General features: G+C 38.9%; 2 protein-coding genes across 9 annotated transcripts; one reads left to right on the top strand and one right to left on the bottom strand.

The window, feature by feature from the left end:
• The first annotated feature begins 39,348 nt into the window (after positions 1-39,348).
• PRKAA2 (protein kinase AMP-activated catalytic subunit alpha 2) lies at positions 39,349-105,055 on the top strand. Of its 5 annotated transcripts, XM_082415054.1 has the most exons (10): positions 39,387-39,527; positions 57,872-58,030; positions 71,787-71,928; positions 81,796-81,889; positions 82,471-82,615; positions 83,855-83,942; positions 85,357-85,581; positions 93,001-93,505; positions 95,790-95,916; positions 97,176-105,055. In XM_082415054.1, the coding sequence occupies exons 2-10, from the start codon at positions 58,024-58,026 to the stop codon at positions 97,412-97,414; spliced, it is 1,572 nt and encodes a 523-aa protein (XP_082271180.1). In that variant the 5' UTR covers positions 39,387-39,527; positions 57,872-58,023; the 3' UTR covers positions 97,415-105,055. The 5 variants fall into 5 exon arrangements, with proteins under 5 accessions (XP_082271179.1, XP_082271180.1, XP_082271181.1 ...); XM_082415053.1 differs by lacking the exon at positions 57,872-58,030 and having other exon boundaries at positions 39,349-39,527; XM_082415055.1 differs by lacking the exon at positions 71,787-71,928.
• On the bottom strand, positions 103,731-249,075 carry FYB2 (FYN binding protein 2). 4 transcript variants are annotated; one of them, XM_082414938.1, is made up of 20 exons: positions 248,862-249,073; positions 194,965-195,709; positions 190,787-190,948; positions 188,966-188,999; positions 167,616-167,716; positions 159,395-159,429; positions 157,080-157,111; positions 153,201-153,303; positions 149,994-150,153; positions 139,292-139,403; positions 139,155-139,195; positions 130,434-130,494; positions 129,260-129,358; positions 125,011-125,039; positions 123,159-123,219; positions 115,252-115,338; positions 113,463-113,544; positions 109,588-109,744; positions 109,445-109,478; positions 103,731-109,112 (listed from the first exon to the last, which is right to left on the bottom strand). In XM_082414938.1, exons 1-20 carry the CDS (start codon positions 248,868-248,870, stop codon positions 109,091-109,093), a joined length of 2,166 nt encoding a protein of 721 aa, XP_082271064.1. In that variant the 5' UTR covers positions 248,871-249,073; the 3' UTR covers positions 103,731-109,090. The 4 variants fall into 4 exon arrangements, with proteins under 4 accessions (XP_082271064.1, XP_082271065.1, XP_082271066.1 ...); XM_082414939.1 differs by lacking the exons at positions 103,731-109,112; positions 109,445-109,478; positions 109,588-109,744; positions 113,463-113,544 and having other exon boundaries at positions 115,240-117,354; positions 248,862-249,075; XM_082414940.1 differs by lacking the exons at positions 103,731-109,112; positions 109,445-109,478; positions 109,588-109,744; positions 113,463-113,544 and having other exon boundaries at positions 115,240-124,239; positions 248,862-249,075.
• Positions 249,076-260,679: the final 11,604 nt, after the last annotated feature.

The following is a 260,679-nucleotide window of genomic DNA, read 5'->3' as shown; positions in this document are numbered from 1 at the left end:
AAGAATCCGTGCCATACCAGAGTCCTTATAGTCATCTGATGGTCACAGCGGTCAAACACAGTAGACACTCAAGTTTCCAAGGCACATGCTCCATCTGGCATTTCATCGCAATCAACCACAGCTGGATTAATTGCGATGCCATTGCATGTCATGGGTTACTAGCATCCCATTTCCCATTACCAATGTGCTCAGCACTGCACTCAAGCCCATGATCAACCCAATCCCCAAATCCTAAATTTCTGGGACCATTCCCATCCTATATCAGTCTAAGTCCAATTAAGAGACAGAAACCACACCATAAATTGAAGAGGGAAAGTTCAATATGAAGAATAATTAAGCTATGATAAAAGAGTAAGTATAAGACATTAGTACCCTAAGGATGAGGGAAGGTACCCAAGAAAAGACAACTTGTAAAGTGGGAGGTCTCTCCTGAAGACTGGATTCAGATCTTGTTGGAAAAGGTATAGCTGCGACACACTGACTGGCAGGGACATGTGCTGATCTTCCCAGGCCAGGGTTGGACCAGTTTCTGGGCAAGCAGGGAGACGACCCTTTGGGAGTGAGGATGGCCTGCAGGGGGAGTCAGGGTGCCAGTGGAGATGCCATGTCTGGAGAGCACAGCGTCTGTATCAGGAAAGCCACACCATTGCCGGGGATGTAGGAGACAAACCTCTGGCGGGAGGGGTGGAGGCCAGGAAGAGGTGGGGTGCTGGTGCAGGCAGTATGCTTTGAGGACACAATGTCTGTGTGGAGAGGGCTTTGGGAAGATCATCAAGCTAGGCTGGAGCGGTTCATTCTGGGAGTGACGCTGGGGCAAAAGATGACACTGAGCAGCCAGAAATAGCAAAAGAAGCCCTTTCCTCCAGCAATGCCTCTCTAGCGCCCTCTACTGAGAAAGCTTAGCATTTGGCTCACTGTAAAGAACAAATGCTTAAAAGAAAGGATTCCATCCATTTTCATAGAGTACGTATTAATGTGTAAATTTAAAGCTGGGAGGTAATAAGTTGTTAACTAGTACACCACTGAATAAAGAGGTGATTGTCTTCAGGAAGAAGGATCCTGAAATACCACACTAAGTATATACTCAGATTCCCCAGACCTTTCCCAAAGGGACCTAGGGCCATTTGCTTGGGTGACTGTACAGTGGGGAAAGAGAAATACCAATACAGTTTTTAAACTATTGGAAAAGGGTCTGACTTTTGACATCGATACTGTGATGGTTAATTTTATGTGTCAACTTGGCTAGGCTGTGGTGCCCAGATGTTTGGTCAAATACTAGTCTAGATGTTGCTGTGAAGGCATTTTTCAGATGTGACTAACACTCAAATTAGAAGACTTTGAGCAAAGCAGATTACCCTCCAAAGTCTGAGTGGGCCTCATCCAGTTAGCTTAGGTCTTAAGAATAAAAAGATAGGTCCTCTGTAGGAAAAAGTAATTCTTCCTCTAGACTGCCTTTGGACTTGAGTTACAATAGCGACACTTGCCTGGGTGTCCAGCCTGCCAGCCTGACTTGCAGTATTAGACTTACCAGTCGCTATAATCACATGAACCAATTCCTTCAAATCTCTCTTTCTCTCCGTACACATAAACACACACACACACACACACACACACACACACACACCGTATTGGTTTTGTTTCTCTGGAAAACCCAGGCTAACATAGATACCTAGAAACCCAATGTCATCCTAAACTTCTGTACAGTGGATGCAAGAGTGAGCCAAGCAGTAAGTGGATTCTTGGCCAAAGTCTGACTTAAAATCTGTATACTAGGCCTGTGCACCCACCCTGTGGTTATTACCCCCATCCTTGAATGTATAATTGAGATTGACATACTTGGCATTTGGAATAACCCTCAGCCTGTGGGGTAAGGGATATGAAGGTAGGGAAGGCCAAGTGGAAGCCTCTGAAGCTGCCCCATCCCCACCCTTTAATCAAGATAGAAACAATACTGTATCCCAGGGAGGACGGAGTGGATTATTACCACTCTTAAGGATCTCAAGGATGCGGGGTTGGTGATCCCTATGATATCTCCATGTGTCCAGCCAGTCTGGCCTCTGCAGAAACCAGACGATAGATTCTGGAGAATGACTACTATGAGCTCAACCAAGTAATAACCCTAATTTCAACTAACAAACTGGACATAAACCTTTATAAGAGCACATTAATTATGGCCTTAGGTGTATGGTATGTGATCATTAGCTTGAAGGATGTATTCTTTTCTATTCCAATCAAGAAAAAGGACCAGAATCAGTTCACATGGAATGGACAATTATGTACATTCACAATTTTGTCCCCAGAGCTACCTTACCTCTTCTGCTTTCTGACATTAATACAGTCAAAAGAAATAAGGACTTTCCTTTCCGGATGTTCCACAAAACATCACATTGATCCATTGCAGTGATGACATCATGCTGATTTGGCAGGATGAATAAGAAGTAGCTAGCACACTAGCTATTCATGTTCTCCAGGAGGTGGGAGATATATCCCATGATAATTTAGGGGCCTGCTATTTCGGTAAAGTTTTTAAAGCTCCAGTGGTCAGGTACTTGCCAGAACAACTCTTCCAGAGCAAAAGACAAATTGATGCATCTTGCACCTTTCTATAAAGATAGAAGCACAATGCCTGGCAGGTCTTTAGGTTCTGAAGGTAGTACACTCCACACCTAGGAATGCCACCCATATGTTGGTGTCATGAAAGTCTGTCAGCCTTGAGTTGGGCCTGGAATAAGAAAGGGCTCTGCAGCAGATCCAGGCTGTAGGGCAAGCAGTTCTGCCACTTGGGTCAGACATTTGGTAGAGCCTATGTGTTGGAAATAGTGGTGGAAAAAATTGCCGTGTAGAGTTTGTGGAAAGCTCTAGTTGTAGATTCACAATGCAGGCCCTAGGGCTTCTGGAACAAAGATACCCTATTCACAGCAAAGAATTATGTGCCTTTTGAAAAACAGGTCCTGACATGGTACTGGCTCCTGGTAGATGTGGAATGACTTAGGTCACTAAGTTATAAATTTGGGCAGTCCCAATAGTAATCCATCATAAGATGAAAGTGTTACATCTGAGATCAAGCATAAGCAGAACCAAAGGGCACAAGTAAACTGCATAACTGGGTATCCCAAACATCCAAAGAACCCTGGAGGAGATATCCCCTAGGGACTGCATGACACAAGAGCTGGACTGTAGTGGTCATATTGGTGCACCACTTAGCTCTCCCTTCAAGAAGGAACTTGTTGTCCAGCCACAGTTGCAAAGAGTGAAGTCAGTTGACAGCTTCCAGTTTCAGTGCCTTCAGGATTCATTTTGGCTTTTGAACTGAGAACTTCCTGTTTCCAGGCAACACCAAGCCAATGACTAAACACAGTGGAGGTGTGTTATGGACTGAATGTTCGTGTCCCCCTTCTACCAATTCATATGTTGAAGCCCTAACCTTCAACGTGATGATGCTACGGTCTGAATGCTTGTGTGCCTCCCAAATTCATACGTTGAAATACTAATGCCCAGGGTGATTGTATTAGTAGGTGGGGCCTCTGGGAGATGCTTCGGTCAAAAAGGAGAGTTTCTTCAGTCCTCTGAAGATTAGTGTTCTTATAAAAGAGTTCACTAGCCCCTCCTGCCACGTGAGGACACAGCACAAAGTCTATGACACAGAAGTGGGCCCTCACGCAACCATGCTGGCACCCTGGCCTCAAGACTTCCATCCTCCAGAACTGTGAGAAATAAATTCCTGTTATTTACAAGCTACCCATTCTGTGGTATTTTGTTAGAGCAGCCAGAACAGACTAAGACAGATGGTACTTGGAGATGGAGACTTTGAAGTTAATTAAGGTTAGATTAGGTCATGAGAGTGGGGCCCTGATGGTGTGATTTGTGGCCTTCTAAGAAAAGGAAACTAAAAGGACATGTGAGGATGTTGAGAGAAGGCAGCAGTCTGCAAGCCAGAAAGAGAGCTCTCACCAGGGACTGAACCCTGTCCGACTTTGATCTTGGGCTTCCCAACCTCCAGAACTATGAGAAAATGAATGTCTGTTGTTTAAGTCACCCAGTCTAATGGCCTTTTGTTATGACAGCCTGAGCAGACTAAGTCAATATACTACAGCCTGGCCATTTATGTCCAACCAGAACCCTGAATCTTTGCTCTAGAGCTCCTCATTGGATTGATTAAGACTTTGTCAGCTCTGCATTTCAGTCTTATGCCCCTGCTTTATTGGTAACTATTCAAGATATATATGGTTTGCAATTTTGTTTTTGTTTTTTTTTTTTAAAGAAATTCACGTTCTTTTATTTATTTATTTATTTATTTATTTATGGCTGTGTTGAGTCTTCGTTTCTGTGCGAGGGCTTTCTCCAGTTGCGGCAAGTGGGGACCACTCCTCATCGCAGTGCGCAGGCCTCCCACCATCGCGGCCTCTCCCGTTGCGGAGCACAGGCTCCAGACGCGCAGGCTCAGCAATTGTGGCTCACGGGCCCAGTTGCTCCGTGGCATGTGGGATCTTCCCAGACCAGGGCTCGAACCCGTGTTCCCTGCATTGGCAGGCAGATTCTCAACCACTGCGCCACCAGGGAAGCCCCTGCAATTTTGTTTTTTAATATAAGCAAATACTAGTATATATAGCTGAATCCTCCCCTCCCATTTTTAGATAAGTGATAACATACTATATGCTTTCTCCTCCTCGCTTTTTACACTTAACACTATATCCTGAAGGTAACGCCATAGTAATATATGTCTTTATTCCTTTTTTTTTACATTTGCTTGGTACTCTATTATATGAATGTGCTATAGCATGCTCATCTAATTCCCTGTTGATGACACTGGGTTGTTTTCAGTATTTTGTCATCAGTTTATGTTTAGGATAGAGTCTTAGAAGCATAATTGCCAAGTCGAAGAGCAAAAAAATATGTAATTTTGCAAGATATTAACCGGCATTCATTCTTTAATTTGCCATGAAATCCATTTCTGCTCTTTAATTTACCATCTTCCCACAAATAACCTCTCTCTATCCAGTCGAACAAGTCAGACTTTTGGAAATTTCCTCCAACCTTCCTTTTATTCCCTGCCACCATCAAAATACGTATAAAATTAAAATAATTTTGCTTTCCAGGGATGTTTCAAATTGGGTTCTGACTTTGAATCCCTAAAGCCACTGCTTTAATTCAAACCCTTGTAAACTGGACATGCTCTCTCTTACATCATATTATTGGTGTCTTGGTGTCTAGGATGGAGTGTACAGTAGGAATTTGACTTAGCTGGAAAGTCAGAGAATGCTTGCATTAAAAAGATGATTTCTAACATTATACCTGAAAACTGAACAGACATTAACTAGAGAAAGGGCATTCTAGGCAGAGGGAAAAGCATATCCTAAGGTACTGTGGTAGGAGGACGCATAAAGATTGGGAGGAACTGAAAGAAAGCCAATGAGTTAGAAGCACAAAGAGCAAAATAAAATAAACTGAAGAGGTAGGTAGAGGCTAGAACATGCAGAATTCGTAGGCTAGATTATGGATTCCTTGCTTTATTCTAAAATATATAGAAACAATTTAAAGATTTTAAGCAACCGGGTGACTCAATCAGATTTGGAAATTTGAAACATTATTCTGGCTGCTGGGTCAACAAAAACTGGAGTAGTCCAGGCAAGAGATACCAGACTGGTAGCGGTGGTGGCGGAGGCAAAGTAGACAGATTCAAGAAGTATTTTTAAATAGATTCAATGGCAATGAAATTAATTAAAATACTTTAAAACTCTACAAATAGACACGCTTAGTGATGGACTGGTTAAGGGGGTACTTCCCCCTTAACCACATTTCTGCTTATATGACCTGATGGTCAGTCACACCAATCATTGAAACAGAGAACACCAAAAGACAACCAGGTTGGGCAGAGTGGAAGGTGGGCTGGAAATAGTGAGTTGGTTTTTTGGACACACTGAGCCTGCAGTGCATTTGAGATTCCAAGATAAGAGAGTAAGCACAAAATGGAAATAAGGGTCAGAGGAGAAGTCTTGCTTGATGAGATATACTTGGGAGTCATCTGCAAATAACATAATTTGAAATCAGGGGGGTATATGGGAATGCCTAAGTATGTAATGAGGGGGGAAGAGGCCTGGGCCAAGTCCTGATGACTCACAGCATTAACAGGCAGAAAGAGGAGGAGGAGCACACAAATGTAATAGAAAAATGGCAGCGTGTAAGTGGGGTTAAAAGGAGGCCAGGGAAAGAGTGTTTAAAGGAGAGAATGCTGAGTTGTCTTGACTGCTGCTTGAGGCTGAGTTAAAATGAAGCCATCAATAAAGATCATTAGATTGAGCAACAGAGAAGTCCTAGATAACCTTTATAAGGGCAGTTTTAGTGAAGTGGTAGACGTGGAAGCCCAATTAAAGTGAGTTGAGGGGTGGACAGCAGGTGAGAGAGTGGAGACAGCTTTCTCTGTAGACTGAGAAACGAAGTACAGACGCAGTAAACGACTACATGCAGTAAGGGGATGTCTTTGGAAGATGGGAGAGCATTTTGAATGCAGTCGAGTGAGAGAGATGATGGTTGCAAGGGGGAGGGAGAAATAACAAGGAACCAAGCCTGGGAGAAGGCCAGAGGGAATCAGATCTGTATTGAGGAACTGGCTGCCAACAGGAGAAGGGACACTTCATCAGATGAAATAGGAGAGAAGGAGGAGATGTGGGCAGGGTTTGTTGACCTAGTGATAAGATTATGACAGAGTGCCCATCTGATGGTTTCTATTTTCCCCATTCAATATGAAGAGAGGTTATCAGTTGAAGGTGATAGCAATGGGGATAGGAAGTTGGAAGGTAGAGATTCTATGAAACAGATATCTCGGAGAATATGAAAGTGAGCTTATGAGAGAAATGTAACCTTATGGTTGGACGGTGCCGACAGCTCATTTTACTTAATTGGCAACATTACTGTTCTTCTCAATTTAACTTCCTAGCTTGTAAAATTAATCCAAATTGATCTCTGCAAGAGTTTGGTCTGAATTAACCAGATGATGGTTTCAATTTTCCACTTTATTTATGTCCTAGCCTGGATCTCCCAGAAGCAGAGCCTGAAGCAGAGGGCTTAGGTGCTCTTATTTTATTAAGGAGTATAATCTCAGGGAAGAAGAGTGAAGGGCAGGCAGAGTGGAGCAAGGAAGGCACGGAAGCCAAAGTAAGGGTGCTATATGTTATTGTTGCAAAGCCTGATTGTTGGCTGGGTCCCAAAGCCTGTGCTCTTAAGAGTCAGGACACAGTGTTTCTCAGGACTGCCCTCTTAAGAAAGAATGCCGTAGAAGAGAGGAAGATTTTAGCCATTGGCTATAATCTGTGAGATCCTTGGTTCACCCCCTGTGCTTCCAGGTTTTATATGTCTGGATGTCTGCACTCTAGTAGGGTCCAGAAGGGGCTGTAACACAAAGAAGCCCTGGGATGGGAAGAGAGAGGCACCAGGCAGGGCCAGGAGGTGAAGTGCTTTCAACTTGGGCCTGTGTGAACTTTGTCAGAGCCCACGCAGAGCTGGTTGGCCCCATAGCAGGTAGAGTAAGAGACAGGTACGTCCAAAGAAGTATCTGATACAACTTACAACTGGGAATATGGCTTCCTTGATTTGACTAAACTCACCTAATACTTTATTTTTTTTTAAGATTTATTTATTATTTATTTATTTTATTTACTTATTATTTTTATTTTTGGCTGTGTCAGGTCTAAGTTGTGGCACGTGGGATCTTTCATTGCGGTGCGTGGGCTTCTCTCTAGTTGTGGCGTGCAGGTTTTCTCTTCTCTAGTTGTGGTACACAGCCTCCAGCGCGCGTGGGCTCTCTAGTTGAGGCACGCGAGCTCAGTAGTTGTGGCACGTGGGCTTAGTTGCCCCACGGCATGTGGGATCTTAGTTCCCTGACCAGGGATCCAACCCGCGTCCCCTGCATTGTAAGGCGGATACTTTACCACTGGACCACCAGGGAGTCCCTAAACTCACCTAATTCTTTAGAAACACAGACAAAAATGCAAATCAACTAGTCTGTTTCTAAAGTCATGATAAAGTCCTCTAATCCGGATGATGAGCTGACTAGAGATTTTTAAGACGCTTTCAACGTAGCAGGAGGATTTCAGATTTGCATTGGGCAGAAAACAACTTTAAAATTGTTATCTTAATAGGACAAAAGAGTCCTATGGATTCTGAAGGCTGACTTTTTCCCCCTTAATCATAAAGCACTCTGTCCTGCCATCTAGCGTTCACTAGCTTATCAGAGGGAAATTTGTAAGGAGTTGCGTATCTGTTTCCCAGTGGCAGCACTACCAGCATTTTGTGGCAGGACAATTTCTAGTTATGCGGGGCCACCCCAGGCATTTAGGAATATTTGTGTCTCTGCCTCCACCCCACCTCCTCACTAAATAGCAATAACCAACCCCAGTTATCGTGAGGACTGAAAACCTTCCCACATGCTTTCAAATGTACCACTGCAGGAGGGGTTGACCGTGAGTCCCCACTTTTCAGATGAGGAAACCAGGGCATAGAGAAGCTAAGTGACAAGGTCACATTACAGAGAAGCAGTGGGGCAGGTGCTGAGTAAACACAGGTCCTTTTCTAACTTCCCCCTTTCCCTCTACAAAGGGTCTTGAAGTAACTTAAGCATTCTTAGTGCATTTGTACAACGACACAATTTATAAAAAAATTATTTTCACATGGCTGTATTTCATAAAGTGAGGTTCAATTGTAAGATTATCAGGGTAACAAAAATAAGACAGTTGAGAGATCAAAGTCATGAAGTACAAAGATCACTGAAAGTTTGAGAAAGAACTTGTGAGAGGAAATTTTAAGCAAACTTGGCTATTGAGTCTAAAAATTAGAATGAGGATTTGATAATGGCCTTCTGGCATATGAAGGGCTTTCACACAGAGAATGGTGTGTTTATGTGACATAGTCTGAGATAATATGAATTCATGGTGATTGTATTGGGGTATTGTTTGTACAGCGCTTAAAAGCTTATCAAGCACTTTCATATACATTATCTCATTTAGTCGAGTTAAAATATCAATGTTATCTATATGTATCTTGTTATGTACATATGTAAACGACTAGGAAAAAAGCAAACATTACTGATAAAAATGAGAAAAAGGGCTATTGAATACAAACATAACTAATGACCAAGTTTTAATTAGATAGGAAGATAGGAGTTCATATGAGCCCATGCCTGACCACCTAATATCTAGGTAATGTAGGGAACTGATTAATTTAATTGAAGGTATAGGTATGTATTACAAGACTTAGCTAGCTGAACAAACCAATAAAACGTCAATCAAAGTGAAATCAAGTTCAAAGAGAAAGTATATATGCCTGACATATTGCCAGTTATCTATGAAAACAAACCAGAAAACAGTTAAATTAGGGACACAGAATTACAGCGAATGCATGAGGCACAACAAAAAGACAGGACAAAGAAGATGATATAAGAGAAAAGCCTGAAAAAACAAGAGATTTGAGAACTCCTTATGCGGACAAAACTACATGTAAGCTGCAACCATCTAATTCATTATTCATGAAGAATCGTCCATCTAACTACCCACGTTTGTTAGCCTGAATGACTAGAAATGGGCACCTGATATGAGGTAAGAATGATTCACTGTGCACTGTGGATATTTGTTTTCATAGTCACAGTATCTGACCAACTTTTTTTTTTTTTTTTTTTTTTTTTTTTTTTGACCAACTTTTAAATCAAGGAATTATCTTCTGTGATGGTGCTGTTACACCTTCCTTCTTGCATTCTTCATTCCACAGACAGAGCACCCACTGTGTGCCAGACACTATTCTAGACACTGGGGATATAGTAGAGAACAGGATAAATATATTCTTACACTCATGGCGATTACTTTCTCATGTGTATAAGAAGCAGGGGCGGGGAGAACTAGAAGATAGATACACAAAATAAAGAAGTAAAAGAAGTGCAGCATGTAAATAGGGTTACAGAATTAGTAAAGCAGGAAAGGAGGTCAGGGACTATTGGGGCATCAAAGAAAAAACAACATTTGTTGCTTAGGATAAAATATTAGGTGAATAGAGCAGGAGTGAAAACTGCATGTAAGTACATTGCCTGTTTTTATGTAAAAATATATTTTAAAAATATGTATAGAAAACAGAATCAAAGGAAATATTCTTGAATATTAAAGTGATTCTTTTTGGTTGGTGAATCTCAAAAGTGTTTTTTAAAGTGCATCTCTTTATTCTTTGCTGTTTTATTAGTTTTTCTATGATTAGCCTATATTACTTTTATAAATCAGAAACAATAAAAATTTTAAGATATTTTTCTAAATATCTGTTTTCCATTGCCACTGAATATAATGGTTTGTGTTCCAGCATAATATATTTGTGTTAGATGTATAGAAGAATCATTTACTCAAGGGATAAAATAAAACCTTCCTGAAATGTCCTGTATTATCTATCACTACTCACATTTCTGTTATAATGTTATTAATTTTTACAGTTCTGAACCATATACCCCTGACTTCTCTCCCCTCATGCACTTACTGCTTAAACCACTCATAAGATGCTTATCATGTATTTTCTTGTATCAGTAGCCTCCCCTTGAGAAGCTGCATGATAATCTCTAGGTCCATCCATATTGCTGCAAATAGCATTATTTCATTCTTTTTTATGGCTGAGTAAAATTCTATTGTGTATATATACCATATCGTATTTATTCATTCATCTGTGGATGGACATTTAGATTGCTTCCATATCTTGGCTATTGTAAATAATGCGGCTAGGAACATTGGGGTGCATGTATCTTTTTGAATTAGAGTTTTTGTCTTTTCCGGATATATGTCCAGCAGTGAGATCGTTGGGTCATACGGCAGCTCCATTTTTAGTTTTTTAAGGAACTTCCATACTGTTTCCCATAGTGGCTGCACCAATTTACATTCCCACCAACAGTGTAGGAGGGTTCCCTTTTCTCCACACCCTCTCCAGCATGATTTGTAGACTTTCTGATCAATGTGAGGTGATACTTCATTGTGGTTTTGATTTGCATTTCTCTAATAATTAGCGATGTTTGACATCTTTTCATATGCCTGTTGGCCATCTGTATACCTTCTCTGGAGAAATGTCTATTTAGGTCTTCTGGCCATTTTTTTGATTGGGTTGTTTATTTTTTTGATATTGAGCTGTATGAGCTCTTTGTATATTTTGGAAATTAAGCCCTTGTCAGTCACATCCTTTGCAAATATTTTCTCCCAATCTGTAGGATGTCTTTTTGTTTTGTTGATGAATGTTACTCATTATTATTCTAAATTTAATTTTCCAAAAGGCAGGGACCATGTTTTATATTTCTCTATATTCTTAGCTACAGCTAAGCACATAGTAAATGCATCCATCCATTTTATTTCCCTAGGACCTAACATGTGGGGAACAGGTGAGATTTGGGGTGGCGGTGGGGGAGAATTAAATGCCAGTTTTAATTAAAAATTAAATGCAGTTTTATATGTTACGTTTGTAATCCACTCTGTTATTCTGTGAGGTAGATAGTAGATATGAAAGATGAGGCTCTGAGAGTTTAAACAACTTGCCCGATATCACCCGGCTGTTAAGTGCAAATTAAATCCATGTTTGTTTGACTCTTTCCATTGTACTGTGTGTTTGAAATGAACGTGAATAAATGGATGAGTGAATTTGAGAAGGATCTGGAATTGTCTTTTGGCTCCTCCTGTGTTTATCTATTTACCACTGTATTCCCAGAACTTCCCACAGTGCCTACTTCACAGGAAGAGTTCAATAATTATTTTTTAAATGAATGAATAAGTAAATGAAGAAAAGGACAAAGGAACAAATCAAGGAATGAATGGACAACATAGCCACTCAAAAAGTCTCCTACATCCAGTCTATGACATACTTATGACAAATTCTTCTATTCGGTACCTAGAGAAAGTGGAGGAAGTAATTCATTGCCTATTTGCTACACGTACAAATTCAGACCAACTGGTACACAATCACCTTTGGCTTTATTTTTATAAAATGAAGAAGTAATAAGTCTCTAGCTGTGCAACCATAAGCTTCATTTATTTGTCTGTGGGTTCACTTGGAATAAGCAAAGGAATTCAAATAAATCTGTGTAGTGTATCCCAAACATATTTTTTCTTTCTGATTCAAGGAACTTTGGCAAAACACACATTTGTTTGTATTTTAGATAATTGTGTTCAACTCCCACCCTGTCCCACTCCAAAAAAAACAATCAGCCTCAAGCTGGTAAGGGTCTACAGGGACTAGGGACTCCTGGAGGGACTATTACAGATACTTCTTTGGATTGAAACTAGTCTCCCACTTCCTCTTAATATAAGCATGGGGGAAACACCATAAGCTTAACATAAAATGGATTTGTTTATAATAAGATGTCATCATGATAAAAACACATTAATACATCTGCAGGGTACAATGAAAAACTACTGCAAAAATCAGCTGTAAAAATAATACACATTTCGATGAAAAATACCAGATAGCTCAGGAACGAGCCAATACATGTCTTTGTGAAGGAAGTTTATATCCCACTTGTGCTTATAAAACATTTCTCAATTTATAAAAATATGCTTTCTTGCATGATTTTAGAGGATATAAAAATACTCATACTGGAAATGGCATAATATCACTATGTTTTATATGGTTACGTTCTCTCCATTCACACATACAAATCTTCAACGTTATAATTAACTTTGGAATGCTGAGGTTGTTCTGAGATAGCCACATAACTAAGAATCACAAATACTTCGTAGTGAGAATAGCAGAAATATAAATGAGTGTTAGTTGTAGATGATTTTCAAGTTTTGTGATGTACTGCTAATGCACAGCATTGAACAAGAAGTCTTTCTTAGTGTTAGAGCTACAACCTTGCTACAGATGAGGAAATTGCTAATGTTTGGTATGATTATTTTTATTATCACACATATTCGAGTGTATAGTTATATGGCATTGCATTCATAAACATGGCTTTTTTATTTTGTTTCCTGTGGTCATTGGTGGATAATGAAAACCGTCTGAAGCATTTAATAAGCCTAAAGTTCTATTTTATTACAGTGAAGCTCCCTTACCTCATGTAATTTTCTGCATTGCATTAGATTAATGGCAATAAACTTTATTGTAAGACGAATCACTGTCCTTTTGAATTTTATAATCTAAGGAGAATCATGACAGATACATAGCTATTCATTATTTATACAATCATACAGATATATAGACATACCTGTAGATTACTGCCTGGCTCCTAATATTTGCATCCTAATATTTACATACAATTTGGTACTAAAAAGTTGACATTCTATTAAGAGTGATCCAATGGAGCATATTCCACAATCTGTATATAGCATTAGCTTGTTTTTTGTATTGAAAATCACTTCAGATATCTTGCCTTTTGTTTATATCGTTTACTTTTTTTCACATATGTGTGCTCATAAGGTTGACTCATATTAACCTTATTTGCTGCAGTAACAAACAACCTCAAATTGCAGTGGCTTATACTAACAAAGATTTATTTCATACTCATAGGTCTGTGAGTTGCCTACAGCTTTGATGGGTTCTGTGTGTTTTCTCAGTCTAGGACTATCTGAGGAAATCTCTTCTTTTGGCAGAGGTCAGAAGCTCAAGAGGCCTTGTCAAATTGTGCAAGCATATTTAACACCTCTGCAAAGACGGGGTGTATGTCACATCTGCCCACGTTCCATTGGCCGAAACAAGTCACATGGCTAAGCCCCTGGGGAAGTACATTCCTCCCATTGTGAGGGAAGGGGGATTGGAGAGTTAATATTAACATACTCTATCATGACTACTGATTATAAAGTTAAGTCATATCCCTGAGTTACAAAAAGAGTTAAACACTAAAAAATCATTGCAAATGTAAGTAAAAGTTTAATATTTCTTTGAACAGCTACTTACCAAGGACATAATTGTTTGGGAGCCAGAGTGGAAGTTGAGAGAAAAAAGTCCGATACATTAATTAAATCTAAGAAAGTACAAAACAAAACACATTCATTCCTCTTTGGGGCTTCCTTAGCACCTGTGCTTACCTCTATCATGTTGCTTATCACTGTGCTTTCTGATTGTTCATTTCTAAGACAGGAGCACTACTGATTATCTTTGTATACCCGAGGCCGAGTAAAATCCCTGGCACAGAGTAAGCACTCAATGACTGTTTGTTGAATGACTAAATGAATCCATGCATACATAACCCAGAAAACATTGTTTTATTGTTTTTTTTTTTTATTTTACCATTTTTATTGCATTTACTTTAAGATTTTGTTTCTTTTTTTAAGTGTGAAGTTATTTATATTTTATGACATGGGAGAACTAACATATTTGCTTTTCTACTCCCCATTTTTTTTTCTACCTGGGACTTTACATGTTTCCTTCCCTCAGTGAGGTTATTTTATTTTATTTTATTTTTTCTCTTTTCCTTTTATTTATTTATTTCTTAAATATAATTTTATTTATTTATTTTTAATACAGCAGGTTCTAATTAGTTATCAATTTTATACATATTACTGTATATATGTCAATCCCAATCTCCCAATTCATCCCACCACCAAGCCCACTCCCCACCCCCGCTTTCCCCCCATAGTGTCCATACGTTCGTTCTCTACATCTGTGTCTCTATTTCTGCCCTGCAAACTGATTCATCTGCACCATTTTTCTAGATTCCACATATATGCGTTAAAATACGATACTTGTTTTTCTCTTTCTGACTTACTTCACTATGTATGACAGTCTCTAGATTCAACCACGTCTCTACAAATGACCCAGTTTCGTTCCTTTTTACAGCTGAGTAATATTCCATTGTATATATGTACCACTTATTCTTTATACATTCATCTGTCGATGGGCATTTAGGTTGCTTCCATGACCTAGTTACTGTAAATAGTGCTACAATGAGCATTGGGTTGCATGTGTCTTTTTGAATTATGGTTTTCTCAGGGTATATGCCCAGTAGTGGGATTGCTGGATCATATGGTAATTCTATTTTTAGTTTTCTAAGGAACCCTCCATACTGTTCTCCACAGAGGCTGTATCAGTTTACATTCCCACCAACAGTGCAAGAGTGTTCCCTTTTCTCCACACCCTCTCCAGCATTTGTTGTTTGTAGATTTTCTGATGATGCCCATTCTAACTGGTATGAGGTGATACCTCATTGTAGTGTTGATTTACATTTCTCTAATAATTAGTGATGTTGAGCAGCTTTTCATATGTCTGTTGGCCATGTGTATGTCTCCTTTGGAGAAATGTCTATTTAGGTCTTCTGCCCATTTTTTGATTGGGTTGTTTGTTTTCTTAATATTGAACTTCATGTGCTGTTTATATATTTTGGAAGTTAATCCTTTGTCCATTGATTCATTTGCAAATATTTTCTCCCATTCTGAGGGTTGTTTTCTCATCTTGTTTATAGTTTCCTTTGCTGTGCAAAAGCTTTTAAGTTTCATTAGGCCCCACTTGTTTATTTTTGTTTTTATTTCCATTACTCTAGGAGGTGGGTCAAAAAAGATCATGCTGTGATTTATGTCAAAGAGTGTTCTTCCTATGTTTTCCTCTAAGAGTTTTATAGTGTCCGGTCTTACATTTAGGTCTCTAATCCATTTTGAGTTTAGTTTTGTGTATCATGTTAGGGAGTGTTCTAATTTCATTCTTTTACATGTAGCTGTCCAGTTTCGCCAGCACCACTTGAAGAAACTGTCTTTTCTCCATTGTATATCTTTGCCTCCTTTGTCATAGATTAGTTGACAATAGGTGTGTGGGTTTATCTCTGGGCTTTCTATCCTGTTCCATTGATCTATATTTCTGTTTTTGTGCCAGGACCATACTGTCTTGATTACTGTAGCTTTGCAGTATAGTCTGAAGTCAGGGAGTCTGATTTGTCCAGCTCCGTTTTTTCCCCTCAAGATTGCTTTGGCTAGTTGGGGTCTTTTTTGTCTCCATACAAATTTTAAGATTTTTTTTTCTAGTTCTGTAAAACCTGCCATTGGTAATTTGATAGGGACTGCATTGAATCTGTAGATTGCTTTGAGTAGTATAGTCATTTTCACAATATTGATTCTTTCAATCCAAGAACATGGTATATCTCTCCATCTGTTTGTGTCATCTTTGATTTCTTTCATCAGTGTATTTTAGTTTTCTGAGTACAGGTCTTTTGTCTCCTTAGGTAGGTTTATTCCTAGGTATTTTATTCTTTTTTGTTGCAATGGTGAATGGGATTGGTTCCTTAATTTCTCTTTCTGATCTTTCGTTTTTAGTATATAGGAATGCAAGAGGTTTCTGTGCATTCATTTTGTATCCTGCAACTTTACCAAATTCATTGATTAACTCTAGTAGTTTTCTGGTGGCATCTTTAGGGTTTTCTATGTATAGTATCATGTCATCTGCAAACAGGGGCAGTTTTACATCCTCTTTTCCAATTTGTATTCCTTTTATTTCTCTGTCTTCTCTGATTGCTGTGGCTAGGATGTCCAAAACTATGTTGAATAATAGTGGCGAGAATGGACATCCTTGTCTGGTTCCTGATCTTAGAGGAAATGCATTCAGTTTTCACCATTGAGAATGATGTTTGCTGTGGGTTTGTCATATATGGCCTTTCTTATGTTGAGATAGGTTCCCTCTATGCCCACTTTCTGGAGATTTTTTATCATAAATGGGTGTTGAATTTTGTCGAAAGCTTATTCTGCATCTATTGAGATGATCGTATGGTTTTTATTCTTCAATTTGTTAATATGGTGTATCACATTGATTTGTGTATATTAATGAATCCTTGCATCCCTGGGATAAATCCCACTTTATCATGGTGTATGATCCTTTTAATGTGTTGTTGGATTCTGTTTGCTAGTATTTTGTTGAGGATTTTTGCATCTATATTCATCAGTGATATTGCTCTGTAATTTTCTTTTTTTTATATACTATGTTTGTTAGTATGTATGGTTAGTATAGTATGTTAATATAGTATGGTTTTGGTGACAGGGTGATGGTGGCCTTATAGAATGAGTTTGGGAGTGTTCCTTCCTCTGCAGTTTTTTGGAAGAGTTTGAGAAGGACGGGTGTTAGCGCTTCTCTAAATGTTTGATAGAATTCACCTGTGAAGCCATCTGGTCCTGGACTTTTGTTTGTTGGAAGATTTTTAATCACAGTTTCAATTTCATTACTTGTGGTTGGTCTGTTCATATTTTCTGTTTCTTCCTGGTTCAGTCTTGGAAGCTTATACCTTTCTAAGAATTTGTCTATTTCTTCCAGGTTGTCCATTTTATTGGCATAGAATTGCTTGTAGTAGTCTCTTACGATGATTTGTATTTCTGCAGTGTCCGTTGTAACTTCTCCTTTTTCATGTCTAATTTTACTGATTTAAGTCCTCTCCCTCTTTTTCTTGATGAGTCTGGCTAAAGGTTTATCAATTTTGTTTATCTTCTCAAAGAACCAGCTTTTAGTTTGATTGATCTTTGCTATTGTTTTCTTTGTTTCTATTTCATTTATTTCTGCTCTGATCTTTATGATTTCTTTCCTTCTACTAACTTTGGGTTTTGTTTGTTTTTCTTTCTCTAGTTCTTTTAGGTGTAAGGTTAGATAGTTTATTTGAGATTTTTCTTGTTTCTTGAGGTAGGCTTGTATTGCTATAAACTCCCAATCTGATCCCAATCGCCCAATTCAGCACACCACCATCACCACCCCACCGCAGTTTTCCCCCCTTGGTGTCCATACGTTTGTTCTCTACATCTGTGTCTCAACTTCTGCCCTGCAACCCGGTTCATCTGTACTGGGTTTGTTTTTGTAGATCCTTTTCTTCTCTTGTGTTCCCCACTCAGAGAAGTTCCTTTAGCATTTGTTGTATAGCTGGTTTGGTGGTGCTGAATTCTCTTAGCTTTTGCTTGTCTGTAAAGCTTTTGATTTCTCTGTCAAATCTGAATGAGATCCTTGCTGGGTAGAGTAATCTTGGTTGTAGGTTCTTCCCTTTAATCACTTTAAATATATCATGCCACTCCCTTCTGGCTTGCAGAGTTTCTGCTGAGAAATCAGCTGTTAACCTTATGGGAGTTCCCTTGTATGTTATTTTTTGTTTTTCCCTTGCTGCTTTTAATAATTTTTCTTTGTCTTTAATTTTTGTCAATTTGATTACTATGTGTCTCAGCATGTTCCTCCTTGGGTTTATCCTGCTTGGGACTCTCTGCACTTCCTGGAGTTGAGTGCCTATTTCCTTTCCCAGGTTAGGGAAGTTTCTGACTATACTCTCTTCAAATATTTTCTCAGGTGTTTTCTCTCTCTCTTCTCCCTCTGGGACCCCTATAATGCAAATGTTGGTGCATTTAATGTTGTCCCAGAGGTCTCTTAGTCTGTCTTCATTTCTTTTCATTCTTTTTTCTTTATTCTGTTCTGTGACAGTGAATTCCATCACTCTGTCTTCCAGGTCACTTATCCATTCTTCTGCCTCAGTTATTCTGCTATTGATTCCTTCTAGTGCCTTTTTCCTTTCAGTTATTGTACTGTTCATCTCTGTTTGTTTGTTCTTTAATTCATCTAGGTCTTTGTTAAACATTTCTTGCATCTTCTCGATCTTTGCCTCCATTCTTTTTCCAAGGTCCTGGATCATCGTCACTATCATTATTCTGAATTCTTTTTCTGGAAGGTTACCTATCTCCACTTCATTTAATTGTTTTTCTGGGGTTTTATCTTGTTCCTTCATCTGGTACATAGTCTTTTCCCTTTTCATTTTGTCTCTCTTTCTTTGAATGGGGTTTTTGTTCCACAGACTGCAGTATTGTAGTTCTTCTTGCTTCTGCTGTCTGCCCCCTGGTGGATGAGGCTATCTAAGAGGCTTGTGCAACCTTCCTGATGGGAGGGACTGGTGGTGGGTAGAGCTGGCTGCTGCTCTGGTGGGCAGAGCTCAGTCAGTGAGGTTACTTTAAATAAAATAAGTTGAACACGCTTGGTTTCATATACCTCAAGTGTGTTCCTGCAGATAAGCTTTGTGAATGCACATGTGTGCAGCTGGGTGTGTGGGAGTGTGTGTGTGTAAGAGAGAAAGACATCTGTGTTTTCATACATTTAGGAAATATCTTTAGGGTATTCACTATATATTAATGAATATCAGTTCTCGAACTGAGTTCTTGCCACTTTTATTTCTTTTGTGATTTGCTTACTGGGAAAACCTTCAGAGAGTCACATTATATAGTTATGAGCCTTTCAGAAGGACTATTACCATACTAGCACAGTTAAAAAGATTTCAGATAGGTTGTATAATGCAGCGCCTTCACAGTAAATATCAGACAACAATAAAGGAAGGAGAAAGCTATGATAATTCAAAAGAAATGAAAATGGAAATAGCAGAATGCCAACTGGTTTCTATTACTATTCAACACAAATAATAAACTTTTCAATTTCTATAAAATTATTGTTAAACTCACTTGGCTCAATTGTGTATTTTTAAACTTCACACTGAAGTATTTTCAAATGAAGTTCATAAAAAATTGTATCTTTGCAAGTCATCAAGAAATAATATAGAGATATCATCTTTACAGTTCCCCACAACTTTCCAATTCTGTGGCTGGTTTTTGATAGACTATGTATGTGACAAGAGTAGAAAATATTTCAATGTAGCTACAGAAAAGGAAACAGAATTTGCTCATGATTTTTACAAATGCATATCATCTTACTGTGGAAAACTTAATTGCTCATGACAAAACTTTTGAGCTCTCAGAGGGATGATTTCTCAGTTCAAGTGACCTTGGTTTTTTTTTTTTTTTTCCTTATAGGTTAAAATGTGAATAACAGTTTAGAGACTAAATGAATAATCCAAAGCACAGAGAAAAGCCAGCTTGCCCCATGAAATATCAGATGTATAAGGAATATCCAGAAGAATATTTTAACTTTGGAACTTAGACATATCATGGCAGGAATACTAACGTCATTAAAAATAGTTAACATTTGAAATCTCAAAATCTTTGGTGACTGCTGAGAAATATTAGCAATACAATAAGATTGTTGTTTTTACTTGATGATTGATTCTATTCTAAGGATGCTATCAAATACAGACTCAGCTAAGACTCATGACATAAACCTATGATATAGAGCTTCCAACAGCAAAGGAATGAGCATGTACAAATTCTTGTAGGGATTTATTTCTTAATTTATATTTGAAAAATGTTTCTAACAGATGGGAAAAAGTAAGGAGCTATTCATAAAACTTTTGGCTTATTCCCACGAAAATGCTCCATTTATTGAACAGGAAACAAGGTGTTGAATGTACTTTTAACCAAACTGAGAATTCATTTCTCCAATTTATAAAAGCTATTCATTCCTTCTACCAATCCAAACATTTCCTCATCTGATACCACTCAATATGCTTGACTTCTTAAATCAAGTTCAGGAAGAGAAAAAAAAAAAAAAATCCCTTTTCAAAGTTGATGAATTCTAGTGAGTGACAAGGTTGGGGATTACTTGGTATGACAAAAAACTTGACAGATTGGCATGTTCCTGGTTTATTTGATACTATGGCAACCTTCTACTCAGGCAAAAGCCTGGAGCTTGCTAGGAGGTGCCCACAATTTTTAGAATGAATTTTGGACCTGTGAGGATGAGCCAGATGCTTTGGAGACCTTTAGACTGTGGATGGAACAGGAATGGAAAACAAGCGTAAACATCAAAAATGTAGAATTAACTGGCAAACTAAGAGGGAAAGTAAGGAACCACTGGTGAGCTGGTGAGCACGTATTTACGACCAATGCAGAGAGCACTTCCAGCAATAACTCAGAGTTGAAGCTGAATTTTGGATTCAAGGAACATAATCAATGTCAGGGTTTAGAAGATTTATTACAGACAGGTTTGATTAATTCTGTCTCAAAAAACAAAAACAAAACCTCTTTGCCTTCCAGCTTGTTTTCACTAAGCAATCACCATACCATTTAGTTTTTGTCCTGTGGGCATCATAAAAACCTCATTAGATTTTAGAATGAAGAAGTAAAGAAAAGGGTGGAAAAAATGTATAATCACAGTCTCTCTCTTTTTTTTTTTTTTTTTTTTTTTTACAGGTCTATGTTTCTAAGGGTATTTATGTTAAATGCAATGAAAGTAGGTAACAAAAATCAGGTAACTTCTTTCTTATGTAACTAAAGAGAGTTTGGAGAAAGAAATATAATGAGCCGCAGTTTTCATCCACGAGTTAAAAGATAAGTAACTTGTCTTTAAATTGTTTCCTGGGTATAAGTCTTCTCCTTGAGGAGGTAAGAGCCTTCAGGGCATTGTTCATGAGATACTTCTTTTGTATCGAGCACAGTAGGCATTAAAAAATCCTAGAGGCTTGAATCATACTCTGAAAAATTAGCATTTAACTTACTCCAAAAATTCCTCTAATGATTCAACTTTATAATAAGCCAAATAATAACTAACTGAAAAGAAGTCATGTTAAAAGTAGTTGTAAATTTGAGAAAAGTGAATTAGATCAGCTAAAAAAGTACCTCCAATTTTAAAAAATTAATTGTTCCTCAAACGGCCTGTGAAATAAGTTTGTAGAAGGCTTGACATGTACTTTATAAAATGAGAGGAAGATACTTAAGGTGTTTTTTTTTTTTTAATTCCCTAGGAGGAAAACCTTAAAGCCCTATTTCTAAGAATATAGTTAAAGATAGCTTTGAATTCTTTTTTTTTTTTTTTTCCTGGAACAACTCATGAGAAATGTTGTGATAAGTTTTTCATTATACATCATAATTGTTAGCATTTCCCTATGTCTGTAGCTAAGTACGCCTGAAATCCTACACAACTTATTACATAATCTATGTGAGATATCAGGTAGATCAAGTAATGAAAGAGTAAAGGAGCAGGATCACTGTGGAGATGCCAACCACATGCTCACTTTCCGAATTCTGGCAAGGGCACCAAAGTGTCAAATTTGCACAGGGTCCTCCCCACGACATGGCTTGTTCTCCCTTCTCCCTTTATCTCAGTAACAGGAGAAGCCTTCTGGGGCACTAGGATGATGAGAGAAAAAGAAAAAAAAAACAAAGTGGGGGAAATAAAAGCTGCCTCCAATCTTTGGAAAAGTAGAAGATGTTCCCTGCGAAGGTAACCCAAGTGGTAGAAGAACGCAGAAAAGACAGGTACAGTTGACTTGGGCTATTCAGTTATGGTTTGCAGGGATACTGCTCACGACTACTTGTGGATGATGTCCTTAGTATGTTGCTGAGTCCTTTCCCTGAGAAATCTGTTGCCAGCTCTTCATTGTCAGGGGCTGTGGACTAAAAGAACAAAATCACCTCGTCAATTGTTAGAGTCGTCACCGTGAGGAGAAAATAAAAATCCTTCCTCCTTAATTTTGAGAATCAGGATGGCAGCAGAGGGCGCCAGATGGACAAACAGCGCTGAGGATCACTGGGAGATGGAAATGAGTGTGGGTCACGTGGGTTCCACAGAGACTAGAGGTCAGAACTCAATAAACCCTCAGGGTAAACTCAGTTCCTGAAACATTTCTACTTGTTTCCAAGACTAGCATGACCTGGGGAAAGGAGCATCATTTTTAAAAGTAAAACTATTATTTTCTTGAGAATTTAGTTTATGAAGGACATTATTGTCTTCCTCTAACCTGCACAAATAATTATTTCTGGCTCTAAATAGTAATAGATTAAATGAGTGGACTTATTTTGTACAAAAGACAAAGTCTGAATTCCATCTGAACTTGGTAGTAGAAATAATGGTCCTTCCTTCCTTCTTTTATTCATTCAGCAATTATTTAAAGAATACCTACAATGTGTAAGCCTCAGTGGAGCAAAAGATAATCATAAATAGTTACTAATGACAGTGTAAATGCAGTAGAATAATTGTTTATTTGAACAAAATAAACCATATCAGATTCAAGAGTGTTGATTTACATTCCTTTCCAGTGGGAAAGGGTAGAATTATACCAAGTGCTCTAGGAATTGGTAGGGGTGTGTGCTACCCAAGTGCAGGAGTACACAGAAGAGTTCAGAATCACAACGTACAGGCATACAATGAAGAATAAAAGTTTTCTTGTTCTTAGGCTTTCGTAGATACTGTATATCAGTAATAACCTAGAAAGTGATAATTACACAGAAGAGATATAGCTACAGTTTAATAGGATGCCAGAGCAAAAGATTAATTCTAGCCAAGAGTGATTAGGGAATTCTTTGTGAAGGTGGAAAAAGATGGGCATGATTACATGATATAAGACTTTAAAAGGTAAGATAGCTCCTTAATTATTAAGTAATACATTCTTAAAACATTTATTGCGAACCTAGGTGCTTGGGATACAAAGATAAACAGGATAAAACCCACGCCCTTGAATATTTCAGGCAGGGAGAAATGTTTTTCTCTCTCAAAAAGGGAGAAAAAACAATCCCACAGAACAAATACAGTGTTATATCACAACTTAGTGCTAGAACGTAAGTGATAGAGGGCCTTATAGGAATAAACCAAAAGAAGCCTTTAGTGCTGCCTAGGAGGGGATAGGTAAATTGAGATAAAGTTATGCCTGAACTGAGATTTCATTCATTACTCATGCCTACTATGTTCACAGTGCCTGCTCTCAAGGACTTAATAGTCAAATGGTGGCCCAGACATAAACAGATAAGTACAATGATGGATCTAATTAAGTGTAATTTACACAGCATTATTACATGCAAGTGGTCAAATGCATCTGGGAGGTTGAAGAAAGCCTGCATAGAGGAGGTGAATTTTGAAACTATGTCTGTTAGGCAGACTGTGATTGAGAGTACCAAGGACTAAAGAAGTTTCAGACAATGAGAACAATGGAGAATGAGTATATAGAGGCTTACTATAGCTTGGTGTGTACACAGAATGGAAATAAATTTGATATGAATAGAGCTTTGAGTAAGGAAGATGAAGTTGGCAGAGACCAGATAGAGGGCCTTGAATGCAGAGTTAAAGACTTTGAATTTGACTCTGTAGACCAGTACTTTTCAAACTGGATTCCACTAAGTCCTTGAGTTCCAAGGAAGTACCTCAGGAAGATGAAGGGCAAAAGGGCAGATTTTAGAGGTCCATGAATTCCATTATAGAGTTTTAAACATTAATTTTTAGGCAATGTAAAGTCTTTGAATATTTTGAAGGAAGGAAGTGATAGACTAAGAATGGATTTTGGATGATTCATCTATCACAATAACATCATCCAGAATTGCCCCATTTCTCTCCTAATTTATAAATAAGCTTCACCAAATCCTATTCATTCTTTCTCTTAAATATCTCTCAAATTCATCCATTCCTCTCCTTCCCTACAGGAACTGGCAGTGGCTCGGGTCCTCATTATTCTTCCTCTGGTTAAGTACAAGAGCCTTTTAACTTCCTGCTCTACACTCTTCAGTCAGTCTTATCCACAACTTAGTCATATCACTCACTGCACCATTTTGAAATTTATTAATTTAAATGTATATGTTTTCCATTAGAGTTTAAGTTCCTTGAAAGCAGGTATGGGTGTTCCTGAAGGAATGTCAAAATGGGATCCACAGCTAAATGTTCTATAGTATTAACTCTGTCATACACCATCCTTTTTTCTTTTTCTACACGATCATTCCTATCAACGTACAAGCATGTTGAATTTTTCTTCACCCTAAAAAAATCCACCCTTGCCTCCACATCCCCGCTTTGTTACTGCCCCCTTCATAGCAAAACAAAAATTTCTCTGCTCCCTTTCATGGCAAACATTAAAAGAATTGTATAGAATCACCTCTCTACTTCTCCACTGCAGCTTTCTCATAAACTCAGTCCACACTTTATCTCCATCATTCCACTAAAAAGTCATTTGTCAAGGCCATCAAATCTAACTGCCAACTCTTCATTCTCATCTCACTTGATCTTTTGGTAGCATGAGACATGGTTGATAAGTGTCTTGAAATAGTTGACAATAGTTTCTTAAATTTCCTCCCACTTTAGTGGATATTCCTTTTCAGTATCTTTTGCTAACTCCTCTTCCTTTTACATATCCTTAAACCTGGGATATCTCAGTCTGAGAATCTTTTCCTTTTGCTGTTTCCATTTACTTCCTAAGGGATCTCCAGTCCTGTTGTATATATGCTGATGATTTTGAAACTTACATTTTCAGTCTGGACCTCTCCCCTGAAGTTCACACTCTTGTGGTCAGCTACCTACTTGACATATCCTTTCGAATTTCAATTAAACATCTCACACTCACAATGGTCAAAACAGAATTTTGTCCCTCATCATTCCCTTCTTCCCAACTTATTTCTCATGAAGTCTTTTGCATGTCAGTCTATGGCACCCTTGTTCATCTAGTTGTACGGGCCAAAAAACCCAAGTCTTTGATCCCTCTTTGGTGGTTCTTCTTACACCTCCCATCCAACACTGGCAAATCCGCTTGGTGCTAACATTAAAATATATGCCAAATCTGAATGCCTCTCACCATCTTCATTGTAACCATTGTGGTGTAAGCTACTATCAGCACTCAACTGATCTACTACAGTGGGCTCTTAATTAGTTTTTCTTCCACTTTTGTCCCCTTAGACTCTTTCCCACACAGCCAAATAGAGAGATCCTTTATGTTTATAATTCATATCATATCACTCCCCTGTTCAAAAATGTTCCAAAATTATGTGATCACACTTTAAAAGAAAATCCATAGTTTTTAACATAGCCTACTCTAGATGATCCGGCTCCAGGCATTCTAATTGCAAACGCTGCCATTCTCATTCTTGTACTTACCACTCTGAATACACTGACTTTCTTGCTATTCCTCCAAAATGCTATTTGTACTGTCGCAGGGCCTTTGCACTTCCCCTTCTTTCTGTCTGGAATGCTCTTATCCCAGATATTTCAATGACTCCTTCCTTCACAGAATTCTCAGGTCTCTGCTCAAATGTTACATTCTCAGAAAGACTTTTTCTGACAACCTATATAAAATGCCTATTCAACCCTCTCCCTTTCCCCACTTTCATCTTTGTATCCATTTACTCTGCTTATTTTCCTTTACAGCACTTGTCACTAACAGTACATTATATTATATATTTGTTTGATTTTTTATTGTCTGGCTCTTCCACTAGAATGTGACAAAGACTCTCTCCTTGACCTAATTCTTGTCAGGCTCCTCTGAGCCCAAATAGGCCCCATCCTTGGGCACGTCTTCAAGAGCCCAGTTTAAACAGGAATCCTGCTAAGTCAGTTTAGCCAGAATAATCATCCTTGATATCCAACAAAATTCCTCATCCTCACCATCACCTTGGTCTTCCTCTGGCAAGGATCCTGTTAGGTTAGTTTAACAAAGAATTACCCTACCCTCTTAGTTATTTTCTACCCACCAATACTCCCACCCTGCTCCTTGGCTGTAAATCCCAACTATTCTTTGTTGTATTCAGAGTTGAGCCCAGCCCAATTTCTCTCACCTCCCCTATTACAGTAGTCCCTATACCTATAACAATAGTCCTGAATAAAGGATGACTTAGCTTCTTTAAAACTGTTATGAATTTTTTTTTCTTTAACAAATGTTAACACTACGAGTGGTAAACAAGAAAGACACCAGGTTGTCTTGTTCATTACCATATCCCCAGTACCTAGAATAGTGCTTAGCACACAGTAGGCATTCAATACATCTTTCTTCAATGAATGAATATATTTAGAACAAGGAACAATATACTCAAAGACTCTGGGAATCTTTAATTGGTGAAATAGCTAGTTTTATAACACTTTTAAAACATTTCAGTATTTTAAAAATGAGAGTGAAAAGTTTATTAATGAACATTTAAAAAAATTATTAACACATTTAATTTCATAAAATCAGAACCTCAGGGCTTCCCTGGTGGCGCAGTAGTTGAGAGTCTGCCTGCCAATGCAGGGGACACGGGTTCGAGCCCTGGCCTGGGAAGATCCCACATGCCACGGAGCAACTAGGCCCGTGAGCCACAACTACTGAGCCTGCGCATCTGGAGCCTGTGCTCCGCAACAAGAAAGGCCACGATAGTGAGAGGCCCGCGCACTGCGATGAAGAGTGGCCCCTGCTTGCTGCAACTAGAGAAAGCCCGCGCACAGAAACGAAGACCCAACACAGCCAATAAATAAATAAATGAATTAATTAAAAAAAAATACTTAAAATCAGAACCTCAGAGTTAAGAGCCATTCAAGGGCACCTAGTACAAGCCCACATTCTAATTAAAAAAGAAATGGAAATCTCTGGCTAATTTTTAAGGTCTTTATTCTCGGAGGGAGAGTTATTTTATTATTTACAGAGCATTTGCAAAATTTGAAATTAGCTAATTGATCTTAAGTTTGCACTAATTAATCATGTTAAAGCTTTGTAGTTAATGTTCATAGGATTGAACCAAAAAGCCAAAGCATTAACACCTGCTGGAGGTCATTAAAAGTGTATTATAAAAGACTTCAAATAATGTATATACTGTATAGTTTTGTCAAGGGTTGTTTTAATTCCAAAGCACAGCCATAACAAAGATGATAATCGTTTCAAGGTGACATTGGTATCTCTTTATTCAAACCTCACTAGTTTAAAAGCACAGTATAGATAGGCACTGAATCCATGCCAGGGGAGAAATAATTGATTTAACTGATTTAAAAGTATGTTTGAGATTTTTTCAGACAAGCTGTCAACACACACATGAAAGCAAGATTCTAAAAATGCTGTTAGATTCATAATGTTTATACAGCAAAGCAAACAATCTTTGTTATTCCAATTAATGAATCTGCTCACGGAGGAAATCTGATCCAAAATGTTTTATTTTTTTCTCAACTACACTGAAAAAATGTTGACTCATATTGAAGCAATTTAGAAACATACTCGGCCACAAAATGGAAATGGATTACATTAAGTTTAATATTTGTTACTAGGCTATCTGCTAAAAATAACATCGCAAAGTTTTACACTTCCTTGAAAGGGTTTTAACGGTTGTCACATGTATTGTATCTACTAATCTTTTCGGAGAATGTTGGGCCAGGTAATATCATTCTCTCAACCTTACAAACCAGTAATAATAAATGTCAAGAGGTAAAATGTATGCAAGGAAAATAATGTAGCAAGATCAGTTTGTTGAGATACCTTGGACTATAGCCTATAGTACTTCATAGTAATCTCCCTTTTTCCTTTGATAAAATGGGGAGTGGGATTTGGGAATTGAATTGCCTAACAGTTGAAAAGAACTTTAAAAATAATCTACTTCAACACTACTAGTTTTACCAATGAGATGTAAATGATCTGTTTAAGGACACACTGTTAAGTGACTAAGCTGAGACATGAACTCAGGATTTTGTTTCTAAATACTATGCTTACTACAACACCATACTACCTCTTATGATCAAGAATAATTATTGAGCTAAGTCCAACAAGGTTTATAATATTCAACAGGTAAAATTACCCACTTTTTCAGCAAATAAATGACATTTTTTAAAAAGAGGGAGGAAAAAAATCATAGATTAAAAGAGATACAAGATCCATCTCAACAAAGTGCTAACTGTAGACTTTTTAAAATCTTGTTTAGAATAAACTAAATGTACAATTACATTCTTAAGACAATCAAGGGAAATTGAACACAGAGTGGGTATTTTATAATAGTAAGGAACTATTGTTAATTTTGTTAGATATGATAGTGGTAGTATGGTTATGCTAAAAAGAAGTCCTTATCTGTTAGAGGTATATACTGAAGTATTTACCAGTGACATAGCAAACAATATGTTTGCTATAAAACACCTTAGGAATCAAACAAATTAAAAAGTGCAAAGATAGACTGGTAAATGTTAACGATATTGATAATCATTAAGGGTGGGGATTATTTATCCTACTTTGGTGTATGTTTGAAATTTTTCATAATAAAAATTAAAAAGAAGGAATTATTGAACTTATACCACATATAAGACACCATCGACACACTTCATTAATCACTGAGTGTCCAACTTTCTTTTTATTTTAAACTGGAGAACGATAACAGGAAGACCTTATCATGAATCTCTAAGGTACTATACGTTCTAGGTTCTGCCTATCACCAACCTCACTAATGAGTGCAACACAGAGATGGGAAATTCTGCTTTGTATTTAACATATGTATGCATAAAATGAAACATTAATTTTGACTTATTTTTAAAAATACTTTTCCCAGAGATTGGTTCAAGATGGCAGAGTAGAAGGATGTGTGCTCACTCCCTCTTGTGACAGCACCAGTATAACAACTAACTGCTGAACAATCATCGACAGGAAGACACTGGAACTCACCAAAAAAGATACCCCACGTCCAAAGACAAAGAAGAAGCCGCGATGAGACAGTAGGAGGGGCGCAATCACAATAAAATGAAATCCCATAACTGCTGGTGGGTGACTCACATGCTGGAGAACACTTATACTGCAGAAGTCCACCCACTGGAGTGAAGGTTCTGAGCCCCACGTCAGGCTTCCCAACCTGGGGGTCCAGCAATGGGAGGAAGAACTCCTAGAGAATCAGACTTTGAAGGCTAGTGGGATTTGATTGCAGGACTTTGACAGGACTGGGGGAAACAGAGACTCCACTCTTAGAGGGCACACACAAAGTATTGTGTGCATCAGGACCCAGGGAAGGAGCAGTAACCCCATAGGAGACTGAACGAGACCTACCTGCTAGTGTTGGAGGGACTCCTGCAGAGGCAGGGGGTGGCTGTGGCTCACCGTGGGGAAAAGGACACTGGCAGCAGAAGTTCTGGGAAGTACTCCTTGGCGTGAGCCCTCCCAGAGTCCACCATTAGCCCCACCAAAGAGTGGGTTAGGCTCCAGTGCTGAGTCGCCTCAGGCCAAACAACCAACAGGGAGAGAACACAGCCCCACCCATCAGCAGACAAGTGGATTAAAGTTTTACTGAGCTCTGCCAACCACAGCAACAGCCAGCTCTACCCACCACCAGTCCCTCCCATCAGGAAGCTTGCACAAGCCTCTTAGATAGCCTCATCCACCAGAGGGCAGACAGCAGAAGCAAGAAGAATTACAATACTGCAGCCTGTGGAATGAAAACCACATTCACAGAAAGAGAGACAAAATGAAAAGGCAGAGGACTATATACCAGAGGAAGGAACAAGAAAAAACTCCAGAAAAACAACTAAATGAAGTGGAGATAGGAAACCTTCCAGAAAAAGAATTCAGAATAATGATAGTGACGATGATCCAGGACCTTGGAAAAAGAATGGAGGCAAAGATCGAGAAGATACAAGAAATGTTTAACAAAGGCCTAGAAGAACTAAAAAACAAACACTTAGAAGAATTAAACAACAAACAGAGATGAACAATACAATAACTGAAATGAAAAATACACTCAAAGGAATCAATAGTAGAATAACTGAGGAAGAAGAACGGATAAGTGACCTGGAGGACAGAATGGTGGAATTCACTGCTGTGGAACAGAATAAAGAAAAACGAATGAAAAGACATGAAGACAGCCTTAGAGACCTCTGGGACAACATTAAACACAACCACATTCGCATTATAGGGGTCCCAGAAGGAGAAGAGAGAGAGAGAAAGGACCCGAGAAAATATTTGAAGAGATTATAGTCAAAAACTTCCTTAACAGGGGAAAGGAAATAGCCACCCAAGTCCAGGAAGCACAGAGAGTCCCAGGCAGGGTAAACCCAAGGAGAAACACGCAAAGACACATAGTAATCAAATTGACAAAAATTAAAGACAAAGAAAAATTATTGAAAGCAACAAGGGAAAAATGACAAATAACATACAAGGGAACTCCCATAAGGTTAACAGCTGACTTCTCAGCAGAAACTCTGCAAGCCAGAAGGGAGTGGCACGATATATTTAAAGAGATGAAAGGGAAGAACCTACAACCAAGATTACTCTACCCGGCCGAATCTCATTCAGATTCTACAGAGAAATCAAAAGCTTTACAGAAAAGCAAAAGCTACGAGAATTCAGCACCACCAAACCAGCTATACAACAAATGCTAAAGGAACTTCTCTGAGTGGGGAACACAAAAGAAGAAAAGGACCTACAAAAACAAGCCCAAAACAATTAAGAAAATGGTCATAGGAACATACATAATGACAATTACCTTAATTGTGAATGGATTAAGTGCTCCAACCAAAAGACACAGGCTCTCTGAAAGGATACAAAAACAAGACCCATCTACATGCTGTCTATAAGAGACCCACTTCAGACCTAGGGACACATACAGACTGAAAGTGAGGGGATGGAAAAAGATATTCCTTGAAAAAGGAAATCAAAAGAAAGCTGGAGTAGCAATACTCATATCAGATAAAAGAGACTCTAAAATAAAGAATGTTATAAGAGACAAGGAAGGATACTACATAATGATCAAGGGATCAATCCAAGAAGAATATATAACAATTATAGTATCTATGCACCCAACATAGGAGCACATCAATACACAAGGCAAATGCTAACAGCTATAAAAGAGGAAATTGATGGAACACAATAATAGTGGGGGACTTTAACACTTCACTAACACCAATGGACAGATCATCCAGACAGAAAATTAATAAGGAAACACAAGCTTTAAATGACACAATAGACCAGATAGATTTAATTGATATTTATAGGACATTCCATCTGAAAACAGCAGATTACACTTTCTTCTCAAGGGCACATGGAACATTCTCCAGAATAGATCACATTTTGGGTCACAAATCAAGCCTTGGTAAATTTAAGAAAATTGAAATCATATCAAGCATCTTTTCCGACCACAACGCTATGAGATTAGAAATCAATTACGGGAAAACAACATAAAAAACACAAACACATGGAGACTAAACAATATGTTACTAAATAACCAAGAGATCACTGAAGAAATCAAAGAGGAAATAAAAAAATATGTAGAGACAAATGACGATGAAAAATGCAATCCAAAACCTACAGGATGCAGCAAAAGCAGTTCTAAGAGGGAAGTTTATAGCAATACAAGCCTACCTCAAGAAACAAGAAAATCTCAAATAAACTATCTAACCTTACACCTAAAAGAACTAGAGAAAGAAGAACAAACAAAACCCAAAGTTAGTAGAAGGAAAGAAATCATAAAGATCAGAGCAGAAATAAGTGAAATAGAAACAAAGAAAACAATAGCAAAGATCAATCAAACTAAAAGCTGGTTCTTTGAGAAGATAAACAAAATTGATAAACCTTTAGCCAGACTCATCAAGAAAAAGAGGGAGAGGACTTAAATCAGTAAAATTAGACATGAAAAAGGAGAAGTTACAACGGACACTGCAGAAATACAAATCATCGTAAGAGACTACTACAAGCAATTCTATGCCAATAAAATGGACAACCTGGAAGAAATAGACAAATTCTTAGAAAGGTATAAGCTTCCAAGACTGAACCAGGAAGAAACAGAAAATATGAACAGACCAACCACAAGTAATGAAATTGAAACTGTGATTAAAAATCTTCCAACAAACAAAAGTCCAGGACCAGATGGCTTCACAGGTGAATTCTATCAAACATTTAGAGAAGCGCTAACACCCGTCCTTCTCAAACTCTTCCAAAAAACTGCAGAGGAAGGAACACTCCCAAACTCATTCTATAAGGCCACCATCACCCTGTCACCAAAACCATACTATATTAACATACTATACTAACCATACATACTAACAAACATAGTATATAAAAAAAAGAAAATTACAGAGCAATATCACTGATGAATATAGATGCAAAAATCCTCAACAAAATACTAGCAAACAGAATCCAACAACACATTAAAAGGATCATACACCATGATAAAGTGGGATTTATCCCAGGGATGCAAGGATTCTTCAATATACGCAAATCAATGTGATACACCATATTAACAAATTGAAGAATAAAAACCATACGATCATCTCAATAGATGCAGAATAAGCTTTCGACAAAATTCAACACCCATTTATGATAAAAAATCTCCAGAAAGTGGGCATAGAGGGAACCTATCTCAACATAAGAAAGGCCATATATGACAAACCCACAGCAAACATCATTCTCAGTGGTGAAAACTGAAAGCATTTCCTCTAAGATCAGGAACAAGACAAGGATGTCCACTCTCGCCACTATTATTCAACATAGTTTTGGACATCCTAGCCACAGCAATCAGAGAAGACAGAGAAATAAAAGGAATACAAATTGGAAAAGAAGACGTAAAACTGTCACTGTTTGCAGATGACATGATACTATACATACAGAATCCTAAAGATGCCACCAGAAAGCTACTAGAGTTAATCAATGAATTTGGTAAAGCTGCAGGATACAAAATGAATGCACAGAAATCTCTTGCATTCCTATACACTAACAATGAAAGATCAGAAAGAGAAATTAAGGAAACAATCCCGTTCACCATTGCAACAAAAAGAATAAAATACCTAGGAAGAAATCTACCTAAGGAGACAAAAGACCTGTATGCAGAAAACTAAAATACACTGATGAAAGAAATTAAAGATGATACAAACAGATGGAGAGATACACCATGTTCTTGGATTGGAAGAATCAACATTGAGAACATGACTATACTACCCAAAGCAATCTACAGATTCAATGCAATCCATATCAAACTACTAATGGCATTTTTCACAGAACTAGAACAAAAAAATTTCACAGTTTGTATGGAAACAGAAAAGACCTCAAATAGCCAAAGCAATCTTGAGAAAAAAACGGAGTTGGGGGCTTCCCTGGTGGCACAGTGGTTGAGAATCTGCCTGCCAATGCAGGGGACACGGGTTCGAGCCCTGGTCTGGGAAGATCCCACATGCCGCAGAGCAACGGGGCCCGTGAGCCACAATTACTGAGCCTGCGCGTCTGGAGCCTGTGCCCTGCAACAAGAGAGGCAGCGATAGTGAGAGGTCCATGCACCGCAATGAAGAGTGGCCCCCACTTGCCACAACTAGAGAAAGCCCTCGCACTGAAACGAAGACCCAACACAGCCATAAAAAAAAAAAAAAAAAAAAAAAACGGAGTTGGAGGAATCAGGCTCCCTGACTTCAGAGTATACTACAAAGCTACAGTAATCAAGACAGTATGGTACTGGCACAAAAACAGAAATATAGACCAATAGAACAGGATAGAAAGCCCAGAGATAAACCCACGCACATATGGTTCACCTAATTTTTGATAAAGGAGGCAAGAATATACAATGGAGAAAAGACAGCCTCTTCAGTAAGTGGTGCTGGGAAAAGTGGACAGCTAAATGTAAAAGAATGAAATTAGAACACTCCCTAACACGATACACAAAAATAAACTCAAAATGGATTAGAGACCTAAATGTAAGACCATACACTATAAAACTCTTAGAGGAAAACATAGGAAGAACACTCTTTGACATAAATCACCACAAGATCTTTTCTGATCCCCCTCCTAGAGTAATGCAAATATAAACGAAAATAAACAAATGGGACCTAATGAAACTTAAAAGGTTTTGCAAAGCAAAGGAAAGTACAAACAAGACGAAAAGGCAACCCTCAGAATGGGAGAAAATATTTGCAAATGAATTAACGGACAAAGGATTAATCTCCAAAGTATATAAACAGCTCATACTACCCAATGTAAAATAGATAGCTAGTGGGAAGCAGCCGCATTGCACAGGGAGATCAGCTTGGTGCTTTGTGACCACCTAGAGGGGTGGGATAGGGAGGGTGGGAGGAAGACACAAGAGGGAGGAGATATGGGGATATATGTATATGTATAGCTGACTCACTTTGTTATAAAGCAGAAACTAACACACCGTTGTAAAGCAATTACACTCCAAATAAGATGTTAAAAAAAAATCCAATCAAAAAATGGGCAGAAGACTTAAATCGACATTTCTCCAAAGAAGACATACAGATGGCCAAGAAGCACATGAAAAGCTGCTCAACATCACTAATTATTAGAGAAATGCAAATCAAAACTACAGTGAGGTATCACCTCACACCAGTTAGAATGGGCATCAGCAGAAAATCTACAAACAACAAATGCTGGAGAGAGTGTGGAGAAAAGGGAACCCTCTTGCACTGTTGTTGGGAATGTAAATTGATACAGTCACTATGGAGAACAGTATGGAGGTTCCATAAAAAACAAAAAATAGGTGGGCAGGACTTCTGCCGGAAATGGAGTGGTCTGGGAAATCTCCGAGCTGAATTCAGGCCAGGTTTTTCCCTGCAGGTTTGGCTTGTGGGCTGGGTGAAGGTGGCTTGCGCCGCTGCGCAGTCCCCGGCCGACCAGGACAGGTTCATTTGTATCTATCCTGCTTATTTAAATAACAAGAAGACCATAGCGGAGGGGCAGCGAATCCCCATAAGTAAGGCTGTTGAAAATCCTACAGCTACAAAACAAAACAAAAAAAACAAACAAAAAAAACCAAAAAATAGAATCACCATATGACCCAGCAATTCCACTACTGGGCATATACCCAGAGAAAATCATAATTCAAAAAGACACATGCCCCCCAATGTTCATTGCAGCACTATTTACCTTAGCCAGGTCATGGAAACAACCTAAATGTCCACTGACAGACGAATGGATAAAGAAGTTGTGGTACATATATACAATGGAATATTACTCAGCCATAAAAAGGAACGATATTGGGTCATTTGTAGAGACGTGGATGGATCTAGAGACTGTCATACAGAGTGAAGTAAGTCAGAAAGAGAAAAACAAATATCATATATTAACGCATATATGAAGATCCTAGAAAAATGGTATAGATGAACCAGTTTGCAGGGCAGAAATAGAGACTCAGATGTTGAGAACAAATGTATGGACACCAAGGGGCGAAAGTGATGGGGGGGTGGGGGGTGGGATGAACTGGGAGATTGGGATTGACATATATACACTAATATGTATAAAATAGATAACTAGTAAGAACCTGCTGTATAAAAAATAAATAAAATTAAATTAAAATATTTTTAAAAAGTTGCTCTTCCCTGTATTCTGTTCCTTGGTTCTACAATTTGGTAATCATTTTCTTTATTTCAATTCAATAAATATTTCTTCAATAACGTACCAGGTCTGTTAGGCCCTAGGAATAGCAGATGGGGTATGTCATTTTCCCATGTATATGAAATATTAATTTATTCATGAAAATATGTGAAAGACATACGAAGTATTCATATATATAACAACAGAATTGATAGATGCTGTATTAACTATATGAAAAAAGCACTATGGGAATCCTAAAGAGGAAGATGTGAAGAGAAACTTGATCAATCATGTTAGAGGAAGAATGGAATTATCTTTCTATTCTCTCTATAAAAATATAAAATATGAAGAGGCAATCAAAGAATACATAGCCAAAAAAATGTAGAAAATAAGTATTATAGAGACATGTGGAACAGCTCATTTATAAAAATATTGTTATTTTTCTGGATTTAGGGACGTTTGTATTATTTGTTAGCTTCAAAAATTTTGTAGATAGTTGTGTTTTTTTCATTTCAAATATTCACTTTTGTGCCCAATTTTGTATTTTTTAATTAAAGAGGTTCCCCCTCACTGTATAAACTTCAGGTGCCCCACCAGCTGAATCCACTGGAGGGTCTGTAATTTGCTAGGATATGTCAGTGCTAAGGATATATCCATCAGTGAACAAAAATAGAGGGGAGAAAACTCTCTTGTGAAGCTTACATTCTAGTTGTGAGAGACAGACAAAACAAAAATGTAATAAACAAGGAAATTAAACAGTATGTCAGAAGGTAAGTGCCATGGAAAAAGTGGAGAAGGGTTAAGGGGATGAGAGTGCAAGGCGGGGAGCGTTGGGTGGGTGGTCAGAGTAGGTAAGCCTCATGGAGAAGCAAAGAATTGAAGGATCTGGTAATTGATAATATCAATGGAGTCTAGTTAAGTATATAAGTTTAGTGGTGCTTCATTATTCTATTACTCAGGCCCCCAGTTTAGAATATTTGAAGTAAAATAATTCCAAAGTCACAGTAGTAGGAGGGTAAAGCAGTAACAGTTGGACTGGGGTGAAGAATTGAATAGCTGCGTGGGACATTAATCTTAGAGACTGGTACTGAACAACAGAGGGGCACTAAAACATCACTGGAAAATAATAAAATGGGGAATACTGTATTTACTAGAACTTCTTTGGAGGGGGGAGGTGAGACTCCCAAGTGGCACAGCTCTTAAGGAGATTCAGTCTGATGAACTGTCAGGTTGTATTGCGGGGTAGGGTGAGACAAATATGGAACCGTATCCGAAATATTCAGGGCAACAGAAGGCTGAGTGCTGCCACCAAGAGTTGTCCTTTCCCACCCTCCTCACCCACTTAGCATCCGATCTTTCCTCTAAATAAAAGTTGGGAAAACAGCCAAAAATGTAAGTTTAAAGTATATATTGTTAGTCTGCCCTAAAAATAATAAAAAAATGAGAATTGGACTATAATTGTGAAAAATGTAAACGTTCTTAGAGCATCACATATTCTTTTTTCTATTGGTAGCTGTTGTATAGTAGAAAGACAAACGGACGAGTCAGAACTGGATATGAGTTCTGACTCTGCCACTTAGCTGATTTGCCTTGGGCAAATCAGAAGGGGAAAAACTAAGATTTATCATCTATGAAACGGGGGTAATAATAAGTTTCTTTTATGACAATTAGTGAGATAATTGTGTTTAAATGAACTTTTTAATCAACAAAGTATCGTCCCAGTTGTTTGGCATAATAATAAAGCTACAAGGTAGTTCATAGTTGCTAGGTAAGGATCACAGTTATGAGGTGTATAATAGTTCAAGTTGCAATTATCAACCAACAGTTAAGACTGCAGAATGCTTTAAAATCTCTATAGGCCGTCTTCATATAGCTTCAAGAAAGCAATCTAACACTCTTTAACATCTTTTACTAGGACTTTATAACAAGAGACACATACATCTTGTACCTCAAAAGTAGAAGAGGTATTTTTTCTTACTAACTTGAATGAATACTGAAGGAGTGACCCTTAACCAAATGAAGGTTCAGTATCAAAAATAACTGGCTATTTTCCCCGAATTGCCGGCTAGGTAGAGTGATTCTTAAATGATACTTCTTGTCAGCAAGAAAGAAGATCCCAAGAATGAACAAAAATAGCCTCTGTTCAACAGCTGTGATGTCTATAATTTATAAGCTGTGATCACCTCTCATCGGATTGTCTTGGTGTCCAAGCAAGAATGGATGCATGTTTGTCATTTGTATATTTATCACTTCTCAGAAAACAAATTTTTGTTACATCTTATTCTTTCTGATCAATACATTTTTCTCTTTACCTATAAATAGTGAGATGAGACTTACTGTATGGGGAATGTGACCTTGAAACTCTACTGTCAGACACAAAGTTAAAAATGTTCAACTAATCCTTAAACATTTATTCTCAATCACTAAAGCACTAAAAGACCGGCAACACTGAAGAATAGGGCATGCAAGGAAGGAAAGAAAGAAGAGAAGAAGGAAGGGAGGGAGGAGGAAGCGATAATCACTTCATTTACCATACCTCGGCAGTCTTTAAATGCTCTGCCTGGATGTCACGCTTCTAGTTACCTCTTACCGGTTTTCTCCCCCCCGTCCCCTTCAATCTTTACCTTTAATTTGTGTCCTTATATAGCTCTTGCTCTTCATAATTCTTTGTCCCTTAGGTATCTTATTTCCCATGCTCACCGCATTCAGTTTCTCTCTCCATTTCTTTCACTGTTTCCCTCTTGTGCAGCTCTACCACAAACTATTCCTACGCTATATATTTATGTAAGTATGCGTTAAAATACAAAAATACAATCGAGCAAATATTGGGACTGATTGACCGGAGAACTTTGTGCAAACTAGTTAAAATTGAGAGCTCTGGGGGAGAGGGTCTCCTCCATCTCCAGGGCAAAATAATTGAGAATTAGAAAGTACGTAGAGGAGGACCACTGAAGCCAGCACAGAATCGGGTTCTCTATTGCGCTGTGACCTGTATCAAAACACTCAGCCCGTGACTCAAGAAACTTCCTTGTGGCTCTCCTCCGACTGACCTTCGATCAATGCCCTTCCCCACCGTCTCCAGCCCCCGCTTCCCTTGGACCCACACGCTGCTTTTCACGTCCCTCTCTCCTCACACTTCAGGCCTGTTTCTTCTCCAGATTCTACTTCCATCTCTTTCCATTCTCTAAGATTCGGACCAAATCTCACCCTCTCTTTTCCACTCCCTCCGGTTCTCCTGCTCACGGGCCCCCTAACCCGGCTCCCCCCCTTGGGCTCCTCCCCCAGGTAGCGGGGCGCCGTCCTGCCCCTCACCCCTCCCGCGCACACCTGTCTGCCTCCGACCCTCCCCGCACGGAGCTCGCGCCCTCCCTCCACTCCTCCCGCAGCACTCGGCGTCCCGCACCCACCCCGGCCGCCCGCCCCGGGGGCTGGGCGCGCACACGCCCCCCCCCGCCCCGCCCACCTGCTCGTGGGTCCCCCGCCCCGCCTCGCCTGGTCCCCGGCGTCTCGGGCCCCCGCCCCCCGCGGGCCCGCTGCACTGTGGGTAGGCGGCGGCGGCAGCACAGAAGAGCTCGCGGCGGCAGCGGCGGCGGAGCGGGCGGCGGAGCGAGGCTGCGCGCGCCGAACATGGCTGAGAAGCAGAAGCACGACGGGCGGGTGAAGATCGGACACTACGTGCTGGGGGACACGCTGGGCGTCGGCACCTTCGGCAAAGTGAAGAGTTGAGTACGCGCCGAGGCCGCCGCGCCGAGCTGCCAACCTCGCGGGAGGCCGAGCCCCGGAGCCCCGGAGCCCGGGAGCCCCGGGCCGTGGGCGGGCGGCTGGCAGCGGGTGGCGGGGCCTGGCGGCAGGTGGAGTGGCCCCACCCGGGCCGCGCGGAGCCTGGGGACCCCGGGAGGGCAGCGGGCAGCGCCTCGCCCCGCGGCAGCTGCGGGCGCCGGGCGAGGGGGCGCGGGCGTCGCGGGGTCCAGGGCCGGCGCCCACCGCGCTTCTCTTGGCCGTCCTCAGTGCCCTCCTCTGTGAAGCCGGGAGACTGTGCTGTAGGGCGAGGTGCCTTCCAGCTGGGAGGCTGTATGGATAGGACTGGGGAATGACCCACGTTCCTGATGGTGGAGTTTCCATTTCGTGCCAGGTGCCCAGTTAGGTGCTTCACGTGTGATCTCCTTTAATCCTTGTAGCAGGTGCAGGTGTTATCTTCACCTTAAACGGGAGAAAACGGGGGCCCCTAGGGGTCTAGGAACGTGCTCAAGGTCACACCGAAATTGGCAGAACCGTGATGAAGGTCTAAAATGTCCTCTAATTTTGGCCAGGCTGGGCGGTTCCTGACATCCCGATTCTTTCGTGCTCCCAGACTCTGGGTTGGTGTGGATGACAGTTTAGGGGATGCTTCCCGGGGCAAGAGCGGGGTGGGTCTTTCTGATGCCTGTGTGAAACGCTGGAATGCAGCTGGCTTGGGTCAGGGCTTAATCAGAACTGGGAGGTCTGAAGGTTGGTTGGTGTTTGTAAAATGGTTCTAGGAAGGCTTCTGGGATGGGGAGGACGGAGATGGGGATCTTGGAGGATGTAGGGCTGAGGCCAGAACTGCTAAGACATGCTCTGGTGAGGTCTGTATTCTTGATGATGGGATCCCATTTTGGGTGTAGTAAAACAGGCTGGTTTTGAAATTTCTTTACTTTACTTCTTACTAGTTAAGTATTGAACTTCCCTGTTTCTCTTGTTAATAAGGCTCACGTGGGATTTAATTAATTTGTCCTCTCTCCAGAACTAGAACGAGCTTATTAAAAATACTTCTCTTTTGATTGTTGCAAATCCAATATTATAAGTAAAATGTTTGCTTTTTCTTTTCTTTTTGCAGGGGAAATATTAGGTAGGCAGTTTGGAGATTTTATTGAGGCGTCTATTTCCTTAAAAAATCGTATTTTAACCTTAAATCAAGGCTGTTAAATGGATAGAAGAGACTTGTTCATTCCTGTGGCAAGGATTAGCTCTTATTTATTTCCACGTGTCTGATACCCTTTCGTTTGTTAAGAAAACACTTATTGAGTGCCTACAATGTGCCAGGCACTGTTCTAGGTAATGGGGATACCCTAGGAACAAAATCAGATTAAAATCTCTGCTTTTGTGAAGCTTTTTTTCTAGTAGGGGAAGACAAACAATAATTGCAATATGTATATAAAATATTCAATATACAGTATTTTTAGTACTATTGAGAAAAATTAATCAGAGAAGGGAGGATAGGGAGTTTAGTGAGGTTAGCAATTTTCAATAAGGTTGTCAGGCAAGGCCTCACAGACAGGGTGGTATTTATGTAAAGACCTCAAGTTTGTAAAATTCTTTGAAGTCCTGTGAGGGCTGTGAAGTCCTGGCTTAGGTTTGAAAGACATCATAAAGTGGACAGTTAGGAGAATATATTTAGAATGAATATAGGAGGGTCCAGGAATTGGATTAATGCCTGTGACATTACTAAGGACTATTGTGTTTTGACGTTATACCCTCAAACCTTTGCCATCTAGACATGTACACTCTCCAGGTTATATAATGTACCCTACGCCCTTTCAAATTGTGTTAAAATTTTTGTCTTTTTAAATTCTTCTGTAATCTGAATGTTGGCTAAAACACCCATCAGATCAATCGGTCCATTGTCATAGGACAACTTAAATATCTTTTTTATATATATTCTTGAGCTGCTTCTAGGCACTGACTTCTTAAAATATCAACCAACAGAGGTACTTTGATTTATGAGAAATCCTCTTCCTGGAGGACCCCTTCCCAGTGAGCAACCAACTGGAGGGGTGTTCCTAACACTATATTAGCACTTCTCCAAAGTTAGGCTGTGGTTTCCCACCCAAGGTTAGAATTAGTACAATTGCTTAATAAAAATTATATAAGTTGCTGCAGTCTAAAGTTACTCATTTACAGTTGACCCTGGAACAACACGAGTTTGAACTGCACAGGTCTACTCCTACAGCAGGCTTTTTTCACTAAATACATACTACAGTGTTATACAGTCCCAGGTTGGTTGACTCCTAGAATGCGGAATCATGGTTACTGCAGGCAAACTGTAAAGTTAAATACAGGTTTTCAACTGCCTGGGGTTCAGTGCCCCTAACTCCGGTGTCGTTCAAGGTCACTTGTAATTCTTTAAGGGACTAGAAACAAAAGCACATGCATTTTAAACACAGCTTTATTCAGGTGTATTTTACATATCATAAAATTTACCCATTCCAAGTGTACAATTCAGTGATTTTTAGTTAACTACCAAATGGTACAGCCATCATCATAAATCGATTTTAGAACATTTTCATCACTGCAGTAAGTTTCCTCATGCCCATTTATAGTTAACCCTCAGCCCTAGGAAACTGCTAATCTGTTTCCTGTCTGGATAAATCTGCTTTCTCTGGACATTTCTTATAAATGAGATCATTCAGTATGGAGTCTCTTGTGTCTGACTTACTTAACAATGCTTTTGAGGTTCATGCATGACACAGCATGTGTCAGTAGTTTGTTTCTTTTTATTGCTGAATAATATTCGATTGCATGAGTATGCCACATTCTGCCTATGCAGTCACCCGTTGATGGCCATTGTTTTCCGTTTGGGGCTATTACACATAATGCCACCACAGACGTTCACATGCAAATCTTTGTGTGGACATATGTTCTCGTACACATTGGGTAGATACCTAAGAGCAGAATTGTTGGGTCATATCATAGTTTTATTTTTAGCTTTTGGGGAAACTGCAGACTTTTCCAAAGTGGTTGTACCATTTTACAATCCCACCAACAATGTATGAGGGTTCTTATTTCTCCAAATCCTAAGATTTGTTTATTGTCATCTTATTATAGCTGTTCTAGGAGGTGTGAAATGGTATCTCATTGGGGTTTCAGTTTGCACTTTCCTAGTGACTAATGATGCTGAACATCTTTTCATGTACTGATTAGCCATTTGTGTATCTCCTTGGGTGAAATGTCTGTTCATATATTTAGTTCATTTGTTGAGTTGTTTGTTTTAAGTTGAGTTTATAAGAATGTTTTTTTTTTTAATAAATTCTGGGTACAAGTCCCTTACTGCAAATATTTTCTCCAGGTCAGTTGTTTGACTTTTCATTTTCTTAATGGTGTCTTTTAAAGTATAAATGTTTTGAATTTTTATGAGGTCCAGTTTATTGACTTTTTTCCTTTTATGGATGACGCTTTTGGTGTTATATTTAAGAAATCTTTGCTTTGGGTTTCAAGGATTTGCTCATTTTTTTAAAAATAAATGTTTTATTGTTTTAGCTCTTACATTTACATCTATGACCCATTTTGAGTTAATATTTGAATATGGTGTAAGATGAGTTTCTAAGGCCAACGTTTTGAATATGGATATCCAATTGTCCCAGCACCGTTTGTTGAAAATACATGCATTTTTATTTGGTATAGATTTAGACTTTGTAAATTTAATTTCTACTAAAAAACTTAGTAGTAAATGATTTAGTTTTATATGGCTATAAAAACATGGAAATGGAGGAATGATGAATATTTTGTGTGCCTTCTCTCTTAACTATTATGTTATTTACAGATATTGAAAGTTTAACTTCAGTTGTTGATGTATCAATTTACAGACCAAAGTTAGGTACAGTAAACAAAAATGGAAATAACTAGTTTTCATTTAATAGTACTGGTTTCAAGCTATTTTTAAAAAGCATATGGAAATCCTTCTATTTGTTGATAAATAATTGAAGCCTTATTTAAAATATTCTAAATTGATTTTTCTCCATTGTTCTAGTGTAAGAGTACAAGGAGAGTGCTTATGGAAACAGATTATGTGGGCTGACAGGGTTTAGAAGTAATGCTTTTTATCTACTTAAATTTTTTTCTGTATATTGATTGTTTTGGTTCTTACTCTTTCCAGGGTAAGGTAGAACTTCTGTTTAAGAGCTCTTGTAATTAGACTTGCTCAGTTCTTATCTAAATAATGAACGTGATAGAAATTCTAGAATAGATCTGGTGTTTGTGTTATACACTGGTTGAAAAAAAAATGTTTTTAATATAATGGTAATTATTTGTTTAAAAAGAAGCCTGTATTTTCGAGGTGAGGACTGATAGATTTGGTTTATGAAATAATTACTCTTCATTGGAATTGTACACCATGGGATCCTTTGTAGTCAGAGTAGCCTTTTCTAGTCAACAAGGTCTCATCAAGGCATTACTTTTTCTGTTTTTCAAATACTATGTGCATGGCTCACAGAATTGGCTTTCAAGAAATTAAGTAAATATTTTATTAATTCCCCACTTATTTTTTAGATAACAGGAAAGATAAGCAAATGGAAAAATTTTTATTAATTTTCTTAAACAAGTAATGTTACTTTTTTGAAATGTAAATAGCAAGTCCTAAATGATAAATTAGATTTTGGACAACTGCCTGGTCAGTTGGTGGGCCTCAGAGTTACACCTATGGTGTTTAGGGCCCACACTGGCATTGTTTTTGACTCTCTTGTAGTATCAAGGCCCTAAACAAGACATTTAACCTCTCTGGGCTTTGTTTTCTTCTTCTTCTAAAGCACGGCACTAGAACGTGAAATTTGTGAGGTCTTTTACACCTTATTTTTTAAAGATTTAATTTCAAAAAATGGGAGCGTTTAATTGTTCCTTCCGGCTTAATGGAAATTTGAATTACTGAAGACCAGAGCTGAAATAAAGATGTAATATAAAGCAAAAGAAAAGGGAAACACATTTGTAACACTTTAGTGATAAAAGCTACAACTTGAATCAGTTTTTACTATGTTTACTATATACACATTTGATTTTATTTATTCCCCAGAGTAATCCTGCATTTGATATTATCTCCATTTTACTAATGTAGATATTGAGAATCAGCTACTTTAAGTAATTTGTCCAAGGTCATGGTGCTAGTAAGTGGCAGAAATGGCAAATTCAGGGTTCTCTGATGCAAGTCTGTGGTATATGGAATGGAAAGTAAAAGTGCATAGTGTGATATCTTTTGAGTGTCAAACCTACAAGGATATAATTTTTACATGTCCATAGATATTTATCAAGGATTAAGAAAATAAGATTTAAATGTATTTGTTTTAATCCAAATTTACAGCCAATAACAGTTTTTTTGAAACTCCATATGGATGGTTAAAAATTATATTTTCATATAAATTTTACTCTGGTGCCTTAATCCATTCCATTTTTTACATGATAAATTTACTGAATTCTGACAGTTTTAACCCAAATTTTTAAAAATACCAGGTATTTCAGGGTTCCCCCCCAATTATGAAAATAACCTTGACTAAAGATTACCAGTAACCTTTAGTAAACAGACAAAAGAGAATTTGTAAAAAAATAACTTGATGTCCTAGGAAGAAAGAACATTGGTTTAGGAAGGCATTAGCTGGGGATTTTAATTCCATACCACAGCCAGTTATATGAATTTGGGAAAACCTTTAAACTTCTCTGAGCCTGTTTCCTCCTTTGTAAAATGGCAATAACAACACTTGGCCTACCTGCTTTCTAGAATATTTTTGAGGATTAAATGAGTTGAGGCACTAAAATGGCTTTAAAAAATAAATTGCCGTACAAATAGATGGCACTGTTGTGGAGATGACTAGATACAGGGCCATTGTGAGTGAATCCTGCACCCTGTGTGAGGTGTTAATAAGGGCTTGCTGATTGCAATTCTGATTGCAACATTGAGACAGAGCTTTTATAATCTGCCCTTATTTTTTGGTTGCCTGCATTGGAAAGTTCCCAATGACTAATTCATTTGTGCTATATGATAATTATTAATGTTTATATTTAAAATGCAGTATCCTTTTTGGTTAAGCCATGAAATTTGTTTTTTCACAAATATGGAAAATGAATAAAATAGAAATGAAATGGAAATAACTGAATGTTCATGTAAGTTGATAGCTGAACTGATTTTACTTTTGAAAATATGCAAATTCTAAACAACTGTTAAACAATACTTCCAAATAATGAAGCTATATATATTTTCTGAAATACTAGAACATTAGTGTTGGAATGAAAATCAATTCATCATATCTCTCAAACAATTAAGTAAACAGTGTGCTATTTAGGGTTTTGTTTTTTGGTTTTGCTGATTTATATATTGTTTTTTATGATTTCAACATAGGTAATTTTGTCCTTAGTGCTGCATGGATTTTGTTCATTTTGTGTAATCCATTGACTCTCAAAAGATATTTTTCCATAGGAAACAATGTTATAAATGATGGATAGATTTCAGGTTAAGTCCACAAAGGCAACATGGTATATAGTATAGAGAACACTGGATTTTAGAAGGCCTGGTGTGGAAGTTTGCTGTTATATAAGCCAGCTATGCGGCCTTAAGCCAAAGTCACTTGATCTCTGAAAAAGGAAATAAGACTATATGTTCTTTTATACTGTTAAGAGTAGTACAGAAGAAAATGTAGGTGAAAAGATACAAGTACTTAACTTTTAGGTACTTTATATATACTTGGGTCCTATTATGTGTACTTAAACCTGTAATTTGCTGAACTCTGAGAATAATCTGTGATCTGGTTCTGAGACCAGAATTTATTTGATGATGAGGAGGAAGAGTTTACTATCTCCTGTTTTATTTTTCCCTGGTCTTCTTTCCTATTTCATTTGAATATGTTCATTAATCTAATTCTCTAGACGCTGCTCACTTATCACCATCTTCTGTACACCATGCATATGCATGCAATGCATATATGCAAACATGTAACAGATGTATATTCCAGGTCTCATGGTAGTGATCATAGAACTCTTGGAAGAAGGAGGCAAAGCTGGAAAAGGGAGGAGGATGTGAGCAGCAGTTGGCAGTTTTTATGTGTGGCTTGTTGTCAAGGTTCTACTTACAGTAGAACCAAAATAATACATGCAGTTCATTTTTTGTCGAATTATGGAAAATGCAGACTCTGAGCTAAAAATGCCTTTCTACAAACTTTCTCCTAACATATCTATGTAAATTAGAAAGGATTTTTGTAATTCATCATATACTGAGGAAATTACTTCAATTCTGTGGACTCTTTCCCTTTCCCACGCTGACATAGCACTGCTTTATCTAGGTTTTTTTGTTTTTTGTTTTGCTTGTTTGTTTTTTGTAAGAACATGCCAAAATATTCACTTACCTCCTGGTCCATGTTAGCCTTCCTTAAAGCATTTCGTACTGTTTTGTAATGATAATACTGCCCCATTTATTCTTCTGAGATTCCTGTGGTTTCCTTGATGATAGAGAAAATATTTTATAGAGAAAGCAGTTAATTTTTTGAAGCCAGGTAGATAATTTAATTGGATCTAACGGAAGATCTAATCTCAAATCCTTTAAGAGATAAGGAGAAAGTGGGCACACAAGACCCCTAAAATACTGAATGGGTTATGAAAGTGAGAGCCAATCTCCCTAGTATGTTTATTAGATGCAGATATAAGAGCAAACACTTTGAATCAGGTTGAATAGATTTTTATCTATTATTTAAACCATTGAAATGCATGTGCAAAGCAATGTGTTTATTTTTAAATGTGGTGAACCATTTTATTTTTAGTTTGGTGTTATTAAGGAAAGAATTTGAGGCAGTGCTTATCTCTGCTAATAATAGAAACCTTCACCCCTTCAAGGGAACAGTATTCTTGCTTAAGTGGTGTCTTATGGTTAACAATGTTTGCCTCTGATAAATTTTACTGTATTTCTTTTGGTGGTGCTTTAGTTTTTAAAGTGTTAATAATTCCTTTTTTAATTTGCCCTTAGTTTTTTTAAACAGCCTTTTATATAATCATCAAATCTTGCTGTAATGTCTCTTATCCTGAATGCTTATGTATCAATTTATTAAAATACTTTTTTTAGAATCTTTTTTCTTCATAGTATTTTGTACATTTTACACGCTATTAAAAACACAATGAGCAATATGTTCTCATTTAACATCTTTCAATTTCTAAATTATAAATTAGTTATGTTATCTAGCTATCATAATTGAAAATAATGGAATTAAAATTTTAAATATGCCATAAATTTTTCTAAATTCTTACTTTACTTGATAAATACCGTTAAGTATTAGTTATGTAATTTTTGTTTTTACTGTGTTGGAGCATAACTTGGTACCATATGTATTCCATAATTGACTTCAGTTCTTCCAGACTTAGTTAATGAAATAATAGAATGAATATATATTAAGCATCTACCATGTTTAGTCATATTGGATTTTAAGCAAACTATTTTTTACCAGTGTTAAAAATGTGGCAATGATACTACAACAGATGATTTACTAATTTAAAATAAAGAGGAAAATATTCATCACCGAATTTACTTAAATGATTCTTGTCTCACATTTGAATTCTAAGTCAAATATGATATGATGAATCCACCTTTTACTCAGATTTATACCAGGCCCTCTTAGTGCTCTACTAATTCACAGTTGGATAGTATAACAGTTATACTATATGCTGTAAATTTGCTTTTAGTAAGAAATTTGACTTTGTGTCTTATGGTAGCTTTTCGGATAAGATAAAGAAATGTGCTCTGAATGTCTTATTGCTGATGAACAACTATTCCCAAAGAATTTAGGAGTCATTCTAAAGGGAAATCTTTGTCATTTATTCTATTTAATAAGTATAGTAAGATTTCCTATTTGGGGTAGTACAAAGCTAGATGAGATAATTAATAGATAAATCACAGAATCAGAATTTAAATGTGTATCGACTGCTTGAATTGCTAGGTAGAATTTAATAGGGATAAGTGTCAAATCTAGCACTTGGTTAAAAACAGAAACAAAAAACAGGTGCATAAAAGAGTAGAACAGTTGATAGCAGTTCCTAAGATGTTGAAGTTCTGTCTGACCATGAGTTTTGGAAATATATATTATGAGTGCTTAAGTGTAAAAATTGTTATTGGATAGAAAATAGACATATAGAGGCCATATTAGTTGATAGTTGTAGAGGTAGTATAGTTCTGTACTTCGTATTAAGCTAAATTTTGAAGATTGGGTTTAGTTCTTTGTTCCACAATTTGGAAAAAATCTTAGCCAATTATGTTTCATTCAGAGAATGATCATTATAACTAGGGGAGTTCAAAAAGTATGCCATATGAGGTATGGTAAAGAATATTTTTCATACTATGAGAAAACCTATTTTAAGTGTGATAGCTGTTTTTAGACAACTAAAGTACCATCATCTGGAAAAAGGAGTCCCCATATTCAGTGATGCTTTGGAGGATAGAACTGTGACTATTGAGTGAATATTTTAAGGAGGCAAATTATAATCCAGAATAACGAGGATCTTTCTGTCAAGGAGACTGTCTAGGAATGCTACAACTTATACCACACGTCAATTGTATTTCTGTTATTGACATACTTACTTGGGTACCAGATGGCTACCAAGATTGTTGCCATAAAATTTCTAGTTTGAATGGAAAGTTGGCGTAGATAATCTATAAAGTTCCTTTTAACTTTAATATTCTATTACTGCATATACATTTTTTTCCAGTGTGATTGACTTCCATATCTGGCTATGATTTCTAACTTGCATCTAATCAATTTTCTAGTTACAAACAATTAGAAAATCTGGAGAAAGTTAAAAATCTGAAGGCAGTCAGGACTTGAGTGATCACTATCCCTGGGAGAAGAAAAATGCATTGGAGTGAGTCTGACATTTTATTTGGCTTTTCTCTTTGAGTCATTTGCCAATTTGTAAAAATGGTAACTGTAAGAAGCCAAACAGAGAGCAGTGGCTAAAAGGCACTGCAGAGTTTGAATCCTGGGGAGAACAACAGCTGGAGTTCATAACTTATCAAGGAGGAAAGTCCCAGGTAACCAGTTGGGTTTTGGTTGCAACCCCCTGAAGACTGAAATCCTTAGAATCAGCTTAATCCTAGACTTATTAAGATGATCTGCCTCCTATCTTTATTCTCTGGAGGAAAATAAAATCAGGTGGACCCTCTACAGTTTTTCACACACAGTGTTTAACATTCCAGGAGACAAGGCCAAGACAATAGAAAAAAACCCCTAAGGATTCAGATATTAAAGCTATCAGACATGGACTTTAAAATAACTGTGATTGGAGTTATGTCAGCATCATGGTGGTGTGAGTTGTTCCTTTTTTCTCTGCCCTTCAATTCACATCTAATTGGACATGCATAACCAAAAAAAAAAAAAAAAAGCACTTCTGCATAGCATACCAGGGCACTCAAGAGATCCATCTATCTGTGTACCTGAAAGTGGGTAGATTGGACTGCAGAAGAGGCTGTGGAGTGAGGGAATGGTGGCAGCAGGTCTAACCATGGGCCAGCACAGACCTTTTTGGCCAGAGGAGGTGAGGGTGAAGGTGGTCACTGAGGTCTGCCCAGCTTTGCGTGCTGCAGCTGCAAGAGCTTGTTGCTGTCTCTGAGGAGGGACCTCAGTGACTTGGGGAGGGGAAGGAAAGGGAATTAGGCAGACAAAGAAAACTGAAGGAAAGCATCTCCCGCTGTTGGTCCTGGGATTCTGGCAAGAGGACTGCCCACGGTTGCTGGCTGCCCGTCCCCCCCAGCCCCAAACTTGGGGAGTCCTCTACTAGGATGTGGGCACACCCAAAGTCTGAAGTGCTTAACATACACCTCCCTCACTGTGCCGCCAGCCACCCTCCCCTCTTTCATTTTTCTCTGACAGTTTTTGTTTTGTGTTGTTTTGTTTTTAATGTACCACTCCCAACTCCCAACCTTAGTGATGAGTTGGCACTGGTAAGAGAAATGAAGAACCTGTGCTATAGCGCCACCTTCTGGAAAACAAAAGAAAGTCTTCTAATTACCAACCTACTGAACTGTTAGGAGCAAAGTAAACAAAGCCTTGCCTAAATAAAGAAAGGTGTTGCTACTTCAAATGTGGCAGCAAAGGCTCTTTTCATCAAACACCATGGAAAAAATCATTGTAATATGGTATCACAAAAAGAAAATGACAGTTTTCCAACAACCAAACCCAAGGACATGGAATACTGTGATCTAACTGATAAAGAGTTGAAATTAGCTGTTATGAGGAAATTCAATGAGCTACAGGAAAACTTAGGCAATACAGTGATCTCAGGAATAAAATTAACAAACAGAAGGAGTACTTTACCAAAGAGATTGAAATTCTAAAAAGGAACCAAACAGAAATTCTGTAGCTGAAGAACTCAATAAGTGGGATGAAGAATTAGAATGCAATGGAAATAGAGCAGATCAGATGGAAGAAGGAATTAGTGAGCTCAAGGACAGGAATATAGAGATGATTGAGGTGGCAGAGGAGAGAGAAATAAGATTTTTTAAAAGTGAAGAAACTCTGCAAGAACTCTTGGACTTCATTTGACTAGCCAAAAGAAGAAGAGAGAGAAAAGGGAGCAGAGGGTGTATTAAAGAAATAATATCTGAGAACTTCCCAGACCCAGAGAAGGAACTGGATATACAAGTCCACAAAGCTAATAGAACCACTAATTATTTTAACACAAAAAGACATTCTGCAAGACAGATTATATTAAAACTGTCAAAGGTCACTGATAACTTTAAAAGGCAGCAAGGAAAAATAGTAGCCTACAAGATTACCCTCATTAGGCTATCAGCAGATTTCTTAGGAGAAACTCTTATAGGCCAGGAGAGAGTGGAATGACATATTCAAAATATTGAAAGATAAAAGCTGCCAACCAAGAATATTCAGTTTGGCAAAATGATCCTTCATATATGAAAGAGAAATAAAGGCTTTCCCAGACAAACAAAAGCTGAGGCAGTTCACCACCACTAGACCTGCCCTACAGGAAATGTTGAAAAGAGCTCTTCAAGCGGAAATGAAAGATGAAAGTACGCAAAGCTCTGATTAAGATGATAGAAAACTAACCTTTTTTAGAATTGTATGTTAAACTCTTAATTAGAGTATAAAGTTTAAAGGAAAAGAACTGTAGCTGCCACAACTTGTAATCACCGCATAAAAAGATAATTTGTGATGTCAAAAACGTAAAAGAGGAAGAGTAAAAGAATGGAACCTTCATAGGCAATTGAAGATAAATTGCTATCAGCAGAAAAAGGACTATTTTATCTATGAAATGTTTCATGTAAATTTCATGGTACCCACAAAGCAAAAATCCAGAATGGAGATTGAAACATTAAAAGAAAAGGGGAGGGACTTCCCTGGCAATCCAGTGGTAAAGAATCTGCCTTCCAATGCAGGGGATGCAGGTTCAATCCCTGGTCGGGAAACTAAGATCCCACATGCTGTGAGGCAACTAAGCCCACGTGCCACAACTATTGAGCTCATGCGCCTCAACGAGAGAGCCTGCGTGCCACAAACTACAGAGCCCACTCTCTCTGGAGCCCACGTGCCACAACTACAGAGCTCAGGTGCCCTGGAGCCCATGCGCCACAACTAGAGAGAAGCCCAGGAGCTGCAACTAGAGAGAAACCCTAGCAGACCGTGCACCATAATAAAAAGATCCTGTATGCCTCAACAGAGATCCTGTGTGCTGCAACTAAGATCCAATGCAGCCCAAAAAAACAAGGAAAATAAATATTTTTTAAAAAATGGGAGACTGAGCAAATCACCATGAAAAATCACCAACTTATAAAGGTAGACAGAAACAGAAGGAAAAAGAAACAGTGGAGAGAGAAAAATAACAGAAGATAAAAATAAAATGGCAGTAGTAAATTCTTACATATCAGATAATCACCCTAAAGGTAAATGGATTGAACTCACCAATCCAAAGGCACGGTGTGGCTGGATGGATTAAAGAAAAAAAAGACCCAATTATATGTGACCTACAGGAGACTCTTTAGCTCTGAAGACACACAAAGGCTCAAAGTGAAAGGATGGATGATGATATTCCAAGTAAATGGCAACCCAAAGAAGGTGGGCATAGCCATACTTATATCAGACAAAATAGACTTCAAGTCAAAAAGTGTAAGACGAGACAAGGTCACTGTGTAATGATAAAGGGGCCAGTATATCAAGAAGATGTAACAATCATAAATATATATGCTCCTAACATGCAAGCACCAAAATGTATTAAGCGAATAATAACAGATCTTAAGGGAGAAATAAACAATAATACAATAATTGTAGGGGACTTCAGTATTCTACTGTCAGCAGTGGATCATACAAACAAATTCAACAAAGAAATGTTGGAATTGAATCATACTTTAAAACAAATGGACATGTACAGAACATTCTATCCAACAGCAACAGAATACACATTCTTCTCAAGTGCACATGGAACATTCTCCAGGATAGATCATATGATAGGCTACAGAACAAATCTTAGCACATCTAAGATTGAAATCATACCATCTTCTCTGATCACAATGGTATGAATCTAGAAATCAACAACAAGAAGATAGTGAGAAGATCTAAAAATATATGAAAACTAAACAACACATTTATAAGAAACCATTGGGTCAAAGAAGAAATCAAAAGGGAAATAAAAAGTCTTGAGACAAATGAAAATGGAAATACAGTATATCAAATATTTTGGGAAAGCAGCAAAAGCAGTTCTGAGAGGAAAGTTTATAGCAATATATACATATATTAAGAAATTAGATCTCAAATAAACAACCTAACTTCATACCTCAAGGAATTAAAAAAAAAGAGCAAATTAAGCCCAAAGTTAGTAGAAGGAAGGAAATAATAAAGATCAGAAAGGAAAACAATGAAATAGAGACTAGTAAAACAATAGAAAGGATCAATGGAACTGAGAGCTGGTTCTTTGAAAAGATAAACAAAATTGACAAACCTTTAGCTAGACTAAGAAAAAAAAGAAATAAGACTCGAGTAAAATTAGAAGTGAAAGAGGAGACATTACAAATGACTATAGAAATATAGAATCATAAGAGACCGTTATGAACAGTTATATGTCAACAGATTACATAACCTAGAAGAAATTGATGCACTTTTAGAAACACAGAACCTACCAAGACTGAATCAGTACTGGAATCCTAGCTAGAGCAGTTAGGCAAGACAAAGGAATAAAAGGCATCCAAATTGGGAAGGAAGAAGTAAAATTATCACTTTTTGCTGATGATATGATCTTACATAAAAAAATCCTAGAGTCAGTCAAGAAACTGTTGGAATTAATCAACAATTTCAGTAAAGTGGCAGGATACAAAATCAACATACAGAAGTCAATTACATTTCTTTTCACTAATGATGAAGCATCTGAAATAAAGAAATAAAGGAGACTATCCCAGTCACGAAAACATCAAAAACAATAAATGCTTAGGAATAAACTTATCCAAGGAAATGAAAGATCTATACAGTGAAAACTATGAGCCTTTGCTGAAAGAAAGCGAAGACACAAACAAATGGAAATACATCTTGTGTTTATGGGTTGGAAGAATTAATAGTGTTAAAATGGCCGTACTATACAAAGCCATCTGCAAATTCCATATAGTCACCATCAAAATGCCAAAGGCATTCTTCACAGAAATAGAAGAAAAAAAGCTTAAAGTTTATGTGGACCCACAAAAGACTCTGAATAGCCAAAGAAATCCTGAGGAAAAAATAAAGCTGAAGGTATCATACTTAGGAATTTTAATCAAAACAATATTTTACTGGCATAAAAATAAGCACATTGACCAATGAAACAGAATAGAGAGCCCAGAATTAAATTCCAGCATGTATTGTCAACTAATTTTCAACAGGGAGCCAAGAATACCCAGTGGGGAAAGGATAGTCTCTTCAATAAATGATGCTGAGAAAACTGAAGAAACGCATGCAGGACAATGAAATTGGAACCCTCTTTCACAAAAATTAACCCGAAATGGATCAAAGACTTAAAAGACCTGATATTATAAAACTCCTAGAAGAAAATGTAGGGAAGAAGCTCATTGATTTTGGTTTTGGCAATGATTTTTGGACGTGATGCCAAAAGCACAAGCAACAAAAGCAAAAATCAACAAATGGGACTACATCAAACCCAATAGCTTCTGCACAGCAAAAGAAACAGTTAACAAAATGAGGTAACAGATTTGAAAAAATGTTCATAAGATGTTCTCACTCCAGATGAACAATAGAATCTTCCAGAAGCACCCCCAAAGCTTCTTAAATCATCTGTAGGTTTATAGAATGGGAGAAAAGTTTTGCAAACCATATATGGGATAATGGGTTAATATCCAAAATATATAAAGAATGCAGTCTCCTTATTAAGAAAACAATTCAGTGAAAAAATGGGCAGAAGAACTAAATAGACATTGTTCCAAAGAGGACATGAAAATGGACAACAGACATGAAAAGATGCTCAACATTGCTAATCATCAGGGAAATGCAAATCAAAACCACAATGAAATATCACTTCACACCTGTTATAATGGCTGTCATCAAGAAGACAAGAGACAACAGGTGCTGGTGAAGATGTGGTGAAAATGGAACCTTTATACATGTTAGTGGGAATGTAAATTGGTCCAACCACTATGGAAAATGATATGGAGGTTCCTCAAAACATTAAAAATGGATCTACCATATGATCCAGCAATTCCTCTTCTAGGTATATTCCCAAAGGGAAAGAGAACAGGATTTTAACGAGATATATGCAATCCCATTTTTATTACAGCATTATTCACCATAGCAAAAATATGGAAACAGCCCAAATGCTCATCAACAGATGAATGACTGAAAAATTGTGGTACATGTACACAATGAAATATTATTCAGCCATGGGAGAGGAGGATATCCTCCAATTTGTGACAGTATGGATGGACCTTGAGCGCATTATGCTAAGTGAGATAAGTCAGAGAAAGACAAGTATTGTATCATGTCATTTATATGTGGAATATAAAAAGTTAAACCTGTAAAAAACAGAGTAAAGTGGTTGTTACCAGAGGATTGGAAAGGGGGATAAGAGTGATGGTATTTAAGGGTACAAACTTGTAATGAATAGTAAAATAAGCCATAGAGATCTAATTCACATTATAATTAATATAGACAATGATACTCTGTATAATGTGATAAATATTGCTATGTTGAAAAACATATTACAGCATGTAAATGTATCAAAGTAACATGCTTTACATCTTAAATTTACACAATATTGCATGTCAAATTTATTCAATTAAAAAATAATTGTGATTAATATGTTCAAGGTGGAGAATTTTAGCAGAGAACGGGAATCGATAAAAATAACCAAAGGAAAACTCAGTGCACCCCTTGTGCAGGGCTTAGAAGCTGCATGCGTTGGCTGTTATTTGATGTGGTTACTGTTTGAGACTTATGAATGCTGGAGTAGATTGTATCCATCTACAACCTAGTCTCCCTGTGTGATTGATTAAGGGTCTGGGAAGCAGCCACTGATATTTTAAGGACTCCTGATAAAGATGTGTTTGATTTTGCCATGCTGATACACTGTTTCCAGTCCTAAGTTCTTCCAAAAAGCTAAGTCTTAAGATTACTACCTGTTGTGTCCTGTGAGTATGAATGTCATTTTGAACCCAAGACCATTGATGATCATGCAGAGTAGGCACTTTCACAGTTCCAGAAAAGGAAGGGAGAGGGAGTGGGGCAGAAGCAATATCTGAAGAGATAATGGGAGAGAGTTTTCCAAAATTGATAAACACATCAAGCCACAGATTCAGAAGATACATGAACCCTAAGCAGAATAAATATAAGAAAACCATTCCTAGGCGCACATCATTGGAAAACTGCTCAAAACTGTTTTTTTGGTTTTGTTTGGTTTTGTTTTTGCTTGAGACTCTCCTATACTGGAGTGGACTTCATCTGTCTATGCAGAGATGGGGGAAAATGTTCAGAGAAAATCTTAAAGTAGCCAAAGGATAAAAAAAGGCATATTGTTTTCCAAGAAACAAAAATAAGCAGACTTTCTCAACAAAAACAATGAAAGCAAGGAAGTGGTGGAATGATATCTTCAGAGAGGTGAAAGAAACAAACTGCCAACCTATAATTTTGTACCCAACAAAAATATTCTTCAAAAATAAAGGCACAATACATTTTCAGGTAAGCATAAACTGAGAGAATATGTCTCCAGCAGACCTACAGTAAAGGGAACACCAAAGGGAATTCTTCAGGCAGAAAACTAGGTGATGCTTTCCCAGATGGAAGCAAGAGTACAAGAAGAAATGAAGACCATTGGAAAGGGTAAATATGTGGGTAACTAAATAGATATTCACTATGTAAAGTAATAACATCTTGCGAGATTTTGAATACATGTAGGACTAAAATACAACAACAGAAAAAGTAGGAGAGGAAGCATAGAGTTAAAGTGTTCTAAAGTCCGTACATTGTCTAGGAAATGGTGAAAACATTATATTAGATTCTATTAATGTCCAAGATGACTGTTGTAATCTCTAGGGTAACCACTAAAATGAACACTTGGAGAGACCTCTAAATTATTCCACAATTCTACTTTCAGGAGAAATTCTATGGAACATAAAATGATATTCAGTAAATATATTCAAAAACAAAAATTACTCAGGTAGGGGCAGTTGATGGGCATAGAAGGGGAGATGTTTGAAGACAGGAAAAGGAAGGAGAGTGAACAAGAGGGAGACAAAGCATGTAGAATAAGAGAAACACAGAAAGAGAATAGACACATAAGGACCAGAGTTGGAAAGACAAGAGAGGGGATGATTTAAGAAGCTTTGGGAGTGTTTCCAGAAGATTCTGTTGTTCATCTGGAGTGAGAAACATCTATGAACATTTTTTCAAATCTGTTATCTCTGACCTGAATGCTAATACTTTCTCCAGCAGTTTTAAATAATCTATACCAGAAAACTTTTTCCCTGACTCTATGTAAATGATTCATCTTAGATGATTCTGTAAAAAGTAAGTTGATTCTCCTATGGAATTCTTGATTGACTTAAGTTTTAAAGAAGTACTTTAAAATTATAGTCCAAGCCAGTATAAACACAGGTTTTAAAAATAAAGCAGAATGCAGCATATCATGTAATCAGTTCTCAAAGAAGGTAGCTTTAGAACAAGTCTTTGCTAAAAAAGTCACATCCTCAGGCCCTTCCTGATCTGTTTAAATTAGTTTTCCCACCTTCACCCCAGTCATTCTTGTTATTCCCAGTACTCTGCTTGATTTTCATTTTTTTATCATTCTATCACCATTATTATATGTTCATTTATTGTTTATATTCTCCTCCAGAATACAAGTTCCATTTATACCTGCATTTTCAGCATTTGGAGCAATGGCTAGTACACATTAGACCCTCAGAAGATATTTGTTGATTGAATGAATGAACAAATGAATGTTCAGGCCAACAGGGAGTAAAAACAACTAAGAGAAGAAGGTCTTCAATGATATGTGAGTTTGTTCTCTCAGTAAAAATCTAGTGCATGTTGCATATTGTATTATGGGATTATTTCAGTCTGCATTTTATTTTCTTGAAATTAGGCAGTTCTTAAAGAACATCTTTCATATATCTGATCCATAGCAAAGGCCACAGCCCTACCCCAGCCTGCATTTGAGCTGAACATAGCAATTCTTCTTCCTTGATTTTTCTCACTGCATCCCTTTACTGTGCCCTAATTTCTCAGCTGAAATGCTGGACATAAAAGGATAAACATGCAAGTAAGCACTCTTGACGTGTTATAATCAAGAGAGCCTGGTTATTGGGAGGCAAAGTAATGTGAGTTTTGAGCTTGTGTGTTGGAGGCAGATAAACCTTGCTCCTCATTGTTCTCTAATTCTGGTTTCTTCATCTGTAAACTAGGGGTAATGTTTACTTTTAGGGTTCTGGGGAATAAATAAGATTTGTATATAAGGTGCCCATTGTACTTTTTTAATCAGTGGTATAACAAAACAGGAAGTCTTTTGCTTCCTGTTCATAACTGTCCTTTAGAGAATTTTAAGGGACTTTCAAGGAAAGGAAATTTGAAGAAAAGCAATGAGACTGTTTTGTTTCACCATGGGCAAAGAAGAAAGGAGGCTTGTGTTATTTTGGCAGGAGTCTGTTGAAGGTAGGGGTCAGAACATGTGTGCATCAGATGACACTCCTGACTCCCAGAATGAAGGCTCTTGATACAAATGAGTAAGGGTGGCTGGTGCCACACAAGGCCCTGCTTGCTGACACATGGTGTCCCTTGGCTTGTAATAGTCTAGGTATGGATATAGTGTCATCCAAACATTCTTCGTTAACGTTTTAAATTATTGTACCATGTATGTAAAGCGGTACATACATTCTAAGTGATTTCTTACATAAATCCTCAATGAATTTTCACAGACTGAACATAGACATATAACCACTACTTAAAGGCACAAAAAATGACCAGTATCACACAAGCCCCCCACCTTTGTCCCATTTTAGTTAACGTTTCCATCTTCCACCCCCACCAAAGGTCACCACTATCCATGGATTATAAATAGTTTCATCTATTTTTGAACTTCATAGGAATATAATCATATTTCTCTCATTTATTTAACTTGAGATTATGTTTGTGAGATTTACCCACGTCATTGCATGTAGTTGTAATTCATTCATTCTCATTGCTGTATAGTATTACATTAAGACTATACCATTATTTATACATAATGTATAACAATAATATAATAATTCAAATTATTATACATATTATACTGTTCGTAGCCTTTACAGAAGAATGACATTTTGACAGTTCTTTGAGCCTCAAAGATAAATAGATTATAATTTAGACCTAAAATACACAATAGTTTATTTTTTGATTGTTCTTTTATTAGATTTTAATAAAGGATTTCTATTAAATTAGATTTTAATAAAATATTTTAATAAATCTTAATTAGATTTAATTGTTTCTTTGCTTTATTAGATATATTACTGTTCTAACTTATGATATTAAAATTGAATGAAGTATTTTAAATGAATTAATATGGAATAATATATAGGAAGAGAAGTGTTCCAAGTTATTTTTCATAAAATTATAAGGTCCGTGCTTGTGGTAAAAAATGCTAGACTTCATTGGGAATGATACTGGACATTAGAAAAATTATAGTCTTTGTGCAAAACAATCATGTATTTACAACTCCATAATACAGCCATAAGAAGTCCTGCATCTTGTGTATGAAGAAAAGCTGGAAAGCATCCAGAAAATGACAACTAAAATCAAGAGGCTAGAGTGACTTAAAAGATTTATACCCTTAAAAGATGAAGTGTGGAATGATCCTTGGGGATATAATTACAAAAATCTTAGAATTGGAAGGGGAATTAGGCTTGATCTAGTCCAACCTGTTAGTTAATGCAGGAATTTACCTTATGGTGATCTTGACAAATGGCTGAGCTCCCTCTATTTGAATATTGGATGGTGCGTGCTGCTGGGTTTTAATTCCAGCCCTGCTACTTCATAGCCGAACGACTGTGGGCAAATTCTTAACTTCTCTGTGCCTCATTTTCTTGGCTTACCGCTTACTGCCAACCCTGGCAATAGAAAAAGACTACAGGGGACCTGACCTCCAGCCCCCTCCCATCTAGTATTGAGAGATGAACTGAAAAATCAATAAATGTTAGCGTTACACATCCTGTGAAAAGAAAGATACTCAGGGTACAGTAGTAACATTAAAAAATTTTAATGTTTTAATTTTCAGTATAGGCTTGAGTGGTGAAAAAGGAGGTGAGAGGGGCTTCGTAGAGCAGAGGACTCTGTTGAAAGAATTTGTATTGATTATTCCCAGTTTTGCTCCTAGAACAATATAAAACAGTTTTATTCTTTCTTCTGTATAACAACTCTTCACCTTATCAAATGTAAAATTCTAAAAGGATAGATTGGGTAAGTATAGATTTTTCAATCGCTTTAGAGAGTATTTTGTGTAATTTGAATAGAGTTTGGGAAAAACAAAATGGACCACTAATGAGTGATAATTTTGTAGAATCCTTTAATCCAAGAAATTGTATGGGCTATAAATATAGTTTATTTCCATTAGTTAATGGATGGTAGTTCAGCAAAATGGGAAATTTGAAATAAGTTCAAACATTTTGCATTTTAAAGTATTCTGAATAGGGTATTATTGAGATTCAGCTGTGAATGACAAGAATTTTCAAAATAAGAATAGCTTAAACAAGATAGTATTTTACTCTCTTGTAACAGTCTGAGCAGGTAGTTCCAGGCTTCAGGATGGAGGAAGGGATGAAGAAGCTGCTGCTAGAGACATTTCTGCTCGCATGTCATTGGCCAGAACATAGGTCACATGGCCATACCTAGTTACAAGAGATATTAGGATGCAGTCTCTACTCTGGGTAGACATGTGCTCAGGTGTAATTTGGGAATCACATGTCTGGGAAGGAAGGCTGGAATAGATATTGGGGGACACCTAGCAGTGTGACAGAACTAATTTGTTCACTGCTTACATCCCAAGTGCCTATTAACTGCACTTGGTATGGAATACACCATAGTAGGCATTCATTAAATAGTTGTTCCATGTTCTTTATTGCTCCTGTCAAAAGAGGTACTGATCTGGATATTTACTTATATACATGATAAATTATGGCAAATTTGTCTATCATTGGTTTTTAAAAATGTTTTGTTTCTCATCTATGTTCTCCCTTCACAAATAAGGTATCCCTAACAGTTTTCAGACAGATTTGCTACCATACAGAATCGATTTTAGCTCCTTTATTGCTCATGTTTCTTCTCCCTGCTAAAACTTGGAGACCTATTAAATCTCTCTTGACATGTGTCTTTGATCAACACAGTCCTGGCATGTAAATGGTGCTCAGTAAATGTTTTTAGATTGAATAAATGAATGTTAGTTAAACATTAATGAATGCAAGCCTTTTTTTCCCTGTTACTTCCGTAAAAAGGTTATAGCTGTAATACACAAAAAGAAATTCTTGGTGTTAAATCTGTTTATATTACAAGATTTTTAGGAATGTTCATTCGGCTTTCAGGTAGGATGTGATTATGAGACAACTATCTGGATTTAATTAATTATAGCTAAGTACTAATTCACTTAATAAGTTATTAGGTAATAGAGGGCTTCCCTGGTGGCGCAGTGGTTGAGAATCTGCCTGCCGATGCAGGGGACACGGGTTCGAGCCCTGGTCTGGGAAGATCCCACATGCCGTGGAGCAACTAGGCCTGTGAGCCACAACTACTGAGCCTGCGCATCTGGAGCCTGTGCTCCACAGCAAGAGAGGCCGCGATAGTGAGAGGCCCATGCGCCGCGATGAAGAGTGGCCCCCGCTTGCCACAACTAGAGAAAGCCCTCACACAGAAACGAAGACCCAACACAGCCATAAATAAATTTTTAAAAAGAATTATTAAATAAAAAATAAGTTATTAGGTAATAGAGGCTAGTATATTTCAGCAAAAAGAGGGGGTGTTCTTAATGCATTTGAATCTTTTGACCTCAGATAACCAATTAGCTTATCATTGTGCTTAAGTGTTTCAAGGGATGATGCCATTTCTTTTTTTTTTAAATTTTATTGGAGTATAATTGATTTACAATGTTGTGTTAGTTTCAGGTGTATAGTACAGTGATTCAGTTATACATATACATATGTTCATTCTTTTTCAGATTCCTTTCTCATATAGGTTATCACAGAATATTGAGTAGAGTTCCCTGTGCTATATAGTAGGTCCTTGTTGGTTATCTATATATAGTAGTGTGTGTATGTGTATGTTAATCCCAAGCTCCTGATTTATCCCTTCCCCCGATGTTTCCCCTTTGTAAACCATAAGTTTGTTTCTGATATCTGTCTTTTTCTGTTTTGTACATAAGTTCATTTGTGTCATTTTTAAAAAAAATTAGATTCCACAGATGAGTGAAATCATATGAAATTTGTCTTTGTCTGTCTGACTTACTTCACTTTGTATGATAATCTCTGGGTCCATCCATGTTGCTGCAAATGGCATTATTTTGTTCTTCTTTGTGGCTGAGTAACATTCCGTTGTATACATGTACCACATCTTTATCCATTCCTCTGTCGATGGACATTTAGTTTGCTTCCATGTCTTGGCTATTGTAAATAGTGCTGCAATGAACACTGGGGTGCACGTATCTTTTTGAATTATGTTTTCTCCAGATATATGCCTAGGAGTGGGAATTGCTGGATCATATGGTAGTTCTATTTTTGTTTTTTAAGGAACCTCCATACTGTTCTCCACAGTGGTTGTACCAATTTACGTTTCTACCAACAGTGTAAGAGGGTTCCCTTTTCTCCACACCCTCACCAGCATTTATTGTTTGTAGACTTTTTGATGATGGCCATTCTGACCGGTGTGAGGTGATACCTCATTGTAGTTGTGATTTGCATTTCTCTGATAATTAGTGATGTTGAGCATCTTTTCATGTGCTTTTTGTCCATCTGTATGTCTTCTTTGGAGAAATGTCTATTTAGATCTTCCGCCCATTTTTTGATTTTTTTTTTTTTCATTTTTGAGCTGCATGAGCTGTTTGTGTATTTTGGAGATTAATCCCTTGTCAATCACATCATTTGCCAATATTTTCTCCCATTCCGTGGGTTGTCTTTTCATTTTGTTTATGGTTTCCTTTGCTGTGCAGAAGATTTTAAGTTTAATTAGGTCCCATTTGCTTATTTTTGTTTTTATTTTCATTACTGTATGTCATGGTTCAAAGAAGATTTTGCTGCAATCTGTATCAATGAGTGTTCTGCCTATGTTTTTCTCGTAAGAGTTTTATAGTGTCCGGCCTTACATTTAGGTCTTTGATCCATTTTGAGTTTATTTTTGTGTATGGTGTTAGGGAATGTTCTAATTTCATTCTTTTACTTGTAGCTGTCCAGTTTTCCCAGCACCACTTATTGAAGAGACTGGCTTTTCTCCACTGTGTATTCTTGCCTCGTTTGTCATAGATTAATTGACCATAGGTGCATGGGTTTATTTCTGGGTTTTCTATCCTGTTCCATTGATCTATATTTATGTTTTTTTGCCAGTACCATACTGTTTTGATTACTATAGCTTTGTAAAATAGTCTGAAGTCAGGGGGCCTGATTCTTCTATCTCCTTTTTCTTTCTCAGGATTGCTTTGGCTATTTAGGGCCTTTTGTGTTTCCATACAAATTTTAAAAAATTGGGGGCTTGTTCTGTGAAAATTGCCATTGGTAATTTAATAGGGATTGCACTGAATCTGTAGATTGCCTTGGGTAGTGTAGTCATTTTGACAATATTGATTCTTCCAATTCAGGAACATGGTATATCTTTCCATCTGTTTGTGTCATCTTTGATTTCTTTCATCAGCATCTTATAGTTTCCAGAGTACAGGTCTTTTGTCTCCTTAGGTAGGTTTATTCCTAGATATTTTATTCTTTTTGATGCAATGGTATATGGGATTGTTTCCTTAATTTTTCTTTCTGATCTTTTGTTCTTAATGTATAGGAATGCAACAGATTTCTGTGTATTAATTTCATATACTGCAACTTTACTGAATTCCTTGAGGAGCTCTAGTAGTTTTCTGGTAGCATTTTTAGGATTTTCTATGTATAGTATCATGTCATCTGCAAACAATGACAGTTTTACTTCTTCTTTTCCAATTTGTATTCCTTTTATTTCTCTTTCGTCTCTGATTGCCATGGCTAGGACTTCCAAAACTATGTTAAATAATAGTGGTGAGAGGGGACATTCTTGTCTTGCTCCTGATCTTAGAGGGAATGCTTTCAGTTTTTCACCATTGAGAATGATGTTAGTTGTGGGTTTGTCATATATGGCCTTTATTATGTTGAGGTAATTTCCCTCTGTGCCCACTTTCTGGAGAGTTTTTATCATAAATGGGTGTTGAATTTTGTCAAAAGCTTTTTCTGCATCTATTGTGATGATCATATGGTTTTTATTCTTCAGTTTGTTAATGTGGTGTATCACAGTGATTGATTTGCAGATACTGAAGATTTCTCGCATCCCTGGGATAAATCCCACTTGATGATCATGTATGATCCTTTTAATGTATTGTTGGATTTGGTTTGATAGTAGTTTTTTGAGGACTTTTGCATGTACGTTCATTAGTGATATTGGCATGTAATTTTCTTTTTTTGTGATATCTTTGTCTGGTTTTGGTATCAGGGTGATGGTGGCCTCATAGAACAAGCTTGGGAGTGTTCCTTCTTCTGCAATTGTTTGGAAGAGTTTCAGAAGAATAGGTGTTAACTCTTTTCTAAATGTTTGATAGAATTCACCTGTGAAGTCATCTGGTCCTGGACTTTTGTTTGAAGTTTTTTAATCACAGTTTCGATTTCAGTATTTGTGATTGGTGTGTTCATATTTTCTATTTCTTCTTGGTTCAGTTTTGGAAGGTTTTGTATTTCTAAGAATTTGTCCATTTCTTCTAGGTTGTCCATTTTACTGGCCTATAGTTGTAGTAGTCTCTTATGATCCTTTGTATTTCTGTGGTGTCTGTTGTAACTTCTCCTTTTTCATTTCTAATTTTATTGATTTGAGCCCGGTATCTTTTTTTCTTGATGAGTCTGGCTAAAGATTTGTCAATTTTGTTTATCTTTTTGAAAAACCAGGTTTATTTCATTGATCTTTTCTGTTGTTTTCTTGGTCTCTATTTCATTTATTCTCTGATATTTATGATTTCTTTCCTTCTACTAGCTTTGGATTTTGTTTATTCTTCTTTCTCTAGTTGCTTTAGGTGTAAGGTTAGGATGTTTATTTGAGATTTTTCTTGTTTCCTGAGGTAAGATTGTGTTGTTCTAAACTTCTCTCTTAGAACTGCTTTTGCTGTGTCTCATAGGTTTTGTATTGTGGTGTTTTTGTTGTCATTTGTCTCTAGGTATTTTTTTAAATTTCCTCTTTGATTTCTTCAGTAATCCATTGGTATTAATCCAACATGTTTAGTAACGTGTTGTTTAGCCTCCATGTGTCTGTTTTTTACAGTTCTTTTTCCCCTGTAATTGATTTCTAATCTCATAGTGTTGTGGTCAGAAAAGATGCTTGATATGACTTTAATTTTCTTAAATTTGCCAAGGCTTGATTTGTGGCCAAAGATGTGATCTATCCTGGAGAATGTTCCATGTGCACTGGAGAAGAAAGTGTGTTCTGTTGCTTTTGAATGGAATGTTCTATAAATATCAGTTAAGTTCATCTGGTCTAATGTGTCACCTAAGGCCTGTGTTTCCTATTGATTTTCTGTCTGGATGATCTGTCAATTGATGAAAGTGGGGTCCCCCATTATTATTGTGTTACTGTTGATTTCTCCTTTTATGGCTGTTAGCATTTGCCTTATATATTGAGGTGCTCCAATGTGGGGTGCATATATATTCACAATTGTTATATCTTTTTGTATTGATCCCTTGATCATTATGTAGTGTCCTTCCTTGTCTCTTTTAACAGTCTTTATTTTAAAGTCTATTTTGTCTAATACGAGTATTGCTACTCCAGCTTTCTTTTTATTTCCACTTGCATGGAGTATCTTTTTCCATCCCCTCACTTTCAGTCTGTATGTGTGCCTAGATCTGAAGTGGGTCTCTTATAAACAGCATATATTTGGGTCTTATTTTTGTGTCCATTCAGCCAGTCTGTCTTTTGGTTTAAGCATTTAATCCATTTAAATTTAAGGTAATTATCAATATGTATGTTCTTATTGCCATTTTGTTAATTGATTTGGCTTTGTTTTTGAAGGTGTTTTTTCTTCCCTTCCTTTTTTGTTCTCTTCCCTTATGATTTGATGTCTATCTTTTGTGCTATGTTTGGTTTGCTTTTTCTTTTTTGTATGTGTATCTATTGTAGATTTTTGGTTTGTGGTTCCCATGAGGTTTTGATATAGCAGTCTATATATGTACAAGATTGTTTTGAGTTGTTGGTCTCTTAATTTCCAGTGCATTTTCAATATCCTGTGTTTGTACTCTTCTCACAATTGCTGGTTTTGATATCATATTTGTGTGTGGGTGATTTCCTACCTTTGCTTTGTGTTTGCCTTTACTGATGAGCTTTGTGATTTGTAATTTTCTTGTTTCTAGCTGTGGCCTTTTATTTTCTGCCTAGAGAAGTTCCTAGGGTTTGTTTAATGCTGGTTTGGTGGTATTGAATTCTCTTAGCATTTGCTTGTCTGTAAAGATTTTGATTTCTCTGTCAAATCTGAATGAGAGCCTTGCTGGTAGAGTATTCTTGGTTGTAGGTTCTTCCCTTTCACTTTGAATATATCATGCCCATTCCCTTGTGGCCTGCCAGGTTTCTTCTGAAAAATCAGCTGATAACTTTATGAGGATTTACTAGTATGTTGTTTGTTGCTTTTCCCTTGTTGCTTTTAATTTTTTTTTTGGCTTTAATTTTTGTCAGTTTGATTAATATGTGTCTTAGCATCTTGTATGGGACTGTCTTCACTTCCTGGACTTGAGTGAGTGTTTCCTTTCTCATGTTAGAGTAGTTTTCAGCTATAATGTCTTCAAATATTTTCTCAGGCCCTTTCTCTCTCTCTTCTCCTTCTGGGACCCCTATAATGTGAATGTTAGTGCGTTTAATATTGTCCCAGAGGTCTCTTAGACCTCTGTCCTCATTTCTTTTCATTATTTTTTCTTTATTCTGTTCTGCGGCAGTGATTTCTACCTTTCTGTCTTCCAGCTCACTTATTCGTTCTTCTGCCTCGATTATTCTGCTATTGATTTCTTCTAGTGTAGTTTTCATTCAAGTTATTGTATTGTTCATCTCTGTTTCTTTGTTCTTTAAACCTTCTAGCTCTTTGTTAAACATCTTTTGTATCTTCTCGATCTGTGCCTCCATTATTTTTCTGAGATCTTGGATCATCTTTACTATCATTACTCTAAATTCTTTTTCAGGTAGGTTGCCTATTTCCACTTCATTTAGTTGTTCTTGTGGGTTTTTATCTTGTTCCTTTGTGTGGAACATTTTTCTCTGCTGTCTCATTTTGTCTCACTTTGTGTGATTGTGGTTTCTGTTCCACAGGCTGCAGGATTGTAGCTCCTCTTGCTTCTGCTGTCTGTTCCCTGGTGGATGAGGTTGGTCCTTGGGCTTATGCAGGCTTCTTGGTGGGAGGGACTGGTTCCTGCCCACGGGTGGGTGGAGCTAGGTCTTGTCCCTCTGGTGGGTAGGGCCTTGTCAAGGGATGTGTTTAGAGATGGCTGTGAGCTCAGTATGGTGTTATCGGCCTGTCTGCTGATGGGTGGGGCTGTGTTCCTATCCTGCTGGTTATTTGGCCTGAGCATTCTAGCAGTGAAGCCTGTAGGCTGTTGGGTAGGGCCAGGTCTTGATACCAAAATGGCGACCTCTGGGAGAACTCACACTGATCAATATTCTCTGGGGCCTATGCCACCAATGTCCTTACCTCCACAGTGAACCACAGCCAACCCCTGACTCCCCAGGAGACCCTCCAAGACTTATAGGTAGGTCCAGCCCTGGCTCCTATTGAGTTACTGCTTTCTGCTGGGTCCCTGTGTATGTGAAGCCTGTGTGAGCCCTCCAGGAGTGGAGTCTATGTTTCCCACAGTCCTGTGGAGCTCCTGCACTCAAGCCCCACTGGCCTTCAAAGCCAGATGGTCTGGGAGTTCCTCCTTCTGATGCCAGACCCTCAGGCTGGGGAGCCTGACGGGGGCTCAAGATTTTCACTCTTGTGGGAGAACCTCTTCAATATAGGTATTTTCTAGTTTGTGGGTCATCTACACAGGGGTATGGGATTTGATTATGTCATGAAAGCACCCCTCCTACAGTTTTGTTGTGGCTCTTTCTTTGTCTTTGAATGTGAAGTATCTTTTTTGGTAGATTACAGTCTTTTGTCAATGGTTGTTCAGCAGTAAGTTGTGATTTTGGTGTTTTCATGAGAGGAAGTGAGCTCAAGTTCTTCTTCTCTACCATCTTTTCCGGGATTGAGGGGCTGCTCTTATTTTGGATTCTGGCTGTCTCTTTCCTCAGCGTGTGTTGGCTGTTATCCCCTTGATACAGCATATGCAGGTGCAGTGGCCCTTGCGCACTCTGGGGAGAGCGGGGGCAGGACTTGTTGCCTGCTTGCGGGTCTGCTAGGGGCAGCTGCCATTCCTGCGCTCCCAGGACAGAGCTTGGCACCTGCTCACCAGTCTCCTGAGGGTGGCTACTACCCATGCACTCCTGGGACAGCACTCCTCTGGAGCCCAGGATGGTAGTGACAACTTGTGCCCGCCCCCAGAGTTCCTGTAGGCGGTGTCCTCTTGCCTGGGAGAGCTCACAGGGAAGGAAGCTCTTATGGTGTTCCCACCTCTCTCCTCGTGCACCCCCAAATAATGGCACCTTGCCTCTCCAGTGGGCTCTGGTTTCTTCTGAGTACCCCCTCAGTTGCCACAGTCCAGCCTCTTTAGGCTGTCTCTGCACATCCAACCCCGGTCCTCTTCCTGGGTCTGACCTCTGAAAGCTGAGCTTCAGCACCCAGCCCCCACCCACACTGACAGGCAAGCGTCTAAGGCTGGGGAGCACAGGGTGGCAGTGACAACCTTCTGTGCTCGTTACTCTCCATTTTGCCTTCCACAAACCGGTTGTTGCAGTCTCCTCCTAGGCTCCAAAGCTCCCCCTCCATCCAGGCTGATCTCCACATTGGTGAGGGTACTCCCCAAGGTGCATAAACCTTTCTTCCTTCACAGCTCCCTTCCTGGGGTTCAGGCCCTGTCCCAATTCCTTTCTTTATCTTTTTCCTTTGTCCTATATGGTTACATAGAGGTTTTCTTGCCCTTGCGGAAGTCTGAGGTCTCTGCCAGTGTTCAGTAGATTTTCTGTATGAATCATTCCACTTGTAGATGTGCTTTTAATGTTTTTGTGGGAGAAGGTGAGCTCCCTGTCCTACTCCTTTGCCATCTTGGTCCTCCCCCAATTCCATCGATGCCATTTGTTTGCCATTGCTTCATGAGGAAAAATTTCTTCATAAAGAAATTTTTTTTTATAAAGATAAATGAGTGTGTTATTTCTTCAGATATCATAGACGAAGCAATGATTTGAAAAAAACTTAAAGATTCAGCTTTATTGGGGTATAACTGACAAAATTATAAGATATTTAAAGTGTTCATCATGGTGATGTTTTACATTAGATCCTCATATCTTATTCATCTTAGAACTGAAAGTTTGTGCCCTTTTACCCACTTCTTCTTATTTCCCTCATCCCCCAGCTCCTAGCAACCACTTTTCTACTCTCTGTTTCTATGAGTTTGACTTTTTTTCTTTGATATCCCACATATAACTGGATCTCATGTAGTATTTCTTTATCTGGCTTATTTCACTTAGCATAATACCCTCAAGGTCCATCCATGTTGAAAATAGGATTTCTTTCTTTCTCATGACCTAATAATATATTGCACTGTGTGTGTGTGTGTGTGTGTGTGTGTGTGTGTGTACGTGAGAGAGAGAGAGAGAAAGAGGGAATACGCACACCACATCGTCTTTATTCATTCATTCATATGTTCATGGACACTGAGGTAGTTTCCATATCTTTGCTTTTGTGAATAATGCTGCAATGAACATGCCAGTGTAGATATTTCTTTGATATCCTATTTTTATTTCCTTTTAAGTATCCAGAAGTGGGATTGCTGGATCATATGGTAGTTCTATTTTTTATTTTTTGAGGAACCTCCACACTGTTTTACATAGTGGTTACATCAATGTACATTCCCATCAACAGTGCACAAGGGTTCCCCTTTCTCCACATCTTCACCAACACTTGTTATCTTTTCAGTTTTAATGACAGCCATTCTGACAGGTGTGAGGTGATAGCTCATTGTGGTGGTGGTTTTGATTTGCATCTACCTGATGGTTAGTGATGATTACCTGATGATTTTGTGTACTTGGCCATTTGTATACCTTCTTTGGCAAGAGGTTTATTCAGTTTCTCTGTCCATTTTTAAAATCAGATTGTTTGGTTTTTTGCTATTAAGTTGTTAAGTAATGTATATATTTTGGGTATTAACCCTTTATCGGGTATATAATTTGCAAATATTTTCTTCCATTCAGTAGGTTGCCTTTTCATTTTGTTGATGTTTTCTTTTGCTGTGCAGAAGCTTTTTAGTTTGATTTTGTCCCACTTGTTTTTATTTGCTTTTGTTGCCTTTGCTTTTGTTGTCAAGTCCCAAAAAATCATTGCTAAGAGTAATGTCAAGGAGCTTACCCCCTTGTAGAAGTTTTATGGTTTCTGGTTTTAAATTTAAGTCTTTAATCCATTTTGAGTTGATTTTTATGTACCGTGTGAGATAGGGGTCTATTTTAATTCTTTTGTATGTGGCTATCCAATTTTCCCAACACCATTTATTGGAGAGAGTATCTTTTCCCCATTGTATATTCTTGATTCTTTTGTCATAAATTAATTGACCTTATATGCATGAGTTTGTTTATGGGCTCTTTATTCTATTCAATTAATCTCTATGTCTGGTTTTATGCCAGTACTATGCTGTTTTGATTACTATAACTTTGTAATATAGTTTGAAATCAGGAAGTGTGATGCATCCAGTATGGACAAAATACTGTGCTTATATACTTCCTAAGAGATTCAGATGAATACTGACTGTCTTATTCAAGGAGGGTAAGAGCTAATAGCTCATGTCATATGATTTTTCAAAAATACAAATATATATAATAGCCTCAAAATGGTGAATGACACATGAGCTTTATAAATACACTGTGAGGGTTTGAAAGAAGTAGAGATTCCATCAAATAGGGAGAAAATGGGAAAGCTTTATAGAAAAGGCAAAAAAAAGGGTTACATGTGGATTTTCTGATGAAATAGTTTTGAAACTAGTTATGAGTTTTAGTTTATTATAGCAATTATTTATTCTTCAATAATACAATGACTGGATTAACCAGAAGAGGAGAAAGAAAGAGATTAACAAAACATAGTAAATTCTATTCTATTCTATCCAAAAGATGTTTCAAATTTGATTATACTTTTAGGTAAGAATATGGAATTCAGTCATCCTTTCCACAAAGATTTAATTAACATCTCTGTGCTAGGTGTTGAGGATACAGAGGAGACTAAGATATAGTTTCTGTCCTCAAGGAGTGCATACTCCAATAGAAGAGACAGACATGAAAAGAGATATCTTCTGTTTTATGCAATAAATGATATCAAAGAGGCATATATGAGTAAAGAAGTTTGGGGTTACAGTGGAAGGAAGCATGAATAAATAATTATGTTGCTATGACAGCAAGGTTATTTTCTTTTTTCTTTTCTCTAGTTGGAGAACATCAATTAACAGGCCATAAGGTGGCAGTTAAAATTTTAAACAGACAGAAGATTCGCAGTTTAGATGTTGTTGGAAAAATAAAACGAGAAATTCAAAATCTAAAACTCTTTCGTCATCCTCATATTATCAAACTGTAAGTATTTTTGCACTTGATAATATAAAAGAGAAACTGTCTTGAAATATTATATTTAATAATTATTTATTTTTAGTTAAACTTTTATAAATATACAATTTTTTCATATTTATATTTAGCAAGTGTTAATTCATTTAACCTCATCACTCCTTTTTTGCATACTTCTGGTTTAGAATTAAAAGTCTAATTGTAAATTGGATCATCGCTAATATTCATGTTGAAGGTCATTTAGTATTTTGCTATTTCTAGATTTCTTTTATAATTATTTTCTAGTCACTTTTAATTAACATACCAAGATATTTTCTTTATGGAAAAGGTAGAAAGTTACTATTAAAGATTATCTGCCATAGTATTGAATATTATTTGCCAAACTGCAATCATTACTTTAATTACTGATCATAAAGCCCTTAGGAAGGCAAATGAATATTTTTCTTTTTGGATAAGACAAGTTACAAATTTAGAAGATAAGTAAATTAAGAGTTTAATAAATAAACTACGTAATTAAATTGAAAGATAAATAATAATTTAAAATCAACTAGATCCATAGAAAATTTAGACATCAAGTGTGCAGCAGTGTTCCTTTACATCATTTGAAGTTGTGTTTAATATTTATTGTGAAAATGTAATATGCTAAACACTGAAAACTGTCTTTACTTTTATCTTAAAGCTTGGATAGAGTTTAATAAAATAAATATTAATTTTATTGACTACCTGATAATGGCTAGAAACTGTATTGAGCATTTTACATACATAATTTCACTTCATTCTCACAATAAGCATATAAGGAGTATTATTATCCTCATTTTATGGATAAGAAAATCGCATATCTAAAGAGGATCAACAACTTGTCCAAGGTTAAATAGCTAGTAAGTTGCAGAGCTAGTAGTTGAGTTCATATCTGATTTCAAATGCCATGCTGTTAATTTCTACTCCAGTACTGAGAAAACTGAAATGACAAGCAGTAGTATTAATATCTTTGAGGCTTCGTTTGCTAGGTCATTATAGTCAGAGGTTATATTTAGCCTAAACTTTGTTAGTGAGTAATCTTTAGATGTCAGCATTGATGGGGAACAACTTGATAACCCTCTAGAGGTATGTTGTTTACCTAATAACAAGGCTGCATAGTAACTGTGGTAGGGAATAGTGCCCCCCAGTCTCAAGATGTCCTAATGCCCAGTGAGTATGTTATATTACATGGCAAAGGAGAAGTCCAAGGTTATAGATGGATTTAAGGTTGCTAATCAGCTGACAAAAATAGGGAGATTTTCCTGGGTTATCTGGGTGGTCCGAGTGTAATACAATGGTCCTTAGAAGTGGAAGAGGGGATCATAAGCCAGAGGAAGAGATTTGAGGATGGAAGCAAGGTCAGAGTGATGGGATGTGAGAAGGACTCAACTGGCTGTGCCTGGCTTTGAAGATGGAGGAAGGGGACCATGAGCCAAGGATTGCAGATGGTCTCTAAAAGTTGGAAAACACAAAGAAATGGATTTCTTTTAGAGCCTCCAGAAGGCAATGCAGCCCTGCTATGTCTTGATTTTAGCCCAGTGAGGCATGTGTCAGAATTCTACCCTATCAGACTTCTTACCCCTATGTAAGATAATACAGAATACATTTGTGTTGTTTTAAGCACTAGGTTCTAAGTATGGCAACAATAGAAAACCAATACAGTAGCATTCTTGAAATCATTAACTGAATGGCTGATCCAGTTATTGCTGGGATTTGGAACACGCATTTATATATTTCTAGTATTTATAGTATTTCTATAACTAGATACATTTATTGCTAGAGAACCGTTGCAAATTGGTATGTTAAATGAGGGTCCCACTCAGTGTATCTTACCAACAGCATGAATATGTCACCGACTGTTCAAAGAAGGCTTTTCTTGGGTTTGGTGTGCCATTGGGTGACCTGTGATGACTCCGTTCTCACATCACTATGATGAAAACTTCATTCTAACAGTAAGCTTCAGTGTCATTTGATCTTCATTTGAAGTTCACTTGATCATAAACGTAAACAGGAAATGAGGCCCCTGAAATTGTATGGCAGTACTTGATTATGAGGTTGTCATCTAGGACCTGTATTCTAGATAATCCAGAATATGTATATACAGGTTTTTAAAGATTATCATAGGAATTAAAATATCACCTATGAGTTCAGTTACTCACTCTCGTATTCTTTGTTTCCTTAACTTTAAAATGGGGATACCCCATGGTGCTGTTTGAGGATTAAATGTGTTCTCGCTGTTACAATGCCTGGTATTAGATGTGCATTGGCCCAGAAGCAGGAATGGGCAGCCTGCAAGCTGATTCCAGTCCTCTCATCATTCCGAATGATTTTCAGTTAACTGAAACAGCTCATGTCTGACTTCAGCTCCATGTTAGTAATGACTTTATTCTAGCTACTGAATGACTTCTAAGCTAAGTCTCTTTGCTCTTCCTTACTGAGTGGTCACGTCCTATAAGAGGAGAAAACTGGGAAACCAGACTAAAAATGTCATATGCCAGAGTGAGAATGGAGAAGGGAGAGATCTCTGTATTTTCCTTGTTTCCTGACTTCATCACTTTTAGAATGCCAACCCTGAAAGATCCCAGGGAAACTTTGTCCATTTATGGTATGTGTTCTGGTCCTATAAACACAAATCAGATTTTGTCAATAAGCAGTTGCAGTTGTCATGAGGATTTAGAAGCTTATTTTTGATGTTATAACTGCTAGTGTTTTCTTCCTTCCATTTCTATAATTACTTATAATTGTTTGATTTTGGTTTGATTACTTATATCATTCTGTTTTAGAATTATTTAATTATTTGCTGTTTTGTGAAGGAGTTATAGAATGTTCTCAGTATTGGTCAGAAGGTAATTGGCAAAGGTGAATTTAGTGTTTAAAGCTTCTGGCTTCCAGCCTTGAGCTTATCCATTCTGCCACATTTCCTCTTTTATTGTGGATCTGAATTTTTTTTTAAAAGGCACCCATGTATTCTTGCTACACAACAAGCTTATTGACATAGCCTCTAACAGTGTTAGTGATTTAAACAGGGAGAGAGACCTGATCCTTTTAGTGGTTTTGTTTTTTCTGTGCAGTCTTGGACTAACTGCCAAGAATAGTTTCCTTGCTACAGAATGGGCTTCTAGAGTAAGCAAGAAAGTTTGAAAACTAAATACTAAGAATGAAGGTTATATATTGCACAATTTCTCTATTAATTCCAATTGAAAAAACCCCGCTGGGAGAAAATTAAAAGGAATAAACAGGATTGAAAGGAAACTCCAAACTTTCCCATGAACTAGAATTTGTTGAAATGACTTTTGTCCTTGTTTTTCATTCCCCCATGGTTCTTAGGGAAACTTCATTTTAACTGGTCAAAGGATCAATACTTTCTAATTTGGTAGAGATGGTTTTGCCTGCCAACTTTTCAAAATGTTTATCTTATCCAACCTACGGACAGCTTTTAACATTATTCATCACTACCACCCTGAAATGTTGTAGTCTCTAGGTTTCCATGGCACCACAGTCTTCTGATTTTCTTTTTACATTCTTGCCTCTTCTTGAGACTTTCTTTTATGGGTCCCTTGTTATCTGCCTGACCATTAGATATTGATGTATTTCAGCATTCTGAGCTAGAGTAATCTTAGTGAACCCTTTTTGGGTGACCTTATCTACTACCACGGTGTCATTTGTCATCTCTATCTTAAAAATTTACAAATCTATATTGCTCCTGAATTCTGAACACATTTATTGAACTGTTTATTGGGTGTTTCCATTCTGGAGTCACAGAGTCATCTGAAACTAAGTTGAACTTTTTCTCCCATATATACATATTTTTGTGCGTGAATGAAAATACCATTCACACAGCTTCCTAAGCCTAAAGCTTGGGCATCATATTTAATTCCTCTTCCCTCGCCCCTTACATATAATTGATCATTAAGTTCTGCCACTCTTAATCTTGAGTGTCCCCTAAATCTGTTCATTTCTCTCTGTTCTTATTGTCAGGTCACCATCTTCTCTTGCTTGCTATATTTCAACTGTTGCTTCTGCTTGGAAAACTTTACCTATATCTCCCTTCCTCTAGGCTTCCAATTCCAACTTGTCCTTTAAATATCAGCTTTTAAATGCAACTACCTCTAGAAAAACTACTTTGCCCTAGTCCTAACACTGGGTTAGGTTTCATCCTCTCGGTCCTGGAGCACCCAGAATTTCAGCTTTTCCAAAGTCCTGGGCATTATATTGTAATTGGTCATTTTCTTATTAGTATCGCCACGAGACTGAATTCTTTAGGAGCAGAAGCTATGTTTGTTTTTTCTTTTATTCAGCAAATTTTAATTGGGCACCTAGTATCTGATAGGTACTGTTGTAAGGCACTGGGGGTACAGTGGTAAAAGACAGCGCCTCTGCCCTTGTGGAGTTTATGTTCTAGGGGTATCTAGCAGTTCTCGATAGTAAGTAAACAAATTAACCAGGCTATTTTAGGCACTGATAAGTGCTATGAGGAGAGTGAAACAGGGTGCTGTCCTAGGGTGTGACAAGGAAAGAGGAGGTGCTAATTTAGATTGGGTTGTTAGGAAAGCTTCACTGAGAGGTAAGGTTTGAGCTAAGACCTAAAGGATGATAAAGATCTAGCCATTTGAAAATCTGGGGACAGAGTGTTTTTTTGTTGTTTTTTGTTTAAGGAATTCCTTTATTTTTATTATTTATCTATTTATGTATATATTTTTGGCTGTGTTGGGTCTTCGTTTCTGTGTGAGGGCTTTCTCTAGTTGCGGCAAGCGGGGGCCACTCTTCATCGCAGTGCACGGGCCTCTCACTGTCGCGGCCTCTCTTGTTGCGGAGCACAGGCTCCAGACGCGCAGGCTCAGTAGTTGTGGCTCACGGGCCCAGTTGCTCCGCGGCATGTGGGATCTTCCCAGACCAGGGCTCGAACCCGTGTCCCCTGCATTGGCAGGCAGATTCTCAACCACTGTGCCACCAGGGAAGCCCCATAGTGTTTTTAAAGCAAGGGGACCAGCAACCTCAGAGTTGCTGAGGTTGAAACAATGTTCGAGTATTATAGGAAAAAGAAGATTGCTATATGTCTGGAGTGGAGTGAATGACGGAAAGAGAGGTAGTTCATGAGGTCAAAGAGTAGACATGGACCACATATCATAGAATCTTGAAGACCTTGCTGATTTTGGATTCTGTTCAAAATGGGAAGCTTTCAGAGAGCTGGGGGAGTGACATGATATGACCATAGTGTGGAACGGGTACGGAGGCAGAAGTGGAAGCAGAGAGACCAGCTCGGAAGCTGTTGCTATGGTCCAGCTGACAGATGAATGGTGGCTTTAGCCAAGAGGTGGTATAGATTTGTGCTGTCCAATACAGTAGCCACTAGCCATATGTGACATAAATTTAAATTAAATGAATTAAAAATTTTGGTTATCTGGTCACACTATCCACATTTCAAGTGCTTAATAGCCACATGTGGCTAGTGGCTATCGTATTAGACAGAGAAGATATAAAATATTTCCATCATTGCAGAAAGTTGTATCTGACAACACTGGTCTAGCTGGAGGTAAATCTGTCAATTCAATGTATATTTTGGAGGTAAAACTAATAAATTACTGAGGAAAAGAAAGGGAGTGAGGACCCTCCCCCCACTTTTTTTTTTGCCTGAGCAACTGGGATTTTGGGTTTTGGCTTGAAAAACTAGGTGTTGATCATGATACCATGTTCTGAGATACAAAGAATGGAGGAGAACCATGTTGGGGTACAGGTGAACATTAGTGGTCTGCTTTGGCTGTCCTAAGTTGAGAATCCCATTAGATATCCAAGTGGAGATGTCCAATACCATCTTTATCTCTCCAGCACCTAGTACAGCACTAGGTGTTCAGTGATTACTTACTGCATATATAAGGAAGTAAATGTGAACAAGGTCCTGATGATTCTAGGAGGACAGCAAAGCAAAAGAATGAAAGTGTAAAGAACATGGTGTGGTGGGAACAAACAGTCTGGTTTGTCTCATGCACAGAGTATGTATAGGGATATGGAGGAAAATAAGGCCAGAGTGTTAGCTTGTTGATCCATTCATTCAACAAATGGTACCATTTAGGTACTGGGGATACACCAGCAAACAAAAAGATGACAACAAAATTTCTGCTATTATGAAGCTCATATTTGTGTGTGTCTATTTTGTGTGTGTGTGTGTGTGTGTAGTGGGTGGCGTTGAAGAGATAGACAATAAATGCTATGTCAGTAAGATATGTTGTATGTTAGACAGTGAAGAGGAGAGGGGATATGCATGCAGATATCTGGAGGGGGGAAATAACAGACGGTGAGAACAGCACATACAAAGGCTCGGAGGTGGAAATTGCTACAGGCAATAGTAGGTAGATCATAGTAACAGAGTGATCTAGGGGAATTGGAGTAAGAGATGTGGTCAGAGACATAAAGGGGAGCCAGATTGTGTAGGATATACTAGACCACTGTAAGAGCTTTGGCTTTTAACTCTGAGTAAAAGAGAAGCCATTGGCAAGTTTTATCCGGAGGTGTGATGTGACCTGACTTACGTTGAAGCAGGGAAATCAGTTAGGGATCAATTGCAGTATTCTGATTAAAAGAGATGGTGGCTTGGAATAGAGCATAGTGTGGAGGGTGTTGAGAAGTAAGCATATTTTGTATATATTTTCAAGATAGAGAACAGCGTTTGCTGACAGATTAGATGTAGGTTGTGAAAGGAGAGAAGTCAAGGATGACTCCAAGGTTAGCTGGCATGGGCACATAAAAAAATGGAGTTGCCATAATTGAAATGGAAAAGATTGTAGGAGAAACAAGTTTGAAGGGGGATGTTAGGTATCAAGAATTCGATTTTGTTTTTTTGAAGTTGAAATGTTTATTAGGCATCCAAGTAGAGATGCAAGTAGGTTATTTGACATGTGAGTCTGAAGTTAAGGGGAGAGGTATAAACCAGAGATAAATTTGGAAGTCATCAGCGTATAGATGGTATTTAAGATATTTAAGGCCCAAAGACTAGATGATGTCACCAAGGATGTGCATATAAATGAATAAGAATTCTAGGGATTGATCTCTACGGCAGTATGATGTTAAGATGTCTGGGAGATGAGGAGGAACCAGCAAAGGAGAATGAAAGTGAACAGTTAAAACGGTTGGAGGAAAACCAAGAGAATTTGGCATCTTGAAGCCAAGGGGAAAATGTGTTTGAAGAAAGAGAGATTATTAACTGTTCCTATACTGCTGAATATTGAGTAAGATGAGGCTGAGGAGGAAGAGCTAATTGTAGAAACCAAGTCCTTTAGTAGGTGGGGCAGAGGAATCCAGTGCATAATTGGAGGAGTTAGTCTTAGACAGTATATGACCATGGAATGAGTCATTGTGTGTGGTAGAGGAAAAGAGAGTTAGAACTGAGCAGTCAAGGAAGTTAGAGGGCATGTATTGGGCAGATCATCTATATGGATATTTTGTTCACCCGGAATGATGACAGCATTAGCAGTGGGGAAAGAGACATTAAGTCAAAATGAGAGGGAGTTGATAGCGAGGTTGGTTGATGACTATAACAAGAAAGGGTATTGGGTAGTGTAATCTGGTGGCCTGCACTTCAGAGACAGTGTGGTTTTTGAGGAAGGATTTCCTTTAGACCATAGTTCATTACTAGACTCTGGAAATTGGCCAGCATTTAAAATTTCATTGTGAGTTAATAAAATCTAGGCTGTGATCAGTAATGGCTGCTAATATCTCAAAAAAGAGACAGATATCCTACACCTGTGGCTGGAAGCACATACCACCATCTAGTCTTTAAGAAGAAAATTAAAATCAAACTGAAATCTGATCAAGCCTCTGGATCCAGCAGTCTTTACTGAAGACTGCAATATACTCGGAGGAATCAGCAGCTAAATTCATTAGAATTGCATCACTTTTCTCTTTTACCCCAAAGATGTACAAAGCAGAAAAGTGGCTGAGAATTCTGTTACCGAATCAGATCAGCCTACAGTGAAGTGGCACATTGGGTGCTCCTGTTCCTCACTATTCATTTTATTCAGCTAGAGTTTGCTGCCTGTCAGGATTGCTTTTATAGAACCATCTTTTTCCTCGAGTTCTCGGGGAAGATTCCCTTTTCGCAGTTCATTTGAAGTAGACTCAACCTTATTTGCCAGTTATATTAGTTTATTCTGTGTAAAGTGGGGTACCTTGTCATTTTTCATCCCAAAGACGAACGATGGCTATTATAAATATTTCTTCTGAAAGTCTGTAATCATTTTCAATACTACAGCTTTAAGTTTTACTTTTTTCTAATTCTTTTTTTAATTGAAGCATAGTTGATTTACAGTGTTGTGTTAATATTTTACTTTTTGCAAGTGTTTAATTTATACATGACGTGTCCTCTTTTAAAATATATAGTATATAGTTATGTCACCAACTTCCTGGTCACTTTTTCCCTCCTCTTTTATGAAGACTAGTAACCAGAACCGCCATTTAGAACATACTCTCTTTTTTGCACCTTAATAATAAAAGGTGCCCCATCTGGGTGGACTAATTACCAAAATGTTCCCCTGCTTCTGGCATATCCTGTGTCAAGGCATACTGCCTACAGGGGGGCATCTGGGCCACTTCTCAGCCCCTGCTTGTGCCTTCCACTGGGTGCCTTTAAGCCATGCAGAACTGCCAGCTACACTTAGTGGCTTTAAATAGCAACTCAGTGTAAATTAGATATTGCTCGTGATCAACCAGATTATAAATAATTCTTTATATATAAAGCAGAGTAGAACAGTTTTTCTTTTATATGTGTTAAACGCAACCTTCATTTAAAACATTAGTGTTATATTAACTTGTTTTTAAAGTTTTCAAAACTCTGATACAATTGTGTGTGTATGTGGAAGTTGTAGTTTTTTAGGAAAAATTTTATTTTGTCAAATAGAGCTAAGGTTCTTTATTGTTTTATGTGCTCAGCTTTGAGTGCCTAGAAAACGTACATATATATTTTCACACACATAAACACACACACATACGTAAATACATACATCTATTTAATTTTTTATTATGGAAATTTCATAATGAATACAACAGTAAAGTGATGAAGCCTCATTTATCTGTCATTCAGCTTCAACAGTTACTAGTGTATTGTTTTATCTGCTTCCTCCTACTTCTCCCACCCCAAATTATTTTGAAGCAAATCCCAAATAGTATGTTTTTAGTCTGTAAATTCTTCAGTATCTACTGTGGTAATTTAAAGGCTCTATTTTAATAAAACAAGCACAGTTCAGTATCACACCTAAACAGTTGGAATATTATGAACCATCCAGTCTGTATTCAGATTTTCTTGATTGTTTCATAAATGGTTTTTAAAGTTGGTTTGTTTGAACTGGAATGAAAGAAAACAAGTCTATACAGTATAATTGGTCAATATGTCTCTTGATTTGCTTTTAATCTATACCTTCCCCTCCCTTTTTTTGCATTTCAGTTTTTGAGGAAAGGATCATTTGTCTACTTTATAGATTTTGCTGATTTGTATCCCTTTTGGTATCATTTTACCTTTCCAAGAATATTTTTCACTTATGTTTAAATATAAGCTACCTCATCTCTATAGACTACAAACAAATTTTTGTTTAAATGGAAAAATTGATGCTTAATTTAGTTGTTGAGGAATGAAGGATTTTGTAAACGTGAAAGGGGGGATCTGAAGGGAAGTCTATAAGCCCTAGGAAGTAATTGAGTTTTGTGAAGCTTCATGTTTATAGCTCTGTGATTATTTTGATAACATTATATAATTTGTTGCCATCTTAAAATATTGTAGAATACTGGAATACCAATTTATAGCAAGAATGGATGTACTAGGTTGATTCTGGTTAAAGTAACATTTTTTATTAAATTTTTTCATTTACAAAAAAGATACCAAGTGATCAGCACTCCAACAGATTTTTTTATGGTAATGGAATATGTGTCTGGTGGTGAATTATTTGACTACATCTGTAAACATGGCCGGGTGAGTAACATGCTGTTTAGTACAATAAGCCCTTAAGCTAAAAAAGAAGAAAGTAGTGAGAAATAGCAAACCACAAAGGTATCTTCAGAGTCGGGGTTGCTTCTGTAATAATGTCTAACTAAACATACAGAGTATTAGATATATTTTTCCTTAAAAAGTACACCTTATGAAATACTGATTTTAGGAAATATATTCCACTTAATGGCCAACGTGAAAAGCCTATGCTTTTCAAAATGAAAAATCAGTTCCATAACATCATGTTGAAGCTTCAGTTATTTCCTTTTCTTTGCAATTTCACGTAAGTTCTGTTTTTAGATTATGTTTTACTTGTTGATTCCCTGAAACATTGTGCACACTTAGTAATATTAATTGAAAATGAACTGCCTAGCAGCAAAGAAAAACCTGTTGATTGACATGTTGAGCTTGAATGCAAGTTTTTGGCTTGTTTGTCTCATTTGTTGAGAGTTCTAGCACAGTTCTGATTAGCGTACTCAGTTATATTTAGGCTGATTATGAAACTAAAACTTTTGCTATGTCGATGTCCCAAATGTTCTTAGTGCAGTTTCTTTTATACCTGATAGGTTGAAGAGATGGAAGCCAGGCGCCTCTTTCAGCAGATTCTGTCTGCTGTGGATTACTGTCACAGGCATATGGTCGTTCATCGAGACCTGAAACCAGAGAACGTGCTATTGGATGCACACATGAATGCCAAGATAGCTGATTTTGGTATGTAACTCCAGGGTTGTTTAGAAGTGTGCTAGCTGCCTTTGCAAGTGTGTCGGTACCAACTCTTAATGAACTAAGAACTTTCAACTTCATTGATGTAAATCCTATACCGTGAAAAGGGATTAGTTGGGCAGTCTGCACACTAGCTTGCTCTATTCATTTAAAACCACTTTTTAAAAATGCAAGTATTTCTAGAGACATTCAGAGGGCTTGCGTCAAGGTAAATCCACTCAATCTGCATTGCTTCCTGAGGAAATGAGACTTAACTGTTTTTCTGTGAGGGCCACAAACTCCTTTGAAAATCTAATGAAAGTATGGGCACTTTCCCTGATAAATGCACTTAAATGGAGGTACATGAAAATTGGCACGCAGTTTTGGAGCGTTGTAGTCCTTCTGAATTGATCGAGGAGGAATGTCAGTGGACTATGGGTAACATGTAACAACTTGGTAGAAGAATAGGAGTTTTTGTTGGTGGTAAAATAAGAGAGTAAAATGTAATTTTTATGCACCAAACACTTTCTGGGATAAACATACTTGGACAGGGTGCCATAGTAGAGGAAAGGATTAGAAAGTGAGAGATTATAGAAAGAGATGAAAAGGTATCAGAGTTCAGCATTACTTATTTAAAATTTTTGTCTGTACCTTGTCTTTAATCTAAAAGCCAGGAAAGTCATTTTCCTATTTCTCTTCCTTCTCTAAATCACAAAGCTCATTTAGTGCTGTAGTTCAACTAGATTTCTGGTTCAATGGAATATTTTTCTATGTTGAATTAAAGCTTTCCAAATTAAAAACTTTTGGAACGTAATGTTTATAAATTGGAGCCTATCTGATTTCTACTTAGAGATTTTTAAAAATGCCTTTGAAAGCAGAGTATAAAAAAGTAATAGTAATCTCTGTTTTCTTTCATTTGCAGAAGTGGGTAAATAATATTTTGATGCTTTTATGTTTGGAAAAGTTCATATAATTTAGAATAACCTCATATTTGTGAAGTGAATCAACATTCTTATTTAGAAAAGGAGTTTAATTTCGATCTTAGGCATGGTGTGCTTTGGCTTTTTTGTCATGTATGAGCACTCTGAAATGGAGTCTTTCTAGTCCAACAGATGCTTTCTACTGCTTTTTAAAATAAACATTATGATATGTGAGGCATTACAGACTTGACGTTTTTCCATATGCATTTATCTATATTTAGTTTTAAACATATGTAGCACCAGGTAAACATATTACTCTTATTTTCAGGATTATCTAATATGATGTCAGATGGTGAATTTCTGCGAACTAGTTGTGGCTCCCCAAATTATGCAGCACCTGAAGTCATCTCAGGCAGGTAATAATATATCAGTGAAGAGTAAGCTTTTTGTAATGCTTTGTTCATTCTGATAACATTTAACTATAATATATTCTCTTTGGAAGATACGATTTTTAACATAATAGAAACATATTGTCCCTTTAATTTTTCTATTGTTGAAGAGAGATTACTTATATTAAACAATTTTTTAAAACATTTGATTTCGATTTTGTTATGAATGTATTTAAGGAGTTTTTCCACTAAAAATTGAAAAAAAACTTGATTTCTTTTTTTCATTTTAGAAAATTGCATCTAGGAGAGCAAGCATTTGCTGCATTTAAGCTAGTGTCATTATTTCTTCTCAGACACAGTCCTTTAATAATTCTGTATATACTCTTTTATAAAGCATACAGAGTATTATTTTTATGTTTTGTCTTTAGAAGAATGAGGTTTTCTGGGGGGACAGTATTGTCATTTCATGAAGTTAACTGCGCAAGAGAAGACTGTAATTATTCATGTAACTTACTCATTGGTACATTTTTTAAATGTTTATACAGATTGCAGTGATAAATTCAAGTCTTCTATGGTGACCAATGTCTGATTTTAAAAGTTGACAGAATTCTATGAGAAAAAATAAAGAAAAGGTATTATTGCAGATATAGCAGTTTGGACTATACAGCAAACAATATAAATAATGGACAGCAATTTTTATTGAAATGGCGTGTATTTTTTTAATTGGAATTGTAGAGATCTACTTTGTTACCTCAGACTTAGGTTTGAGTTTGGTAATGTGCTATCAGGGGAATCTTAATAATGTAGAAAGGTGAGAGGAAAAAGGAATAACATTCTAGGCATAGGTTTTCTGGATAAAGGTAATCTTAGTCCCAGGGGCTACCAAGTGGTTAGAATGAAAGTAGTAGGTACCCAGGATAATGTGATACAGCATGAATACTGTGAAAGAGATTGCAGTAGGACTAGTTAGGTACTTTACTATTTCAAATATTTTTTAAAATAGGTGTGCCAGGCATAAACATTCTATTATATATGCATTTTCTTTTAATAGCTTTATGGTAAGAAGATTTAGCCTATACACTATATAGTATTGCTTTTCTTCAAGTTTCTGGTCATCCACTTCGATGTTTCTGTCAAAAATCAACCATAGAAAGTTTCATATTTTTTAATTAGTCAGTTAGTAACTTCAGTTTAGTTTGTGTCAAAAAAGTAAAAATACTATTTTCTCTTGGGAAATTTGAATAGTATTTGGTTAGACCACTTATTCTTTCTGGGGAACAACCATTGAGTGTTGGGGAACAGCCACGGACTTCACTAAAGACCTTGGAAAGCAATGCATATAGAGTCTATACTGTGTATATAGGGACATGTAGAAACAGGGTACACGTGGATGGGAAGTGGCACTTGCATTTCAGGTGTGTGTTCTCATCTTTTCCCCTAGGTTGTACGCGGGTCCTGAAGTTGATATCTGGAGCTGTGGTGTTATTTTGTACGCTCTTCTCTGTGGCACCCTCCCGTTTGACGATGAGCATGTGCCTACGTTGTTTAAGAAGATCCGAGGGGGCGTATTCTATATCCCAGAATATCTCAATCGCTCCGTTGCCACTCTCCTGATGCATATGCTACAGGTTGACCCCCTGAAACGAGCAACTATCAAAGACATAAGGTGAATAGTCTTTTTGTTGCTATTAAGTACATATTCTAGTATTAATATTAGTACCACTACCTGAATGGCTGCTTTATGTTAGGCACTGTAACACTTGATTTTATACGAATTTTACTTTCCTTATTACATAAAGCTGATCCTGTCACTCAACTTTTAAATATTTCAGATTGTTTCCCAAACTTTTCAGTTTAGGTAGCAAAACATCCAAGGCCCTTCCTAGTAAAGGCTCAATGCTGTACCCCTTATACCAGAGCTTCAGCCACAGTGAACTTTTCCTTGTTCCTCAAACATAATGCATATTTTATGCCTCATGTCTTTGTTTATATTATTCCCTTTGCCTCTGATGCCTTTTCTGCATTTTTGGACCTGAAAGATTTCCATTCATCCTTTAAAATTCTGCTCACTTATCACCTTCCTTGTGAAATCACTTTTGATTCTCCTGGGCAGTTTTAGTTGCTTCCACTTCTGTGATTTCCACATTTTGTTCATGCTTTCATTCTTTCATTCTCATTCTGTATCTAGTTGTTTTCAGTGTATCTTTCTCCTCTCTTGTAACTATAAAAGGGTAGAGAGAGTGTCTTATCATCTTTGTATATACAGTGCTAGAAGGCCTAGAAATATAGTATACACTCAGAAAGTATTTGAATAAGGTTCAAATGGAAAAACAGGGTGAGAGTTATATATTTTACATACGGTTGATGAAATAAACCATAAAAAGTTTTGCTAAGATTTTGAATCCAAAAATAGCTGCTAGTGGGTTTGCTGAGAAGGATTTCTTGTTATGTGAGAAACTTTGGAAAGTGCAGTTGCTGGTGTTACTGTGAATATGACCTTTATATAGCACACACAAGTCAGGATGATTCATTGCCTTCTACTTTTTATTTATCAGTCATGTTTCTTAGAGGGTTTTTTGTTCTTACCTAACATTTCATCAGGTATTTATTTGCAAACGCATTCTTTTGACATCTTTCCAGAATACTTTGCCTTGTCTTCATAAGCCAGAATATGACTCTTGGAATATTTAAATGGTGCCTGAGGGAGTTGTTTTTGTGACTGCTGCTGATCTCTTTTGCACTCCCGTTGCATTCGTGTACTGTTTTCTTCCCCCAGCCTCTCTTAGTGTTCCAGGCCTCATACATAAAAATGTAAAATTGTAAATTAGAACCAGATTTAGTTATGGAAATGGACTTAGCTGGGAAAAACTCTTTTGTGTTCATAGTCCTTTAGAATAAATAGTTCACTTAATTGGCTTTTCCTTAGAAAAGAAAATTAAGTATGCTGATATATATATACTTGCACCTGTTTGTATCAGCACATACATTTAGAATAGTAAAAGTACTGATTCTGTTATATTAAAACAGGTGTCTGTATATTTACAAGCTTTAGAAGAAAAATGTAAATAAAAGCCTACTAGGATGAGTTAATTTACACATATGTAGGTGGTATAAAATAGTGGCAACCATCTCTGTACTTAAAATAATAACTTGAATTTATAGTTTTCATCATTTTTTAATTTATCCATATTCTGTTTATTAATGTTTGGGAGTTCTTCATTTGACAAAATATGGTTCAACAGAGTTACTAATTATTGAACGATTATTATATAACAGGCATTTTGCTAGATACTTGACACATTTTATTACATTGATTCTTAATGGGTAACTATTATTATTCTCGTTTTACAAACCATGAAACTGAAGCTTAGAAAGGTTATGTTTCGATTTATGTATCTGTTTGCCCCTATTAAATTTTAGGTTCCTTTAAATTAGGGACCAAGTATATGTTCTAGGCATTGTGCATTTGATATGAACTAAGTTTTGAGTAAATCTGTATTTGTGAAAATTACCCAGCTAATAAGAGGCAGGCAGAAGTAGGGCTCAGAAATTGCCTGATTCAGAACCTGTACTACTTCCACTAATCCAGCTTGGCACACCAGTTCTATGACATCCATCCTTTCTCCAACATACCATGATATGGTATATTTCTCTCATGTTACCACATTCTGTCTTATAGTTACAGGCACACCTAGTTTTATCGTGCTTCACTTTACTGTGCTGTGTAGATACTGTGTTTTTTACAAATTGAAGGTTTGTGGGAACCTTGTGTTGTCAGATGATGGTTAGCATTTTTTATCAATAAAGTGTTTTTTAATTAAGGTATACACACTGCTTTTTTAGACATAATGCTATTGCAAACATAATAGACTACAGTATACTCTAAATGTAATTTTTATATGCACTGGGAAACCGAAATATTGGTGACTTGCTTTATTGCAATATTCACTTATTGCAGTGATCTGGAACCAAACCAGCAGTCTCTCTAAGGTGTGCCTGTATTTTTGTACAGATCTTTTTTTTCTTTTAAGACGTTAAGCTATTAGAGGTTAGAAAATATATCTCAGTATTTATTCATTCATTTAATCATTTCTGCTTTTATTTATTTAACATCTACTCTGTTTAAGGTCCTATGCTAGGTGCTGGGAATATTTTGGTAGGCAAGACAGACATTGTCTTCAGGAAAATCACATCTTTAAGTGCCGTAAGCTTAGTATTACTGTTAATGTTATTGTGGTTAAAAGTGAGTGTCTGAAGTTCAACTGTCTAATTACAAATTCTGATTCTTTGTTTACTAGCTATTTGGCTTATTCCTTATAACTCTTCATGCTTTAGGTACATCATATATAGTGGAATTGTTTGGAGGATAGTCTTAGGTTGAACCATATGAATTTGCTATTTCTGTAGATCTAAACACAGTTGAATATTAGAAACTGCAAACATTCATCCTAATGTAATTAAAGCTTTTCGAATAATGCCCAGCATACAATATTAGCTTATTAATATTATTTTAAAGTGAATATATAAGGACCTTTTAGCTGCACTTAAAGAAGTTTGCACACATTGTGAAGTTTCTAAAATTTGATTGGTAGTCATCATAACTCATTTAGTCTTAAGTCATATATCAAAATCAGGTACTAGGCAATAGTGACAGAAAGACATAATTTCTGGTGGCTGTGTAGTAACCCATATGAAATGAATTGATTTTGTCTCAGGTGAACCTTCATAAACATCCTGGTTACTGCTTACCTTGGTCAAGTTAATTTAGAAATTGACTCCTGAAAATTAAAAGCTGGAAGTATGGCTTTTTTTTTTTTTTAACATGTGGAGTGTTGCTTTATTATTATAATTATTTTTTTTAATTGAAGTATAGTTGATTTACAAGGTCATGTCAGTTTCAGGTGTACAGCACAGTGACTCAGTTACACACACACATATATGTATATATATGTATGTATATATTCCTTTTCGGATTCTTTTCCGTTATAGGTTATTACAAAATACTGAGTATAGTTCCCTGTGCTATACAGTAGGTTCTTGTTGCTTATCTGTTTTATATATAGTAGTGTATATATGTTAATCCCAACCTCCTAATTTATTCCTCCCCCAGCCCCAAAGTATGGCTTTTTAATCGGCACTGTTATTATTATGAAGAACTGTGGTTCTTTTTCTGAATTAATTGGAAATGAAAATTTAGATTACTTCTCTATTTATTTTTTTAAACATTTATTGGTATAATTCACATACCATAAATTTGCTTCTTTAAATTGTATGATTAAGTGGTTTTTAGTATGTTCACAAAGTTATACAGTCATCACCACTGTCTAATTCTAGAACATTTTTCTCATCCCCAAAAGAAACTCTATACCCATTTCCTCCTCCTTGCAGCCCCTGGCAACCACTAATCTACTTTCTGTCTTTATGGATTTCCCTCTTCTGGACATTTCATATAAATGGAATCATATGGCATGTGGCCTTTTGAGTCTGGCTTCTTTCACTTAGCATGATGTTTTCAATGTTCTTTCATGCTGTAGCATGTATCAGTACATTGTTACTTTTTTGCTTGAAAAATATTCCATTGTTTAGATATACTAAATTTTGTTTATCTGTTCATCACTGAATGGATATTTGAGTTGTTTCCACTTTTTGGCTCTTTTATAATGTTGCCATGAACACTTATGTATAGGTTTTTAAATGGTCATATGTTTTTATTCCTCTTGCATAGATGCCTAGAATTTGTAAGTGTTGTACGTTGTTGTTGCTCTTGTTTGTTAAGTGATTTTATTGAACTAATTCCATAAGTCTATATTCTTTGTCATGGGTGGCCACTGAAGTCTCTGCTTGGTTAGCTTAATGGTCAGCTAATTATTAGACAAAGCTTTCCTTAAAGGCCTTGATCTAATAAGTCTCCCAGCCTTTGCTGAGGGACTTTGTGTGCATGTTAGGGTGTGTCTTCAGTGCTTTAATGAAAAGCTCATAACTCTGAATTAGTCTTCATTCCTGCTAGCACAGGGCCTCAAAGTCAACCAGTGATGAGAAATCAGGGCCTTTCTTGGAAATGAACACAGCCCTGCATTTGTGAGTCCCAGGATTATATAAGAGTATTTCAAGGACCCCTCTGGAATTTCTTTCCCTAACTTTTCCTTTTTAGTTTTTTGATGAGCTTCTTGTTTGCTCCAACTCTTATTGCTGCTTTTAGCAGCTGGGATGTTAGACAGTTGCCATTGATTGTTTTTGACAAATGTTCTGGGGAGAAGGCTTTGTAGAGGGAGCTCTGAGTCAGGTCAGATGAAGGCAGGGCTTGAGTGTAGAGGTTTCCAGAGATCTGCCAGCCATGTCAAATAACGACAGTTCTCTTGGGATAGGACTTTTGGAGAACTCTAAACCTGTTCTTCTCCCCATCCCCCCACCAGTGGTTGCTAGATGCTGGTTTTTGGGGCTACAATGATTGTGAGGCTGTTGGTTTTCAAGGCTACCGTAGAAATGGGGGAAGGAGATGGATATTAGGAGTAACTTAACACTTTATTGACTGGGGGATTTTTGCAGAAACTAACACCTGTGGCTGTAATACATCTCTGGTCAAAAATGTGTTAAAGTGTCACAAATCTCACTGTTCTGAGACTCGGCCAATTTTTTAAACAAACACTCCTCAGATTATTACAGGCCTTTGGTTAATTTCCAGAGTTCTGAAAAAGTTGATTTTGACAATTTTCACTAGTAACCTCATTTCTGTTATGGAAGAATGAATTTTTGGAGTTCATTCAAAAGTGTTCCTCTTCCCTATTTGTCATTGATATTTTAAAAACGTTAGATGTGTAACAATTTAGTTTTTTCTATTATTTCTTTTGAAAAAATTAGTATTCACCAGTCATTTTTATTACTAAACATTTATTTAAGTGCTTATTATTATCATGATATAGCAATTAAACACATGAATTCATTTTTGACTTCATTGGCTATTCATCATTTATTCTGCATTTATTGAGCATTTACTCTGTACTGGGTCCTGGAATGCAGGTGAATAAGGCATGATCCCTGTTTCAAGGAGTTCCCAGTTTAGTGGGGAGGATTAAGAAAAAAAACTGTAACAACTATAAGAAAGTATGAGTGTTATAATAGCATCATCTACTAGGAGCTGTAGAAGTTTCATCTCTGTGTATATACTCAAAGCCTGGCACACCATCATTTCTCACTTGGGCTATTGCACTAGCATCCTCCTCCTCATCCTCATTATTACTCTTATCTTTTCAATTCGATTTCTTTATCACAAGCAGAATGATCTTTACAGAATGCAAATTAGATCATGTCACGCCTGTCTCCTTAAAATCTTTCAGTTATTTTCATCACCCATAGGTTCATCCAGAAACCTTTTTTATAGCCTACAGCTGTCAGAAATATCTGATACCTTTTGCCACTCCAACCCGTAACTCATTATGATTTCATGAGTGTGGCCTCAGTTCAGTTCCTCGAACACAGCAAAATTTTTTCTTATCTCAGAGTCTTTGCATATATTGTTTCTTTTGCTGGGGATACCTGTTCCCCAGCTCTGCTTAGCTGACTTGTAGTCATTCTGGTATCTGCTTAAGTATTACTGAGAGTGGCTTCCTTAATCACCTACCTCCCATTCTGAATTATATACTCTTATTTTACCCTGTACTTTTCACTCATAATCTTTATCACAGGATTTTTATATTTGTATATTTGTAACTATATATTCATTTTTGAGAGTGTTTGTTTAATCTGTATTCAGCTAGAATATAATTTCTGTGAGAAGGAGTGTGCCTTTTTACCACGGTTATGTCCTTAGTAAATATTCATAAATGAATTAGTCAATAGAAGGCATTCAGCTAAAATATATACTGAGCTAAATTTAGCTTAGGGAGTGCCCAATTTACCATGTAGCAATGCTTACACAATCTTGAAGGAATAGTACATGTTAGTTAAATGAAAAGGGGTGGGATATTCTAGGGTGGCAAAAGCAACATCATGTGCAAAGGCCCAGAAGAGTGAGAAAATAAGATCTAGGAGACTGGTTCTCAAACATTTTGGTTTGAGTACCCCTTTACAGTCTTAAAATGGAGGACTCCAAAGAGTTTTTTTTAAAATATAGGTCGTATTTATCAATATCCTATTAGAAATCAAAACTGAGAAATTTTAAAAATATTTAATTCACTTAATAATAATAAACCTACTACATGTTATTCTGAATAATATGTCTCTTTTGAAAAATAACCTTATTTTCCAAAACAAGAAAATATGGTGACAAGAGTACCTTTATTTTACATTTTTCAAATCCTCTAAATCAGAGACAGCAGCTAGGTTTTCATTATCTGCTTCTTCAGTCATCTGTTGCAATATGTTGTATTAGTTGAAGTCTAGGAAAAATATCGGATCCCAAATAAGTAGTGGGAAAAGGGAGGAACATTTTCATAGCCTTTCAGATAGTTACAGATATTTTTCTTTGATATTAAACCAAAGCTTAACGTGTTAATTGCAATATCAAATAAGAAAACATATCAGTGAACTTCTGTACTTTATTACATTAAAATCCACTGGTCTATTGTGCATTTTGAGTGGCTCTTTTGCCCATGTATGATTCTGTGACATCTTGCATTGGTCATATGGAAAATATTGGGTTATTGAGGTAGACTGATGTTCCAAATGGTGACACATTGTATTATATAATATCAAATTACAGTCATTATCCTCTTCACGATAAAAGTAGAAGTCTTTAAGTATTGAGAAGCTGTCAAACTCATGGAGACAGACACAAATTATACAAAATTCTAACATTTTGCTTGAAAGCTTGAATTTTATGATTGGCAACAAATATTGCCAGTTGTTTCCTTTGACGTGACAGGCTCATTTCATTTATTTTTGAGAAAATGTCAGCCAAATACCCAAGTGTGAATAATCATAGTTATTCAAGAGCAGGGATGAATCAACTTACCCAGGGTCCCCTAGCTAGTAAGTGACTAGAGACCAGGTCTTTCTGATTCTGTTATATTGTATTACCCCATGTCTAAATTGTTTGGGACTTGCCAAAGCATGTTCTTACAATAGTGTATTGTGGTATTTTTCCTAGAGAGCATGAATGGTTTAAACAAGATTTGCCCAGTTACTTATTTCCTGAAGACCCCTCCTATGATGCTAACGTCATTGATGATGAGGCTGTGAAAGAAGTGTGTGAAAAATTTGAGTGTACAGAATCAGAAGTAATGAACAGTTTATATAGTGGTGACCCTCAAGACCAGCTTGCAGTGGCTTATCATCTTATCATTGACAATCGGAGAATAATGAACCAAGCCAGTGAGTTCTACCTCGCCTCTAGTCCCCCAACTGGTTCTTTTATGGATGATAGTGCCATGCATATTCCCCCAGGCCTGAAACCTCATCCAGAAAGGATGCCACCTCTTGTAGCAGACAGCCCTAAAGCAAGATGTCCGTTGGATGCACTGAATACAACTAAGCCCAAATCTTTAGCTGTGAAAAAAGCCAAGTGGCATCTTGGAATCCGAAGTCAAAGCAAACCATATGACATTATGGCTGAAGTTTACCGAGCTATGAAGCAGCTGGATTTTGAATGGAAGGTAGGAAATTGTAGTATATGGAGATCATTTGTAGAAGCCATTTTCTGTGTAGTAAGCTGCTCTGAGCTGCTGAGTTGAGTACTAAGGTCAACAAAAAAAGTTGGTTTTGATTTAGATATGAATTTAGTGGTCTTGATGCTTCTGGCTGATAAATCCCATTCTTTCCAATAAAGTACCATGTGCATTCAAAACAAAACAAAACAAATCTCTGTAAGGATGAAGAACTGTCAATGTTGGGGACCTATGTATTTTTTAAATTATAGAATAGCATTCTTGGCTGAGAAACAAAGTTTTAATCAACTTGAAATCTCTTGAGAAATTAATCTCTTGAATTCAAGAGAATTTAATCTCTTGAGAAATCTCTTGAAAACCTGTTTCAGCATGCATCATAACAATAAAAAGTCACGTGTCTTCAAAGATACTATGTTTTTACTTTTCTCCTCCTTTTTAAGGGAGGGTTTTTTTCTTTTTGCCAGTAGCTGTAACAGCAAGTGGTTGATACAAGTTATACCATCAGAACATATTTATTCAGTAAACAAATACTTTTCTGTAAGTTGAGAAAAATCTGTCTTATCTGGCTTGTTCTTTTAGTCCTTAGATGTGGTATATTTTTCTTATTCTCAGCCCACATTTTACTTTTTTTATTAGTGCTCAAATTTATTTCAATTCTATTTGAGTATATGTGGGGGAAAAATCAGTTTTTCATTTTCAGGTATCTTTTACTCTTGTTCCTTCCTTGAGGACTGTGAATATACTTTTTTTTTTTTTTTAACATCTTTATTGGAGTATAATTGCTTTACAATGGTGTGTTAGTTTCTGCTTTATAACAAAGTGAATCAGTTATACATATACATATGTTCCCATATCTCTTCCCTCTTGCGTCTCCCTCTCTCCCACCCTCCCTATCCCACCCCTCTAGGTGGTCGCAAACACCCAGCTGATCTCCCTGTGCTATGTGGCTGCTTCCCACTAGCTATCTATTTTACGTTTGGTAGTGTATATATGTCCCTGCCACTCTCTCACTTTGTCACAGCTTACCCTTCCCCCTCCTCATATCCTCAAGTCCATTCTCTAGTAGGTCTGTGTCTTTATTCCCGTCTTACCACTAGGTTCTTCATGACCTGTTTTTTTTTTCCCCTTAGATTCCGTATATATGTGTTAGCATACTGTATTTGTTTTTCTCTTTCTGACTTACTTCACTCTGTATGACAGACTCTAACTCCATCCACCTCACTACAAATAATTCAATTTCATTTCTTTTTATGGCTGAGTAATATTCCATTGTATATATGTGCCACATCTTCTTTATCCATTCATCCGATGATGGACACTTAGGTTGCTTCCATGTCCTGACTATTGTAAATAGAGCTGCAATGAACATTTTGGTACATGACTCTTTTTGAATTATGGTTTTCTCAGGGTATATGCGAGTAGTGGGATTGCTGGGTCATATGGTAGTTCTATTTTTAGTTTTTTAAGGAAACTCCATACTGTTCTCCATAGTGGCTGTATCAGTTTACATTCCCACCAACAGTGCAAGAGTGTGAATGTACTTTTAACGGAAGAAAAAAATTTTCAAACATATCATGTAAATATTCATTTGACATGTTTTTATTTCATTATTTGTACATGGAATGAATAAACAAAATAATATTTCCTTAAAACCATTAAAAAAAAAACCAGATCTCCCTTTTCTGAAGCAGTTTTATTTAGTTAAAAAGGAGATGTTAATGTCTTTAAAATTCTTAATGAGAAATTTTTGGAACTAATTTGATAAGATGTTTTGAAAGCCAGAATCTTCATTATCTGAGTTGCGGTTTTATTATCTTCAAAAGGCAAATAGTATCTTCTTTACGAGATTACTACGATACTTAAATTTTGTTGCAGTACCTGTTAACAGTGCCTGATTCAAACCATTGACATGTTATTTGTCCTTTTTCTGTCTATTCTATATTCATAGGTAAAGGTATCCAAGCTGATACCTTTGGGCAACCAAAATATTACTGATGGTTTAGAGTGGAGGCATATCTGGAAAGAAGGCTGGACTCTCTAGAGTCTCTGAGTTCCCTTTGAATTTTAACTGTTGTACACAGTCCTGTTAGTGGGATTAAATAAATACTAAACTACTATGTAATGTTAATAAAAAAAGATCATTCAGGAATTCCCTCTCTACCCTACCTCTATCAGTTATTTGTTTTGATATTATTCTTTGCAATAAGAATAAGGGAGATATTTTGTAATTTGTTATTTTGAATGTTTTTCCTTAAAAGATTTTTCATTTTAGGTAGTGAATGCATACCATCTACGTGTAAGAAGAAGAAATCCAGTGACTGGCAATAATGTGAAAATGAGCTTACAGCTGTACCTGGTTGACAATAGAAGCTATCTTTTGGACTTTAAAAGCATTGATGGTAAGGAAGCCATGCAGGCATGAGCTCTGAGAAGATAAAACTTGGCACTAGTTGACAAGATGTTAAACCATCTCAAAGACATGGTGGGTAGGTCTTCTATACTGGTTTTTAAGTAATCTAGATTTAACTAAAAATGTAAGTGAAACAAAAAGGATTGAAGACGTGGAAAATCTCTAATCTAGCACTTCTCCAAAAGAAGTGCTTCCTTGGTATAAAAAAAGTCATTTGTAGTGTTGGCTGTGGAGCAAAGTAAGGAACAACAGGAAAGCAGTTTTTACCTAAAATTAGCTGATGTTGTTAGATTCTTTGTCACACTTCTCCATTCATCTTTTATCAGTAAGCATTATAATATCTAAACGTCATTCTTCATCAGCTTCTCTCATCTTGGGTGGCCAAGGTATCCAGATAGGCCTTTCCTGGGATTTGGGCTGGATTTTGGTGCCCATGGCCATCCAGGAGGCAGAGGAGTGAAGGGAGGTGGTCATGTCCAAGGACCTAGTGTGTGCCAAGAGTCAAACCTGGCTGAGCAAATGTGCTTATTCCACTCAGAGGCCCAAGTGGGATACAAGTAGAATAAACCAAGAGTCCACTGCTAGATGGAACCAGAGGAAAACTGAGTTCATAGTTAGGGAAGTTGTTTTCAACAGCATTTAAACATTTTTCTTGAACTGCCATCAACTATAGCTGTGTTTATATGATCCCCAGACCACCTTCATCAAAATTACCCAGAGTTCTTATTAAAAAGAGGATTCTTAGGAACTCTCCCAGACCTAGCAAATCAGAATCTCTGGAGATGGGTCCTGGGAAACTGGGAATCTGCATTTTTAACAAGATTTCCCTTGCCCCTTCCCCTAGGCAGTTGCAGTGTACACTGAAGGATCAGTGCAATGGTAATTTTTGTTTTTATCTTAATAATTTTTTTCTGTTGATACAACACAAGAAAATAATCTTCCAAAGGTGTGCTTTCTTCAAATGAAAGGGATATCAGTTTGATTTCAAGGTTACTGTCGAATACTATGTTGAGAAGGATTTAGGAGTCACATTTTGACTGTATGGGAGTGTTGAGATTGGTTAGTGATGTCTGTTATGATTGTGGGAGGGAAGAGCTTTTGCCACCCCTGCTCCTGAAACATGACATTTGCTGTCAGGTTGCCCTTGCTCAGATGTGTTTACTTAATATTCTGAATAAGGTATCTTCATAGGAAGGGCTTGGGCAAATATACCTTTCATATAAATTGCACTTCTTTGGTCCATTTCAGATGAGGTGGTGGAGCAGAGGTCTGGTTCCTCAACACCTCAGCGGTCCTGTTCTGCTGCTGGCTTACACAGACCGCGATCCAGTTTGGATTCTGTAACTGCGGAGAGCCATTCACTCTCTGGCTCTCTCATGGGCTCCTTCATCGGAAGCACATCGTCTTCAGTTCCACCTCGCCTGGGCAGTCACACCATGGATTTTTTTGAAATGTGTGCCAGTCTGATCACTACGTTAGCCCGTTGATGATCTTTCCGTAGTTTCTATCTTTCTGTTTTTGCACTGTGAAAATCAGATATATTCTTTAAATTATTGTTTTACTTATGGATATCACATACTCTGCAGTACTGGTTGAGAGCTGTGACTGTCTCCAGGGGACACTCAACGCCATTGAAATTACTGAAAACGAAAAAGTCTGACATTTTATTTACTGTAGACATCTGTAATTCTGTCTTGCCTATGGTAAATTTACATAGGTAGTATCTTTAATACGTGAACATTGATGAAGATTATTGTTAATCTAAGATTGTGGATTCACTACAGATGATTAATACACCTTTACTGGTGAACCATCTCAGTCAAAGGGTGGTTTGGCAACATCTTCTTGCTTTACTGTTGAGTGTAGATAAATCCAGTTTGCTTTCTAAATTTCAGCAGGCTTTAAGCTGTGTTTATGCACAAGAAGATTAAAAAATAGCACAAACATTAGTAAGATAATAATTAAATGTTGAAATCTTAAGAAGCAGCCCCCCAAATTTCAGAAACCAAGTTCTGCTAGCAGTTTTTGCAAATATTGCCCGGTGTTCAACAGAAGGGCTGTGGTCCTGAAACAGGTAACGGCCATTTCCAGGTTCCTTAAAAATAGCTATAACCAACTAGAGGTTTTATCTTGAGATTTTCCTGAATAGCATATTTAAGAGCCTTCAAGGTTCTACTCAGTACTGGAACATCTGGAATTACAACAACATTTGTCTTTTTCATAAACTTATATCATTTTACAACATGCCTTCAAAATCTACGTTTCTCAAATTCTTTTTCACTCTATTTATTTTTGTACTTCACCAAGCATGATAAAATAGACAGTTAAATGAAACAAAACAAAATGTCAACAGTCTCTTAAAGAGAACTCTTTATCTTTGATCCCTTATTGTGTGTGGTGGCGAGGAGTTTGGTGTGTATGTGTGTGTCCTGTTGTATCCCATAATGCTAATTATTCCTCAGAAGTTTGTTACTGTATTCACCCCCCTCCCTCACCTTCCCTAGTCACCTTTGTCTTTGTTTATTGTTTGATCCTTAGTGGCTAATTGACTCAGCTTTGACATCTTTTCTGGTTCTCTTTCTTTGTTCTATATCTTGGTTGCTAGCCATCCAATTTGAAACACTGTTCTGGCCCTAAGGGCTTTTGTGTACTTCCAAAGCTTGGTAGGCTGTGACTTTCACTGTTGAACCTGGTAGGGCAGGGAAGCCTTAAACATTCAAAAAATTCTCTCTTGAATAAATATATGTGTTGTTTACATATATACATATATGTATTCGCACCAGTGCTTTTAAATGAAAAACCAAACTTTTTTTTTTTTTTGGCTTTGTGCAGGTTTTTTTAAGGCTTTTAAAAAAACAAAAAACCTATATACAGCAGGGTAGATAATAGCCCATTGATTACATTTTGTTTTAGTAAAAATATTTAATTTTAAAATTATGTATAATTTATCAAATTTGTATTTATTCATTTGTCTTGTTTAATATGTTATAATTAACAATCCCATTCACCTGACTTACCCTATAAAAGACTAAGCTCTTGAAAACAAAAAGTGACATTGCCTTGACAGGTTTCTCTTTGCCAAAAATAATGTGTTTTCTACCAAGAAGCAAATGAGAATGTTAGACCAGATTTCTCTTGTGTTTATGAAAGACAAGTATGTCTGTCTTTAAAGAGCTTTGAGTCAGGAGTTTGCAGTGTGTCACATCATATTGTTTTGCAGAACTTTTTAAAAATGGTGTTATATAACTTTTAAGCCTGACTTCTTAATATCAAAATACAAGGAATCCTTGTTAGCCAATTTGGGAAAGAGGGTGGGGTTGCAGTTAAGATGTGTTAAGTTTAAACCTTTGAAAGATTGCCATCTAGTGGCATCGAAGGATACTTTTTTGTGAATATTTTTATAGGGAAAAGCAGTCCTGCTGCATATAGGTATGGCATAATTTTGGCCTCAACAAATGTGTAAATACCTCTTTTGGGAAAAACAGGACAACCTCATAATACTTGCCTATGAATGGGGTGACCTTCAAAATAAGGAATTAATTTGATTCCTTATTCCCAATGACAAAATCCCTAACAATTTTGAAGACAGAGAAATGGTAGGAAGGAATCCAGTGGCATTTTAGCTTCTTTAGTCTAATGAATCAAATGTTAGAAACTTATATTAAAGTTGCTTTAAATGGATGATTGTAATGTTTTTTAAGAGTTAAAAAGTTATTTACTATTTTCTCATTCTTGCCAGTATTTATGAATATCTACATTTTGATAGCCACCTGTTGAATTTTAGGAGAACCAAGGGTCACAGTTTGGGTTCTTGTGTCCTTAAGTTTTTAGAGCACAGCTCTTCTGTGAATGTAGATGGCGTAGTACTTTGTAGAGACAAGATTACAGGAGACTCAGCCCAGCATAATGGGGCTAGAACATTTTCATAGGAGACTCTTTGTTGCTAATGAGTAGGGAGAGGGAAAGAAATCAGTTGCTAAATTCCCACATTTCAGTCTTGTAAACTGGGTAATTGTGGATGTGGTATGTGGTAGACAGACCTGGGGTAGGAACAGTTTCTTCATGTTAAGATTCTGGAGGAGAGCTGCTGTTATTAGGCTACAGATAAAGTCTTAGCTATATCATGGAAATGGAGTCCATACTGGTTCTAGAATAGCATTTCCCAAACTGCCTTCTGTCAGATGCTCTGTGGAAAAGGGGTTTCATTGAGCAAGTTTGGAAAATGATGCATGTTACTCTCCTGCTTGAAGATGACAAAAGATGTGGGCATAAAGACTTTGACCAGTCCTTCTGTGAAAAAGAGAAAACCATTTAACTTTGTTTAATCCTGCTTTGCCCAGATTAATTTAAACATGGTTTTAAACTTACTATCCCCTGGGAAAAAACATACTTGAAAAATACTATTTTAAGAAAATTATTGTACCAGGTTGCCATAATGGGTAGATAAGAATAAAATTAAGATTTCCTTTTCCCTTATCAGTTGTTGGAGAGAATCTGGTTCAAAATCAGAATACTTTCATTTTAACCTGTAGACATATTCATCTTGAGCGAATGGTGGATTAGTAGAATTTTATATGTCTACAACTTGTTTCATAGCACCTTGATTTTCTTAATCAGGTTGTGGTATTTTGTGGAGGGAAAAATTTATTCTTTTTTGTGTTGAATGGATAACTGAAAAACCTTAAACAAGATTACTTCTAAAAATGGTCTAAGAGACTAGTAACTAATGCTTATGGTTCTATGGGTAATGAGTCAATAACATTGATTCTTACTTTCAGAAAGTATAGTCAGTGAACATTTTCTAAATACTTTTATATATAGAACACCATATTTAGATCTAATTCCTGTTATTCTTTAATGAAGGAACAAACAACATCCCGAATTAGATATGTTGGGAGGGAGGGAGGCAAACTGTTATAAGTTGGGCTTTTGTTTTGATCAACAAATTTTTGAGACACTTTTGTAACCACTAGTGTTTGCATTCCTTGATACTTGCCAGCTATAAAGAGAATCCAAGAGCCTAAATTATTCAGAAATAACAGTATTCCATGTCAGGGAATTGGCTATATGTAGTACAGACAATTCTCCCCTTTATGCAAATAGGTTTCCTGGGACAGTTACATAATCCTGGGCTTGCTTTCTCTTATTCCCTAGCCAGTTTGTACTCAGGGAATACAAATTGATTTTTTATTAGATGAGACATAATTGAGAAGATAATCATAGACAACTGTTACAGATTTTTTGACTATTTGGATTTATCTGTAAATGTACAGTATATTGAGTTAATATAAGCAATGCACCTTCCATTTATAAAATATAAGATCTTGGAATGTGCCTCCCATAGACACTGCATGTTTATCTATTCACTGGTTAATAATTTAAATCCTGTTAATGGTTGTGAAATCTCAATATCTAAATGCTAGACATGTTCACAGTTTTGTCTGTTTTTATTTCTTTTTAAAGACCTCCACGTTTTCAATTTGGCACGTCTTTACCTGATCATTCTGTCACTCTGTGACTTAAAATAGGGAATGTACTTTATTTTAATAATAGTTCTCAGAAACTCTAAAATTCTGGATGAGGGATCTGTGCAATCTGTTTGTAAGTCACATCCTGTGTTGGGCCTCATTTTTGTAACCTCTAAAGTGGGAGGGATAGATTAAAAGACCTCTGAGTTACCTTTCAGCTTTAAGGTTCTGTTTTCTCTGCCTTTTCATATGATTTGTATTAGTGCTCACTTTTTACACATTTAGAGATTTTATACTTGTGTGAATGGTCTGTATTTGTTTGGTGAGGTGTTTTGAAGGTATATACTAAAATATTTTTTTAAATACAGCTGCCCCCCTGGAATACAAATAGTAAAAATCATCCAGAAAACCAAACATGTTAAAATGTCATGTGCACTTGCCATAAAGCAAAAGATTACTAATTTGGAGTGATGGAAGTGTTCCATACATTTTAATAGTGATTTTTAGATCCAGAGACCCTCCGTATCTTCTATTAACTTATTTAATACGTTACGGTAACCTTGTGAGTTAACGATTTTCCAGATGAGAAGGCAGGACCAGAAAGCTCTTCACAAGGCTTTAATGCCATACAAGTGTTCAATGATGATCACTGCTCTTTGTATGCCCCCTTCCTCTGGGGGAAAACAGTCTGAATCACTGAAATATCTGCATAGTTGAGTAATAAAAATAAAGATGTATTGCTTTCAAGTCTTAGAGTGACATGAAGTAGTCTTAACTGAATATTTTTTAGTTTAATGATTTGAACCAGTTGATTGTACTAACTAGATGTAATTATCATAAGTATTTATGATCAGCATATTGATTTTTGTTAAGTACTTCTAAGTTATTGAGGGTGCTTAAAAAATACTGAAGAAACTTTTTAGGACATGATTCTTCCTTTAACTTTATTTATATGAATCTCATAGCACAAGATTTTTTAGAAAGTAAAACTAGCCCCAACTCCTATCTTAAATTATCATAGTTTTTGACTATTAATCTAAATTAGGCTTATCTAAATTTCATATACAGATTGGTAATTTTTCATTTTATATGCATATTAGATGATAAGACGCTATTTTCATAGAGTATATTTCTATTCACAGACTACCTAATCATTATTGGCTTGATATGGATTCTTTCAAACCTTATAAAAATTTGAAATGTAATTTATGTTTGAGCTTTTAAAAGCGTATCTTATTTAAGCAAGTTGCTGGCATCCTTACCAGCCTTTCCCTATGTAATTATAATGCATTTGATGCCACTGAACAGTAATAACATAAAGAACAGGACCCACGGTCTAGACTATGTTGAGTTTTAATTAAACTTGTTCAGTCATAACCTGATAAGAATCAGGCTGGGTCTAGAAGTTAGACTGCGGGGCTGTATTAATTTCATGAGCCAATGTTAATGCTTACTGCCAGCCTGCATAGCAGTGCCAGTTTGCAGCCGTGATTGTGTGTGTGACTTTTGGTAACTACTGTTTATATGTGAAGCAGCTCAGATGTTATGGAAGTAGCTCATGATTATTTGGACAAGCAGGGTAAGTAAATTTAAGTTACGTTTGAAAAAGTGCAATTAAGGAAATCCGAGAGCAGAATGCTCTTTCCAGGAAAAAAGTGAAGTGCTTGTAGAATATCCTAGCATGACAACTCTTTTGAACATACAGAGAATTTTGACAGGGTTCATACAGTGGGAATTTTTTAATTCGCAGTTTGCTACTTTGTGTCGATTTAGAACTTCAAGGAAGGATGGGAGGGAGGCTCAAGAGGGAGGGGACATGGGGACATGTGTGTGCATATGGCTGATTCGCTTTGTTGGGCAACAGAAACGAACACAGTATTGTGAAACAATCATACTCCAATAAAGATGTATTAAAAAAAAGACTGAAGAAAAAAAATTAAATTTCAAGGAAGGAATAGGAACATTCTAGCCAAGGAGAACTGCATATTTAATTTTTGCTGCTAATTTAAGCATGCATTTTTCACAGCTAAAAGTCCTTTTTAAGTTTTGTTACAAAGAAAGTCATTTTTCTAGACAGATAACATTTTCCTAAGATGGAAAAAAACAGAGCCACTAAAAAAACAAAAACACCTTAATTAATTGTGCCTTTTCTCTTGAATTGTAGGACTAATAATTAGTCAAAAACTTGTTTAAACTGTGTTTTTTCCCTAATTCCTCTAATTTTTCCTTAAATCTGTCCTCCACAAACAGTCACATTGTTTGCTTTTGCCTGTTTGTTTTCAGGTTCCTTTGGCCAGACCTCACTATCATTGTCAGAAATTGTTCACTAAATGTGTTTTTCTGTTTGTTTTATGTTGCTTCACTTTTTAAGTCACCTTGGTAAAAGTTTGGCTGCCTTTTCATGTTTTTAAAATGAATGCAATGAATAGCAGTCTTTATATTTTGACCCTTTAAAAAGTTTGTAAAGGAAAGAAATAATGCAGAGCAAAGAACAAAATCTAATTTTGAATCTGAGTCTCAGTTTGGCTGCTTGACAGCAGCAAGTCATTTAACCTCATTTAGTTTTTTCATCTACAAAATGTGGATAATAACCTACCTCACAGATGTGTGTGAGAAACTGAAGGCCCTTGTTTAAAATACAGGCTTTATCGTCATATTTAATGTAAATCCCTTCCTTTTTTTTAATAGATATCTTTGATACTGATAGGATGAGTATCTTCATTGTAGGTAAGTCTTATGTGGTAAGAATATAGTGGTAAAAATGTTTAAAAGACCACAGTTTTACAAATTATGGTATTCTTATTTTAAGGGACTGTTAAAATTTCTTGAAAGTATCGAATATCCAAATATCAAATTTGTCTTTTGTTGCAACAGATATTCAGAACTTCTTAAACTGTTGGCTGAAGATGCCTTAATGTACCAAAATACAGCTTTCTCTCCAGACTATTCACAAATATCTATGGTTGTATGATGTTTTGAGTGTTTAATGTAAAATTGTTAGAGAACTGTGAACTCTAAGCATAGTAATCTTAATGTTGTTTTAGGAAGAATGTTTGTGTTCTGTATCATGTATGCTTAAATATCATACAGTGACTTTTGAGTGCAACAAACAAAACTGAAAGTTGACGGCCATTAGGTTGTGTCCATGACAATCATAATAAAATGTAAGATTGGATATTAATTGTTCAAAAAATTTTCAAGAACACTTTGCATTCATTCTTTCTTAGCCCATCTTTGGAAAACAAATCCCATAGGCTGATGCATTTACCCACCGAAGCACTTGATTACATATCTATTAAAATAATTTTTTTAACTGTTGAAATTGGGATCATTTTTCTATAATTCATTTCAGGAAGAGGAAAAAAAAGACCAGACTCTTAGTGCTTTTGTGTTTTAATAACCATAGATTCAAAGTTCAGTTTTGTTTGTTATGTATTTTTTGTGAGTGTTAAATGATCAGTGGGAAGAATGTCTTCCAGCAACTGTGTGGTAAAGTTGTCTTCTTGAATTACACAGCATTTCATAGTTACAGGTTCTCCCTAGTTAATACTTGCACTGTACAAACTCATAGGTAACAAACACAAAAGAGAAAAGCAGCCTGTCTGATTACTTATAAGCTTTTTTCACAAAATCAAATTAAAGTCTCTGGTTAATTTGAAAGCTGTTTTGTTTCTGTTCAGTCATTAAGCTAATATTCTGCAACTCCATTAATAGTTACAGACAAAGCCATTGCAGAACTTTGCTGCCTGTGATTCCTTGGAGATTCCATACCATCTTTGTCCACTTTTGTCTTCCTTGTTCTACACTGTAGTTTCTAACTTTAGCCATTGTATTAGTTTCCTATTGCCGCCATAAGAAGTTACTACAAACTTAGTGACTTAAACAACACAAATTTATTGTCTTACGGTTCTGTAAGTCAGAAGTTCGGTGGGCTTAGCTGTTGTTTGTTTCTGCATCAAGTCACACAGGCTGAAAAACCAAAGCATTGGTAGGGCAGGGTTCTGGGGCAGAGTCTGTTTCAAGGCTCATTCAAGTTGGTGGTGAATTTAGTTCTATGCTGCTGTGGGATTGCAGTCCCATTTCCTTTCTGGCTCTTGGCTAGGGATCACTTGCAGCTTCTAGAGACCAGCATCATTCTCTGGTCCATGGCTCCCTTCATCTTCAAAGCCAGTGACAGGGGGCTTATGCTTCAAATGTCGCCTGCCTCCTCTTCACTACATCTCTGACTGGCTGACTCTTCTGCCTTCCTCTTCTGATTGCAAGGGCCCATGCTAGTAAATAGGGCTCACTTCGATAACCTCCCTATTTAAGGCCAGCTGGTTAGCAAACTTAATTTCATCTATAAAGAAGTCCCTTTTTTCCAAGTCACATAACATATTTACAGGTATTAAAACCAGGACACGAAGATCACGGAAGCCAAAGTTCTGCTTACCGTAGAAGACCTCAGGTTTACAACAAGATTTTACACTGAAGGCTGCTGAGAATAGAGAACAAGCAATGTAGATGTGGTCCTATGTGCTTATGATGGGCACCTCTCATATTTATATATCTAAAAGCAACTTTTTGAAAAATATTATATGCTAGCTCTCATTAAAAACACATCAAAGTCAAGCTATATAAGATTTCAATTTGCTTTATCCAAACTTTTAGAAGAACAACAGATTTGTTTTTATTAGCAAATACTTTTTCCTTTAGTCCCTAAATTGTATGGGTAATAGATGCTTATTGTAGCAAATCTGAGTACAGGAAGTTTGAAGAAGCTGAAAAAAATTATCCGAACCCTGTTACCCAGAAACAACCACTTCTTAGGAATTTGTCATTATATATTGACTTTTTGCTCTTCCTCTTCTTCCCCTCAGAATCTATGTTTTAAAAGTTCTGAACATGTGCGGGAGAGGCCCTGCTCAAGAGAATGCTATGTTGACTTGGAAGACCAAGTGTGTCAGAGGTACTCAAAAGGAGGAAGGGACAGCTTTGGTGGTGCATGTTGTTAACAGGTTGCTGGTGGCCTGGCCTATAAATGAATGAGAGGCCCAGTGGTAGCCTCTGTTAGGGTCAAGTCCCTTTGTAAGCTTTTATCCAACAGAGTGTTGTCATCTTTAATGATTTATTTTTATGCAAAATTAAACAGTAAAATAGAAACTGTTTTTCCATTGAAATGTTCTGCTAGATTAGGGTTTCTAGGAGACAGATGACATTTGCTTGAGACATCACTGAAACTTTAGTTTTATGATGTTTACATTAAAGAACCTTGTAGATTAATAGTGTATGAAGTTGTTTGTTTAGTTTCAGTGCCCTGATTTAAAGAATGGAAGAAATGTGGCTGATTGATAGCGAAATAGAAACTACTTCGATGTGGATGGAATGTTCTTCCTAAAAATGTATTCCATATCAATAAATAGTAGTAATTAGGTACTAGTTTATATTAGACCAAATGGTTTATACTTCAAAAAGCATAGAAAAGTGTTCAGTTTCAAAAGCCTGTTAGGTATATCATCTATGTAAAATTATTACATCCTAGCCATTCTTTCAAGTCTTAACCTTTGAATTTCAAAAACCTGTTTTTATGTTCAGCATCTTCCAACTTCAGAAAAGGCCAGGTACTAAAAATAACAACACTTAGTATTTTGTATTAAGGATTTTTAAGGCACTTTTATTTATATTATTACATTACAGCCTGACAACAACCCTGAGAAGTAGACAAGGTGAGTGTTATTAGCCCTGCTTTACTGATGAGGAAGTGGAGACTCAGAGCTGAGTCATGGAATTAATTAGAATAAGAGGCCGTGCGATGAGATGGAATGTGCATGGGACAAACCTGTGTCAGGTAAAATGTAGCCCCACGGCCACCTCAGGATTTAAGATACTTCATGTTCTGCTGTGGTGGCAAGTGTGATATTTGGGTTTTGATCCTCTTTTGTACAGGATTATTGCAGGAATGGTGTCTGCTCAACATAGCCCTGCACTCCCTCTGGCTTACCACCTTGCCCATGGGCCATACCTGTCCCATGTCCTCCCTTCTACCGTGCCCAGTGTGGGAGAGGGCTGCTGTTGCCTGGTCGCCCTGCCTCTCACTGAGAAGTAAGTTCAATCCGGGGTGGGGGGGGTCCAAGCAGAAATATATTCCCAGCCTTTCTTTGGTGCCAGCCTTAATCTCATCTCCCAGAAAAGAAATCTCAGTGTCACTTCCTAATTAATTCCTTTTCTCTCTCACTTCTACCTCTAATGGGGCTCCTGAAACTATATATTTCTATTGCTGCTGTCTTAAGGTCTAGTGGTCTTTCTTACCCCTCGAATATTGCAAAAATAACTAGTCTCTCCTCGTTCTAATCTGCCATCCATAATCTGTCACCCATATTGCCATGATTTTTTTTTTCCTTTTCTCTCCAGACACCTGGCATTGTCTTCCTGCTTAAGACCTTTGAATGGTTCCTACTCTCTAAAGGAAAAAAAGTCCATGTGAACTCTGTCACATTCTAGCCCTGACTTACCCCATTCCAGCACTTGTCATTTCCTACCAGATACACTATACTCCTTTTACCTTGAATTTCTTCCTGGTCACCAGGCAGAGCATGGATTTTTCCATCTCTGTGTCTTGTCTAGCAAATACATGTGTTTAAAGACCAAGCTTCAGTGTCACCTATATGTTGTGTGTTATAATTGTTATTTGTAATAATCTCTGTACCTATCTTCCTCTCTAAACTTTATGAATACTTTTGATCCTTGTCTTCTAGAATAAGCTTGGCCTTTACTGGCACGTGCCATTTGGAACAAGAAAAAGAAGATAAAAGAACATAGAAGCTTAAAAAATAGTCTCACAGTATAAAGGATGAGGCCATGGATCTCACACCCTTGAAGGGCAGAATCACCCTAACAGGCAGTGTACATCATCTGAAAAATAGAATGTTATTTACAGCTCAGCTTATTTATGTTTCTTTACTTTCTGTAAGTAAAAATACCTATGAATTATTTTAATAGATATTTGGGCATAAACAAAATAATATCCTGCTGTTTAAAATAAGTAAAATGGTTATTTTAAACTGATACAGCATATATATTATTTAAATTTTATTAAATATATTTAGGCAATTCTCAAAATGTTGGGTGAATTTAGGAAAAAAACTACTTTCCAGCATACTATTCCCAAAGAAACCAATTTTGGGCAGCATTTGTCTGATTTTAGTTTTGTGATAAAATTGGTATATAAATGTCCTTCTGCTTTGAGATTATACCTTAAATTGGAGTATTTAAAAGATGTTGGTTATACTATTTACTTTTCAGAATTCAATTACACCCAATTTAAATGCACAACATCTTCTAGAAATTATAAACACTCGTGTACTAATATTAGAAGCAAACTAACCATCTGCACAACTGACTAGGTGCCATAAGGCGTGATTTCTAACTTTGGACATGGCTCATTAAACAAGTGCTGGAATGCCAACACACACTGCTTCACAGTCTCTTGAGCCAGCACTGAAATAGATACTGAAATAGACATTGAAAGATAACTGCTTAGGAGCAAAATCAACATCTAAATGTGGAGGATTTGTTTTTCTCCTCTAAATTCCTGATGAAAGTTTCCACAGATTCCACCATCTCATGCTGACACGTAAACTGATTGATGTGAGGCCGGACTGAGACCTTAGAACTAGTTCTCACTTGTGCAGACTGTACCATTTGATCTTGATCTTCCTAAGGTGACCAAACTTCATGCCTGAGAAAAAAGAAAAATAGACAAACATTTTGAAATACAGGCCCATGGAATAGTGAGTAGGAGACTTCAGGGGAATTTTTTATCCAGTTTAATATTTTTATGCTCCTTTAAAATGTTTATAAATATGCTCTGTAGAGAAGTTTGATAACCTCAGGAGCGGCAGACACAAAAATAGTCTCTTCCAAATAATCCTTATGGAATAGGGCATTGCATATTGAAAAACTTTTCCTGAATTTAAATATATGAAATAGTCTTTCCTTGAGACTTACAGACATAATAATGTGTTATGTATTTAGAATTTATTATGTAAAGTATAAAATCAAACCACTTACTTGAAATCTAGATGTTCAATTAGCACATATCCATCTATAGAAATAAAAATCACTATTACTAATCTGAAAGTTATAATGCTTTGAGATTTTTTTAAAAAACAGTGATTGATTGAAATCTTATGGGCAATAAGCCAGTAACTTACATTTGCCTTTAGAATTGCGACATATCAGTAGATTTTCTTCAGTGATATCAATGACTTCCAGTTCTTCTCCAGGGGTTATTGGCAAGTCAAATATTCCATTTCTTGAATTATTGGAACATGCCACTGCTGTGTTCATGACAGTAATTTCTTTGTCATACTGAAAGGAGAAATTACTAATCGGAATGTGCTTGCATAGTTTTCATTCTTTTTCATTGTAACAAAATTAATGGAGGACATACTATAGTAACCTCAAAATAAACTCAAGATGCTAGATATTAATTAGTTAACTAATGACTAAGGGAAAAGAAAATAATAGCAAGATATTCAGGGAAAGAAAAGTTATTTAAGGAAATAATAGTACATTTATTATTATCACAATCTTACATTTGTTTGTTACGATCATATTTTCAAAGTGTTTTCACACCCATTATCTAATTGTACTAGAATGAATTCTGGTGGGTGAGAAGGCATTAACATTGGTATAAATTAAGTACCATGAATGGTATGTTAACTGTTGCAGTAATAAAGTCACCACCAAACCTGGGAAAGGACAAGTTAAAAAAGAAAAAAAAAGAGGGAAAGAGAAAAACCTCTTTCTTTGTGTAGTGCTTTAGAGTTTATAATTCTTTCTTACACACAGCATTTCTAGCTGTTCTTTCTACCCTTCCTCTCTGGTGGGCTCATGTATTCTTACATACATACAGCTGTAGCACACACATTTTAAAGAGGTAGGAATGATGTGTGGGGCAATTCCCACTCTCCCTTGGTGGCTAACGACGAGCATTTGTGAAAAAAACTGAGGAATTTGATTTCTGACCTCAGGGGAGTTTTTTTCTGTGTGGTAAACTAGCCAACCCATACATCAACAGGTACACCACCTTCTAATGTACTGAAATCCATTGACTGGAAAAAAATATTTCCAGAATATGTAGCTTATATTTACAGATGTCCACTTCACCAAATTAGGGTGGCCAAACATCTTCCTTTGCTTGGGATAGTCTCTACTTATAGTTAATGTCTCTATTTATAAATACTTACTGTGATTAAGTGTGCCTCCTTCCACTCTCAGAAATGTCCTGAATTTGGATGATAAGTTATGATTAACCTATACCAAATGGGATCTAATCCACAAGATTTTTCTTTTGCCCAACAGAGTGATCTTACCCTTTCCAGGCCATTGTTCACTGTGAATGCACAGTGATTTCTTAAAATGTAAATCTGATTAGGTGGTCACCTTCTTTTTTTATAAAGTCGTAAAAACTCTTCATTCAGGGTAAGATCCACATTTCTTAGTTTGACATTCAGAGTCCTTTGCCTACCATCATTCCCCGTCCCCCCATTTCTGTCCCCTTTATTGAAGCCACATCAAGCTATATGATAATCCTGAATGTGCTGTGTACCTTACATATTTCCATGCCATTGCTCCTACTGTTTTCTCTGCCTGAAATACTCTTTTTTCTTAAGTACCTTTTGTGAAGACTTTCATGACTGCCATGTATAATTTACTGTTTTAACTGCACTTTGTATATACCCCTATTATGGTATCTGATTAACATACCATCTCACAAAAGGAAAATGGAAGACAGTTTTATCCATCCTTGTACCCTCAATGCCTGGTACAAATGGGGCACCCAATATTTTGTGATTTGAGCTGAATAAAAATTATTGAAACGGTATAGCTTTTCTAAAGATATATCAAGGAAACTCACCATAGGTGATTAGGAAGAATAGACTCATGTACATATGAGAATGGGGATTTCTGTCCCATATGAGAGTGTCACAGCTACAGTGGGGGGCACTAGATGGAACGTAGGGTCCTTTCAACAGGTAATTGTTACACACTTGTTTTTCAGCTAATCAAATAACGTCACAGATTGCAGTAAATAATTTCATATCACAATTCCTAGATATAGTAACCCTAATCAGCTTTGGTCCAAGCAGAATTTATTAATGATTATGAGGGATTTGTGTATGTTCCTATGTTAGTTCAGTCCAAAAACGTTTTTGGATATTTACACAGTGTTTGTTAGGTACTCCTATTCTGCTCTGTGTATGGGTATAAAAATAGATCATATACCCTTGTCCTCCAGGAGCTCATAGTTTAATTGATGAACATGTAATTGCAATAATGCTAACATTTTGTGATAAGCTAGAGGTTTGCTCAGGTATATACGTATGTATAGGTATGTAATTTCTTTAATCAAGAAGTGTGGGTTCCTAGAGGAGATGCCTCGATTAGGTCATCATAAATGAATAGGAGCTAGTCAGATGGAGAAAAGTAGCAAGTGTACACCAGACAGTTGGAACAGACCAGATAAATGCCTAGAGGAAGGAAATAGCAGGACAAGGATAAAGGTAGACGTTCATTCAAGAAACAGAACTATTGGGCTTCCCTGGTGGCGCAGTGGTTGAGAATCTGCCTGCTAATGCAGGGGACACGGGTTCGAGCCCTGGTCTGGGAAGATCCCACATGCCGCAGAGCAGCTGGGCCCGTGAGCCACAACTACTGAGCCTGCGTGTCTGGAGCCCGTGCTCCGCAACAAGAGAGGCCGCGATAGTGAGAGGCCCGCGCATCGCGATGAAGAGTGGCCCCCGCTTGCCACAACTAGAGAAAGCCCTCACACAGAAACGAAGACCCAACACAGCCAAATAAATAAATAAATAAATAAAACATACTCATCTGATTCAGGATCTTCATGTTAAAAAGAAAAAAAAAAAAAAAGAAACAGAACTAACTATGAACAATTTGTGGCCAAGGCACAAAGTGCAAGCTGAAGAATGGCAGGAAATAAAACCAGAAAGACAAGCAAAAGTCATGACATGAAGAGCTTTATATCTCATGTTAAGAAACCTAATCTTTATCTATTTGGCCATGGGGAACTTTTGAAAGATTTTAGGCAAAGTAGTAATTTGGACAGATTCCATGAGCAGGGTGCATACTTGCTCTCAATCCAATGTCTGGTACATGGAAGGTGTTCAATGTATGTTTCTTAAAATTAATAAATTCTCACTGTGACAGTATATGAAATCAAAAAGGAGGAGTGTTTGAACCTTGCAATTATAGAAAAATGCTCTATGGACTCTAAATGAAAGAAGTTTTTAATCATTTAGTGTGACCATTTTTATGTTGGGAGCTGGAGGGAAAACTTGAACAAGACAAAAATCTCTTCATCAGAAGGGACTCAAGACTTTAGTTCAGAATACACACACACACACACAGTAATATCCCTGATCAGTGTTATAACGGATACTGTGTAATAGATGTATGAAATGTGCTGAGGGAGTAACTTTGCCTGGTTGGGTTAGGGAAGCATGGGTGACATTTGAACATAGCCTTAAAGAATGACTTAGCAGTTTTTCCAAGCAGAGGAAATAGCATGTACAAAGGCATGATAATACAGAAATGTATCAGGAAAAAGTTAACATATCAGATGTTTAATCAAAGATCATGTCAAGGGGCTTCCCTGGTGGTGCAGTGGTTGAGAATCTGCCTGCCAATGCAGGGGACATGGGTTCGAGCCCTGGTCTGGGAAGATCCCACGTGCCGCAGAGCAACTAGGCCCGTGAGCCACAACTACTGAGCCTGCACGTCTGGAGCCTGTGCTCCGCAACAAGAGAGGCCGCAATAGTGAGAGGCCCGTGCACCGCGATGAAGAGTGGCCCCCGCTTGCCGCAACTAGAGAAAGCCCTCGCATAGAAACGAAGACCCAACACAGCCAAATAAATAAATAAATAAATAAGTCAGGAGCTCTTTAAAAAAAAAAAAAAAAAAAATCATGTCAATCCCAGTGAGGCAGACGTGCAACACACTTATAGAATCTTTAAAAAAAGAAATTCCTCTTATTGTTAATTTTTACTTTCAGAGGAGAACGTACCTTGAATCTTTCTCTAAAAAGTTTTTCTTCTCTTTCCATTCTGTTCTTTTCTAAGTTTTGCTTCTTGGTTTTGAAGAAATTCCTGGGAGATAAGCAGGCAGAAATATGCAGGTAGAGTGACGTGTATTATAATAAAACTCTAAGCTTCCAAAGCCATAAACTCATTCTATTTCAGGATAAATTCAGATATAATTTTATGTGTTTAATTTTATACCATTTTCCTGTTGCCTCTCCTTCCTCAAATCTATCTGCATACCTTCCTCCAGAGTCATCTTTCTAAAATTTAATTGATCATGTCACTCTCTTGCTTAAAACCTTTCAATCTGTCTCTACTGCCTATAAGATAAAGTCAAATTCCTTAGTGTGGTACACAGGGCATTTTATAATCTGGCCCCAACCTACCTTTCCAGCTGCCCTTTTCCATATACATTCAAAGTCTACATGGAATATCTTAGAAGGTGGGCTATCATTTCTCTGCCTTTATACCAGGGATACCCTCCCCCAGACTTCTCTGAAAACTGGTCATCATCTTTGATAAAGGGATAATAAAAGGGTTGCACTAATATAGAAAGTAATTCTTATTGGTAGAGTAAGTTGGTAGAAACCATTTAAAAAGGAACAAAGAACACATAGAAAATTGATACATCAATTTACAGGAATAATAATAGACTCAATATTGCATTTTCAAATTTACTCAGTTGAGAAAAAAAGTAAACCATTATATCAGTTTGTTGTAAGAAATAAAAAAGCACGAGAAGATTGTTTCCTAAAAAGACTTATGTATAGACATTAAAATACTAGAAAGCTTTCTTCGGGGTGGAGAAGGGAAACAATTTCACTGTTATTTCATCTCTTGGAATTCTGTTTTGTTATGCTACGCAAAAGTAAAAGTGTGAAGTTTAAGGTAGAAAGATGCTCTTCTCATCTAATGAATACATCTTTCCAACTTGGGAAAAATAAATTACATCTAGTCTAAACTTAAAACAAACTTAAGGAAAGGGCCATCCTATGCCATCCTCTGAGTTTAAATTTGGTATAGACTGATGTGATTTCTTTTGGGGTGCCCGTGTAGGACTTTTCTATACAGATTTCCCAGAGCAGACAGACCATGCAGTGTTCCCAGCTCAGTGACCGTTTAGACAAGGATTTCCCCAAGACACTTGTTAAACAAAGTGCCTCAGCTCCTGCCCCATATCCCAACAACTGAGAAGACTGAAGCACAGAGCACTAAGTGACCATCAGAGATAGGAAAAAGCATCACCACCCCACCAAGCCAACTGGGAATTTGAATCACATGAATAAAGGTGAGATCTTGAGTCAATAAAACATTTTTTAAAATTTCTAACGCTAATGTAGTGATAACTAGAATTATATGGTATTTTAGGGAAATCAGTCTTACTATATGACACCTAGTTTCTCTTCTCAAAGCAGCATTTAAGTTCCAATTGGTGTATTATTTAAGTTCTGTCTTACTGGGGAAAAGTTCCTACAGCCCAAAGGAAGACTGGAAATTTTTCATCGTTTGATAAGGACTGGCTAGAATTCTTCTCTTGCTCCCTATCCACCAAAAGCAGGAATGATAAAGATAAATGTGTGTGACACTTTACATTTTCATATTCTTTCTCTCTTTTAATCCTCTCAGTTGTACTATAATGTAGGTGTTAATATTCTCATTCTGTAGATGAGGAACCTGAAAATCAAATTTAATGACCTGCCCAAGGTCACACAGCTAGTAAGAGGTATAAATCGCAGCAAATAAGCTGTAATTTAAGTGTACATTTGTGCTTACCTTTCTGATTCTTTAGCACCATTTTTCTCTTTTTTTTCCTTTGATATCAAAAACTTGGGCTTCCAAGTTTTTAGTTTATCTTCATCACTAAGAAGAAAAATATTTTGAGCAAGTAAATTAAGATTGAACTAAAACCCTTATGGAACACTCAGTACTTTCTGGGCAACTGTGTTTTACCAAAAAATTAAAAATTAAAAAGTCATCTAGAAGTATATTTTGATAATCTATGGCAAGGCCAGAGAGTAAATATTTTAGGCTTTGCAAGCCATGCCATCTCTACTACTCAACTACTCAACTACTACTCAACTCTGCTATTGCAACTGTATTTACAATAACAAGTGGCCGGCCATATTTGGCCCCCAGGCCATAGCTTGCCAACGCCTGATCTGTGGCAATCCAAATTTGAAGCCAGAATCTGAAAAAGAATGGATATATGTATATGTATAACTGAATCACTTTGCTGTACACCTGAAACTAATACAACATTGTAAATCAACTATACTCCAATATAAAATAAAAATTAAATTAAAAAAAAAATTGAAGCCAGAAGCAAGAGATCAACCTGCTTATAATCACACTTCCTCTTCTTTCTGAGCCTCAGTTTCTTCACCTTAAAACGTGAATGATAAAATGGACCTTCACTGTGGGACAAGACTAATCCAACTAGTATTTAGCATTAGCAGAAAAGGATGCAGAGAGGAGAGAGGGTATTATAGAAGGAACTAATTTTTTTGAGCACCTATGTGTCAAGTCTTATGCTAGGCATTTTACATATGTTAATTAATGTGGTTTTTACAGGAAGTATTACAACAGTCCTTTAAAGTAGTCTTTCATAAAGTTTTACAAAGGGGGAAAGAGATGATCTAGGTAACTTACTATGGTCACAGAAATAGTGGCTTTGAACCCAGTGGCTTTGAATCCAAGTGTGTTTGACTCCAAAGTCTATGGTCTTTCATCATGCCTGCTGCTTTAAAACGTTACCTTGCTGGTATGACAAAGTAACCAATATGTTCATCATTGATGTGAGCAAAATTGGCCCCTCCTCTATCAACCATCTGTATGTCTATGGTGTCTGCACATCAGAACACAGCTTTTCACTGGGTAAGTTATAACCACAAGAATATTACGTCAGAGGAATTTAAAATTTTTTCAGTGACATTGTGTCACAATTCCCTTCAGATTATGGTCACAAGGTCCAACAGAATATCAGGGACTCAGCATCTGACCAGCATTAAAAATGAGGCCTAGGAATATGGGTTTAACAGATACAAACTACTATACATAAAATAGATAAGCAGCAAGGATTTACTGTATAGCACAAGAAATTATATTCAATATCATAATAACCTATAATGGAATATAATCAGAAAAAATAACTGGATCAGTGTGCTGTATACCTGAAACTAACACAATACTGTAAATCAACTGTACTTCAATAAAAAGGAAAGATGCAGCTTAGGGAAAGCTTTTAAGAAGACTTCCAGGACTCGTCTAGGGATCGCCGATCACTCTCTTTTCTCAATGTCTGTTGCCTTTGGAGTCTATAACAAGGAGTTCAGCAGTTACTTCTTTTCTAATTGTCTGATGTTCACTTGTTTTATCTCTTCACTTTAGGTTCCCAAAAGATGGGATCCAGACACACATTCCAGATATATCTACCACAAGCTCAGCACAGTGCTAGGCACAGAGCAAGTGTTTAATGAGAACTTGTGCATGGACTTGTTAGGCAGGAGCTATAGCTGTGAGGGCAGGGAATAGGCAAAGCAAATGCCTGCTTAACAGTTTATTTTCTTTAATGATTATAAAACAATATATTATTTTCAGAAAAGTCATACCAATTTTTACCCATGCCAGCCATGTGACCATTATGGTCAACTCTTTGTCAACTTATTTTAGCTTTTATAGGGATCTAGTTAGAGAGCTTAATTAATTTGGCAGGATGAGGATTGTTTTTTTGCCGTATCACAGGTTAAGAAACTAAGATTCAGAGAAGTAACATGACATGCCATAGGGCCCACTGGGACCAGGTTGTAGAAGCTGTTTCAGTGTCTTTTTCAAGATTCCCCTCTTCTTCCTTCCCTTGCTGACTCTCTAGGGGAAATTCTAATGAACAAAAGGAAATGAAAATCAGAGGTCTGGATTGTCTAGCAGCAATTTAATCCAGAGTTGTTTAGGCATCTCTTCAACCTAATACGTACCAGGAAATGACATGCAAACTAGCCAAGCTGACAAGAACTCAGATATCATCTTCCATCTCCCTTCCTATCCCAAATTCTGCTATTTTCCATCAGTGTTCCATCTGCTACAAATGTCTTTAATAATTGATTTCTCTGAGGCCAAACTACAGAAGATTTACTCTATCACATGAAAAAGGGTCAGATTTTGATAGGGTTAAGTGACTTGGTAAATATCATTTAATCTTAAAATATCTTCTTCATTTTTTTCACCACCCCAAAACACATTTTGATCATCTTTCACCTGAGCACCTTTAACAATATTCTAACAAATGTTCTACTTCCGACCTTCCCTCCAAAGCATTCTGCAGAAGGGTCTAGGTCTAGTTACTCTTCCTGAAGTGTGGCTCTGATTATATTGTCCTCTTGCCCATAGTTCTGGACTTCCTTATTTGGCAGTAGGGCAGAAGAATTTTCTGATAGGGCCCTCCCAGTACAAAACTGCTAGATCCTGGATAAAGGTTTTTTTGTTTTGTTTTAACAAATTGCCACACTTTACACTTAGATTAAGTCCTGTGCGTTATACCTTAATAGCCCCCAGCAAGTAAACTGAAACCAGACAGAGAGCAGTAAGCAGTATGCGAGCACAGAAGACAAGTCTGTCCTGAGGAAAATGCTATCAGCACCACAGTATTTCAGAAGATTAAACTTTACATTAGGGCAAGGTAGGAGTTAAGACGTATCGTCATGTTAGATATTTTTAAAAGCCAGTTCAGCTGTATGCTATTTATATAAGACACATTGAACAAGAATATGGAAATCAGAAAAAGGATCAAAAATGTATCCTAGGGAAATACTAACTAAAAGAAAGGTCAGGTAGGTATAAGATTGGGCAAATTAGACTTTAAGACAAAGCATCACTAGGAAATTAGCTTAGTGTTGTAAAGAGAATGGATTGGGAGTCTAGCTGCTGGGTTTTAATCCTGGTTCTACCACTTACTGGCGCTATGAGCTTGGGCAAATAACTTCACCTCTGTGTCTCAACCTCTCTTCTACAAAATTGGTATAATAATAGTATCTACTTCACAATTGTTGTGAAGATTGAATGAGTTAATACATGTTAAATCTAAAAACAGTGACTGACTCACAGTAAGACCTACATAAGTATTATTTTTGTTATTAATATTATTGATATTAGGGGGGATGGAGATGGCTACGACCTAAAAAGAAACATTTAATTCAGCAGAAGATATTTAAAATTTTGTATGCAACTAATAAAAGAGCCTTAGAATATATAAAGAAAAAAATGATAGAACTTTTGGAAGAAACTGACATATCTACCATCTTTCTGTGAGATTTCAAGCCACTTCTTTCATATATTAATGAATCAAGCATCTAAAAATCCATAAATCTATAAACGATTTTATTAAGAGAATTAACACATACTGTGTTGGCAAAAAAATTCGTTTGGGTTTTTCCGTAACAGTAGAAAAACCTGAACGAACTTTTTGACCAAGCCAAATATTTGATTTAAAGGACATAAGTTGATCCTTGTATCAAACAATTAGAGAAGTCATATTTTTCTAAAGTACACATGGAACATTTATAAAAATTGACCATACTAGGCATGAATCATGTCACAGAATATGTCAAAGTACTGATATCAGCTACTTCCTCAGTGTACTAGTACTGTATCAACCACTTTTCCAGATCACAATTCAATTAAGATAGAAATGACACACGGGGAGGGGGAAGGGTAAGCTGGGATGAAGTGAGAGAGTGGCATTGACATATATACACTACCAAATGTAAAATAGTTAGCTAGTGGGAAGCAGCTGCATTGCACAGGGAGATCAGCTGGGTGTTTGTGACCACCTAGAGGGGTGGGATAGTGAGGGTGGGAGGGAGACGCAAGAGGGAGGGGATATGGGGATATATGTATACGTATAGCTGACTCACTTTGTTACACAGCAGAAACTAACAACATTGTAAAGCAATTATACTCCAATTAAGATGTTTAAAAAAAAATGACAAATAGAATACAGAGCATGGAAACAGATCTTCAGATTTTTGGAAACTTAGTATGACAAAGATGGCATTGTAGAAATGGGGAAAATAGGGGCTATGCAATTAATCATGCTAGAACATTTACCCACATGGAAGAAAATTTAATTGGATCTCTACTTCACTAAAAATGCCAAAATCAGTTCCAGGTAGATCTAAGGCTTATGTGTAAAAGCCAAAAAGTTAACAGTTTTAGAAGAAAATATGGGAGAATATCATATGATCTTGGGATAAAGATTTCTTTAAAGATATAGAAAGCAACAATCATAAATCACATGTATACTTAGAAGGGAAAATACAATAAATGCAAATTTTATAGGGAATACAAATTCATAAGAAAATGCCAGCTTATTTTCCAAAGTGGTTGTACCAATTTACACTCTTCCCAGCAGTATTTAAAGGGAATACTGATCCACATTCTCACCAACAACACAGAAAGAATTCTTAATTTTTACCAATTTATTGGGTATAAGATACTATCTCATTGTGGTATTAATTTGCATTACCTTCATTACTAACAATGTTGAACCTCTTTTAATATGTTTATTCACCCCTCATGTCTTTCTTTCTATAGAAGACCTGTTCATATCTTTTGCCTATTTTTCTGTGGAAAACAAGTTGGCATTTTCTTATGAATTTTCATTCCCTATAAAATTTGCATTATTTTCCCTTCTAAGTATACATATAAATAAGAATATTTGTAGCAGTATTGTTCAAAAGTGCAAAAAATATGGAACTACCCCAATACTCACAAGTAAATGGATAAATTGTGATATGTACATAAAATAGAATATTGTAGAACAGTAAAAATGAATAAATTAATAGTGGCTTAAAAAAGGATGGATTTTGAGTAAAAAAAAAGTTGCAGAATTCTATCTACAACATACCATTTTTACAATGTTAAAATCCCTAATGAAACAATATATTTTTATCACCTGTGTTTGATAACAGTATTTTGGTTTTGAACAGGAAGTGAAAGACGTGAAATGTAGGAGAGTGTTTACCTTGGGGGAAGGCAATGAGATAGACCAAGGGATGTGCACAAGGTAGAGAAACCAAGGCACTGGATATGTTCTGGTTCTGAAGTTGAGTTATGGGTTGAGGGAAATTTGTTTTATCTTGCTTTAAACTTACATGTTTCTTTTTTTCATTTTTACAAATATCATATAATTTATTTTTAAGAAAGAATTCATTCTTAACTCTAATTTTATATTCCAGGGCTCTCCTCTCCATCTCCTGCCAAACTGCATTTCCTGCTCGTAACACCCACTTTCTTGATCACATGCCTTATGGTCCAGTGAAACTTCCCAAACACACTTGTTTTCCATTTACACAGCTGTCCACCGCTCTCCCCCCAGCAAACCTTCCCCGCTTCTCTCTCTCTCTCTCTCTCTCTCAACCCCAATCTCCAGCTGTCAAAATGTTTCCTATCCTTGCTTCTTTAACTTGGCACAGAGACTTTTCTGATCCCCTAAATAATGGAAATGTCTACCAATTCTGAGCTTCCAAATTATTTTGCACATTTTTTGGAGGCGGGTCCTTCTTTGTCATCTGATTTAACAAACGATGCTTTGGTATGAGGCCACATGATAGAGATCAGAAAGCCACAGCCCCTACCTCAGGGAGTTCCCATCTAGAGGAGGAGACAGGCAAGAAATAAGACGAATACAACTATGAAAAGAATGTTCTGATAAAAAGGGGGACCTAACCCAAATAGATAAGCTCAGAGAGGACTTCCTGGGGAAAGCAAAATCTGAATTCAGTTTTAAATAATGAAGGATAAAATAGTCAACCAAGCAAAAAGCATGGCAAAGTGTGTTACAGACAGAACAATTCTTTTGTTCTTAAATTCTCACCTCCTTGGAAAGGCCTTCCCCAGATATCTACTTTAAAATGACTATCAATCTCCTTCCAACACACACACCATATGTCCACTCTCTTTCAAAATATCCAAAGCAATCAAATTCCTGTTTAATTATAGATTTTTAAATTAATTAATTTATCTGTCTCTCCAATCAGATAGGAATAGGAATTACATCTGTTTCATTCACTGCTTTATACCAACACTTAGCATAGTGTCTGGCATATAGTACATGCTCAGTAAATATTTGTTGAATGAATTGAAGAAATTGGAACAAATGTGAAGGTTTAGAAATGCTGGAAAGCTTGAAGAGTTCAAGGAACACCCAAATGTAGAGTATGGATGGAACATAGGAATGGTGAGTGAGTGGGAAGTACAGCTGAGGCTGAGAGTTTGCCAGCAGCTGGATCAATAATGAATTTTATGCCTTCTTAAGCAGTTTGGATTTCATTTTGAGAGCAATGGACAACCACTAACCATTTTTAAGCTGGTGAATGGTGGGTTTTGTGACATGATCCTATTTGTACTTTAGAAAGTTTGGAAAATAAACTGAAGTGGAGGTGAGGTGGCCATTCAGGAAGTCATTGCAATGATCCAGCTGAGAAGCAATGAGTGCCTTCATGTGGCTGTGCAGTGGGGATGGGGAAGCAGGAACATTTTGAGAGTTATTTAAACAGAAGAGGGTGCAGGGCATGAGAGGAGGAGGAGTCAAGGACAATGAATGCCTAGGGTTTTGATTTGAGCAACTGTGTGTTTATTGAAACAATCACCAACATAGAGATTAGAAGAAAGGGATCATATTTGGATGGCGACAGTTGAGATTATGAGTTATTATGGAATTCTGAGTTTCAAACAGTGTTATCTAGCAGGCTTATTAAAGTGGAAGAGAGAAATCTGACCTCAAAATTGTAAATTTTGATATCTTTACTATAGTGATTGTAATTAAAGCCCTAGATGTAGATGAGACCATTCAAGAACATATAAAGGAAAAAGGGAAGAGAACTGATACAGGAAATCTGAGAAACACATAATTTTTAAAGAAATGAATGGCAGAATTAGAACACATACATGCACACAAAACCAAAACTAACCAACCAAACAGGAGGAGCAACAGCCAAAGATGAAGAATAAGAAATAATGATAACATAGAAACCTGGGGGAAAGTTAATATTTTTTTCCTTTGAAGGATGGCATGATCAACAATTTAAGATATTACAAAGAAGCCAAGTATAATAAGGACTTACATGTATCCACTGGATTTAACAAAGAAGTTATTAGTGACCTTACCAAAAACAAGTCTGCTGTCATGGTGGAACAGAACCCCAGTCGCAGTGAGCTTGGAAAGATGTATCCAAGATGAGCAGAGGAGACCTTTATTTGCAACCATTTAGTTGAGAGGGAAAGGACAGATAGTAAGTAGCTAGAGAAAGGGTATTGAGTTTCAGGATGGTTTCTCTTTTTTGATAGATTTTAGTTATTTAGGCCTTGAGAACAGAGGTTCTGTCAGGTGGTGCTTGCCATCTTCCACAGGAGGCATTTAAATAAGTATTTGTTATGTTGAAATGAGTTTCAAGTCTATAGATTCAAAGGTAAGAAACAAAGCTCCAGTGAGTTTTCAATCACCTACCACTGTTAGGTCATCTGCATTACTCATTATTTTCCTTTCCTAGTGGGGGCAATATATCACAACTTGACTTTTCACCCAGTAACCAAGGATCTGAAGGGATGGCCCTCTGACCGTATTTAACAAAGCATCAGGAAATGGGTTAAATATCAGCAGGGATGACCAATGCGGTAAATTGACTTACTTTGACTTTTTTTCATTTATGTCCACATCATCATAGATAATAACTTCCTGAGACCTAAGTTCTAGGGTCAAGATAGGATCAAAATAGTCTATTATTAGGTATGGTTTGTACAATCCCCAGCTTTCCAAATTATACACAATTACTTAATTATCTAGGTGCATCCCCATGCCTGTTTTATCAAAATCTGATCATAGGATATAGAAAGGATCAAAGAACAAAACAAGTATCCATTTGGGAAAAAGTTCAACTGAGGATTAAAAAACAGTGAGATGTCCTAGTATCTCAAACACATGCATAAATATTTATATCAATTTGATTTCATGTGGATTTCCAGAAAATATGAGTTGCTGAAAGGATCATGTTTAGACTAGGTTCCCATCATCCTGGAACTGGACAAAGATGTTATAATGCTAGAGCAGTGAGAGGGCTTAATTCCTAGGGCAAAAAAAATAACTTAATAGAACATTAATGTTGATTTTTCTTCCATGATTTTTATTTCAAAACACTGACAACTGCTTCTTTATAATAATCTTGCATAAAATTGAATCTGACTGAGTACATAATCATAATTAGACGTTTTCAATTTAGGATATTCACATTCCTTGGTGCTCTACATAGAATTCCATAATATTCAAGTGACTCACCACTTGAACTAGTTAGAAACCTTTTGGCATAATTATTCACAATTCATAATTCAGTTATTCATATACTTGGATGGGGGTGCAATGCGTGCCTATTCTAAGTTGACCTTTTTTTTTTTTTTTTTTTTTTTTTACAGAGACCGAGGATATTTTGGGAAAGCTGTTATTTTTTAATTTTATTTATTTATTTTTATTTTTGGCTGCGTTGGGACTTCGCTGCTGCACACAGGCTTTCTCTAGTTGCGGCGAGGGGGGGGGGCTACTCTTCATTGCGGTGTGCAGGTTTCTCATTGCGGTAGCTTCTCTTGTTGCAGAGCACGGGCTCTAGGCGCACGGGCTTCAGTAGTTGTGGCACGCAGGCTCAGTAGTTGTGGGCTCACGGGCTTAGTTGCTCCATGGCATGTGGGATCTTCCCCGACCAGGGCTCGAACCCATGTCCCCTGCATTGGCAGGCGGATTCTTAAGCACTGCGCCACCAGGGAAGCCTGGGAGAGCTGTTATTATACCAGGTTTGTGTAACTATTTGTTATTTAGTGCAGCAAACTTATATTTGTGGAATATAATATACATTTGAATTGTCAAGTCAGAGTAAAATCAAAGTAGCCACCATCGCTAGAGCCCATAAACTAAACCTGACAAACAACAAAACACATGGCCCTCTCTCATCGATAGATTCAACTTACTGAACGTGATTGAGAGCAAGCACACTAGATGTCAGGCACTGTACTAATTTGTGCACTGTTGTTTTTATAGCAAAGCAAAAAGTATTCCAATGACCCATCCTTGATTCAGTTAGTATGTGTACTGCAAAGTGGTCATGTTCAAATTACTGTCTTAATTCGGGTGAGTTGGCTGTTAAATCCTTCAGAAGGTTATGTGGTATAATGTAAAATGCAGGAGCTTCATATTCAGAGACTTGAGTACAAATCCTAGGTCACTAAAATATGGATGTGAGTCCTAGAGCCTTCCTAAAAAGGGATAATGCATCTATTTCTCGGATTTTAAGAGGCCTGGCGTATAGGAGGCACTTGAGAAATGTTACTCATCTTCCCCAATGTAAGTACTACTATTGTGTAAAATGTCTTTGATTTTGATGTATCAATTTTTCATTAAACGTGGAATGCAGGAAGAATTACCACTTCTCTTTCTCAGACTGTGAATATGGCAGTGCTGAATAATTTTGTTCCAGCAAATAAGCGAATGTCACTTACCTAAATCAGGCAGCGAAATGGAAAGTGCACTGTTAATTGACAAAAGACACAAAGGGTTAAGGGAAAAAGCCATGTTCAGAGATATTAGCTGATACATCTCAAATAACATATTGATGACTAGGTTTCTTGATATAGATGCTTTGGGGGAAAGAAACGAAGCCCACCTTTCCTGCAGCTTTGTTCTGATCACCTCCCCTCTCTTGTAAATGAGCTTATTTATCCCCGGTGACCACCCACACACCCTTTCCTAACGAGACAATCTCAGGCTGTCCCTTAGCCCTGCCCTTCTTTGTCCACAGGATTCTGTTTCTGCCTTCTACCTTCCACGATGCCAATTCAATGTGGGGTAAGTATGGTGAGAGAGAGCCATCTGGAGACGCTGGACCCTGACTATGTATATGTTTAACCAAAGAGGTGACTTGAGGGGAGAATTCCAGGCCAGGTGGAAATGGAAGATGGTAAATGTGCTAAGTAGGAGAGGACATTGGCTAGGTAGATCATCTGGTTTTCTTCACATCTCACAGTTAAGATTACATGAAAGGAAGCATGATGTGGTAGGAAAAAATCCATGTATTTTAAGCAATTAATTGAAGTTCAGTCCTACAGGTATTCTGGGGACACTCATCACGGGCCAGGCCCATGTGCTGGGTTTTCAAAATGATCAGACACAGTTTCTGTCCTGAAGTAGCTCGCGGTTTAGTGAGGGGCACCAAAAGTAAGTTAATATAACACTCTGTGATAAGAACATAATAAAGGACTGACCAAAGGAACAGCACTAACCTTTATGGAAGCTTTAGTTCTCCATTTCCAAAATGAATACCAGCACCTATCTTGTAGAGTTCCCTTTGTACGGGATGAGCTTTCCTAAGTGAATGTGCCTGGGACAGGGCTGATACCCAGTGATCCCTTCCATTGGTGTCTATGAGACCAGAACTGTGATGTGCAGGACACAGTAGGAGAAACACATGGTCACTAGAGTCACAGCTGATTTGACTCTCAGTTCCGCCACTTAGGCACTTACCCTGGGCAAGTCACATAACTTTTCAAAGCCTTAGTTTTTCATCTGTAAAATGGAGGAACAAGTTTCTAACTCATGGGTTATTGTGAGGATTAGAGAGAACACATGTGAAGCCTTACTGCACTTCCTGCCCTCAACATCTAGTGAGCACATATCCTTGGGGCCTCGGCTTAAGCAAGCGGTCCCTTGCTTAAGGGAGCCTTTCTTAACACCCATTCCCTTCCTCCATTTTAATTAGGTCAGGGTGCTGGTAGCTCCTATTTAAACATAGAAACCAAGGCCACACAAAAAAAATCTATAATGATATTTCCTTCCTTTAGGTCATCTATTCATTCAACAGATATTTATTGAGAGCCTATTATATCCCAGGCACTGTTCTTTTTACAAAACAGTCAAAATCCCTGCCCTCATGGAGTCTAGTAGAGTGAGACAGACAGAAAACAAACAAGGAAATTTATGATCTGTCATGTAAGGAAATTTATGGAGATAAGTGCAATTAAGAAAAATAGAGCAGGGTAAGGGGGGAGGGGGACGGGGGGAGGGGGACGAGGTGAGGGCTGGTTTGCCATTTTTCAGAGGACATTCAGGGAAGGCTTCACTGATAAGTTGATTTTGAAGCAGAGGCCTGAAGATAGTGAGAGAATAGGCCAACTAGATATCTGGGGTAAGATCATTCCTAGGGGAGGAAACAGCAGACACAAAGACCCTCAAGCTGAGGAGTGCTTGGCCTGTTGAAAGAAGAAGTCAGAACATTTGGAACAGAGGGAGTGAGAAGAGGCTTAACATTTAATTCCCATGTAAAACTCATAGCGTAGCTAAGACCCGTGGCATTTAATTCTTCGTTTATTTATGCCTAAATCAAGCCATTTAATAATGACTATCCTAACAGTCAGTGTGTGCGTGTGTGTGTGCGTGTGTGTGTGCGTGTGTTTGTGCGTATGTGTATGTGTGTGTGTGTGTGAGAGAGAGAGAGAAGATTGAGAGTCCCAACTCTTTTTAAAGGTCACATTTTCATGGTTGCAACCTCCTTCTGAAGATAACACAACAAACTAGGAGTTGATATTCCAGAGAGGAGCCCTCAATCAAAAGGCTCAACAAAAAGTAAACAAAGAAACAAATAAATAAACAAAGTTCTGTTGTTACCTTGGTATGTCTCCATGCTATTAATTGAAAAATTAAGGTAGAGAGGCAGATTTTGGCAAAATTTAAGGGGAAAAAGGCTTTTTAGACCTTCCTACAAATGGCAGATTTCCCCCTGCACATAGTGAATTTCTCTTTATAGAGGTGTGCAGGCACAGAGATTTGGCTTCTTAGGAAATCTGCAGAGAAGCTTGTGTAGTGGGTTGGACTAGGTATATGGATTTCTCTTCTTACCCTGAGATTCTCTGACTCTAAGAAAAAGGGTTTCTCAGTAGTATTAATAGATGTTACAAGACGTGCACAGGATGTTACGGAAACATAGAAGAGAAACCAGTAATACAGGTTTGGGTAGAAAGGTTCATGGAATGCATCCCAGAAAGGATAATATTTGACCAAACTTTAAGGGAAGGCTAGAACTTTGATAATCAAAGGAAGTTGGAGAAGGGCAGGTACATTCCAGACCAACAGAATGTCATGGTCAAAAGCAAGGAGGCATGAAACGCCAGGGCACTCATATACAAAGAGGGAATGTGTTAATGGGCTGGTGATGAGAGTAAATCTGAGCGAGAGATGGAGCTGGACAAGTAGGAAGGGGCGGCCATAAAAGTATTGACTTGCAATGAAAAGGGATTGGATATTTGTTCTAAAAGTCATAAGCAGTCATTTACATTTCTAAGAATAGCTCTAAGAAAAAGGAAATAACATTTTCATTTAAAAAATATCAGCATTGGGACTTCCCTGGTGGTCCAGTGGGTAAGACTCCATGCTCCCAATGCAGTGGGCCCGGGTTCAATCCCTGGTCGGGGGAACTAGATCCCGCATGCCTACTGCAACTAAGATCCTGCATGCTGCAACTAAAACCCTGTGCAGCCAAGATAAATAAATAAATATTATTTAAAAAAAAAAAAAACACGCATCAGCATTCTCACCTGGATCAAATTTTTATGGGACTGCAGGTATCACACTAATAATTTTTGTCAGAAACATCTAACCTGCTAAGGTCGGGGTCTGCCTTTAGGTCTCATTGGCCACTGGAGCTAGACTCCCTCTTCTTCCATGGTCAGGACTACAATTTGTAAACACCATACTCTATATAAATCTCTTGGTAGATCTACATCCAACAGACAATTAGACTTAAAGTCATGTTACTCTGAGGTTTCATAATTGAAAAGAACTTCAAGGTAGAATAACATAATTCCATGTCAATATATGTAATAACCTGGGTCAAATTATTTTACCATCCTCTGCCCTCATAAAATACAGAACTATGTCTATGTTTTTGTGTGTGTGTCTCTCATATATATATACACACACACACACACACACACCCATACACACACATATATATGAGAGAAGTGCCTCCAGAGACCACCCAGTCTCCCTCCTCCCTCCTATTATACGCAAGAAGAAACTTGATCCCTATGAATGCAAAATGGAAGTGATTTGCCCATGGTTGCACACTGAATAAACAGAAAAGCTGAAACTAGAATCCAGAACCTAGGCCTCTTGTTTCTTTCTCCTACTCATGAATTTCTAACCTTCCCAGTTCCCACTGGTAATTAGCTAGGGTGATCTTGGAGGGTCCCTTCCAGGTCTAAGACTTTGAGGTACATGGACCATTCAGCTGAAAAATTCATCTTCCCTTTCCACACACTGCCTCTCTCAAGAGAGGCAAATTAGAATATGGAAGTGTAGACAAATAAAACCACTGGAACTTGTAGGGCTGAGAGAGCATAAAAGGATGTAATTAATAACATAATGCTCAGTAACAACAACAGGAATCTATGCCAAGTATGATGAGGAAAGTTTCTTTCCTGGACTTTGTTTGATTAAGACTTTCCGTCTACCCTTGTTCACAACCTTTTCTCATCAATTTTTTCAAAAGGGACATTGTCACTTTCCCATTAGCATCTGTGGGTGTAGTTCACTCAAATATTGGCAAGGAGGAGGTAGGTGATAACCAGGGCCTTTGGTTTTAGTTTCTGGTACTGCTTCACTAGAAGAACAGGAAAGAGAACATCAGCTGTGTAACTAACCAGGCCAGCACTGCTAATCCTCTCCTGGAAGGAGAAATAAAAAGGGACCTTTTACCTTATATTTTCTTTTGACTTGGTTTTCTTCATTTTAAATCTATCCTTTTCTTTCTTGAAGAACCTCTGCAGTCTTTTAAGTGCTTCTTTTCCATCTAAACTAAGAGGAATCAGAGGATATAAATAACATGGTGTTTGAGAGAGTACTGGGGATGGAAGCCTGCTGTAGTCAAAAGGATCAGAGACTTCAGTCTCATTTCTTCAACACACCCCACTCAAGGAAGAGCAGGAAAATGCCTTGTCAGTTTCTATGCTCTTCTTCTTTGTTTAGATGCTGATAGGAAGTAGCACACATCAGCTATGGATGGAATTACTATATTTCAATACAAACTTTCATCTACTCCAAATGGTTTCTATTTTAAAGAGTTTATGGAGCAAAGTCTTCCTTTTAGAGACGATGACTCAGGGACCCATAGTTTACAAACTATACTAGAAATACATTATAGAAATTCCTAGCTTCTGAAAGTCACATCACTTATCTTTAATTTATGGAATGATAATATAATGATGTTGGTACACTGACTGGTTGATGATTAAAATTTTTCCAAATATGCTCTTGATTGGGGGCAGGCGGGTAGGGAGAGGGAATGATACACTCTCATCATCCCACCCAGCATGAATGCCCTCTTTTCCCTTCAACCCTCAAACTTCTTGCTTTTGACTACTGCTGTTTTCCTTTCCACAATGTGTGCCTAATAACTAAATTTGATTAATAATGCCCATTTGAACAAATACTGTCCTTGATAACACTGAATTATTAGATAATAAATTAAGCCCCAATCCCAGAGATAGCCTCATTAACTTTCAAAGATATAGGTAAATCATAACCGTTGATTTCTTCCTGGAAAAGCAACTACAGAATTGAAGCATTTTATTGATATTTACTTCTCTTTTCTCACTTATTCCCTAACACAGTATCAAAGTCCTCTACTCTGGGAGATGGACATTTTCTCAAAAGATAAAGCAATGTGATCAAAATTATTAGATATGATTGTACACAATTACAAGTACCCTATTGATCACAATGTTTTATTACAATAGCTTATCTCCATTCTCTATGCATATGTTCCCTAACGATGGGGTGGGTAGGGATGGAGGTCATTTCTTAAACTTTGGTTTTCCTAGACTAACAGGAAATACCCTTAGCTATGAAGCCAAGAAAAAGAGAAACTCACTCTATCTTTGGGTAGTTGCTCTTTGTTTTGTAGACATCTTCATACATTTCTTCACTATTTTCTTTTGAAATTAAAAAAAAGTATTCATTATAATGGCAATAATTCAGATTCATATTTGACACAAAATTATTGGATACCTACCAGGTGCTAGGTACTCTAATCTTTTGTTTGTGAAGTCGTTTTTATTGAAACATATGCACATGTTTTTACAAGCATGTGGTAAAAATAAATAACCTCTATAAAAGTACGTACAAACAAAAATTAATATTTGCTTCTACCCTGTTTTCAAGTCTGTCTGATTTAAGAAAGTTAATTTATTAACAGATTCCCGCCTTCAACCCTTTGCATATTTTACATATAACAATCAGTCTACTAAACACCAGACACTGTGCTGAATGCTGGGGAAATAATGGAGACAACCAGACACATCTTGAACAATCTTCCCCCATCATAGCATGGCTTTCACCTAGTCCAACACATAAGCTTAAAATACACAGATATACTTTGAATCTACCCTGGTAATGGAGGATTTTCAAGTTCAGAACTTGATTCACAATGAGTTTAGGACAGTCACTTAACTTCTCTGTGCCTCAGTTTCCTTTTTTTTAAATGAGGGTACCGTGTTTAATAATCTCTAAGATTGTTTCTCCATCTAAAATTCTAATATTCAAAGAAGGACAAAACCAACCAGAGTAGCATTTCATTATCCCTCCTCCGTTAACCTTTCATTCATTCAACAAATATTTTTTGAATGTGTAACATGTGCCTGGCATTATGATAGGGGCTAGGGAAAATGGTTAGCATAGAGAAGGAAATCATCTAGGAGAGAAGAGGATTATTAATCAAAGAATCACATAAATATAGAATTACAACTGTTATAAGTGCTATGAAAAAGAGGGTCAAGGTACTATAAGACTGTATACCTAAGAGAATATTCCCTGGGGAATAATGATTGAGCTGAGATCAGAAGAAAGATTAAGAGTCACTTAGACAAAGGGGCACAGAGGAGTAAAGAACATTCCAGGAAGAGGGAGTAGAGTATGCAAACACCCTGCAGTGGGAGCTTAGCAAGTCAGAGAAGCTAACAGGTCAGCATGACTGGATCTCAAAGATGAAGCCTGAGTATGTATGAAAAGAGGATGGAGGGGTAGGTAGGGGCATTCAAGGCTTCTATACCATGTTAACGTCAATCTTAAAAGTATTGGGAATATACTACAAAGTTATAGTAGTCAAAACAGTATGGTACTGGCACAAAAACAGACATAGATCAATGGAACAGAATAAAAAGCCTAGAAACAAACACACACACTTATGGTTAATTAATCTATGACAAAGGAGGCAAGAATATACATGGAGAAAAGACAGTCTCTTCAATAAGTTGTGCTGGGAAAACTCCTAGAAGAAAACATAGGCAGAACACGCTTTGACATAAGTCTTAGCAATATTTTTTTTGGATCTGTCTCCTCAGGCAAGGAAACAAAAGCAAAAATAAACAAATGGGACCTAATCAAACTTAGAAGCTTTTGCACAGCAAAGGAAAACATTAACAAAACAAAAAGACAACTTACTGAATGGGAGAAGATATTTGCAAATGATATGTCTGAAAAGGGGTTAATATCCAAAATATATAACAAGCTCATACAACTCAGTATCAAAAAAACAAGCAACCCGATTAAAAAAATGGGCAAAGGCCTGAATAGACATCTTTTCAAAAAACACCTGCAGATGGCAAACAGGCACAAGAAAAGATGCTCAGCAACACTAATCATCAGGGAAATGCAAATCAAAAGCGCAATGACATATCACCTCACATCTGTCAGAATGGCTATCATCAAAAAGATCCAAAAGGGGCACCTTCAATTTGGTGGAGGAGTAAGACGTGTAGATCACCTTCCTCCCCACAAATACATCAAAACTACATCTACATGTGGAACAACTCCTACAGAACACCTACTGAATGTTGGCAGAAGACCTCAGACTTCCCAAAAGGCAAGAAACTTCCCACGTACCGGGCCATGTGGCTGACAGGGTCTTGGTGCTCTAGCCAGGTGTCAGGCCTGAGCCTCTGAGGTGGGAGAGTCAAGTTCAGGTCATTGGTCCACCATAAACCTCTCAGCCCCATGTAATATCAAACGGTGAAAGCTCTCCCAGAGATCTCCATCTCAATGCTAAGACCCAGTTCCACTCAACGACCAGCAATCTACAGTGCTGGACACCCTATGCCAAACAACTAGCAAGACAGGAATACAACTCCACCCATTAGCACAGAGGCTGCCTAAAATCATAATAAATTCACAGACACTCCAAAACACACCACTGGACGTGGTCCTGCCCACCAGAAAGACAAGATCCAGCCTCATCCAGCAGAACACAGGCACCATTCCCCTCCACCAGGAAGCTTACACAACCTACTGAATCAACCTTACCCACTGGGAGTAGACACCAAAAATGAACCTGCAGCCTGTGAATAGGAGACACCAAACACACTAAGTTAAGCAAAATGAGAAGACAGAGAAACACACAGCAGATGAAGGAGCAAGGTAAAAACCCACTAGACCAAACAAATGAAGAGGAAATAGGCGGCCTACCAGAAAAAGAATTCAGAGTAATGATAGTAAAGATGATCCAAAATATTGGAAATAGAATGGAGAAAATACAAGAAACGTTTAACAAGGACCTAGAAGAACTAAAGAGCAAACAAACAATAATGAACAACACAATAAATGAAATAAAAAATTCTCTACAAGGAATCAATAGCAGAATAACTGAGGCAGAAGAATGGATAAATAACCTGGAAGATAAAATAGTGGAAATAACTACCACAGAACAGAATAAAGAAAAAAGAAATAAAAGAATTGAGGACACTCTCAGAGACCTCTGGGACAATACTAAACAATGAACATTCAAATTATAGGGGTCCCAGAAGAAGAAGAGGCAAAAAAAGGGGCTGAGAAAATATTTGAAGAGATTATAGTTGAAAATTTCCCTAACATGAGAATGGAAATAGTCAATCAAGCCCAGGAAGCACAGAGAGCCCTACACAGGATAAATCCAAGGAGAAACATGCCAAGACACATATTAATCAAACTATCAAAAATTAAATACAAAGAAAAAATATTAAAAGCATCAAGGGAAGCAAGAATTAACATACAAGGGAATCCCCATAAGGCTAACAGCTGATCTTTCAGCAGAAACTCTGAAAGCCAGAAGGAAGTTGCAGGACATATTTAAGGTGATGAAAGGGAAAAACCTACAACCAAGATTACTCTACCCAGCAAGGATCTCATTCAGATCCGATGGAGAAATTAAAACCTTTACAGACAAGCAAAAGCTAAGAGAATTCAGCACCACCAAACCAGCTCTACAACAAATGCTAAAGGAACTTCTCTAGGCAGGAAACACAAGAGAAGGAAAAGACTTACAATAACAAACCCAAAACAATTAAGAAAATAGTAATAGGAACATACATATTGATAAATACCTTAAATGTAAATGGATTAAATGCTCCAACCAAAAGACATAGACTGGCTGAATGGATAAAAAACAAGACCCATATATATGCTATCTACAAGAGACCCACTTCAGGCCTAGGGACACATACAGACTGAAAGTGAGGGGATGGAAAAAGATATTCCATGCAAATGGAAATCAAAAGAAAGCTGGAGTAGCAATTCTCATATCAGACAAAATAGACTTTAAAATAAAGACTACTACAAGAGACAAAGAAGGACACTATATAATGATCAAGGGATCAATCCAAGAAGAAGATACAACAATTATAAATATTTATGCACCCAACATAGGAGCACCTCAATACATAAGGCAAATGCTAACAGCCATAAAAGGGGAAATCGACAGTAACACAATCATAGTATGGAATTTTAACACCCCACTTTCACCAATGGACAGATCATCTGAAATTAAAATAAATACGGAAACACAAGCTTTAAATGATACACTAAACAAGATGAACTTAATTGATATTTTTAGGACATTCCATCCAAAAACAGCAGATGACAATTTCTTCTCAAGTGCTCATGGAACATTCTCCAGGATAGATCATATCAAGGGACACAAATCAAGCTTTGGTAAATTTAAGAAAATTGAAATTGTATCAAGTATCTTTTCCGACCACAATGCTATGAGACTAGATATCAATTACAGGAAAAAATCTGTAAAAATACAAACACATGGAGGCTAAACAATACACTACTAAATAACCAAGAGATCACTGAAGAAATCAGAGAGAAAATCAAAAAATACCTAGAGACAAATGACAATGGAAACACGATGACCCAAAACCTATGGGATGCAGCAAAAGCAGTTCTAAGAGGGAAGTTTATAGCAATAAAATCCTCCCTCAAGAAACAAGAAACATCTCAAATAAACAACATAACCTTACACCTAAAGCAATTAGAGAAAGAAGAAAAAAAAACCCCAAAGTTAGCAGAAGTAAAGAAATCATAAAGATCAGATCAGAAATAAATGAAAAAGAAATGAAGGAAACGATAGCAAAGATCAATAAAACTAAAAGCTGGTTCTTTGAGAAAATAAACAAAATTGATAAACCATTAGCCAGACTCATCAAGAAAAAAAGGGAGAAGACTCAAATCAATAGAATTAGAAACGAAAGAGGAGAAGTAAAAACTTACACTGCAGAAATACAAAGGATCAGAAGAGATTACTACAGGCAACTATATGTCAATAAAATGGACAACCTGGAAGAAATGGACAAATTCTTAGAAAAGCACAACCTTCCAAGACTGAACCAGGAAGAAATAGAAAATATAAACAGACCAATCATAAGCACTGAAATTGAAACTGTGATTAAAAATCTTCCAACAAACGAAAGCCCAGGACCAGATAGCTTCACAGGCGAATTCTAACAAACACTGAGAGAAGAGCTAACACCTGCCCTTCTCAAACTCTTCCAAAATATAGCAGAAAGAGGAACACTCCCAAACTCATTCTACGAGGCCACCTTCAGCCTGATACCAAAATCAGACAAAGATGCCACAAAAAAAGAAAACTACAGGCCAATATCACTGATGAATATAGATGCAAAAATCCTCAACAAAATACTAGCAAACAGAATCCAACAGCACATTAAAAGGATCATACACCATGATCAAGTGGGGTTTATTCCAGGAATGCAAGGATATTTCAAATATGCAAATAAATCAATGTGGTAAACTATATTAACAAACTGAAGGAGAAAAAACATATGATCATCTCAATAGATGCAGAAAAAGCTTCTGACAAAATTCAACACCCATTTATGATAAAAACCCTCCAGAAAGTAGGCATAGAGGGACCCTACCTCAACATAATAGAGGCCATATATGACAAACCCACAGCCAACATCGTCCTCAATGGTGAAAAACTGAAACCATGTCCTCTAAGATCAGCAACAAGACAAGGTTGCCCACTCTCACCACTATTATCCAACTTAGTTTTGGAATGTTAGCTACAGCAATCAGAGAAGAAAAAGAAATAAAATGAATCCAAATTGGAAAAGAAGTTAAACTGTCACTGTTTGCAGATGACATGATACTATACATAGAGAATCCTAAAGACGCTACCAGAAAACTACTAGAGCTAATCAATGAATTTGTTAAAGTAGCAGGATACAAAATTAAGGCACTTGCATTAATGCTCTTGCATTCCTATACACTAATGATGAAAAATCTGAAAGAGAAATTAAGGAAACACTCCCATTAACCATTGCAACAAAAAGAATAAAATACCTAGGAATAAACCTACATGAAGAGACAAAAGACCTGTATGCAGAAAACTATAAGACACTGATGAAAGAAATTAAAGATGATGCAAACAAACAGATGGAGAGATATACCATGTTCTTGGACTGGAAGAATCAACATTGTAAAAATGACTCTACTACCCAAAGCAAACTACAGATTCAATGCAATCCCTATCAAACTACCAATGGCATTTTTCACAGAACCAGAACAAAAAATTTCACAATTTGTATGGAAACACAGAAGACCCCAAATAGCCAAAGCAATCTTGAGAAAGAAAAACGGAGCTGGAGGAATCAGGCTCCCTGACTTCAGACTATACTACAAAGCTATAGTAATCAAGACAGTATGGTACTTGCACAAAAACAGAAATATAGATCAGTGGAACAGGATAGAAAGCCCAGAGATAAACTCACACACATATGGTCACCTTACCTCGATAAAGGAGGCAAGAATATACAATGGAGAAAAGTCAGCCTCTTCAATAACTGGTGCTGGGAAAACTAGACAGCTACATATAAAAGAATGAAATTAGAACACTCCCTAACACCATACACAAAAATAAACTCAAAATGGATTAAAGACCTAAACAGACACTATAAAACTCTTAGAGGAAAACATAGGCAAAACACTCTATGACATAAATCACAGCGAGATCCTTTTTGACCCAGCTCCTAGAGAAATGGAAATAAAAACAAAAATAAACAAACAGGACCTAATGAAACTTAAAAGCTTTTGCACAGCAAAGGAAACCATAAACAAGACAAAAAGACAACCCTCACAATGGGAGAAAATATTTGCAAGCGAAGCAACTGACACAGGATTAACCTGCCAAATATACAAGCAGCTCATGCAGCTCAATATCAAAAACACAAACAACCCAATCCAAAAATGGGTAGAAGACCTAAACAGACATTTCTCCAAAGAAGATATACAGATTGCCAACAAACACATGAAAGGATGCTCAACATCACTAATCATTAGAGAAATGCAAATCAAAACTACAGTGTGGTACCACCTCACACCAGTCAGAATGGCCATCATCAAAAAATCTACTAACAATAAATGCTGGAGAGGGTGTGGAGAAAAGGGAACCCTCTTGCACTGCTGGTGGGAATGTAAATTGATACAACCACTATGGAGAACAGTATGGAGGTTCCTCAAAAGTCTAAAATTAGAACTACCATACGACCCAGCAATCCCACTACTGAGCATATACCCTGAGAAAACCATAATTCAAAAAGAGCCATGTACCAAAATGTTCACTGAAGCTCTATTTACAATAGCCAGGACATGGAAGCAACCTAAGTGTCCATCGACAGATGAATGGATAGAGAAGATGTGGCACATATATACAATGGAATATTACTCAGCCATAAAAAGAAATGAAATTGAGTTATTTGTAGTGAGATGGATAGACCTAGAGACCATCATACACAGTGAAGTAAGTGAGAAAGAGAAAAACAAATACCGTATGGTAACACATATATATGGAATCTAAAAAAAAAAAAAAAAAAAAATGGTTCTGAAGAACCTAGGGGCAGGACAGGAATAAAGACACAGACGTAGAGTATGGAGTTGAGGACACAGGAAGTGGGAAGTGTAAGCTGGGACAAAGTGAGAGAGTGGCATGGACATATATACACTACCAAATGTAAAATAGTAGCTAGTGGGAAGCAGCTGCATAGCACAGGGAGATCAGCTGGGTGCTTTGTGACCACCTAGAGGGGTGGGATAGGGAGGGTGGGAGGGAGATGCAAGAGGGAGGAGATATGGGGATATAATTATATGTATAGCTGATTCACTTTGTTATAAAGCAGAAACTAACACACCATTTTAAAGCAATTATACTCCAATAAAGATGGTAAAAAAAAAAAAGATGACAAAAGATGTTGGTGAGGATGTGGAGGAAAGGGAATCCTCCCACACTGTTGGTGGGAATGTAAATTGGTGCAGCCACTATGGGAAACAGTATGGAGGTTCCTCAAATAATTAAAAATAGAACTGCCATATGATCCAGCAATTACACTCCTGGGTGTCTATCTGAAGAAAATGAAAACATTAATTCAAAAAAGATGCACCCTAATGTTCATATTAGCATTATTTACAATGGCCAAGATATGGTAGCAACCTCAGTGCCCATTAACAGATAAATGGATAAAGAAGATGTAGTGTATCCACACACACACAGGAATACTACTCAGCCATAAAAAAGAATGAAATTTTGCCATTTGCAACAACATGGATGGACTTGGAGAATGTTATGCTTAGTAAATAAGCCAGACATAGAAAGACAAAAACTGTACGTTTTCACTTACATGTGGAATCTAAAAGAGAAAAAGAAAAGAAAAATAAATGAATATAACAAAACAGACTCACAGATATAGAGAACCAATTGTTACCAGTGGGAACAAGTGTGGAGGAAGGGGCAAGGTGGGGTATGGGCAAGATGTGGAAGGGGATTAAGAGATACAGACTACTAGCTATAAAATAAATAAGATACAAAGATACGATGTACAGCACAGGGATTATGACCAATATTTTATAATAACTTTAAGTGGACTATAATCTATAAAAATATAAAATCACTATGTTGTACATCTGAAACTAATGTTGTAAATAAACTATACTTCAATGTTTAAAAAAACTATTGAGAATCCATATAAGTGTTTTAAGTAAAACACATTCCTATCTTCAGACTTGGATTGTGAAGAGATCAGGAAGAAAGCAATTCACATCAAAGTTGCTTTCTTGCCACAAAAGACCCATTACCAGCATCTTCACCTTCATGATTCTAAATGCATTTATTCACACATACCTTGAACCACTTCTATTAGCTTATCATCACCCCACCCAAATGGCATTAATAAAAATATGTAAATAAAAGATACCTTACTACTAATCTGCCACAGAAACTCTTAGCAATTCCTATTGACAGTTTCAAATGTTTTCTTAAACTTACCATTATTTGAGACAAATGAGTTAGAGAAATCTGACTTTGCTCTGTGGGGAGAAAAGATACAAAGACCGTTGACCTGTTGTATTGTACTTTTAAAGTCTCATCACATTCATCTCGCTGAAGGGCTGGCACGTATTTACCTCTCTCTCCGGGGGTACTCAACATCATCATACGTCTCGGAAATGGAATTTGGCTTAAAGGCTCCTTGGCCTGGCGTTTCTTTAGTCATCTCCAAGGCCTTCACATACCCGCCTGTAAGGAAAACAGAGAACACCCTGAGAACATCTCACCAACTGCTCTCATAAATGCATTCACACAGGTCACTGGCAACGGAGACAATAATAGGAAAAGGCAGATTAAATATGGTAACACTGGATTATAACCTTGGTATGTATGATCCTTTGGCAAACCACTGCACCTTGCTGAGCCTTAGTTATGATTCTCTCAAGTTGGGATAATGATAGTAACCCCTACTCTTGGATGATTATGGCAAGGATTAATGCATATTTATGAAGGGTGCTAATTACCCAGTAAACCAGTGGTTCCTCCCTCTTCTTGGATGTTTCTTCCTCTAAGCCCTGACCTCAAATGTTGAAGTCTACCAGGGCGCAGCCCTGGGGCACCACTCTCTACATTTAGATGACTTTATCCAATTTGTGGCATTTTTTCTTAAAGTAAAATTTCTTAGACAAGTTGATTGAGCACATGCCAACATTTATTATGCATTAGTGATGGAATCAGCCAAATAGTGTGCCAGGTTAAAAAATGCCTAGGGATTGTTTGCACAAGTAGCTACCCTGTTACATGCAAGAGCTGGTTTATTTCACAGAGCTGTAAACTTGTCATAACCTTAAAACTGTCACCTTTTTATCAGTTGGCATAGGTTAATATTTACAGTATGGGTGATTCAGAACCATTTGCAGACATGAACTGTTAATCAGAAATAAGTAATATACCTGAGAAATAACAAGCACATTGACTTTTTTTAATAATAAGCCTTTTATTTATTTATTTATTTATTTATTTATTTATATTTAGTTTTGGCTGTGTTGGGTCTTCGTTTCGGTGCGAGGGCTTTCTCTAGTTGCGGCGAGCGGGGGCCACTCTTCATCGCGGTGCGCGGGCCTCTCACTGTCACGGCCTCTCTTGTTGCGGAGCACAGGCTCCAGATGCACAGGCTCAGTAGTTGTGGCTCACGGGCCTAGTTGCTCCGCGGCATGTGGGATCTTCCCAGACCAGGGCTCGAACCCGTGTCCCCTGCATTGGCAGGCAGATTCTCAACTGCTGCGCCACCATGGAAGCCCAGCACATTGACTTTTATCTATTTTTTTTTTACATCTTTATTGGAGTATAATTGCTTTGCAATGGTGTGTTAGTTTCTGCTTTATAACAAAGTGAATCAGCTATACATATGCATATATCCCCATATCTCCTCCCTTTTGCATCTCCCTCGCACCCTCCCTATCCCACCCCTCTAGGTGGTCACAAAGCACAGAGCTGATCTCCCTGTGCTATGTGGCTGCTTCCCACTAGCTATTTTACATTTGGTAGTGTATATATGTCCATGCCACTCTCTCACTTCATCCCAGCTTACTCTTCCTCCTCCCCGTGTCCTCAAGTCCATTCTCTAGGTCTGTGTCTTTATTCCTGTCCTGCCCCTTGGTTCTTCAGAACCTTTTTTTTTTTTAAGATTCCATGTATATGTGTTAGCATATGGTATTTGTTTTTATCTTTCTCACTTACTTCACTCTGTATGACAGTCTCTAGGTCCATCCACCTCACTACAAATAACTCAATTTCATTTCTTTTTATGGCTGAGTAATATTCCATTGTATATATGTGCCACATCTTCTTTATCCATTCATCTGTCGTTCGACACTTCGATTGCTTCCATGTCCTGGCTATTGTAAATAGAGCTTCTGTGAACATTTTGGTACATGGCTCTTTTTGAATTATGGTTTTCTCAGGGTATATGCTCAGTAGTGGGATTGCTGGGTCGTATGGTAGTTCTAATTTTAGACTTTTGAGGAACCTCCATACTGTTCTCCATAGTGGTTGTATCAATTTACATTCCCACCAGCAGTGCAAGAGGGTTCCCTTTTCTCCACACCCTCTCCAGCATTTATTGTTAGTAGATTTTTTGATGATGGCCATTCTGACTGGTGTGAGGTGGTACCACACTGTAGTTTTGATTTGCATTTCTCTAATGATTAGTGATGTTGAGCATCCTTTCATGTATTTGTTGGCAGTCTGTATATCTTCTTTGGAGAAATGTCAGTTTAGGTCTTCTGTCCATTTTTGGATTGGGTTGTTTTTTTGATATTGAGCTGCATGAGCTGCTTGTAAATTTTGGAGATTAATCCTTTGTCACTTGCTTCACTTGCAAATATTTTCTCCCATTCTGAGGGTTCTCTTTTTGTCTTGTTTATGGTTTCCTTTGCTGTGCAAAAGCTTTTAAGTTTCATTAGGTCCTGTTTGTTTATTTTTGCTTTTATTTCCATTTCTCTAGGAGGGGGGTCAAAAAGGATCTTGCTGTGATTTACATCACAGAGTGTTCTGCCTATGTTTTCCTCTAAGAGTTTTATAGTGTCTGGCCTTACATTTAGGTCTTTAATCCATTTTGAGTTTATTTTTGTGTATGGTATTAGGGAGTGTTCTAATTTCATTCTTTTACATGTAGCTGTCCAGTTTTCCCAGCAACACTTATTGAAGAGACTGACTTTTCTCCATTGTATATCCTTGCCTCCTTATTCATAGATTAGTTGACCATAGGTGCGTGGGTTTATCTCTGGGCTTTGTATCCTGTTTCATTGATCTATATTTCTGTTTTTGTGCCAGTACCATACTATCTTGTTACTGTAGCTTTGCAGTATAGTCTGAAATCTGGGAGCCTGATTCCTCCAGCTCCATTTTTCTTTCTCAAGATTGCTTTGGAAATCTTTGGGGTCTTTTTTGTTTCCATACAAATTGTGAAATTTTTTGTTCTGGTTCTGTGAAAAATGCCATTGGTAGTTTGATAGGGATTGCATTGAATCTGTAGTTTGCTTTGGGTAGTAGAGTCATTTTTACAATGTTGATTCTTCCAGTCCAAGAACATGGTATATCTCTCCATCTGTTTGTTTGCATCATCTTTAATTTCTTTCATCAGTGTCTTATAGTTTTCTGCATACAGGTCTTTTGTCTCTTCATGTAGGTTTATTCCTAGGTATTTTATTCTTTTTGTTGCAATGGTTAATGGGAGTGTTTCCTTAATTTCTCTTTCAGATTTTTCATCATTAGTGTATAGGAATGCAAGAGCATTAATGCAAGTGCCTTAATTTTGTATCCTGCTACTTTAACAAATTCATTGATTAGCTCTAGTAGTTTTCTGGTAGCGTCTTTAGGATTCTCTATGTATAGTATCATGTCATCTGCAAACAGTGACAGTTTTACTTCTTTTCCGATTTGGATTCATTTTATTTCTTTTTCTTCTCTGATTGCTGTGGCTAACACTTCCAAAACTATGTTGAATAATAGTGGTGAGAGTGGGCAACCTTGTCTTGTTCCTGATCTTAGTGGAAATGTTTGCAGTTTTTCACCATTGAGGACGATGTTGGCTGTGGGTTTGTCATATATGGCTTTTATTATGTTGAGGTAGGGTCCCTCTATGCCTACTTTCTGGAGGGTTTTTATCATAAATGGGTGTTGAATTTTGTCAAAAGTTTTTTCAGCATCTATTGAAATGATCATATGGTTTTTCTCCTTCAATTTGTTAATATGGCTTATCACATTGATTGATTTGCATATTTTGAAGAATCTTTGCATTCCTGGGATAAACACCACTTGATCATGGTGTATGATCTTTTTAATGTGCTGTTGGATTCTCTTTGCTAGTATTTTGTTGAGAATTTTTGCATATATGTTAATCAGTGATATTGGCCTGTAGTTTTCTTTGTGACATCTTTATCTGGTTTTGGTATCAGGGTGATGGTGGCCTCGTAGAATGAATTTGGGAGTGTTCCTCCCTGTGCTATATATTGGAAGAGTTTGAGAAGGATAGGTGTTAGCTCTTCTCTAAATGTTTGATGGAATTCGCCTGTGAAGCCACCTGGTCCTGGGCTTTTGTTTGTTAGAAGATTTTTAATCACAGTTTCAATTTCAGTGCTTGTGATTGGTCTGATTATATTTTCTATTTCTTCCTGGTTCAGTCTTTGAAGGTTGTGCTTTTCTTAGAATTTGTCCATTTCTTCCAGGTTGTCCATTTTATTGGCATAGAGTTGCTTGTAGTAGTCTCATGATCCTTTGTATTTCTGCATTGTCAGTTCTTACTTCTCCTTTTCCATTTCTAATTCTATTGATTTGAGTCTTCTCTTTTTTCTTGATGACTCTGGCTAATAGTTTATCAATTTTGTTTATCTTCTCAAAGAACCAGCTTTTAGTTTTATTGATCTTTGCTATTCTTTCCTTCATTTCTTTTTCATTTATTTCTGATCTGATCTTTATGATTTCTTTACTTCTGCTGACTTTGGGGTTTTTTTTTTCTTCTTTCTCTAATTGGTTTAGGTGTAAGGTTAGGTTGTTTATTTGAGATGTTTCTTGTTTCTTGAGAGCAGATTGTATTGCTGTAAACTTTCCTCTTAAACTGCTTTTGCTGCATCCCATAGGTTTTGGGTCGTCGTGTTTTCATTGTCATTTGTCGCTAGGTATTTTTTGATTTCCTCTTTGATTTCTTCAGTGATCTTGGTTATTTAGTAGTGTATTGTTTAGCCTCCATGTGTTTGTATTTTTTACAGATTTTTCCCTGTAATTGATTTCTAGTCTCATAGTGTTGTGGTCAGAAAAGATACTTGATACGATTTCAATTTTCTTAAATTTACCAAGGCTTGATTTGTGACCCAAGATATGATCTATCCTGGAGAATATTCCATGGGCACTTGAGAAGAAATTGTCATCTGCTGTTTTTGGATGGAATGTGCTATAAATATCAATTAAGTCCATCTTGTTTAACGTATCATTTAAACCTTGTATTTCCTTATTTGTTTTCACTTTGGATGACCTGTCCATTGGTGAAAGTGGGGTGATAAAGTCCCCTACTATGGCTGTGTTTCTGTCAATTTCTCCTTTTATGGCTGTTAGCATTTGCCTTATGTATTGAGGTGCTCCTATGTTGGGTGCATAAGTATTTACAATTGTTATATCTTCTTCTTGGATTGATCCCTTGATCATTATGTAGTGTCCTTCTTTGTCTCTTGTAATAGTCTTTATTTTAAAGTCTATTTTGTCTGATATGAGACTTGCTACTCCAGCTTTCTTTTGATTTCCGTTTGCATGGAATATCTTTTTCCATACCCTCACTTTCAGTCTGTATGTGTCCCTAGGCCTGAATTGGGTCTCTTGTAGAGAGCATATATATGGATCTTGTTTTTGTATCCATTCAGCCAGTCTATGTCTTTTGGTTGGAGCATTTAAACCATTTACATTTAAGATAATTATCAATATGTGTGTTCCTATTACCATTTTCTTAATTGTTTTGCATTTGTTATTGTAGGTCTTTTCCTTCTCTTGTGTTTCCTGCCTAGAGAAGTTCCTTTAGCATTTGTTGTAAAGCTGGTTTGGCAGTGCTGAATTCTCTTAGCTTTTGCTTGTCTCTAAAGATTTTAATTTCTCCATCAAATCTGAATGAGATCCTTGCTGGGTAGAGTAATCTTGGTTGTAGGTTTTTCCCTTTCATCACGTTAAATATGTCCTGTCACTCCCTTCTGGCTTGCAGAGTTTCTGCTGAAAGATCAGCTGTTAACCTTATGTTATGTTAACATAACATAAGGTTATGTTATTTGTTGTTTTTCCCTTGCTGCTGTTAATATTTTTTCTTTGTATTTAATTTTTGATAGTTTGATTAATATGTGTCTTGGCGTGTTTCTCCTTGGATTTATCCTGTATGGGACTCTCTGACTTTTGTCTATTAATTAAAGGCACCAAGGAACAAGATTTTATCTTCTGACAAGAAGTCAGTTAGCATATAGGCCCCAAACCGTCTCAATGAATGTCAGCTCCCAGAGGCATAAAGGACCTACTTTTCCTTACGGAGTTATCGGTATGTTTCTCCAGCACAAAGCAAAGATGCTGAACACACAGTTGCTTAATTCTTACTTCAGGACACTTTTTTCTTTCTTACTCCTTCCTTTTTGAGGCAGATGTATTGAAAAATGTTTATGGCTTCATTTTAAAAACACAGACAACTCCCAAATTACATCCCTAACTAAGACAGCTCTCATGAGTTCAGCCTTCACACCGTTTCCATTTGGTTGTCTCAACATATTACATTCCAAACCATACTCTTGCTTTCTCTCTGCGAATGTGCTCTTCCTGAAGTCTGCCCCATCTCAACAAAGAGTAGCAACCCCAACCTTTCAGTTGCTCAGGTCCAAAACCTTGAAGACATCCTTGACTCCTTTCTCTCTCATGTCCCACCTCCAATCCATAGCCATCTGTCAGCTTGATTTTCGATCTATATCCTGAATCCAAGCATATCTCAACAATTTGACCACGGTACCCTCTTCCAAGCTACCATAATCTCTCAGTTAAATTCTTGCAACAAACTCCTAACAGGTCCCGGGTTCTTCTACATTCTTCTTTCAAGACAGCAGCCAAGATATGATTCTTTAAAATACAAGTCAGATCATTCTGTTCTTGTGCTCAAAACCTTTCAATGTTATTTAAAAAAAATACATCTCTTAGAATAAATGCCAAAGTTCTTGCAGTGGTCTACAAAAGCCCCTATATTATCTGGCCCCTTGTTATCTCTCTGACCTTATCTCCTACTACAGTCTCCTTCAGTCACTGCTCCAGCCACACTGGCTTCCTTACTATTCTACCAACACATCTAGTAGACTCCTGCCCTGCGATATTTGCACTGCTTCCCCTCTCTCCCTAGAACATTCTGGATAGCCATGGCTCTACTGCTCACCTGCTTTACATCTTTGAGGTCATCTATGTGCACTTTAAAATTGCAAATTCCACTCCCTCCCCCTGCCTCCCTAATTCTCTTTTTCTTTTTTTTTTTTTTAATTTATTTATTTTGTTTTTGGCTGCATTGTGTCTTCATTGCTGTGCACAGGCTTTCTCTAGTTGTGGCGAGCAGGGGCTACTCTTTGCTGCGGTGCGTGGGCTTCTCATTGTGGTGGCTTCTCTTGTTGCAGAGTACGGGCTCTAGGCTTCAGTAGTTGTGGCACTCAGGCTCAGTAGTTGTGGCTCACAGGTTCTAGAGCACAGGCTCAGTAGTTGTGGCACATGGGCTTGGTTTCTCCGCGGCATGTGGGATCTTCCAGTACCAGGGCTCGAACCTGCGTCCCCTGCATTGGCAGGTGGATTCTTAACCACTGCACCACCAGGGAAGCCCCTCCTAATTCTCTTTCTTTGCTTTACTATTTTTTTCTATAATATTTACTACCATTCCACATAGTGAATATTTTATTGTTTATATATTTATCATCCGTCTCCGCAGATCAGAATGTAATCTCCATGAGGACAGGAATTTTTGTCTGGTTTATTTACTGCTATACCCCCAGCACTTAGAACAATGCTGGGGATATAAAAGCTACTCAAATATTTTTTAATATTGAATGATTTGAATGCATATGTCTTCTAAGTAGAGAGTTTCATGTTTATAGGGTTTACTGATATTTTGAAATTTATATCTAGTATTTTATTACATACTTTTTATTTGTTCTGTTTTTCCCTCATTTTCCTTGTGCTTGACTGACTGAGGTTTCCTCTCTTTTCTTCATTCTGTTTTTCTTTTTTATTTGTTTGGAGAGTATACATGCTGTGTCTATCTTTTGACAGTTACCTTAGTAAAATTAAAATTAAAATTTTAATTACAGTATAACATACAGGAAAGGGCACAAATCATAAGAGTACAGATCAATGAATTTTCCCAAAGTGTGCATGAGGATCAGCTATGGTAACCGATTTTTTTTCCCTTTACCCAGCACCAGGGGCAAAATGGGCAAATTTCCTTCTGCTCCCTGGGGTTTGTCTTATTAATTCTTCTTTTTTTTTAATGGAAAGAAGTAGTTCTTTTTATTTTGTTCATTTTTTTCAAAAGAGGCCCATTTGTATAGAAGGAGTATAGAAAGACACTCAATTGTATTTTTTTTCCTCAAAACTTTCCTCTCTGTTTTCACGCCCACTTTCCTTGACTAAGCATGTTGTGCTTCTCATCACAAGAGAGTAGGGAACTATTGCAGAGAACTATTAAATGGGTTTAGCACAAATTCCCTTTGTGCTTTAGCAGTATGTGTAGATTACTTAGAAGAATCTTCTTCAGACTGTTTTCAACATAGTGTAATTCCCAAACCTACAGTGACTTTTCATGGACAGTACTTAATTGCTTGAAAATGGCTTGCAGCCCCATATTTAGGCCTCTCCTTTAACTCTTTTATTCACTTCAGCTTGTTTTCCTCCCTTCCATTTTTTTCTACACTCCAAATTAGTCTATCCACTTCTCATCTTAAGGCATGGTTTTAGATTCAACACGACCTCTGTGCTTTTCATGTGTCATTTACCTCATTAGAAATGTCTTTTTTTATTTGTTCCATTTCTTTATTTTTTAAAAATTTTATTGTGTTAAGAACACTTGAGGTCTACTTTTATAATAAATTTATAAGTACACCATATAGTATTGTTAAGAATAGGCACAGTCCTATTCATTCTGTGTGGACATAATTCTTTGAGGTCCCTGTTATAAACTCACTTTGGGCAGGCCCTGGGTTATAGCTCCTGTCCTCTGTACACCATGCAGTCAAAACCGGAGCTCAAGGGGTTCAGAGCTAGTGAAAACCCTCAGGGCCAGAGTAGCTTTGGCACTCACGCATTGCCCAGGGTTCCTGGTTACTGCAGGTATGTGGATGCTTCCTTTTAAATCAGTTCTGTTATACTTTTATGAATTTTCCAAAAAAAAATTATTCTTTACTTGTTTTAGTCAGGAGAATCAATCAGATTGTCAAATCTACCATACTCTCTCACTGAAGTTTGATTTATTCTTTCATTCCTCCCTTTAACAAAGTTTTGTTGGGTATGTCCACTGTGCCAGGTTGCAGAGATACAGAGAAAAATATCAAATGGTCTCTGACCCCATGGTGCTCACTGTGTACCATGGGAAACAAACATGTACACCATGAATTATAATGTAAGGCATGCTGTAATTTTTTAAAAAAAAGGAAATAAAGAGAACTGACAGTTATGTAGCAATGAACCAGATACTTTATATGCATTGACAAAGAGCCCTGGGAAATAAATAGTACTACCCCCATGTGTACATAAAAGTAAGTAAATTTCCCAAAGTTGTAGGATTAACGCATAGTAATCCTGGGTCCCAGAAATGCTTGACTCTAAAACCTAATATGGAAAAGTGGTCATCTGGTTGCTGTTTAAGTGTCCTGGAAACAGAGAAGAGTGAGCGACTATGGTCTCTGGAGAGTGGGAAAGAGGAGGATGGAGGTAAGGAAGGCTTCAGAAGAAGTGACTTCTGAGATAGATCTTGAAGGATGACTAGGACATCAGCAGGTAAAGAATGTGCATAAAGCCATCTCAGACAGAGGAAAGAGGTCAAGCAAAGTTATAGGGGAACTAAAGCACATGACACAGTCAGTTAACTTAGAATAAAGAGTATATTGGGAAGGAGGTGGGTGGCAGGGATGCAGCCATCTAGCCTGGAGGCAGACTTTATAGGGCCTGAGTCCATCTTATGATTGCAATGTATTCTCATCACTCTGATTATAGCACATTATGAAATGTTTGCCATGGCTTATTGGGCTGGAGTAGACATCTGTTTTGTCTACCCAGTGTCTACTGTTTTTTCATGATAACAGCTTTTTAATTTTCCTTGGGAAATCCTTCAATCTGAAATGATACCGTTTGGGTAGAACTAATTCTACCTTCGGCTCCAGATGTGAATTTATGACACTGGTTGGGTCAATCAGAGCATCCTATCCCACATTCATGATAACTGGATAGGGGTTGGCATGTGACACAATCAAGCCAACAAGACTCAAATCTGGGCCTTTTCTTGAAACTGTTGAGAGGATAACCACTTCTAGTTTTCTTCTGGGGTTCCTAAGAGGACAGATAGTGCATAAGCCTGTCACTGCTAGATGCCATCTTGCCTCCACAAGGGTAGAGTCTGCTTGAAAATGGAGACAAGAAGGAGGGGAGCAAAGCCAGGAGTAGAAAAAGTAATACTGAGTCCTTGTGATACTGTTTGTGTCCCTGGGTGCAGCCATGCCCAAACCTTCTGTTAGGTGAGCCTCCTTTTCCTCTTTTGCTTAACACACTATGATTTGATAACTTGCAATCAAGAGTCTTGACTCACATGAAAGTAAAATGCAACTTGAATAAAGTCAAAGAATAATATCATACTATGTCATCAGTGTGTCAATGTCTTGGGTCTACAAAGAACAATAGGAGCCGGTACATATAAAAAGAAATCAGCAACATTTGCTGAGTACCTATTACATAACATATGTCAGATTTGGTCCTCACCAAACCCCAGTTTGATCTATATTATGATCCCCCCTTTTTCTATGACCCCTTTTTATAAATGAGGAAACTGAGGAATACAAAGGAATATGGAGTTACTATGTTACATAGCTAATAAGTATGAGAGCCTAGATTTGAACTCAGGCCTTCTACTTCTAAATCCAGTGCTTTTTTCACTCTTGCACAGCTGTCTCACTCAGGCAAGTGACTTTGTATATAATAGATGCTCAGTAAATATTTATAAAAGAAATTAAAATCTTGGTCACACACAGCTTTAAAATAATTCGATAACGGTGAAGAGAACCAGGAAGAAACACAACTCACAGTGGCCATCAGAGTGTCTGGCCAGCTTGGGGTCCTCGGGGCAGGCCTCTGTCTGGATGACGTCAATCTCAGCGTCCTGCTTCCCGGCCAGTGTGCTCCTCCTACCCCTGTGGACTTTCACCATCTGGGTTCTTCCAGGTGTCTCTTCATAGGTACCCACCTAAACACATGCAAAAGGGACAGTCTGGCGGGGCTTTGGCTTATCTATTTGTTTTTTGCTTACTCGTGCTGTTCTGTATCCATTCATTCCTCCCAGGTAGCCACTGTTTATTCCTTTATTTAACAGAGACTTATCTCTCTAAGGGGCACATATAATGTCTTTTGTTGCCCTCTGAACAGCCAATGAATGCCTGGCACAGAGGCAGGCCCATAGGACACAGTCAGGATATAATGGAGCTCTGACTGCAGGATAGGCTCTTGATATATTTCATCTCACTTACTCTTCATGACACCCTATTCAAAAAATATCATGATTCCTCTTGATAAAGAATTTAGAAAGGTTAAATAACTGACTTCTGGTCTCATAGCTAGTCATCTGCCCAGGCAGGACTGGACCCCAGAGCCCTGTGCTCTTGCCTACCAAAGGATGCTGTGTTCCTTTTGCCTGACATTTCATCTTCCCACCCTCCATTCTTCTGTTTCCCCCCACTTCTTTCCACACTTCCTCTCTCTAGCATCTGTCACGCACTTACTGAAGGAAACAACATGCTAAGCCCTGGAGAAAGAGAGAGATGCGATGGGCATAGTGGCTTCCACGCCGGTCATGGAGCAATACATGCAAACAATTAAGGTATATTGTGGTGAATATCATTTACAGCAGGATTGCTCACTGAGGTGGAAATAGGAGGGGCAGGTCAGTTCTTGTGGCTAGGAGACAGGGTGGGGAAGACTTCAGAAGCACACTTTATGAAACTATTTTAAAATGTAAGTAAGAGATTGGTTGAAGGGATAAGGAATACCTGGTAGATAAATCAACACAGGCAAAGGGACAGAAGTGTTAGTGTCCTCATAAAGGTGGGACAGAGGCTATTGATGAAGGAAGAGTGAAGGGGATAGAGGAGGAAAGTCTGGAGGTGAGGCTAAAAAGATCAGCTAGAATGGAGCTGAGTTATGAAGGGTCTTGCACACGAGGCAAAAAGTGTGGGCTTTAGCTCCTAGTCTTAGGGAGCTAGGCAGGGGAGAAACCTGATCAGATTTGCATTTCAGAAAGATCTGGATAGATTGGCAGGAAGAGACGCTGGAGGCAGAGGCGAATTGGGACACTTCTGGCCATCCAAGTGTTTTATAATTACGAGATGACGATGGGAGAGGAGATTACTGTCCTTTCGACTACAAGTGGACACAGGGTTGACTGTGACAATCATCTGAAAGTACTTGCAAAAAGGTAAAATAATGAATAGATACAAGGCATGGAATTTCCTGAGTTCTTCGTGGGATCTGGGCAAACGAAGAGGAAAAGAAGAGTAGGGGCATTCTTTTAAGTCACACAGCCAAGAATGAAATTTTTAAATGGGGAAAAAATGACAGGAAAGTAATGATATCATTCCACAAATGACACACATATAGTGTTTCACGCAAAAATAGTGACCACCGTCCTTCAGCAGAGCCCCTGCTGCAGCAGTGCACAGATTCTCTGAGGGCCGTCCTGGGGAATGGTTCCTATAGGGTCAGTTTGAATCACAATGGATTGTATTCCTACTGACGTACCATCTATATTTGACCCCAAAGAGCATTGCCCAGCTAGACCACCCACCACATTTACCTAACACATTCCAAATAACTTAACAATTTCCCAAACTCAAATCCACTCCATGAAAGTAGGACTATGTCCCTTTGGTGGTAACCTGACACCATCTCTGGCTCTTGGCCAGCACTTGGTCAGCACTGAAAAAGGGCACATCCCTGCTTTTGCCCTTTCATGGTCAGTATCCCTTTTTCTTTCTTTTTTTTTTTTTTGGATGTGGACCATTTTTAAAGTCTTTATTGAATTTGTTACAATATTGCTTCTGTTATGTTTTATGTTTTGGTTTTTTGGCTGCGAGGCATGTGGAATCTTAGCTCCCCAACCAGGGATCGAACCCACACCCCCTGCATTGGAAGGTGAAGTCTTAACCACTGGACCACCAGGGAAGTCCCTCATGGCCAGTATCTTTAATCATGTTCCTCTGCTGCCTTTCTCATACGCTCCTGATGAACCCCTTCCTGATCTCTGGCCTCATCACCCATTATGGCCTTGCTCCTGCCCTCTGTCCTTGACACACCATGCTGCTGCACTGGCTCTGGTCCCTGTCTTTTGTTATTAGTTACTTACTTCTTTGAATTATGCCGTTTTGTGACACTCTGTAAACACCCAACCTGGTCCAGCCCAGCCTCTGGGCCTACACCCCAGTTCAGGCCCACACCACCACCAAGATGCTTGATTTACCCAAGCCCTAGGTGGAACTGGAACAATTTGATATGTTGAGATAGGCACATCTCAAACAGGCATCTCAAATGTTTTCAGCCCTGGTAGTAGCCCCCGTGGTATCTATTGTTTAAGCCTCTGACCACACGGTTTTGAAGGGGATAGTGTCCATTGGATATGGATACACACATATACAGTGTTTACTATTAATAAACAATGTTAATTAATCAGTTAATTCACAATATATTTCATTTTAATGGTAGCTTGTGGCTTACAAAACACCTTCATCTACATTATTTCATTTTCCCATCACAAATGAGATAGAATCAGGATGGGAGTGGGGATGGTAATCAGGTGCGGATTATTTAGTCTCACTTTACACATGAGACACCTGAGCTCAGAGACTAACTCCCTGTTCTCAGCAGGGCCTCAGAGCACAGAACTTAAGGAGCCCTCACTCCAGGTTCTGCAAGAGCAGGGTGGGCACCTGAGTGACTGTCTCTTTGTATTTTGCCCTCTGGGTACCTTGCTGAACTCATACCCATCTCAGCCCTGCTTATGAGGCCTGCTTCCTGGCTAATAAGTGGAAAATCCAAGGCTAGAGTTCAGTGTTATTGTCCTGTCGATTTCTTTGATAAAACACCCAACACCCACTGCATCTTCTGACTGTCTCTCTGTCTCTCTGGAGAGCTATATGGCTCAGCCTCTAAAAAGTCACCTCATGAACTGATCCTATTACATGGCTGACCTGGACTGCTTGGTCACAGATACCTTGGAAAGATAGATACCTAGAACACAGATACCTTGGAAAGATAGTCTGAATATAGATCCTTTTCTGTTTTTCGTGGTTCCAATTTGCATGGCTCTTTTTCCTCCATTTTTTTATCTTCATCTTCATGTTTCAGGCTGAAATGTGAAGAGAAAAAGTGAAGAAAAAGTGAAGGTGAGAGTATTTCGATGATAGTGTGCCCCTAACCCTTTTATTTTTTAAAGATGAGGGGACCAGGACCAAGTCAAACATAGAAAATTTCCCTGAGTTTCTGCCTGCTCCAATTAATGCCAGAGTGAATTCCTGCTTAAAATCTCTTAATAACTTCCATTGCCTGATGGATAAAATATCAGTCCCACTGTGATCTGGCCCCCACCTTTCTTTCCAACCCTGTCTCCCTCTGCTCCTTCTATCCACGTTTATTCTAGTCTACACTCTCCTAACTCCCCAATCCTTCCATCCCATTTTGAGCAACCCTCCCTTCGTATTTGCTATTTCCCTTGTCAGTCATGCCTTCCACATCTTACACTGCTGAGAAACACGGTACCCTTTCCAATCTGTCTAAATCAGCTAACCTCTGAGAATCTTTGCTTGATTCTCCCAAGCAGCCATACCCTTTCATCTGTTCCCCTAACACTCTGTCCCTCTAGCTTGTGTTAAACTGTAGTGTCTATGGATCTGTTTCCAGTTCCTCCACTTTCCCTTGTCAACTAACTAAAAATCAGAGCTCTGTTATTTATCTGTATCCCCAGCACTAATGCTGTGTAACCTGTGGTAGCAAAGTGATCCCCAGCCAGTATTCCTTCATAAGAGGCATGCCTGCCATGCACCAGTAATATGGACACCGGCCACAGTGGAAGAGCAGAGGAGGGGGTCAAGGTGGAGAGTTTAGTGAAAAAGCTGAAAGCCGGGACAGAGCACTGAAGAGCATCAGCGTGCATGTGAGAACTTCTGTTTCTGGCATCATAGTGAAGTGGATAGTTCTACAACCACATTTACATGGAAAGCAGAGACAGAAGAGCCCTCAGAGAAAACCAGAAGAGGTGGCCGTGAAGGAAGGAGAAACACCAGGAGAGAGTGCTGTTCTGAAAGACCACGGGAAGAATTTTAAGGAGTTTCACTCATCCATTCATCCAATAACTGATGACTCTTATCCACCATTAAGGCCACTAGTTCTAGAACATATATTAGAACAGGGGCTGTGTAGGCAAGGCTGGGTTCCAGTCCCCACTCTGTCTCTTTCCAAAAGCCTAAGATGAACTTTTCTAAAAATCAAATTCTTCCAGAATGGAGATATATATATATATAACTGTCAAATTACATTTAATATTGTGACTCCTAGGAATGCTAGGGGAGAGGAGTACATTACTTCTGTTTTAAAACTCTTTTGTGGTTTCCACCGACCTATAGGATAAGGTCTAAATCTGTGCCATCAAGACAGTGGCCACTGTCCACATGTGGCTATTGAACACTTGAAATGTGTCTGGTCCAAACTGAGCTGTAAGCGGGACTTCCCTGGTAGCGCAGTGGTTAAGAATCTGCCTGCCAATGCCGGGGACACAGGTTTGAGCCCTGGTCCAGGAAGATCCCACATGCTGTGGAGCAACTCAGCCCATGGGCCACAACTACTGAGCCTGAGCTCTAGAGCCCACGAGCCACAACTACTGAGCCTGTGTGCCACAAGTACTGAAGTATGCACGCCTAGAGCCCGTGCTCCGCAACAAGAGAAGCCACCGCAATGAGAAGCCCGCGCACCGCAACAAAGAGTAGTCCCCGCTCGCCGCAACTAGAGAAAGCCCACGCGCAGCAACGAAGACCCAACGTAGCCAAAAATAAATAAATAAATTTGTTTTTTTAAAATATTGAGCTGTAAGTATAAAACACATCTGGATCCTGAAGACTTGGTATGAAAAAAAGGATCTAAAATATTTCATTAGTAACTTTTGTGTTGATTACATGTTGAAATGATAATGTTCGGGATCTATCAGGATAAATAAAATACATTATTAAAATTCATTTCACTTTTTTTTTTTTGCTTTTTAAAAGATGGCTACTAGAAACAAATTAAGTGACATATGTGGTTTGCATTACATTTCTATTGGACAGGGTTGCTCTGAATTTAATTAGGGAGCGCAGGCCCTCCTGGATCCAGCTCTGCATACGACCCCGGCCTCGTTCCTGCTGTTCCCACACCACACTTTGTGCTCAAGCATCATCCAGCTCTTTGTGGATCCCTGTACTGGCCTCACAGTTCAACACTACATCTTTGCTCCCACTTGTCCTTTGCCTGGGACATGCCTTCTGCCATTTTCACCTGGCCAGTTCCTACATGTTTTCATGATTCAGCTCAGTTGTCACTCTTGAAGGAAGCATGCCTGGTGCCTCACCTCTGTGTTTTCACAACTGCCTTAGCAGTGATGATATGATATTGTAATTTCCTACTTATGTGGTCTTCTTCCCTCCAAGGGACCCCCTCATCCCAACCACTCTGGTCTCCACTCTCATTTTGCACTACACATTAGAGATATATTCTATTCATTTTCGAACCTCAGAGTCTAGCAGTGTCTGAACAGAGAAAAAGCTCAATAAATGTTGAACTAAATAGGTAATCATCTGACACATGCCTCCTATGTGCCCAGCACTGTGCTAGGTGCTGGAAGGTAATTGCAGGGGTCATGAATTTAGGGTCAGGCAAGAACCCAAGGAGAGAGATGAAGCAGGGTTTTCCCCCATGATTCAGCTCATGTGTTTTTAGCCTCAGCCAGGAAATGTTGATACTTGCTCCTCCAGAGCTCATGGGCCATGTTTATTTAACTCATTAAAAAGATGCAGACATAGAGAATGGACTTGAGGTCACAGGGAGGGGGAAGGGGAGGCTGGGACGAAATGAGAGAGTAGCATGGACATATATACACTACCAAATGTAAAACAGATAGCTAGTGGGAAGCAGCCGCATAGCACAGGGAGATCAGCTCAGTGCTTTGTGACCACCTAGAGGGGTGGGATAGGGAGGGAGGGAGGGAGACGCAAGAGGGAGGGGATATGGGGATATATGTATACGTATAGCTGATTCACTTTGTTATAAAGCAGAAACTAACACAACATTGTAAAGTAATTATACTCCAATAAAGGTGCTTAAAAAAATTAAAAAAAAAAAAACTCCAGGGGGAGAGAGCGAGAGAGAGGCGGACTCTGAAGAGTCAGGTAAAAGCACTGTTATGTGCCAAGGCCCTGATCTGGACCAAGAATGAGAAAAATGGGCCCTGCCCACAAGGAGCACACAGACAAGGAGGGGAGGGGAGAGTGAGGATGAACTGGCATCTTAGCAAACAAACGATATACGTGACATTAGTGCAAACGTGTATGTGCCTTACAGCAGTACTGCAGGGAAGGGACTGGTTACTTCTCTCTGAGGAGGGGAATTAGGAAGGCTTCTTACAGGAGGGGACATTTGATGGTTAGTAGAAGTTTGCCAGATCATTAAGTTGGGATGAATGAATTAAATGAGCAAAGGCAAAAGCGCCTGAAACAGCATGGTGCATTTTGCAAACTGTAAATTCTTTGGGATCCATGTGATTGTTACATGCCTGTTTGACTGTGTCTTTCCCACTGGGGAACCCCTGAGGGTAGTGGCTAGGTCTCTGTCACTGCTCCAGCCCTAGTGGTTAGCAAATGGCCAGCGTGCTGGGGACTCGGCAAGCCTCTGCTGAGTGAGTGCAGCGTGCTAGAACGAGATGAACCTGAAAGGCCGGGCAGGACCCCTGAGCACCTTTTCTGCACCAGGCACCTTGAAAGGCGCTAGGGCTGTTGAACCAGGTCAGGCACTGGAAACAGTTGGCCCATTAAGGAAAACCAGTGCAGTGCAGAGTGCCAGCAGCTGATTAATGCTTTTCCTTTTGACGATAAAACTCACCGAAGTTCTTGATGGAGAAAACTCTTCCAAGGCTGAAAGTAAAGAGGAAAACGGTCATTTTCAGAAACCTACCCAAGTCAAACCCCAGCCAGGCCTCTGTTGTTTGGTTACAGATCATTAGAGACCTGAGCGGCCAGTGAGGTCTCAGTACAGAGCAAAGGTAGATGCTGACAGCAGAACATTCCATGAACTGCTGCCAGTGTAACTGAAGATCAATCGAAAAGAAAACAGGCGTTTCTGAAGTTACGGTGCGTGCCAGCGGGAACGTGTAATTTGACTTAGAAAAATAAATTGTTCTCTGCACACCTTTCCAGGAATGCATCTGTAGAATAAAGAACTTTTAAATCTTATGAGCAAAGAGGAATGTGCGATATTTGAGCAATGTTCCAGTGGGCAAAATTAGTGCAGGCAAGCGTGCAAGCCATGCCGGGAATTCCCCGTTCCTGATCCCGCACCGCCTGATCAAAACTCAGCTCTCACGTGATCTAGACTTGGTGCCATTAAAATTGTGTCCCAGTGACCATAACATAGCTCCTCATTTACTCAGTGGTCACATATCTGATGCCATTCCCTATCTGGATTCTAGCCAAGAACCTGAAGAGAACAGAAAATATCTAAGCATCCAAAATGCTGCCACAAAGTCCAGGCCCAAGAGCTCATATACCCTCCTTTGAGGAGAGCCTCACAGCTTTCATTCAGGGATGACTGGCTCTCATTTTCCATATAATCCTAGCAGATTGGATGGCACTGGTAGAAAGACAAGTCAGACAGACCTTGCTTTGTATCTTTGTTGTATTATTTATAGGTTATTTAACCTCTCTGAGCCTTGAGTTCTCGTCTGTAAAATGGAAGCAGGGATACCAGCTCACAGGGTGACCGTGAGGGTTATGAGCTGCCTTGTATGCACAAGCGCCTGTCCCCAAACAGGGACTTGGTGTGTGCTCGACCACATGAAAGACTCACTGCTGGACGCAAGAGGCTGACAGGAGAAGGAAATAATAATTGATAGAAATAAGAAAACAACTACAGCAAACAGACCGTGGTGGTTCGGTGTGAGGGCAACTGGCTCTGAACACCTACAAGGCAAGAGCATCTCATAAGAAAAGCATGAACAGTGCCCATTCAGCCCCTTATGTTCCAGGGGACTCCAAGTCATCAAGAAAGGGTGAAATCAGATTCCAGCGACCGAGCTCAAGAACACTGAGATGAATGTAATGCATATCTGAAGGTTGAAAGATTAAAAAACAAAAATACTTTCATGCTTTTTTATTTTGAATGGGATAAAATTTGGTCATTTGGAAAGTTCCCTTGTACAGAGAAGTTTATTATTTGCTGATATTGCCAGCTAAGTGAAGCATCTTAATGAACTGTTTCTGCTTTTGTTAATAGGAATAATAATCATTTATAGTTTTCTATCTATAAAGTGTATCACAAATGAACAATCCTTTCCAGTAAGCATTAGAACCATGAAGCAGAAAGATGAAGAACCTCAACTAAATGTACCCAGTGATAAAGGAGTAGTACCTTAACTGTCCCAGTTAAAACATTAGGTAAGTGCCTACTGTGTGCCGTGTGCTGTACTAGGTGCTCGCCTGCTTTGTCTGTCTTAGTTCTCTCAGCAATTCAGTGAAACAAGTATTGGCCCCTTATTTATTGAGCCTCTACTACTGCAGATTAGGTAACCACAAGGCATATGCTTCCTGCCCTCATGGGGAACGCACCATTTTACAGAAGACACAGCTGTAGCTCAGAGAGGTAAAATGCCTGGGATAGATTCCAGCACTTCCTATTAAACTGTTTACCTGAATTTACCTCTTTTCATTCTCACAATGACTTCTGATGGGGATGCTTCTATGACCACTATTTTACACGTGAGGAAAGGGAGGTTCAGGGTCACACAGACAGGAGCCGGGATCAAAGCCTGTGATTCTGCTTGGGCCCTAAATCAAGTTGCTAGCACTGTGCCCACCAGAAGCCCAGAAAATATGCCTTCAGGAGTCTGGTCATTCTCGTGAAAGCACAGGAGCTCTTCTCTCTGAAGGGACAGTTATTAAAGGCCAGTTGGGGCTGGCCACCCTAGATAAGGGGCCAGGAATGGATTAGGACCACCTTCTCCCATCCTAACACATTTTCTGTCTCTGATCTTACAGGGCCTCAGGCTTCAGAATCTTAGCAGCTAGAGTCTGGAAAAGCCCCCCAAATCAGGGGAAAACCCAAAACAAAGACCATTCCTCCCTCATGAAAGAAACTACTTCAGAATCAACTCTGCACACTTGCTTTAGTTATGAAGCTGATAAGAAGAGAAGAAACAATACCTTTCGGAGTTCTTCAATTCTGACTTCATAAGTTGCTAAAATAAACATGAAAAAATTATTTCAAGGCAGTTTCTTATAGTACCCATTTCTTATACAGTATGCAGGATTAAGGCAATTATAGAAGGTGGCAGAGTTCAGTTTTCTCAACCTTCAGAACAATCGGTCTATGGGAGACATGTCCACGTGGTTTGGGAAATTCTCAGGTCATTGATCACGGTATCATTTCTGGGGGGATTTCTAGGATGGAATGTACAGTCAATTTGTTTCAAAAACATTTGAAACAATTTTCAGTTTCCTTTTTGTCAAGTAGATTCATACTCTACGATGAAGAGAAAGTGCTGCAATATAGTGGTAGCAATCACAAGGCAAACTTGAAAGGAAAGGGAAAGGAAAAAGGCCAACAAAAGTCCAAATCCCACTTCAACAAGTCAAACTCCACAGCACGCCTAAAAGTGTTTGGCTCCAGGAGCGTTTTGTTTCCTTAGTACAGCTTGGAAAGAGGAGACTGACCGCCAACTAAGGCTCGAATACCTTTTGATTTTTTCCGGAAGTTTCATGGATTTTATTTAATGACGATGCCAAATTTAACCATTAACAAATACAAGTAGTAGCAAGAATTTGGGTTCACAGCCTAGTCCTGCCACTTCCTACCTGTGGAACTGCAGACAAATTACTTCATTTCTTCGAACCTCAGATTGCCCACCTGTGAAATGGGGACAACTGGAACCTGCCTTCCAGAGTTCATGGGGAGACTAAAGGAGATGATGTAAGTCACGTATACCTAGCAGAACACCAGACGTTGTATAGAAAATGACATGTTTTTTGATAAAATTGCTAATTTAATTTTGCTTTGCTTATAAGTTATCTATAAAAGTTTTCCCCCTACTGTTAATGAATATGTATGCATAATAAACAGGACTTCCCCAGTTCCTTTTCTCTTTCTTTCTGCTAGAGTCCTAAAGCTTTACTTTATAGAACTGACCAAACAATAACATGCATTGCTTAGCCATTATTAGTCTACACAAAAAATCCATTAATAAAGTAAATGAAATCACAGTTTTTCTTTAGGGACTATGTGCATGTGATTGTTGACACAGGGACCTAAAATTCTGTGTGGAGGATTGATAACATGTACTTCAGCTTCGGTAACTGTACACTTATTTTCACCAATTTTTGAATCAACACATTTTATTCTATTATGTGCTTTAAAAACATTTAAGAATACTTGCTTATAATGCAGTCTGCCTCATCCTTTTTAAGCATAAATTATTTTCCAGTTTTAAAAATGATAATCTCCTTCTCTCTCCCTCCCCCTACTTATTTACTGTTCTGTGTTTTTGAAAGAATTAACAAATCATGATCTCTTTGCTTCTACCTGCCACCTGGTGGGGAGGGAGATACTATTCTATCCTAGAAATGGGAAAACCAAGGCTCCGAAGGACTTATTCAATACTTGCTAAGGCTAGTAAACAAAGATAATCCACACACAATTAATAATGCATTCATAATTTGATACTGTTTTTTAGCAAAGTGGAGGTTCTCCCAATAGTAAGTATTGCCATCAAAACCTGCTCCCAACGTAGGAATATAAAGGTCAAATATCACATCCCAGGGGGTCAGGAAAGGACTAGGAATTATAACAGGAGGATGTAACCCAAAGCGTTAGAGCCCTCACTTACTTTCCACAGGGAGTTATATAACTCTTTCCACTGAATAGCTTTGTCCCAGCTGGGAGAAAAAGGACAAACATCAGAAGATGGTCCTCAGCAACCCTCCAACGGCAGTATCATATCATGGTCATGTCTTCCAGCCCTCAGCTCTTTTTCCATTTACTAACTCCCTGTGTGACTTTGGAAAAGTCCCTTCACCTGTTTTATACCAGGAGGTGAGACAATTATTACTAATATTATAAAGACAATAATAAAAAATAGCTAACTTTTTTTATGATAATCACGACTAAGACTCTGATTTACTGATGAGGAATAGACACCGGAGAAATGAATCAACTTGCCCAGGTTCGCTCAATAGGAAATGGCTTTCAAACTTTCTTCTAGCCATGGAATCATTCATTTAAACGCAATATTACAGGAGCATAAACAGAACTTCTCTGGAAGTTATCCCCGAGGGTCTCCAGGACCCCTTAGGACAGCCCTTGGTCCTAGGAAGCACAGTCTGAAAGGCACTGGTTTAGATGAGCTCTGAGGACAATTCTGCAGAGCTTCCAGACAAGCCTAAATCCTGCTTACACATCACCAAGTTCTGTACGAAAAGGTGAAGCTTCAGAAAGGCACCTATGCCGAGCTATGCATCCCTGAGGTGATGGCCTTCTGTTTTCTGGGCATTGTTTAAGGGACAGACTCACCCAAAGTGATGGCAAAAGCCTCTTTCTCCTTCCCTTCCATTCCCCCTCATTCTCTTCTTCCCAGAAAGGTAGCATTTAGATTCCTCACCATTGGCAGGCAGAGGAAGGAAGAAACCCATTTTAAGCTAATTTTTTAATAAGATGTGAGACTTACATTGAGGTTTATTTATTTTTTTTTACCTATGGATATCCAATTGCTCCAACACCGTTTGTTAAAAGGCTATCTTTCCTCCATTGAATTGCTTTACAATTTTGTAAAACAACAAAATCAGTTGGGCATATTTGTGTAGGTCTTAATTCTGGGTTCTCAGTTTTGTTCTATGGTTCTATGTGTTTCTCTCTGCCAATACCACACAGTTTTGGTTACAGAAGCTATAATTCTTAACATTAGGTAGTCTGATACCTCCCACTTTTTCTTCTCCAAAACTGTTTTAAGCTATTCTAGTTTCTTTGCCTTTCCAGGCACATTTTAGGATAATATTGTCTATATCTATAAAAGAATCTTGCTGGGATTTTACTAGAAATTGCATTAGACCTGTATATCAACTTGGGGGGAATTAATATTTTTACTATATTCAGTCTGCCAATCCATAAATGTAGCATGAATGTTTCTCCATTTATTTAGATTTTCTTTGATTTCATCAGCATTTTGTAGTTTTTAACGTTTAACTCTTATACATGTTTTGTTAGATTTTAGTCTAAGCAGTTATCTTTTGAGTGATTGTAAATGGTATATTTTTTTCATTTTTAGTGTTCAAGTGTTCATTGGTAGTATATAGAAACACAATTTTTTTTATGTTTATTTTGTATACTGTGACCTTGCTGAACTGATTTATCAGTTCTAGAAGGTTTTTTTTTTTTTTTTGTAAATTCCTTGAGATATCCTACTTAGACAATCATGTCATCTGCAAATAATGACTGTTTGTTTCTTTCTTTTTGATCTGCATTCCTTTATTTCCTTTTCTTGCCTTATTGCACTCACTAGAACTTCCAGCACTACATTGAATAGGAGTGGTGAGAGTGGACATCCTTGCCTGGTTCCCAATCTTAGGGGGAAAGTATTCAGAGTTGCATCGTTAAGTATCATGCAGACTTTCTGTAAATGTTCTTATCTAGTTTAGGAAGTTCCCCTCTATTCTTATTTTTCTGAGAGTTTTTATCATGAATTGGTGTTGAATTTGTCAAACACTTTTCCTGCTTTGATTGATATGGTTGTGTGATTTTTTTCTTCTTTAGCTTGTCAATATGGTGGATTTAATTGATTGATTTTTGAGTATTGAACCAACTTTACAACGAATAAACCACACTTAGTCGTGGTATATAATTATTTTTCTATCTTGATGAAATTTATTTGCTAATATTTTGTTAAGGATTTTTATGACTATACTCATGAAGGATATTGATCTGCAGTTTTCTTCTTTTGTACTGTCATCTGGGTTTGGTATCAGGTTAATACTAGCCTCCACTTCTATTTTTCAGAAGAGATTGTGTAGAATTGGTATTAATTTTTCTTTAAACATTTGGTAGAATTCTCCACCGAAATTATCTAGACTTAGAGATCACTTTTTTATAAGTTTTTAAATTATGCATTCAATTTTCTTAATAATTACAGGGCTATTCAAATGATTTATATTGGGTGAGTTGTGTTTTTTGGGGAATTGTTCAATATTTATCTAAGTTGTCAAAATTTACATGTATACAGTTGTGCATAATATTCACTTATCCTTTTGACATCTGCAGGGTTTGTAATGATATCTCTGTTTTGCTCTTAATATTGTTCATTTGTGTCTTCTTTGTTTCTTTGTCAGTCTTACTAGAGGTTTGTTAATTGTATTGCTCTTTTCAAAGAACACGCTTTTGATTTCATTGATTTTCTCTACTGATTTTCTGTTTTCAAGTTTATTTAAATTTCTTTATTGCTTCTTCCTTTATACTTGCTTTGGATTTATTTTGCTCTTCTTTTACTATGTTCTTGAGGTAGGATTTTAGATTTGAGGTTTTTCCTATTTTTCATATAAGAATTTAGAGCTACAAATTTCCCTCTCAGCATTGCTTTAGCTGTGTTCCACAATTTTGGGTATGTTGTATTTTCATTTTCATTTAGTTCAAATGTATGTTTTGATTTCCCTTGAGACTTACTTTTTGATCCACACTTAGAAATGTTTTTTTGTTTCTGAATGTATGGAGAATTTACTGTTACCTTTTGGTTCTTGATTTCTAGTTTGATTATATAGTGGTCTGAAAACATACTCTGCATAATTTCAATTCTTTAAAATTTTTTAAGGTTTGTTTTATGGCCCAGAATATGGTCTATCTTGGAATATGTTTATGGGCTCTTGAAAAGTATGTGTATTCTGCTCTTGTGTGTTCTATTGATGTCAATTAGATCCTATTGGTTGATAGTGTTGTTGAATTCTACTGTATTCTTACTGATTTTTTGTCTAGGTGTTTTGTCAATTGTTGAGAGAGGAATATTAAAGTCTCAAACTATAATAGTCTATTTGTCTATTTCTTTTTTCAGTTTTTGCTTCACATATTTTGCAGCTCTGGAACTTCATGCGTATACATTTAGGATTGCTAAGTCTTGTTATTGCTCCCAATGCAGCCTTTGCTGATACCACAGGGAGAGGGTGGCTGCCTTTACTACTGGGTGTTTGTGAAAGTCCTGACTCTCCACGAGGTCTGCTCTGACACCAACCCAACAGGGAGGGGAAGGGATGCCTTGTTATTTCTGGGTGGAGGGCTGGAGTCCATGCTCCCCATATGGTCTTCACCGGCTGTCACTGTAAGTGGAGTTCTGTTACCCTGGCAGGGATGAAAGTCCCAGCTCTCTACTTGGCCTTCTCTGAAAACACCTCGCAGAGGGGTTGAGGTGCATCATTGTAGCTTGATGAGGGTGGATGTCCAGGCTCCGCACTCAGCATTGGCTGGTGGTGGTGGGGCCAGTTTTGTTTTGTTTTGTTTTCTGTTACATTTAGCTGGGGGAGAACAGTTGTTGTCTACAGGCTTTCTGTCTTTCTAGGCTCCCCTTTTCCTGGTCCTTTGGTCAGAAAGAGCAGGCTTCTGTTGGAGCTGTTTTGTCTGTGCCCATTTGTGTTTCTGGGTTGGCAGCTACTTCAGCTCCAAGTCTGGGATATATGAAGCAAGAAGAAAACCCAAGGAACTCATCACTTATCCTTGTTGGGTCCAGAGGTCCCTAGCTGGTCTACCTTCTTCTTTCTACCTTTTCAGAGTGTTCTAGTTTTCTTATGTTTGAATATAAAAAATACTATATATATATATATATATATATATACACATACACACATATAGTGTGTATATAGAGAGAGTGTAAATATATGTATACACTATACATACATATATATATACATATATATACATATATATACATACATATATATATATATATATATATATATATATATTACTTTTATATAGAATATCCAGGGGTTTTAGCTGTACTTAGCAGGGGGACCAGGGAAAAGTACATCTGCTCCATCGTCTCAGAGCAGAGTTCACTTGACGTTAAATGTATTACATTCTCAAACACACAGAACAATTACACAAAGGAGACATTATACCAATTTTGTAGATGAAGAAACTGAGGTTCATATATCATTCAACCAGTAAGTGTAAAGAGGATGAAATACATGGGAACAGTCAAACGAACAGGGACAAATGGGGGTCAAATAGTCCACTTCCTTCTCTTTTTTTCCTGTAGGGTAATTGTATCTTGGCTCTTTAGAGAGGGACAGAGAAAGGAGTGGGGGATATAACAGAATCTTTTTGATCCCAGGCTGCAGTTCCCCAGCTTCTTCAGCCCTGGCAGCCCTCTTCCTAACTCCCACAGGATGCCATTCTGGCCTGGGAAGCTCTCACCACCCTCACCCTTCTCTCACCCTACTGCCTTCCTATTGCCCTCTGCTCGGTTACCTCTCAGTTGCATCAGTGGGTTATTTTCTGAGCCCTTTCTCTTTTCAGTCATAAACACTTGCTTCCTTAGCAGCACGGAGGGACACAAAGAATTCCTCAGTGGAAGACTGAAGAGAGGCCTGGGTTGGTGGTTCCTTCTTTGGGTATCTCAAATGATGTCCCCCACAGGACATCTGTGGCCTGGAGAGAACAAATGCAGGCCTCTGGTCCAGCTTCCTTCCTCCCTTCTTTTCAATCCTCAGCTTCACCCTACACCTGAGGGGCCTTGCATATGTCAACCCCATCCTCTCCTGCCCCCCATGAACAGATCTCTCTGCAGCCTAGTGTGTCCTGAGGAGGAAGGACCTAGGGAAGAGACCCAAGCAGGATCTTAGAAAGCCACTTGTGGGAGGGCATTCTGGGGGTCTCCTGTAGTCCAGAGAGAAGGGGCAGGCTCTGACTGGAGAATTCTCTTGGTCCTATGAGCTCTTAGCTTTGTAGAAAAACGCAGTTGGAATGTAGTCCAGACGGGGCCCACAGCCCTTCTATTCAAAGTGTGGTCTGTGGACCAGCAGCATCAGGATCCCTAGGGCACTCGTTAGAAATGCAGAATCTCAGGCCCGACCCAGAGCTACGGAACCAGAATCGATGTTTTAACAAGGTCCCCAGGTGATTCATGCAAACACTATAATCTGAGGAGCCGTGCCCTTAAGGGAAGGGCCTGGACACCCCAAGTATGGAGCGGCACTGCCTTCTGGGTTGATGGGGACAGGAGTTCTGCTTCTTATGGCCAGTACTTTACAAGGCAAATGGGAGAATCTAGAGTTTGCCCAGTCTAGGAGAGAATTTTTTCCAGGAGTTCTTCAACCCCTTATTTCCCAGGGGAGGGGAGGGAAAGCTCCATGGGTTCTAACTGTTACCCGTGAACTTCCTAAGCGTGTGATCCCAGGCAAACGACTTCCTCTCCCAGAGCCCTGGGCTTCTTGTCTATACAATAAAGAGGTTGTAGCAGAGGATCTCTCTCTAACTCTCCTTTCAGGAAAGTCAACATTCTTGACTGAGAAGCAGCATAAAATTGTGGAAAGAGCATGGATCTTAGAGGCAGTCTGAACCGTTGCACATTACAGCCCTACCGTGTATTACTTGTGTGACCTTATGCAACTCAATCTCTCTGATCTTCAGTTCTCTGTCTCGAAAAGTGGGTTAATACAACCTCTATCTCAAAAGGGATGTACATGGAGGTCGTAACACAGAACTGTGGCCCATAGTACAGGCTCCATAAATACTAGTGTTTATTCCAGCACTAATATTTATGCCTTTTGTAGAAAATTGGCTGATCCTATAGGCAGAACAAAGACATAGAAACCTGTAGAAATGCTGTGAGTCCCTGCTTCTTCATCATCTTGCCTGGGGGGGTCTCCTTTTTCACTGAAAGTTCTGAGCTTTGTCGGAAGACTTAACTCTGAACAAGTGGTCAGATCCTTTTAATGAATCCTCTGCTTCTATGCAGGCTAAACACAGGGACCTCATTCCCACAGTCTCTTATCTCCCTCTCCACACTCTGAGTTACCAGGGGACTTCAAGACAGACACCACGAGAAAAGAGATGACGTTTCCATGGGAGGAGAAGGAAGAAAAATGAATCACCATATCTTGATTTTCCCTCCCACGTATCTACAAAAGGCAAAGCATCTAAGCAGATTGGTGAAGGAGAGAATAGAAAAGGGTAGAGAGAAGCCGGCACTAGGGCTGGGAGATAGCCCTGATGCCCAACTGGGTTTATTTATATTTTTAAGAGACTAGACAAGGAAAAAATAAAAGGAAATGTGATAGTAAAGCAACATGGCTGTGAATTTTTAAACTTAGAGTTAGCTGGGGGGAAAATACCATTTTGGACACATTTTCATTCCATACAGGGTTACAATATTAATTGGCTTAGCAGACTTACAATCAGCAATCTCTTTTGTGGTGCACAGGTTAATGGAGTTGCTGGAGTGTCTCAGACAGGAAATTGTTGCCTCATAATTATGTGGTTCTTCAAATTCAGCACTGAGAAGTGTGGAGGAAAAAAGTTACTTAAAGCAAAACATTTTTTAAACATATTTTCAAACTTCGGGTATTTTTTTCCTCATTAGAGAAGTAATATAAGTAAGTCTGGTCCATATGGTGACCTAAACAGACATGGAAGGCATTCCACCCCTGCTTTAAATACAGAGGAATTCTGGATGAAGTATAACGATGCAAAGAATTATAACAAGAACCCATAACTAACCTAGAAATCAATAAGGTAGAAATCCCCAGGTGCCAGACATAAAAAGGAAACTTACAATTAAAGATATCAGTGAGAATTGCAGCCAAGGTACTCCATGGGAAATTGGGATCAAAGAAAGATCTCACTGATTGAGTGGCTGGGGATTTAAGTTCAGTCTGAGCCACAGGCCTCATCTGAATGGGAAGCTGGAACTGAGCTAAAAGAATAAGGTCCAGGGTCACAAAATGCCATCCCATCTCTAAAATTAACTCTAAAAAATAACTGTGCACTCTCCCAGGGAGCAAACAGGGAAGTTTGCTATCTGACCAGGGCCACTGGAGCTCAAAGAGTCACCCACGAGAAGGCAGAAACTCTACAGCCCAGCACCGAGTAGGGGTTCTAGATGCATACGATCTGTGTATTTCTGAGACACAAAGCCAAAACTGCTACTTGAAATCCGCCCCCAACCTGCCTTGTAAAGGAAGTCTGAAATTGTTCTGTAAACATGCTCCCACACCCATGGCACCTATGGTTTCCAAAGGAAACAATTCCCACTCAAAACAAGTGTATAATGAAAAACTGCAAATCACACAAGGAGATGAACCACCATAGGTAGTCAGAAGATGTAACAAATGGTAGAATTAAATATTAGAATGATATGAAAGTGACATTAAAATAAGTATGTTTTAAGTGTTCAAAGAAATAACGTGAGGAATAAAAGCCATTAGGAAAAACAATAGAGTGTGAAAAAATATAGATTTGGGGACAGGATAAGAGTTATGGAAATCATAAATATAGTTTTTTTAAATTGAGGTATAATTGATGTACAATATTACATAAGTTTCAGGTGTACAGCACAGTGATTCACAATTTTTAAAGGTTATATTCCATTTATAGTTATGATAAAATATTGGCTATATTCCCTGTGTTATACTATATATCCTCATTGCTTATTTATTTTATACACAGTAGTTTGTATCTCTTAATTCCCTACCCCTATCTTGCCCCTTTCCGCTTCTCTCTCTCCGCTGGTGACCACTATTTTGTTCTCTATATCTGTGAATTTACTTCTTTTTTGTTATATTCACTAGTTTTATTTTTTAGATTCCACATTGAAGTGATTACATACAGTATTTGTCTTTCTCTGCCTGACTTATTTCACTTAGCATCATACCCTCCAAGTCCATCCATGTTATTGAAAATGGCAATATTTCATTAAATATAGTTTTTGAAATAAAAATGTAGAAGTTGAAAAGTAGACTAGACACAGCAGAAGAGAGAACTGGTGAATTAGTTAGACCTGAGGAAGTCACCTAGCATGTAGCACAGAGAGATTAAGAGATGGAAAATATTAAAAGAGAGCTCACAGTAGGGAGGATAGAATGAGAAAGTCCGATCTATATATACGAGGGATTCTAAAAGGAAAAAAGAAAGAGGATGATGAAAAGGAGCCAATATTCAAATAATAATAGCTAAGACTTTAATATTGAAAAGGGAAATAAATCTATCTATTGAAGCAGCTTTAATAATAAACCCACAGGTATACAGTTTTTAATAAATCAGAATAAGTGAAAGAAAAAAATGTAAAAGTTGTGTGAGAGAAAAGACAGATTATCTACAAAGGAATAGCAGTCAGACTGGCAATGGACTTCTCATTAGCAACAACAGATGCTGGGGATTGTGGATATCTTAAGGCAATGAGCTAAGATAGCTGTCAATGTAAAATCCTCTCCAGATATACTATCATTCAAGGGCAAGAGAAACAAAGATGTTTTCAGAGTACAGATACGTGTACTTACTGCTCCCAGATCCTTGCTGAAAATATCAAATGAAACTGAACTAGTAATGAAATATCATATAAGAAACAATGGTGATCAAAGAAATTAATAAAGCTATTGGTAAATCTAAATAAATATTGACTGTAAAAAATAACTAATTTGTAGAAGTTTAAGAATAAAATAGACTTAAAATACTAAATAATAATATGGAAGGTTGTGAAAGAGGGCTATGGGAGTTATTCTCAGGTATCATTTAGAAGCAGGATAGAGATTTTGATTATCATTAGACTTGGTTAATTGTGGATGCCTTTAATTGCAATCACTAAAAAGAATAGAAATAGAATATTTAACTTCTCAACTGGTAGAAGGAAAATATTCAATGAGAAAGCTTAAATATTAAACAAGAAGGCAGAAAAGGGAAAAAATGCATGTAAGGGAATTGCATAGTAAATTTAAAATATAAAATATAATGGGAAAAAGTCCAAATCGATCAAGAATCACAATAAATGCACACAGATTAGTCTACTCCAATAAAAATGGAGAGATCTGACAGGACGTTGTAAAAATCTCGCTAATGCGGCTCAAAACCACCAGACAAATCAAAGCTCCCATATCAATGTATGGAGAAAGAGATGCAAAACAAACTATTCAAAAGAAAGCTTAGGTAGGTATATTAATATTAGACCATACTTTAGCATGACTGATCAAGAAAATGAGAGAAGTTACACACACGTGCATGCATACACACACATATACGCAAATCACAGATACGAAAGGGGACAAAACTGAAGTTAGGTTTAGATTTTCAGAAATCTAAGAAAATGTTAAGATCAGCTCTCTGCCAATAAATTTGAAAATTTAGGGAAATTCGGCAAATTAATAGGGAAATATAAAATTACCACAGTGACTGAAGAAGAACTAGAAAGTCTGATAGGCCAATAAACCATCAAAGGGCTTGAATCAATAGTACACACACCCGCCTCCACACTCAGGTCACCTCTCTCCTTTTCGTCTGCTAAGTAGTTTTATGATCAAGTTTTAGCAAAGTTTCAGGGGATAGAAAAACAGAAAAGCTACCCTACTCATTTTCAGAGGATAGTGTAATTTTGATATGAACACCACAAAATGACCAAACAATAAAATAAAAATAAAGCCCAATTTCACTTAAGAAATTTTAGCCCAAACTCACTAAATACTAAATAAATGAGTCAGTATTAAAATTAACTCAAGAATAACCAAAATTTATTCCAAGACTTCAATGATGGCTCAACATCAGAAAATCTATCTGATGCAAATTATTGCAATTAATCACATTGAAACAGTAAGAGAGGAAAAAAACCCAAATTATTTTAATAGATGCAAAAAAGCATTTCACATAGATAACTCTTTTAACTAGATTAAATACTAACAAATATCACACTTAATGGCGAAGTGTAATAAACTTCAGCCGATATCTAAACTCTGTTGGGAACTCCTGAAATAGGAAAAAAAACAAATCCATAGAAAATTGGACAAAAGGATATGATAGACATCACAGAAGAGAAAAATGGAAAAGTTTATAGAAGTAAATACGGAACCTTATAGTCAACAGGGAAATGGAGTGAAGACAATGAGAATTTGGTTCATAGCCAACAACTCAGCAAGAATCCCCAAATTGGAAAATAACATCACATTTGGCAAGAACATGGAGAAACAGAAACTCTTTACACTGGTTTGAGAGTACGAATTGACACAGCCATTTTGGGAGACAATTTTTCAATATCTAGTAAAACTGAAGTTCCTTATTTACTATTGTTTAGCAATTCTACTTTAAGTAAATAACCTAGTGAAACTTGCTTATATTCACCTGGAAATACATGAGGATTACCATTGCAGTATCATTTGAAAAGGTGAAAATATAAAACAACCTAAATGTCCTTCAGTAAGAAAATACACAAATTGTGATACATACATATGATGAAACATATACAATATGCAATTATAATGAATAAACTAGACGTACATGCATCATCATAGATAGAATATGAAAACAGCTTTGAAAAAATTCAAGTTTCGGAAGGATAAAATGAGATGCTGTTTATACAAAACTATAAAATACTGTATCTTTAACAGATATCTGAGTTTGTAGCTGAAGAATAAGAAATACCCTAAATGGATTCACTCCAACATTCACAGTTGGAGTTGCCTCTGGGAAGAAAGAAGGAGAAATGGGACTAGGGAATGAAACAAAGGGGACTTCAACTGTATCCACAGCAAATGAAAAATCAATTCTTCACCCCAACATTCACAGTTGGAGTTGCCTCTGGGAAGAAAGAAGGAGAAATGGGACTAGGGAATGAAACAAAGGGGACATCAACTGTATCCACAGCAAATGAAAAATCAATTCTTCACCCCAACTGTGGATAGGAGAGAGAGAAAAAAAATCACCCATAATTCTCCCACCTTCACACTAGTGAGCTCTTTGCATTTTGGTATTCTTCCTGATTTTCCCCATATTCTTATAGTTGTTATAGACAATGAAAAGGTTGGAGTTCTCTCTTTACTTTTTTCCCCTCTTTTTATTTTATAAGCATATTCCACCAATTGTTTTCCCATCTATGTTTGACCACTTTGAATATTTCAGGGTTTTTTTTCACAATCTCTGTAATATTTTAAAAGATGTATATATAGTAGTTCATTTTGCTGAAGAGGAAAAATATGAACTCTGATGTACCAGTAATTTCTCCCCTCATCATTTTGTTCCCCTCCCCCTCCATGAAATAATCCAGAGAAATGTTCTTAAATTATAGACTATGCCATATATCTTATGCTCCAATGGCCTAACAATCTCAATGTGTCTATGGTAAATTAACTTTATTAATAAGAAACAATTTGCAGAAATATTGAAAGAAGATGTGTAATCAATTTCTTGGACTATTTTTGTCAGAAATGAATAAATATCTGACTTCAGATGATCTGAAAGAATTTCAAGAGAATGTAAAAAAAAGAGTCATCTTTCAGATCAATTGTCTTTGTAGAGAGGCAGTCCCAGGATTAATGTTGAAAGGGAAAAAAGATATTGTACATGTATTTAAACTTCCCTTTTGGTTACCTGAGGATGTCTTTTATCTTTTTCCTGGTCCATTAAAACCAGATCTGAGATCTACCTTGATTTAATACAACATGGGTCAATATAATGAACTTGGATTGCTGGGAAGAAATAACTCTATAATTTAAATACATCTATGCTTCAATTTCATTCTTTCCACATTTATTAAAACATTCATGTCTCCAGGACTTCAGACGTTATTGGGAGGCAACACAGAATTACAGACAAACTTGGAGCTTGGGGTCAGACATTTGAATTTGAGTCCTATCTCTTCCATTTTCTAGTTTTAAAGTATTGAATAAATACCTTCAATCCCCAGTTTTCTACTCTATAAAACAGTAATAATAAAATCTACTTTAAAGGTATATTATAGATATTGAATGAAATATTTGCCCTCTGCATATAGGCACCCCACAAAAATCGGGCTAGTAATTTTATTATACTATAAAAATTACAGCATTTTTAAAAAGAAGTGTTGAGGTTTGCATTCTGGAAAGTTCCTTTTATTACTGGCATAGCATCAGTTTCTATCTTTTCCGACTTTCTCATAGAAAACTTCTAGTAATTTAAATATTACATAATAAAACACGAATGTTTCTTAATGATATCTTCAACAATATCCATGTTCCTGGAGAAACAAGAGCTCCATAAATGCAATGGAAATGTTAAAGATGATTTACAAAAGCAGGTATTTTCTAATTGTGTTTGGACGCTTGGAAACCTATCTTCGAAATAGATTTTTGAACAACTAGGGGTCTCTCTGGCTAAAACACAGACTTGTGACCTCCCCTTGTGGTTGCTTCCACTTGCCATGTCCATCCCTGGGCTACCGCCTTCCTTTGGAGAGAATAATTCGTCAACCTCTGTATCAGACTGTACATGCTAGGGAAGCAGCTCACGCAGCTCATTCAAACATCTGTTCATTTGGGCAAACAGAGAAATTGTTCATGACAGGATTAGGTGCTATTTGTTGAGGGTTTACCACGTGTTGGGCACTGTACCTAGATTCATCCCATCCACCTCTCACTGGTCGTGTGGTCTCAAAATTAGCTCCTCAGAGACTTTATTTCTTCATAGTGTCATTGGCGGTTTGATGGGGGAATAACTGAGTTAACATGTGGGAAATGCCTGACAGGTACATTTCCTTTCTCATCTTCTCCTGTGCCACACTGCATGAGGGTGAGTCGAAAAGTTTCACTGCGAGACAGTTCTGGAAAATCTAAAGAGCTTGCATTAAAGTAGAACGATTGAGACTTGAACAGCAAAACCAGTGAGGCTTTTGCATTTGTTTTATTAGGGGTGTGGACCTAAGTTGAAAAATCCAGCTTCTTCCACTTATGTCAATGGTCCACATGTTCTGGAAACAGGAAGAACACTTGTAGCTTAGCCAGCAGCTGCTCTCTGTGACATTCCACAGGTTCCTGGTGACAAGGAAGGATGAGACCATCCAATTTCTCAATTACTCAAAGTCCCAAACTGGGAAAGTTCCTGTTTCCAACAAATACTTCTTGTAACACTACACTCCCCATAGGCTTTTCACTTACGAAATTCTTGAAAGAAAGAATTAACTCTTGAATCAAATAACTGATAATTAGACTTTAAAAAATGGCATCCATTCTATCTAAAATCGATCTCAAAATGCATTCATGCCAGGTTCACAAAAATGCATGAGAAATTTTAAAGGATTTTTTTTTTCTCATAAGCTATTCCAACCTCTGTCTTCTACATATAAGATAGTGGTTAAAGACGAAGCAGTTGAGCAGAATGCTTATAAGGAGACACAGGCTATGGAAAGAGAGGTGTGTGGCTGAATCTCAGCTTTACCTGGCTGTGATCCTGGATGGGTAATTGGACTCAAGTCACTTCTTCCTTTAATCCTCTTTTTTATGAGGATGAGGTGATGTATATTATGCTGTTCTTAGTGCAGTGCTTGGCACAAAGAGTTCACTACTTCCACTTCCACTCCTATGTTTACTACCACTTCCACCTCTACACACATCGACCACTTGGACTTCAACTTCTACCACCTCTACCACCAGTTCTCCCACTTCTACCATTTTTACAGAACACACACACACCTCTACATACACATCTTTGCATATCATGCCTATATTTTATGAATCATATATATGTTTATGCATATACACATGTATACACGTGTTTGTATGCAGGCCTAATTCTACTATAGCATGTTTCATAACCTTATGGATTCTACTATGACGTCTACAACCAACAGCAACAACAAACAACATATACAAGGCCTCCAATGTCGTTCAGTCCTGGGCAGTAGGTATTTCTTTGTTTCTAATTCATGAATGGATAGCCCAATTATTTCTATAAAGGGCCATAAAAGTACAACGACTGGGATGGTTAATTTTATGTGGCCACAGAGTGTCCTGATAAATATTATTTCTGATGTGTCTGGAGGGTGTTTCTGGAGGAAGTCAGCATTTGCATCAGTGGGCTCAGCAGAGCAGGTTGCCCTCCCTAATGTGAGTAGGCATCGTGCAGTCCACTGAGGGTCTCAATAGAACAAAAGCAGAAGGGAAGAAATCGCTCAATTTTTCCTGCTTCACTTATTGAGCTGGGACATGTCAACTCATCTTCTCCTGCCTTGGACTAGGATTTATACCATTGGCTCCCCTGGTTCTCAGGATGTTGGACTTGGAATTACACCACTGGCTTTCCTGCTTACAAATGGCAGATCATGGGACTTCTTAGCCTCAATAATTGTGTAAGCCATTTCCTCATCCTTTTTTTTTTTTAAATTAATTAATTAATTTATTTATTTTTGGCTGTGTTGGGTCTTCATTGCTGCGCACAGGCTTTCTCTAGTTGTGGCGAGTGGGGGCTACTCTTCGCCGCAGTGCGCGGGCTTCTCATTGTGGTGGCTTCTCTTGTTGCGGAGCACAGGCTCTAGGTGTGCAGGCTTCAGTAGTTGTGGAGCACGGGCTTAGTTGCTGCACAGCATGTGGGAACTTCCCGGACCAGGGCTTGAACTTGTGTCCCCTGCATTGGCAGGCGGATTCTTAACCACTGCACCACCAGGGAAGTCCCTAATTCCTCATACTTAATGATTAAATAAATATTATATATGTAATATATACAATCTAATATGTAATATATAAGTATATAAAATATATGTGCTACTGGTTCTGTTTCTCTGGAGAACCCTGACTAATACAATGACCAAGTAAATGTTATTAAAGTGATCCCAGTTTCGGGAGTATTACTAACTCTGAAGCTACTTTGTCAAACCATTGATCTCATTCAAAAGGAGGGCGTGTCAACAATAATGATAGCTAATAATTATTACACACTTACTAGTGCCAGGCAGTGTTTCAAGTATATGTATCAATTTATTTGATTCTCATTTGAACCTATGAAGGTACTGTCATTCTTTCCATGTTCAGATGAGAAAACTGAGGCACAATCCATGGTCACAGAGTAGTAAGCGGCAGAGCAGAGATTAGAAGCCAGATATTTGAGTCCAGAATCTGGGGTCCTAACCACTCTGCTGGAGACCGTCTCGGAAAAAGGGAAGTGCCAGCTGAAGTCAAACAGAGCATAAGCAGCTCCACTGCAGTGGAAGTCACCACAGGAGGAGGTCGTTGGCACACACAGCAGAGAGGCCCCCAGAGGACAAAACAAACTATGAAGCAAAGCCATGATGAGAAACAATCACATGTGCTGAAGATGGGAAAGTACAGAAGATCTGAGATTTCTCATTCATTAACTCACACGCCCTCATTCCCTCTTTGACCAAACTCTATTCATGCTAATGTTATGTAAGTTCTCTCCTTGAATCCTCTCAGTAGCACTATGAGGCATTTTACACATGTGGAAACTAAGGCTTGGAGATATTCAGGAACTTGCCCAAGATAGCACCATTGTGGGTCCAGAAACCAGGCCTTCTAATTCCTCATCCATGCTCTTTTCCTCCAAACTACTAGTCACTCTAGAACCAAGGAGAAACTAAAATGAAAATGATGAAGCCCAGGTTGATGGTGAAAGTCAAGGAGCTAACAAGTGGGTTTTGGATGATATTTTTCAAAATATCATTAGGCTGATCCAATGGTTTCACAGATCAATTCCTCTATACAATAGTCATTTACATTGGGAACATGTGACAGGGAAGTTACTATACTTCTCTATGCCTGACATTATCATCTATAAGAGAACAGTATTACTTAACCTGTATTTTGAGGTTAAGGCAGAATCTATGAAATCACTGTTGAACTTAGGAATGACTCTTTAAAAGCACCCTGACTTCTACTAATGCAACCATGAAAGCAATTTTTCAATAATCCAGCGGCAACTTCCACAGCATGGACAAAAGGTGACCTCAAGCCCTCATTTTCATTATTAAGGTCAAGCTTTAAAATATCTGAATTTCAAATTTCAGGGTGTCTGCTTTGAAGTGCGCCATCATGTCTGAGAGCATTTGTTTTAAGAAGTAGAAGGCAAGGTCACCCTCTGAGCTGCTGGCAGACTTTCCTAGGAGACCGGCCTCCTGACTCCCAGCTGCTTCCTGTATCCCTAGACCTCGTTACAGACAAACCCTGCTACTCCAAACACACGACAAATTGCTACCATTTATCAAGTGTTTACAACATTGCCGGGTACTTTGTGGAATTATAGATATTTATCTCAATCCTCACAGCAACCCTAAAAGGGAGGATTTATTGATTTCTCCATTTTCCCATGTGAAGAAATAGGAGGCCCAGAGATATTAAATAACTATTCTAAGATCACACAGAAAGTGTGGCGCTCAAAATATAAACCCAAGGCTATCTGACCTGACCCCAAAGTCTATGCTCTTAACCCCTTATAACACTCCCTGGGTCTTCTCGTTTTCAAGTATTGCTATGTCATTCGATTTAAACAAATTTCATTGTAGCTGGTAAGAAAGAAGTATTTGATTCTCCCTCTGCTTGCAAAGAATTTATAATTTAGACAGGGAGGTGAACTACACCCAAAACAGACTGAATATAATAGAGTCGTAAGCTAAGAACCATCTAAGTCCATTCTATTATTCAGCCAGCATTTGTTGAACTGTTATTACATGCTACACTGCCCTGTATACACGCTACCACTATACATTCCAATTATGTCAAATTACCTGTGATTCCCGGACACACCAGGAGTTTTCCTGCCTCTGTGCTTTTGTATGTGTGGTTCCCCTGCTTGTAATGTCCTAACCTCCAGTGTCCTTTTCACAAACTCCCACTTATTCTTTAAAGCACTAAGTGTTATTTTCTCTGGTCCTTCTACAGTCTATTCTCCACACAGCAGCCAGGATGATCTTTTAGAAAGATAACTTACATAGACACATGAATGGATAAAGAAGATGTGGCACATATATACAATGGAATATTACACAGCCATAAAAAGGAACGAAACTGAGTTACTTGTAGTGAGGTGGATGGACCTAGAGTCTGTCATACAGAGTGAAGTAAGTCAGAAAGAGAAAAACAAATACCGTATGCTAACACATATATATGGAATCTAAAAAAAATAAAAGGTTCTGATGAACCTAGGGGCAGGACAGGAATAAAGATGCAGATGTAGAGAATAGACTTGAGGACATGAGGAGGGGGAAGGGTAAGCTGGGACGAAGTGAGAGAGTGGCATGGACATATATACACTACCAAATGTAAAATAGATAGCTAGTGGGAAGCAGCCACATAGCACAGGGAGATCAGCTTGGGGCTTTGTGACCACCTAGAGAGGTGAAATAGGGAGGATGGGAGGGAGGTGCAAGAGGGAGGGGATATGGGGATATATGTATATGTATAGCTGATTCACTTTGTTATACAACAGAAACTAACACACCATTGTAAAGCAATTATACTCCAATAAAGATGTTAAAAAAAAACTTTTTTTAAAAGATAACTTAGACCTTGTCACAATCCTGTTTACGATTCTTAATTAAAAACAACAACAAAACCATCAAACGCTTCACCTTTACTATCTCATTTCTAGCAACCTCTCCAAACCCCTGTCCTGCCACCCTCTCCCTCCCTCATTACACTCTAACCACACTGGCCTCCTTTCTGTTTTGCAAGGATACTATCCTCTCTCCTACCTCAAGGACTTTGTAAATGCTGTTCCTGCTTCCCGGAATGCTCCTGTATGGCCAGCTACCTCTCAACCACGAGGTCTCACCTTAGATGTGTGGACGAAGAAAGTCACCTGCCATATCAGTAAAAAAAGGATGTTGCGGCCATCAGGCCACTGCACCCCGCCCCCCTCCCCACTTCCTGACTGTGCACCCTGAGGGGATTAAAGATGGAGAAAACAGGATTTTGGCCTTAGGTAAGTTAAGGTGCATATCAAAGGAATGATTTCAATGAACCCAGGCTCTCTCACCTTCCCATACAGAAAAGCGCTAAATTCATTCACTTGAGATTTTTGTTTTTCCTTTAATTAGCAGAAATCTTTTGATGTTCAACTACCTGATGTTTGCAAAGCTCCTCTATACCCTGGCTCTTCCCTTACCTCTTGGGAACAGTCTCTCAGAGCTATCTGAGAGGCTGTCACCCCGGTTTCAGTCCTCAACAAGTCCGCCAAATAAAACACAATTCTCAACTTCTAGGTTGTGCTTTTTTTTTTCAGTTGACAGACATCACCTTCAAGAAAGTCCTTCTCCTACTACCTTTTCCCGAGAGCCCTCTTCCCCACCTGTTTCTATCTACCATAATTCTTTGCTTTATACCATTCTTAATAGTTGTCATAAATCTTTAAATTATTTCATAACTTTTATTAGTTTAATTCTGTCTCTTTTACTCTGGGGTCTTATACTGCATCACTCACCGCTGGGTCCCCAGTGACTAACACTACAGGCTCCCAGATATCTGGGTCCTCCTCTGATGCTCACAGAAATACCGAAAACTCCGACTAGATGGACAGGTGGATGATGTCATATCATTAATTTTTCATTGAGCTCCTCCCCTGTGCCAGGCACTGTTCTAGAATATAAAGGCAAATGAGAGACAAGGTCCTTGAACTCAAGACTCTCATGGTCTCAAATAACACAGAAAATAAATAACTAGAATAAACATTATCATTGGAAGCATTAATAAATACTAACAGAAGAATAAAGCAGCCTTATATATGGAATAGATAGTACCTTGGGAGAGAAAACATGAGCTATAGTCAGGGAGGCTGACATTTCAGCATTTATCATTACCTTACATTATACCACCATTTGCTTATTTATTTTTCTTCCCAGCTAAAATGTATGCGTCATGAGGGCAGAGAGATTTTGTTTTCTGTTGGATTACCAGCATCTAAATGATGTCTGGCACATACTTGGGGTGAAAAAAAGATTCACTGAATGAATGAATGAATGAATGAACAAATGAACAAATCCTGCATGATGAGATGGAGTCATCAGGTGAAGATCTGGGAAAAGACCACTCTATACAAAGGAAAAAGTAAGTACTTCTGCCTGGTAAGAACATGCTTGTTGTATCTGCAGAGAAGCCAAAAGGCCAGTGGTCTGAAGACAGTGAACAAGGGAAAGAGGGGGTTAGGAGAGGAGCAAAGAGCAGCCAGAATGACAGGACCTTCTTGGCCCTTTTGTAAAGAGTCTGGGATTTTTAAATTTTATTCTAAATGTAAAATGGAGGTGAAGTCCTCAATGATTAGTTTGATTAAATAAATATCAATATTGAATTCAGAGCGTAATGGGTCCACAGAAGAGGGGGAAGAGAGGAGACTGCCTTGAGGGCTAAAATAATAAGGACAAGCTTGTTGGCAGAGTGTCACTTGCTGGATGCTAGACTAAAAAGGAGAAGAGAAGAGAGAGGATTTCATGTGAATCCACATCTTCATAAGGCAGGAACCCTTACATGATACACAAGGGCAAATGAAGAGGTCAGATCATCCTCATTATTCGGCTTTGTTTAAATTAGAAGGATATGATATCGCATGTACAATCAATGCAAAATATACAGATAGAGTCTTGGAATGTTTAGTTATATCAAAGTCCATAGAGGGTAATTCATTCTATCTGTCCATCCTTCTCCCCATCAGTCTGTTTATCTGTCACTCCATTGGTCCATCACCTACTTAGTTAGTACATAATTATTACTTGCATGTCTACTTCCTGGGGAAACAAAGGTGAAAAAGACAGATGGTCCACTCCCTCACGGAGTTTACAGTCTAACAGAAATGTCCCCAAATCCCTCATGTTGAAAAAATTTTGACACAGGACACTGTGGTTGAAAATATTTGTAAACACACAGTTCTGAGTTCACAACCTGGATAAGCTCTGTATTATCTTATACTTTAGGTCAAGTCATGAAATGTCTCTGAGCCCGTGGTTTCTCCTCTACAAAATGGGAATATTAGTTTTGCCCTCTTAAAATGGTTAGGGGGTTCAAATGAGTCTAATAGATATAAAGGGCTGAGCAATGCCCAGGATGTGCCCAGTAACCAAAGATTAGTTTTCACTCAACTTTTCTGAATATACCTATGTACAAAAAAAGGCTCCAAGCCTACAACTTGTGATTGTCTGATTTCTTCCTAAATCATGACCTTTTCCTTATCAACTGAATGCTACCAAAGAGAGAAGGCACTGCTTGACTCTAAACACTTTCCACTGTAGCCAGCCTCTCTCACACAGATCTTTCTGCAAAGAGAAAATGAAATCCTAAGGCCACAAGTCTCTTTCTTTTATATATAATTTTATTTCCATTTTTTTCACAAACTCATTTTTAATTAGAAAGAACTGGACAATAGGCAATGAGGACAGCGTAAGGGGTGAATCCACAGCTATGCCACACATGAGATGCTGTAAATATTTGTCAATTACCAAACAAAAAACAAGGAGGCCAGGAGTCTCTTAAACCTTGCCCTCTTTTGTCACAGGTAAGAGTCCCATGCGTCCACAGTAAGGCGCCTGGGAGACTGTACTCTGGAGTTGGGCTGACCAGGTCAGACCCCGGCACTGCTGATGCAGTTACATCTTCCTGGATTGCTTAACCTGACTCTATGGTTAGAGAGTCCACTAACCACTTACTTCATGGGGTTTTAAAATGAAAGTGGGGACATAAACATAGGGCACAAGGCTTTGTCTATAAAAAGTGCTCAATAAGTAGAATCTTTAGGTGATTTTTTTTTAAAAGGAGGAAAACTTAAAAACATGAAAGAAGAGAAAGAGCCTAAATAAATCCACTGTTCCCACCACCCTTGCCCTTGTGAAAGGCAGACGGAACAGCAGCCTTGGTATGTCCCTAAAGTCCAATTAAAAAGGGATAATAAGAAGTTATTGAAGTGGCTTGAGCTGAAGCCACCTGAATGTTCTGGATCTAAAAATTAATAAAGGCACAGTCTTAAAAAAAAAAAAAAAGTCCTTCTCTTTATTTTTGCCCCAAAGTGACTCAGTTTAACACACTGGGATCTTGGGGCCAACTTTCACGTTCCAGATATCATTATGAGAAGCCTACTTTGTTGTTGGTCATTGGGAGCAGATCTATACTAGTATTAACTACCTAAAATGCAGCCATTCATGAAACAGCACTGTAGTTGCAAACAATTTAAAAACTAGCCATTAGAAGTTCTAGTGTTACATGCATACGGCACAATGACATGCTTGTTTTGTTAAATAGAAACCAATCCCCAATAGCTTTTAGGAAAATTCCATTTTATGCTGAGCACTGATGATGTGCCAGGCGCATTGTTAAATATCAACAGTGATGGAAAGAGCAAATCACCTACAAGTTCTAGATTCCTCTCTTTCCCTCCCATCTCACTCCCCACAGCTGATCCAGCAACTGCTGGCTTTCCTTTAAAACATAACTTGAATCCATTCATTTCTTTATCTCCATTTCTACCCCCTTGTCCATGTCAAGTTATTTAACCTCTCTGTGACTCAGTTTTCTCATCTATAAAATATATAATAGCTTCATCTACTTCTTAAAGATTGTCACAAATGGAATCATTTATATACTTAGAACAGACACCATATCAGTGTTGATTGCTATTTTTAATGTTATTTTCATTGTTTCATTGTCACAATGGCTTCCTGGGCTGTCTGCCTATTTCCACCTGCTTCTCCACTAAATTAAGTATTTATACAGCATCCAGATAGATCTTTACAAAATACATGTCAGCTCATGTCACTGCCTGGCTTAAAAAGTCTCCTCTGGCTTCCCAATGCATTTAGAGCAAAATCCAAACTCATTCCACGGCTCCTAAGAATCCCCACCTCCATTCCCCTAGAGCACTGTGCTTTAGCTGTGCTCCCCGCCTTTCTGGTTCTTGAAATGTGTAGAGGGTGGTTCTTGAGAATTCGCCCCAGCTGTTCCGTCTCCTGGAACATCTTCTAGACCTTCCATAACTGGGTTCTCATCATTCAGGTCTCAGCCCAAATGTCACCACCTCAGGGAGGCTTTTCTTGATCATCCTACACCTCCTTTATTTCACTCCCAACCCCCTGTTATTATCCTAATATGCTTTAATTTTTTTTTCTTTATAGAAGCAGACTCACAGAGATAGGAAACAAACTAGTGCTTACCATTTGGGGGGGCGCAATATATGGGTGGGGTAGTGAGAGGTACAAACTATGGGGTGTAAGATAAGCTACAAGAATGTATTGTACAAAAAAGGGAATATAGTCAATATTTTGTAATAACTGTAAGTGGAGTGTAACCTTTAAAACTTGCATAAAAAACTCTTTTCTTTATAGCACTTACCACTATTCAAATAAGGACTACAGCTTCATCTTATTTGGCCACCATGTCATTTCTCTGTTATCATCATTATTTTACTTGAATGCTTTAGGAAAGGCATTTATTCCCCAGGTTCTATTCTTCCCGGTTGTCTAACACAGGTCCTAGACATAGTCACATAACCTGCTCAGCCCTAGAAGATGCTTGTGTTTCCCACTCTGCATGGGGAAGAAATAGCAAAAACCAAACACAAAAGTATGTCCCAAAGTATTAGGTTGAAGGAGGCCATCCAGAAGATTGAAAATAGGCTTATATTATCTTTTAAAGACGATCATCCAAATGAAAATACAAAATTAAAAGTCCGGAAGAGAATATGGTGGAATCCTGAGATCCACGCACAGACCCTCGCACGAGAAACAGTGTACTGTCTGAATCTTTTCTACTCCTGAAATAAATAGCCTCTCCCTGCCTTAGTGCCTAAGTCAGAGATTCCCTGACTCAGGACTACCCTCTGACTCTTCTTAATAGGAGAAAACCCATATTGATAGCTAATGAATAAAATATTAGCCAACTCTGCTAAGTGCTGACATAGACCCAGGGCTGATTGCTGCCCTGGGACTACCCTGCTTTGCACACAAACACAAATAGGAGCTGCTTATTCAAGAGGCATGCCAACCAGCTTGGTTTGCACGAAAGAGTGATGACAAAGGATAAACTCCAAAGAGTCATTTCATTAATGTGATATTAATATTCCAGAGATAAGAAGAAATGGAGAGGCCAAGGGTTGAAGAAACAAAGACTCATTGATCATCTTCTGTGTACTCCATGCTTTATATAATTTATCTCATTTAGTCTTTGTGACAATCAATGAAGTAAATATTACTATGTTCACTTTACAGACACACATATTAAAACTCTGAGCTGTTGGGCTTCCCTGGTGGCACAGCGGTTGAGAGTCTGCCTGCCGATGCAGGGGACACGGGTTCGAGCCCTGGTCTGGGAGGATCCCACATGCCACGGAGCGGCTAGACCCGTGAGCCACAACTGCTGAGCCTGCACGTCTGGAGCCTGTGCTCCGCAACAAGAGAGGCCGCGATGGTGAGAGGCCCGCGCACTGCGATGAAGAGTGGCCCCTGCTTGCCGCAACTAGAGAAAGCCCTCGCACAGAAACAAAGACCCAACACAGCCAAAAATAAATAAATATTTTAAAAATGTTAAAAAAAAAAAAAAAAACTCTGAGCTGTTGAATGACTTGTGTAAAATAGAGGAGTGGTTGAACCCATGCTAATCTGACTCCAGACCTGTACTTGCTCCATTACACAATGCTGCTTATATTTAATACACAATATAGAGAGGCTCAGAAGTAAAAATGGCTATTCTAAATGCACTGAGTTCCTAACAAGAGGATTACAAAATATATCCACAGAAATACAGTGAAAACACAAAGACTCCCGTTTTATGAATAATGGTTGAAAACAATGACAGTTTGAGATTAGAGAAGAAAGTAGTCCTTAGATGTTTTAAAAACTGTCATGTAAAGAAGGAGTAAAGACAACATCCATTGTACCAATGAATAGATCTTGGAGGGTTGGTTGGGAATCTAGAGTAAGGAAGTCATTTCTTTTTCCAGCCCAACTTGAAGGACTTTTGAATAAACAAATGAACAAATGTGTGTGTGGGTACATGTAAGATATTTTATACACTGCTGTATTCTCAATGTATAAAAGAAGGCTTGGCATATAGTAGATGCTCAATAAATATATGTTCAGTGGATAAAATCTGGCCCAACAAAGAAAAACACTGGACTCTCCAGGCAATGAGCTCCCCATCAAAGGATTTTTGAAGAGACTAAGGTTCTGAGCATGAATTCTTGCCTTTGGTGGGAGGTTGTATAACAGCCAAGCAAACGTTATTGAGCACTCTCTAGATGCTAGGTAATGTGCTAAACACTTTACAATCATTACTTCATTTAACCAACACCACAATTGCATGAGTTAGGAACTATCAACATCCCATTTTACATAAGTAAAACTGAGGTTTGCAGAGGTTAAGGCATTTGTCCAGCACTACATAGGTGTTAAATGGTAAGGCTTAGATGAAAAGCCCAGATTTTTGTTAACATTATGCTGTAATGGCCTGGCTGCGTTAGATAATTGCCAGGTCTCCTTCCAGTAATAAGATCCGACATATTCTATTTCTAATCTAATATCTTTATTGAAAATTAATACCATGAACATGGAAGATGTTCTTCCCAAACAAGCACCAGTTTCCACGGAAGTTGTATCTAAGGCTGCTTAGCATCATGGCATTTACTTGTTCAAACTAATTTCTCATCATTGACAAGATAAAATTCAAAATCCTTAGCATGGCACTTAATGTATTTCAGGATCTAATGTCATCTCTTACTTTTCCACATCAGCATACTTCTTTTGTCTGTTTATATCCTTTTTATTACTACCACCTTGCTTTCAATCATGTTCTAGCTCTATACTGAACATCCATTGCTCTGTCCTTTAGTCCATCCATCCGTCCATCCATCCATCCATCTACCAACTACCAGTCAAGAATGTGGTTATTTCTGGGGACAAAACCCTGCCCTCACCTATCTTACAGTCACACAAAAGGGAACAAATAAGTAAGCCTACCTAATCCTGACCTATCATACAGGATACATCTCAAAGTTTTTTTCCTTCTATGAAGCCACGCCTAAGTATTCTGGTGCCTCTTCATCTCTTGTCTTTCACTCTTATAGCAGTATGGCTCATATCATAACCGAAGTATAGTGAGTCTCATTTTAGATGAGGTTAGGTTCTAAAGTCAGTGTGAAAGGACAGAATAGTGAAACTGTCCTTGTAAATCCCTTAGGAAGAAGGTGTCACATTAGAGGCTGACTACAGTTTCCCAATACTTGCCTATCACAGCAAGTTTGCCCCCCATGTTGAAATGGATGGTTAAAGTGCCAGAGAAGGAGTCAGCTTAGTTTAGAGCCAAGTTGTAGGGAAAATGCATATCTAGCTGAACACTAGATTATGAGTGTGCTGAATCACACTCATAATTATACTGAGATGCTCACAGTATTTGAGGCAAGAGGGAATTAAGACTGACTCAGAGCACAGCAGAATTACATTGTCCCCTCAAACTGTGGTACTGAGGCCCATGTTCACTGAGTAAATAGTACAAATCATCTCCCAAGCCTTCTAAATTTTTTTCTCTCTTTCATATAAATACACATAGAAGGCGGCTCCACTGACCTACCTCATGCCATCCCTGAACTCTTTCAAATAGACAACTGAACCAGGAGTTCCTAGAGCACATGAATCTTTTCTAGCATCATTCAGTCTGTTCCTTGTTGAACAAGAGCGTCGTATCAAGTCCTTGGTGTACAAGATCCTGTCTCCCTCCCATTTCTTTCCATTCCTTACTATACTTTCTATACTCTAACTCAAGTAGTTCTAGCTTCCAAAAGAAGACTTGTTACTCCACACTTCCTGCCTCTGTCTATATCTACCTTCCCGTGTTTTCCAACAGATGTTTATCCTCAATACTTATTTCAAATGTTTCCTCTTCACTGTTAGGTTGATTGAATTAATGCCCCTATTCTTCACCCCTTCATGGATCCCTGCCCACTGCCATGTAAAACTTCAGTGCCCTCTCACTCTGACTCAGTATCAGCAAAACTGTCTAGATAGTCTTCAACATGTGAGCCACACCAGCTGAGCCCAGCCCAGATCAGCCGAACCCACAGTTACTTTGTATACTGTTGATGTTCTGTTGGTATTATGCAGTATTACTGCAGCAACAGACAACTCATATGTTTTCTATAAAGACTTGCCTGACCCTCCCAAGGAAAAATGATCCCTCTGCATTTTTGCAACCTCTGAAACTTATACCTTTCTCTATTACAAAATGTAACACATTCGACTATTATAAACATTTAATGAATGAATAAGTAGTATGATTATTTATTTTTATGTTTAGTTCTCCTTCTAAGACTGACCTTCTTGAGAACAGGAGCATCTTTGTGAAGGAGTTTGTATAGTCAAAATAGTTTGGGCATACCTGTTAGTACAGCCACTATGGAAAACAGTATGGTGCTTCCTTGAAAACTTAAAAATTGAACTGCCATATGATCCAGAAATCCTGTACCTTGGTATACAACTGAAGGAAACAAAAACAGGATCTCAAAGAAATACCTGTGCTCCCATGTTCACTGCAGCATTAGTCACAATAGCCAAGATATGGATGGACACCTAAGTGTCCACAATGGGTAGAGAAGATATGAGATATATACATATATGTATATAATCCACATATTATATATATATAAATGTGTAAATGTGATGTTATAGATATATGAATGTAATATATTATAAATGTGATATATATATATGCACACATTTATATATGGAATATTATTAAGCCTTGAAAAAGAAGGCCATCTTGCCATCTGCAAAGACATGGATGAACCCTGAGGGCATTATGCTAAGTAAGATGAGAAAGACAAATACTGCATGATATCACTTATATGTGGAATCTTAAAAAAAAAAAAAAAAAACAGAACTTGTAAAAGCAGAAAATAGAATGGTGGTTACCAAGGGCTGGGGAAAGGAGAAATCGGAGATGTTGTTTAAGAGTACAAACTTGCAACCTGTAGATAAATAAGTTCTGGAGATTCAATGCACAACATAGGGATTACAGTAAAAAAATAATGCTATATTATAAACTCAAAGCTGCTGAGAGACTAGATTTTTAACTGTTTGCAGCACAAAAAAAATAAATATGCAAGGTGATAAAGGTGTTAGCTAATACTACCGTAGTAATAATATTGTAATATATAAGTGTCTTGAACCAATACACTATGCACCTCAAACTTATACAATGTTATATATCAATTATATCTCAGTTAAAAAAATAGTTTGGGCACACCTGGGTTGGAATCATGCCTCTGCAAGTGACAAACTTTCTGAGGCCAGCTATCTTTAGCTGTAAAATGAGGACAGGGGCAGCAACTTCGCAGCGTTCTTGAGAAGAGGAAGTGAGAACATGTGTATACAGTAGCCAGCTCAATGCACGACACATCAGAGTGATTAATGGACTGACCTTCATGGCCAAAGTCTTACAATGAGCGCACCAAAACCAGAAGGTCCTTTGTCCCATTACCGATTCCTAACATCACACTGGCTGCCCACAGCACTCTGTGGCCTCTCATCTGATTTATTACTCCAGAGGCTGATGTTTCAGTTTACTGAACCCAACTGTATCATAAGTAAAAGGACCTCAGATGACCATCTTTGCAACTTAACGCCAGCCTGGTTTTTAAATGCGGTTTATTTAATCTCTCATTTAATCAAAAGTTGCAGTTTGGTGCTTATAAATCTGCTCTTCCTGCAACTCTTCTGAGAAATACAGACACCTGGCGTGTGCTTATTGCCTGCTTTTGGGCAGGCTAAGCAGCCTCCTTGATGGGCTACGCTCCTACACAATTGAAAAACGGGTACTCACCTCTCTGGAGGCAGGTCGCCTTCCTCCCCAGCTGCTGCAAGATCAAGAGACAGGGTGAAAAAGAGGGGTTTCAGTGGCAGCCTGTTTAAGTGAATTGTTTGTGCAATGACCACACCCCCCCAACCTCCTCCCCCCACCCCGAGACAAAACATAGAAGGGCAGCTTACCTGTGCCCCAAGCCTCCCCTCCCCCCTGGCATCCGGGGACCTTCGGTCCTGCATGCAGTGTTCACCTACACTTTATGGTGCTTATTTATGAGTGCAATCTCCTGTATTAGACTTTGATCCCCTTGAGCCCTGGAACTCCTGTGGGCTTTACCTCTTAATCTCTTGTTTCTATCACAGAGCCTGGCAAAGAGAGTATAGCTGCTCAGTGTGTGCTTGAGTTAATGATAACAGTGCCTTCATCGAGCATTTACTGGTGTGCCGAGCACTGTTCAAAGTCTTCCCAGGCCTCATCTCATTTCTCCTCACAATCATCGAGTGTTATTATCATCCCCATTTTACAGATAAGGACAATGAGGCTCAGTGAGTACCATGCCCAGACTTCTATAGCTAGTGAGGGGGGAGCTGGGATTTACAAAGCCCATTTTATTCCCAAAAACTTAGTCCTATGTTCTCTGTTCTCTGACAACCTTCTTCTCTTTCAGAGAGATGGTTTGAGGCCTGAATTATTTAATGTTTATAAAAGTCATACTGAGCCTTCTTTGACATGGAGGTGGCCATATTATCCAAGTATACTCAGAAGACCTCGATTTCTCGCTATAGGATTTTCTTTGGGGATAAGACTTAAGATGACTTACAGCAGTGGTTCTCAAAATGTGGTCCCTGGGCCAGCAACACCAGCATCTTGCCGCGAACTTGCTAAAAAGGTAAATTCTCAGGCCCCAAACCAAGACGAACTGGATCAGAACTTTGGGGTTAAGCTGTGTTTTAACAAGTCCTCTAGCTGACTCTGATGCATGCTGAAGTTTGAGAATCACTGAGTTAAAGAAATTTCACCCTAAGTTTGCCCAAAGCAGTCTAATGAACAGTCAACAAACTAAGAATAAATGAACGAAGAATTAGCTCTTTTAGCGTACCATCCACAGGCACTCATGGCCACAGTAAGACAAAGGCTAGCACAGCACTACGCATCACCCCAAAGTGTATGTTCACCTTGTGTTTCACTAGAGCAAATGTAAGCGAAGGTGTTTACAGTGTCAACAGGATCGGGCTGCAGTGGGGGGAAAAGGGGGGTGAGAAGGTTACCTTTGCAAAACAGAGGAAAACACACAAGAGCACAGAAGGATGGCTGCCAAGGATGCTGCAGGTCCTGGAAAGGACTAATGGGGGCAGGGGTGCGGGGCCCTTCAATTCATTCCTGAAGGCAGATCACAGAGGCCCAAGGGACTCCCAGCATGACCCCAGGTCAAGTGCACACTGACTTTCCTCTCTTCACTCCCTCCCCCTCTCCTACTGCCCTTGGTTGTGTTGACAACATGGGCTTTGTAGGAAAACAAAGACTCCCTGCCTCCCTCCTCAGCTACTTTTTGTTTTCTTCCTCTTGGACAGATTCCCAGTGATCAAATGCAGTGCTCTCAGGGGAAGCAGGCTGGCCCAGGAGCGATAAGGGGCCAATTCCCACAGATGTGTCATTTCACAGGCGAGCTGCCACAGCCTCTACGTGAGAATAAGCAGTGATGGATGTCCAGCCCCACAGAGAAGCAGTCCGGCACTGTCCCCTGGGAGCCGATGCAGAGGGGGAGGTGACGGGGATCCGGCCACGGGAGCCATGACTTCTGTTGGCTGCCTGTGCACGGGGCCCTGCGCATTTCCTTACCTTCCCTGTGGGTCTTGGGAAGAGCAGGTGCCTGCCTCTGGAAGGCCTGGAGGTTCACGACCGGGGGCCTCGGTGGCTTTGTGGGAGGAGGACCCAGGGACTTGACGGAAGGCAGCGGCTTGGTATTGGGAAGTTGTGGATGACTGACATCCGGCTGGTTCTCTGAGCATAAATAGTCCAAAATGTAGGTTAGTATTTCCATTTCATGGCTGGCCTCAGCCTCACTCCCCTCCCATCTATTCTCCACCCAGCAGCCAGAGTGTCCTGATCAAAATGCAAACCTGATCTTTTTTTGTTTTTTGTTTTTGTTTTTTAAATTTTTATTGAAGGGACTTCCCTGGTGGTCCAGTGGTGAAGAGTCCGCCTTACAATGCGGGGGACGCAGGTTCAATCCCTGGTCAGGGAACTAAGATCCCACACGCTGCGGGGCAGCTAGGCCCACGCGTCACAACTACTGAGCTTGCGCGCCCCAACGAGAGAGAGAAAAAACCTGCACACCACGACTAGAGAGAAGCCCACGCACTGCAACTAGGGAGAAGCCCTTGCGCCACAACGAAGACCTGATACAGCCCCCAAAATAAAGAAAATAAATAAATATTTTTTTATTGAAGTATAGTTGATTTACAATCGATGTTGTGTTAGTTTCAAGTGTACAGCAAAGTGAATCAGTTATACATACACATATAGTCACTTTTTTTTTAGATTCTTTTTCCATATAGGCCATTACAGAGCACTGAGTAGGGTTCCCTGTTCAAACCCGATCTTGCCACCATCCAGCTGCCCAGAGGATGAAGCCCTGTTTCCTCAGCTGCCGTCCACTCACTCCATACTCTGGCGTTTAAACACCACACAGCCTCAATCTACATTTCTTTTCTTACCACACTTTACCACTCTCCTTCCCCAACTTTAAGCCCTAACATCTTTTCGCTCACAACCACTGGCTTCTCAGTTTTCCAGATTTGATTTTTTTCGTAGTTTCTATTTTTTTTAATTTACTTTTTAAATTGAAGTACAGTTGATTTACAAAGTTGTGTTTGTACAGCAAAATGAGCCAGATATATATATATATCTGGAACAGCATTCCAGATTTAACTTTAAAAGCCTTAAATAGCTCTCATATATCCAAGATTTTGTTCATGCCATTCCTCCTTGTTCTGGAATGCTGTTCCCTCACTTCTCCCTTGGCGAACTTTGACTCATTATTTAAGGCCCTGCTCCAATGACACCTCCTCTAGGAGGCCTTTCTTGATTTCTACCAGAAAACAAGCTCAGAATCAACCACTCTTTGTTCTGTATCCCCTAGCACATTGTTACCACTTCTGCATCAGTGTAGAGGCATATTAAAAGAGCTAGTCTATCTTCCCATTGAATGTAGGCTCCTCAAGGGCAGGGACTAGGCCCTAGTGACCTCCCCCCAGCACCAAGCACAGGGCCTGCATCAGGGGAAAGGGATAATGACTATTCCCTGAAAGGATTCTTCAAGCACTGATGACGGGCAACTAACATGGGAGCCACGAAGAGCAGTAACAATTCGTCTCTGATTTCCAGGGCTCAATGCCTAGAACAGGCTTCAAGGCTGGCTTTGTGGTACCTGGGCACCTGTGGATTTTGCGTCCTAGAATTTTCCAGGACAGTCCCAATTTCACGTATTTTGTCTTTCTGCACTGATAAGCCAACCAACAGAAATTTCAACATTATATATAAAAGTTGTATCTGCTTCTTACACTGAAAATAACACAAAATCTTATATAATTCAAGTGCCTTGATTTTTTGGTTTACATAATACAGTGCTTGACCACATGGCAAAACTAGAGAAGCTGGCTAGTGTTTCACAAGTACCTCAGTGCAACCTCCTGAAAGCCCTGCTATCTTTTGCAGGCGGGGAGCGGGGCTTCCTTCTAGCCCTGCCAGCAGGGGTTACATAGTCAGGGCCAGAGTTCCATTCTTCTAAGGCTTGAATTATAAGCCGCAATGTCAGAGATTTTAGTCTTTACCAACTTAGGGAGAAGACAGTGAAAGTGAATGATCACTTACTAACTGAGCTCCTAATTTTTACCAGGCACTGTGCTAAGCAGTTTACGTAGGTTATCTCACTTAATCCTCCCAACAGCTCTATCAGGTAGGTTATCTAGCCCTTTCTTGCCTCCCATCTCTCCTTCCTCCCATTCATCCCCTCTTCATTTCCATCCCTTCATCAATACCTATTTACTATATTCCAAGCATTGTTCTAGGGGCTGGGGCTAGAGTTAAGAGCAAGAACATATAGAGTTCTGCCCTCAGGAATTTTCATTCTAATAGGAGGAGGCTGATGAGAAACGTGCAAACAAATAAACAGATAAGAAAATCACAGACGGGCGGTGGGAAGCGGGGGACAAATCAGGAGTTTGGGATTCATATATACACACCATTATACATAAAATAGATAACCAACAAGGACCTACTGTATAGCACAGGGAATTATACTCAATAGTTTGTAATAACCTATAAGGGAAAAGAATCTAAAAAAGAATAGGAACACATATATATGTATAACTGAATCACTCTGCTGTACACCTGAAACTAATACAACATTGTAAATCAACTATACTTCAATTAAAAAAAAAAACCCAAAAAAGAAAATCACAGCAATCTATTAGTTCTATAAAGGAAATAATGATGATATGAAAGAATGTGAACTCTTGGTGGTGAGGTAGTGGTCTTTAGATGGAGATCTCTGGCTAGAGAAGGCTTATCTGGGAAAGTGTCATTTGAACTTAGATCTAAAGGCAATTATGCAAAGATCAAAGAAAAGAGTTGTCTAGGAAGAGGGAGCAGCAATTGCAAAGGTCCTGAGTCATAACCAAGTCTGTTCAAGGAACAGCAAGAAATCCAGGGTGTTATCTATGGGCTAGTGAACCAGGGAAGAGATCAGGAGGTAAGTCAGAGACATAGGCAGGGACCCAAAGAAGCAGAGCTATGAAGTCAGTAAGTAGTTTAGATGCTATTCTGAGTGCAAAGAGAAACCATATAAGATTATAAGCAGGAAATCCATCCATCCATCCATCCATTCATTCATTCAATCATTCAAAAAATACTTTCTTGAGAACCCACTGAAACTGGCCTTGTTTTTCTAGGTCCTGGGGATACAGTGGTAAAGAAGACAGTTTTTATCCTCATTTAACTTATATTTTACTCAGATAAACAAACAAATACATAATAATATACCAGATAGGGATAAGTGATACGAAGAAAACCAAAGCAGTGTAGGAAGATAAAGAATGCTGGCAGTGGGGTGGCTATTTTAGATAGAGCGATCTACAAGGTCCACTCACAGCAGGTGACATTGAGCTGAGATGCTGATGAAGTGAGGGAGTGAGACATCAAAGTCCTAGGGGAAACATGTTCCAGAAGAGGGATCTGCAGGTGCAAAGGTCCTGGGGTGGAAATAGTTTGGTGTATCTAAGGAATAGCAAGACGGCCAATGTGGTGAGAGAGGAGAGGGTAAGAGAGGTAGTCAAGGAGCAAATCGTATGAGCCACTGTAATATGGCTGTGGTTGAAATGAGCTGGGGAGTGACATGACTGGATTTATGCTTTAGAGGATCATTGCACCTGCAAGGAGGAGAGTACAATATAAGAGGGCAAGAGTGTGAAAGCAGGTTCAGGCAAGAGATGGTCCATGGTGGTGTGGACATGGGCAGAAGGCAGACATGGAAGCAAGTAGAGGGATTCAGAACATATTTTGATGATAGAACCAAGAGCTTGCTGATGGATTAGTTGCAAAGAATGAGGGGGAGACAGGAATAGATCATGACTCCTAGATTTTTGGCCTGAGCAACCAAGAGGATGGTTGAGCTATTTACCAAGACAAGGAAGATTGGTGATGGATCGATTGACAGGAGAGCAGACCAGGCTTTATGAAGTTAAGCAGATTGTCCAATTTCATGCATCTTGTAAGAAGCAGAGCTAAGATTCAAATCCAAGTTTGCCCCAACTGTGTCTCCGTATAATTCCAGGAGATTAATCACTTTACCCAAACCTGGGTAAATTATAACCTAGCAAATGGGCCTAGAATACCTGTGCTGGAGTTTGAAGCAAACATTGCCCAGCTCACATATGTGACCAATCCCAAGCCAGCAAGCTCTAAATTAGAAACACAGTGCCCCTTCCCCCCAGGCCTGTGGGGATTCGATTTCTCACCGGGGGCCTGGCTGGTGAACTCAGTGACATCATAGATAGGGTGGCATGTGCTCCCTGCCGGGCTCCTCTCAGGACTGGGGTTTGCTCGGCTCCTCCTGCCATGTTGAGAAAGTCGAACAGTGGGATCTTCAGAGGTGGCACACAATCCTCTTTGGGCCATCATGAGCCTCTGGGAAGGAAGGGTCTGGGCTCCTTTTCTTTCCAGCTTTTTCCTGGGCTCCTCTGGAGTAAGCCCCATGTTTTTCTGCTCTTCCAGATGGAAGGCCCTGCTTCCACAACTGGCAGGGATAAAGACTGATGACACCTCACTTTTCTGAGATAAAACCTCCCAGTTCCAGAGCTTGTTTCTGAAGCTGTTGTTCACCAGTACTTTCTTCTTATTGGTTATCTCAGCATTTGACTGATTCACATCTAACAGCAGAGAAGCCTTCTGTGAATTTACTGAAGAAGCAGAAGAACTCCCAGGAGGTTCCAGGGAATTAGAACATTTCTGAGTCTCGCTCTTCTGAGCCAACTTCACTTTCTGGGCTTTAAGAGGCTGGGAGTCACCACTGGCACAATCGGGTAGGGGCTCATTGTGGTTGGAAGAGGGGTGTTTCCCACTGGCCAAAGTCTTTGTGGACTGTCTGCTTCCAGTGTCACCCTTTTGAGAAACACCTTCTGGGAATTTAACAGGTCCTGGAAGAGATGGCGTATCAAGCTTTTGAAATTTGGCTCGAAGTTCCTTGAAGTTTCTTAACACTTCCTAGAGCATAAAAGAAAACAGTAATGTCTCGTTATTCTAGGAAGAAAGCAGCATGATTAGCTGACTTCACTGTGCCTGCTAAGAAGCTGTAGGTGCTGATGTAATGCCATCACTTATCTGTTGAGTAATATCAGCCAGTAATGCTATTGTCTATGTGAGGCAGAGTGAAAACAATTGTGTGCTCTTTGAAACACTTCGGGTATGTTTAATTTCTTCACAACATATAAAGAACGCTTGTAAAAGAGATAGTACTAACAATTACCGATAAATCCCTTGATATAAACTTTTGGTGGCTCTCTGCTGCCTATGCAAATAAACCCCTTCGCGTGGCATTCAAGAACATTGGCAGAAGTTGTGGAATTATGATCTTAAAGAGGGCAGAATTATGATCTCCAGCCATAGGTCAACATAACCACACTTAAACCAAACAGGATAATTTACAGTTTTCCTAGAAACTTTACACTCTCCACCACCCTGACTTCGCTCATGTGTTCTTGCTTCCCCCAAGTGCATCCCCCGTATACTTGTCAACTGCTTTCTTCCAACAGTAACGCCCACCTTCTCCATCAACATTCCCCCTGTGGCTGACACGTAGAGCTAACTCCTCCCTGACTCCACATTGCTTCCACAGCTCCTCATAACTTGGCTGTTGAACTTAACAACACAGGGTGGAGAAAAGAGCAATCTTTGGAACCTTTGGACAGGTCTGTGTTCAAATTCAGACTCTGCTCTTTATCATCTAGAAAAATACTTTGGGAAACTTGGTATCATCAGTGCAGTCTCGTCATAGAAATAACTTGCAAGTGGCAGAAGGATGAGGGGTGCCATATGTAAAGTGTCCATCACAGTGCCTGACACATAGTAAATAAAAGCTACTCATAAGGGACGAGATGACGCTCTTGTATTTTTGACTCCCCTTGGGAGACTGTGTTCCACTTTCTAAATTCAGCTCAAATTCAGTATATGAAGATGGGGGTAGTAATAGCAGCGCAACCCTTTGGGCAGAGGAAGGGACATGCCTGGGATTATACAGTGAGTTGGTGGTCTACTACATAGGTAGGATTAGGCTTGACTCCTGCTCCTTGCTCTTCCCAGTTTCCGCCTTTCTCTCATGAGATTTAATTTACTTTTGTAAGTGTGTTTTGTCATTTTCTGTCTTCAGAGGAGGTTGGAGGGGGAGGACATAGAGCATGGGAGGACATCTAATAGAGCCATTTCCAAAGTAAGAGCCACCATCTTCTCTTGATCAACTTAAAGGTCTTAATTTCATGTATACAGACAACCTCCATGCTACTGACTTCTGATTTTGCCTGCTGAAGGAATGACTGTTGGGTGACGTTTTCTCACTGTGTTTACAGTTGACTCACACTGTAGATTAGTTGACTCACACTGTCCTCTGAAGATTTAGGAAGGGAGAAAAGTTGAACAGGAAATATGAAGCAGGTGTCTGGGAGCTTGCTGGCATGCTCTTCCCTCTTTCCTCCTCTCTCTCTCACACACACACACACACACACACACACACACACACACACACACAATACACACTTTATAGCTTTCCTCACAAATTGCCCAGGGTTAATTTCTTACATTTCAACCAGCAGTCAAGTTGATTCCATTGACCTTCCTTTCACCTGATGTGGTAGAAGCCAGCACTGGGCATGGAACTAGGAGATCTAAGTATGAGGCTCAGCTTTGCCATTTTCTAGCCATGTGTCTTCGACAGTTCACTTTGCTTCTCTGAGCCTTATGTTCCTCACTATAAAATGCGATGATTCTACTAACAGTTCAGGGTTATTGCAAGGGTCACATGAGATGACAGATGTACATACCTCAGTGGTTAATATTTTTTAAATTGTGGTAAAATACACCTAACTTTAAATTTACCACCATAGCCATTTTTAACTGTACAGTACAGTAGTGCTAAGTACACTCACATTATTGTGAATGTCCAGGACTCTTTCATCTTGCAAAACTGAAGCACTATATTCATTAAACAACAGCTTCCCATTCCCCCTCCCTCCAAACCCTGGCAACCATCATTCTACTTTCTGTATCTACGAACTTGACTACACCAGGTACCTCATATAAATGGAATCATATGTACTTGTCTTGTTGTGACTGATTTATTTCATTTAGCATATTGTCCTTAAGGTTCACCCATACTATAGCATACTGCAACGTTTTCTCCAGACGCGCAGGCTCACTAGTTGTGGCTCACGGGCCCAGTGGCTCCACGGCATGTGGGATCTTCCCAGACCAGGGCTCGAACCCGTGTCCCCTGCATTGGTAGGCAGATTCTCAACCACTGCGCCACCAGGGAAGCCCCTGATCTTAATTCTTAAAAGCCCATGAGCCTGCCCCTTCTTCATGCCATTGCCACTGCCTTTGAGTCTTCCTTACTTATTGCTTAAAATGACTTCTTTCTGGCCTCCCTGCCTCCACTCTAGGCCCCTCTAATCTATCATTTACCCAGCTGTTAGACAAATCTGACTGAAAACATGAATCTGATCATGTACATCCCAGTTTAAAATCCTTCAATTTGGCTTCTTCAAAGCTTTCCAATACAGCTTAAACTCTTGCTTAGTACCTAAGGCCCCCCCCGAATCCCAACTCTGTTAATTTTCTGACATCTTTTGGGCCCCTCCCTGACATGCTTTCTTCCTTCTGACTTCACTGAATTACTTACATTTTCCTAAACTTATTTTGCTCTTTCATGTCTCTATACCTTTGAATATGCTATTTTCTCTGCCTGGAATGCCCACCTTTCACCCAATTTCTTGAATTAGCAAATTCCTACTTGTTCAAAATTCAACTTGTGACACCTCAAAATATTCATTGGTTTCCTATTATGTGCTAGACAATAGGGTTACAAAGATGAATAAGACATTTCCTGAACGCTGATGTCAAATCCAGACAAGGATGACACAAGAAAAGAAAATTGTAGGTCAATACTGATGAACATAGATGCAAAAATCCTCAACAAAATATTAGCAAACCAACTTTAACAGTCCATTAAAAGTATCATACACCATGATCAAAGTGGGATTTATTCCAGAGGTGCAAGGATGGTCAAACATCGGCAAATCCATCAATATGATACACCACATTAACAAAAGGAAGACAACAAAACATATTATCTCAATAGATGCAGGAAAAGCATTTGACAAAATTCATCATCTATTTATGATAAAAAAAAAATTCTCAACGAAGTGGGTATAGAGGTTACATGCCTCAACATAATAAAGGCCATATATGGTAAGCCCACAGTTAACATCAAGCTGAATGATGAAAAGCTAAAAGCTTTTCCTCTAAGATCAGGAATCAGATAAGGATGCTCACTCTCACCACTTTTACACAACATAGAACTAGAAGTCCTAGCCAGAGCAATTAGGCAAGAAAAAGAAATAAAAGTAATCCAAATTGGCAAGGAAGAAGTAAAACTATCACTATTTGCAGATGACATGATACTATATATACAAACCCCTAAAGACTTCACCAAAAACTGATGAAATAAAATTTATATTTTAAGGCAAGACAAGAAAAAAAACCAAACATAAAATTCTCTCTGTGTGTTTGTTTGGGCCTTCTCCCTCCCTAATATGCAGTGTGCATCTGCATTACACATTAACCAAAGCTCCTCAGAGATGGGAGTGCCTGCTCAACCATAAAGATCATTTATTCTTTCTCCTGATGCAAGCAGTGTAACTTCTTAAAAGAACAGTGTTCTTAGCCAGCTCTGTAGGGGGTCATGGTGACTTGCTGCTTACTTTGTACATGCTTACCTGGACTATGTATCCTTGGTGACCTTTCTGTAAAATATCAGTATGTCATTTTGATGTATGATCCTTTATCTCAAAAATGTATATGACTAAGCCTTTGACTTCTAAAAGGTGGAACAGTTTTCAGAGCTTTCTGAGAATCTGCTTTCTGGGTTATAATCTGCAGTTTGGCCCAAATAAAATTCCCTTCTTTCTTCTTAACTTGATAGTAATTAAATTTTTGTCACAGAACTAATAAATTCAGTAAAGTTGCAGATACAAAATAAATATACAAAATTCTGTCACATTTCTATGCACTAATAAGGAACTATCAGAAAGGGACATTAAGAAACCATCCCCATTTCCAATTACATCAAAAAGAATAAAATACCGAGAAATAAATTTAACCAAGGAGGTGAAAGACTTGTACACTGAAACTATAAAACATTAATGAGATGAGGAGTCAAGATGGAGGAATAGGAAGACATGGAGTTTGCCCTCTCCCACAAGTACATCAAGAATACATTTAAAAATGGAAACCAATTCTCCCAAAGCACCTGCTGAACCACTAGCAGAGGACCTTGGACACTAAAAGGACAAGAAAAATCCCTGCCAAACCAGGTAGGACAAAAGAAAGAAAAAAAAGAGAAAAGAGGAAACGGGATGGAACCTGCACCTCTGCAGGGGCAGCTGAAGGAGAGGAGAGGTTCCTGCACTCAGAGAAGCCCCCTAACAGGTGGGGAGATCAGCTGGGACAGAGAGGGAGCTTCGGAAGCTTGGAGGAGAGCACAGTAGCCAGTCTGTGGCAGGCAGGACAGAGTAAGACCTACATGGATGGTCCATGCTGCAGCCATGCATGGCCCAGCCTGAGTCACATCTGCTGGCACGGAGTGGGGCTGGGTGCTGCAACATGGGGTTTGGAGAGCAGACCCAGGGAGAGGACAGCTGTTGGCTGTGAAGAGACAGCCTAAGGGGCAGGCGTAAGGAGCTCCACAACCGGGAATGTTTGTGGAAGAAGCCTGGGCCACCATAGAAGCCGGGCGCCATTGTTGAGTGGTGCACAAGGAGCTGGACTGCCATTGCAGCCCCCTTTCCCTTGTGCCAGCCCCTGCCTCCATGGGCACTAGGAGGGGCGCCTGCCTGAGCAGGCTTGCTCACCCTCCCACCAATGCCTCCTCCAGCTCTGCCGGCCCCAGTGGGCTCACGTGCCCCGCCTGCCTCTGTCTCCACCCCTGCCTGCCTGGGCAGGTGCATGTGCTCTGGGGCAGCCTGGGGAGCAGACACCGGTGGGAGGAACACATGCAGAGGTTGGGCTGAAACCACAGCTGAGCCCCAGGGGCCACGCAGCTAAGAAAGAAGAGCTGAATTCTCACCTCACGGCTGCAGGAACCATGGATTTACACTGCCGCTGCTGGCTTTGTAAACCCAGCACCTGAGGAACATCTGAATGGATGAGTGATCACGCAGCTGAGGTTGGTCTAGCTTTAGTAGGCACGTGCATGCAGGGATTGGACCAGGCCAGAATCTGAGCTGCTTCCATAGCTCCCACAGGGGATCCATGTACATGATTACTACAGTCTTGGGACCTGACTTTGGTGGATCCGTGTTGGTGGCCTGGTGAAAACAACTCCTGAGAGACACTAGGGCCAATTGCTGGCATATCCACAGTTAAGGTGGGGCTGAGAGCAGTTCCAACAATAGTGTAATTTGTGAGCCAGCACAATGGGTGAAAAGTGACACAACAGAGTACACTCACAGGTGAACAGCTCCAGAGAAGGAAAACTCAGTGGCTTCTCTCCCAGTGGGAGTGCTCCAATCCCACCTACCTCACACTGAAGATCAGAAACACAGCCCAGAAACAGATCTAGGGGCCTCTACTCCAGCAACCAGGGAGAAGACCCTGCCTCTGATAGGGCAGTAACAATCACAGAGCAGAGGGGAGGCCCTGCTGAATATCCGGTGCAGGCTCAGTTCACCACAACATCAGTCACACCGCCTATCAAGGGGATAATGGCCAGCATACACTGAGGAAAGAGGGGGCAGTCATCCATACTAAAAACAGCCCTTGCACCAAAAAATATTAAACACACACAGACTACATTGGGACGTTCTCACATAAAAATAGCCCTCCAAGACAGTCTGAGGGTCAGGCATCAGGAGGAAGAACCCCCCAGCGCATTTGGCTTTGAAGGCCAGTGGGGCCTGAATGCAAGAGCTCCAGAGGGCTGGGAGAAACAGAGACTCCACTCTTGGAGGGTGCACACAAGACCTCACATGTGCTGGGACCCAGCACAAAGCAATACTTACATAGGAACTGGGGTTAGATCTAACTAGGGGTCTGGGAGGGTCTCCTGGGGAGGCAGGGGTTGGCTGTAGTTCACTGTGTGGGCAAGGATACTGGTGGCAGAGGCCCCCAAAAATATTATTCAGTGTGAGCTCTCCCAGAGGTCCCCAACTGGGCACCAAGACCTGGCCCCACCCAACAGCCTACAGTCTCCAAAACTGGAACTCCTCAGGCCAAACAACCAGAAAGGTAGGAACACAGCCCCACGCATCAGCAGACAGGCTGCCTAAGTCATAATGAGCTCACAGATACCTGAAAACATACTCCTTGACACGGCCCTGCCCATCAGAGTGACAAGACCCAGCTCTACCAATCAGAGAGCAGGCACCAGTCCCTCCCACCAGGAAGCCTGCACAAGCTCCTAGACCAACCTCATCCACGACAGGGCAGACACCAGAAGCAAGGGGAACTACAATCCTGCAGCCTGTGGAATGGAGACCACAAACACAGAAAGTTAGACAAAATGAGATGAAAAAGAAACATGTTGCAAACAAAGGAACATGATAAAAACTGACCAGAACAACTAAATGAAGAGGAGATAGGCAATCTACCTAAAAAAGAATTCAGAGTAGTGATAGTAAAGATGATCCAAAAACTCAGGAAGAGAATGGAGGCATGGATCAAGAAGATACAAGAAATGTTTAACAAGGATCTAGAAGATATAAAGAACAAACAAACAGAGATGAATAATAAAATAACTGAAATGAAAAATATACTAGAAGGAATCAACAGCAGAATAACTGAGGCAGAAGAACAAATAAGTGAGCTGGAAGACAGAGTGGTGGAAATCACTGCCACAGAACAGAAGAAAGAAAAGAAATGAGGACAGTCTCAGAGACATCTGGGAAAACATTAAATGCACCAACATTACATTATAGGGGTCCCAGAAGGAGAAGAGAAAGAAAAAGGGCCTGAGAAAATATTTGAAGATATTATAGCTGATAACTTCCCTAATATGAGAAAGGAAACACTCACTCAAATCCAGGAAGTGCAGAGAGTCCCATATAGGATGAACCCAAGGAGGAACTTGGCAAGACACATATTAATCAAATTGATGAAAATTAAAGACAAAGAAAAAATATTAAAAGCAACAAGGGAAAAGCAACTAATAACATACAAAGGAATCCTCATAAGGTTATCAGCTTCTTTTTCAGCAGAAACTCTGCAGGCCAGAGGGGAATGGCACAGTATATTTAAAGTGATGAAAGGGCAAACCTACAACCAAGAATAGTCTACCCAGCAAGGCTCTCATGCAGATTCGACGGAGAAATCAAAAGCTTTACAGACAAGCAAAAGCTAAGAGGATTCAGCACCACCAAACCAGCCTTACAAGAAATGCTAAAGGAACTTCTTTAGGGAGGAAAGAGAACAGCAACTTAAAACAACCTTTTACATACATAGACTGCTATATCAAAACTTCATGGGAACAGCAAACCAAAAAACTACAATAGATACAAACACAAAAAAGAAAAAGCAACCCAAACACAATACCAAAGATAGTCATCAAATCATGAGAGAAGAGAATGAAAGAGGAAGGGAAGAAAAAAGACCTACGAAAATAAATCCAGAATAGTTAAGAAGATGGTAATATAATTACCTTAAATATAAACGGTTTAAATGCTCCAACTAAAAGACACAGACTGGCTGAATGGATACAAAAACAAAACCCCTATATATGCTGTCTACAAGAGACCCACTTCAGATCTAGGGACACATACAGACTGAAAGTGAGGGGATTGAAAAAAAGATATTCCATGCAAATGGAAACCAAAAGAAACCTAGAGTAGCAATACTCATATCAGACAAAATAGACTTTAAACTAAAGACTGTTACAAGAGACAAGGAAGGACACTACATAATGATAAGGGATCAATCCAAGGAGAAGATAAAACAATTGTAAACATATATGCACCCAACATGGGAGCACCTCAATATTAGCCAAATATTAGCCAAATTAGCCAATATTAGCCAAATGCTAATAGCCATAAAAGGGGAAATTGGCAGTAGCACAACAACAGTGGGGGACTTTAACACCCCACTTAACACCAATGGACAGATCATCCAAACTGAAAGCCAATAAGGAAACACAGGCCTTAAATGACACATTAGATAGAGATGGACTTAATTGATATTTGTAGACATTCTATCCAAAGGCAGAAGAATACACTTTCTTCTCAAGTGCACATGGAATATTCTCCAGGATAAATCACATACTGGGCCACAAATCAAGCCTTGGTAATTTAAGAAAATTAAATCATATCAAGCATCTTTTCCAACCACAACACTATGAGATTATAAATCAACTAAAAGAAAAAAAACATGTAAAAATCACAAACATGTGGAGACCAAACAATATATTACTAAACAACCAAGAGATCACCAAGGAGATCAAAGAGGAAATAAAAAAACACCTAGAGACAAATGACAATGAAAACACGATGACCCAACCCCTATGGGATGCAGCAAAAGCAGTTCTAAGAGGAAAGTTTAGAGCAATACAATCTTACCTCAGCAAATAAGAAAAATCTCAAACAAACAACCTAAACTTACAACTAAAGCAACTAGAGAAAGGAGAACAAACAAAATCCAAAGTCAGTAGAAGGAAAGAAACTATAAAAATCAGAGCAGAAATAAATGAAATAGAGATGAAGAAAACAATAGAAAAGATCAATAAAACAAAAAGCTGGTTCCTTGACAAGATAAACAAAATTGATAAAGCATTAGCCAGACTCATCAAGAAAAAAGGGAGAGGGCTCAAATCAATAAAATTAGAAATGAAAAAGAGAAGTTACAACTGACACCACAGAAATACAAAGGATCAAAAGAGCCTACTACAAGCAACTATATGCCAATAAAATGGACAGCCTAGAAGAAATGGACAAATTCTTAGAAAGGTACAACCTTCCAAGACTGAACCAGGAAGAAATAGAAACTATGAACAGACAAATCACAAGTAATGAAATTGAAACTGTGATTAAAAAACTTCCAACAAACAAAATTCTAGGACCAGATGGCTTCACAGGTGAATTCTATCAAAAATTTAGAGAAGAGCTAACACCCATCCTTCTCAAACTCTTCCAAAAAATTGCAGAGGAAAGACCACTCGCAAGCTCATTTTGTGAGGCCACCATCACCCTGATACCAAAACCAGACAAAGATACCACACAAAAAGAAAAAAAGAAAGAAAGAAAATTACAGGTCAATATCACTGATGAACATAAATGCAGAAGTCCTCAACAAATTTCTAGCAAACTGAATCCAACAACACATTAAAAGGATTATACACCATGATCAAGTGGGATTTATCCCAGGGATGCAAGGATTCTTCAATATACACAAATCAATGTGATACACCATATAAACAAATTGAAGAATAAAAACCATATGATCATCTCAATAGATGCAGAAAAAGCTTTCGACAAACTCAACACCCATTTATGATAAAAAATCTCCAGAAAGTGGGCAAAGAGGGAACCTATCTCAACATAATAAAGGCCATATACGAGAAGCCCACAGCAAACATCATTCTCAATGGTGAAAACTGAAAGCATTTCCTCTAAGATCAGGAACAAGATCAGGATGTCCACTCTCGCCACTTTTATTCAACATAGTTTTGGAAGTGCTAGCCATGACAATCAGAGAAGAAAAAGAAATAAAAGGAATCTAAATTGAAGAAGAAGAAGTAAAACTGTCACTGTTTGCAGATGACATGATACTATACATAGAAAATCCTAGAAATGCTACCAGAAAACTACTAGAGCTCATCAATGAATCTGGTAAACTTGCAGGTTACAAAATTAATACACAGAAATCTCTTGCATTGATATGCACTAACAACAAATGATAAGAGAAATTAAGGAAACAATCCCATTTACCGTCACATTAAAAGAATAAACCTACCTAAGGAGACAAAAGACCTGTACTCAGAAAACTATGACACTGATGAAAGAAATCAAAGGTAACACAAACAGATGGAGAGGTATACCATGTTCTTGGATTGGAAGAATCAATATTTTCAAAATGACTGTACTACCCAAAGAAATCTACAGAGTCAATGCAATCCCTATCAAATTACCATGGCATTTTTTACAGAATTAGAACGAAAACGTTCACAATTTGTATGGAAACACGAAAGACCTCAAATAGCCAAAGCAATCTCGAGAAAGAAAAACGGAACTGGAAGAATCAGGCTCCCTGGCTTCAGACTATACTACAAAGCTACAGTAATCAAAACAGTATGGTACTGGCACAAAAAACAGAAATATAGATCAACGGAACAGAAAGTCCAGAGATAAACCCATGCACCTATGGTCAACCAATCTATGATAAAGGAGGCAAGAATATACAATGGAGAAAAGACATCCTGTTCAATAAGTGGTACTGGGAAAACTGGACAGCTACATGTAAACTAATGAAATTAGTACACTTCCTAACACCACACACAAAAATAAACTCAAAATGGATTAAAGACCTAAATGTAAGGCCATATACTATAAAACTCTTAGAGGAAAACATAGGCAGAACTCTCTCTGACATAAATCAAAGCAAGATCTTTTTTGATCCACCTCCTAAAGTAATGAAAAATTTAAAAATATAAACAAATGGAACCTAATTCAACTTAAAAACTTTTGTACAGCAAAGGAAAGCATAAACAAAATGAAAAGACAACCCACAGAATGGGAGAAAATGTTGGCAAACAAAGCAACAAAGGATTAATCTCCAAAATATACAAACAGTTCATGCAGCTCAATAAAAAACAAACAACCTAATCAAAAAATGGGCAGAAGATCTAAATAGACATTTCTCCAAAGAAGACATACAGATGGTGAAAAAGCACATGAAAACACGCTCAACATCATTTCTCCAATTATTAGAGAAATGCAAATCAAAACTATAATGAGGTATCACCTCACACTGGTCAGAATGGCCATCATCAAAAAATCTGCAAACAGTAAATGCCGGAGAGGGTTGGAGAAAAGGGAACCCTTCCACACTGTTGGTGGAAATGTAAATTGGTACAGCCACTATGAAGAACAGTAAGAGGTTCCTTAAAAAACTAAAAATAGAACTACCATATGATCCAGCAATCCCACTCCTGGGCATATACCTAGAGAAAACCATAATTTGAAAAGATACATGCACCCCAATATTCATTGCGGCACTATTTACAATAGCCAGGACATGGAAGCAACATAAATGTCCATTGACAGAGGAATGGAAAAACAAGATGTGGCACATATATACAATGGAATATTACTCAGCCATAAAAAGAAACGAAATTGAGTTATTTGTAGTGAGGTGGATGGACCTAGAGTCTGTCATACAGAGTGAAGTAAGTCAGAAAGAGAAAAACAAATACCGTATGCTAACACATATATATGGAATCTAAAAAAAAAAAAAAAAGTCATGAAGAACCTAGGGGCAAGACAGGAGTAAAGACACAGACCTACTAGAGAATGGGCTTGAGGATATGGGGAGGGGGAAGGGTAAGCTGTGACAAAGTGAGAGAGTGGCATGGACATGTATACATTACCAAACATAAAATAGATAGCTAGTGGGAAGCAGCCACATAGCACAGGGAGATCAGCTCGGTGCTTTGTGACCACCTAGAGGGGTGGGATAGGGAGGGTGGGAGGGAGGGAGATGCAAGAGGGAAGAGATATGGGAACATATGTATATGTATAACTGATTCACTTTGTTATAAAGCAGAAACTAACACACCATTGTAAAGCAATTATACTCCAATAAAGATGTTAAAAAAAAAAAACGTGTGGCACATATATACAATGGAATATTACTCAGCCATACAAAAGAATGAAATAATGCCATTTACAGCAACACTGATGGACCTAGAGATTGTCATACTGAGTGAAGTAAGTCAGACAGAGAAGGACAAATATCGTATGATATCACTTCTATGTCAAATCTAAAAAAATGGTACAAATGAACTTATTTACAAAACAGAAATAGAGTCACAGATGTAGAAAAAAATCTTATGGTTACCAGCAGGGAAAAGGAGGGGAGGGGTGGGATAAATTGGGAGTTTGGGATTGACTTATACACACTACTATATATAACACACATAACTAATAAGGACCTACTCTATAGCACAGGGAACTCTACTGAATACTCTGTAATGACCTATATGGGAAAGGAATCTTAGAAGCATGTATATATGTATATGTATAACTGATTCACTTTGCTGTACAGCAGAAAGTAACAACATTGTAAATCAACTATACTCCAATAAAAAATTTTTAAAAAAGAATCAAGTAAGAAAAAAAGACATTAATGAAAGTGATTGAAGAAGACACAAATAAATGGAAAGGTATCCCACAGAAATCTACGAATTCAATGCAATCCCTATCTAAATTCCAAAATTCCAACAAGCAATTCTGAAAATTTTATGGAACCACAAAAGATCTCAAATAGCTAAAGCAATCTTGAGAAATAACAACAAAGCTGGAGTATCATATGTCCTTATTTTAGACTTTATTACAAAGCTATATTAATCAAAGCAGTATGGTATTGGTATGAGAACATACACATAGATGAACAGAATAGAACAGAGAGCCCAGAAATAAATCCACACATATATGGTCAATTATTTTACAACAAAGGAGCCAAGAATATACAATGGGGATAATGGTCTCTTCAATAAATGGTGTTCAGAAGACTGGACAGCCACACGCAAAAGAATGAAATCAGACCACTATCTTACACCATACACAAAAATTAACTCAAAATGGATTAAAGACTTGAACATAAGACCTGAAACCATAAAACTCCTATAAGAAAACAGCTAGTAGGCTCCTTGACATTAGTCTTGGTGATGACTTTTTGGACCTGACTCCAAAAGCCAAGTCAACAAAAGTAAAAATAAACAAGTGGGGCTACATCAAACTAAAAAGTTTCTGCACATCAAAGGAAACCAACAACAACATGAAAAGGCAATGTACTGAATGGGAGAAAATATTTGCAAATCATATATTTGATAAGGGGTTAAAGTATATTAAAAAACTCATACAACTCAATAGTAATAAAACAAAGAATCCAATTTTAAAATGGGCAGAAGATCTGAATAGATCTTTTTCCAAAGAAGACATACAGATGGCCAACAGGTACATGAAAATTTCTCAACATAATATATTAATAACCAGGGAAATGCAAATCAAAACCACAATGATATATTACCTCACAGCTGTTAGAACAGCTATTATGAGAAAGACAAGAACTAAGAAGTGGTGGCATGGATGTAGAGAAAAGGAAACTCTTGTGCACTGTTTGTGGGAATGTAAATTGGTGCAGCCACTGTGGAAAACAGTAAGGAGATTCCTCAAAAAATTAAAAGTAGAACTACCATATGATCTCCAGCAATTTCACTTCTGGTTATTTTTCTAAAGAAAAGGAAAACAGTACCTCAAAAACACATAAGCACCCCCATATTCACTGCAGCATTATTTACAATAGCCAATATATGGAGACAAACAAAATGTCCATTGACAGATGAATGGATAAAAGAAAATGATACACACACACACGATGGAATATTATTCAGCCATAAAAGAAGGAAATCTTGTCATTTTTGACAACATGGAGGGACCTTAAGGGCATTATGCTAAGTGAAATAAGGCAGACAGAGAAAGAAAAATACTGTATGATTTCACTTATATTTGTAATCTAAAAAAACAAAACAAAAGCCCCATCAAGCTCATAGATACAGGGAACAGACTGGTGGTTGCCAGAGGTGGGGGTTGGGAGGTAGAAGAAATGGGTGAAGAGGGTCAAAAGGTAGAAACATCCAGTTATAGAATAAGTAAGTCATGAGGATGTAATGTACAGCGTGGTGACTGTAGTTCGTAACACTGTGTTGCATGTTTGAAAGTTGCTATAGGAGAGCAAATCTTAAAAGTTCTCATCCCAAGAAAACAATTGTAACTACGCATATGGTGATGGATGTTTCCAGACTTATTGTAGTGATCATTTTTCAATGTATACAATTATCAGATCATTATGTTATATACCTAAAACTAATATAATGTTTTATGTCAATTGTACTTCAATAAAAAAAAAAAAGAGGAAAAACAGTCCCTGACCTGTCTGAGCTTGTGGAATGAGGGAGGCAGATGCAAATTGATCATTCTAGCATAAAACAGAAAGTTATTAGGTACACAGCACAGAGCCTGCTCTGAGAACCTAGAGATCAGAAGAGATCATGATGCCAACGGGGGGGGGGGGGAGGGTACAAAGAAGGTTTCCTAGAGATAACTCCTCGTATAAAACAGGCAGTCAAGCAAAGAACAGCAGGAAAGGAAGTTCAGATGAGAGAAGGGCATCAACAAAGGAGGCATGGCATGTGAAATAACAAGTCATATATGTGAAAAATAGGAATTCCGTATTATTGGAGCCCCAGTGTGCAGTGTGTAAGGCTGGAGAAGGAAGTACAGATCAAGTCTCCTTAAAGTAGCTGAGCTTAATTTTCAGAGTGGATGGAGAGATATTGATGAGTTTTACATGGGGATATGACATGGTTCGATTTATATTTCATGCTGATTAGAGACCAGAAACCAATTAAGAGGCCACTACAATGGTCAAGTAAAAATGATGAGAGGCTGGACTTGGGCAATGTTGGTGGGAATGGAAGAAGGGGACAGATAAGAGAAATGTGCAGAGAGTGGTATGGACTGGACCTGGAGATTTACTGGGTCTGAAGCAAAGGGGAGGAAGGACTCCAGGATGATGCCCAGGTTTCTAAATTGGGTGAGAGATGAATGCTAGTACCTGAAACTGACACTAAGGACTGGAGATATAAATATTGGAGAAAGATGATGAGCCCAGTTTGGGATGTGATGGGTTGCATTTTTAGGGAAGCCATCTAACAGGTAGTTATACATGTGAATCCTATAAGGGTTAGAGATTTAGATTTGGCATTACAGTATTAGTTTATTGGTTAGCATGGAGCATAAGAGCATGGACTCTGAAGTCCAACTAAGTTTAAATGCCAGCTCTGCTACTTATTAGCTTTATGACTCAGAGCAAATTACTTAACTATTCTGTATTTGTTGCCTTATCTGAGATAATAATTGCATTCCTCAAAGGGTGGATGTCATAAGTAAGATAATGGCACCTCAAAGATGTCCACATCCTAGTCCCTGAAACATGTGACTATGTTACCTTGCATGGGAGAAAGGACTTTGCAGATGTGATTAAGGTAAGGATCTTCAGATGGGAAGCTTATCCTCTATTATCCGGAGGGGCCTAATGTAATCACAAGGGTTCTTATAAGAGGGAAGCAGGAGAGTCAGAAAAGGAGATGTGTCAATGCAAGTAGACATGAGGGAGGTAGGGGCTGAAGATGCTACATGCTGGGCTTAAAAATGGAGGAAGGGTCCACGAGCCAGGGAAGGTAGGTATCCTCCAGAAGCTAGAAAAGGTAAGCCTGGAGGCTAGAGCCTCCAGAAAGAATGACGTTGGCAAACACCTTGATTTTAGGCATCTGATCTCCAGAACTGTAAGATAATAACTTTTTAATGCTATTGTAAACTACTATACTGGTGGTAATTTGTTAAGGCCTCACTAGGAAACTAACACAGCTGTTATGAGGATTAAATTAATAAGTACACATAAAGAATTTAGAAGGCATAATAAGTGCTCATTAAATTTTAACGCTTGCTGTTATTATTAGAAATGGTTGTTGAGGCCATGAGACTGGATGGGATCATGGAAGGGAATGTGCGGTGAGATCAGAGTCATAGGACAATAGCAGAGGCCAAGAAGAAAGTCTAAGAAGAAGCAGAGAGGTATGAGGTTAGGAGAGAAAGAGAAGGAGTGGGCAGTATTAATGAGGAACAAGTGCCCACAGTGGCAAGTGCAGCAAAGAAGTTCTGTAAGATAAAGATGGAAAAGCGTCTGGTGGAACCTGTCAAGATGGAAACCATTTCATGGACACTGCAAAAGAATGTCATGGCAGAAGCAAAGGTGCAGTGGCTTCCAGAGTGAATGGGAGGTGAGGGAGTAAAAAATTGCCTGTAACTTTTCTTTTAGGAAGCTGGCATGGCAAAGGAAGGAGAGGGAAGTAATTAGAAGGGGAGTCAACATCCACCAAAGGTTTTAAATTAATTTTTCTTCCCAGTGAGCCTTCCCCTAACACAGATCCTGGAAAGCTCAGAACTATACTTCCCAGGCAGTCTTTCAGCTAGAATTCTGCCAAGCACAGGTGTCTGTGGGGTGTGGGAAATGAGCACATGAGGGTGTAGCCACTCAGGGGGAGAGGGGATCCCCTGTGGAGCAGCTGTGACAGATGTTCCCATGCTGTGCACTGGGCGGTAGCATCGATGAGTTCCCACTGGAATGGTCCCACGTTGTACGTTTCCCTTAGTTGTAGCATACAAGCTCATCCCCAGCCCTTCTGGAGGTTCCTAACATAACCTATTAAAAATCCTTTCTGCTCAAACTGGCAACTACGGATTTGGTTGTCTACAACAAAACCCATTGACCAGTACATCTTAGTTTACACTTCTTCACAGCATCTATCAACGCCCAATATATCATCTATCTCCCTCCGTCAGAATGTAAACTCCTTGAGGACAGGTACTTTGTCAGTATGTGTTCACCGCTATAGCACCAGGGCCCAAAAGCATATTTGGCCCATAGCAGGTGCTCAATAAAAATGAGGTGAATGAATGAATCCTTGATTTACAAGTCTTTCAACATCCTTTCAAGACAAGGATAGTGTCTCATTTATTTTGGTACCCCCAGTACTAGCCCTGGGGAGCACCAAATGTTTGTTGAATGAATGAGTCAGTGAATGAACATTTAGAAAAATTAGCTGGTTCATATAATGTATGCACTGTAACTGTACAGAATTTAAAACTTTTTTTTCCCACGGACAGCTTAGGATGCACATAGAAACAAGTTATCTACATGCTTCTGATCTGGACGGAACAAGACTCAAATACCTCATCAGGGAAGCAAAGACCAAAACAATTCCAGATATTGTAGGAACAACCTAAGATAAAAGACAGTGGTGTCCTCTTAACAGAAGGGATTTATCTCTTTGATATGGAAATTAACCAAAGAGGTAGCAATCAGCCAAGAAAAACAAAGACATTGCTATTCTAGAAGAATAGGGAGACCAGTGTGAGAAGCTTACAAGTCTGAACTCCCATTCTCTAAATGTGGTATTATTATATCTACATGAATATGTATAGCCAAACTAGGGGGAAAAGACTCCATCAAACAGACGTCTCTCATTCAGTATTTCTTTTACAGGAATCTAAGGAATGATAATGATGATGATAATAATAACCAAGATAGGCATTAAATGCCTATTTGACATACACATGCCTTACATGACATCACTGTGGGCCAGGCACTGTTTAAACACTTAACTAAACAACAAAAAATCAACCTAATAGACAAATAGGCAGAAGACTTAAATAGACATTTCTCCAGAGAAGACATACAGATGGCCAATAGGCACATGAAAAGATGCTCAACATCGCTAATTATCAGAAAAATTCAAATCAAAACTACAATGAGGTACCACCTCACACCAGTCACAATGGCCATCATTAAAAAGTCTACAAATAACAAATGCTGGAGAGGGTGTGAAGAAAAGGGAACCCTCATACACTGTTGGTGGGAATGTAAACTGGTGCAGCCACTATGGAAAACAATACAGAGGTTCCTCAAAAAACTAAAAATCAAGTTGCCATATGATCCAGCAATCCCACTGCTGGGACTATACCAAGACAAAACTATAATTCAAAAAGATATATGCACCCCTATTTTCATAGCAGCACTATTCACAATAGCCAAGACATGGAAACAACCTATGTCCATCAACAGATGAATGGATAAAAAAGATGTGGTATATTTATACAGTGGAATATTAGCCATAAAAAATAATGAAATAATGCCATTTGCAGCAACATGGATGGACTTAGAGATTATCATACTAAGAGAAATAAGTCAGAAAGACAAATACCATATGATATCACTTATATGTGGAATCTAAAATACAATTCAAATCAACATATCTACGAAACAAAACAGACTCACAGATATAGAGAGCAGATTTGTGGTTGCCAAGGGGAAGGGTGGGTAGGGGAGGGAAGGAATGGGAATTGGAATTAGCAGAGGCAAACTATTATATGTAGTATGGATAAACAACAAGGTCCTACTGTATATATAGCACAGGGAACTATATTCAATATCCTGTGACAACCATAATGGAAAAGAATATGAAAAAGAAAAAAATATATATATATATACACACACACATACATATATATATATATATATATATATATATATATATATATATATATCTGAGTCACTTTGCTGTACAGGAGAAATTAACACAACATTGTAAATCAACTATATTTCAATAAAATTTAAAAAAAAAAACACTTAACTATATTACACCATGACCATGTATCTTGTATTTTCAAGGCAGTGGTTTAACGTAATTTAAAAGGTGATAAAAAAATGCAGAACCAGATAACAAAATACAAGTTAGTGTTGTTATACCCTTTCAAAATAGACCTGCAAATGAGAATAAATTCTGTGTCAAATCACATGTCCTGACTTCTGGTTTATAAAATATGGTACAGGGAGCTGCTCCACCTTCTCTGGAGTTTGCCCTGCTGTGGCAGGCTGCTTGGAAACCTGTTCCTGCGTCACAGATCTCTGAGTTTATATCTACAATGACATATATCCCAGCACAGTGAACGAGGACTACAGGTGCTCAGTGGATTCATAGTGACTCAGGAAGTGAAAGTCGCCATGAAAATATACATAAAATAAGTTCCCAAAGGAGAAGACACTGTTTTGATGCTGATTGAAAAAGAAAAGTGAACTCATTCCTGAATTTCTGCAGATCGCTGAATAGTGCCTTCCACAGGGAGAAACAATGACCAACATCAAATGGCAACAGTTTATAATGTTGAACATTCTTCTGGTAAGCAAATGCAAGACCCTTAAGGAGAATGCAAACTCAAAATCCAAGGCTTGGGGAAGGCAGTAGAAGTCAAGAAATTACAAGCCCAAGAAAAGAGCTGTCAAATCCTATCTAAGATGTAAAGAAATAAAAGTTGATTAATATTAGCATCTGAGTCAGCCTTTATGAATAAAAGGGCTTTGATTCAATCCTCAATACTACAAGAGCTGTAACAAGGGAAAAGTGGGTACCAATGATTGATTCCAAAGCCCCCAAGGAAGGGGTAGGAACAACAGAGCATAGAAGTGTTGTTTAAAATCCTCCCACCTGCCCTCTGAACAGACCTAGGATAGAAAGGTTAAAAGCTTCCATCATAAAGGTGCAAGAACCAATAACTGCACATACCATCTCTCCATTACCCATCAGGTCAAGTCAGTACTTTTCATCCTTCACTTTAGATATGGGCAAGAAGCCCAGCTCTGCCAGATGCATGATCCTGAGTAAGCTACTAAATTCTCTGCATGTATAAAATGGGGCTAATAATGCCCGAGACATGGAGTTATTGTAAGGTTTCTGTCAAATGGGTACAAAGACTGGTAAGTGTCTAGCCCCAGGCCAGTGCTCTTGGTAGGACTGCCCCTCCTGTGGTGGCAACCACATATGTTGCACGCTAAATAGGAGGCATCTAGAGCTCCCCATGCTACTTGTAAAACCCCTCCTGCCCCAGCCATGACACTGCCCACTGCTGCCTTTAAAAGCAGCCCACAGAGTCCCACATGGTCCTAATAAGACGACCGTGTCGGGCTTCCCTGGTGGCGCAGTGGTTGAGAATCTGCCTGCCAATGCAGGGGACACAGGTTCGAGGCCTGGTCTGGGAAGATCCCACATGCCGCGGAGCAGCTGGGCCCGTGAGTCACAACCACTGAGCCTGCGCTCCGCAACAGGAGAGGCTGCGACAGTGAGAGGCCCGCGCACCGCGATGAAGAGTGGCCCCCGCTTGCCACAACTAGAGAAAGCCCTCGCAAAGAAACAAAGACCCAATACAGCCAAAAATAAAAATAAATAAATAAATAAATACATTAAAAAAAAAAAAAAAGACTACTGTGTCTCCCTCGCGACAATATCCCCTGCATCACCATGAAAGCTGTAGTGGGCAATAGTTAGCCAATGACTCAGCGTCCCCTAAAACAACAGGCCATCATGCCTATATCCCTGTTTACCTTGGTCATTGTTGGAAAGCCAAGCTAGCCCATTAACACAGGGCTTTACCTCCCACAGACCTTTATAACATCCCCAGTTGAATCCCATTTCTCACCCTTCCCTCACCTCCCCAACCTTTCCACTGAGCAATCTGGAAATCACAGTCAGTGGTCAGGAAAATTCCTCAGATCTTCAGTCTTGTTTAGGAACATGCCCTCTGCCTCTTTACTGTAACTCAAACTGCTGTCTCCCCTGAAGACACAGCTTCCCCTGATGCTCTCCCAAGTGTGGCTTTTTTTCGGCCATGTTCCTCTACTCCTGGGCCAGGAGGTGGGTAAAGTGTTCTCTTAGCTCTTCACTGTTGCTTCCAAATCATTTCTTCTTCCTTAGAGATACCAGCTGCTACTAACAGGATACCAAACTAAACCCACTGCTCCCAATGGAAGTCATCTACAACATCCCTGGCCAATCCTCTTCTTTATTGATGATTTTAGCACCTGGCTCATTCCTCTCCCTTCTTTACGACATCCATAACAACAACAAAATTTAGAATCCATATAGATAATCCATCCAACACCCTGGCTTCATTTCTGATGACCTTGTCTTCACCCCGACCTCAGCCACTGGTTTCCATGGATACACCTTAGGCTTTGTCTTTACCAATAACTGGACCATCTCCAACACATCAATTTCAAGTATCCTACTCCTGCATCACCACCTCCTATTTCAGCCTGCCTATTCTGGTACCTTAACTCCAGCAATTTTTTGGCCCCATCACGTTAATCCTCAGGCCCCAGTATTTCTCCCCTGTCTAGTCTCCCCTGCTGTCTTCATTTCCTCATATACCCAGATTAGATCCCATGGGTGGGCACTATACTCACTCTCGTGCATATCAATTCTCTTGCCTCCCTCCCACTTCACATTACTTGTGCCTAGATGAAGGCATAAAATGTGCCTAGAATTCTATCCCTGTTTAAACTCTTTTCCTACTCTTTATCTGTACCTGTAGTGTACCCAGGGTAACTCCTACCTTGCAGTGTATAAAAAGCTGGAATTATCTGTTAGAGTAGGAGCATGCAGAAACTTGGACTCTGAGTTAAGGATTTAGGATTTTATTCTATAGGTACTGGAAAGCATCCAAAGATTGTAAGCAGGAAAGAGACACAGTAGGTAACCCCTACACACTCAAGTCTCATTCAAGGCATTGTTTCCCAAGCCTCCTGTCCTCTCAGTTCTAGGCCAAGTGCTTCCCTCTGCTGACTTCTGTCTCAGTGCTTATCACACTCCAGCTTATCATAATGGTTTACTGACCTGTGGGATCTATTTCCAGGGCAAAGACGATGTCATTCCACCACTGTAAATTCAGTTGACTGCTAGGCTAGCTAAACAGACCAATTCAAAACTTTTGATCCCTGTTTAGTGAAGGCACTTATGTAAACAATTACCTAACAAAGTCTGTGTATGGGATCCATGAAAATACAGTGAGGTGAAAAATTAGTTTGGCCTGGCCCATTCAAGGAATCTTTCCCAAAAGAGGTAAGATTGAAGGATAAGTGGGTTTTCATTGGAGAGAGGCAGGGGCTCTGAATTCGAGGCTAAAGGAACATCATAGGCAAAGGCAGGAGGCATGCGGGTCCACTGTATTTTCAGGCGAGTAGATAGAGTGAGTGAGGTGGAAGGAGAAAGGCATTATTCTTCCCTGGAGCCCTGTTCACTTAGGGCCTTCAAAGCTTTCACTCAAAGAAGTAATAAGAGGACTTCCTTGGTGGCGCAGTGGTTAAGAATGAGCTGGCCAATGCAGGGGACACGGGTTCGAGCCCTGGTCCGGGAAGATCCCACATGTTGTGGTGCAACTAAGCCCGTGCACCACAACTACTGAGCCTGTGCTCTAGAGCCTGCGAGCCACAACTACTGAAGCCCGCACACCTAGAGCCCGTGCTCCGCAACAAGAGAAGCCACCGCGATGAGAAGCCCACGCACCTCAACAAAGAGTAGCCCCCGCTCACCACAACTAGAGAAAAACCCGTGAGCAGCAGCAAAGACCCAATGCAGCCAAAATAAATAAATAAATAAAATTATTTTTAAAAAAATATATATATAAAAGAAACTTTCTGGAATTACACAACTATATTTAAAAAAAGAAGAAGTAATAAGATATTTTTTTAAAAAGTAATAAGAAATATTTTTTAAAAAAAGAAGTAATCCTGCAGAAAGTAGGCATAGAGGGAACTTTCCTCAACATAATAAAGGCTATATATGACAAACCCACAGCCAACATTGTCCTCAATAGTGAAAAACTGAAACCATTTCCACTAAGATCAGGAACAAGACAAGGTTGCCCACTCTCACCACTATTATTCAACATAGTTTTGGAAGTGTTAGCCACAGCAATCAGAGAAGAAAAAGAAATAAAAGGAATCCAAATCGGAAAAGAAGAAGTAAAGTTGTCACTGTTTGCAGATGACATGATACTATACATAGAGAATCCTAAAGATGCTACCAGAAAACTACTAGAGCTAATCAATGAATTTGGTAAAGTAGCAGGATACAAAATTAATGCACAGAAATCTCTTGCCTTCCTATACACTAATGATGAAAAATCTGAAAGTGAAATTAAGAAAACACTCTCATTTACCATTGCAACAAAAAGAATAAAATACCTAAGAATAAACCTACCTTGGGAGACAAAAGACCTGTATGCAGAAAACTATAAGACACTGATGAAAGAAATTAAACATGATACAAATAGATGGAGAGATATAGCATGTTCTTGGATTGGAAGAATCAATTTTGTGAAAATGACTCTACTACTCAAAGCAATCTACAGATTCAATGCAATCCCTATCAAACTACCACTGGCATTTTTCACAGAACTAGAACAAAAAATTTCACAATTTGTATGGAAACACAAAAGACCCCGAATAGCCAAAGCAATCTTGAGAACGAAAAATGGAGCTGGGGGAATCAGGCTCCCTGACTTCAGACTATACTACAAAGCTACAGTAATCAAGACAGTTTGGTACTGGCACAAAAACAGAAACATAGATCAATGGAACAGGATAGAAAGCCCAGAGATAAACCCACGCACATATGGTCACCTTATGTTTGATAAAGGAGGCAAGCATACACAGTGGAGAAAAAACAGCCTCTTCAATAAGTGGTGCTGGGAAAACTGGACAGCTACATGTACAAGTATGAAATTAGAACACTCCCTAACACCATACACAAAAATAAACTCAAAATGGATTAAAGACCTAAATGTAAGGCCAGACACTATAAAACTCTTAGAGGAAAACATAGGCAGAACACTCTATGACATACATCACAGCAAGATCCTTTTTGACCCAGCTCCTAGAGAAATGGAAATAAAAACAAAAATAAACAAATGGGACCTAATGAAACTTAAAAGCTTTTGCACAGCAAAGGAAACAATAAACAAGACCAAAGACAACCCTCAGAATGGGAGAAATTATTTGCAAATGAAGCAACTGACAAAGGATTAATCTCCAAGATTTACAAGCAGCTCATGCAGCTCAATAACAAAAAAACAAACAACCCAATCCAAAAATGGGCAGAAGACCTAAATAGACATTTCTCCAAAGAAGATATACACATTGCCAACAGACATATGAAAGAATGCTCAACATCATTAATCATTAGAGAAATGCAAATCAAAACTACAATGCGATATCATCTCACACCAGTCAGAATGGCCATCATCAAAAAATCTAGAAACAATAAATGCTGGAGAGGGTGTGGAGAAAAGGGAACCCTCTTGCACTGTTGGTTGGAATGTAAATTGATACAGCCACTATGGAGAACAGTATGGAGGTTCCTTAAAAAACTAAAAATAGAGCTACCATATGACCCAGCAATCCCACTACTGGGCATATACCCTGAGAAAACCATAATTCAAAAAGAGTCATGTACCACAATGTTCATTGCAGCTCTATTTACAATAGCCAGGACATGGAAGCAACCTAAGTGTCCATCATCGGATGAATGGATAAAGAAGATGTGGCACATATATACAAGGGAATATTACTCAGCCATAAAAGGAAATGAAATGGAGTTATTTGTAGTGAGGTGGATGGAGTTAGAGTCTGTCATACAGAGTGAAGTAAGTCAGAAAGAGAAAAACAAATACAGTATGCTAACACATATATATGGAATCTAAGGAAAAAAAAAAAAAAGGTCATGAAGAACCTAGTGGCAAGATGGGAATAAAGACACAGACCTACTAGAGAATGGACTTGGGGATATGGGGAGGGGGAAGGGTAAGATGTGACAAAGACAGAGAGTGGCATGGACATATATACACTACCAAACGTAAAATAGATAGCTAGTGGGAAGCAGCCGCATAGCACAGGGAGATCAGCTGGGTGCTTTGTGACCACCTAGAGGGGTGGGATAGGGAGGGCAGAAGGGAGGGAGATGCAAGAGGGAAGAGATATGGGAACATATGTATATATATAATTGATTCACTTTGTTATAAAGCAGAAACTAACACACCATTGTAAAGCAATTATACTCCAATAAAGATGTTTAAAAAAAAAAAAGAAGTAATAAGAAATTTTAGTTGCCTTTGATGGACAATAAGAGAGAAAAGATGTTTTGGTGCAGAGAGCCTTTTGGTAGATTTAATATCCTATCACTTTGCTACTTTCTTATCTACATCTACCTACGCCCTTCTCTTCATGAGGGCCTTTCTGCCCACCCATCACTAACTACAGAGCCATTAGAACTTTCATTCAAGAATCCCAATTGTATTTTGACACCAACATACATAATCACCTCCCTTGCATTCAACATGAAATCCTGTTAGCGCTACCTCTGTAAAGCCTCTTCCATCCATGTCTTCTCCTTCATAGGAGCTCAGGCCCCATTTCTTCCTCTTCCCTTGGAAAATTACTTGGGTTCTCTAAGATTTAGTTTCAGCCTTTACAAAACAATGTTAATTTAGGTCTATAATCCCTTTACAAAACCCTTGGGCCAGATGTACTTCGGAATTCAGAAATTTTTCAATTTTTGAAAGGTTACAGATTACAAATTCTATACATGCGGTCTAAGGCAGCATGCTGTGGTCAAATGTGGTACTATTTCTGGAGTAAGACATATTAACGTTCATCTAATGTAGCAAAAATAAAGACTATAACATGGGTCATGTTGGTTCAGGTAGGCTTCTGAAAAAGCCTACCTTTTATGAAAAACTTGTGGTTTTTAGAGCTTATTGGATTTTGGAATTATGGGTAAGAAATCATGGACTTGTTCCTATTCATTTCCTAGGGTTCTTTCAAGGCTTAAAGAAGGAGAATAAAGCAAAACAATTATCTTAACTCCAAGCATAGTAAATGGTAGCTGTTACTATAATTATCCCTTGTTCAGCTGGTCATCTTCTACTAAGATTTTTTCAATCATTTTCTAACAGGTGATCTAGCCTCATTCAGACATTTCTTCAGTGACCCAATGGCTCTAAAATACAGTTCTGGTTATGTCATTCCATTTTTTGAAAAATTAGTAATGTTTAATAATTATCTAGCAATTAAAGTCTCAACTCCTTTGCCTCCTTGATCTGGTCCCAAACCACCATTACACCTCTTTATGTTACAGTCATGTACAACTCTTGGGGTTCTCCCAATGTGTGGTTTCTTTTCCTGCATCCCACCATAGCCTATGCACCTGCCACCTGGAATGGCCTTGCCAGACATGTGCCGTCCTAATTCTACTCATCTGTCTAGACACAGCTCAAATGCTTCCTACTCCATGAAGCCCTTCATCACCAGCCCCTTTAAAAGTGTAACCTCTCCTTCCTCAGAGCTCTCTGGCAATGGTTCTCAAATCTGGCTGTGCACTGGAATGTCCTGGGGACTCCTAAACCTGCCCCACTAAAACAGAATTTCTGGACAGCCCATGTATCATGAATCATCTTGAGGGCTTATTACGTAGCCTGCATCTGGTCCAAGGAATAGATTGAGAAACATGTCTATAGACTTTTATCTGCATATCTCTTTTGGTCTCATGCCTCTTATCACTTTCCATGTCCTACTACTATTACTCAAATAGATGCCTCGTCTTCCCCAGTAGTCTGTGAACTCCTTGGCAGCAGGTAGAAAAATAATATGTACCTCTGTAGAGCCCACAGGCTCAAGCATGATGCTTTACTCCTAGTAAGTACTCAATAAGTATTTGCCAAATGAATATTGAATGAAACAAATAAATGGGTTTCTGGGGTAATGACCTAGAGGGGATGCTCTTTTTTTTTTTTTTTTTTTTTTTTCTGTTTGGCTGCGCCAGGTATTAGTTGTGGCATGTGGCATGCAGGATCTTTTTAGTCGCGGCATGTGGGATCTAGTTCCTTGACCAGGGATTGAACCTGGGCCGCCTGCATCGGGAGCATGGATCCTTAGCCAGTGGACCACCAGGGAAGTCCCAGGATGCTCTTTAAAAAGACTTTCTTAGAGACTTACAAATCAAGTTCATGCCAATGATGCATCTAAAATGCAGTTCTGATTATGTCACTCCCTGTTAAAACCCTTCAGTGTTTCCCCATTACCCTGATGATAAATCATACCTTCCTCAGCCATACATATAAGAACCTCTGATATTTTCCTGCCTCTATCACCAGCTTCGTTTCCCAATTCCTGCCTCTAACTCACCCCTCCAGCAAAACTGAACTTGCCCCAGTGCGTTTCTTCATGCTGTTCCCTCTGCCTGGAATGCCTTTCCCATACCTATCCACTTGGCTGAACGTATTCATCTTTTGAGATTTAGCCGAGTTATCAATCTCTCCCAGAAGCAACTTCCAGCTCTTAGGTTGGGCTAGGAGTACCTGATCCATATTTTGTAGCACCTTTGGCTTACCTCTACCTTCCCATTTGTTTAATTTTCTTAAAATGTTCTATATTTATGTCTGCTTACTCACATCCCATTCACACTGTGAGGTCCTCAGGGTCATGGACCAGACTATATTCTTTTCTACTTGTGCTTCTGTCACTATGCCTGGGCACACTGAACTTAGATGGACAGTATATGTTCTTCTGAATTGAACTGAGCTGATTAGAAAGCATCTGGATGTATTTATAGATGGAGGAAACTGAGGGAAAGTTAGGAATAATTCCAAATAAAAGAATATGAAAGGTGCATTGAATCCTTATTATGTTATTAGGCTTCTAGGCACCGTGCACACAACATGTATTTCCTCTCAATTACTTTAATCCTTATAATGGGCTTCTGAGCTGTACCCCTGAAGGTGAGGACAAAACCAAGGATCAAAGTTTTTTGTACCCTGCTCAGGTCACATAGTTAATGAGTGCCTAGCCAAGGGCGGAACCCAGTCCTGACATTAAAGCCTGTGATGTTTTATTATTATTATTTTTAATTTTATTGAAGTATAGTTGATTTACAATGTTGTATTAATTTCTGCTGTACAGCAAAGTGATTCAGTTATACATATATATTCTTTTTCATATTCTTTTCCATTATGGTTTATCACAGGATATTGAATATAGTTCCTTGTGCTATACAGTAGGACCTTGTTTATCCATCCTATATATATACTAGTTTGCATCTGCTAACCCCAGACTCCTACCCCATCCCTCCCCCAATCCTGGCCTTGACAACCACAAATCTATTCTCTATGTCTGTCAGTTTCTGTTTCATAGATATGTTCATTTGTGTCATATTTTAGATCCCACATATAAGTGATATCATATAATATTTGTGTTTATCTGTCTGACCTATTTCACTAAGTATGATAATCTCTGGGTCCGTCCATGTTGCTGCAAATGTCATTATTTCATTCTTTTTTATGGCTGAGTAACATTCCATTGTATATATATACTATATCTTATTTATCCATTCATCTGTCGATAGACATTTAAGTTGTGTCCATGTCTTGGCTATTGTAAATAGTTAAAGCCTGTGATGTTTTAAAATGAACTCTATGCTATAGCATGCCTTTTCTCTGTGACAGGCTTTCATTTGTCTTTCCCCAAATTCATTCAGCAATTGTGTATTGCGTTCCTACTATGGGTAACATAAATGATTAAAATACACACAGGCCTTGCCCTCATGGTGCTCACAGTCTTATGGAAAAGACGGAAAAGTAAACAGATGATAACAGCACCCAGTGGTCACTGGGACCAGGCAGCACCAGGGCTAGCAGAGGGAAAACCTAACCAGGTTTGGGGAGTGCAAAGTCCTTCCTGGAGAAAACCAGATGTGAAGAACAAACAGGAGCTTGACCGTCAGAAGGGTGGGGGACATTCTAGGTAGAGGAGACATTTTTAAGACCTGAGACATTTATAAGACCTAAGTCTGGTATGTGTGGGTTTCCAAAGTGGAGAGTGTGGCTGAAATGTGAGATGGGGAGCGGTAAGAAATTGGGCCAAGCCTTCAACCTGAAAGGCCCTGCAAGCCATTAAAAACAAACTTCTCAACACATGTTTACATGTTTGCATTTTTATGGTTCTAAATACCTTCACAGGCTATACAGGGAAATGGTAAATTAGAAATCAATATTTTGCAACTTACCCTCATTCAAGTCATGGCAATATAGAAATCCTCAAGATGAGGAAAATGGAGAGAGCTATTCATTTCAAACAAATGAGGTTTATGATGCCTTTTAGGAAATCAGAAAAAAAAAAAAAAAAACCAAAACAACCTAAACCAAAACAGAAAAACCACAATGGTCTAGAGATTGCTTTAAGATACCAAAATGTTGCTTTTTAAGGGCATTTTGTGGTGGGGTGAAGGTCTCAGAGGAAATATTGGGCCATACATCCTCAGATGCCTAATTCAAACTGAAGGTCCCAGCAGAGGCGCTCAAGCATGACTGAGTTAATAGTCTGGGGATAAGGGCCTGAAGTCAGAATTTATGATCTCTGCCGGCAGGCCAGTCCTTAAACTACCCCATTACTGGCTTCCTCATTACGTTCTACATGCTTGTTTGGCATTGAAACTTGGGGCAAGAACAGGGAAATTTCCCTAGACTGGCTGCCAGCAAGTTGGAAAAATCGACCACAGAGTGTCCTTATTTGAAAATGCTTCCTGCTCTCCGTACCGCCCTCTTGTGCCCCAGACAGAACAGTCATTCAGTGTCCATTGGGTTTGTGACAGTTTTATTTAAAGCGCAATTTACTGAACACTGAAAAGAGAAGGGCTGAATAACTTCTTTGAGCCACTTTATTGCTTTGACCCTACAGCGTGTGATATAAACTCCTTAGCCAATGAGGCCATTTTAATTTCTTAGGTTTGCTTTTCAAATTAGAGTCCCAGCTGCATGAAGAAACAGTAAAAGAAATCAAAGACATCATTCTAAATGCAACAGGGAACAGATTTTACAGGTGTTTGATGTTTTTGTTTTGTTTTTGTTTTCTAAAGAAGAGAAAGCAGCTCCTATCTCCTTTTCTGTCTATTCAGTAGCTTCTCTCTCCAATAATAGCCATAGAAGTCACCTTGAAGATTTGCAGTGCCAATAATCCCCATGGGTATCACCATCCCCTCCACCACCTCTACCACCATGGCCCCACCACCATACCACACACTAAGCTGTGTGGACCCCCGCAACAGGTGCTTTCCAGATATAACCTCCTACCAACCAGGCTGGGCAGGTGTTATTATCCCCATTTTAAAGATAAGAAAACTGAGGTTTGGAGAGAGACAACAGTTCAGCTTAGAGATTAAAAACCATGTTGTGATCGCTAATTATTAGAGAGATGCAAATCAAAACCACAGTGAGGTATCACCTCACACCAGTCAGAATGGCCATCATCAAAAAGTCTACAAATAAATGCTGGAGAGTGTGTGAAGAAAAGGGAACCCTCGTACACTGTTGGTGGGAAAGTAAATTGGTGCAGCCACTATGGAGAACAGTATGGAGTTTCCTTAAGAAACTAAAAATAGAGTTGCCATATGATCCTGCAGTCCCACTCCTGGGCATATATCCGGAATAGATGAAAACTCTAATTTGAAAAGATACATGCACCTCAGTGTTCATAGCAGCACTGTTTATAATGGTCAAGACATAGAAACTACCCAAGTGTCCAACAACATACAATTGGCTTAAGAAGATGTGGTCCATATATACAACGGAATATTACTCAGCCACAAAAAAGAATGAGATATTGCCATTTGTAGCAACATGGATGGACCTAGAGATTATCACACTAAGTGAAGTAAGTCAGACAGAGAACAACAAATAGTATATCACTTATATGTGGAATCTAAAAAAAAATACAAATGAATCCATATTCAAAACATAAACAGGGCTTCCCTGGTGGCGCAGTGGTTGAGAATCTGCCTGCCAATGCAGGGGACACGGGTTCGAGCCCTGGTCTGGGAAGATCCCACATGCTGCGGAGCAACTAGGCCCGTGAGCCACAACTACTGAGCCTGCGCGTCTGGAGCCTGTGCTCCGCAACAGGAGAGGCCGCGATAGTGAGAGGCCCGCGCACCGCGATGAAGAGTGGCCCCCACTTGCCACAACTAGAGAAAGCCCTCACACAGAAACGAAGACCCCACACAGCCAAAAATAAAATTAATTAATTAATTAATTAAAATACTTATTAAAAAAAATAATAAACAAACTCACAGACATAGAAATACACTGATGATTACCAAAGGGGAGAGAGAGGAGTGAGGGATAAATTAGGAGTATGGGATTAATAGATACAAACTACTATACTTAAAATATACAAGCAACAAGGATTTACTGTATAGCACAGGGAATTATACCCAACATCTTTTTTTTTTTTTTTTTCACACACACACACTGTATTTTATTTTTACAAGAGATAAGTAGACTGACACCAAGCATTGTACATGGATGACCACAACAAAAGCAACAATGATTGCAATTACCAAACATGAAACACACTCATACTATGTCATAATATTGACATTCTACCCAACATCTTATAATAACCTATCATGGAATACAGTTTGCATAAAAAAAAAGAATCACTACACTGTATACCTGAAACCAACATAATATTGTAAATCAACTATACTTCAATTTAAAAAAGCCATGTTGTGGACTTCGTGTGTTTAGATCTTGCCCTTTCACTCTCAGCAAGGTGATGTCCAACTTTACCTTTATCACCTCAGTTCTCATGAGTAAAACGGAAACAATAATAGTGTTTACTCTACTGTTGCCTATTAATTTAGACAATCCTTGTTAAGTGTTTAGCATGGGGCCTGGTGCATAGCATGTTTTCTATAAATTCTAGCTATTATTATTATTGTTATTATTATTACTGGTGTTGTCGAAGTTTGCATCATTATAAGAGGTAAATTTGAATTTAAAAATCAAGTCTGATTCCAAAACTCAAGCTCTTTCATTCTACTGCATTGGGTTAGACCCTTTTCTTACACTGTATTGTTTACTCAACGCTGCCATGGAGAAGTGGTTAACTTCCTTTTACAGATGAAGAGACTAAACTGGAGGGACCAAGTTACTTGCCTAAGATCAAAGAGCTAAGAAATGGCCGACCCTAGACCTTGGGACCTCCATCCCCAGCTCTTTCTAAGACACTACTGCAGCCTCAATTTTTGTCTGAAAACAGTCAAGAAATGCAACTGAAGAGTGTCTGCCAGGCCCTTTATCTGGGACAAGATTTCTTCATCCAAAACTGATGCTCAGCAATCTTTGTACTTTCTGAATACGTATCCTGCTAATCCACTCACTGAACCTCGGGATCTTTACTCAAAGAACTAGTGAAGTCAAAGCCTCTTGTGAGAGGTTTGCAGCAGCAATTTTACTTACACACTGATCCCTGACACAGGCTCCCGGCACCAGCTCCTAATTTCCTTCACCTTGGGAGGGTGCCAGCTGTGTGGGACCAGGGATAAACTCTGCAACCCAGCCATTTCCTAGGAAAGAGGCAACCTTGGCCCCTTGGAAGAAACCATGAACTGATGGATTTATGGAGAAACGGTTACTACTGTAGTAGAAAAGCATTGACTAGAGGAGGCCTGGGTTACTCTTTTGGCTCTTCTCCCTAGATGTGTGTTTTGAGAGAGGCCCTTTATACCTCTTCCCCATCTGTGAAATAGACATGCTGATTTACAGCATGAGAGTTAACTAATGCCTCTTTCATGACTAAGAGGCTGAATAACACTAATCTCTGTTGAGCATTCCTTCCTGCCTTCTTCATTCGTTAGCTTATTCAATCAACAAACATGAATCCCCTGGAGCAGATGTGAACCCAAGTTTCCAAGCTGCACATCCCCAGGGGCACTTGTCACATTGTGATCACACAGACCATTCACACAGACTACCCTGTAGACAGTGTCCTCTGGAGACCTGCAACTCATTGGCTCCCCTGCAGATACAAGTGGTGATCGTGGTGAACAAATGTTCTCTGTCCTCGTGGGACTAATTATAAGCAAATGGATTGTGTTAAAGGTCAAGAGAGATAATTCATTCAGTCGTTCATTAACTAGTCAAATGCCTATTATGTACTAGGTTGTGTTCTAGGCATGTGAAAAGGCACGATAAATCATAATACAGGATATTATCAACAGCTTGTTTTCCTCTCATTTCCCCCTCTAAATTCTTATTGTTCTTGAAGCTTCCAGACTTATCTTCTCTAGGGCATCCATTGCACTGGATATATTTCTCACTTTCTTATTCACCCTTGGTTTTCCTAACATAGTGCCTGGAGCAGAGACGACAGTAAATATTTACTGAAGGAATGAATGCCCCCATACTTTCACACACATTTCACCCTCTGCCTAGAATGTTCTTCTCCTTTTTTCTTGTCTGAAGTGTGTGCACTGCTTGACTCGGCTCAGTTGTAACTCCCTGAGGAAGCCGTCCATCAAGTATGCAGTGAGAGGTACTGACTCCTCTCTGCTCCCGGAAACCCTGTGCTTCTCTCAGTTGCAGTGTTGATTAAATAGTTATTGTCTTTTACATTTCCCCTTCCTTCCTAGACTAAGAGCTACTGTAAGTACAGCAATAGGATTAAGCATGTGGGCTTTGTTTGGAGTTGAAAGTCTTAGGTTAAAACCCTATTGATACAGCCACTATGGAGAACAGTATGGAGGTTCCTTAAAAAACTACAGATAGAACTACCATACGACCCAGCAATCCCACTACTGGGCATATACCCTGAGAAAACCACAATTCAAAAAGAGTCATGTACCAAAATGTTCATTGCAGCTCTATTTACAATAGCCAGAACATGGAAGCAACCTAAGTGTCCATCAACAGATGAATGGATAAAGAAGATGTGGCACATATATACAATGGAATATTACTCAGCCATAAAAAGAAACAAAATGGAGTTATCTGTAGTGAGGTGGATGGACCTAGAGTCTGTCATACAGAGTGAAGTAAGTCAGAAAGAGAAAAACAAATACCGTATGCTAACACATACATATGGAATCTAAGAAAGAAAAACAAAGGTCATGAAGAACCTAGGGGTAAGACGGGAATAAAGACACAGACCTACTAGAGAATGGACTTGAGGATATAGGGAGGGGGAAGGGTAAGCTGTGACAAAGTGAGAGAGTGGCATGGACATATATACACTACCAAACGTAAAATAGATAGCTAGTGGGAAGCAGCCGCATAGCACAGGGAGATCAGCTCTGTGCTTTGTGACCACCTAGAGGGGTGGGATAGGGAGGGTGGGAGGGAGGGAGATGCAAGAGGGAAGGGATATGGGAACATATGTATATGTATAACTGATTCACTTTGTTATAAAGCAGAAACTAACACACCATTGTAAAGCAATTATACTCCAATAAAGATGTTAAAAAAAAACCACAAAACCCTATCTGTATGAATTCTGGCTCTGTCACCTTGAAAAAACTATTTCTGTTCTCTGTTCCCTATTTCCAGATTAGTAAATTGGAGATTCAACTATTCACATCATAGAACTGCCATAGACATCAACACTGGCCCAGTGCCTGGCACAAAGGAGGCCTCCAGTAATGACATTTTGATGAGAAGAGCTGTAATATGGATAAAAAGAACGATGATTATGAACAGGAGGAGGAGGAAGCTGATGATGTTGATGATCATGATTATCGTGGTGATTTTGACAATGATGAAATGATTGTCCGTGTCAAAGAGCACATGCTTAGGAAATATGTACAGAATTAATTGGCCTGATGATTTCAGATGGAAAAATTGTATCCATTCTAATTGGTGGCATTTTGGTTTCCAGTAACAGAAATGCTTCCATTTTGACCCCCCTCTTCTTCTGCATTCACTGACCTGAAGTATCCATGGATTTTACCCCTTGGTTCTACTCATTTTGTGAAACCTCTGTATCCTTCCCCATTCCCCACCTGTGCCCCAACCCAGCCAACAAAGCTAGTTCAGAATAATGGACGGCAACATGGGACCCACCTTTCAGACATTCAGTTTGGCTTTACTTAGGTTCAATCTACATTTGCACTCCCTCCTGAAGGCTTCTCTTGTTTACTGGAAGCTAAATCTAGAAATACCAAAGGGGCCCCAAGCAAGAAAAGAAAATGACAAGGCAACTAGATGGAGATGGCCTTGTACTGATCTCATGGGTGCTGGGTCAGACTTTGTCACTTAGCTCAGAGATACTAGCTTGAGGTAAACAGGCAGAATAATTGAAGGGCAAAATGAGGAGAATGTATGGCTTAGTGGTACATTAACTGAGATTTTTCTTTGTGTTAAGTGACCAGAGGAAATAATAAGCCTTTAATAACAGATGATGCTGGCAAACAAAATATAACCATTGGCAATTGCCTGACTTCGAGAGAAGAAATATGAGAATTAGGAGAGAAGTGATCTAGTTGATTTTTAAGGTGTATCTCCTTGGGTCCTTGTGAAGAATGTGTAAGCTTTTGACTCATTGAGGCCAAATTGAATATAGAAATAATACTGGAATCAGCCCGGGGGTGAATATCTATGTCACTCTGTGATCTTTGAGAAGTCATTTAGTTTCTCAGAGCCTCAATTTGTTCATCTATAGAATAGGATACCTTGCTTTTGAAAGTTCGTGGTAAGGATTAGAAATCCCTGAGTCTAACTTGAGGCTGATCACACAGTAAACAGTTAATGAATTTATGTTGACTAAAGGAACATGCATACAAGAAGTTTATTAATCACAACCTTATTCAACCATATAGAAATTATTTCTCACAGCACTTACCATGGCTTGAGGAAGTTAGCTAAAACACATACTGACCAATTGAAGATATAAAATCTCATTCTTTTTTTGTAATACTTAAAATGTAAATAATTGTATTTGTCCTGTCTACCTCACAAAGTCCTTATAAATATCAAATGCAATGAATTATGAGGACACTTTGAATAAAATAAAAAATATACGGAATGCAACACAGATTTAAGACATTATCTTTAAACATGTATAAATGCCATAGATCTGACACAAAAGGATTTTCCAGATAGAAAGAGCAGTTAACCCTTGGAATTGGCTTACCAAAGGGGAGAAGCAATTAGCTTGGGATTTCAGTGTTCAACAAGGCAGCTACCACGTGGTAGATACTCAAAAATACATAACTAAATTAATGAATAGATGAATAAACCTCATGGAGGGCTGGAGTAAAAAGAGGGAGAATGGCTTAAAGCAGGACTCAATATAATGATTCTATGAAGCTCTATCTGAAACTTTGAAACTAAGCAGTTCCCTAACCACATACCCGCTGGCTCATAAGCAACTTGAGGAAGGGGGAAAGGACTTAGGTAATTCAGAATCTGTTCTATCCTTGCTGTCGGCCCACACACACACTCTTCACCCTAGTACTTCTCCATTGCTGTGTAGAGGATGCAGTCCTCAACAGAGGCACACAAGTGCCCAAGTTTTCCTTATGCCACTGTCCCTTTGTACCCAAACACGCCATGCCATTTTCTGCCTCGGTTCCTGCGTATATGCTATTCCCTATGCCTGGAATGCCTTTCCCTTTCCCATCCCCCATTGCTTGGTGAACGCTTTTCATCTTTTAAAACCCAAATCAGAAATTACCTCCCTTGGGAAAGGCTTTTCTACCTTACCCACGTCTAGTTAAAAGATTCTCTCTCTCTGCTCCCTCAGTTACTTGAACATAGTCTCATTGTTCACATTGTTATAATTGTCACACTGTATTATAATTGTTATTTATATACATCTTCCCTATTAAACTCTGAGCAATTTGAGGAAGGTATAAATTGTGTTTGATTTTGTGGTCCCTCAGCACCTTGTCTGTTAAATGAAAGATCTCTGGGACAGATTTGCCTTCAACTCCTGGATCAACTTAATAGTTGTGTGGCTTTGGGATCTAGTTACTTAAACTCACTGAGGCTTATTCTCCCCACCTGAAAACAGGAGCAGTAATGTTACTCTTCCTTGCCAGATCGCTGTGCAGATTAAATTATATTATTCAAAGGAAGAGCTAGACACAGTGCTTAGACTCCAAAACGCTATCTATTGTCATTATTGTTGTTATTTAATCATTTAAACCATCAGGAGAGAGAACAGTGAACAAGAAGTAGGCACTGCCTCTTCCTAATGGAATTTACAATCTAGAGTGGGAGAAATTAAATGGATATTTACACTTAAAAAAAAAAAGCTGTGACCCATGCTCTGAAAAAAAAAAAAAAAACACAACAACTTTGGGGTGAATATGGTCAGGATAGGCTAGGACTGTGGTAGGCTGAATAATGTCCCCTCCCAAAGATATCCATGCCCTAATCCTCAGAACCTGTGAATATGTCATCTTACATGGTAAAAGAGGACTTAGAAATGTGATTGAGTTAAAGATCTTGAGATGGGGAAATTATCCTGGATTATCCAGGTGGGCTTAATATAATTATAAGGGCCTTTATAAGAGGAAGGGAGGAAAGTCATAGAAGATAGGAAGACGTAAGCAGAGGTCACAGAGAAGATACTCTGCTGCCGGTCTGAAGCGGGAGGAAGGGCCCATAGACCAAGGCATGTGGGTAGTTTCTAGGCTGAAAAAGGCAAGGAAACGGACTCTTCCAGAGATCCTCCAGAAGAAACGCAGCCCCGCAGACCCACTTTAAACCTATGACCTCCAGAACCGTAAGAGAATGAATTTGTGGTACTTTAAGCCACCAAGTTCGTGGTAATTTGTTACAGCAGCAATAGGAAACTAGTATACATGCTCTGAAATAAAACTTAGGGGCATATAGTGGTTAGGATAGGAGAGGTTTTATTGTAACCAAGCAACTGCTCAATCTCAGTGGCTTAACCTAAAGGTCAGCCTCGCTCACTCTCTCTCCTTCTCTCTCTCTCTCTCTCTCACACACACACACACACACACACTACATGTCCGATATGAGTTGGAAATGACTCTGTTCCTCATCCTCACTGAGGGACCTACCATCAAGTGATGTCACCCTCTCAACACATGGCTTGAAAGTCATGGAGCTAGAATTTGAACCAAATGTTTGACTTGAAGCTATTAGATGCTCAGTATTGACTACGATCCTACATTTGGAGATCATTAGCCAGAGAAGCAAAAAGAAATGTGGAGACATTAAGGTGTGAGTTGTTGTTTCATATTCTACGTGGTAAAACAGTGGGTTTACCAATGAATAAAATAACCATCACTAATCCTCTTAACCTCCCCACGAACCAGAAATTTTCCCTTGATGTTAGGTATAAAATCTTTGAATGTCAGCACTCAAAGTGGTAACTGAAGGTTCTGATTCAACCTACTGTGATATAGATGAAGATTCTGAAGACTTGCCCAAAGTCACATAGATTTCCTGCCAAGGCCAAGACTGTTTCTCAAAACAACACTTTTCTTAACATTTTGGGTGGGAGAATTGAAGCAGAGAAAGACATTCCATGTAAATCTTTGCACCATTTTAATAAGATAGATTCAGATATTATTCCAACATTTCAGGTTTTAAACACTGAGGTCCATGGAGTTAATGTCCCAAGGGGTACAGCTTAACCTTCAGCCTCTGGAACCCTGCCCAGGCTCCTAACCTGTACCACGCTGCCTCATCTGGGTGGACGTGGCCCTCTCTCCATCGGTGCTGGTAGCATGGAAAGGCAATAATGGGATTCCTTCTCATCCCTTACCGCCCCCAGGTCCACACTGCACTCCTGGGGTGGAGGAGAAAACAGGAAACATCCCGACAGTAAGTCTGAAAGTTGAATATTCTCTCCTAAATCAGTCTTGTGAAGCTAAAAGTCAATAGAAATCTCTCTTCAGCACTAGTAAAGATATGGGAGATTTATAGCCTGTGAGGCAAAGATGAATGCCTTCGCCTGTTGAAGGAGTTAATTGGAAAGTACTCAAAACAGTTACAGATATATTTGGAAACAACTTTTCAGATGAAGGGCGTTTACCAGGTTCTGTTTTTCTGCTGGGAGATTTCTTACTGTTTTTTATTGTGAATGCATGCTATGAAGAGATGTCTTCTGAAAGAGAGGCTTGAGGAACGGTAAGAATGTTTTGACTATGCCATTTTCCCTGGGGGTAGTATATGGTCAAAACTGCTTTTGTTTTTCAAAGCAGAGACTGAGGCTATTTGTGTCCTTGGGTTTCATGGCATTGGTGTGCTGGGATACCTCCCCTTTTGCAGCTAGCTCTGTACTTTTGACAGCCTGATACCACTATCCTAGAGTTTCTGGGAGAGAGGAACTCTTACAGAACATGTTCTTTAAAACTGCAGCTTCTGGGTTTGAATCCCAGTGCCACCGCCAACTGGCTGTGTGACCTTCAGCAAACTGTTCAACCTCTCTGGGTCTCTCAGAGGGAGTGCCTACCTCCCTAATGACAGTGCCTATCTTAGAGTGGCTGTGAGTTAATACATATCTAGCACTCAGAGCCATGACTGATGTACAGATGTGCTCGCTGTTAGCTGCTATTGTTAATAATGACAATAACAAAACCATGTAACCTCAAAGAACTTTTGTTTCCTCATCTGTAAAATGGGGATAATATTTCTCTCAGGTGATTTGTGAGCTTGAATGAAATAATGCACTTAGTGCAGGGATTGGCACAGAGTGGGTCCTCCATCAATATTATCTTCCTTTCTTCCTGCAATATAGTTCAACACAGTAGTCACTAAGCAAGGTACATGGGTGGGCGCTAAGGGGAATTAAGAGCACAGAGCTGGTTAGAGCACACCTACTGTTAATTCATTTGTTTCTGAGAATTACAGAGCCAGGCATTAGGGTCCCTTGCCCATGACATGTAGATCAGAATGAGGCAGAAACATCTTACATTCTTCCTAAGGTCTTACCACCCAGCTTAAAAGGACTAGCAGGTTAGACTAAGAGTGCATGGATATATTTGATGCTAGCTGCTTTTTTTCGAAATGTCACCTCATTCCTTTAATCCTTGTTAGTAAGTGAGGAAACTGAGGCCTCCCTGAGGTGAAACACTTGCCTCAGCGCACACAGGCAGGAGCGGCAGAGACTAAATTCAGAAAGCGGTCCTCCGACTCCCAATTCAGTGTCCTTTCCTGGGTACCACAGCTTGGGGAAAAGCTCCAGAGCATGTACTCAGAAACAGCGCTGGGTGAAAAACAAAACACAGGAGACTTTGGGGTGATGTTTTTAAGGGCGTGGAAGGTGGCACTTCTGTCCTGATCCTTTAAACGTTTAAATGACAACGCTGCTTTGTTTTTGTATATCAACTTCAAATTGTTAAACACCTTTCCCAAGTGTGATTTCCTTTTTCTTACCTGAGATCACACACTGATCTTTGAGATGAGCTCTTGGCTGGCTCCCAGAAAGTGGAGAGTGCAGGGCTCGGAAAGTGCTTTGAATTCTACTGTCTTCTCTGCTCAAATTTTGGTTGGGGAATTGTAATGATATCAACAATTCTGAATATTTGTATGGAATTTTATTATTTACAACAGTACCTTCACATACATTATCCTGTGTAATCCTCATGGACAAACTATCAAAAAGGTATCATTAGACACACAGAGATAAGAACACTGAGTCTCAGAGAAGTTAAGTGGTTCGTTCAAGGCCACATAACAAGTGGTTGGGATGGCAGACCTAGACTCAGATTCAGGCGTTCTGTTTGAAACATTTCTAAACACCTCTGTCCAATAAACCACTCACTGTGATCATTCTAAAAAGGAACCAAACCAGGGATCAAGAATAGGGACCCTGAGTCAAATATGTCTGAGTTTGAGTCCTGATTCTGCCTTATCTGTAAACTGGGTAAGATGAAAACAGTCATAGAGTGACGGGTAAGGAGTAAAACTTGAACTTTTTCCAGTATTATGATTCAAAACTGTTCATTATTGCTGAAGCATGTTATCTGTAACTTGCCTGTATTTAGTATGTACTAACAAAATATTAGTATTAATTTTAAAAAATCACCCCAAGAGCTTGCTATTTTAGAGTTTCACAGACGAGGAAAACCAAACCCAAGAGCCAGTGATCAGAAAGGAACACTGACCACTGGCCCTGAGAGCATGTCACTCTATTTCCAAAGCGGGGTACTAAGAAATACTTCTCAGATTTCTTCTCTGAGGAGCTAAGCACAGCTGTCTTTTTTTGAGAAGTCAGAACAACAACATGGTACAAAATCCTTCCCAGGTTGATGGAGGAAGGGCACTGCATTGGGTATTCACATAAATTCTCTTAATTTCCCGATCAGGTCCATGTAAGAGTTTGCTAGGCCTGCCATAAAAAAGGTACCCCGGACTGTGCGACTCAAACAACGGTTCTGGAGGTTGGAAGTCCAAGATCAAGGTGTCAGCAGGGTTGGTTCCTTCTGAGGGCTGTGAGGGAAGGATCTGTTCCAGGCCTTTCTCCCTGGCCTGTAGATGGCCGTCTTCATGTTCACAAGATGTTCTCCTTTTATCTTCATGTTGTCCTCCCTCTGTGTGTATCTCCATATCCACATCCCTCCTTTTTATGAGGACACCAGTCATATTGGATTAGACCTGCCCTAATAACCTCACTTTAACTTCGTGACCTCTGTAAAGACCCTATTTCCAAATAAGGTCACCTTCTGAGGCAGTGGGGGGTTAAGACCTCAACATATGGATTTGCAGGGAGGGGACACAGTTCAACCCATAATGGTCCATTTATTATGACTGTACCGTATTGCTATTTTAGTTTTTAGAATTACCTGCCCTTTGAGCTCATTGAGCTGTCCTAAGCTCTTTATATAAAACTCAGTTGACTGCTGAGCGGTAGCTATTATGATCCCATTTACAAATGAGAACTGGGCACAGGGAGATTAGGTAACTTGCTCAAAGCTGAACAGCTAGTAAATGGTGGAGCCAGAAACTGAAACCAGATGGGCTGCCCCAGAGTCTGTACTTTGAAGTGCCAGGCTGTGCTGCCTCTGGGATCTCACAGTCCAGACCTGGGGCTGTTCAAAGGGCTGGGGTCTTGCAAGGTGGAGAAAGACCAGTTGTGAGCCAGGGGCTAGGGAAGGCTTCTCAGGGAGGTGATACCTGAGCTGAGTATTAATGAAATGACAATCAGGATTCTGGAGAGAGGAGCGTGCATGGGGTAGAACAGGCTGGAGCACAAGGGGTGCAGGGCCAGGAGGCTGGGGTGGGAGCACCTTGGCCTCGTCAGCCAGGTGAAGGGGCTTGGGCTCTACCTGCACAGGCAACAAGGGGCAACTGAAGGGGATTCAGCAGGGGCGTGACATGATCAGATTAGCCTATTAGAACCACCTCTCCAGTAGAGAAATGTAGGTGCATAGTTTGGGGAAGGGAAAACTTGACTCAATGTCAAGGTAACACTGGGTAAATCCAGGGTGCAAGCTGCTGGTTAAGACCGGACATCAGCCCTGCAGCTGTGCAGGCCACTTAATGTTTCAAGGTCAAGGGCAAAGCAACACAGTTCAAGATGCCCCTGCAGCACATTTTCTCTGCAAAGACAGTGGTGAGGTGGCCAGTCTTTAGGAATTGTGAATAATTGGGTGATCTTTCCTTGTCCCCTTCTCAGATATTCTCTTGGAACTCCCAAGAAGCCTCACCCCGACGATCTGATCTGAATCCCCAGTGAACTCCACTCTCCCAAGAACAAGCTCGTTAACAAAAGACCATTTTTACAGGTATATCCTTCTCAGCGGGCCCATCTCCTCTTTCAGATGTTACCCTGTCTCATGACCTATTTATTAAAGATCAGAGAAAGACAAATATCATATGATATCACTTATATGTGGAATCTTAAAAAAGGGTACAAATGAACTTATCTACAAAACAGAAATAGAGTTATAGATGTAGAAAACAAACTTATGATTACCAGGGGATAAGGCATGGGGAGGGATAAATTGGGAGACTGGGACTGACATACACGCACGACTATATATAAAATAGATAACTAATAAGGACCTACTGTATAGCACAGGGAACTCTACTCAATACTCTGTAATGGCCTATATGGGAGAAGAATCTTTAAAAAAGTGGATATATGTATATGTATAACTGAATCACTTTGCTGTACAGCAGAAACTAACACAACATTATAAACCGACTATACTTCAATAAGTTTTTTTTAAAAATCAGAGTATTCAGGAAAAAACCCTGAAATTGTTCTTGAGGGCTTGCTAAGTGGTCTCACAGGCATTTAGAACCCAGGTTCTAGACTAAATGCTGTCAAAAATAAGCCACATATGACCTTGAGAAAGTCCTGCAGTCCCAGGACACCAGAGCATGAGAAGACTGCAGGGGACGTTTAGTCCCATTTGGGAGGTGCAGTCCCTCAGTGGCTCCCTTGGCCTCCAGGATAAAGTACATCTGCATTCAGGGGCTTTCTGGTCCCTATTTACTTCTTGGGATTTGATTCTAGCTCCTTCCTTCCCGGATTCTCACCCCACCATGTTGCTCAGCTCTGCTCCTTTGTCCATGTTCTGCTTTCCTCCCCTCCTTTCCTCCTTCCCTGATGAAGTGCCACCTAGATCTCTGACGTGCAACTCAGATACCAACTCCTCCAATGCGGCCAGGATGGTTGCACTTTGGGTTAGGCCCCTATTCTCGGTGCTCCTGTTGAAACCTGAGCCTTTCTTCCTTATTCTACTTTTCATTAATATTGCAGTTGTCTGTTTTCTTGACACTCTCCCCTGCAAAACTGAACAACTAGAGGGCATCTATGATAGGCCCCCTCTCAGAAATTCTAAGCAAGGGCCTGATTCAGAGAAGATGTTTGGTGAATTTCTATCAAATAATGCAAGGGGAGAGTGTAGGCATCTGCTGCCCAGAGTTTACTCTCAGAATTAACAAGAACATTTAAGAGCATCCACTCTGTATGAGGCACAGTGGGGAAGTAGTTACAAAGTGTGGGTCCACTTTCCCCCGTGGGTCCCAAGTTTCCCATCTCTAAAATGGGAGTTGTTAGACTGGTTGGTCTTTGAGAAATCTCCCAACTCCTACATTTTATTTTTCAATGGCTGGCTCAAATCACTTGACTATTAAGAGGCAGAAATAAACATAAATATGGATCTTTCAACTCCAACTCCAATGCTCATTAATCAAAAATTCAAGTACCGAACAGTCAGCTCTACCCACCACCAGAGCCTCCCATCGAGCCTCTTAGATAGCCTCAACCACCAGAGGGCAGACAACAGAAGCAAGAAAAACTACAATCCTGCAGCCTGTGGACCAAAAACCACAGTTACCGAAAGATAGAGAAGATGAAAAGGCAGAGGGCTATGTACCAGATGAAGGAACAAGAAAAAACCCCAGAAAAACAACTAAATGAAGTGGAGATAGGCAACCTCCCAGAAAAAGAATTCAGAATAATGATAGTGAAGATGATCCAGGACCTCGGAAAAAGAATGGAGGCAAAGATTGAGAAGACGCAAGAAATGATTAACAAAGACCTAGAAGAATTAAAGAACAAACAAACAGAGATGACCAATACAATAACTGAAATGAAAACTACACTACAAGGAATCAATAGCAGAATAACTGAGGCAGAAGAACGGATAAGTGACCTGGAAGACAGAATGGTGGAATTCACTGCTGCGGAACAGAATAAAGAAAAAAGAATGAAAAGAAATGAAGACAGCCTAAGAGACCTCTGGGACAACATTAAACACAACAACATTCGCATTATAGGGGTCCCAGAAGGAGAAGAGAGAGAGAAAGGACCAGAGAAAATATTTGAAGAGATTATAGTCGAAAACTTCCCTAACATGGGAAAGGAAATAGCCACCCAAGTCCAGGAAGCGCAGAGTCCCATACAGAATAAACCCAAGGAGAAACACGCCGAGACACATAGTAATCAAAGTGGCAAAAATTAAAGACAAAGAAAAATTATTGAAAGCAGCAAGGGAAAAATGACAAATAACATACAAGGGAACTCCCATAAGGTTAACAGCTGATTTCTCAGCAGAAACTCTGCAAGCCAGAAGGGAGTAGCATGATATACTTAAAGTGATGAAAGGGAAGAACCTACAACCAAGATTACTCTACCCAGCAAGGATCTCATTTAGATTTGATGGAGAAATCAAAAGCTTTACAGACAAGCAAAAGCTAAGAGAATTCAGCACCACCAAACCAGCTCTACAACAAATGCTAAAGGAACTTCTCTAAGTGGGAAACACAAGAGAAGAAAAGGACCTACAAAACAATTAAGAAAATGGTCATAGGAACATACATATCGATAATTACCTTAAACGTGAATGGATTAAATGCCCCAACCAAAAGACATAGACTGGCTGAATGGATACAAAAACAAGACCCATATATATGCTGTCTACAAGAGACCCACTTGAGACCTAAGGACACATACAGACTGAAAGTGAGGGGATGGAAAAAGATATTCCATGCAAATGGAAATCAAAAGAAACCTGGAGTAGCTATACTCATATCAGATAAAATAGACTTTAAAATAAAGAATGTTACAAGAGACAAGGAAGGACAGTACATAATGATCCAGGGATCAATCCAAGAAGAAGATATAACAATTATAAATATATATGCACCCAACATAGGAGCACCTCAATACATAAGGCAACTGCTAACAGCTCTAAAAGAGGAAATCGACAGTAACACAATAATAGTGGGGGATTTTAACACCTCACTTACACCAATGGACAGATCATCCAAAATGAAAATAAATAAGGAAACAGAAGCTTTAAATGACACAATAGACCAGATAGATTTAATTGATATATATAGGACATTCCATCCAAAAACAGCAGATTACACGTTCTTCTCAAGTGCGCACGGAACATTCTCCAGGATAGATCACATCTTGGGTCACAAATCAAGCCTCAGTAAATTTAAGAAAATTGAAATCATATCAAGCATCTTTTCTGACCACAACACTATGAGATTAGAAATGAATTACAGGGAAAAAAACATAAAAAAGACAAACACATGGAGGCTAAACAATACGTTACTAAATAACCAAGAGATCACTGAAGAAATCAAAGAGGAAATAAAAAAATACCTAGAGACAAATGACAATAAAAACACGACGACCCAAAACCTATGGGATGCAGCAAAAGCAGTTCTAAGAGGGAAGCTTATAGCTATACAAGCCTACCTAAAGAAACAAAAAAAACTCAAGTAAACAATCTAACCTTACACCTAAAGAAACTAGAGAAAGAAGAACAAACAAAACCCAAAGTTACCAGAAGGAAAGAAATCATAAAGATCAGAGCAGAAATAAATGAAATAGAAACAAAGAAAACAATAGCAAAGATCAATAAAACTAAAAGTTGGTTCTTTGAGAAGATAAACAAAATTGATAAGCCATTAGCCAGACTCATCAAGAAAAAGAGGGAGAGGACTCAAATCAATAAAATCAGAAATGAAAAAGGAGAAGTTACAACAGACACCGCAGAAATACAAAGCATCCTAAGAGACTACTACAAGCAACTTTATGCAAATAAAATGGACAACCTGGAAGAAATGGACAAATTCTTAGAAAGGTATAACATTCCAAGACTGAACCAGGAAGAAACAGAAAATATGAACAGACCAATCACAAGTAATGAAATTGAAACTGTGATTAAAAATCTTCCAACAAACAAAAGTCCAGGACCAGATGGCTTCACAGGTGAATTCTATCAAACATTTAGAGAAGAGCTAACACCCATCCTTTTCAAACTCTTCCAAAAAATTGCAGAGGAAGGAACACTCCCAAACTCATTCTATGAGGCCACCATCACCCTGATACCAAAACCAGACAAAGACACTACAAAAAAAGAAAATTACAGACCAGTATCACTGATGAATATAGATGCAAAAATCCTCAACAAAATACTAGCAAACAGAATCCAACAACACATTAAAAGGATCATACACCACGATCAAGTGGGATTTATCCCAGGGATGCAAGGATTCTTCAATATACGCAAATCAATCAATGTGATACACCATATTAACAAATTGAAGAATAAAAACCATATGATCATCTCAATAGATGCAGAAAAAGCTTTTGACAAAATTCAACACCCATTTATGATGAAAACTCTCCAGAAAGTGGGCATAGAGGGAACCTACCTCAACATAATAAAGGCCATATATGACAAACCCACAGCAAACATCATTCTCAATGGTGAAAAGCTGAAACCATTTCCTCTAAGATCAGGAACGAGACAAGGATGTCCACTCTCACCACTATTATTCAACATAGTTCTGGAAGTCCTAGCCACGGCAATCAGAGAAGAAAAAGAAATAAAAGGAATACAAATTGGAAAAGAAGAAGTAAAACTGTCACTGTTTGCGGATGACATGATACTATACATAGAGAATCCTAAAACTGCCACCAGAAAACTGCTAGAGCTAATTAATGAATATGGTAAAGTTGCAGGATACAAAATTAATGCACAGAAATCTCTTGCATTCCTATACACTAATGATGAAAAATCTGAAAGAGAAATTAGGGAAACACTCCCATTTACCATTGCAACAAAAAGAATAAAATACCTAGGAATAAACCTACCTAGGGAGACAAAAGACCTGTATGCAGAAAACTATAAGACACTGATGAAAGAAATTAAAGATGATACCAACAGATGGAGAGATATACCATGTTCTTGGATTGGAAGAATCAACATTGTGAAAATGACTCTACTACCCAAAGCAATCTACAGATTCAATGCAATCCCTATCAAATTACCAATGGCATTTTTTACGGAGCTAGAACAAATCATCTTAAAATTTGTATGGAGACACAAAAGACCCTGAATAGCCAAAGCAGTCTTGAGGCAAAAAAATGGAGCTGGAGGAATCAGACTCCCTGACTTCAGACTATACTACAAAGCTACAGTAATCAAGACAATATGGTACTGGCACAAAAACAGAAACATAGATCAATGGAACAAGATAGAAAGCCCAGAGATTAACCCACGCACCTATGGTCAACTAATCTATGACAAAAGAGGCAAAGATATACAATGGAGAAAAGACAGTCTCTTCAATAAGTGGTGCTGGGAAAACTGGACAGCTACATGTAAAAGAATGAAATTAGAATACTCCCTAACACCATACACAAAAATAAACTCAAAATGGATTAGAGACCGAAATATAAGACTGGACACTATAAAACTCTTAGAGGAAAACATAGGAAGAACACTCTTTGACATAAATCACAGCAAGATCTTTTTTGATCCACCTCCTAGAGTAATGGAAATAAAAACAAAAATAAACAAGTGGGACCTAATGAAACTTCAAAGCTTTTGCACAGCAAAGGAAACCATAAACAAGACGAAAAGACAACCCTCAGAATGGGAGAAAATATTTGCAAACGAATCAACGGACAAAGGATTAATCTCCAAAATATATAAACAGCTCATTCAGCTCAATATTAAAGAAACAAACACCCCAATCCAAAAATGGGCAGAAGACCTAAATAGACATTTCTCCAAAGAAGACATACAGACAGCCACGAAGCACATGAAAAGATGCTCAACATCACTAATTATTAGAGAAATGCAAATCAAAACTACAATGAGGTATCACCTCACTCCTATTAGAATGGGCATCATCAGAAAATCTACAAACAACAAATGCTGGAGAGGGTGTGGAGAAAAGGGAAACCTCTTGCACTGTTGGTGGGAATGTAAATTGATACAGCCACTATGGAGAACAATATGGAGGTTCCTTAAAAAACTAAAAATAGGATTACCATATGACCCAGCAATCCCACTACTGGGCATATACCCGGAGAAAACCGTAATTCAAAAAGACACATGCACCCGAATGTTCATTGCAGCACTATTTACAATAGCCAGGTCATGGAAGCAACCTAAATGCCCATCAACAGACGAATGGATAAAGAAGATGTGGTACATATATACAATGGAATATTACTCAGCCATAAAAAGGAACGAAATTGAGTCATTTGTTGAGACGTGGATGGATCTAGAGACTGTCATACAGAGTGAAGTAAGTCAGAAAGAGAAAAACAAATATCGTATATTAATGCATGTATGTGGAACCTAGAAAAATGGTACAGATGAGCCAGTTTGCAGGGCAGAAGTTGAGACACAGATGTAGAGAACGGACATATGGACACCAAGGGGGGAAAACTGCAGTGGGGTGGGGATGGTGGTGTGCTGAATTGGGCGATTGGGATTGACATGTATACACTGATGTGTATAAAATTGATGCCTAATAAGAACCTGCAGTATAAAAAAGCAAACAAAACAACTAATACTAAACTTTCATTGGGTTATTTGTATGGAAATATGTTAATATAAGTGTTTCAGACATTACATGAAATTTCTAAAAATCTTATATTTGTATTTGTATGGAAATATGTATGGAAATATGTTAATATAAATGTTTCAGACATTACATGAAATTTCTAAAAATCTTATATGTTCTGGTATAATGTTATAAGTAATAATCCTAGTTATTACTTTAAAATGTATATCTCAGAAATAACTAATTTTCTTGTCAACTGCATTATTATGAACTTTCATCAAATCTTTAACCGTGGTCATTTTTAAGTCTTTTGTCATTTACAGACAGTTCTGGGTGTACTCTGATTATTTTGCAAATATGTTCCTATAAAAGTGTTTCATCTTCAAGAAATTCATGGAAAAGACTCTGACAAGTACAGGTTTCTGGTAACTGACTGTACTGCTGAACTGAATGAATAAGCATTTTCAGAACTCTAATGAAAAACTGATGAACTCATAAAAGTGCTAACAAAAGATCAAGATGAAAAAAAACAATTAATTACATGGGACTGAGTGAACTGATGAGGATGAGTATAATTTTTGTGACTTTCTGTCTGAATTAAAAAAAAACAAAATCCCACAAGCACTCAGAGGCAAAGAATATACAAATCAATTTTCACTGCAAAGTAAAGGAGCTGTTGCAGTGGAGGATTACTGGACTGAATGTCAATATTATGACATAGTATGAGTGTGTTTCATGTTTGGTAATTGCAATCATTGTTGCTTTTGTTGTGGTCATCCATGTACAATGCTTGGTGTCAGTCTATTTATCTCTTGTAAAAATAAAATACAGTGTGTGTGTGTGAAAAAAAAAAACAATAAAAGATTAGGCTAAATGCAAAAAAAAAAAAAAAAAAAAATTCAAGTACCATTTTCTAAGCTTACTAGCATTCCCAGCTCAAAAGTGCTAGGATTCTCTCTTGCCAAGACGGTGGGGCTACCCAGCTGAGGGAGTGCACTAGGGTAGAACTTCACAGATTTAGAAAAACAAAAGCTCATCAATCTCTCTTTGGGTAGCTAAACTACATAATAAACTATATTTTTATAGAAACCCCCTGGAGCCTTATGTCTATAGGGGTGAATGATATGTTTTTTTTTATAACCAAAAAGAATGAAGGATACTTGTACCTACTGATGCAAAACAAACCACCTCAGAACTGAGTGGCCTGAAACAATAACCATTTTTCCATATCTCACAATTTTGTGGGATAGGAATTTGGGCAAGGCTCAGCTGGGTGACAGGGTGTTGATGAAATTGACCCAGTGGTATCTCACTGGTGGATGGGCTGGTCTGCAGAGCCCCGGTTCTTGTCTTGCAGGAATGCTGGAAGGCTAGGCTTAGGTGCTCAACCAGAGCACCTACCTGAGGTGTCTCCAAAGACCTCTTATGTGGAGGCTGAGGGCTACAAGAGTGAGGGTTCTCACAAACCAGATGGAAGCTGCATAGCCCTTTATGTCACAGCCTCTGAAGTCACATAATGTCACATGTGTTGCAGTCTATTGGCTAAAGCAGTCATGATTCTGCCCAGATTCAAGGGAAGGGAACACAAACTCCACTTCTTTATGGAGGAATGTCAGAGAATGTGTAGCCAAGTTTGAAAACCACCATGGTAACATATACTAAACACTACTATGCACCCAGTATTTGCTAGGCAACGAAAATTTACTCTCTTAGTCATACTTACTGCCTGGGCCTCTACCTTGAACTCTAAACCCAAATATCCAACTGCCCACTCAGCCCCTCAACCTACAACTTACTATGTCTAAAACTGACCCCTGATCTCCTTGCAAACCTGTTCTACTTTAAATTATCTCATTCAACCTCAACTCCATTCTTCCAGGGGCTCAGGCTTCACACCTTGGAGTCATTTTCTTTCACATTTTTTTGGTCCAATCCTTCAGTTAATCCTGTTGAATCTACCTTTAATATATATCTGGAATCTGACCATTTCTAGCCGCCTTTACTGCTAAGATTCTGGATTGAGCCACCGTGCTCTCTTGCTTGAATTAGGGCAAGAGCCTCCTAACTGGTCAGCCAACTTCTCATCCTGCTCTTTCTATCATCGAGTTTGTAAACAATAGCCAGGTGATCCTTTTAAAAAGTAAGTTGGATCATTCCCTTCTGCCACTCATGACACTCAGGTGCTCTCCGTCTCACTCAGAGGAAAACCTGGAATTCCTACAATGGCCTCCGGCACCCTACATGACCTGACCTCTACCTCTGACCACTCTCTCCTTTGATTTCTCTTTGCCAGCCATTTTACTGCCCCTTGAACCCATCAGACAAGCTTCTGCCCCAGGGCCTTTGCATTCGCTATTATCCCTCCGCAGAATACTCTTCCCTAAGAGATCCACAGGGCCATCTTCCTCACTTGCTTCAAAATTCTGCTCAAATGGCACCTTACATTGATGCCTTTCTTGAAACTATCCCATTTAAAACAGCAGCCTCTCCTGCTTGGTGCCTCACCATCCTTAAACGCTTCCTTATGCTGTGGTTCTATGTTGAATTCACTGACATTTGACCTAATATATATATACTGTGTGTGTGTGTGTATGTGTGTTTGTCTCTGCCACTAGTAAGTTGTATAAAGGCAGGCATTTTTGACTGGGTCACTGCGGCATCTGTAGCCCCTGAAACAGGCCTGACAACACAATGCAGGTGCTTAGTAATGCATATTGAATGGATATTTTATTGACTTAAGAAAAAAACCAAATCCTCCTTTTAAAATGAGAAATAACCCATATTTCTCTTTTGATCTTTTTTTCCCTCTTTCTCTGAGCAGAAAAAGTTGCATAACCACATCAGCTTATCCCATAACTGCATTATCTTCTCCCATAAAAATGTTATGAGCTAACATGCCCTTTGGTACATTTTTCTCTTCAGTTGCCTAACATTCCACCTGTTTTCTTGTCATCCTTGCTAGTGATACCTGGCTTACAGCTGGCCCTCAATATTTGTTATTGACAAATTGCAGCCTGTGCTACTTAACTGTGTGATATTGAGCAACAGACAACATTCTGTTTTCCCCCTATAAGAGCTGGGGCAATTGGCATTGACCTCACTGCGTTGTCATGTAGGTAAACTGAAATAATGATGCCAGTGCATATCCTGGCACACCAGAGAGGGCAAAATGTAAGTCCGTTTCTTTTTCTCACAATCACGCTAGATCTATTCAGCCTGCCATTTTTCCATCAAGGAGGAGCTTCTCAGAAGTTGCTGAACCGCAGGGTAGGGGGAGAGAGAATTCAGAGGAGGGGAGACGGAAGCCATACCAGCTTGCCTTTGCTCTCTCTTTTCCAAAACTCAGCTAGTTAAACTGGAGGGTCTGCCACAGAGAGACACGTGTCCGCTGCCCTGGGACAAAGGGGAGCTCCTCCTGATGGGTGACTGCTGAAGTGGCTCCTCCGTCCCAATGTGCCTCTGGGAAGGAAGCCTCCTGATTCACAGGAGAAAACGACTTGACTCCAAATGTATAATGAAGGTATGGAGGTGAAACGCATCCCTGCCCCGCCCCCTTGGAAAGAAACTGACTTATTGAAGGGGGGAAGGGAGGGGATGGAGAATTAGAGAAGGGAAAAGGAAACTATGGTCAGTCAGGCGGAGAAACTCCAGCTAGGCAAACAGCACGTGGCCAGCCAAGGAGAAGGGAAGTCCACCTGCTCTGTGCTGGGCACGTCCCCACAGGTCATCTTTATTTTTTACAAGCAGCTCCAATCATCTCACAAGCGACTTATTCTAGTAGTAATCCTATTCTACCAGCGAGGAACCAGACGCTTACGAAGATGCACTTAACTGGCCCCAGGCCACACAGTTTATAAGACGCAGAGCCGGCAGGAAAGTCACAAGCCACAGAAGAGCCCCCGCGGCCCTGCCCTCTGACCAGGGAAGCCCACGAATCTCCGGAGGACCGGCACAGTCCCCAAGGGCAAGCAAACAAAGAGGCCAACACTCACTGACACCCAGGCTGGGGGCGGGGGAGAGGGGGGAGGGGGGAGGAGGGGAGGTTGGAAGCCCAGCTCGCAGGGTTAGAGGTAAGGTCCCTCCCGCCACCCCTCCTGAGCGCCTCTGTGCCCTCAGCCTCCAAGGTGGCGCAGGACGGGTACATGCCCCTCTTCCGTCCCCCCCAACCTCCCCCCCCCCCGCCAGGCCGGTGTGAGCTGGGCGGCACTGCCACAACTAACACGTCCTGTTTATTCCTCTCCATGGGGAGGCGGGGCGCACAGGCAGCCTCTCCCCACGCTTTCTCCTGGGAGGAACTGCACCCGGCAAGGAAGGATCCACAGAAAGCCCACAGCTGACCCCGCACGACTCACCCCTTCCATGGCTTTCCACCGAGGCAGAGTCTGGGAGACGGAGTCTGGATCCTGGGGCCAAGAGTCCGTTTTGCTCCGCCTGCACCGGCCAGGAAGCAATCGCTTCCCCCGGCCGCCACGGACACACCTGAGCCCAGGCTCCCCACCTGCCCCACCTGGGCGGCAGCTCCTCCCTCTGCGGCGGCTGGAGCGCTCTTGCCCGCGGCGGGGGCGCGCGCCGGCCTCCGTCCGCCAAGTTTGCAGGGCCGGCACCTGCCGGGGTCGAGAGGCATCTCTCCGACCAAAGATCTGCAGGCTCTGGCCCTTCTCGGCAAGCGGCTCTCCCCACTGTTCTCCCCCAGGCTGGGCCGACAGTCACCCTGCAGGGAGTTCACACTGTGCCCGAGGCTCGGGGGAGCAGCCGGGGAACAGGGGGCGGCGGGGCTCCGGTTAGGGCAGCAGGCTCAGGCCCGACCATGTAATCTTCCTTAGTAACAGCCTCGGCCCACCCCGGCCGACCCTGCGGATGGCTACTCACCCTCACAGGAGGACAGGGAAGCCAAAGCCCAACGGGGGCAGGTAGTGCCCAAGCTCATAGAAGGATTTCAGGGAGGCCAGAAAGGGAGCTGCTATAATAGGGCATCTGTTTTGGGTCAGGCACTATCTAAGCATGATACATTATTCTATCCAAATCCTGCAATCGCCCTGGGAAGTGCTATAATCCCATTCAAAAGGGGAGAAATCTGAGGTGCAGAGAGACCCAGTAACCTGCCCCATAGGTAGTAAGTAGAAGGATCAGGGTTTCAACACGGGTCTGGCTGACTCTAAAGGGATTTTATTTTTCTAGGTTTGTGTGGGTTTGCGTGTGTGTGTGCACACTCTTTTCGTTTTTCTGACAGAGCTGGTGCTGGAAACCCAATTCCCAGTTCTTAAGAGCTCACAGCTGTCCTGGAGTTTGGGAGGCCAGCACAGCAGGCAGTCTGTGTGACTTTTCTTGCTTTGTTAGGGCCAAACTCATGAAGTGAAAAGCCTCTCCTGCCCTGTCCAGGGCAGAGGAGGGGGAGGGCAGGTGAGGAGAGCCCACCTGCCTGCCCGTTTCCTCTAACAGGTGGCTCCCATACCATGCTGATCATCATAGCTGCCAGGGAATATGTTACAAATACAGGCTTCAAGGCCCCAGGGCAGACAGGAGCCCACTCTTCTGGTCTAGGGTCTGGGAATCTGGATTTCAATAAGCTTTTTTAGGTCAAGGTGTTTTAATAATAAATGACTCACAGGCCTATCTTTTACATCATGAGTCAGCACACACACTAAACTTAAAATTTCTCAAAACAATAATCACTCGTGCTGTGTGTGATCACAGTGATATTTTCTATTCTGAGCCATGATGTGATATTTAATTAAAAAATCAATGGTCAACACACCCACTCCATTGATTTCATGACTCACAGTTTGATCCACACTGTTGTCATGGGAACTCAGCCCACAATCAGATTAGGGACCCACTCCTCCAAGCTACGTGGGGCACAAGCCCAAGGTTCTCTGTAACTTTCCCTCCCAGCCTGACCTTCACTCAGGTCAAAGGCAAGCGTTTCTTGTATACATGTGTACAGGATACGGTGAGGAATCAAGGGCAGAAGCCCTCAGGAGAACTTGAGCCCTCCTCCCAATCCCAGTTGATAACTAGGCTGTCAAATTTCCTTTGCTCTTAATGCAAGGGCGCCCCCTGGTGGCTTCAGACCAGCCTACAAAGGCAGAGAGGGATGGACTAGGTCAGAAGGGCTCTCACCTCCCTGGACCTGCCAGGGCTGGCAGCTCTGTGCTTTTTGGTTTGGGTCAGGACAAGTTACAATGGCAGGTCATAGGATGTAGTGGGCACTACTTATTGGTAGCTGTTAGGAGTCTTTTGCAAGTGGGCTTAAGAACCATGACTGTTAGAACCCTGCTATTACATTATTATCCTCTAGATGCTAAACTCAGTTTTCCCACTAAATGTTGGCCTTGGGAATGTCAACAAACCCCTAGGATGTACGTTTCTCTTGTGTACAACTAGATAAGAGGGCTGGCGGTGTTACCTTGAGGATTACTGTGCCAGGTGAAAATCTCTACAGTGCTTACTGCTTAATAAGCACCAAAAATATTGGTTCCTCTCTTCCTTTATTTTCTCCTTCTCAATTCATGGTGGTTATGTCACTGTCAAAATGCACATGTTGCACTTGGATGTACTAGTGAAGGAGCATTGTTTTATTTCCGTATAATGATCCCATTTTGCTCATGAGCTCCCACGCCATGAGTACGCAGGTCCTTGCATCCAGCTTGATACAAGGAGAACTCACACGGGCTTATGTGGGAGGGTGGAGGCAGGTACAAAGTGCAGACATTGGTGGGGGATGGGTTTTGATCTAAGTTTAGATCTCGTTACACTTTAGGAATAAGTAATTCAACTGAATAAAGAACTATGAGATCCTCCTATATCTACAAGGTGCTTTGGTGGCCCACTGTGAGCTTCAGTGATCTGCACTTAATTATGGACCAGGAAGTGACTGACTGAGGGTCTACTGCCCACTGGGAATGGTCTCCCAGACCTTAGAAACATCACCTTATTTAGTTCTTATTATGATTCTCATTTTCCAGTTGAGGAAACTGAGACACAGACCAGTTAAAGTCACCAATCCAGGACAACATAGTTAACACGTGGGAGAGCAGTCTTTGCAATCCAGGAAGTCCGGTTCCAGAACCCACACTCACCACCACTCTGGTTGCTTCCATTTAAATCTTAGAGAAATGCAGAATAATAAACTCACAGAATCTGTGAGCTTGAAGGGTTCTTTGAACCCTCCTCTCATTCAGTGAGAAAGCTTAGCAGATACGTCGGCTGAAGTTAGGCTCGATATCTTCTAGACCTTTCTGTCTTTCAAGCTCCTAGCTTCAGTGTGCCCCCCTGGTAATGGGGATAATGGACCACACTCTCCAACAAGGTCCCGTCCATTCCTGGGTATACTGAGCAGTAGATATCAGTATTTCCAGCACATTCCTCACGCTTCCAAACCTTACTTTCAGTCTCAGATACTGCTTCTAGACTTTTAGTGTTTCCATTCCTGTCTGTCTTTCATTTCTCGGCAAACGTATTGCTACAAATTGCACCATAAGTAATGGTTTGTAGCAGAATACTGTGATGCAGAAAAGGATTTAAACAATATCCAAAAATGGGAAATCATGTGCATTCACCTCTTTCTAGGGTAAACTTTGAGCACCATTTGTTATATGAGGACAAAGGTGGAGCAAGTAGATTGACTGTCAGAATCAGGACGGTGCTGCTAGAGCAACATATGATTAATATTAAAATTATTATTGGTTACATTAATCATTTCTGAGGATTTCCAGTGCAATGCATGATTTATTTATGTATAATTTATATCCTGACTACTTTTGAAACGGAGAGAAGGAAAGAGGAAGGGAACTTAAATTTATTGAGAGTCTACTGTGTAAGAAGCTACACGGTTTGCATATGTTTTCTTCTATTCCTCAGGATGATGGTGAGATAAGAGATGTTATCCCTGGTTGACAAGTGAAGCACATGAGACTCAGGAAGGTCAAGGCAGATACCCTCGTCTTGAAGAGTCCAAGTCTGACTCTCTGTTTGGATTCTACCCTACCTCCACACATGGCTCCTTCCTCCCTTCCATGCTGCGACCAGAAGGACTTGAAGGATTGGGCAATACAAAGCCAAATAAAGTAGGATGGTTGAACAGGAAGATAAATGCCATATAGAGGACAGGGTGCATGGGAAGGCAGAAGGGATGGATAAACAGTGCAGAAATATGGGATGGTTACTACAAGGTATGCAGTTATCTAAATGGAAATCATTTAAGGATAAAATACCTCAAATTATCTTAGGAGGTATGTGGGTTCAAAAAAGGGTTTGCTTCCTTTCTACTGGTTTGCAAAAACTGTATAAGCCAGCTGGTTTCTCTTTTGCCTGGAAGGAAGCTCACAGCTGAATTTTGTGCTTGTCTAAGGCATCAGCTTAACACTATATCATAATTTAGTAAGAGCTTTTTTGAAGGATGCTAAAGAAACATGACCAAGGCAAGCTGCTTTCCCTTTAACAGCCTTTTACCAAGAATCTAAGCACCTAGTTTATGTCAAGTGCTGTGCTTGAAGCTGGAGACATAGCAGCCCTTTAGGCTCATCTTCCTCCACTAATGCCAGTTACATTATGTATGCATCACTCAGATGAATAATTAAGATGTTTTCTGATCTGCTTATCTTGTAGAGATCAAAGGAATACCACTCCTCTGCGGGAAGGAGATGGGGCTTGCCAGGAAGTAGGGAATTGTTCCCAGTATCAGCCATTCCCATATCCCATCATCCAGAAAAAGGGGTCCTCAGATGGACAATTCAAGCAGGAAGCCCTCTCTCTCTCTTTGGTCATGTTTCCTTGGGTCTGGACTTCAAGGCACAGGAATACCACATGATTGCAACTTGGAGGCTCGGAGTACTAAGACGTAGGAGTGGTACAGGTCAATTGGCATGTGACTCGTGAATCATAATTTGGGTAGCTGATTTTATATATATTTGAAAGCTCTATCAAAGGATAAGAATTAGATTTGCTTTCCTTGCAAGGAGTTAGGGAGGCATAACTTCTCTCCTCCACCCATGTACACATCCCCCTCTCTTTCTAGCCACTCTCCTTCAAATGCCATGCTTATGCTTTGTGGACTTAAGACACCTGTGTAGCACTTCTGGATAGGAGGGGTCAAATGGCCCCTGACCTGTGGCTGTGGGACAGGAGTGTGGCAGGCAGGTGGTCCTACGGAAGACTCAGTTGAAGATGCATAAAATCCATTTTAAAAAAGCAAATTAGCAACTGTAGCTTACTGTTTATTTTTTAAAATTTTTATTGGAGTATAGTTGCTTTACAATGCTGTGTTAGTTTCTACTGTACAGCAAAGTGAATCAGCTATACGTATACATAGATCCCCTATTTTTTGGATTTCCTTCCCATTGAGGTCACTGCAGAGCACTAAGTAGTGTTCCCTGTGCTATACAGTAGGTTCTCATTAGTTACCTATTTTATACATAGCATCAATAGCGTATATATGTCAATCCCAATCTAGAGACTGTCATACAGTAAGTCAGAAAGAGGAAAAGAAATATCGTGTATTAACGCATATATGTGGAATCTGAAAAAATTGGTACAGATGATCTTATTTACAAAGCAGAAATAGAGACACAGATGTAGAGAAAAAATGTATGGATACCAAGCAGGGGTGGGTGGGGTGAACTGGGAGATTGGGATTGACATATATACTCTCTGTTTAATTCCTCATATATCATTCCCCAATCTTTGGTGAAATCTAATATTGTTAGATATTTAACTTCAGCTCTGGCATAGTGAAAAAGGAAGCACCTTTGGTCCACCTTTGGGATGGAATGTTAAATAAAGGGAGAGCAGTGTCCACTGAGGTCAGCATGGGTGCAGTACTGATTAAGGAGAGACTCAGTGCTGATGAGCCTGGAGGACAGGGGATGGAAGACTCAGGGCTCTGAGATACAGCTACCTCTTCTCACTTGTTGGGGGCTACGGAGGTTATTTTATTAAGGGAGGTAAGATGAGCAGAGAAAATGCTTTGTATTCACCAAATCCCAATTCCTTCTCCTTTTCTTGGGTATGTGAGAAGGCTGTATTTGCCAACCTCCCTTGCAATTAGATTTAGGTGTGCGACTAGGTTCTCATCAACGGGATGTGGGAAGAATTAGTGAATGTTACTTGTAGGCCTGCCTGCTCAATTGTCCACTTTCTCTCTTCTCCTTTTGCAGCAATCTCAGCAGCCATGTGCTGAAGATGGTGCAATCACAAAACAGAAGGAGCCTGGATCCCAAAGTCCCTTCTTCTAAGAGAGCTACGAAGGAGATCTGTCCAATAGTCATCAGATTATGATATAAATAAATCTTTGCTATATAAAGCTATTAAAATTCGGGGGTTATTTGTTACTGCAGCATAATCTATCTTATTCTGACTAGTGAAATGTATTAGTGAGCTGGTAGGAAAAGCAGAGGAAATAGGAAGCGTTGGGTCAGGGAATAAGGAAACTAATCCTTGGGTGGGTTTAGTCAACTTCTTGAGGATTGAATTGAAGACCAGATATCTATGCTTAAATGACATTATCTGGGCTGCTGGAAATAACAACAGGCATCCTTTATTGATTGAGTGCTTGTGTTGTATCAGGCACAGTGGTCATTACTTTACATATATCAAATTGCCTTATATACATTAAATACATATACCATTCAACCTTCTCATTAATCTTAGGAGGTAGATGTCATTACTCCTATTTTATGGATGAAGACACTGAGGCACAAAGAGATTGAGAGTTTTTCCCTTAGGTACAAAGCCTATAAGAGGCAGAATTGGGTTCAAACTCATCTGTTTGATTGGGGTCAAGTGCTGTTAATCACAATGCTATAGGTTGTAGCCAAGCTGAAGTTCACAGGGGTGGCATCATTGTGATTTTAGGGGAGGGATGGTATTAATTAGTTAGAGGATTATTGGCAGCATCTGGGGGATAGATTTCAACACCTAGGGAAAGAAGCTGCAGCATCTAGAAAAGTTATTAGGGCATCAGGCAAGCAGACTAGGGTTTAAGGACTCACAGAGAAAAAAGAGTAAAAACCAAGAATAGAGGCAAATGTTGCATCAGTGGAGCAAGGTACACACAGTAAAGGCTGGGTGACAGCTGAGGCACAATGGCACACTGGTGACAGAAAATTCATCCCAGAGAACAATGGACACCAGACCAGAGTAGCAAGATTAGCACCAGCCCTCCCCTGCTGGCGTGGATACCCCCTACCATCCTCCTGCTTGGTTAGGAGGTGCTCGGGGTCTGAGCCCTGGTGGTCAAAGGCCTCTAGACCTGCTCAGTGTATAGCTGGAACAGGAGGGGAGATGGATTAGAGGGGATTCTGGCTCTGAGGCACTCATTTGTGAACAGATCAACCAAAGCCACACAATTAGTGTTCTGTTAGAAATATGGCGAAAGCAAATACACTGGGTCCTTGATTTCTGACCAATTCTGGCTCAGCCACTTACGAGCTTTCCTTCAGCCAAGTGACTTGTGTCTTTGACCCTCAGCTTCCCGATCTGTAAAAGGGGTCTAACAAACTCAACCCCTCAGATGGTTCTGAGTATGAAATGGTAAAAGGTAATATAAAGAATCACGTGCAGTAGTTGACACCTAGTAGGCACTTGGTGAAGGCTGGATCTCTCCCCTCTTCTCTCTCCACAGAGAGGGAGTTATCTATCTCTGCCCATGGGGTGGAGAAAGGCTTCAGAGAGGAAACAAGGTTTGATCTTAGTGCTAGAGTAGTCAAGGAGGAGACAGTCCAGAGGGAGAAAGTGGCCTGTGCAAAGCCCTGCCTTTAACAATCAAGCCTCCCAAGCAGGCCCTTTAGGGGGAGAAAAGTTTAAAAAAGCTTGGTCTCTGCTTTCAGGAGTTGCTGCTCCGGACCCTTCGTCATCCTGAAAGCAGCCCTGTGATGGCACATTCTTTTCTGCTCTAATGCTAGTTTCTTGCTCACTAGCTACGTTATCAGAGTGGCCAGCAGCTCAGGTCCCACATTACCAAGATCTGGTGCAACAGCTTGCAGGGAGGTGGGTTGCAGCCAGGTCCCCCACCCCAAGCCCTGTGTGAAAGACCTCAGTTAAGTCGGAATGAGGCTGTTGGACGGGACAGGCCATTCGGCCCCTGTTCAGGTTGCAAGACGAGAGCCTTTTGTCGTTGCAATGAAGGGCTTTCTGGGAAGAGGGGTGGCATGTGTCAAAGAGATCTTGTTTCCCACTCTTTCCCAGAGCAGAGGATGCTGCTTCAAGCCAGGTGGAATAGAGCATGGAGGTCAGTGTACTTATTCAAAGGCATTTCTCACCATGGCATTTAATCACCTATATAAGCATCTGGTGAATTGAATTACCTCACTTGATGTTCACAACCAGGGCACATAATAAATCCCCATTATACAGATGAAGGAAAAGCAGCTCAGAGAAGGACTTGAAAGGACTTGATCAGGATTAGATTTGGGGGGAGTAGCATGTGGAGAAAGAGGAGGGAATGGAGGAAGTTGGAGAAAAATGTTACAAACAAGTAACTCTGAACCTGGAAGCTCCAGCTCACCAAGACCCATCCTTTCCCTTGGCTTGCATCTACATCCTGTCTGTGCCTACATCCATATCTCTGGCCCTTCATTCATTCAACTAGTATTGACCTAATCTTGACTCTAAGCTAGGTTAGGCCAAGACATCCAGTGAAGAACAAAACACACACTGTGCTCACTGCCATGGAACGTGCAGTCTAGTCAGGGAGTCAGGCATCCAACAAACAGGTGAATTGTCATCTGATGACTCACACCCATAATTTCTGTGAAGGAAAACAACAGGGAACAATATAACAAGGAGCCCCACTTTGTAGAAGGTGGTCAAGCAGTCTAGGTCATAACTGAATTCCAGACCCATTCACTCATTCATTCACCCCCACAAAGATGTATTTATTTGTTGAGCTAGGCATTGTTCTGTATAACAGTGATCCATTTATCCAACTACCTGATGGACTGCTCACCTGGGCGCTCCATAGACACCTCACATTCAACACGGCCATAACTGAGCCAATGACTTGATCCCCTAAACCCACTCAAATGGCATCAAGCTCATCCACTTTCCAAAGCAGAAAACTTGCCATTCCTTTTTTCAAACTTAATTTAATTTTTATTTTATATTGGAGTATAGTTGATTTACAATGTTGTGTTAGTTTCAGGTGTACAGCAAAGTGATTCAGTTTCATATATATATATATATATTCTTTTTCAAATTCTTTTCCCATTTGAGTTATTACAGAATATTGAGTAGAGTTCCCTGTGCTATAACAGTAGGTCCTTGTTGATTATCTATTTTATATACAGTAGTGTGTATATGTTAATGCCAACTTCCTAATTTATCCCTCCCCCCACCTTTCCCCTTTGGTAACCATAAGTTTGTTTTTGAAGTCTGTTTCTAATTTGTAAATAAGTTCATTAGTATCATTTTTTTAGATTCCACATGTAAGTGATATCATATGATATTTGTCTTTCGCTGTCTGGCTTGCTTCACTTAGTATGATCATCTCTAGGTCCATCCATGTTGCTGCAAATGGCATTATTTCGTTCTTTTTTATGGCTGAGTAATATTCCATTGTGTATATGTACCACATCTTCTTTATCCATTCATCTGTCGATGGGCATTTAGGTTGCTTCCATATCTTGGCTATTGTAAACAGTGCTGCAATGAACATTGGGGTGCACATATCTTTTCGAAGTATGGTTTTCTCTGGATATATGCCCAGGAGTGGGATTGCTGGGTCACATGGTAGTTCTATTTTTAGTTTTTTAAGGAACCTCCATTCTGTTCTCCATAGTGGCAGTACCAATTTACCTTCCCACTAACAGTGTAGGAGGGTTCCCTTTTCTCCACACCAGCATTTATTGTTTGTAGATGTTTGATTATGGCCATTCTGACTGGTGTGAGGTGATACCTCATTATAGTTTTGATTTGCATTTCTCTAATAATTAGTGATGCTGAGCATCTTTTCATGGGCTTTTTTGGCCATCTGTATATCTTCTTTGGAGAAATGTCTATTTAGGTCTTCTGCCCATTTTTTGATTGGGTTGTTTGTTTTTTTGATATTGAGCTGCAAGGGAGAAAATATTGGCAAACGAAGTGACCAAAAAGGGATTAATCTCCAAAATGTACAAACAGCTCATGAAATCTTGCCATTCCTGACTCCTATCAATCCTCACTCTTCAAGTGTGATTGACTGTGCCTCATTCAACAACATTCACAGATATTTACTCAGTGCCCATTCCCGTGTTAGGCACTTGAGGTTTTCTGGCACGAAAGAGGTACCATCCTTGCCCTCAAGAGGCTTGCAGTCTAGTTTCACCTCAGAAAATGACAAGACTACTCAAAAACATCTCTTCAACCAGTTTGCTTCCCTCCATCCCCTGTATGGGGGGGGGTGTAGGCTTAGGCTGGTGGTCCCCCTGCTGTAAGCAGCTCTTTGCAGGAAACTGCCTTCAGCAGGAAGCCCATTTTCTTGTCACTTTTGCAAAGCTATATTGCAACTAACTTGTAAACCACGTGGGGTCAAAGTGATTTGAGAGATGCCTGGGGCAGGAAGGGGCAGGAAGGTGGGCGGCACCTCCCTCTTCATGGAGTAGAAGCATTAACCTCCAGCCACTCCCAGATGCCTTCCTAATGCCTGGTTTGTATTCACTTGGCCTCCAGACCGTGGCAATAAAATGATGCTCTGGGCAGCGCTGAGGAGACCATCCAGCCATGTGCTGGTCTCACGCACAGGGAAGCATTTTAGCAGCCAGGCTAATACTCGAATCTTCCACGGTGGCCACAAATGTGCATCCTCCCTTTATCTGCAAATTGCACTGGGCTCCGGGAATCACTGTAAATTGGCCTGGCTCTGGCTTAAGTCACAGACAGACCTGAAGAGCGGAGAGATCATGAATCCTCCACTGTCACCCTGTGGGTCCCGGCCAACAGCCTGGGTTTGCTGGACTCTGCAGCTGTTCTCATCTTGATGATCTCACTCCACACCCGATGTCTTCACCATCTGTCAGCGATGCAGAGGCCATGCCGGACTTGAGTGTGGGTAAACTTGAACAAGGGGTTTGGGGTTGGGGAATCCAGCTAGGAAAAGTGGATAGAGCTTGAAAACAAATATTAGGGGTAGCAGAAGGAAAAAAAGATTGACAGGAAGAGTCATAAAAGTGTCTTAGGAAATAGAAATATACAAATTATGTATGACAGGTAAACATGGTCGTCTGTTCATCCATTCACTGATGTCATTCATTTAACCAACCATTCTCGACTGCTGGATGGGGGACATGAGCTGATGTATCAGTCAGGGTCCAGTTAGGAAAAATGAAATCACTCTAAATGTTTGAAAGAGAAGGGATTTAACACAAAGAATTGGTTACACCAGGGATGGAAGAGCTAGGACCAAAATGGGGACCACGAGGAAACCTAGAGATTCCCAACAGCTGGGAGCCACTAGGCTGAAGTGAAAAAGAAGAGGTGGTGTTATTAGGGCTCAGGAGCTGGAATCACGCAGAGGAGAGGAGAGAGAAATGGCCTCTGGCACACATACCTCCTGAGGCTTCTATAGAAAGGATGCAATCAGCCTGGCTTCTCCCTTCCTCCCATCCTGTCTCCTGTCAGTGCCTCCCAATGGCCAAACCCAGGCAGATGCCAGTCAACGCAAGGGCCTGAGTCACGCAGCCTGCAGGGTCAGACACCCTGCCACCCAGGAGAGAGCAGGGTCGGGTGAGGATTGGATCTGTGGGCAATCTCACCCAGGTCAAGCACAGGGGATAAATACAAATATCACGAGAGAAAAAGTAAACGCTATAATAGACTTCTTTTCTAAAGTTGCAAGACCAAAAAAGATAGAGTAACAAAGTGCCTTTTTTGTGGAGGGGAAGGGTTAGGAAAACTTCTTGGAGGAGATGACAGATGAGGTGGGTCTTGAGTGAGGCATGAGAGGATGAAGTGAAAGCGGGGAGAGGACATTTCAGGAGAGGCGATGGCATGCAGAGGACCACAGCTTCTGAAGAGGGGCTGGCATCCCCAGGGAGCAGAGAGAGCCTTAAGGAGGGCAGGGCACGTGGGCAGGAAAGCAGCCCAGAGGAGGTAACAGCAGGATGCAGGGGCAGCCCGAGGCCTGAAGGGTCTGCTGAGTTCAGATTTAGCCCGGAGGCCTGGGGAATTCAGCTGTACGGTGACTGAAAGAGGGTGGTA

This window comes from Balaenoptera physalus, assembly GCF_965194825.1.
Source record: "Balaenoptera physalus genome assembly, chromosome: 1".
In the NCBI taxonomy this organism is placed as follows: domain Eukaryota; kingdom Metazoa; phylum Chordata; class Mammalia; order Artiodactyla; family Balaenopteridae; genus Balaenoptera; species Balaenoptera physalus.
This window is presented reverse-complemented; position numbering and strand designations above follow the sequence as displayed.

Bases quoted from the DNA above. Each gene is read 5' to 3' on its own strand.
- PRKAA2 (XM_082415053.1), top strand. From the start codon at position 39,434: ATGGCTGAGAAGCAGAAGCACGACGGGCGGGTGAAGATCGGACACTAC. The intron at 82,616-83,854 runs GTATGTAACTCC...TCTTATTTTCAG, and splicing joins TGCCAAGATAGCTGATTTTG to GATTATCTAATATGATGTCA. The intron at 83,943-85,356 runs GTAATAATATAT...CTTTTCCCCTAG, and splicing joins CCTGAAGTCATCTCAGGCAG to GTTGTACGCGGGTCCTGAAG.
- FYB2 (XM_082414938.1), bottom strand. The intron at 125,040-129,259 runs GTAAAAGGTCCC...GTCAATTAACAG, and splicing joins AAGTCAAAAGAAAATATAAG to TGCACTTTCCATTTCGCTGC. The intron at 123,220-125,010 runs GTAAGTGACATT...TCTTGACCCTAG, and splicing joins CATTTCGCTGCCTGATTTAG to AACTTAGGTCTCAGGAAGTT.